The sequence below is a fragment of the Dama dama genome, chromosome 19 (assembly GCF_033118175.1).
Source record: "Dama dama isolate Ldn47 chromosome 19, ASM3311817v1, whole genome shotgun sequence".
Lineage (NCBI taxonomy): Eukaryota > Metazoa > Chordata > Mammalia > Artiodactyla > Cervidae > Dama > Dama dama.
In genome coordinates, this window is record NC_083699.1 from 66,457,828 (window position 1) to 66,743,109 (window position 285,282).

General features: G+C 40.3%; 1 protein-coding gene across 1 annotated transcript; it reads left to right on the top strand.

The window, feature by feature from the left end:
- The first annotated feature begins 65,338 nt into the window (after nucleotides 1-65,338).
- On the top strand, nucleotides 65,339-218,592 carry COL6A5 (collagen type VI alpha 5 chain). Its single transcript, XM_061167296.1, has 41 exons — nucleotides 65,339-65,462; nucleotides 93,797-93,892; nucleotides 95,525-96,115; nucleotides 99,360-99,992; nucleotides 105,574-106,134; nucleotides 110,816-111,370; nucleotides 113,704-114,279; nucleotides 116,850-117,425; nucleotides 119,170-119,510; nucleotides 119,623-119,704; nucleotides 121,463-121,605; nucleotides 122,457-122,549; nucleotides 125,246-125,299; nucleotides 127,530-127,601; nucleotides 127,914-127,940; nucleotides 128,032-128,076; nucleotides 128,166-128,219; nucleotides 130,789-130,851; nucleotides 131,497-131,562; nucleotides 131,987-132,040; nucleotides 135,995-136,030; nucleotides 136,495-136,557; nucleotides 139,519-139,581; nucleotides 140,591-140,653; nucleotides 141,167-141,229; nucleotides 142,674-142,724; nucleotides 143,021-143,056; nucleotides 145,262-145,324; nucleotides 147,606-147,668; nucleotides 149,825-149,860; nucleotides 149,983-150,019; nucleotides 152,974-152,985; nucleotides 155,259-155,746; nucleotides 159,362-159,455; nucleotides 160,005-160,658; nucleotides 163,944-164,034; nucleotides 171,228-171,433; nucleotides 199,240-199,929; nucleotides 201,261-201,357; nucleotides 202,103-202,344; nucleotides 217,783-218,592. Exons 2-41 carry the CDS (start codon nucleotides 93,826-93,828, stop codon nucleotides 217,800-217,802), a joined length of 7,821 nt encoding a protein of 2,606 aa, XP_061023279.1. The 5' UTR covers nucleotides 65,339-65,462; nucleotides 93,797-93,825; the 3' UTR covers nucleotides 217,803-218,592.
- Nucleotides 218,593-285,282: the final 66,690 nt, after the last annotated feature.

Genomic DNA, 285,282 nt, shown 5'->3' on the forward strand with positions numbered 1-285,282 from the left:
ATTGGTATGTGTATGACAATTTCATTGCCAAATGCTGTGAGAAGTATAACTCCTCTCCAGATCTTTTCAAACATGGTTATTCTATCCATTTTTACCTCTTTACCTCTCTCCTGGAGCCCTGGGCCCTTCTGCTGTAACTGGGACTGGCTGTAAAACTGTCACCCAGGGAATTGGAGGGTGATGATTGCCAAGAGTGGGAATGTTGCCAAAACTTAGCCTCTGCTCATTGGTGACAAATAGAAATGCAGAAACAGAGTTTTGGGTGAAGTGGAAAAAAGTAGTTTTTATTGCTTTGCCAGGCAAAGGGGACCACAGTGGGCTATGCCCTCAAGACTGTGTGACCTACCCTGGAGCGGGTAGTGAGAAGTTTTACAGTGTTTAAGGAACAGGATGTGATCAGCTCATGGACAATTCTCAGATTGGTTGGCCTCAAGGTGAAGTTTCAACCATTATCAACCTTCTGGTTTCAACTAGTCTAGGATCTATGTTCTCATGGTCAGTGGTTTTCATCTGGAGGAGGTCTGCTTCCTGTTGAAACAACTTAGGAGTGAATGCCAGGCATTTATTTATATCTTTCAGGCAACTGGGATTTTGCTAATTCTGCTACGTGGCAGAATTACAGTTTAAATTGTTACCAGATCCCTAGTCCAACAGCTAGCCTTTGTTTCTACATCTTCACATTTCCCAATCATTAACTCTTGAATCAGCATTTTACTTCAAAAGACAAGAATACAGAGACTTATACACAGTTTCAGGAATAGCATTGGGTGTTTGGATTACAGAGGTATATGTACTTATTAAAACTCAGCCAATGCACATTTCATCTGTGTATTTAATTGTATGCAAATTTTATGTCAAAATGAGATGCATAAGCAAATATTAAACTTTATTTAATGGTACAGTGTCTGAAGCATTTAGAGGAAGGGTACTGATGTCTGAAACCTTGAAATGCATCCAAAAAAAGATGAATGACTAATAGGACAGCTAATTCTTTGTCAAAATAAGTAGAATAAATGGTAACTTGTAGAATCTACATAGAGGGTATACTGTAAAATTCTTCCAACTTTGCCACATATTTGAACATTTTTATAATAAACTACAGGAGAAAACAAGAATGTAGATAGCAAAATGAGTTTGTCTGTGTAGTGATTTCAACAGAAGCTCAAGATAAATGTATCAACTGAAGAAGTATTGGTGAGTAACTAAGAAAGAATGTATGAAATACCATGTGTTAAAAGATAAACTCAACTACCTGCCTTTAGAATAATTTTTCAATATTCTGTCTTAAATATGATCCAAATCCAAAGCAACTGATTAGTTTATCTGTTTCTCTTTTTAAAGAGAGTCAGTGGAGTTATGCATGAAGAAAAAAGTAGAAATCCTATAGAATCAAAAAAATGGTAGAATGAATTAATTTACAAAACAGAAATAGTCTCATAGTGGTAGGGAAAAAACTTAATGATAGTCAAAGGAGATAGTGTGGTGGGGAGAGTTTGGGATTAACATATCCACACTACTATACATAAAATAGGTAAACAATAAGTACCTCCTGTATATCACAGGGAACTATATTCAATATCTTGTAATAACCTATAGTGGGAAAGAATCTGAAAAGAATAGATAGGCAGATAGACATATGTAAAACTGAATCACTTGGCTGCATACCTGAAACTAATATAACACACTTTCCTATTTCAATAACTTTTAAAAAAAGGTAGAAATTTTAAGAGACAGGAACTCCTCACAGGAATCAAAGGACCCACAGAAAACACTTTTGCTGCACGTGTCAGCTCTCCCAGAGGATCAGAGCTTTTTATTCAACCTCAACATGGAAGATTCTTTGAGTTAGAATAACTGTCACACTGATAGCTTTATTTTTGCCTAGACAGTCATTGACAATTACACCAAGTAAGAAGTGTATTCAGAAGACAATCACAGAGGACCCTGGGTTGCTACAGTGACAGACCAGCCTGCCAGACTTAATATTTCCCCTTCCAGCTTCTTATTAAAGTAGCCTTAAAAAAGAAAACAGGAAAAAGATAAAAACTGGCAAGCACACTGGAAGATGAAGATAAGAGATGATAGGCTTGGAGTGGAATTTCTTCTGAACACATCATTTTAAAATGACCTAGGAGCACAGTCTGAGATCATCTCCTTGTCTACTTTTTGCAATAGAGAATTCGAGCCCCCTCAAAGAACTGAGGAAAGATTTGAGTGATGCATTTCTAAATCTGGGGTATGGGGCCCACTGACTGAAAAACATTGAACTTCACTCCCAAACCCAGTCTCCTGGCCTTAATTTGCCCCATCAACCCCTCTCTCCCTCTATATTAATGCAGAAATTCATATTCCTAACGAAAAACATGTCAGGAGTGAAAGGAAGGCAAAGGTTCCTTGTATCCTAGCATTCTTTGTCATTGAAGAAACCCACCAAACAGTTACAGACATAGGAAGAATTCTAGGATCAGTGCTTACTGAGCATTTAGTGTTCCCTGCCCTGTCTTTCACTGGAACAATAGCTATGGACCTCTGACTCAGAATTAGAGATCTCTGCCTGCCAGATCAAGAAAGCACTCACTCTCAGGCTGGCAGGATTATGCTAAATGAACACAATTAGAGTTTAATAATTAAATTAGTGACTGTCCAGGCTTACCTGACATCCACATCTGGGGCTGAGATGATGAGGCTGCCAGCATCTGAGAGAACAGCCAAAGGAGCTGAGGACATTCCACAGTGTCAGATTCCAGGTAGATCTTTCTCCTTTCAAAGTATGAAACCTCTGTGGGCATTCTGTAAGGATAATGCAACATAGGGGGAAGGAAATGCTTTCCTAAAGACTCTGAGAAGTACAAGTGCTAATATTTGAAAATAGTTAAAAAAAAAAAAAAAGGACAATTTTAAAAAAGCAGTTGTGGGATGGGGTGGGAGATGGGACAGATGTTCAAGAGGGAGGGGACATATGTATACCTATGGCTGATTCATGTGGATGTATGGCAGAAACCAACACAATATTGGAAAGCAATTGTCCTCCAATTAAAAAGAAATATTAAAAAGACAGTTTTGGTTTTCTTCCTAAAAGATGAAAAAGATAAAACCTCTACAACACAAAACTGGATATACAAGGAAAGAAGTGAATCTCTGTAGTGTATCTCTGAAGTGTGTCTCTGCCTTGAAGTGAAGGCAGAATACAAAGTGTGCTGGCTTATATAAGGAGATAATATAAAGAAACCCAAAACATGATAGAATATTTCCATGGCAGTGAAAATCAAAAGCAGAAAACTCTATCATGTACATAGAGAACAAATGTGGAACATTTCCAGAATACACAAGGGAAGAATGAAGTGAAGAAAATGATAAAAAAGTTGATGGATATAAGAAAGAGACAGTAGAGATTTTGTTTCAATAAAGTAAATAAGAAAAACAAGGACATGGCACTGACTGGCAGTGGGAAAAAAACCATTCAGAACTAAAAAATTTGAAAAGGCTCTGTTGTGTTGTTGGGGAAACTAACAGAATAAACAACACTTGGAACCATCCTGGAATAATTTTTAATATTAAAAGAGAAAGAAAAATTTCTCCAAGTATTCAGGTTGAAAAGGAAAGTTATATGTAAAAATGGAAATATTAAGATCAAATCAAGATGACAGAGTAGAAAATCATGCACTCATTTCCCCTGGTGAGAGCTCTGAAATCGCAACAAGCTATTGAACAACCATTGGCAGGAGGATGTTGGGACCCACCAAAAAAAGATAACCTATGTCCACAGACAAAGGAGAAGCTGCAATAATATGGGAGGAGGGGCCATTCACTATCAAATCAAATCCCATACTTACCTGGTGTGTGACCCACAAACTGGAGAAGGATAACTTCTTAGAAGTTCTCCCACTACTGTGAAGGTTCTGAGCCCTATGCCAGGCTTTTAGCTGGCAAAGGAACTGGGAATTTCCAGGGAATCTGACTTTGAAATCCAGTGGGATTTGTTTATAGGACTTCCGTAGGACTGGGGGAAACAGAGAAACCACTCAGAGGGCACAAACACAATCGTGCCCTCCCCAGGACCCAGGGAAAAGGAGCCATGACTCCAAGGAAGACTGAGCCAGATTTAACCTGCTAGTACTGCAGGGTCTCCTGTGGAGAGGTGGGTCAGCAGTGACTCACCACGGTAGTGGGGGCACTGGGAGCAGCAGTCCTGGGAGGTGTCCCTCGGCAAGTGTGCCCTCTTAGAGGTCACCGTTAGCCCTACCACACAGACTAAAATGGATGGGAGTGGGAGAATTTAATTCGGATGAATATTATATCTACTACTATGTGCAAGAAGGAGAAGGAAATGGTAACCCACTCCAGTATTCCTGCCTAGGAAATCCCATGGATTAAAGTCTGAGCCTGGTGGGCAATAGTCCATGGAGTCAGACATGACTTAGCAACTGAGCACACATGGGCAAGAATCCCTTAGAAAAAATGGAGCTGCCCTCACAGTCAACAAAAGATTCTGAAATTCAGTGTCTGGGTGCAGTCTCAAAAGTGACAGGATGATCTTGGTTTGCTTACAAGGCATACCAATCAACATCACAGTAATGCAGTTCTACGCCCCAACCACTACTGTAGAAGAATCTGAAGTTGACTAGTTCCAGAAAGACCTACAAGATCTTCTAGAACTAACACCAAAAAAAAAAAAAAAAAAAAAAAAAAAAAAAGTCCTTTGCATCATAGGGGATTGGAACGCAAAATAAGATATTAAAAGATACCGAGAGGAATTTGGCATTGTAATTTGGAAAATTTGGCATTGGAGAACAAAATGAAACAAGGCAAAGGCTAATAGAGTTTTGTCAAGAGAACACACTGGTCATAATAAATACACTTTTCCAACAACACAAGAGATGGATGTTACCATCTCTACACATGGATGTTACCAGATGGTCAATATCAAAATCAGACTGATTATATTCTTTGCAGCTAAAGATGGAGAAGCTCTATACATCAGCAAAAACAAGACCTGGAGCTGACTGTGGCTCAGATCATTAGCTCCTTACTGAAAAATTCAGGCTTACATTGAAAAAAGTAGGGAAAATCATTAGACCATTCAGGTAGGATTTGAATCAAATCCTTTACAATCATACAGAGGAGGTGATGAGTAGATTCAAAGGAAGAGATCTGAGGACCTGAAGAAATATGGGTAGAAGTTCATAATGTTGTACAAGAGTTAGTGACCAAAACCATTCCCAAGAAAAAGGAATGCAAGAAGACAAAGTGGTTGTCTGAGGAGGTGTTACAGATAGCTGAGAAAAGAAGAGAAGCAAAAGGCAAGGGAGAAAGGGAAGGATATACCCAACTGAATGTAGAGTTCCAGAGAATAGCAAGGAGAGACAATAAGGCCTTCTTATATGAACAATGCAAAAAGATAAAGGAAAACAATAGAATGGGAAAGACTAGAGATCTCTTCAAGAAAATTGTAGATATCAAGAGTTCATGCAAGCATGGGCACGATGAAGGACATAAATGGTAAGGACCTAACAGAAGCAGAATGGATTAAGAAGAGGTGGCAAGAATATACAGAAGAATCATACAAAAAATCTCTTAATGATGCAGATAACCACGATGGTGTGATCAATTACCTAGAGCCAGACATCTGGAATGTGAAGTCAAGTGGGCCTTAGGAAGCATTACTATGAACAAAACTAGTGGAGGTGATGGAATTCCAGCTGAGCTATTTCAAATCCTAAAAGATGATGCTGTGAAAGTGCTGCACTCAATATGTCAACAAATTTGAAAAACTCATCAAAGGCTGCAGGACTGGAAAAATCGGTTTTATTTCCAATCCCAAAGAAGAGCAACACCAAAGAATGTTCCAACTACTGTACAATTGTGCTCATTTCACATGCTAGCAATGTCATGTTCAAAATCCTTCAATCTAGTCTTCATCAATACATGAACTTAGAATTTCCAGACTTACAAGCCAGGTTTAGAAAAGTCAGAGGAACAAGAGATCAAATTGCCAACATTCATTGGATCATAGAGAAAGTGAGGGAATTCCAGAAAAACATCTACTTCTGCTTCATTGACTACACTAAAGCCTTTGACTGTATGGATCACAACAAACATTGGAAAACTCTTAAAGAGATGGGAGTACTAGACCACCTTACCTGTCTCCTGAGAAACCTGTGTGTAGATCAAAAAGCAACAGTAAGACCTGGACATAGAACAACTGGCTGGTTCAAAATTGGGAAAGGAGTTCAACAAAACTGTATATCATCACTCTGTTGACTTAACTTACATGCAGAGTCCATCAGGTGATATGCTGATCTGGATGAATCACAAGCTGGAATCAAGATTGCTGGGAGAAATATGAACAATCTCATATACACAGTTGATACCACTCTAATGGCAGAAGAGGGAGAGGAACTAAAAAGCTTCTTGATGAGGGTGAAAGAGGAGAGTGAAAATGCTGACTTGAAACTCAACATTCAAAAAACTAACACCATGATATCCAGTCCCATTACTTCTTGGCAAAAAGTAGACCTAGTTACAGATTTTATTTTCTTTGGCTCCAAAGACATAAAGATTTTATTTTCTTTGGCTCCTCAAGACTGTGGACATTGACTCTAGCCATGAAATTAAAAGAAACTTACTCCTTGGAAGGAAAGCTATGGCAAATCTAGACAGCATATTAAAAGGCAGAGACATCACTTTGGCGACAAAGGTCCATATAGTCAAAGCTATGGTTTTTCCAGTAGTCATGTACAGATGTGAGAGTTGGACCATAAGGAAAGTTGAGCACTGAAGAATTTGTGATTTCAAATTGTGGTGTTTGAGAAGACTCTTGAGAGTCCCTTGGACTGCAAGATCAAACCAATCAATCCTAAAGAAAATCAACCCTGAATATTTATTGAAAGGACTGATGCTGAAGCTAAAGCTCCAACATTTTGGCTACCTGGTGTGAAGAACTGACTCATTGGAAAAGATCCTGATGCTGGTAAATATTGAAAGCCAAAGGAGAAGGGGGTGGCAGAAGATGAGATGGTTAAATTGCATCACCAGCTCAATGGACATGAGGTTTAGAAGATTCCAGGAGATAGTAAAGGACAGGGGAGCCTTGGGTACTTCAGTCCATGGGGCCGCAAAGAGTCAGACAGGCATTAGCGACTGAACAAGAGTCTGTATACCCAACCTAGACTCCAGGGCTGGGTTGCCTCAGGCCAAACAACTCACAGGGAGGAAGCACAGCCCCAACCATAAACAGATATTTGGATTAAAGTTTTACTGAGCATGACCGAGCCCACCAGAACAAGACTTAGTTTTTCCCATCCACCTCATGCACCAGATGGCAGACAGAAGTAAGAATTACTATCCTGCAGCCTCCAGAATGAAAACCACAATCATAGAAAGTTAATGAAGGTGAAAAAGCAAAGGGTTATCTTCCCAAAGAAAAAATGAGATAAAACCCTAGAAAAACAATTAAATGAAGTGGAGGTAGGCAACCTTCCCAGAAAAGAATTCAAGCTAATGATAGTGCTGATGACCCAGGATCTGAGGAAAAGAATGGCAAGTATTCAGGAAATGTTTACCAGAAACCTAAAGAAGTAATGAACAAACAAACAGAGATGAATAATATACTAGGAGAAATCAACAGCAGAATAACTGAGGCAGAGGGGTACATAAGTGACCTGGAAGACAGAATGGTGTAATTCAATACTGTAAAATAGAATATAGAGAAAATAATGAAGACAGCCTAAAAGTCCCCAGGGACAACACAAAATGCTCCAACATTCACATTATAAGGGTCCCAGAAAGAGGAGAGGGAGAGAAAAGACTCAAGAACCTATTTGAAGAGATAATAGCTGAAAACTTCCCTAACATGGGAAAAGAAATAATCAACCAAATTCAGGAAGTGCAGAGAGTCCCAGGCAGGATAAACCCAAAGAGGGACACACTGAGACACATAGTAATCAAACTGATAAAAATTAAAGACAAAGATAAAATATTAAAAGAAACAAGGGAAAAACAACAAATAACATAAAGCAAAACTCCTATCAGGCTATCAGCTAATTTCTCAAGAGAAACTCTACAAGCTGGAAGGGAATGGCATGATATATTTAAAGTGATGAAAAGGAAGAACCTACAACCAAGAATACTCTACACAGCAAGACTCTCCTTCAGATTTGGTGGAGAAATTAAAAGCTTTCCAGACAAGCAAAAGTTAAGAGAATTCAGCACCAACAAACCAGCTTTCCAAGAAATCCTAAAGGAACTTCTCTAGTCAGAAAACACAAGGGAAAGAAGAGACCTACAAAGAATAAACCCAAAGCAATTAAGAAAATGGTAATATGATCATTATTCTTCAAGGATTCCCTGGTGGCTCAGACAGTAAAGCGTCTGCTTATAATGTGGGAGACCCGGGTTCGATCTCTGGGTCGGGAAGATCCCCTGGAGAAGGAAATGGCAACCCACTTCAGCACTCTGGCCTGGAAAATCCCGTGGACGGAAGAGCCTGGTAAGTTACAGTCCATGAGATCGCAAAGAGTTGGACATGACTGAGCGACTTCATACATATTGATAATTACCTTAAATGTAAATGAATTAAATGCACCTACCAAAAGACACAGACTGGCTGGGTGGATGAAAACACGTTCTTGTATGCACTTCCACTTACCACATCACTCTACTTAACCTCTCCAATTGTATGCAATTATTTTTTACTGTTAGGTTAATCATGTTTCCATTATGGCTTGATATTGTAATGATCTTTTTTTTTTTTTTTTGGTGTGGCTATTAATTGTGAAAACTGAGAAACATCTTTTACTATTTTGATTATGTAACTAGCATTCATTTAAATATCATTGTATCACGATTGGTCAAAAGAATGTAATAGAATTCTGTATCACTAAATCTACCTATTAATAGAAAAACCTGTAATCACTTTTTAAAATCCAGATGCACCTTAGAATTACTTTGGAATTTTTTGAAAAATACAAATGCTGATGCACTGCTCTTTCCTTCAAACTCCAGATGTGATTCTAATGAGCAGCCATATTTAAAACTAATTGGAGTATATGATGATCTTTTACTTTTGTTTGTTTCAAAGTTTCTGTTTCTATCTAGTTTGTCTCACATTTTCTGTTTCAAATTCAGTGCTCCCATTTAATTAGTTTATGTTTTCCAATTTCTCTGTCTCTTTTTTGTTCTTTCTCAAGCCTTTATCAAATGTAGTAGAAAAGCTTTTGTGTGTGTGTATATATTACAATATATATATATATTTTAGAAAACTTATGAATTTTGCTCAGTTAAATAATTTGACAATTTGATTCCTCTCATTTGACAAAGTGTGAATAGAATGCTAGATTTCTAATTTATATACACTCAAAATTTTGATATAGCTCCATTTATTCTGGCATCTAGTATTACTGCTCAAAGTCTAGAAAGCTCGTTATTTTTGCTATTTAAAAAAAAAATTTAATGAGGTTTGAAACTTGTAATCCAATTCTGAAAATATAAAGAAATACTAATTGTAAAAATAACAATGACAGGAAATTAACATGTGATACAGTATTATTAACTAAATGACACAGATTTTTGATCAGATTTCACAAAATTTATTTTTTTTTATTTATTTTTGTTAGTTGGAGGCTAATTACTTTACAATATTGTAGTGGTTTTTGCCATACATTGACATGAATCACCCATGGATTTACATGTGTTCCCCATCCTGATCCCCCCTCCCACCTCCCTCCTGATCCCATCCCTCTGGGTCTTCCCAGTGCACCAGCCCCAAGTATTTGTCTCATGCATCCAACCTGGGTTGGTGATCTGTTTCACCATAGATAGTACACTTGTTTCAGTGCTATTCTCTCAGAACATCCCAGCCTCGCCTTCTCCCACAGAGTCTCAAAGTCTGTTCTGTACATCTGTATCTCTTTTTCTGTTTTGCATATCGGGTTAGCATTACCATCTTTTAAAATTCCACATATATGCATTAGTATACTGTATTGGTGTTTATCTTTCTGGCTTACTTCACTCTGTATAATGGGCTCCAGTTTCATCCATCTCATTAGAACTGGTTCAAATGAATTCTTCTAATGGCTGAGTAATATTCCATTGTGTATATGTACCACAGCTTCCTTATCCATTCGTCTGCTGATGAGCATCTAGGTTGCTTCCATGTCCTGGCTATTATAAACAGTGCTGCGATGAACATTGGGGTGCACGTGTCTCTTTCAGATCTAGTATGCTCAGTGTGTATGTCCAGAAGTGGGATTGCTGGGTCATATGGCAGTTCTATTTCCAGTTTTTTAAGGAATCTCCAAACTGTTCTCCATAGTGGCTGTACTAGTTTGCATTCCCACCAACAGTGTAAGAGGGTTCCCTTTTCTCCACACCCTCTCCAGCATTTATTGCTTGTAGACTTTTGGATAGCAGCCATCCTGACTGGTATGTAATGGTACCTCATTGTGGTTTTGATTTGCATTTCTCTAATAATGAGTGATGTTGAGCATCTTTTCATGTGTTTGTTAGCCATCTGTATGTCTTCTTTGGAGAAATATCTGTTTAGTTCTTTGGCCCATTTTTTTACTGGGTATTTGCTTTTCTGGAATTGAGCTGAAGGAGTTGCTTGTATATTTTTGAGATTAATCCTTTGATGCTCCATTTGCTATTATTCTCTCTCATTCTGAAGGCTGTCTTTTCACCTTGCTTATAGTTTCCTTTGTTGTGCAAAAGCTTTTAAGTTTCACTAGGTCCCATTTGTTTAGTTTTGCTTTTATTTCCAATATTCTGGGAGGTGGGTCATAGAGGATCTTGCTCTTGATTTATGTCGGAGAGGGTTTTGCCTATGTTCTCCTCTAGGAGTTTTATAGTTTCTGGTCTTACATTTAGATCTTTAATCCATTTTGAGTTTATTTTTGTGTATGGTGTTAGAAAGTGTTCTAGTTTCATTCTTTTACAAGTGGTTGACCAGTTTTCCCAGCACCACTTGTTAAAGAGGTTGTCTTTTTTCCATTGTATATCCTTGCCTCCTTTGTCAAAGATAAGGTGTCCATAGGTTCGTGGATTTATCTCTGGGCTTTCTATTCTGTTCCATTGATCTATATTTCTGTCTTTGTGCCAGTATCGTACTGTCTTGATGACTGTGGCTTTGTAGTAGAGCCTGAAGTCAGGCAGATTGATTCCTCCAGTTCCATTCTTCTTTCTCAAGATTACTTTGGCTATTCGAGGTTTTTTGTATTTCTATACAAATTGTGAAATTATTTGTTCTAGTTCTCTGAAAAATACCATTGGTAGCTTGATGGGGATTGCATTGAATCTATAGATTGCTTTGGGTAGTATACTCATTTTGACAATATTGATTCTTCTAATCCATGAACACAGTATATTTCTCCATCTATTTGTGTCATCTTTGATTTCTTTCATCAGTGTTTTATAGTTTTCTATGTATAGGTCTTTTGTTTCTTTAGGTAGATATACTCTTAAGTATTTTATTCTTTTTGTTGCAATGGTGAATGGTATTGTTTCCTTAATTTCTCTTTCTGTTTTTTCATTGTTAGTGTATAGGAATGCAAGGGATTTCTGTGTGTTAATTTTATATCCTGCAACTTTACTATATTCATTGATTAGCTGTAGCAATTTTCTGGTAGAGTTTTTAGGGTTTTCTATGTAGAGGATCATGTCGTCTGCAAACAGTGAGAGTTTTACTTCTTCTTTTCCAATCTGGATTCCTTTTACTTCTTTTTCTGCTCTGATTGCTGTGGCCAAGACTTCCAAAACTATGTTGAATAGTAGTGGTGAGAGTGGACACTCTTGTCTTGTTCTTGATTTTAAGGGAAATGCTTTCAATTTTTCACCACTGAGGATAATGTTTGCTGAGGGTTTGTCATATATAGCTTTTATTATGTTGTGGTATGTTCCTTCTATTCCTGCTTTCTGGAGAGTTTTTTTTTTTTTTTATCATAAATGGATGTTGAATTTTGTCAAAGGCTTTTTCAGCATCTATTGAGATAATCATATGGTTTTTATTTTTCAATTTGTTAATGTGGTGTATTACATTGATTGATTTTTGGATATTAAAGAATCCTTGCATTCCTGGGATAAAGCCCACTTGGTCATGATGTATGATCTTTTTCACATGTTGCTGGATTCTGTTTGCTAGAATTTTGTTAAGGATTTTTGCATCTATGTTCATCAGTGATATTGGCCTGTAGTTTTCTCTTTCTGCAGCATCCTTGTCTGATTTTGGTATTAGGGTGATGGTGGCCTCATAGAATGAGTTTGGAAGTTTGCCTTCTGCAATTTTCTGGAAGAGTTTGAGTAAGATAGGTGTTAGCTCTTCTCTAAATTTTCAGTAGAATTCAGCTGTGAAGCCATCTGGTCCTGGGCTTTTGTTTGCTGGAAGATTTCTGATTACAGTTTCTATTTCTGTGCTTGTGATGGGTCTGTTAAGATCTTCTATTTCTTCCTGGTTCAGTTTTGGAAAGTTATACTTTTCCAAGAATTTGTCCATTTCTTCCAAGTTGTCCATTTTATTGGCATAGAGCTGCTGGTAGTAGTCTCTTATGATCCTTTGTATTTCAGAGTTGTCTGTTGTGATCTCTCCATTTTCATTTCTAATTTTGTTGATTTGGTTCCTCTCCCTTTGTTTCTTGATGAGTCTGGCTAATGGTTTGTCAATTTTATTTACCTTTTCAAAAAACCAACTTTTAGCTTTGTTGATTTTTTTTGCTATGGTCTCTTTGGTTTCTTTTGCATTTATTTCTGCCTTAATTTTTAATATTTCTTTCCTTCTACTAACCCTGGGGTTCTTCATTTCTTCCTTCTTTAGTTGCTTTAGGTGTAGAGTTAGGTTATTTATTTGACTTTTTTCTTGTTTCTTGATGTAAGCCTGTATTGTTATGAACCTTCCCCTTAGCACTGCTTTTACAGTGTCCCATAGGTTTTGGGTTGTTGTGTTTTCATTTTCATTCACTTCTATGCATATTTTGATTTCTTCTATGATTTGTTGGTTATTCAGAAGCGTGTTATTTAGCCTCCATATGTTTGAATTTTTAACAATTTTTTTTTCCTGTAATTGAGATCTGATCTTACTGCATTGTGGTCAGAAAAGATGACTGGAATGATTTCAATTTTTTTGAATTTACCAAGACTAGATTTATGGCCCAGGATGTGATATATTCTGGAGAAGGTTTCCTGTGCACTTGAGAAAAAGGTGAAATTGATTGTGTTGGGGTGAAATGTCCTATAGATATCAATTAGGTCTAGGTGGACCATTGTGTCATTTAAAGTTTGTGTTTCCTTGTTAATTTTCTGTTTAGTTGATCTGTCCATAGGTGTGAGTAGGGTATTAAAGTTTCCCACTATTATAGTGTTATTGTTAATTTCCCCCTTCATTCTTGTTAACATTTGCCTTACATATTGTGGTACTCCTATGTTGGGTGCATATATATTTATAATTGTTATATCTTCTTCTTGGATTGATCCTTTGATCATTATGTAGTGTCCTTCTTTGTCTCTTTTCACAGCCTTTATTTTGAAGTCTATTTTATCTGATATGAGTACTGCAACTCCTGCTTTCTTTTGGTCTCTGTTTGCATGAAATTTTTTTTCCCAGCCCTTCACTTTCAGTCTGTATGTGTCCCTTGCTTTGAGGTGGGTCTCTGGAAATATAAAGAAATACTAATTGTAAAAACAACAATGACAGAAAATTAACATGTGATACAGTATTATTAACTAAATGACATTTGATCAGATTTCACAATATTTAATGCTAGTGTCCATTATTTGTTTTCATACCTTATTCAAGATTCTACATTGTACTTAGTTGCATTGAACAGCTTCAGCTCCATGCAACAAATTCTGATAAATTCTCTTTTAATTTTTATTCTGTTACAAATATTTTATATTTTCTTTGTTATGGCTTCTTAGATACACCCATCATTTAAAAGTGGACATTTAATTTTCAAGTACATGTTTTTTTAAAAAGTAACCTTGCTATTAATTTATCATTTAAATGCTTTCTTCTCTATAATCACCCTCTGTATTTTTTTCAATATTTAATTTTCTTGAGGCTTTTAATGCCTAGGTTAAAGATCTCTCTTGGCAAATGTCACATTGCAATTGAAAATAAGTGGGTTATTTTCAACTATCTGTTGATACTGATTTCTAACATAACTCCACAGTGATAAGAGCACAGACTTTGTATGATTTCAGTACTTCCAGACCACAAAAATTTTGCACCTTACTTTATGGCACTGGATATGTTCCAGTGCCTTGTGGTTTATAGTCTGTGGAAACTTGGATAGAATTTGTACCCTGGTGCTGTGTGAAAATTATATAAATATTAATTACATTGATTTAGTTCATAGTGCTTTTCAGGTCTACTATATCCTTTTGCTTTTCTGTCTATTCATTCTGTTATTTTTTGAGAGTTTGATATCGATATTCCAACCAAAAGTCTTAATTTATCTACTTAAAAAATAATTGCAACATACAGTGGAACTATATGTAACTTTGTTCTGTATTTTCCAAGTCTCCTGTAAATGTGTTATCATACTTTCATAATTTTAAAAAAACAATTAAAAATGAAAACATTAGGCTCATCACAGATTATTCCTCTCCCTGCAAAATTTAATACCAGAAGACAGTGGAGTCAGATCAACAATGTTTCAAGGGAACAAAAAAACGACCCTCAAATTCTATACTTTGTTAAATGTTATAGATGTATAAAAGTAAGAGGCATCTAAGATATGTAAGAACTCAAGAAAAGTAATAATTATTCTTCCCTTCTTAAGAAAACTTCTCAATAGTGTATCCAGTAAGTTAAATGAATCAAAAACTAAAGGAAGTGTTCTGATTCTGGAGATTTCCTGTAACCCGTGTGTGTGTGCATGTGGGGGTGTGTGTGTGTGCACGCATGTGCACGCATGTATGTTAGTCGCTCAGTCGTGTCCGGCTCTGTGACCCCATGGACTGTAGTCCACCAGGCTCCCCTGTCCACAGAATTCTCCAGGCAAGAACGCTGGAGTGAGTTGCCATTCCCTTCTCCAGGGGATCTTCTTGATCCAAGGATTGAACCTGGGTCTCCTGTATTGCAGGTGGATTCTTCACTGCTTGAACTACAAGGGAAGCCCAATAGCCCACTTCTCTCACTAAATACAGTGAAATAACCTGGAAGGCATGTTCTTGTTTGAGAGCATCCCTGTGCAGTCTGCACGTGTCCAGTGGTTTTGGTCGGAGAGCTGCATCTGAAATGAGTACAGGGCATATCACCACTTGGGGGGTGCTTGCAGCCACCACCTGGTTGGGTGGTAAGGCTGAAAGAAATACAAAATGGCAAAACGGCTGTCTGAGGAGGCCTTACAAGCAGCTGAGAAAAGAAGAGGAGCAGAAGGCAGGGGAGAAAAGGAAAGATATACCCATCTGAGTGCAGAGTGAGAGGGTAACAGGCAGGAGGCCAGGGGTCTCCAGAGGAAACAGGCTGCAAGTGTCACATTTTTTTCTCTTAAAATTCTGTGTTGCCTTGACAACACCTGGCTCACCTGAACTTAACTTTTCTTAAACCTTGAGCTAACAGATGCGTTTTCTTATGGAAATGTTTTTCTTAAACTATGTTAATGGAACTATGTATTTGCTTTGGAATTTGCCTTTCTTCAAAATGGCTCCACCTAAGACTAACTTTTTTTCTTTTCTCAAACCTTGGCCTGATAATAGCTCAACAGACCAGTATTCATATCAATTGTTTTATGGCTGGGGGATAACACACCTCTGCCATCCTAGCTCAAAAAGGTATATTGTGGAAGAGGGGCCTGGTGAAACTCCATCAGCCTTGCAGTGTCTCTATTATCTGATTAATACTTTCTTTCTTTTTTTTTTTTTTTCACTTTTGAAATTCATTTACTAGTTAAATTCATTCCAAACTCAAACAGACTTGACCATGAACAAAACTCTTCTCAGGGTCCACTTTCCACAAACCTTCCATTATTTTCTGCATCCATATTAGCCCATTCCTCATTTTTCCATCCAAAAACAATGAGCTGAAAGAGACACGTGTACCCCAATGTTCATTGCAGCACTGTTTATAATAGACAGGACATGGAAGCAACCTAGATGCTCATCAGCAGATGAATGGATAAGAAAGCTATGGTACATATACACAATGGAATATTACTCAGCCATTAAAAAGAATTCATTTGAATCAGTTCTAATGAGACGGATAAAACTGGAGCCCATAATACAGAGTGAAGTAAGCCAGAAATATAAACACCAAGACAGTATACTAATGCATATATATGGAATTTAGAAAGATGGTAATGATTAATAGCTTTCTAACAGACATAAAACATTTGGCTAAAGACTAACAGGGGGGCACTCTTTCTGCTCCCTTCTGATGTTTACATCAGAAGATTTTTCTATCTCTTTTATACTTTAATAAAACTTTATCACACAAAAGCTCTGAGTCATCAAGCCTCGTCACTGGCCCTGGATTGAATTCCTCTCCTCCAGAGGCAAAGAATCTCAGCATCTGTCATGGCTCAACAACAACCTTTCAAGAGTTCCAAAGAATACCAAGGAAAGATAAGAAAGCCTACCTAAGTGAACAATGCAAAGAAATAGAGGAAAACAATAGGATGGGAAAAACTAGAGATCTCTTCAAGAAAATTAGAGATACCAAGGGAACATTTCATGCAAAGATGGGCACAATAAAGGACAGAAACGGTATGGACCTAACAGAAGAGGAAGATATTAAGAAGAGGTGGCAAGAATACACAGAAGAGCTATATAAAATAGATCTTCATGACCTATATAACCACAATGGTGTGATCACTTAGCTTAAGAGCCAGACATCTTGGAGTGCAAAGTCAAGTGGGCCTTAGGAAGCATTACTATGAACAAAGCTAGTGGAGGTGATGGAATTCCAGCTGAACTATTTCAAATCCTAAAAGATGATGCTATTAAAGTCCTGCACTCAATATGCCAATAAATTTGGAAAACTCACCAATGGCCACAGGACTGAAAAAGATCAGTTTTCATTCCAGTCCCAAGGAAGGGTAATGCCAAAGAATGTTCAAACTTCAGCAGAATTGTACTCATTTCACATGCTAGCAAAGTAATGGTCAAAATTCTCCAAGTCAGTTTTCAACAGCATGGGAACCGTGAACTTCCAGATGTTCAAGCTGGATTAAAAAAAGGCAGAAGAATCAGAGATCAAATTGTCAACATCTGTTGGATCATAGAAAAAGCAAGAGAATTCCAGGGAAACATCTACTTCTGCTTCATTGACTATGTTAAAGCCTTTGACTGTGTGGCTCACAACAAACTGAAAAATTCTTTAAGAGACGGGAATATCAGAGCACCTTACTTGCCTCCTACAAAATCTGTATTCAGGTCAAGAAGCAATAGTTAGAACTGGACATGGAACAACGGACTATTCAAAATTGGGAAAGGAGTACATCAAGGCTGTATATTTTCACTCTGCTTATTTAACTTATGTGCAGAGTACATCAAGAGAAACGCTGGGCTGGATATAGCACAAGCTGGAATCAAGATTGCCGGGAGAAATATCAATAACCTCAGATATGCAGATAACACCACCCTTATGGCAGAAAGTGAAGAGGAACTAAAGAGCCTCTTGATGAAGGTGAAAGAGGAAAGTGAAAAAGCTGGCTTAAAACTCAACATTCAAAAAAACAAAGATCATGGCATCTGGTCCCATCACTTCATGGCAAATATATGGGGAAACAATGGAAACAATGAGAGACTTTATTTTCTTGAGCTCCAAAACCACTGCAGATGGTGACTGCAGCCACAAAATTCAAAGATGCTTACTCCTTGGAAGAAAAACTACAACAAACTTAGACAATGTATTTAAAAGCAGAGATGTTACTTTGCCGACAAAGGTCTATCTAGTCAAAGCTATGATTTTTCCAGTAGCCATGTATGGATGTGAGAGTTGGACCATAAAGGATGAGCACCTGAGTATTGATGCTTTTGAACTGTGGTGTTGGAGAAGACCCTTGACAGTCCCTTGGACAGCAAGGAGATCCAATCAGTCCATCCTAAATGAAATCAGTCCTGAATATTCATTTGAAGGACAGTTGCTGAAATTGAAGCTCCAATATTTTGCCCACCTGATGCAATGAGCTGACTAATTAGAGAAGACTGTGATCTGAGAAAGATTGAAGGCAGGAGGAGCAGGGGATGACATGGTTGGATGGCATCGCTGACTCAATGGACAAGACTTTGAGCAAGATCTGGGAGATTGTGATGGGAAACCTGGCATGCTACAGTCCGTGGAGTTGCTAACAGTTGGACATGATTGAGCGACTGAACAACAAGTGCTGTTTGGAGTTGAAGGGGCTACAGCCAAAGCCAGATGCAATCTGGGTGTCTCCTATGCCCAGTGGCTATCAGTGCCCTATGAGGAACAGGGGCAGGTCCTGAGGTAGCTGAATCAGCAGCCCTGAGGGAGTTGGGCTTCTCCTGGCCATGAGAGCAGTCTCTAACTTGACTGGGGTCTTGAGTGGGGCCTGAGGGCTTGAAGCTGCACTTCTTGGGTGGTTTCCCTTTTACCCTAGCATATGCGCTACGGTTAGAGATTGTCTGGGGATATGGTGTTGCTATACTGCTGAGCTGGTTTTGCTCTCTCCCAAGTGTGTGCATGAATATGTGGGTGGCAGATGGCACTCCTTGCTTTAGAGCTAGTTTAATTCCCTCATGAGTGAGTGCACAGATGCAGGTGGACTGGCAATGGCAGACTGCATCTTGGTCAGAGGCATATCTGGGGATCTGAGTTGGCTCCATTCCCTCCAAGTGTGTACACCTTTATTGGCCATAACAACTTCTGCCTTACTGGGGAGCAGTACTGGACCAGGAGGGGCTGGAACAGGAGCTCAGTATAGGCTGGAGGTGTGCTAGGCTTGTCCTGGCAGGCTGGCCACAGCCCTGGGTGGTTTTCAATCTGCTTCCTCCACGCCATTGAGATGGGAATCCAAGTTATTGTCTGCAAAGCCAAAGAATGGAATCCGTGGACACATAGTCATGGTAGAAAGCGAATAAGGTTTATTACTTTTATTAGGATTTATTTATTATAAAGGAGAAAAGTACAAAGCTCTCAGCATAGACACTGAGAGGGGGTAAAGAGTCCCCCTAAGGTGGGACTTACAGTAGTTTTTATGTCCTTCCTTAAATCAAATTATTTCTAACCACTCAATTTAAAGGTCAGGATACTTAACATCTTTATGGCTTCTCTTGATCCTTGGATTAAGTCACCACCCTTTTTCATGCCCTCTGGCCATTTTATAATGAACCAGATGTATGGGCTTAAGATGAATGATCACCAGTTATTTTTCCCTCAAGCATCTGGAACAAAATTTAATTACTGCCCTTCCCTGGATCTGAATGCTGATAGTTTTTCAGACCAAAGACACATTCCAGGAATTCAGGACAATGGAGCAGGATATTTACTGAAAACAAGACTGAGATCTCAGAGTTCTACACTGACTGCCTAGTAATTTCTACCTCAATGCCCCCCTTTAGAGATGGAGACTCTAAGTCCCATTATGGGGAAAGGGGCAATGACTGATCTGGCTTCTTTGAGCTGTGTAGGGGCATCATGAAGGGATGGCAGTTAGGTCTCCACCAGTTGGATGATCTAGTGGACCTTGGTATGTCATCTTAGGCTCCATGTCCATAACCATTTGAAGTTTGATAGCTTCTATGCAAGACATTACAAAGCGAGAGAGATGATTTTGAATACAAGGGCCAAAAAGCAATAAGTGAAAAATAAGGCTTCCCATCAGAACCAGGGGTTTCCACCAGGTGGAAATTGATACCCAGTTCCATAGGGCAGTCCCAGAAGGAGAAGTGGAATCAGCCATTGCCTGGACTTGACTTTTCGTATCTTTTGAAAATCGGGTCCTTCTAAGAGTGACAGTAACCAAGGCAGTCTGTGAATGGAGGATAATGGTAGGACCCCACAGACCCAACAGTCTGATGGATTTTGGAACATTGCATACAAATGTGCCCATGAAATGAAAACATTATCCTGTGTCCAATCTAAAGGGACCGGAGAGGTCATTATTACATTAAGAAGGACAAATAGAGTAATGTGTGTCTGAGCATGCTGTGTTGGAAGAGTTACTCACCTGGGCCCTTCTTGAACAGTCCTTTCAATCCTTCTAAGGGGGTGTATTGATATTCCAAACACTGAGAATTTTCCTGTGAATTTTCCTCTAGGGGTGTTGGGTGGTCCTTGTGATTTTCTCTAGGAGAATTCCAAGGCTTTATTGGTGTGTGATGAATCCAGGCATTGATACCTGTAACCTTAACAGTGGGTAGAGAGAATAATAGTATAGGATCCCTCCTATGTGGGAGTTAAGGTGGAACTATTGTCAGAAATCAGGTCCCTAGGATCATATAAGAAATTTTTATTTTCTTTTGATTGTCAGATCCCATTTACTAGGGATTGCAACTGTTTTTGAAAAGAAGCTAAATTAGTGACATGTTTTGTTAGTTCAGCCATTTCTTGGTCTAGAAGTAAATCTTTTTTGAGGAATGGCCTCCCATATAGCATTTCAAAAGGGCTAAGTCCCCATGACTGTGGAGTATTTCTTATTCTCATAAGGAAGTAATGAAGTCCAGAAAAGGTGAGTCTCTTGTGAGAGTTTTTGTAAATGTCTCTTTATCATATCGTTAGCTTTTTCTACCTTCCCAGAGGACTGAGGTCTCCAGACACAATGTAAGTACAGAAATTCAATTCCTAGGGCCTGGAGAGGCCCTGTGTTAATGTAACCTTGAAGGCAGGGCCATTGTCATTTTGAATTCCACACATCAGGCCATGATCTCATGTATTAAAGTTTTAATAACTTCTTTTGCTTGTTCTGTTCTACAAGGGAATGCCTCTATCCACCTGGTAAATGTGTCAACCCAAACCAGTAGGTACTGATGTCCTTTGACTTTTGACATATGAGTGAAGTCTATCTGCAGTCCTCTCCAGGATATCTTCCTGTTTGCTGTAAGCCTGGGAGAGCTGACTGGCTATTATGGGGATTATTCTTTTGACAGACTTCACATCATTTAACAATCTGGCTTAGAGTTTTTATTAATCCTTTTCCCTTGAAAAGACTCTTAACAAGTTGGTAAGTATTTTCAATTCCCAAGTGGAAAGTTTGCTGTCGAATTTTAAGAATTTTCCATTGAGTGATAGAAGGTAATACAAGTTTTTCATCCTCTGTTTGGAGCCATCCAGAGGTGAGTAGAATATCTCCACCAGAAAGAGAGTGTTGAAGTTCCTTGGGAGAACACTGGGGTTTTATGTCAGTGGGGATCTTATCCCAAAGAAGGGGAGCCTGAGTATTAAAAGACTGGATGGTTGTCTTTTTTGCTTGTTGGTCAGTTCTCCTATTTCCCTCTATTATGTCAGAATCATCCCTTTGATAGCCCCAGAAGTGTATTATTGCCACTCCTCTGAGTAGTTTACTTGCATTTAAGAGGTGCACACTTTCTTAGTAGTTTTTAATGGGATTGCCATCTGTGGCTTTAAAGTTTCTTTTCTTCCAGATAGCAGTGTGAGCATGAAGGACTAAGTAAGCATATTTAGGGTCAGTATAGATGCTCACTCTCTTGTCAGTCTTCAGCTCTAAGACTCTGGTTATAGTAATCAATTCAACTAACAGTGCTAGTTCCAGGCGGTAAGGGATTACTTTCTAAAATTTTAGATAATATGACCACTGTGTATCCTGTCTTATGTTCTCCTTTTTCCATGATGGAGTTGCCATCTGTAAATATAGTTTCATCAGGATTTTCTAAAGGCTTGTCTTTTAAGTCCTCCCTGGCTGAGTAGTTTAAAGCTGAGACTTGATGGCAATCATGTTCTGGCTTCTCATCTAATGATTCAGGAAGGAATGTTGCTGGGTTTAAGGCTGAGCAAGCTTTCAGCTGAATTATGAGTCCTTCTAAGAGCAGGGGTTGATATATGAGAATCAGATTGTCAGATAACCATAGCCCTTCCTTAGAGCTTAAAATTCCAGAGTTAGTATGTGAAGTATAGATGGTCAGATCTTGGCCTATAACTAACTTAGTAGCTTCAGGAATTAATAGAGCTACTGAGGCCGCTGTTGGTAGACAATGTGGCTATCCTTGCGCTATAGAATTGAGCTCTTTGCTTAAATAAGAAACAGGTTGTTGTGAGCTTCCTTTGGGCTGAGTTAGAACTTCCAGTGCTATTCCTGATCTTTCTGTTACAAAAAGATTAAATTGGTCTCCTGTAGGTAGGCTAATGAACAGTATGAAAAGGCAAAAAGATAGGACACTATCTTTTTTAGATGAACTCCCCAGGTTGGTAGGTGCCCAATATACTACTGGAGATCAGTGGAGAACTAACTCCAGAAAGAATGAAGAGATGGAGCCAAAGCAAAAACAACACCCACTTGTGGATGTGACTGGTAATGGAGGCGAAGTATGATGCTATAAAGAGCAATACTGCATAGCAATCTGGAAAGTTAGGTCCATGAACCAAGGCAAATTGGAAGTGGCCAAACAGAAGCTGTAAGAGTGAATGTCAACATTTTAGGAATCAGCGAACTAAAATGGACTGGGTGAATTTAACTCAGATGACCATTATATCTACTACTGTGGGCAGGAATTCCTTAGAAGAAATGGAGTAGCCATCATAGTCAACAAAAGAGTCCAAAATGAAGTACTTGGATGCAATCTCAAAAATGACAGAATGATCTCTGTTCGTTTCCAAGGCAAACCATTCAATATCACAGTAATCCAAGTCTGTGCCCCAACCAATAAAGCTGAAGAAGCTGAAGTTGAATGGTTCTATGAAGACCTACAAGATCTTCTAGAACTAACACCCCAAAAAATATGTCCTCTTCATTTTACAGTACTAGAATGCAAAAGTAGGAAGTCAAGAAACACCTGGAGTAACAGGAAAATTTGGCCTTGGAGTACATAATGAAGCAGGGCAAAGGCTAATAGAGTTTTGCCAAGAGAACGCACTGGTCATAGCAAACACCCTCTTCCAACAACACAAGAGAACACTCTATACATGGACATCACCAGATGGTCAATACCAAAACCAGATTGATTGTTTTCTTTGCAGTCAAAGATGGAGAAGTTCTATACAATCAGCAAAAACAAGACTGAGAGCTGTCTGTGGCTCAGGTCATGAACTCCTTATTGCCAAATTCAGACTTATATTGAAGAAAGTAGGGAAAACCACTAGATGAGGTCTGACCTAAATCGAATCACTTACGATTATACATTGGAAGTGACAAATAGATTCAAAGGATCAGATCTGATAGAGAGAGTGCCTGAAGAACTATGGATGGAGGTTCGTGACATTGTATAGGAGGCAGTAATCAAGACCATCCCCAAGAAAAAGAAATGCAAAAAGGCAAAATGGTTGTCTGAGGAGGCCTTACAGAAAGCTATGAAAACAAGAGAAGTGAAAGGCAAAGGAGAAAAGGAAAGATTATCCCATTTGAGTGCAGAGTTCCAAAGAATAGCAAGGAGAGATAATAAAGCCTTCCTCAGTGATCAATGCAAAGAAATAGAGGAAAACAATAGACTGGGAAAGATTAGAGATCTATTTAAGAAAATTAGAGATACCAAGGAAACTTTCCATGCAATAATGGGCACAAAAAAGGACAGAAATGGTATGGACCTAACAGAAGCAGAAGACATTCAGAAGAGGTGGCAAGAATACACAGAAGAACTGTACAAAAAAGATCTTCATGACCCAGATAATCACAATGGTGTGATCACTCACCTAGAGCCAGACATCTTGGAGTGCGAAGTCAAGTGGGCCTTAGGAAGCATCACTATGAACAAAGCTAGTGGAGATGATGGAATTCCAGTTGAGCTATTTAAAATCCTAAAAGATGATGCTGTGAAAGTGCTGCACCCAATATGCCAGCAAATATGGAAAACTCAGCAGTGGCCATGGGACTGGAAAAGTCAGTTTTCATTCCAGTTCCAAAGAAAGTCAATACCAAGGAGTGCTCAAACTACTGCAGAATTGCACTCATTTTACACGCTAGCAAAGTAATGCTCACAATTCTCCAAGCCAGGCTTCAACAGTATGTGAACCATGGACTTCCAGATGTTCAAGCTGGATTCAGAAAAGGCAGAGGAGCCAGAGATTATATTGCCAACATCCACTGGATCATCAAAAAAGCGAGGGAAGTTCCAGAAAAACATCCATTTCTGCTTTATTGACTATGCCAAGGCCTTTGACTGTGTGGATCAGAACATACTGTAGAAAATTCCTCAAGACATTGTAATACCAGACCACCTGACTGGCCTTCTGAGAAATCTGTATACAGGTGAATAAGCAACAGTTAGAACTGGACACGGGACAGCAGACTTGTTCCAAATTGGGAAAGGAGTATGTCAAGGCTGTGTATTGTCACCCTGCTTATTTAACTTATATGCAGAGTACATCATGAGAAACGCTGGGCTGGAAAAACACAAGCTGGAATCAAGATTGCTGGGAGAAATATCAATAACCTTAGATATGCAGATGACACCACCCTTATGGCAGAAAGTGAAGAAGAACTAAAGAGTCTCTTGATGAAAGTGAAAGAAGAGAGTGAAAAAGTTGGTTTAAAACTCAACATTCAGAAAACTAAGATCATGGCGTCTGGTCCTACCACTTCATGGCAAATAGAAGGGGAAACAGTGGAAACAGTGAGAGACTTTATTTTTGGGCTCCAAAATCACTGCAGATGGTGACCGCAGCCATGAAATTAAAAGACATTTGCTCCTTGGGAGAAAAGTTATGACCAACCTAGACAGCATATTAGAAAGCAGAGACATTACTTTGTCAACAAAGGTCCGTGTAGTCAAAGCTATGGTTTTTACAGTAGTCATGTATGGATGTGAGAGGTGGACTGTGAAGAAAGCTGAGCACCAAAAAATTGATGCTTTTGAACTGTGGTGTTGGAGAAGACTCTTGAGAGTCACTTTGACTGCAAGGAGATCCAACCAGTCCATCCTAAAGGAGATCAGTCCTGGGTGCTCATTGGAAGGACTGATGCTGAAGCTGAAACTCCAATACTTTGGCCACCTGACTCATTTGAAAAGACCCTGATGCTGGGAAAGATTGAGGGCAGGAGGAGAAGGGGATGACAGAGGATGAGATGGTTGGATGGCATCACCAACTCAATGGACATGAATTTAAGTAAACTCTGGGACTTGGTGATGGACAGGGAGGCCTTTTGTGCTGTGGTCCATGGGGTCACAAAGAGTTGGACACGACTGAGTGACAGAACTAAAGTGAACTGAAGGCAGGCTAAAAGTCTTAAATGCATGTATTTCTTCAGGTTCCCATTGTAATACCTTTGGTCCTGATTGTTGAGTGTCTTTTAGTAACTTTTACAAAGGTCGAGGCAACTCTCTACATCTTGGAATCCAAATCTCATGGTTGCCAGTTATGCCATTGAAATCACAGAGTTGTCTAAGAGTGTTAGGGAGAAGCTTTTGTGAAATGGTTCCATTCTTTCTTTTCCTAGGACTCAAACTCCATGGGAGAGTTTGATCCTAAATATTTGACTTCTTCTTGGCACATTGGAGCTTTTGATTTTGGTGTCTTGTAGCCACATAAAACTAGAATTAAGAAGGTCACAGATGGCTTGGTTATATTTTTTCTCTGTGTTAGCACAAAGGAGAATATCATCTATATATTGATCGACTTTTATAGATTCAGTTGCCCAGAGGCAGCTAGGTCTTTGGTGAAAGCCTGTCTGAACAAGTGAGGGCTATCTCTAAATCCTTGAGGCAACACTGTCCAAGTCAACTGAGTAGAGGAATCAGATGGATCTTCAAAAGCAAACAAAAATTGTGAACTTTGAGCTAAGGGTATGCCAAAAAAAGGGGGCATCTTTTATTTTTTTAATTAATTAATTAATTTATTTATTTTACTTAACAATATTGTTTTGGTTTTGCCATACATTGACTTGAATCTTCCATGAGTGTACATGTATTCCCCATCCTGAACCCCCCCCCCCCACCTCCCTCCCCATTCCACCCCTCTGGGTCATCCGATTGCACCAGCCCCGAGCACCCTGTATCATGCATCAAATCTGGACTGGTGATTCGTTTCACATATGATATTTTACATGTTGCAATGCCATTCTCCTGTATCATCCCACCCTCGCCCTCTCCCACAGGGTCCAAAAGACTGTTCAATACATCTGTGTCTCTTTTGCTGTCTTGCATACAGGGTTATCATTACCTTCTTTGTAAATTCCATATATATGCATTAGCATACTGTATTGGTATTTTTCTTTCTGGCTAACTTCACTCTGTATAATAGGCCCCAGTTTCATCCACCTCATTAGAACCGATTCAAATGTATTCTTTTTAATGGCTGAGTAATATTCCATTGTGTATATGTACCACAGCTTTCTTATCCATTCATCTGCTGATGGACATCTAGGTTGCTTCCATGTCCTGGAAGCACATGTCATCACAGCATAAATAGTGCTGTGATGAACATTGGGGTACATGTGTCTCTTTCAATTCAGGTTTCCCAAGTGTGTATGCCCAGAAGTGGGATTGCTGGGTCATATGGCAGTTCTATCTCCAGTTTTTTTTTGTTTTTTGTTTTTTTAATCTCCAGTTTTTTAAGGAATCTCCACACTGTTCTCCATAGTGGCTGTACTAGTTTGCATTCTCACCAACAGTGTAAGAGGGTTCCCTTTTCTCCATACCCTCTGCAGCATTTATTGCTTGTAGACTTTTGGATAGCAGCCATCCTGACTGGCATGTAATGGTACCTCGTTGTGGTTTTGATTTGCATTTCTCTGATAATGAGTGATGTTGAGCATCTTTTCATGTGTTTGTTAGCCATCTGTATGTCTTCTTTGGAGAAGTGTCTGTTTAGTTCTTTGGCCCACTTTTTGATTAGGTCTTTTATTTTTCTAGAATTGAGCTGCAGGAGTTGCTTCTATATTTTTGAGACCAATTCTTTGTCCGTTGCTTCATTTGCCATTATTTTCTCCCATTCTGAAGGCTGTCTTTTCACCTTGCTTATAGTTTCCTTTGTTGTGCAGAAGCTTTTAAGTTTCATTAGGTCCCATTTGTTTATTTTTGCTTTTATTTCCAATATTCTGGGAGGTAGGTCATAGAGAATCCTGCTGTGGTTTATATCAGAGAGCTTTTGCCTATGTTTTCCTCTAGGAGTTTAATAGTTTCTGGTCTTAGGTTTAGATCTTTAATCCATTTTGAGCTTATTTTTGTGTATGGTGTTAGAAAGTGTTTTAGTTTCATTCTTTTACAAGCGGTTGACCAGTTTTCCCAGCACCACTTGTTAAAGAGATTGTCTTTTCTCCATCATGTATTCTTGCCTCCTTTGTTACAGATAAGGTGTCCATAGGTGTCCATGAGGCATGGATTTATCTCTGGGCTTTCTATTCTGTTCCACTGATCTATATTTCTGTTTTCGTGCCAGTACCATACTGTCTTGATGAAACTGTGGCTTTGTAGTAGAGACTGAAGTCAGGCAGGTTGATTCCTCCAGTTCCATTCTTCTTTTTTTTTTTTTAATTTATTTTTTATTTTATTATTATTATTTTTTATTATTTTTTTTTCCAGTAGGTTTTGTCATACATTGATATGAATCAGCCATGGATTTACATGTATTCCCAATCCCGATCCCCCCTCCCACCTCCCTCTCCACCCGACCCCCCCGGGTCCTCCCAGTGCACCAGGCCGGAGCACTTGTCTCGTGCATCCCACCTGGGCTGGTGACCTGTTTCACCATAGATAGCATACATGCTGTTCTTTTGAAATATCCCACCCTCACATTCTCCCACAAAGTTCAAAAGTCTGTTCTGTATTTCTGTGTCTCTTTTTCTGTTCTGCATATAGGGTTATCGTTATCACCTTTCTAAATTCCATATACATGTGTCAGTATGCTGTAATGTTCTTTATCTTTCTGGCTTAATTCACTCTGTATAAGGGGCTCCAGCTTCATCCATCTCATTAGGACTGGCTCAAATGAATTCTTTTTAATGGCTGAGTAATATTCCATGGTGTATATGTACCACAGCTTCCTTATCCATTCATCTGCTGATGGGCATCTAGGTTGCTTCCATGTCCTGGCTATTATAAACAGTGCTGCGATGAACATTGGGGTGCACGTGTCTCTTTCAGATCTGGTTTCCTCAGTGTGTATGCCCAGAAGTGGGATTGCTGGGTCATATGGCAGTTCTATTTCCAGTTTTTTAAGGAATCTCCACACTGTTTTCCATAGCGGCTGTACTAGTTTGCATTCCCACCAACAGTGTAAGAGGGTTCCCTTTTCTCCACACCCTCTCCAGCATTTATTGCTTGTAGACTTTTGGATAGCAGCCATCCTGACTGGCGTGTAATGGTACCTCATTGTGGTTTTGATTTGCATTTCTCTAATAATGAGTGATGTTGAGCATCTTTTCATGTGTTTGTTAGCCATCTGTATGTCTTCTTTGGAGAAATGTCTGTTTAGTTCTTTGGCCCATTTTTTGATTGGGTCATTTATTTTTCTGGAATTGAGCTGCAGGAGTTGCTTGTATATTTTTGAGATTAATCCTTTGTCTGTTTCTTCATTTGCTATTATTTTCTCCCAATCTGAGGGCTGTCTTTTCACCTTGCTTATAGTTTCCTTTGTAGTGCAAAAGCTTTTAAGTTTCATTAGGTCCCATTTGTTTAGTTTTGCTTTTATTTCCAATATTCTGGGAGGTGGGTCATAGAGGATCTTGCTTTGATTTATGTCGGAGAGTGTTTTGCCTATGTTCTCCTCTAGGAGTTTTATAGTTTCTGGTCTTACATTTAGATCTTTAATCCATTTTGAGTTTATTTTTGTGTATGGTGTTAGAAAGTGTTCTAGTTTCATTCTTTTACAAGTGGTTGACCAGTTTTCCCAGCACCACTTGTTAAAGAGGTTGTCTTTTTTCCATTGTATATCCTTGCCTCCTTTGTCAAAGATAAGGTGTCCATAGGTTCGTGGATTTATCTCTGGGCTTTCTATTCTGTTCCATTGGTCTATATTTCTGTCTTTGTGCCAGTACCATACTGTCTTGATGACTGTGGCTTTGTAGTAGAGTCTGAAGTCAGGCAGGTTGATTCCTCCAGCTCCATTCTTCTTTCTCAAGATTACTTTGGCTATTCGAGGTTTTTTGTATTTCCATACAAATTGTGAAATTATTCTGAAAAATACCGTTGGTAGCTTGATGGGGATTACAGTGAATCTATAGATTGCTTTGGGGTAGAATAGCCATTTTGACAATATTGATTCTTCTAATCCATGAACACGGTATGTTTCTCCATCTGTTTGTGTCCTCCTTGATTTCTTTCATCAGTGTTTTATAGTTTTCTATGTATAGGTCTTTTGTTTCTTTAGGTAGATATACTCCTAAGTATTTTATTCTTTTTGTTGCAATGGTGAATGATATTGTTTCCTTAATTTCTCTTTCTGTTTTCCCATTGTTAGTGTACAGGAATGCAAGGGATTTCTGTGTGTTAATTTTATATCCTGCAACTTTACTATATTCATTGATTAGCTCTAGTAAATTTCTGGTGGAGTCTTTAGGGTTTTCTATGTAGAGGATCATGTCATCTGCAAACAGTGAGAGTTTCACTTCTTCTTTTCCTATCTGGATTCCTTTTACTTCTTTTTCTGCTCTGATTGCTGTGGCCAAGACTTCCAAAACTATGTTGAATACTAGTGGTGAGAGTGGGCACGCTTGTCTTGTTCCTGACTTTAGGGGAAATGCTTTCAATTTTTCACCATTGAGGATCATGTTTGCTGTGGGTTTGTCATATATAGCTTTTATTATGTTGAGGTATGTTCCTTCTATATCTGCTTTCTGGAGGTTTTTTTTTTTTTTTTTATCATAAATGTCTGTTGAATTTTGTCAAAGGCTTTCTCTGCATCTATTGATATAATCATATGGTTTTTATTTTTCAATTTGTTAATGTGGTGTATTACATACATTGATTTGCAGATATTGAAGAATCCTTGTATCCCTGGGATAAAACCCACTTGGTCATGATGTATGATCTTTTTAGTATGTTGTTGGATTCTGTTTGCTAGAATTTTGTTAAGGATTTTTGTATCTATGTTCATCAGTGATATTGGCCTGTAGTTTTCTTTTCTTTCTTTGTTTTTTTTTTTTTTTTTGGTGTGGCATCTTTGTCAGGTTTTGGTATTAGGGTGATGGTTTCCTCATAGAATGAGTTTGGAAGTTTACCTTCATCTGCAATTTTCTGGAAGAGTTTGAGTAGGATAGGTGTTAGTTCTTCTCTAAATTTATGGTAGAATTCAGCTGTGAAGCTGTCTGGTCCTGGGCTTTTGTTTATTGGAAGATTTCTGATTACAGTTTCAATTTCTGTGCTTGTGATGGGTCTGTTAAGATTTTCTATTTCTTCCTGGTTCAATTTTGGAAAGTTGTAGGTTTCTAGGAATTTGTCCATTTCTTCCACATTGTCCATTTTATGTGCATATAGTTGCTGATAATAGTCTCTTATGATCCTTTGTATTTCTGTGTTGTCTGTTGTGATCTCTCCATTTTCATTTCTAATTTTGTTGATTTGATTTTTCTCCCTTTGTTTCTTGATGAGTCTGGCTAACAGGCATCTTTTAAATATAAAACGGTAAAAATAAGTGGCTGTTTTGGGGATTTGGGAGAGTACAGGATAGGGTTTAGGCACAACAGGATGTTATGGAATTACAACTTCATTGATGAGGCAGAGGTCCTGAACTAGTCATTCCCCACTAGGCCTTTGGACTCCCAAAATAGGTGTATTACATTTGATTAAGAGCCCCTGTCCTTTGAGGTTTTCAATCAAGGGAATGAGTCCCTGCCTTAGCCTTCTAAAAGCACTTCTAAGCAGTGCTTTAGACTGCTTTAGAGTCTGGCTTTAGAGGGTATTGTTTTTGGTGAGGAAAGTTTTTAGGATTTTTAAGAGTTATCTCTACTGGTTGAGCATAAATGGCTCTTCCTGTCTTTCCTCTGGTTGCCCAGACTTCGGGGTTAATTTCTACTTCTGTAAGGGTTGTAAGTATAAGTTTTCTGTAGATCCCATTTTCATATGAATTGAAAGTTGCATTTTAGATAGAATATCTCTTCCTAGGATCAGAAAGGCTTCAGAAAAGAGAATGGAATCCTGGTTACAACTCAACTCTTGTTTAAAGAATTTTGTAATTGGCTTTTCAGAAATGCCACATAGAGTAGCTGACTTAGTAGAAGGCGGACCTGCATTAGAGAGGAGGTCTGAGAAAGTGGTTTCTGTATCGAGTAGGAAGGATGGGCTCCTACAGTTAGAGTCACCCGAGGCTCCTGTGCAGTGATGAGGACAGGAGACAAAATGGGAAGCCCCAGGCCACATCAGTCTTGATCCTAGGTCTGAATTTCTGACCCCTGAAACCTACATCCTTTGGGACAGTTCTTCCAGTGATCTCCTTTGCAAGTGGGGCAAGGCCTTGATGGTGGCCTCTGCTTGCCTTGGGGGCATTGTCCCTTAAAGTGTTCCTCCTTGCCACAATGAAAACAGGCTCCAGGCTTTTGCTTTTGTCCTCCCACCTTTGGAGCCCTAAAGTTAACTCCCTGCAGGCCACAGTGAGTGCTTCAGTCTTTCTCTTATCTCTCCTTTCTTTTTTTCCTTATGTTCCTCCTTAAATAATACTGATCTCTTAAATAATACTGATGTGGCAGCTCTTAGGAGGTATTCTAAATCCATATCGGGGCTGAAGGCCAATTTTTGGAGTTTCCTCCAAATATCTGGAGCTCATTGAGTAACAAATTTGTCTTTAAGAATAAGTTGGCCCTCTGGGGAATCTGGGTCCAAATAAATGTGTTTTCTCAGTGCCTCCCTGAGCCTTTCCAGAGAAGTTGTGGGATTTCCCTTCTTTTCCTGAGTCACTCCAGATAGTTTGGAGTAGTTTAAGGGCTTAACTAGTGGTTTTTTAAAAGCCTTCCTTAATGTAAGTGATAAAGTGACTCTCTTCCAGTCATCACTGTCTTTGTCATGGGCCCAGTTGGGGTCAGCTATGGACACTGCCTGGAGTCCTGCAGGTAACCAGGCTGATTCACTGTCAGATCTCCCTTGCATGCTAGTAACATACCACTCATCTCTGCATTCCCACACATTTTTAATTACTCTACTTCTTCCATTGTCATTAAGGGTGCTAGTAAGGATTAGCATAACATCTTTTCCATGCCATTTCAAAAGATTGGGTTAGACCCTGGAAAACACTTATATAATCGTCAGGATCTTCAGTAAAGCATCCTAGGTCTAATTTAATCTGTCTTAAATCTAGTCAAGGTTATGGTTTTTCCAGTGATCATGTATGGATGTGAGAGTTGGACTGTGAAGAAAGCTGAGTGCCGAAGAATTGATGCTTTTGAATTGTGGTGTTGGAGAAGACTCTTGAGAGTCCCTTGGACTGCAAGGAGATCCAACCAGTCCATCCTAAAGGAGATCAGCCCCGAGTGTTCATTGGAAGGACTGATGCTGAAGCTGAAACTCCAATACTTTGGCCACCTCATGCAAAGAGTTGACTCACTGGAAAAGACCCTGATGCTGGGAGGGATTGGGGGCAGGAGGAGAAGGGGACGACAGAGGATGAGATGGCTGGATGGCATCACTGAATCGATGGGCATGAGTTTGAGTAAACTCTGGGAGTTGGTGATGGACAGGGAGGCCTGACGTGCTGCGATTCATGGGGTTGCAAAAAGTCAGACACGACTGAGTGACTGAACTGAACTGAAATCTTGGAGGGGGAGAGGGACATAGACTTGTGTGGGTCCCAAGTCTCCTTTAGGAACTTCCAGTAATGGAAGGAGGGAGGGATATAGCCTAGAGATCACTGGGGTTGGGTTGGGAGCCACTGGGGTAGGAGCTGCTGCTGGAGCCATAACTGGAGATTATGGAGGCTCCTTGTGGGCTAGGTTTGGGCAGCCCTGGATAAGGGGGACAGTTTGAACCTAAGAGTTTGGGGAAACTTATAGGCAGCATAGAAGGAACAAGCCCACAACTCCTGTATAAGACAGTGTTTTCTCTCAAGACAAAGGAAACCTGTATACATGGGACTTCTGACCATTTTCCTTTACATCTACAAAAGACATCTAGAAGATGCCATTATAATTACATGAGCCCTCAGGGGACCATTTTTCACCATCAGATAGATCAAATTGAGGCCATGCCTCGGTGCAGAAAAAGATCATATTCTTCTTTAATGGTGTGAGGGTCAAACTTCTTCCAGTTCTTCAGTATACATTCCAAAGGCGTCTGTTTTGAGCTGGGTATGGGACTCAAAGAGGTTGCCCTCATCTGAAAGAGAGAAGACCAGTGTCCAGTGCTCTTTTCTCTGGTTCCTCTGATAAAGGATGTCCCCTCCTTGTGGAGTGAGAGCAAAAAAGCAGCAATAACGTATGCTTCCCTCAACTTTGGAGTGCACCTGGGCTTGACCACCCTTATCTGGGTGCCCTGGGCCTTTGTCCTCTTCCTGTTTCTATCTTCCCTTCTACCTAGAGATAGATAGATTGAGAGCTTAGGTTGGTGGGCTTCCTATGCTCCTGAACATGAGTATGCCTGAACTGGAGTTCCCTTAAAGCAAGCTATGCAGTGCGCAAGATTAGTAGTATTTACACACATTCCAAAGTGATCCTACCTTAAGTGAAAAATCTCATGACCTCTAGATGTTAGGAAAGAGAAATTGTAGATGTATTGCAGTTCTCACTGAGGCAGCAGCCCAGCAGAGGTTTTGTTCAGCACCTCCAGGTCAATCAGCTGGTCAATACCAAGGCCCGAGGCCACTGTCTTCTAACTCTGTCTGCCTTTGGAACTCATGCAGTGAATTTGTGAAACAATGAGTGGTTCAAGAGACCAATTAGATTAGGTAACAAGAGGTGAAAGCCGGAGTTGAGAGTGAATATCTGTGCTTACCTTGAGTAGGCATTGAGGAATCCTGGGTGAGCCCCCAAAAGATGAGATGGGAATGTGAGTTCTTGTCTGAAGAAATGAAGAATGGAATCCACGGACACACAAAAACACTCATGGCAGCAAGCGATTAGGATTTATTAAAGAAGAGGAAAGTACAAAGCTCTCAGCATAGACACTGAGAGGGGGTAAAGAGTCCCCCTAAAGTGGGACTTACAGCAGTTTTTATATCCTTCCTTAAATCAGATTATTTCTAACCAATTTAAAGGTCAAGATCAGTTCAGTTCAATCGCTCAGTCATGTCTGACTCTTTGCGACCCCATGGACTGCAGCACGCCAGGCTTTCCTGCCCATCACCAACTCCCAGAGCTTACTCAAACTCATGTACATTCAATCAGGGATTCCATCCAACCATCTCATCCTTTCTCATCCCCTTCTCCTCCCACCTTCAATCTTTCCCAGCATCATGGTCTTTTCAAATGAGTCAGTCCTTCGCATCAGGTGGTCAAAGTATTGGAGTTTCAGCTTCAGCATCAGTCCTTCCAAAGAGCTGATTTCCTTTAGGATGGATTTGGTTTGATCTCCTTGCAGTCCAAAGGACTTTCAAGAGTCTTCTCCAACACCACAGTTCAAAAGCATCAATTACTTGGTGCTCCGATTTCTTTATAGTTCAACTCTCACATCCGTACATGATTACTGGAAAAACCACAGCTTTTACTAGATGGACATTTGTTGGCAAAGTAACGTTTTTGCTTTTTAATATACTGTTTAGGTTGGTCATAACTTTTCTTCCAAGGAGCAAGCATCTTTTAATTTCATGGCTGCAGTCACCATCTGCAGTGATTTTGGAGCCCAAGAAAATAAAATCTCTCACTGTTTCCATTGTTTCCCCTTCTATTTGCCATGAAGTGATGGGTCCAGATGCCATGGTCTTCATTTTTTGAATGTTGAGTTTTTTTTTTTAACAAATAATTACTTTTTTTATTATTATTTTTTTCTTTTCTTTCTTTCTTTTTGAATTAGTTGGAGGCTAATTACTTCACAACATTTCAGTGGGTTTTGTCATACATTGATATGAATCAGCCATAGAGTTACACGTATTCCCCATCCCGACCCCCCCTCCCACCTCCCTCTCCACCCGATTCCTCTGGGTCTTCCCAGTGCACCAGGCCGGAGCACTTGTCTCATGCATCCCACCTGGGCTGGTGATCTGTTTCACCGTAGATAATATACATGCTGTTCTTTCGAAACATCCCACCTCACCTTCTCCCACAGAGTTCAAAAGTCTGTTCTATACTTCTGTGTCTCTTTTTCTGTTTTGCATATAGGGTTAGCATTACCATCTTTCTAAATTCCATATATATGTGTTAGTATGCTGTAATGTTCTTTATCTTTCTGGCTTACTTCAGTCTGTATAATGGGCTCCATTATGGGTTTCATCCATCTCATTAGAACTGGTTCAAATGAATTCTTTTTAACGGCTGAGTAATATTCCATGGTGTATATGTACCACGGCTTCCTTATCCACTCATCTGCTGATGGGCATCTAGATTGCTTCCATGTCCTGGCTATTATAAACAGTGCTGCGATGAACATTGGGGTGCACGTGTCTCTTTCAGATCTGGTTTCCTCAGTGTGTATGTCCAGAAGTGGGATTGCTGGGTCATATGGCAGTTCTATTTCCAGTTTTTTAAGAAATCTCCACACTGTTTTCCATAGCGGCTGTACTAGTTTGCATTCCCACCAACAGTGTAAGAGGGTTCCCTTTTCTCCACACCCTCTCCAGCATTTATTGCTTGTAGACTTTTGGATATCAGCCATCCTGACTGGTATGTAATGGTACCTCACTGTGGTTTTGATTTGCATTTCTCTGATGATGAGTGATATTGAGCATCTTTTCATGTGTTTGTTAGCCATCTGTATGTCTTCTTTGGAGAAATATCTGTTTAGTTCTTTGCCCCATTTTTTGATTGGGTCATTTATTTTTCTGGAATTGAGCTTCAGGGGTTGCTTGTATATTTTTGAGATTAATCCTTTGTCTGTTTCTTCATTTGCTATTATTTTCTCCCAATCTGAGGGCTGTCTTTTCACCTTGCTTATAGTTTCCTTTGTTGTGCAAAAGCTTTTAAGTTTCACTAGGTCCCATTTGTTTAGTTTTGCTTTTATTTCCAATATTCTGGGAGGTGGGTCATAGAGGATCTTGCTGTGATTTATGTCAGAGAGTGTTTTGCCTATGTTCTCCTCTAGGAGTTTTATAGTTTCTGGTCTTACATTTAGATCTTTAATCCATTTTGAGTTTATTTTTGTGTATGGTGTTAGAAAGTGTTCTAGTTTCATTCTTTTACAAGTGGTTGACCAGTTTTCCCAGCACCACTTGTTAAAGAGGTTGTCTTTTTTCCATTGTATATCCTTGCCTCCTTTGTCAAAGATAAGGTGTCCATAGGTTCATGGATTTATCTCTGGGCTTTCTATTCTGTTCCACTGATCTATATTTCTGTCTTTGTGCCAGTACCATACTGTCTTGATGACTGTGGCTTTGTAGTAGAGACTGAAGTCAGGCAGGTTGATTCCTCCAGTTCCATTCTTCTTTCTCAAGATTACTTTGGCTATTCGAGGTTTTTTGTATTTCCATACAAATTGTGAAATTATTTGTTATAGTTCTCTGAAAAATACCGTTGGTAGCTTGATGGGGATTACAGTGAATCTATAGATTGCTTTGGGTAGAATAGCCATTTTGACAATATTGATTCTTCTAATCCATGAACACGGTATGTTTCTCCATCTGTTTGTGTCCTCCTTGATTTCTTTCATCAGTGTTTTATAGTTTTCTATGTATAGGTCTTTTGTTTCTTTAGGTAGATATACTCCTAAGTATTTTATTCTTTTTGTTGCAATGGTGAATGGTATTGTTTCCTTAATTTCTCTTTCTGTTTTTTCATTGTTAGTGTATAGGAATGCAAGGGATTTCTGTGTGTTAATTTTATATCCTGCAACTTTACTATATTCATTGATTAGCTCTAGTAATTTTCTGGTAGAGTCTTTAGGGTGTTCTATGTAGAGGATCATGTCATCTGCAAACAGTGAGAGTTTCACTTCTTCTTTTCCTATCTGGATTCCTTTTACTTCTTTTTCTGCTCTGATTGCTGTGGCCAAAACTTCCAACACTATGTTGAACAGTAGTGGTGAGAGTGGGCACGCTTGTCTTGTTCCTGATTTCAGGGCAAATGCTTTCAATTTTTCACCATTGAGGGTGATGCTTGCTGTGGGTTTGTCATATATAGCTTTTATTATGTTGAGGTATGTTCCTTCTATTCCTGCTTTTTGGAGAGTTTTAATCATAAATGAGTGTTGTATTTTGTCAAACGCTTTCTCTGCATCTATTGATATAATCATATGGTTTTTATCTTTCAATTTGTTAATGTGGTGTATTACATTGATTGATTTGTGGATATTAAAGAATCCTTGCATTCCTGGGATAAAGCCCACTTGGTCATGGTGTATGATTTTTTTAATATGTTGTTGGATTCTGTTTGCTAGAATTTTGTTAAGGATTTTTGCATCTATGTTCATCAGTGATATTGGCCTGTAGTTTTCTTTTTTTGTGGCATCTTTGTCTGGTTTTGGGATTAGGGTGATGGTGGCCTCAGAGAATAAGTTTGGAAGTTTACCTTCATCTGCAATTTTCTGGAAGAGTTTGAGTATAAGATAGGTGTTAGCTCTTCTCTAAATTTTTGGTAGAATTCAGCTGTGAAGCCATCTGGTCCTGGGCTTTTGTTTTCTGGAAGATTTTTGATTACTGTTTTGATTTCCTTGCTTGTGATGGGTCTGTTAAGATCTTCTATTTCTTCCTGGTTCAGTTTTGGAAAGTTATAGTTTTCTAAGAATTTGTCCATTTCATCCAAGTTGTCCATTTTATTGGCATAGAGCTGCTGGTAGTAGTCTCTTATGATCCTTTGTATTTCAGTGTTGTCTGTTGTGATCTCTCCATTTTCATTTCTCATTTTGTTAATTTGGTTCTTTTCTCTTTGTTTCTTAATGAATCTTGCTAATGGTTTGTCAATTTTGTTTATTTTTTCAAAAAACCAGCTTTTGGCTTTGTTGACTTTTGCTATGGTCTCTTTAGTTTCTTTTGCATTTATTTCTGCCCTGATTTTTAAGATTTCTTTCCTTCTGCTAACCCTGGGGTTCTTAATTTCTTCCTTCTCTAATTGCTTTAGGTGTAGAGTTAGGTTATTTATTTGACTTTTTTCTTGTTTCTTGATGTAAGCCTGTAATGTTATGAACCTTCCCCTTAGCACTGCTTTTACAGTGTCCCATAGGTTTTGGGTTGTTGTGTTTTCATTTTCATTCATTTCTATACATATTTTGATTTCTTTTTTGATTTCTTCTTTGATTTGTTGGTTATTCAGAAGCGTGTTATTTAGCCTCCATATGTTTGAATTTTTAACAAATTTTTTTCCTGTAGTTGAGATCTAATCTTACTGCATTGTGGTCAGAAAAGATGACTGGAATGATTTCAATTTTTTTGAATTTTTCAAGACCAGGTTTATGGCCCAGGATGTGTTCTATTCTGGAGAAGGTTCCGTGTGCACTTGAGAAAAAAGTGAAGTTGATTGTTTTGGGGTGAAATGTCCTATAGATATCAATTAGGTCTAGCTGGTCCATTGTGTCATTTAAGGTTTGTGTTTCCCTGTTAATTTTCTGTTTAGTTGATCTATCCATAGTTGTGAGTGCGGTATTAAAGTCTCCCACTATTACTTGTGTTACTATTAATTTCCTCTTTCATACTCGTTAGTGTTTGCCCTACATATTGTGGTACTCCTATGTTGGGTGCATATATATTTATAATTGTTATATCTTCTTCTTGGATCGATCTTTGATCATTATGTAGTGTCCTTCTTTGTCTCTTTTCACATCCTTTATTTGAAAGTCTATTTTATCTGATATGAGTATTGCGACTCCTGCTTTCTTTTGGTCTCCGTTTGCGTGAAATATTTTTTTCCAGCCCTTCACTTTTAGTCTGTATGTGTCTCTTGTTTTGAGGTGGGTCTCTTGTAGACAGCATATATAGGGGCCTTGTTTTTGTATCCATTCAGCCAATCTTTGTCTTTTCGTTGGGGCATTCAACCCATTTACATTTAAGGTAATTATTGATAGGTGTGGTCCCATTGCCATTTACTTTGTTGTTTTGGGTTCACGTTTATACAACCTTTCTGCATTTCCTGTCTAGAGAAGATCCTTTAACATTTGTTGAAGAGCTGGTTTGGTGGTGCTGAATTCTCTCAGCTTTTGCTTGTCTGTAACGCTTTTGAATTCTCCTTCATATCTGAAGGAGATCCTTGCTGGGTACAGTAATCTAGGTTGTAGGTTATTCTCTTTCATTACTTTCAGTGTGTCCTGCCATTCCCTTCTGGCCTGGAGGGTTTCTATTGATAGATCGGCTGTTATCCTTATGGGAATCCCTTTGTGTGTTATTTGTTGTTTCTCCCTTGCTGCTTTTAGTATTTGTTCTTTGTGTTTGATCTTTGTTAATTTGATTAATATGTGTCTTGGGGTGTTTCGCCTTGGGTTTATCCTGTTTGGGACTCTCTGGGTTTCTTGGACTTGGGTGGCTATTTCCTTCCCCATTTTAGGGAAGTTTTCAGCTATTATCTCCTCAAGTATTTTCTCATGGCCTTTCTTTTTGTCTTCTTCTTCTGGGACTCCTATGATTCGAATGTTGGGGCGTTTCACAGTGTCCCAGAGGTCCCTGAGGTTGTCCTCATTTCTTTTGATCCTTTTTTCTTTTTTCCTCTCTGCTTCATTTATTTCCACCATTTTATCTTCTACCTCACTTATCCTATCTTCTGCCTCTGTTATTCTACTCTTGGTTCCCTCCACAGTGTTTTTGATCTCATTCATTGCATTATTCATTTTTAATGGACTCTTTTTTATTTCTTCTAGGTCTTTATTAAGCATTTCTTGCATCTTTTCAATCTTTGTCTCCAGGCTATTTATCTGTAACTCCATTTTGTTTTCAAGATTTTGGATCATTTTTATTATCATTATTCTAAATTCTTTTTCGGTAGATTCCCTATCTCCTCCTCTTTTGTTTGACTTGGTGGGCATTTTTCATGTTCCTTTACCTGTTGGGTATTTCTCTGCCTTTTCATCTTGTTTAGATTGCTGTGTCTGGAGTGGGCTTTCTGTATTCTGGAGGTCTGTGGTTCCTTTTTATTGTGGAGGTTTTACCCAGTGGGTGGGGTTGGACGATTGGCTTGTCAAGGTTTCCTGGTTAGGGAAGCTTGCGTCAGTGTTCTGGTGCGTGGAACTTGATTTCTTCTCTTTGGAGAGCAATGGAGTGCCCAGTAATGAGTTTTGAGATGGGTCTAGGTGTGACCTTGGGCAGCCTGTATGTTGACGGTCAGGGCTATGTTCCTGCGTTGCTGGAGAATTTGCGTGGTATGTCTTGCTCTAAAACTTATTGGCTCTTGAGTGGTGGTTGGTTTCAGTGTAGGTATGGAGGCTTTTGGAGTCACTTATTACTTAAAGTTCCATGTAGTCAGGAGTTTTCTGGTGTTCTCAGGTTTTGGGCTTAAGTCTCCTGCCTCTGGATTTCAGTTTTATTCTTCCTGTAGTCTCAGGACTTCTCCAACTATACAGCACTGATAATAAAACTTCTAGGTTAATGGTGAAAAGATTCTCCACCATTAGGGACATCCAGAGAGGTTCACAGAGTTACATGAAGAAGAGGAGAGAGGGGAGGGAGATAGAGATGAGCAGGAGGAGAAAAAGGAGGACTCAAGAGGAGAGAGACAGATCTACGCAGTTGTCTGTTCCCAGAGTGTTCTCTGTAGCCCAGACACCCACAAAGATTCACAGAATTGGATTGGGAAGAGAAGGGGAAAGGAGGAAATAGAGGTGTTCTGAGGTAGAAAACAGAGAGTCAGGATTGGGAGAGAATAATCAACACACTTCTGAATAAAAATGGGAACTGAATATTGGATTCTTAGATGTTCACAATTTATATCATATACTGAAAAACAAAAATTAAAAATCTAGAGTAGAGCTTAGACTCTTAAAAATACTATATTAAAAACAAAAACCAAAACACACTCAAAAAATTTTAGAAATATATATGAAGTTTGGTTTAAAAATAGGGCTTCTCTTCTTTTTTTTTTTTTTGTAAGGTTATAGTGTATTGAAAATGAAAATTAAGGAGTTGTAGAGGAGTACTAGAGGACTTTAAAAGAAATAAGAGAAAAAGAAAAATAGAAAATAGAAGAGAAAAAGAAAAAAAAAAGAAGAAAAAAAAAAGAAAGAAAAAAAAATTTTTCCCTAATTAAAAAAATCATAAAAATCTATGACAATGAAAGTTAAGGAGTAATGGGGGAGTAACAGGGAATTTTAAAGGAAAATAAAAGAGAAAAAATAAAACAGAAAAAAAATTTTTTTTTTCTTACTTAAAAAAATAAAAGTAAAAATATATCTAGGAATTTCTCTGGAGCTGTTGCGGTCAGTGTGGGTTCGGCTCAGTTTCAGATAGCTCCTCGTTCCAACTTACATTTCTCGATATCTACAGGCCCCTTCCGGTGTAGTCGGTGTTTTCTACTGGGATTTTAATCTGTTGCACCGGTCCCTTCTGAAGCGGTTCCCTTTGTTTATTTGGCTTCTGTTTGCCGATCTCTTCAGAGCCTCATTTCCGCCCTGACACAGGCGGGCGGAGGTGGACTCTTATTCAGGTAGCTAGTTCCTTCGCGCTGTGGGGAGGGGCTGGCGCTGCTTTCTCTGTCTGCGCTGCTCAGGCTCCCGGCTGCTCTATATGGAGCGCGCCCCGCGCTGCGCGCCGTTCCAGCCCTCAGGTGTTCCACAAAAGTGAGGAACAAAAAGCTGCGCCTGCTCTTTGTGCCTTCCCCGTCAGAGCGGTCCAGGCAGCCAGGGGCTTGACGGGCGCACTCTCCCCGGGTGTGGTGCGCCCACTCCCTTCGCGGTCCCAGTCTCAGTTTCTGCCGGCGCCAATCGGGTGCATGCACCTTCTGCCCTCCGCGTCCCCAGCCCCAGTCCTCGCCCGCTCCGGTGGGGTGCGTGCGCCCTGTGTCTCGCCGCGACCCTCCCGGCAGATGTTGACCATCCAGAATCTCAGGAGGTCTTTGATTAGAAACTGGAGGCCTGTTTGTAGTGCGGCAGGGGATGCGGTCCTTGGGGCCGAGCCTGCCCCCTTCCCCTCCCCCCTGCCTCCTGCCTCCAGCGGGGCTGGGCCAGTCCGCAGCCTGCGAGCTCTTCTCTGGACTTTCTCGGTCCCTTTGTTCTGTGAACGGCCAGCAGTGTGTTCGGGCCAGTTAATTTTCTCTCTCTTTTGCTCTCCCACAGTTCAAATTGGCAACTCACAAAAGCTCCCTCCGATTGTCCTCAGGGCACTCAGGCCCGGACCCTACCCCAAGCAATGCCACCTGCTCCTCTCTGTTCTGCCCCCACTTGCTGGTGGTGGAGGCGGGTGTCTGGGGTACTTTTCTGCTGGGAGTTGCTTTTAGGCTGGTAATCTGTGGGTTTTATTTATTGTTTCCCTCCCAGTCAGGTTGCCCTCCGAGATTCAAACACTTCCCCCAGGCCCTCCAGTGCGAGGGTTTCCCAGTGTCTGGAAACGTCCTCTATTAAGACCCCCTTCCCGGGATGGATCTCCGTCCTTAGCTCTTTTGTCTCACTTTTTATCTTTTATATTTTGTCCTACCTCCTTTCGAAGACAATGGGCTGCTTTTCTGGGCGCCTGATGACCTCAGCTAGCGATCAGAAGTTGTTTTGTGAAGTTTGCTCTGCGTTCAGTTATTCTTTTGATGAATTTGTAGGAGAGAAAGTGGTCTCCCCGTCCTACTCCTCCTCCATCTTGGCTCCTCCTTGAATGTTGAGTTTTAAGCCAACTTTTTCACTCTCTTCTTTCACTTTCTTCAAGAGGTTCTCTAGTTGTTCTTTGCTTTCTGCCGTAACGGAGGTATCATCTGCATATCTGAGGTTATTGATATTTCTCTGTGCAACCCAGCTTGTGCTTCATCCAGCCCAGCATTTTGCATGAGGTACTCTGCATATAAGTTAAATAAGCAGGGTGACAATATGCAGCCTTGACATACTCATTTCCCAGTTTAGAACCAGTCCATTGTATAGTATTGGAGGTTAATTAAAATTGATTGATGAATCAATATACCTATATGATGGAGTAGCTGAGGTTTTGTTATATTTCAAAGTCACTTTACTTTCAAGTATGAATCATTTGTTATTTATGGTAAGTTTACTTTGATAAATTTACTTTAGAGGAAAGAATTAAAAATCAGTTTCATATGGCAAATTCTACATACTACTAACTTCTGATTGACATTTCATAATGACTTGTAAATGCCATATTTAGAAGCTTCACTATAGAAGAGATGGCAGTGAAATCATGAGTCACAGCAGATATACACAGAAGAGACCTTTGTCAACCAGAATCATCTAAGAGAATTATCCCTTAATGCCTTAAGGCAGTGGTTCTCAAAGTGTGGTCCTAGACTAGACCTAACAAGTGGGTACTTGTTAGAAATGCATGTTTTCAGGCTTCGCCTTATACTTTTTGAATAAGAAAGTATATGAGGTTGAGTCCAGCTGTTTTAACAAGCCCTTCAGGTGCTTTTGATATTCACTGATGCTGAGAACCACTGACCTAAAACATCCTATGCATTCCATGAATTATTTTATATCCTTTGTATCTAATACTGCCCATACACCATTCTTGGGAGATTGAAGAAAATAGGCACTCAAATAATTATTTTTCTGTTCAGATTGAGATCGTCTAGAAGGGCTCTTAGCTCTTTAAAGCTTTTAGCTCTTTAAATCCACCCTACAATAAGGCCAAAGCAGGGCCCAAAGGCTGACACATCTGGGATCTGGAGTTCTGGACATCCAGTTGTGGGCTTGTTATCTTTGGATTCAGTCTTATCTCTGGTTTTGATCATCAATTCCCAAGCATCCCCAATTTCTTCTGACTCTGTTCCCCTGAGATGTAGTGGTTCTCTGTGACATGGCCTCAAACTATGTATTCTCTTGGGAATTTTGTCCTTGAAGAGCCCAAGGAGGTGGCCCACATACATCTGAGGGAAACTGCATCTCTTTCTGGTGCTGGTTCTATGGGGATCAGTAGCAAGAAAATAGTACCTATGGTTGAATGTTGGAAGAATGTCATGCATGCTTAATTTAGTTAAGCCAATCAAAAGCCACTGTTCTCTAACAGGGGACAAACAGTAGTGGAAAAAAATAGGATAAAATTTTCCACTCTTTGTTAACAGTTGTGGTAGCTTGTGGTTTACGCTTCGAGAAAGGAAAGCCCGATAACACATGGAAGGTATTGAGGTTTGGGGGAGAACAGAAGAATAGAATACTCTGCAGCGGAAAGGGCAAGGGGAACTCTCAGGAGAAAGAGACAAGAGAAGAAGGGACTTAGGATAACATGTCTAATGAAAATTTTTATTAGATTGTTTTGCAGGGTGTGATATAAGTCCTATTTTGTTGCCCACTCAATAGTTGTCAACAAAACCTATGTTGCTCATTAATCCTTTCAATATGAATGCATTTTCTTTAGGGAGTTCAGCTAATGTTAAGTTTTGGGTGGTTAAGAACAGTAAAGAGCCTGTGGAATCTCCATATGGAACATGAGTGAATGCTCAGTTGCTTCGTCGTGTCCCACTCTGCAACCCCATGGACTATAGCCAGTGAGGCTCCTCTGTCCATGGGATTCTCCAGGCAAGAATACTGGGTGGGTTGCCATGCCCTCCTCCAAGGGATCTTTCCAAACCAGGGATCAAACCAATGTTTCCTGCATCTCCTGTATTGGCAGGAGGGTTCTTTCCTGCTGAGCTGCAGGGATGCCCTTCATGTGTGGGAATTTGGCCCATGGATTCCATTAGTCTTTGAGTGTTAATTTAAAATTATTCCCACAGAGTGATGACTCCTGGCTATTTTCTACCTTTCTTAAGCCCAGAATAGAGACAGTGCTTTAATTAAAAAGTAAATCAGAGATGCAACTAGAGATTACTGTACTAAGTGAAATAAGTCAAAAAGAGAGAGACAAATACCATATGATATCACTTGTGTGTTGAATCTAAAATATGACACAAATGAACATATCTACTAAACAGTAACAGGCTCACAGACATGGAGAATAGACTTGTAATTGCCAAGGGGGTGGGGTTGAGGAGGGAAGAATTGGGAGTTTGGGATTAGCAGATACGAACTATGATATATAGAATGGATACAATACAACATCCTACTGCAGACCACAGGGAACTATATTCAGAATCTTGTGATAAACCATAATGGAAAAGAATATGAAAAATGATATATATATGTACATGCAAAGCTCCATAACCAAGTCACTTTACTGTGTGGCAGAAATACACATAATATTGTAACTCAACCATACTTTAATTTTTTTAAAAAGTAAGTTATAGATGCAGTTGCTTTAAGAAAAATTTCCAAACAGTGATACTGCTGAATATTGGTATGATTTCAAAAAGAAAAAAGTGTTCAAGAATCAAATGGGGATGGCTAAGTTCTCTCATCTCTTTCTCTAGATCAAGGCTCCTTTTCAAGATTCATTTTCATTTGACCGAAAAGATGGGAATCATGGGCCTCTTACCCAAGTCTTGTTCTATTTAAACCCATTTAAAGACAAAAGAAGGCAGAATGCCGAAGAATTGATGCCTTCAAACTGTAGTGCTGGAAAAGACCCCTGAAAGTCTCTTGGACAGCAAGGAAATCAAACCAGTCAATCTTAAGGGAAATCAACCCTGAAGACTTGTTGGAAGGACTGGTGCTGAAGCTGAAGCTCCAGTATTTTGATCATCTGATACCCACAGCCAACTCATTGGAAAAATCCCTGATGTTGGGAAAGATTGAGGGCAGAAGGAGAGTGCATCAGGGGATGAGATGGCTGGATGGCATCACTGATGCAATGGACATGAACTTGGGCAAACTTCGGGAGATGGTGAAGGACAGGGAGGCCTGGTGTGCTGCAGGCCACGGGGTTGCAAAGAGTCGGACATGACTGGGTGACTGAACAACAGCAATCTGGTCTCTTTTCCTGATATAAGCTGGGCAGGCCACAGATGAAGTAGCTCACACCCCACTAGCCAGGTAGGCTGTAAGGGGGTCTTTGGCTATTGTTTACACAAAGGCTAAGGGCTTTTCCATCTCCCCTTAGTGCAGAGCTTGCCTCTCCTCAATTTTTCACATTTCTATATAGAGATATTCAGCTTGAACTCAGCTTTCTCCATCTCACATGTTCCCATCTGCTAGTTAATCCTGTGTTCTGAGTATGTGAATCTCTCATAGTGAAGATGATGACTTTGTTTGGTTTAAGTAAACAGAAACCTCCTCCAGCTATAAGCATCCTCTTTCTTATTAGGATTGTGATGAATAAACAACTTTTTTTTCTCATATCACTAAAAGCTTCAGTCTTCCTCTGAAGGCACTCAAGCCAGAAATCCAGCAGCCAGCTCTCATACTTCTCTTTCCTTCATATCCCATATCAGATTCAATGCCAAACCAAAGTAATCTTGTTTTCAAGTTACAGCTAAACTCTGGGCACTTCCATCCATATTCATGGTCCCCACCCTAGTCAAAGTCCCCATTACCTCTCATCTGGACCACTGCAATGATCTTCAGTTTGGTCCTCTGCATTCATGGTTCCGTTTGGTTATCACAAAGCCCACATGATGTTCTACTTAAAATGTGAAGGGAATTATGTCACTTTCCTGCCCAAAATCTTTCAGTGGTTTCTCAATGTGTTTAATAAAATCCAGACTCTGGAACAAGACTAGATAATACTTGACCATGCTTACTTCTCTAAGCATATTTTGTGCTATTCCTCCCGCTCCACTCCATGCTTTTCTTCACTAAATTGCTAATTTAGTTCAGCTGTATTGGGATGATTAGTGTTTACAGACTCCCAAAGCTTAGCCTAAAACCTTAGCCTGTAAGTTTTTCTGATAGCTCATACTTAACTGTACAACACTGGCCTTTCTGTGTGCCCACTAAAGCATTTAACCTTGGCTGAACATGCACCATGAGTTTAGCTACTACAGAGGTGTGTCTTCCCCAGTTAAACTTGAAACAGTTTCCTACCTCTTCCAAGATATTAACTTGCTTTTGTTTTATGAAGAATCATGCACATATTTCTTTCAACATTTTTATTCTTAATGTATAACAGAATAAAATGTATCACACAGGTAATGTGTTTGTCATATATTTCCAAAAAATGTGAAATGTCTTATTTCTGCCTGGGTTATCATTGAAGAGTGTCAGATGTTTTAAAAACAAATCTTTACATTTTTCAGTCTTCATCTTAAAATTTTCTGAGTAATTGCTCAAAGTCATGTTTTTGAGGGAAATACAGTTGAAAAAATCAAGGCTGCAAATCACGACTAAGCCCAAAAGCCTGGTGTGTGCCCTTTAAACCATCAGAGACCCCAGAGAATGGATAGTCAGTGTAGAACTTGTGTGAAAGAAATGGTAAAAAGGACACGTCTGATTGGGCACAACTATCAGGTTGATAGTTTACTCTTGTCTTGTTCTTAGATGGCAAACTCAAGCTGGGTAATTTGAAGAGAGTTTAATAAAATAACCTACTACAAAGGTGTAGATAGGGGAGAGGAAGGACAGAAAGAAATAGTATAACTTAGGATATAGCATATAAATTTCTGTAGAGTTTGGCTCAATTTGCTAGAGCAGTTAGCTTATTCTAATACATAAGTGATCTCTTAAGATTTATAGTTTGTTTAAAATATATTTAAGGATATATATCTCTATATATGTCTAAATTAATTTTTAAGTAGATCACAAAGGTACGTAGATCAAACAACAAAAGAAATAAGTTAACAGTGTTAAATCTCCCTCCCTCATTCCTGGAAGGAAACCAATCTTTTTATCTTAAATTTAAGTATAGTTGGTTTACAAAGTTGTGTTAGTTCTATGTATCACATAGTTATTCAGTTTATCTATCTGTCTTCTTTTTCATATTGCTTTCCATTATAGTTTATTGCAAGATAAAAAGAAGAGAGACTGAACACTGTAAGTTTATTCCTTTTGTTTCCATGTATTGGCTATTGTAAATATTGGCTATTTTAAAATTGGCTATTTACAATATGAACATAGGGTGCATGTATCTTTTCAAATTAGAGTTTTCATTTTTTCTGATTATATGCCCAGGAGTGGAACAGCTGAATAATATTTACTCTAGTTTTAGTTTTTGGAGGCACCTCCATTCCATTATCCATAGTCTCTGCACGAGTTTACGTTCCCACCAACAGTGCAGAAAACAAACGCAACCAATCTTGTCAGTTCACTGTGAGCCTACCAGAGATATATTAATGTATAAACAAGCAAATAAAAAGTTATTCTCTTTTCCCCTTTAAAACACAAATCTTAGTAAGAATTTAAGCGTTTTACTTCTAATGCTTATAAGAAGTTTATGCTTAGAAATTAAGCATTAGAAATCTAATGCTTCTAAGAAATGCTTCTAAGAATTTTATATATATTAACTCATTGACTCCTCTATAAGATATATATATATATATATATATATATATATATTTGTAATTTTTAAATTATAGTGGAGGAAGCTGAGGGACAGAAAAGGTTACATGACTTGCTTGAGATCACACAGCAATTAAGTACTTGGAGTAGGATTTGAACTTCGGTTATCTCATTTCAGAGTCCATCTTCTTCACAGTTATTTTGTACACCTTTGGAGATAACCAAGGTTAACATAATGAATGCATTTTATCTATAGTAAAAAACCCTATAAAGTGTTGTGCCTGTTACTGGGTCCAAGCTCACTCTGCTCACCACACAACAGGCCAATAAATCCAAGAGACTAGGTGTTGAGGCAAGGAGTATAACTTTATTTGGAAAGCCAACTGACCAAGAAGATCGCAGAGTAGTGTTTCAAAATAGCCATCTTATCAGGATCTGGATGCCAGGTTCTTTTCTAAAGCAGAGAGGAGGAGAGGTGAAGAGGTAAAGTAAAAAAAAAAAAAAAAAGTCAATTAACCTTGTAAATATCTCCTGGAATAGCCAGCCTCATGAGGCAGATGTGTTAATTTCTTTCTTCCTATAGCTATTCATGGACAGGGAGGCCTGGCATGCTGCAGCCCATGGGGTGGCAAAGAGTTGGGCACAACTGAGAGACTGAGCTGAACTGATAGCCATCCACAGGGGGATAGGGCTCTGAACAAAAGCATTTTGTTTTAACATGCAGACAGAGAGACAATGTTCCCCAAGGCAGGCCATTGTGTATGGACAGTACCCTTTTAGTGAACGAAAGCAACAGGAAGCTTTAGATCCAACCTGGAGTCACTTCTTCCCGGTAGCATACGCTTCCTATGACACAATAATGCATTTTTAAAAAATTCCATTTATTCCCTTCTACTGGTTTGGAGAGTGAAAGAGTTGACCTAAAGCTCAACATTCAGGAAACTAAGATCATGGCATCTGGTCCCATCACTTCATGGCAAATAGATGGGGAAAAAGTGGAAACAGTGGCTGACTTTATTTTTTGGGGCTCCAAAATCACTGCAGATGGTGATTGCAGCCATGAAATTAAAAGACGCTTACTCCTTGGAAGGAAAGTTATGACCAAACTAGATAGCATATAAAAAGCAGAGACATTACTTTGTCGGCAAAGGTCCATCTAGTCAAGGCTGTGGCTTTTCCAGTGGTCATGTATGCATGTGAGAGTTGGACTGTGAAGAAAGCTGAGCACTGAAGAATTGATGCTTTTGAACTGTGGTGTTGGAGAAGAATCTTGAGAGTCACTTTGACTGCAAGGAGATCCAACCAGTCCATCCTGAAGGAGATCAGTCCTGAGTGTTCATTGGAAGGACTGATATTGAGCTGAAACTCCAATACTTTGGCCACCTCATGTGAAGAGTTGACTCATTGGAAAAGACCCTGATGCTGGGAGGGATTGGGGGCAGGAGGAGAAGGGGATGACAGAGGGTGAGATGGCTGGATGGCATCACTGACTCGATGGACATGAATTTGGGTGAACTCTGAGAGTTGGTGATGGACAGGGAGGCCTGGCGTGCTGTGACTCATGGGGTGGCAAAGAGTCAGACACGACTGAGCCACTGAACTGAACTGAACTGAATTGACTGGTTTGGAAATTATGCACTCTTTGTTTTTTAGTCATTACTCTTAAAAACATGCATTCTTACCACAACAAAGCCTATAATGAATATTTCCATTCCCACTCAAAATTCAGAAAGAACTTGCATTTCCTTTTGCTAGGTATCAGATAGTACCACAAACTTGGAACCACATAAACCTCTATACCTAAGTAGTATAAATCTGATTTCTAGACTCTTACTAGAGCAAGGCTATAGTTATCATTTCTCTGAAAATCTATCGCTAGTATTTAATAATTTTTTCACACAGGAAAGGAGTAGAAAGAGCTGCTTCCCATGTTGGCTCCCTTTGTAAGAATTTTTTTCCTCAAGGATCCCTTTTAAGTGATTCCTGACATGATTCTCTGTAAGGGCTACTTTCCTATTCCCTGAATCAGCTAAACCCATACTCTGGGTTCCTGAAATTGGCTTTTGCTTCCAGAAGCACCACCTTTGTCCATTTTTGCCTATCTCTCTAATTGTGTTTTATTTGTGATTTTCTCCAGCCCTTAGAGGTGTCTTGCACTTTCTCATGAGCCCAGCAATGCATTTAAAATACATTCATTATGATTCACTCAGAAGCGAGCTGATGACGTCACAATAATGGAGGAAGGGCTTTCCAGAGTGCTTTGTGCCGTACTACTCAGGGCTTTGTCCCTCTCACAGGAATATTTTAATGGAGTCTTGATGGTCTTGGAATAAAGGCTAAAATATATCTTTGACATGGTCTATGAAGGCCTCCTTAATGTAGACATAATTTTACATTTATGTTTGCTATCATTTAATGACGTCTGGTAGCCTGTCCACAAGGACCCCCACCCCCTCCACACACACACACATACACAATGATTCTCATCTCCCTGTTTTATATCCTATGTAGTTTTCTCTCATAGGCTGACCTATGGAGCCACAATTCTGTGGAAATGACTGTGTGACTTTCAGCTGAGAGCCTGAAAAGCAGTTTTATTCCTGCCTTGCTCTCCTGGGTCTCTCATTCATGGAGTCATTGAAGCAACCCTGTAGGACTCCACATGGTGAGGAGCTTAAGCCTTCTGCCAACAGCCATGTGAGTGAGCCATCTTGGAGGCAAACCTTCCTTCTCCAGGCAAGCTTTCATCTGGCCAACAACTTGACTCTTTAGAAACTTGAGCAAAAACAACTGAAAGAAACCACTTCTAAATTTCCTGACTCACAGAAATTGTGTGAGGTGAGGTAAGAGTAGATAACCAATACAAGGCCCATCTCTTCCCCAACACCAAATGCCTCACAAAGCAGGGAGTGTTTTTGCTTTCCATTGCATGCTATGTGCTCAGCATATAGTAAGTTACCCTATAAATATCTGTTGACTCAATGAATAAAGCAATGTAAAGACTACATATCTGGTGCGATAGAGAGGACCAGGGAACCTCACAATGGAAGCTGCTGGGAAAATTACCTTGACATTATATAGCAATGTAGTTTTTTTGTTTTGTCTTTAGATCATAACTTTATTATTTTTTTCTTTTTAAAAAAATTTTATTTCAATATGGTTGATTACAATGTTGTACTGGTTTCAGGCATACAGCAAAGTGAATCAGTCATATGTATATACATATGCACTCTTTTTCAGATTCTTTTCCAATATAGCCTATTACAGAGTGTTGAGTAGTGTTCCCTGTGGTATACTGTACGTCCTTGTTAGTTATTTTATTTATAGTAGTGTGTATATGTCAGTCATTAATCCCTTCTTCACTTCCTGCCTCCCCCCCACCACACCTGCACAGTAACCATAAGTTTGTTATCTACATCTGTGACTCTATTTCTGTTTTGTAAATAAATTCATTTGTAACATTTTTTGACTTCTGCATATAAGCAACATCAAATGATATTTGTCTTTCTCCAACTTACTTCACTTATAATGACACTCTCTAGGTCCATCTATGTTGCTGCAAATGGCATTATTTCATTCTTTTACAACTGGATTTTTTCTTTTCTTTTTTTTCATTTATTTTTATTAGTTGGAGGCTTATTATTTTACAATATTGTAGTGGTTTTTGCCATACATTGACATGAATCAGCCATGGATTTACATGTGTACCCCATCCTAATCCCCCCTCCCACCTCTCTCTCCATCCCATCCCTCTGGGTCTTCCCAGTGCACCAGCCCTGAGCACTTGTCTCATGCATCCAACCTGGGCTGGTGATCTGTTTCACCCTTGATAGTATACTTGTTTCAACGCTATTCTCTCAGATCATCCCACCCTTGCCTTCTCCCACAGAGTCTAAAAGTCTGTTCTGTACATCTGTGTCTCTTTCTCTGTCCTGCATATAGGGTTGTCATTACCATCTTTTTAAATTCCATATATATGCGTTAGTATACTGTATTGGTGTTTATCTTTTTGGTTTCACTCTGTATAATGGGCTCCAGTTTCATCCACCTCATTAGAATCGATTCAAGTGTATTCTTTTTAATGGTTGAGTAACATTCCATTGTGTGTATGTACCACAGTTTTCTTATTTATGTACTTTTTGGCTGTGCTGGGTCTTTGTTGCAGTGTGTGGGCTCTTCTCTGTGGTGTGTGGGCTTTCTCTAGTTGTGGTGCATGGGCTTCTCTGGCTGCAGAGCATGAGCTTTAGAGTGCAGAGACCCACTAGTTGTTGGCTTGTACTTTTTTTTTTTTTTAAAACAGACTAACAAATTTTGGATCTAGAGTGTTTTAATGCAGATAATGCTCTATAAGTGGGTTTTCAAAATATTTGGACAGAGGATGATGACAATGGGGAACAAGCTAAGTAGTTCTCATCCTTAAACTCTTGAAAAGAAAACAAGAAATGACAAACGATCCAAAGCAGCTTTGGTCCTATTCCAAACAAAGAATTGAAAGTGGGAAAGACAAAGTGTTTTTCTAGAATTTGGGTCTCTGGATATTTCTGGGTCTGCATATTATATGTGTTCATTGTAGTTTACTACAATTACCAGACCACCTGACCTGCCTCCTGAGAAATCTGTATGCAGGTCAGGAAGCAATAGTTAGAACTGGACCTGGAACAACACACTGGTTCCAAATAGGAAAAGGAGTATGTCAAGGCCATATATTGTCACCTTGCTTATTTAACTTATATGCAGAGTACATCATGAGAAATGCTGGGCTGGAGGAAGCACAGCTGGAATCAAGATTACCGGGAGAAGTATCAATAACCTCAGATATGCAGATGACAGAAAGTGAAGAACTAAAGAGCCTCTTGATGAAAGTGAAAGAGGAGAGTGAAAAAGTTGGCTTAAAGCTCAACATTCAGAAAACTAAGACCATGGCATCTGGTCTCATCACTTCATGGCAAATAGATGGGGAAACAGTGGAAACACTGGCTAACTTAATTTTTCCGGGCTCCAAAAATTGCAGTTGGAGTTTGCAGCCATGAAATTAAAAGATGCTTATTCCTTGGAAGAAAAGTTATGACTAACCTAGACAGCATATTAAAAAGCAGAGATATTACTTTGTCAAAAAAGGTCTGTCTAGTCAAGACTATGGTTTTTCCAGTAGTCATGTATGGATGTGAGAGTTGGGCTGTAAAGAAAGCTGAGCGCTGAAGAATTGATGCTATTGAACTGTGGTGTTGGAAAAGACTCTTGAGAGTCCCTTGGACTGCAAGGAGATCCAACCAATTCATCCTAAAGGAGATTGGTCCTGGGTGTTCATTGGAAGGACTGATGTTGAAGCTGAAACTCCAATCCTTTGACCACCTGATGTGAAGAGCTGACTCATTTGAAAAGACCCTGATGCTGGGAAAGATTGAGGGCAGGGGGAAAAGGGGACGACAGAGGATGAGATGGTTTGATGGCATCACCGACTCAATGGACATGGGTTTGGGTGGACTCCAGGAGTTGGTGATGGACAGGAAGGCCTGGTGTGCTGCAGTCCATGGGGTCACAAAGAGTCGGACATGACTGAGTGACTGAACTGACTGACTGATGATGGTGATGGTAATGGTGGTGATGCTGGTCCTGGAGACGGGGGTGGACGGTGATGATGATGGTACTGTAAATGAAAATAAAATGAAAATGGAACAGCAAACATTCTCCTATAGAAGAAGTTTCTCTTTAGCTGATGGGTTTATCTCACGGACTTTTCCTTGCTCTGTTTTCTCAGAATGCGTTCCTACTTCTTTCTCAGCATTCCTCACATTTTCCATCTGCTTGCCTAGCCTTTGCCCTTTCAGCAAATTACAGTTCAAATCCTGCTTCCTCTGGATACTTTCTCTGATTTGTTTAGCTTTCAGCGATCACTTGAATTTCTGTTGCACTTGTCTGTAGATCCCTCATGGGCTTCTTGGTTGGGATTACTTTATCTTATGATTTATCCTTATTTGCAGGCGTACCATGTGTATGATTTTCTTCCATGGGACAGAGAGCATTCTCAGCAGGAGTAGGAATCCCTCACTTAGAGTCACTATTCAGAGCAGTGGGGTCACACCGAGTCTAAAGTAGGCCTGGCTGAGGAGGGATGGAGGTTAGTCTAAGAGTCCTTGAGGTTGAGGTTCAGTTTCAGACCCAAGCGGTCTAAGTACTCAGGCAGAGAGACTGAGACTGCAGGGAGGCTAGCTGGGGAGGCAGGAAGATACAGCAGATGTGGAGTGCAGGCATGAAAACACAGGGTCAGGGTGTTGCTATTCAGTTGTTAAGTCGTGTCCCACTCTCTGCAACCCCAGGGACTGCAGCACGCCAGTCTCCCTTGTCTTTCACTATCGCCTGGAGTTTGCTCAAATTCATGCCCATTGCTCAGTGATGCTATCTAATCATCTCATCCTTGGCAACCTCTTCTCCTTTTGCCTTAAATCTTTCCTAGCATCACTGTCTGATCTCCTTGCAGGCCAAGGGACTCTTAAGAGTCTTCTCCAGCACCACAGTTCAAAAGCATCAATTCCTCAGTGTTCAACCTTCGTTATGGTCCAACTCTCACATCCATACATGACTACTGGAAAAATCATAGCTTTGATTAGATAGATTTTTATGGCAAAGTAATGTCTTCGATTTTTTTTCATTTATTTTTATTAGTTGGAGGCTAATTACTGTACAATATTGCAGTGGTTTTTGTCATACACTGACATGAATCAGCCATGGATTTACAAGTATTCCCCATCCCAATCCCCCCTCCCACCTCCCTCTCCACCCGATTCCTCTGGGTCTTCCCAGTGCATCAGGCCTGAGCACTTGTCTCATGCATCCAGCCTGGGCTGGTGATCTGTTTCACCCTAGATAATATACATGTTTCGATGCTGTTCTCTCAAAACATCCCACACTCACCTTCTTCCACAGAGTCCAAAATTCTGTTCTGTACTTCTGTGTCTCTTTTTCTGTTTTGCATATAGGGTTAGCATTACCATCTTTCTAAATTCCATATATATGTGTTAGTATACTGTATTGGTCTTTATCTTTCTGGCTTACTTCAGTCTGTATAATGGGCTCCAGTTTCATCCATCTCATTAGAACTGATTCAAATGAATTCTTTTTAATGGCTGAGTAATATTCCATGGTGTATATGTATGACAGCTTCCTTATCCATTTGTTTGCTGATGGGCATCTAGGTTGCTTCCATGTCCTGGCTATTATAAACAGTGCTGCGATGAACATTGGGGTGCACGTGTCTCTTTCAGACCTAGTATGCTCGGTGTGTATGTCCAGAAGTGGGATTGCTGGGTCATATGGCAGTTCTATTTCCAGTTTTTTAAGGAATCTCCACACTGTTCTCCATAGTGGCTGTACTAGTTTGCATTCCCACCAACAGTGTAAGAGGGTTCCCTTTTCTCCACACCCTCTCCAGCATTTATTGCTTGTAGACTTTTGGATAGCAGCCATTCTGACTGGCGTGTAATGGTACCTCATTATGGTTTTGATTTGCATTTCTCTGATAATAAGTATTGTTGAGCATCTTTTCATGTGTTTGTTAGCCATCTGTATGTCTTCTTTGGAGAAATATCTGTTTAGTTCTTTGGCCCATTTTTTGATTGGGTCATTTATTTTTCTGGAATTGAGCTTCAGGAGTTGCTTGTGTATTTTTGAGATTAGTCCTTTGTCTGTTGTTTCATTTGCTATTATTTTCTCCCAATCTGAGGGCTGTCTTTTCACCTTGCTTATAGTTTCCTTTGTTGTGCAAAAGCTTTTAAGTTTCATTAGGTCCCATTTGTTTATTTTTGCTTTTATTTCCAATATTCTGGGAGGTGGGTCATAGAGGATCTTGCTGTGATTTATGTCGGAGAGTGTTTTGCCTATGTTTTCCTCTAGGAGTTTTATAGTTTCTGGTCTTACATTTAGATCTTTAATCCATTTTGAGTTTATTTTTGTGTATGGTGTTAGAAAGTGTTCTAGTTTCATTCTTTTACAAGTGGTTGACCAGTTTTCCCAGCACCACTTGTTAAAGAGGTTGTCTTTTTTTCCATTGTATATTCTTGCCTCCTTTGTTGAAGATAAGTTGTCCATAGGTTCGTGGACCACTACTATTCAACATAGTTTTGGAAGTTTTGGCCACAGCAATCAGAGCAGAAAAATAAGTAAAAGGAATCCAGATAGGAAAAGAAGAAGTGAAACTCTCGCTGTTTGCAGATGACATGATCCTCTACATAGAAAATCCTAAAGACTCTATCAGAAAATTACTAGAGTTAAATAATGAATACAGTAAAGTTGCAGGATATAAAATTAACACACAGAAATCCCTTGCATTCCTATACACTAACAATGAGAAAACAGAAAGAGAAATTAAGGAAACAATACCATTCACTATTGCAACAAAAAGAATAAAATACTTAAGAGTATATCTACCTAAAGAAACAAAAGACCTATATATAGAAAACTATAAAACACTGATGAAAGAAATCAAAGAGGCCACAAACAGATGGAGAAATATATCGTGTTCATGGATTGGAAGAATCAATATTGTCAAAATGGCTATACTACCCAAAACAATCTATAGATTCAGTGCAATCCCTATCAAGCTACCAACAGTACTTTTCACAGAACTAGAAGAAATAATTTCACAATTTGTATGGAAATACAAAAAACCTCAAATAGCCAAAGTAATCTTGAGAAAGAAGAATGGAACTGGAGGAATCCACCTGCCTGACTTCAGACTCTACTACAAAGCCACAGTCATCAAGACAGTATGGTACTGGCACAAAGACAGAAATATAGATCAGTGGAACAGAATAGAAAGCCCAGAGATAAATCCATGAACTTATGTCTTTGATTTTTAATACACTGTCTAGGTTTTTCATAGCTTTTTTCCCAAGGAGCAAACATTTTTTAATTTCATGGCTCTGGTCACTATCTACAGTAATTTTTGGAGCCCAAGAAAATAAAGTCTGTCACTGTTTCCATTGTTTCCCCTTCTATCTGTCATGAAGTGATGGGGCTGGATGCCATGATTGTAGTTTTTTGAATGTTGAGCTTTAAGCCAACTTTTTCACTCTCCTCTTTCACTTTCATCAAGAGGTTCTTTAGTTCGTTTTCACTTTTTAGGGTGGTGTCATCTGCATATCTGAGGTTGTTGATATTTCTCCCTGCAGTCTTGATTCCAGCTTGTGTTTCATCCAGCCTGGCATTTTGCATGATGTACGCTGCATATAAGTCAAATAAACAGGGTGACAATATACAGCCTTGACATACTCCTTTCTCAATTTGGAACCAGTCCATTGTTCCATGTCCGGTTCTGACTTTTGCTTCTTGACCTGCATACAGGTTTCACATGAAGCAGGTGTGGTAGTCTGCTATTCCCATCTCTTTAAGAATTTTCCACATTTTTTTGTGATCCACAGTCAAAGACTTTAGCGTAGTCAATGAAGCAGAAGTTTTTCTGGAATTCTCTTGCTTTTTCTAGGATCCAGTGTATGTTGGCAATTTGATCTCTGGTTCCTTGGCCTTATCTAAATTCAGCTTGTGCATTTGGGATTTCTCAGTTCATGTACTGTTGAAGCCTAACTTGGAGGATTTTCAGCATGACCATGCTAGCATGTGAAATGAGTGCAGCTGTGCAGTAATTTGAACATTCTTTGTCATTGGAATGGAAACTGACCTTTTCCAGTCTTGTGGCCACTGCTGAGCTTTCCATATTTGTTGGCATATTGAGTGCAGCACTTTAACAGCATCATCTTCTACGATTTGAAATAGCTCAGCTGGAATTCCATCACCTCCACTAGCTTTGTTCATAGTGATGCTTCCTAAGGCCCACTTGGCTTCGCAATCCAGGATGTCTGGTTCTAGGTGAGCAATCACATCATTGTGGTTATCTGGGTCATGATGATCTTTTATGTATAGTATTTCTGTGTATTCTTGCCACCTCTTCTGAATGTTTTCTGCTTCTCTTAGGTCCATACCATTTCTGTCCTTTATTGTGCCCATCTTTGCACAAAATATCCCTTTGATCTCTAATTTTTTTTTTTTGAAGAGATCTCTAGTCTTTCCCATTCTGTTGTTTTTCCTCTTTTTCTTTGCATTTTTCACTTAGGAAGGCTTTCTTATCTCTCCTTCTATTCTTTGGAACTTTGCATTCAGATGGGTATATCTTTCCTTTCCTCCTTTGCCTTTTGCTTCTTTTCTTTTCTCTTCAGACAAACCATTTTTCCTTTCTTCTTCTTGGGGATGGTTTTGATCACTGCCTCCTGTACAATGTTACACATGTTAGATGTTAGGGAGACAAGTAAAATTCTGTTATAAGAACAAACAGAATCTTGATGAATTGGAAAGCACTCACATCAAGTAAGTCATATGCAATGATTTTATGTTATGAATATAAATATAGATGGAAAAATAAAATGCACTTAAAAATAACTCAAGAAAGGAAATTTAAAGTTAAAGTGTATTTAGAAATGAGTGAAAATGAGAAGACTACACAAAAAAGCTTTTTAGTTGTAACTGGAGTTGTGTTCAGAGGAAATGTCTGTAGCCTTAGATAAATTAATTTTTAGAAAGTAGGGGAAAATGTATTGATACCAAGAAGCTGAATACAGCAAAATTGAAAGAAGTAGTGAAGTTGGAGCAAAGATTAATCAAATAGGAAAAGGACATTTGATCAATAAACCAGACAGTGACAAAAATCATCCCAAAGAAAAAGGAATGCAAGAGGGCAAAGTGGTTATCTGAAGAGGCTTTACAAATAGCTGAGGAATGAAGAAAAGCAATAGGCAAGGGAGAAAGGACAGCTCTACCCCACTGAATGCACAGTTCTAGAGATAGCAAGAAGAGATAAGAAGGCCTTCTTGAATAAGCAAAGAAAAGAAATATAGGAAAACAACAGAATGGGAAAGGCTAGATATGAGAAAATTGAAGATACCAAGAGAAAATTTCATGCAAGAATGGGCATAAAAAGGACAGAAATGGTAAGGACCTAACAGAAGCAAAAGATATTAAGAAGAGGTGGCAAGGATACACAGAAGAACTGTACAAAAAAGATCTTAATGACCCAGATAACCATGATGGTGTGGTCACTGTCCTAGAGACAGATGTACTGGAGAGTGAAGTCAAGTGGGGCTAAGAAGCATTACTATGAACAAAGCTAGTAGAAGTGATGGAATTCCAGCTGAGCTATTTCAAATCCTAGAAGATGATGCTATTAAAGTGCGGCAGTCAATATATCAGCAAATTTGAAAAACTCAGCAGTGGCCACAGGACTGGAAGAGGTCAATTTTCATTCCAATCCCAAAGAAGGGCAATGCCAAAGAGTATTTGAACCACTGTACGATTGTGCTCATTTCACATGCTAGCAAAGTTAGGCTTCAGCAGTATGTGAACTGAGAACTTCCAGATGTGCAAGCTGGATTTAGAAAAGGCAGAGGAACCAGAGATCAAATTGCTAACATTCACTGGATCATAGAGAAAGTAAAGGAATTCCAGAAACACATCTAATTCTGCTTCATTGATTATGCTAAAGACTTTGACTGCATGGAACACAACAAGCTGTGGAAAATTCTTAAAGAGATGGGAATACCAGACCACCTTATTTGCCTCCTGAGAAATCTGTATGTGGGTGAAGAAGCAACAGCTACAACCAGATATGGAACAATGGACATATTCAAAATTTAGCAAGTAATATGTCAAGGCTGTACATTGTCACCCTGCTTGTTTAATTTATATGTAGAGCACATCATGCGAAATGCTGGGCTGGATGAATCATAAGCTTGAGTCAAAATCTAAAGTCAACATCTTTAGATATGAAGATGATGCCACTCTCATGGCAGAAATTGAAGAGGAATGGAAAATCCTCTTGATGATGGGAAAAGAGGAGAGTTAAAAAGCTACTTGAAACTCAATATTTAAAAAATTAGGGTCATGGCATCTGGTCCTATCACTTCATGGCAAATAGAAGTGGCAAAAGTGGAAGCAGTGACATATTTTCTTTTCTTGGACTCCAAAATCACTATGGATCGTGTTTGAAGCCATGAAATTAAAAAATGCTTGCTCTATGGAAGGAAATTTATGACAAAGTTAGATAGCATACTTAAAAGCAGAGACATCCCTTCGCTGACAAAGGTCCATATAATCTAAGCTATGGTTTTTCCAATAGCCACGTACAGATGTGAGATTTGGATCATAAAGAAGGTTGAGCACCGAAGAACTGATGTTTTAAAATTGTCATGCTGGAGAAGACTCGAGAGTCCCTTGGATTGAAAGGAGATCAAACCAGTCAATCCTAAAGGATATCAACCCTGAATACTCATTGAAAGGCTAGAAGCAAAATTTTATAGAAAAATATAAAATATCAAGCCACCTGAATAGTAAGAAAATGTAATAGAATTTGAGGATCTAATCAGTACCATGGCTGCAGTCAACATCTGCAGTGATTTTGGAGCACCCGAAAAATAAAGTCTCTCATTGTTTCCATTGCCTATTTGCCATAAAGTGATGGGACTGGATGTCATGATTCTAGTTCTTTGAATGTTGAGTTTTAAGCCAGCTTTTTCACTCTCCTCTTTCATGCTTTTGAACTGTGGTGTTGGAGAAGACTCTTGAGAGTCCCTTGGACTGCAAGGAGATCCAACCAGTCCATCCTGAAGGAGATCAGTCCTGGGTGTTCATTGGAAGGACTGATGTTGAAGCTGAAATTCCAATACTTTGGCCACCTCATGTGAAAAGTTGACTCATTGGAAAAGACCCTGATGCTGGGAGGGATTGGGGGCAGGAGGAGAAGGGGATGACAGAGGATGAGATGGCTGGATGGCATCATCAACTCGATGGACATGGGTTTGGGTAGACTCTGGGAGTTGGTGATGGACAGGGAGGCGTGGCGTGCTGTGGTTCATGGGATCGCAAAGGCGGACATGACTGAGTGACTGAACTGAACTGAACTTTCACACCAAGAGGCTCTTTAGTTCCTTTTCATTTTCTGCCATAAGGGCAGTGTTGCCTGAGGCTATTGATATTTCTCACAGCAATCTTGATTCCTGAACCTTGCCCTCATCCAGCCTTTAAAAATATTTTGCTGGAATTCTATGAGGAGTTTGGGTTATTTGAGCATAAGTCACCTGTTCTCGCATGGCCCTGTAACAAACCTTTCTGCGCTCCAAACTGATGCTTTGGTTTGTTTGGCTTCACTGTGCATTGGGCACATGAACTTGTGTTCAGTAACAGTGTAGGGTTCACAAATTTGGAAATAAATCAATACTTCTCAGTAAGAATTAAGGAAGGTAGAGTAGAAGACAGTTGTAGAGTGACTCATTCTAATGTTATCTCCTTATCTAAAACAGTTGCAGAAATCCCAGACTGTACAGGTTGGGTTAATGAAAAGCAAATAACTCATGACGATTCTGGGAACATATTTAACACACCACAATTTTGAAATACTGGATTTTTTTTCTTTTATTCAATATCAAAGCCAGATAAATGTAAGTCCAAATAGTCTACTTTCCATGGTAACTAATTGAAAGCTTGGTGATTTTAGTACCTGAATTCCTTGCAAAGTTGAGCTTAAAACTCCTACTTTCTGAAACAAATCAATGTATCTTTAGTAGAACAAGTGTAATTCCTAACAGAGGACAAATTTTGCATTATAATTTCTTTATGAAAGGGTTTCCCTGGTTATTTCAGCTGGTAAAGAATCTGCCTGCAATGCAGGAGACCTGGGTTTGATCCGTGGGTTGGGAAGATTCCCCTGGAGAAGGGAACAGCTACCCACTCCAGTATTCTGACCTGGAGAATTCCATGGACTGTATAGTCCATGGGGTCACAAAGAGTTGGATACGACTGAGCGACTGAGAGGCTTTCACTTCACTTCTTTAGGAGAACAATTGTTTCAATTTTACAAACAGAAGGAAGAAAAAGAACACGTTGAATTCTGTAGAAAAGGCTGTTGATCACCAAAACCACTTTTATATCATAGTGTGATTGTGAAACTTCAATTATAATTGTATTACAAATAAAAACATTCCTACAATAATGCTTTCCAGAAAAGTTACTCAAAAAAGCCAAATTCAGAACGACTCCAATGCCATTGGAATACTACTTCAGTTAAGTGTAGGGAAAGAACCGCACCCTTCTCCTGAAGTGAAACAGGTCTCCTTGGGATTACACTCTTGGTTAGAAAAAACATCTCAGTTAAGCAGTCTTTGTCTACAGAGGATGTATGGACAGCTCATGAGGGTGCAAATGGGAACAGCATGTGTGCTCTGCTCCTGGAATGCGGGTTCTGACCTTCCAGCCCTGCCTGGCACTCTTTGGGATTCCCTTGTGAGGCGCACTTGTTGTTCAGTTGCTTGGTTGTGTCCAACTCTTTTGAACCCCATGGACTGCATCACGCCAGGCTTCCCTGTCCTTCACTGTCTCTCAGAGGTTGCTCAAACTCATGTCTACTGAGTTAAAGATGCCATCCAATCATCTCATCCTCTGTCGTCCCCTTCTCCTTCTACCCTCAGTCTTTCCCAGCATCAGGGTGTTTTTCAATGAACCGACTCTTCACACCAGGTGGTCAAAGTATTGGAGCGTCAGCCTAAGCATCAGTTTTTCCAGTGAATATTCAGGGTTGATTTCCTTTAGGATGGACTGGTTGGATCTCCTTGCTGTCCAAGGAACTCTCAAGAATCTTCTCCAATACCACAGTTCAAAAGCATCAATTCTTCAGTGCTCAGCCTTCTTTATGGTCCAACTCACACATTCATACACAGCTACAGGAAAAACCATAGTTTTGACTATATGAACCTTTGTTGGCAAAGTAATATCTCTGTTTTTTAATATGCTGTCTAGGTTTGTCAATAACTTTTCTTCCAAAGAACAAGCAACTTTTAATTTCATGGCTGTGGCCACTGTCCGCAGTGATGTTAGAGCTCAAGAAAATAAAATCTGTCACTGTTTCCATTTCCCCCCATCTATTTGGCATGAAGTGATGGATCGGATGACATGACTTTAGTTTTTTGAATGTTGAGTTTTAAGTTTGCTTTTCCAGTCTCCTCTTTCCTTCATCAAAGCCTGGACAGAATCTGAGACGTGTCGATACTAAACGATCAGTCCTGGGGGCCGGGGAGGATGAACAATGCAGAACAGCTTGACCAGGGAAACCATTCTTTGGCACCTTGAGATTTTTCTTTTATTATTTTCTAGCAGTGATACTGGGTGGTGGTATACTTGAGAACATGGCCTCTTCCCCCCCGCCCTCATTCTGCTTTTGCTGGATTGTGCTCCTGTTCTCGTCACATCTCTCGGGGAACTGCTGAGCTGGGCCATGTTTGGCAGCGTAATTCTGGTGGGCAGTGTCAGGGAAGGACAGTGAGTACCAGCGCATCCTTCCCCACAGCACACACACAAAAGGCAAACCACTGGAGAGAGGACACAGGTGAGGCAGGCAGGGGGTTCTGAACCCTGGGGGCCAGGATGAGACCTTTCCTCCACATGGGACAGGACTAGGTTCAAACCCAGCATTTTGGGGTATCCTGTGCAGAACACCCTGGGATCCTCACTCTACTAAGTAGATCCCAGAAGGGTGGTGGTGGTTTAGTTGCTAAGTCATGTCCGACTCTTGAGACCTCATGGACTGTAGCCCATGGGGCTCCTCTGTCCATGGGATTCTGCAGGCAAGAATACTGGAGTTGGTTGCCATTTCCTTCTTGAAGGTAAGCTCTAGCTTACAGCAAATACACTATCTTCTGAGAAAGATCATTGTGCCCCTTACTAGTAAAAAAAAAAAAAATGAAATCAGTCATTAGTTTTACACAAATTTATGTTCCCTTTGTTAAAAAGTAATAATAAAAGGAAAAAGTGCTGACAGCCCTCCTTCCACTTCCTTCTCTCCATTCTTCCAGCCCCATTCCTTTTGAGACACACCTAGGAACCTCCTGATTCACTTCTGAGGGTATTCTAGAACAGGAGAGGCCTGGAGCTCTAATGGCCCTTGCTAAGCAAGGGTCTTTTGACCTTTTAATAAACTTTCCTCTTGGCCTTTGTGGAGGACAAAGGAGCCTGGCCGCCTGCAGTCCACGGGGTCACAAAGCATCAGACATGACTTAGTGACTGACAACAACTTGGCATTTTTAATAAACTTTCATCAGTGTTATGTATTTCCATATTTTTTCAAGGACAACGGAGAAGATGGCAGGCTGAGCATGTGGGGATAGACTGAACTCGACTGCTCAAGCTGGGAATAGGTTTATCCATAAAATCTCAATCGTGGGTTCACATCAATGGAAAACATAAAAGCAAGCAAACACGCCATCCACCTAAGAACAGGCAATGGTTTTCAAGTGCATCATTGGGATCCCTGCGAGAAATGGAGTCTTCACTCCTGTTGCCCACCCTCCTCCCAGCCCCCTCCCGGCCTTGCCCTTGTTGGGAGCTGCTGGGGAGCTTCTGCTGCCTTTAGCCCAGCTTTGCTCTCTGCTCCCTCTCGGACCTCAACTCCCCCAGCCATCGCCTGCTCTCTGACTCTCTGGGAATGTTCTCTGGTTCTCTGCAGGCTGGCTTGGAGGAGACCACAGAGTAAGCCGTAAACCATTGGAGCCAAATGGCGAGTCCTCAGCTCAAGTAGCAGCAGTGACCTCAGTTCAGCAGATAAAAGTTGCCCTGGGTTTCTGAGAAACCGCTTTCTCAAGTTTTTTTTTTTTTTGGCATCCCCGGCTTCCTCCGAAACAGCTGCTGGCAGCTGCGCAGAGAGCCAACAGCTGGAGAGTCTCCGGACACTCACATGAAACCCACGAAAAATTAACAGTCCAGCACCCCCCGCCCCCCCTGCGGGACGAGCCCAGCCAAGTTCACCAGTCCCGCGCGTTTTAAAAGGGCCAGCAGGGCGCGGGGCGCTCCGTACCACCCGCGGTAGAGCGGGGACCCAGCTCCGCACTTGCCCACCGCGCGCCGTTCCCGCGCCCGGGCGCTAGTGCCGCCCTTGGGAAGCAGGGGCCGTGCCCGCGGTTCCGAGGGGCACCGGGCCCTGGGAAAGCTTGGTGAGTGCCGGTTGCAGGGGCTTGGGGCATAAAATGGGCGGAGGAGGGCTCCGAGGGCAGGTAGGCAGACGTGAGTACATCCTGATAATTTTTGCTCCTGTAGGATGCTGTCAAATCCCAGACTCTAAGGAATATTGCAAACTGAGACCAGGTTCTGAAAGGTTAGACTCTGAATTGAAAAGGATCCAACAGCAGTGCTATTCGACGCGTCCAAGGATAAGTAGCAGCTCCATCCCCTGGCACCTGGTTAGAAACGCAAATTCAAGGGCCCCGCCCCACACCTGCTGAGCCTAAATCTCTGGGACTCAGGAGTGTGTGTGTTAACAAGCCCTCCTGGAGATTCTGACCCTGCAGAAGTTTGATAGCCACTGGCTTAGAGATCACTTGGGTCTAACACTTGGGCCCCTTACCCCATGCAAAACCCTGACATAAACAACAGTGGGTGCACAGTGAGCCATAAGGCATTAGTTACTGGGGTAGATTCAGGTACTGCATCATAAGAACTTTGAAACACTCATAGTTTGTAGAAATTGCCACTCTGTCCCAAACTGTGAACTACCATCTCTGAAATTTCCTCAAAACAGCACCCACCACTTTAACACACATCTCTGAATTTCTGCTGTGTGTCAGGTTCCAATTAAGTTTCCTTCAAAATGAAGGAGGGAGTTATCTGGCTCTTAAGATCTTCAAACTGCTAGTGTATTTTTTCTTTAACCAGGATCTTTGTAATTTGGTGTAGTGTTTCATATCTTTTTTTAATTTTGGTTTTTAGCATTTAAGTGCTCCTTCTGAAGTTAATTTTTATTATTGTTGTTAACTCAGAATGCCAGAATAGATATTTTGGAAGAGATATTTTTAGTTTGTGAGTGAGTTCTGAACAAAATTTTTAAGAAAAAGAGATTCACATTGGCAGTACATATTTTTTGATCTTTGTATTAGTTTATGTAATATATTTTACAAGTAGAATAAATAGGTATCCTGAAATTTCTTATGAATCAAAATGAGAGAGAAAATTTGTCCCCTTCTCTGAAAAGCCCAATGCCAGAGCTAGCTACCTCGTAGGAATTCTGAAAAGGAATCAGTTGCTTTAGGGATGCCTTTTAGAAACAAATATGGATGCCAGGTATATCCACATCATGTGGTTCCTCATTCTCCAAGGTTCTGAACAATTTCTGTAGATGGGTCTGTCTCTTCATCACTGCTGAGAACCTTACTTATGAAATATTCAGTGATGTTGCTTCTGTGAATGGTTTGCTTTCAGTTGTGGGTTTTGTTTGTTTGTTTGTTTTTCTGCTTCACCTTTGGTGGCTTAATTTAAATATTATGTCTAAATACATTATTGACTCATTCTGAGACTCTGGAAAAATGTATATATTTCTCAGTTTTCTGGATGCAGGATGTATGGTTTTGAGGTGGCACTTGCCAGCATGATTTCAAAGTATCACCACCGCAGGGGTCCCTTCCTGCTGTACGGTTACAACTTGGACTCTGTTGATATGTTAAAGCAGAGAAAATGCTTAATAGGATGACCATATAATTAATTATGTATGCATGTTTTAATTTAAAACACCTGAAAGGCTTGCTCACAGATATCAAAGGCGAACTAAATTCTCTTTGAAAACAACTTTGGAAATGTTGGTAAAATTTTAAGCCATTGCTAGGAATGTCATGAGTATCTGAAAATAAAGTTTGCCCTATAAGCTTTTCTGTATTCCTCAGAATCATGCCTGTCATACTTGTTCATAAGTACTCAAAGAACATATAATCAGCATCCTTCTGTAACCAAGTATAAGATTTATGACATATATCTTGTTTTCATGTTATTTTATGTTGTGATTTTCCGCCTTCAAGTTCAAATCACCTTCCTAAAGGGAGGACTTTCGAATCCTGGAATATTTACCTAGAACTCTTTGGCTGGAGCAGTGAAGGACAGAAATTCACTTGGAATGTGTACTTTTCATGGCACCACAGTTTGCTTTTAGGATACCCCTGTCAATCTTGTCGGATATAGCCCCAGGTCCTCTCTGGGCAGGTACAAAGGAGGAAAAGGTAAGGGCTGGGCAGAACTGGGACCTCGGATACAAACAAGATGCATGCCTATCTACCTCAGGAGGAAGAGCTAGCTTGTAGTACCTGTGACAGTTGCCAGCATTTTTGTTAGTCCTGCCAATCCCTAGTGCCTAATGGTGCTGCCCTAGATTTTTCTGACTTGTTTGAATTCTGACTTTTCAAGGGGGTATTCTGTAATTCAAGACCAGGTCTCTGAAAAGCCACTGTAAAATTTCACATTATTTGCAGGGCCCACATGATACCTTGAGCCTTCTCCCTTAGCATGGTTAACTAATTACCTTCAACAATAAGGGACATAAGGAGACCTGAATAGTGAGAGGGGAGCCTTATAAAGGCAGTGGAAGGCAGTGGAAAGAGCATCATCTTTACAGTCAGAGAGACCTCAAGTTTTGGGGCAAGATGGGTTACCTTAATTTCTCCATCAGTAGTGCAGACATAATTATACTACACGAAGACCTATTTTCTGCTGGGTCATCCACTTTCTGTGTATATTTCGTTGGCAAATCTTTGTGACAAAGGAGGTTTGAAAATGTGTTTTTGCAGCTGAGCATGTTGCCCCACTCATTGATATAGAGAGTCAGTTGATAAAGATGCAATAATGGATAATGGGTAGGCAACTAGAAATCTATGTAGTGCAGATGCTGGACAAGAATGGTTCTTTGAAGAGTAAGGGACACTGGATGTGATGGGTACTTGTGAGTGCACTGGAGAATAGAAGGTGAGAGAGGAAGTGTAATAACAAATTTCTAGGCAACTAGGTGGCTTAAGGATGTTCAAGTCAAGCAGATAGACCTTGAAATAGAAATGCTCTGGGCACGATCGCTATCATTCAGTCACCAAGTCATGTCCAACTCTCCATGACCCCATGCACTGCAGCAAATCAGGCTTCCCTGTCCTTCACAGTCTCCCTGAGTTTGCTCAAACTTACATCCCCTTTGAGTCGGTGATGCCATCCAACCATCTTATCCTCTGTTGCCCCCTTCTTGTTCTCCTCTTAACACTCAATCTTTCCCAGCATCAGTGTCTTTTCCAGTGAATCATCTCTTTGCATCAGGTGGCCAAACTATTGGAGCTTTAGCTTCAGCATCAGTCCTTCCAATGAATATTCAGGGTTGATAGGATATTTAGGATTGACCAGTTTAATCTCCTTGCAGTCCAAGGGACTCTCAAGAGTCTTCTCCAACACCACAGCTCTAAAGCATCAATACTTTGGTGCTCAGCCTTCTTTATGGTCCAGTTCTCACATCCATACATGACACTGGAAAAAGCATAGCTTTGATGAAGCATTGTCAGTAAAGTGATGTCTCTGCTTTTTAATACACTGTCTTGGTTTGTCACAGCTTTTTTCTTCCAAGGAGTGAATGTCTTTTAATTTCATGGTGGCAATCACCATCCACAGTGATTTTGGAGCCCAAGAAAATAAAATCTGTCATTGTTTCCATGACATTGTAATAATAATGATATCTCTGTCTAGGTCTTGAAGAAGTTTATTAAATGATTATATCTAAATCTTGCAGTAATCCAGAAAGTTTTTTTTTTTTTAAGTAGATGTGTTTATTACTATTTCATTAATGAGGAAGTTGAGGCTTAAGACGGCAAGAGCACATGCCCAGTTAGTAGAGACCTACCCTGGACCTTAGCTTTACTTTACTCAGTTCATCTCTATTAGAGAGGGAGCAGGTTGTAGAAGAAATGAGAGAATGAAGATGACTCTGCAATTAGGTAAGAAAAAAGGAAAGAGGGAGGTAACATAGTCAAAAGTTTCAAACAGTGTAATGATTTGAGAGTCTACCCTACCTATCAGGGCTTCCCTGATAGCTCAGTTGGTAAAGAATCTGCTTTCAATGCAGGAGACCTAGGTTGGATCCCTGAGTTGGGAAGATCCCCTGGAGAAGGGAACGGCTACCCACTCCAGTATTCTGGCCTGGAGAACTCCATGGACTGTATAGTCCATAGGCTCACAAAGAGTCGGACACAACTGAGCAAGTTTCACTCTCACTGCTGCTACTGCTGCTCCTGCTGCTGCTAAGTCACTTCAGTCGTGTCCGACTCTGTGCGACCCCAGAGATGGCAGCCCATCTGCAAATCAAAATTTCATCATTTAATAACTGGGGTGGGGCTTCCCAGGTGGTGGAGTGGTAAAGAATCCACCTACCAGTGCAGGAGAGGCAGGGTCAATCCCTGAGTTGGGACGATCCCCTGCAGAAGGAAATGGCAACCCACTCCAGTATTCTGGCCTGGAAAACCCCATGGACAGAGGAGCCTGGTGGGCTACAGCCCATGGGGTCACAAAGAGCTGGACACGACTGAGAATGCATGTGCTTGGGGGAGATAGTTAACATCACCATCTTCTTTTGTCTTATGGGTAAGTGGTAGTAGTGACTCACAGAGACCATAGCTAAGAGAAATAATTAAAAACTGATTGAGTTAATTGACGTTGCTGACAAAATAAATGCAGAAAAAAAAAATCAGTAGCTTCTGTATAAAGTAGTAATGAGCAGCTAAAAGTATAATGAGAGGAAAATGTCTGTTCCCAATATCAATAAACTACAAAATAGCTGAGAACCATAAATGTGAAATGTGTACAACCAACTTCTGTTGGATCCTAACTTTACTCCCCTTGCCCCTCATCCCCTTACCCCCAAAACATATTCAAAACCTGTACAAAATACCCAAAGCACCAATGTGGTTATGCAAAACTGCTTCCAATAAAGAAAGAAGCATTTGGTATATGCCACACAGAGATTAACAATTATTCCAAAAAAAGAAGAAAATTACTCTGAACTCTAAGGCTTTAGAGAGAACAGGTTTACAATAAAAGTGGTCAAAAAATGTAAGACATAATGAAAAGGAAAGCCAAGAAAAGTACAAAAGGAAAATAAAACTGTTACAAAACCAAAACCCATATTAGAAGCAACTAGATATAAGTCAGCTTTGTGGAAAATTGAGCTTTGACTTGAAGGGCAGTTTGGGGAAAAATTTCACAGATTGCAGAGCATATGGACAGAGGAAGAAAACTGGTTAAGGAGAGTAACGGTGATAGAAGACAAATAACAGACAAAAAGCACAAAACCATGTGGCTTTCCAGGAAAAAAGGAAAGACCAAAGGGAAGTGAAAATAAATATAAAACATTGCATTTCTTTGGTCTCAAACTATCATTAATTTCAAGATGCACCATTGATTTAAAAATAGCTTTCAAGAGAATAAAAGTAAGTGATAAATTATTGCTTGAACATGTTACTTACAAGTTATTTGAGAAACACCAAATGTGAAAAAAATCTTTTAATTGAAGAAATATGGAATTAGATGAAAACTTTGCCAAAGTAAAAGAACATCTGAATTGGCAGATCAAAATTCTCAGTCTTATTTTGTTCCAGAAAAACAAAAACAAAGATAAACATGGTGTTATTGAGATTTAATAGATACATTATGTTGGCAGAAAAATTAAAAGTAAATTAGGCTAACCAAATGAATTATCTCAGTAACATCAGATTTTGGAAGACAATGACTCAGTAACAAAGAACTAAAAGGAAAAATGAAATGAATGAAACCTAAGAATATATAGCCACATTCTATATATGCCTAGTGTTCTATTTCTGTTAAATAGTACTGGTTTAGACTGCTTTAGATGGCAAGTTGAAAACATATCAGAAAGACACTCACAATTATGACAGACTTCAGAATATATGACTTAATCCTTTGCTACACGAAGTGTTTTCAGAGGACCAGCATCCTTTAGGGTCTTGTTAAAAATACAGAATGCACTCCAGAGCTATTGAATCAGAGCCTGCATTTTAAAAAGACACCCAATATCTGGACAAAACCTTAAATCAAAAAGATACATGCAAGACTATGTTCATTGCAGCACTATTCACAAGAGCCGAAACGTACAAAACACCTAAATGTCCATCAGCAGATGACTGGATAAAGAAGATGTGGTACATATATACAATGTAGTACTATTCAGCCATAAAAAATAATGAAATAAGGCCATTTGCAGCAACATGGATAGACCTAGAAAATGCCATACTAACTGAAGTAAGTCAGAAAGAGAAAGAAAAATTCCGCATGACATCCCTTATATCTGGAATCTAAAATATGACACAAATGAGCCTATTCAAGAAACGGACAGACTCACAGACATAGAGAACATTCTTGTGGTTGCCAAGGGGGAGATGGGAAGGGAGAGGGATGGAGTGGGGGTTTGGAATTCAGTTCAGTTCAGTCGCTCAGTCCTGCCCGACTCTTTGAGACCCCATGGACTGCAGCACACCAGGCTTCCTTGTCCATCACCAACTCCCGGAGTTTACTCAAACTCTTATGCATTGAGTTGGTGATGCCATCAAACCATCTCATCCTCACCCCCTTCTTCTCCTCCTGCCCTCAATCTTTCCCAGCATCAGGGTCTTTTCCAGTGAGTCAGTTCTTTGTATCAGGTGGCCGAAGGATTGGAGTTTCAGCTTCAGCACTAGTCCTTCCAATGAACACCCAGGACTGATTTCCTTTAGAACTGACTGGTTGGATCTCCTTGCAGTTCAAGGGACTCTCAAGAATCTTCTCCAACACCACAGTTCAAAAGCATCAGTTCTTTGGTGCTCAGCTTTCTTTATAGTCCAACTCTCACATCCATACATGACTACTGGAAAAAAACCATAGCTTTGATTAGAAAGACCTTTGTTGGCAAAGTAATGTCTCTGCTTTTTAATATGCTGTCTAGGTTGGTCAAAGCTTTTCTTCCAAGGAGCAAGCATCTTTTAATTTCATGGCTGCAATCACCATCTGCAGTGATTTGGGAGCCCAAAAAAATAGTCTCTCACTGTTTCCACTGTTTCCCCATCTATTTGCCATGAAGTGATGGGACCAGATGCCATGATCTTAGTTTTCTGAATGTTGAGCTTCAAGTCAACTTTTTCACTCTCCTCTTTCATATCTTTCATCAAGAGGCTCTTTAGTTCCTCTTCACTTTCTGCCATAAGAGTGTTGTCATCTGCATATCTGAGGTTATTGATATTTCTCCCGGCAATCTTGATTCTAGCTTGTGCTTCATCCAGCCCAGCATTTCTCATGATGTACTCTGTATATAAGTTAAATAAGAGGTATCTCTAATTTTCTTGAAGAGATCTCTAGTCTTTCCCATTCTGTTGTTTTCCTCTATTTCTTTGCATTGATCGCCGAGGAAGGCTTTCTAATCTCTCCTTGCTATTCTTTGGAACTCTGCATTCAAATGGTTATCTCTTCCCTTTTCTCCTTTGCTTTTTGCGTCTCTTCTTTTCACAGCTATTTGTAAGGCCTCCTCAGACAGCCATTTTGCTTTTTTGCATTTCTTTTTCTTGAGGATGGTATTGATCCCTGTCTCCTGTACAATGTCACAAACCTCTGTCCATAGTTCTTCAGGCACTCTCTCTATCAGATCTAATCCCTTGAATCTATTTCTCACTTCCACTGTATAGTCGTAAGGGATTTGATTTAGGTCATACCTGAACGGTCTTTTAAAAGTAGTGGTCTTAAAAAGTAGTGGTTTTCCCTACTTTTATTAAATTTAAGTCTGAATTTGGCAATAAGGGGTTTATCATATGAGCCACAGTCAGCTCCCGGGCCTGTTTTTGCTGACTCTACAGAGCTTCTCCATCTTTGGCTGCAAAGAATATAATCAATCTGATTTCAGTATTGACCATCTTGTGATGTCCATGTGTAGAGTCTTCTCTTGTGAATAGTCAGAAAGATAGTTTTGGGTTAGCAGATGCAAACTATTATATAGAACAGATAAACAACAAGGTCCTATTATATAGCACAGGGAACTATATTCAATATCCTGTGATTAACCATAATGGAAAAGAATATGAAAAACAGTGAATATTTTGGCTCTCTGAATGACCTTCCTGTATAGCAGAAATTAACACAACATTGTCAATCAAATCTACTTCAGTGAAATAAATTTTTTAAAGATGCCCAGGTAACTCATGGGCATATTAAGGCTGCAGAAACACTGTCCTAATGAACTGCTTCTTAAAAGTCACCCGGCCCAACACTTCCTAACTGGTTTGTGCTATAAGGACTCTGGATGTGCTGAGATATCGCTCTCCTTAACCTGGGGCGGTGAGGTAGAAGGCCTTGGACGGAGGGCCTAAAGAACACTGTCCTTTTCTCCGTGTTCCATGATCTATAATTGTGCTGTCCAATTAGGTAGCCACTCACCATAGGTGGTTATTGAGCACTTGAAATGTGATGAGTCTAAGTTGACTTGTGCTGTGGGAGTAAAATATATGCCAGATTTTGAGGGCTTAGTGTGAAAAAATGTGAAATGTCTCATTAATAATTTTTATATTTATAATACATTGAGATTATAATATTTTAGATATGTCAGTTTAAGTGAAACATGTTATTTAATTCATTTCACCTATTTATTTGGAAGAAAAGAATGACAGACCTAGACAGTGTATTAAAAAGCAGAGACATTATTTTGCCTACAAAGGTCTGTATAGTCAAAGCTATGGGTTTTTTTTAGTAGTTATGTACAGATGTGAGAGCTGGACAATAAAAGAGGCCAATAGCCGAAGAATTAATGCCTTTGAACTGTGGTGCTAGGGAAGACTCTTGAGAGTCCCTTGGACTGCAAGGAGATCCAACCAGTCAATCCTAAAGGAAATCAATTCTGAATATTCATTGAAAGGACTGATGCTGAAGCTGAAACTCCAAGACTTTGGCCACCTGATGGGAAGAACTGACTCATTAGAAAAGACCCTGATGCTGGGAAAGATGGAAGGCAGGAAGAGAAGGGGATAACATAAGATGAGATGGTTGGATGGCATCACTGACTTGATGGACATGAGTTTGAACAAGGTCTGGGATTTGGTATGGACAGGGAAGACTGGCGTGCTGCAGATCATGGGATTGCAAAGAGTCAGACTGAGCGACTGAACTGACCTGACTCAGGGGAAAACAGAGATTATAATGTTGTATTAAATAATGTTAAGAGCAATTAAAATATACTCAGTGAGGCCTCATGCATTTTTTTTTTTTTACTTTCTTCGCTTCCTTCTCCATCTGTCCCCCCCTTTTTAAACTTCTTTTTAAAAACTGATATTTTTTGAGTGCTGTTGATAAACAATAGTAAAGTCTGGGGATACAACAGTGACCCAAAACAGATATGCTTTTCTGATGGAGCTTCTGATCTAATGGTGGCACAAGCTGTTTCCAAAGGTCACATAATAAAGATTAACCAATGATGAATATAGTCCATGAGGACAACATAAACCTTAGGAAATAACTAGATGTTACAGAAATATGTAAAGCTAAAATGTAGGAAATAAAAGAAAATTCATGAAAATATAGTGTAGGGGAAATGCATTGCCCTTATTTTAGTCCTTGAGAAATTAGATAGGCAAAAATAAATAAGGATAACCTAACAGACTAATAATAAATTCTATATTATCAGGAAGAAGATTTATTAGTCATTTTAAAAAGAGAGCTTATATTGGTCACAAGGGAAACCTCAGTAGATTAAAAAAAGAAATAGCACAGACCACAATCTCTGAATGCAATGCATTAAAGCCAAAAGTAAATAATAAAAGTAGGAGTTACACTCACACTGAAAAATAAAACAGCTTCAATAAAAAAGCCAAAAATTAAAATCTCTAACTACTTAAAAATTTAAAACCATAATTGAAGAATAACTGCCCTATTATAGAGATGAAAATGCTCACTTACCAAAGTCAGTGTTGTAGAGATATAGTTATAATCAGGAAAATACATTGCCTCAAAAAGTTTTTACTCCTTAAAAAAAAAAGAGAGAATAGAAATAATGGTTTAATCATTCAATTCAAGAAATTATAGGAAGGCACAAAGGAACCCAAGTAATGATAGAAACAGAAAATTGAGAATTAAGGCAAAGAAAAACAATAGGATTGATTAATACATGCAAAAAATTCTTTGGTGAAAAATCTCACAGTGAAAAGGATGACCTACTAATTGCCATAATCCAGAAAGAAAGAAAAAAAACAAATACATAATATTAGGAAAGAGAAGTTAGAGATAACCCTAGAGGGGAGAGAAAAAAGAGAAATAATGTGTCTGATTTTATCATAAACAATTTGAAACCAAGATGCAATGGAAACTTGCAGAAGAAAGCAAGAATGATAATTACAACATCCAACTAAAGAAGCAGTAGAAAGCTGATGTGGCATCTAACACTGGGAGGAATTAAGACAGCTGAAAGCTCGCACTCTTGACCCTGGGTAAATCCCATCAAAACTTGTGTTGACAGATAATTCCTCTAATGTTTAAAATGTTTAGAAACGAAGAGAAAGAAGAAAAGCTTCCAAGTCATTCTTATAAGTGCAGCAGCATTGATACAAACCCAGAGAGGTCACAAAGTGAAGTGTTCCTCACTTCAAAACAATGGTTCAAAATTTCTGAATCAGATATTAGCAAGTAAAATCTGACAGTACATAGAAGAGGATATATGATGACTAAGTGGGATTTGTTCCATAATAGTTAAATATTAAGAACTATAATAAATTACCCACAAATGTCTTGTTAAGGGCTTCCCAGGTAGCTCTAGTGGTCAAGAATCCACCTGCCAATGCAGGTAGATGTAAAGAGACATGGATTTGATCCCTGAGTCAGGAAGATCCCCTGGAGGAGGACACAGCAACCCACTCCCGTATTCTTGCCTGGAGAATCCCAGGGACAGAGCAGCCTGGTGGGCTACAGTCTGTGGAGTTGCAGAGTTGGACACAACTGAAGTGACTCAGCACACACACACACAGCTTGTTAAAGGTAAACATATTATTAGTTTGTAAAAGAAACAATATACCTGGTAATTATAGTAGATGTTGAGAAAGTAATTGGTAATATTTCACAGCTATTCATGATTTTCTTAAATTTAGGTTAAAATAAAACAAGATTTTTTAAAAATGTATTTTTTATTGAAGGATAATTGCTTTACAGAATTTTTCTGTTTTCTGTCAAACCTCAACATGAATCAGCCAAAGGTGTACATATATGCCCTCTCTTTTGAACCTCCCTCCTGTCTCCCTCCCCATCTGACCCCTCTGGCTAATACAGGGCCCCTGTTTGAGTTTCCTGAGCCATACAGCAAATTCCCGTTGGCTATCTATTTTACATATGGTAATGTGAGTTTCCATGTTACTCTTTCCATACATCTCACCCTCTCCTCCCCTCTCCCCATGGCCATAAGTCTATTCTCTATGTCTGTTTCTCCACTGTTGCCCTGTAAATAAATTCTTTAGTACCATTTTTCTAGATTCCACATATATGTATTAGAATATGGTACTTATCTTTCTCTTTCTGACTCACTTCACTCTATATAATAGGTTCTAGGTTCATCCACCTCATTAGAACTGACTCAAATGGGTTCCTTTTTATGGCTGAGTAATATTCCATTGTGTATATATACCACAACTTCTTTATCCATTCATCTGTCAAGGGACATCTAGGTTGCTTCTATGTTCTAGCTATCATAAATAGTGCTGCAATAAATAATGGGGTATATGTGTCTCTTTCAATTTTGATTTCCTCATCAAAAAGTCTACAAACGATAAATGCTGAAAAGGGTGTGGAGAAAAGGGAACACTCTTTGCACTTTCGGTGGGAATGTAAATTGATACAGCCACTATGGAAGATGGTATGGAGATTCCTTAAGAAACTAGGAATAAAACCGCCATATGACCCAGCAATCCCACTCCTAGGCATGTACCCTGAGGATTTTTTTTTAAAACATGGTGTGGGGAGAGAGAAAATTAGCCGAGATGGTGTATTCAGACTCTCTCGTCCCTCGTTTTGTAAATAATGACGATGTAACAGTGTTGGATGGCATCACCGACTCTATGGACATGAGTTTCAGTAAACTCCGGGAGTTGGTGATGGACAGGGAGGCCTGGCATGCTGCGGTTCATGGGGTCGCAAAGAGTCGGACATGACTGAGCGACTGAACTGAACTGAACAGCTGAGATCATTCATAGCACTGCACACGCACGTCATGAGGTACTCACTTGGTCACAGGCAGCTGTGTGCAGTACGCCTAAATAAGCTTCACCTGGAAAAGCCCTGAGGGCTTGTGTTACGCTCTATCTGCCGCTATGGCGGCTGTGTCAGCCAGGAGAGAATGAATGCATCTGCAGTCCGTACAGCTCTCCAGTCTCCTTGCTTGTGTCTGGCCTACCCTGGGCTCAGCGAGCAGGGCAGGCCGATCAGTGTGAACAGCAAGACGCTTGGCATCAGAAACAGGATCAGCAGTAGCACTGGCCTAGTCGGCAGGATACCCAGCGCGTAGGGGAGCCTGAGGCGCCACTGGGTGGGGGAAGCCAGGGGCCACCAGATAGCTTGTGGTCCTGTGTGACTGTGATCCTCTCGGGCGTCGGCTCTGGTGGAAGACTGGGAGGCGGTGGACGGTTCGCCAGATGGCATTGAAAAGGTGTTATGAAGGTGATGAGTTCCCACCTGCTGAGCAAGGCGGCATATACTTCTGCCGGCACTGTGGGGTGGATTTTCCTGACTGCCCTGAAGGCTAACATGGGTAGTGATCTCCGTGATGCCAAGCCGATGAGCAACGTGAAGGGACGCTTGGAAGAGCTAGAGCAATGCATATTGGTGCTAGAGCAAGAGCCCTGTGACCCTGAAGAAGCCGGCATCTCTGACAGCGAGGCAGTGTCGGTGATGATGAACCTTATGAGACCGCGGGAATGGATTCACGCTGCCAGCCCCGCTGAGTGGTCCAATGTGGGAAAGCTCCCGGATACTAGGAGTAAATGGCATACCTGTGCCGAGTTGACCCAAGCCGTGAGAGAACCAGGCATGAAGTAGTCGGTATTTAACCCAACTACCTGAGGCCCAGATGATGAGCATTTTGCTGGTGGCATTCGATACACCATTTTCAATAATGCCCCATCTACCTCTTTTGGATCCCTGACTGTTCTCCTTGCACCCTATGTGGGGTGCTCCATCTATGAAGGGACCTCAATGGTGGCTCGCTTGGGAGAAATAGAGGGGCTACTGCTGCTGCTGCTAAGTCACTTCAGTCGTGTCCAACTCTGTGTGACCCCATAGACAGCAGCCCACCAGGCTCCCCCGACCCTGGGGATTCTCCAGGCAAGAACACTGGAGTGGGTTGCCATTTCCTTCTCCAATGCATGAAAGTGAAAAGCGAAAGTGAAGTTGTTCGGTCGTGTCCCGACTCTTAGCGACCCCATGGACTGCAGGCCACCAGGCTCCTCTGTCCATGGGATTTTCCAGGCAAGAGTACTGGAGTGGGGTGCCATTGCCTTCTCCGAATAGAGGGGAAGCAGCAGGCAAAAAGTGTCAGGAGTGTGAAGACCCTGAAGCTGGGCTGAGCTGGTAAAGGCCCCGTCCAGGTTATGCAGATGCAAATGTGGGCTGATTGGTGCAGAGGTGTACTGTAAAGGCTGCGTCCTCTCTTGCAAGTTTAGGACAGTGTACGGTGTAAAGTATAAAGGCTGTGTCTGTGCTGTGCTTCTGACCTCTGATTCTCTTGCAGACTTAGAACAGTGTGAACATACTCCACACTGAATAGTAGGACCTATTGCAAAACATTTTGAATATGTGGGTGGGCTGTCAACGCCACAAAAGTCCCCTCTTTGGTGGACCCGGCACCTGGCGTGTTTTGCGGGTCTTTAATAAAAGTCCCGCAGGGGTGGGGTTGCCTCTGCGGAGGCCTTCCTGCAATCTCAGAAGGACAGTGGACGGAACTTGGGCCTGGCAGATAACGGCAGTCCACATGTGGAGGGTGGCCCTTCTAGCCCCGTGAGGGCAAGGACTGCAACGTGCGTTCCAGGTGACACCTGGAGTTGGGTTTTGCTACGTGTTGGGGATGTAACTGGTTGTTGTTGTAGCTGATGCAAGAAGTAAATCCAAGGGTCAGCGTTACTCCCCCCTCAAGGGGAAATCGCAGAAGATAAACAGGGCGTAGAATGTGAGGCGAGAGACCTTGAAGGGGTGGAATGCAGGGAGCGGGCAAATCAGCCTGGCTGGCATGTTCAGGCTCTCTCGCCCCACGTGTTGCAAATAATGACTGTGCAACAGCTGAGATCATGATAGCACTGCACATGCGCGTCATGAGGTGCTTGCTTGGTCACGGGCTACTGTGTACAGCACGCCTATGTAAGCTTCACCTGGGAAAGCCCTGAAGGGCTGTGTGCGGTTATGTTGTGTGGTGCTATGTTTGCTGCTGTGGCTGCTGCGTCAGCCAGGAGAGAGGCGGTGTTATGGCTTCCATGCCAGCCGGGAGAGAATAAATGCATCTGCAGCTCCTTCAGCTCCTCGCATTTTCTTCCAGCCTCTTATCTTGCGCTTTGCCTACCCTGGTTCAGCGAGCAAGGCGGACAGTGTGAGCAGCAAGACAACTGGCGTCACAAACAGGATCAGCAATACACATGGTTAGAAACACACGTTACAAACTAACAGCCAACATATCGCACTTTAATATATTTGAAATATTACTATTAAGTTAGGAACATTATCCACATCATTATTATTTAACATTGCTTTCAAAGTTCTGGTCAATATAATAGGGTAAGATAATGTAATATACAGACATTTAGGAAGGAGGAGACAAAATAATCATTATTTCCATTTAAACTCAGAATATACCAAAAAAGTCTAGATGACTCAACAAGAGAGTTCAGGAATGTGGCCAATATAAATAATCATTTAGTAAAGTGAGTAGAAGAAATTTATAATAACAACAAAAAGTATAAAACACCCAGGACTGTGTATATTCATGAATGTTAAGAGTGTATTCAGGTCAGTACAAGACAAACACTGATGAGGGAAAATGGCTCTTAAGAATCTTAGGTGTATAGTTCACTGGAGAAATATAATTTGCAAGCTCACTAGTAATTATAGGAATTCAGAGAGCCATGCGATAATATGAATTTCCCTCCAGAACTTTAACAGTGTGTGATGAGAAGGTAAAGAAATAAGGACTCCTATATGTTCCCAGGGAGATGTAATTTAGTACCACATTTTTGTTGCAATTGTTTAATATTGGTTATAATTTTAGATATACATTCCTTTTGACCCAAAGTTTCCACTCCTAATAAGTGTTCCTATAAAAATACTTTTCCCAATGTGCTGTGAATTTATTGCAACATTATTCAGAATTGTGAAAAAATTGGAAACAATCTAAGTATTCATCTGTAGAGAGTTGGCAAAATGAGTTAGGATACATTGGTATAGTGGAGTACTATACAGCTGTTAGGAAGAATAAGGTAGATACAAGAGCAGAATTAACAGTAGTTAACAATAATCGTTGACCAATCAGAAAAGATGCTGGTTTCCACTATATGATGATACTGGTCTGGGACAGTTATTATGGACTTTCAAATAAGAAAATAGATGAACAGCTAATATGAATATTAATAAAGTATGAATGAGGTAGATACATTTAGGAAGAATAATTAAGCCAACAATTGTTTTAAAATTTTAAAAACTCCTACCAGGCAGGATAATAGAGATTAAATCATAATATTAAACTTGTCTAACTATTTAATACAAAGATGGCAGCCTGCTGCCAAACAAAGTTTTATTGAAACACAGCTGTTTTCAGCTGACCTATCCATTCAGTACAGAAGGCATAGAAGAACAGGGCCCACAGAAGTCAGTGAAATCCCTTAATGTCTTTAAAAGACAGAAAAAAATCAATTTTTTTGGGTCAAAACATTTGATTTTTTTTCTCACATCAGGAAAACAATGCAATGTTAGAGCCCACAAAAGTCTATTAATTTTTGCCAAAAAAATTCATGTATCTAAAGTTATTTAAATATAATTTTTAGTTTACTTTTATATTGGGAGGGAGCCCATGAGCCAGAAGTTGTTAGGCCCCACCAAAGTCCTAAAGCAATTCTGCAACCATGCTGGTATGTTTGCATATTGTCCACAGCTGATTTTGCAAGTACAGAATGGAGTAGTTATAGCTGGAGAAGACAATGGCACCCCACTCCAGTACTCTTGCCTGGAAAATCCCATGGATGAAGGAGCCTGGTAGACTGTGGTCCATGGGGTCGCTAAGAGTCGGACACGACTGAGTGACTTCACTTTTCACGTTTTCTTTATTGGACACAAAGTCCAGGAAAAATTTCCTGATGCTTGGCTCAGTGTATTAGGACTCATGCTGTTAAACAAAATCATCTTCATAAACTGAATTTTACTTTGAATACCATCCTGACCATGAACTTTTAAGAAAAAAGTTGTGTTTTTCAAATTCTTTGTATTAAAGAAGGAATGTCAACTATGTCAGTTAAAAAGTTTAAGAGAAGGAAAATCACCAAATAATCTATATTTAGATTAAATTATCTTTATGCCAGACTTCACACAAAATATAAAGAGAATGAAGATAAAAAGGAAATTTTAAGGGAAAAATATCTCTAAATAGTATGCTCTTCCAAATAGACACCAGTTGCAAGAAACATTTGCCTTCTGTGGCATGAATGTAACACAGTGACCTCATGAATAATTCAGCAGCTGACAATGTTAAGGGTATGGTTCCTGAGCTCCAATGCCAATTGTTTATAATTCTGTTACTAAAGTGTGAGGAAAACAATAATAGGCCACACGTTTAGCATACAATTTTAGATTTATTTTTGGATTCCTCAAATTTGTACTATGATGGGTCTATTTTAGCTTAGACTAAAATATCCTAATTTTAAGATTCAGACTCTTGGCGTTCAAGTGTCATAGGTCATGACCCATTTATTCATAAGATTTCTGGAAGATTATTTCTAAACTGGTATGAGTTTTGTCTCTAGGCATGGGAATGTGTATCGTGTGGTTTAACAACATGGAAGGGCAGTGGAAATGGTCCATGTGGCTAAGAAGGATTAGATTGTTACCAATATTGATTAGAATTGCCAGCTCATTGGGATACTGGGAATCAGGTCCACTTGGGTTTATTAACGTTTTTAAAGTCTCTATGCACCCCTTTATGCCTATTCCAGGTTAGACCACTCCCACCCCCCTGCCCTTGATACACCACGCTTAAGATCACATAATCTATCATCCAAACTGGGCACATCAACTGTATTGAGGCATAATTCATACACAATATAATGCACCCATTTAAGTGTATTTTTAAAATTGTTTTGGCACATACATACTTCCATCTAACCACAATCAATACAGAGAGCATTTTTATCATCCTTGACAGATTCCTAATGCCCAAACTAGGGCCCTTATTTAGGCTCACAGCAAAACTGAGCAGGACGTATGGGGGGGTTCCCATATGCTCCCTGCTCCCACACATGAATACACATGCCGCCCCCCCACGCCCCCACCAAACTGATTCATTGGTTATAATTGATGAACTTGCATTAACACATCACTGTCACACAAAGCCCATAATTTAGATTAGGGTTTACTCTTGGTGTTGCATATTTTATGGGTTTTGGGAAGTATATAATGACACATACCCACCACTATAGTATCATAGAGAATAGCTTCATTCCCCTCTCTCCACAAACACTGGCAACCTCTGGTCTCCTCACTATTTCCATAGTTTCCTTTGCCAGAATATTATAGAATTGGAATCATATGGAATGTTCAGTTCAGTTCAGTTGCTCAGTCGTGTCTGGCTCTTTGCGACCCAATGGTCTGCAGCATGCCAGGCCTCTCTGTCCATCACCAACTCCCAGAATTTACTCAAACTCTGTCCATTGAGTTGGTGATGCCATCCAACCATCTCATCCTCTGTCGTATAGATACAGAATGTAGCCTTTTCAAATTGGCTGTTTCACTTATTAATATTCATTTTAGATCCCTCTAAATCTCTACATAGCTTGTTAGCGCACTTCTTTTTACCACTAATATTCCATGGTCTGTTGTACCAAAACGTGTTTATCCATTGTACCAAAATGTATTTATGCACTCACCTATTGAAAGACATCTTGGTTGCTTCCAAGCTTTGGAAATTATGAATAAAGCTACCATGAACTTACCCATGTGCATATTTTTGTGTGAGTATAAGTTTTCAACTCATTTGGTTAAATACTCAGGAGTGTGATGGCTGGATCATATGATAAGAATATGTTTAGTTTTGTAAGACACTAACAAAGTCTCTTCCATAAGGGCTGTACTGTTTTGCATTCCCATCAGCAATAAATGAGTTTGTTTTGCTTCATATCCAGCTAGCATTTTGGTTGTCAATAATTTGGATTCTTACCATTCTAATAGATGTGTGACATTACCTGATTGTTTTAATTTGCCATTCTTAATGATACACAATATGGACTGTCTTTCATATGCTTATTTGCATTCTAGTGGGTCTTCTTTGGTGAGATCTTTGCCCACATTTTAATTGTGTTGTTCTTTTACTTATTGTTGAATTCTAAGAGTTCTCTGTATATTCTGGATAGCAGTCCTGTGTCAGATACATGTTTTGCACATTTTTTTTTCTCAGTCTGTGACTTGTCTTCCCATTCTCTTGACAGTGTCTTGTGTGGAGCAGGAGTTTTGTATGAAGCCCGGCTTGTGCATTATATCTTTCATGGATCTTGCCTTTGAAATGGTATCTAAAAATTCATTATCAAACCTGAGGTCAAACAGGTTTTCTCCTATGCTACCTTCTAGAAGTTTGATAGTTTTACATTTTACTTTTAGGTTTATGGTCTACACTGACTTAATTTTAGTGGAGGGCATAAGGTCTGGGTCTAGATTACTTTTTTTTTTGGAGCATGTGAATGTCTAGTTTTTCCAGCATGGTTTGTTGAAAAAATAGATTATTTCTCCATTTTATTGTCCATGCCTTTTTTGTCAAAGATCATTGACTGTATTTGTGTGAGTCTATTTCTGGGCTCTCTATTCTGACCCAGTCTTTTACCAATACCACACTGTCTTGCTTACTGTAACTTTATAAAAATTCTTGAAGTCAGTGTCAGGCTTCTGATTTTGTTCTTCTTCTCCAATGTTCTGTAAGTCATTCTGGGTCTTTTGCTTCTCTGTATACATTTTAGAATCAGTTTGTCAATATCCACAAAGTAACTTGTTGGGATTTTGATTGGGGTTGCATTGAATCTATAGATCAAGTTGGGAATAACCGGTATCTTGACAATCTTAAGTCTTCCTATCCATAAACATGGAATACTTCTCCATTTATTTAATTCATTCCTCAGAGTGTTATAGTTTTCCTCATATAAATCCTATATATATTTTAAAAATTTATACCTAAGTGTTTAAGTTTTGGAGATACTAACATAAATGGCATTGTGTTTTTAATTTAAAATTCCAATTGTTCATTGCTGGAATACGGGAAAGTAATAGGCTTTGTATATTAACTTTTTATCCTGCTACCATAGTTCCAGGGATTTTTTGTGGATTCTTTGGGATTTTTTACATAGATAACCATATTATCTGCAAATAAAGACAGTTATATTTCTTCCTTTCCAATTGGTATGCAAATGTTAAGAAAAGTCTCTCTATTCCTAGTTTGTATTTTTCTTTATGTATTTGATATGATGAATTATATAAATGATTTTTCATACACCTTCATCATGGTGTATAATTCTTTTCGTATATTGTTGGATTTGATTTGCTAACTTTTTTTTAGAATTTTTGCATCTACATTCATATATAACACTACTGGTCTGTAGTGTTTTTTTTTTTGTAATGTTTTATCTGGCTTTGGTATAAGGGTAATTCTGGCTTCATAGAATGATTTAGGCAGTATTCTCTCTGCTTCTATCTTTTGGAAGAAATTGTAAAGAACTGGCATAAGTGTTTGGTAGAATTTACCAGTGAACCTGTCTGAGCCTGGTGCATTCAATTTTGGAAGGTCATTAATTGTTGATTCAATTTACTTAATGGATATGACCTATTCTGATTGTCTATTTCTTCTTGTGTGAGTTTTGACAGATTGTGTCTTTCAAAATTTGTCCACTTCATTCAGGTTATAAATTTATGAACATAGAGTTGTTCATAATCGTCCTTGCAGTCATGGAATTTAATATCCTTTTAATGTCCATGTCCAGATCTTGAGTTCCTTAGGGCAATTGAATTGAAGAAAGTAGGGAAAACCACTAGGCCACTCAGGTATGACCTAAATCAAGTTCCTTATGATTATACAGTGGAGGTTATGAATAGATTTAAGGGATTAGATCTGGTAGACAGATTGCCTGAAGAACTATGGACAGAGATTCATAACATTATACAGGAGACAGTGACTAAAACCATCCCAAAGAAAAAGAAATGCAAGAAGGCAAAGTGGCTGTCTAAGAGATTTTACGAATAGCTAAGGAAAGCAGAGAAGTAAAAGGCAAGGGAGAAAGGGAAAGATATATCCAACTGAATGCAGAGTTCCCGAGAACAGCAGGGAGCGATAAAAAGGCCTTCTTAAATAAGCAATGCAAGGAAATAAAGGAAAACAATAGAATGGGAAAAACTAGAGATCTCCTCAAGGGAATTTGAGAGATCAAGGGAACATTTCATGCAAAGATGGGGCATGATAAAGGACAGAAACAGTAAGAAACAGAAGGGATTAGGAAGAAATGACAAGAATACCGAAGAACTATACAAAAACAGGCTTAATGACCTGGATAATCCACAATGTTGTGGTCACTTACCTAAGTCAGACATCCTGGAGTATGAAGTCAAGTGGCTCTAGGAAGCATTACTATGAACAAAGATAGTGGAGGTGATGGAATTCCAGCTGAGCTCTTTCATATCCTAAAAGATGTGGCTGTCAGGTGTTGCACTCAATATATCAGCAAATTTGGAAAGCAGCAATTGCCACAGGACTGGAAAATGTCAGTTTTCATTCCAATCCCAAGGAAGGGCAGTGCCAAAGACTGTTCCAACTACCATATAATTGTGCTCATTTCACATGGTAATAAGGTTATACTCAAAATCCTTCAGGAGAAGGCAATGACACCTCACTCCAGTACTCTTGCCTGGAAAATCCCATGGATGGAGGAGCCTGGTGGGCTGCAGTCCATGGGGTCACGAAGAGTCAGACATGACTGAACGACTTCACTTTCACTTTTCACTTTCATGCATTGGAGAAGGAAATGGCAACCCACTCCAGTATTCTTGCCTGGAGAATCCCAGGGGTGGGGGAGCCTGGTAGGCTGCTGTCTGTGGGGTCACACACAGTCGGACATGACTGAAGCGACTTAGCAGCAGCAGCAACAGCAGCAAAATCCTTCAAGCTAGGCTTTAGCAGTATGTGAACTGAGAACTTACAGATGCACAAGCTGGGTTTGTAATGTTTAGAAAAGGCAGAGGAACCAGAGATCAAATTGCCAACATTCACTGTATCATGGAGAAAGCAAGGGAATTCCAGTAAAACATCTACTTCTGCTTCATTGACTATGCTAAAGCCTTTGACTGTATGATTCACAAGATTGTGGAAAATTCTTAAAGAGATGGAGTAGCAGACAGCTTGACTTGTCTCCTGAGAAACCTGTATGCAGGTCAAGAAGCAAGAGTTATAACCAGACATGGAACAATGGACTGGTTCAAAACTGGGAAAGGAGTACAATAAGGCTTAATATTGTCACCGTGCGTATTTAACTTCTATGCAGAATACCTCATGTGAAATGCTGGGCTGGATGAATCACAAGCTGAAATCAATATTATCAGGAGAAATATCAGCAACCTCAGATATGCAGATGATACCACTCAAATGGCTGAAAGTGAAGAGGAACTAAAGAGCCTCTTTGAGGGTGAAAGAAGAAAGTGAAAAAGCTGGCTTAAAATTCAAATTTTGAAAAAACTAAGATCATGGCATTTGGTTACATCAGTTCATGGCAAATAGAAGGGAGGAAAGTGGAAGCAGTGACAGATTTTAGTTTCTTGGGCTCCAAAATCATTGCAGCTGGTGACTATAGCCATGAAATTGATAGACACTTGTCCCTTGGAAGGAAAGCTATGACAAACCTAGATAGTGTGCTAAAAAGCATAGCCATCACTTTGCCAACAAAAGTCTGTATTGTGAAAGCTATGCTTTTTCCAGTAGTCATGTAAAGACGGGAGAGTTGGACCATAAAGAAAGCTGAGCACCAAAAAGTTGATTCTTTCAAATTGTGATGCTGGAGAAGACTCTTGAGAGTCCCTTGGACAGCAAGGAGATAAAACCAGTCAATCTGAAAGGAAATGAACCGTGACTATTCATTGGAAAGACTGGTGCTGGAACTGAAGCTCCAATACCTTGGCCACCTTATGGAAAGAGCCGACTCACTGGGAAAGACCGTAATGCTAGGAAAGTTTGATGGCAAAAAGAGAAGGGGGTGGGGGCAGAGGATGAGATGGTTAGACAGCATCGCCAGCTCTATGGACGTGAATTTGAGCAAACTCTGGGAGATAGTGGAGGACAGAGGAGCCTGGTGTGCTATGGCCCATGGGGTTGCAAAGAGTTGGAGATGATTTAGTGACTGAACAACAATAACAATGATGTCCATGTCATCCAGGAGATGTCCCAAATGATGTAACTTCTGATGTTAGTAACTTGTGCCCTTTTTCTCTTAGTTACGCTGGCTAGAGGTTTATAGATTTACTTGATCTTTTCAAAGAATCAACTTTCTGTTTTGTTGATTTTTTTCTCTATTTCCTGTTTTCAATGGCATTGATTCTGTTGCATTAAAAAATTTTTTCCCTTTCCTCTCTTTGGATTTAATTTTCTCTTCTTTTTAAAAATTTTCCTAAAGCAGATGCTTATATGATGCTTAGCTGATTGATTTTAGATCTCTCTTCTTTTCTGAAATATACATTCAATACTCCGGATTTCCCTTTAAAATACTAGTTTTGCTGCATTCCACAAATTTGGATAAGCTGTTCTTTCATTTTTATTTAGTTCAAAATATTTAAAATTTGTTTTTGAAATTTTGTCTATAACCCTTGTGTTATTTAAACATGTGTCGTTTAATCTCCAAGCATTTTGATACTTTCTAATTATCATTGTTGATTTCTAGTTTAATTCCACTGTGGTCTAAAAGCAGACATTGTATGATCTGTATTTCTTTAAATTTGTTAAAGTGTGTCTTATGGCCTAGAATGTGGTCTATCTCAGTGAATGCTCTATGTGAGATTGAAAAGAATGCATATTCACAATTGTTGAATAACGTATTTTATAGTTGTCAATTATGTTAAAAAATGTGCAATGGTTTCCTTACTGATTTTCTCTCTGCTGGATCTGCCCAATTTTGAGAGAGGGATGTTGACGTTTTCTACTATAATAATGCATTGATCTATTTCTCCTTACAATTCTATTGGTTTTTGTCTCACTGATTTTGATGCCCTGTTTTTAGATGCATACACATTAAGGATCACTATGTCTTCTTGGAGAATTGATCCCTTATCATTTTGTAATGTCTGTCTTTATCACTGATAATTTTCCTTACTCAAAAGTTTGTTTTTCTGAAATTAATAGCATTGTTCTATCTTTTAGCATATTTTTTCCATCCACTTTCTTTACTCTATTTGTGTCTTCATACTTAAAGTGGGCTTCAACTACATATAATAGGGTCTTTTTTGGATACATTCTAATAATTGCTGTCTTTTAATGGAAGCAATTAGACCGATGGCATTTATAGTGATTATTGATATAGTTGGGTTCCCATATATACCTACGTTTGTTAGTTTCCTACTTGTTTCTTACTTGTTCTTTATATTTGTGTCTTATACTCTTTTTATGTCTTTTGATTTTTTAATTGAGAATTTTATATGATTCCATTTTTTCTTTCTTAGTGTATCAATTATCTTTTTAAAAAAACCTTTTTAGTGGTTGCCTTAAAATTTGCCCTGGGTATTTACAGCTAATTCAAATAACACTATATTACTTCATGGGAATTGCAAGTACCTTTTAATAACCAAGCATCCCTAACTTCTCCCTCCTGTCAATAATCAGTATATTATTGTGTCATTCACTTCAAATATATAAAAGGCATAATCACCAAATACATTGTTGTTGCTACTATTTTGAGCAAGCTCTTATCTGTTAGATCAATTAAAGAATAAGAAAAATAAAAGTCTTAATTTTAGCTTCACTTATTCCCTCTTAATTGTTCTTGTATTAACAGTATTTTCTTATGTTCTATATTCCTTTTTGTTAAATTGAAATATAGCTGATTTACAATGTTGTGTTAATTTCAAGTGTATATCAAAGTGATTCAGATATATGTATTTGTGTATATATATATATATCCTTTTCTTTCAAATTCTCTTCCCTTATAGGTTGTAAAAAATATTGAGTATAGTTTAATGTGCCATTCATTAGGTCCTTGTTATTGATTTTATTTATATTTTTTATATTTTATATAAATTATTTATAAATAATTTTTAAAATAAATTATTTATATATTTAAGTTTGATTCTAAAAATTCAGTAGTGTGTACTGTATTCTTGATGCTCTGGCTTCTGAGAGCTTGCTGACCCAAGGAGGGACTGCCCTTCCCCAGGATTAACCAATTCCTAGAAATAGTAGGACTTGCCTGCTAACATTCCTTAGATGTAGAAACCAATAAATTCTGAGTCCACACCCTCTCCTGCCTCCTCTTATTGGGCTCTTGAACTCTGGGGGCACTACTCACCTTTCCTTGCCACCCCAGTAACATGTACTTGGCAACTAAGGACCACCCCTACAATGCAGACCCCACTGAGATTTCTCAGACTATTCACTTCTAAGTCTGTGTAGCTTGCCACACCTTGCCTTGCCCACTGCCTCCCAGGAAAACCAGGATGAGGCTCCTCCCCACCTCTTTCTGCCTGTTCCTATCTCCTCAGGACTTCCCTCTGTGGCCCTGCATGGCACGTCTTGCCTCTTGTTTCTAAGGGGCTGTGAGTACAATAAAAAGTCTTCCTTTTTATCAATCATCTGTGTCTGTGCATCTTTCTGTGTCTGATGAAAACATAACTTGTGTCTTTATGGAGATCCAAATTGCTGACCTATATTATTTTCCTTCTCTCTGAGAGCTTCTTTGAACATTTCTTGCAAAACGTTCTTTTGCAAGAACATCAGGTCTGCTAGTAACAAATTCTCTCATTTTTTTTTCTTTGTTTGAGAAAGTCTTTATTTCTCCATCAACTCTTGAAGATGGTTTCACAGGTTGCAAAATTCCAGGTTTGTGGGTCTTTTTCTCTTGACACTTAAGATAGTCCACTCCTGGGACTTCCCTGGTGGTCCAATGGTTAAAAATTTGCCTTCCAATGCAGGAGACACGGGTTGAATCCCTGGTTGGGGAAATAAGATCCCACATGCTGTGGGGAGACCAAGTCTGTGCACCCATTACTGAAACTGCACTCTAGAGCCCATGCTCCAAAACAAGAGAAGCCTGTGTGCCTCAACAAAGAGCCTGTACAATGCAATGAAAACCCAGCACAGAAAAATATAAAATGTAAAATAAATAAAATAGTCTGTGCCAACCTCCTTTTGTTTGTGTGATTGCTGAGAAGTCAGATGTAATTTTTGCTCCTCTGTAGATAATGTGTTTATTTTTTGTTTGTTTGTTTTGGGCAGTTATCCTTTTTATGTTGTTTGAGCTTCCTGGATCTGTAGTTTGGTGTCTGACATTAACTTGCAGGAAATTCTCAATCATTACTGTTTCAAATACTTCTTCTCCTGCTGTTATTTCCACTATACATATATTATACTTTCAATAGTTGCCCCCTAGTTCTTACATGTAATGTTCCATTTTTTTCTTTGCTTTTCAATTTTGGAAGTTTCTATTGATAAATCCTCAAACTCAGAGATTCTTTCCTTAGCTTACGTCCAGTCTACTAATGAGTCCATCAAAGACATTCTTCACTTCTGTTACAGAATTTCTACTCTCTTGAATTTGTTGCTTACATCACCATCTGTTTCTACTCTCTTGAATTTGTTGCTTACCGCACCCGTCTGTTCTTGCATGCTGTATACTTTTTTCATTAGAGCCATTAGCATATTAATAATTTTTGTTTTCAGAGAGTTCTCCTATAAGTGTAATTTTTTTGAAAAGATATACAATAACAAGTGTTGGTGAGAATGTGGAGAAATTGGGACCTTTATATCTGCTGGTAGGAGTGTAAAATGAGGCAGCCACTTTGGAAAGCAATTTGGCAGTTTCTAAAAGTGTTAAACATGAAGCTAGCATAAGATCAAAAATTCTTCTAGGTGTCTACCAAAAGAAATGAAAACATATATCCACATAAAAATTTGTACATGAATATTCATAGCAGCATTATTCATAGTAGCCAGAAGTAGGACAATCCAAATATCCAACAACTGGTGAATAGATTGTTTACATGTTGTATATCCATACAGTAGAATATTGTTGTTCAGTCGCTAAGTCATGTAAGATTCTTTGTAACCCCATGAACTGCAACCCCATGAACTGCAGCACTCCAGGCTTCCCTATCCTTCATTATCTCCTGGAGTTTGCTCAAACTCAAGTCCATTGAGTCGGTGATGCCTTTCAGCCATCTCATGCTACTCAAACATAAAAAGAATGTCACAACATGGATAAATCTTAAAAGCGTTATGTTAAAGAATCCAAACACAAAAGGCCACATGTTATATGGTTCCATTTATATTAATGTCTAGAATGGGTAAATCCATAGAGAAGAAAGCAGATCAGTGGTTACCAGGAACTTTGGGGAGGGGAGAATTAGTAACTGCTGATGGCTATGGGGTGTCATATTTGTGTCATTAAAATGTTCTGGAATTACTGATAACTGATGCAAATCCTGCTAATAAACTGAAACACATTGAATTGTCCACTTTAAAGGGCAAATTGTGTAGAATGTGAATTATATCTTAAAAATAAAATTGATTAATAAGTAAAATATATGATATGTTAGAATATGATGACTATAGATTTGAAAGTCATTGATGACGTGATTCAGCTACTAACTACCAGGGAGCCTCTATTTCCTTTTTGGCAAAATAAGGGTTTAGTCTAAATGATCCATAGGGTGGCTTCCAAATCTAGTTTCCAGTGATTCCCTCAATCTTCCTGCATGATTAGCAATTTCAAAATAACTGCTGAAAGGTCAACTCTAGAATAAAGTACAGCCCTTATACTTTAGGTATTTCATTAAAGGCATCTCTATTCTTGAGTATTGGTTATTTTATGTATTTCCCTATTAATCAAAGCAACAACTTTGACTTGGCGGCATTTCTGTAAGATTATAATTTCCCATGAAGAATATTTCTAATTGATTGTGAGCTCATGAAGAGAAATACTGAAGTTAAAGTAATTTACAAAATTGGGTATAACCACAAATGACAGAACAATTTTCACCGGGGATTAATGAAGAAAGAAATGTGGGTAGCTGTTGGATTTTTGAGCCAAGTTGTAAACATATACAATAGTTATTGTTGATATGAAAATAGATAATCAATAATAGTGACTTTGTAAATTCTATGAGTTCATAGATTTTGCATAAAGCTTATAGAACTGTGGTTAAAGTTTGGGCTCCATGATCACCTGTCTGGGTTAGGACGCTGGATTCACCACTTATCAATACCAAGACACCAACACATCTGTCATGTGTTATAGTAGGTGTACCTCAGTAAGATGGTTGGGAGGATTAAATAATATGATGCTTAAAGAGCACTAAGAAAAATATCTGAGCCATGGTAAGGACACAGCATACATTAATATTATCTATTTTCAGCGAATGGGCTCCTCTGGTGGCCCAGATGGTAAAGACTCTTCCTGCAATGCAGGAGACGCAGGTTCGATCTGTGAGTTGGGAAGATCCCTTGGAGAAGTTAATGGCTACTTACTCCAGTATTCTTGCCTGGAGAATTCCATGGACAGAGGAGCCCTGTGGGCTACAGTCCATGGGGTCGCAAAGAGTTGGACCCAACTGAGCAAATGCATACACACAGAGACATTCTCAACAAACACTCAAACACTTGATGTATACTTTCCTCGTCGTTCAGACAGTAAAGAATCTGCCTGCAATGGAGACTTGGAATCTGCCTGCCAGTGCAGAAAACAAGAGACTCAGGTTCAATCCCTGGGTTGGGAAGATCCCCTGGAGGAGGAAATGGCAACCCACTCCAGTATTCTTGCCTGGGAAATTCCACGGACAGAGGAGCATGGCAGGCTACAGTTCATGGGGCCGCAAAGAGTCAGATATGACTTAGCAACTAACACTTTCCACTTGATGAATGTTTTAAACTCACCTGACATTGCTTTGACAAATACAGTGTTTACAGTATATTGTGTTCTAACTCAACTTTCTCAGTAGTTATTTCTTGTTTAACAATGAGATTTTTCACAAGGTGAACAACATGCTTTTTTTTTTTTTTTAACAGAATAAAAGCAAGAAAACTCCACTAACAAGATGAAGATCCTGCTAATTATATTTGTTCCGATCTTCTGGACTGAAACCCTGACATATCAGAGCCCAGGTACCACTATATTTTATGTTTATTATTATTAGGAAAATAAATATTTTTGTGTCTCAACAAATCTTTATTTTAATTAATAGAAACAAGGGATGTATTTCTTTACTGAAAAATCGAAGTAGACGGAATTTATTTGTAGTTGGTGATATACAATGTCAAGCGTACTCAAGCTTTCAAAGATGACAGAAAGCTAGATGCAAAATCATGAGTTATGGTATACCTGGCCAGAAAAACTTCAATTATTCACTGATTTTTTGAAGTCCTGATGTTCTGTGTCTCTATGAATAGAGTTAGCCCGTTTGTTTTGTAGGTCAGTTTGCAACTTGGCTTTAATAAATGAAAGAAAAGGGAAAAAAAGGAACCCCACAGAGGAAATTATATGTATATAATAATTAATATAAAAGCTTTCATATTCCCTATATATGTAGAATATGAAAGCTAGATTTTTTTGTATTTATAAAAACATCACTCAAAGAAATATTTTTAACTCTGCATGTGCTACCCTCAGATTTCCTGATATCAGTCAGGGTCACTTTTTAAGAAATATCCTGCTTAGTTAAACATTTACGAGCAGATCACTAATTGGGAGGATGGAGGTGGCTGACCATTTCTGCTAAAGTCAACACTGGTGTTTTGTTCCATCATCCAGACACTCTTTATGAGGTACGTATATATTCCCCCACCCCTAGTTGCTGTGAATATTGCCTACAATGGCTCACAGCAGTACCTCGCTTTCTCAGGAGAATTGCCCTTGGCTTTTCCAGAGCCACCTTACCCAGGAGGTTATGCCTGTAACCCTCTGATCCTTCTCTCCAATTCTTGGGGAAGGTCTATAGCTGATAACTGACTGTTGTTAGTCACTAAATCATGTCCATCTATTTTGTGACCCCATGGACCACAGCCAGCCAGGCTCCTCTGTTCATTCAGTACTTTCCTAGACGACCATACTGGAGTTGGTTGCCATTTCCTTCTCCAAGGGATCTTCCCAAACCAGGGAACGAACCTGTTTCCTGGACTGACAAGTGGATTCTTTACCACTAAGCAGGGAAGGAAACTGTTTTCTACATTGGCAGGTGGATTCTTCACCACTAAGCCATCCCTCTTGAGCCAAAGAGGGATGCTCTGGTGTAAAGGATGCACCAGAGTCTCCTCAAATCAAGCCACACCCTGCTTCTCTTCCTCTGCCTCCCCTCAATCAAAAGCTCCTGTTTCAGATCTGCCTCTATGATCTCCAGCCCAAGATAGCTGCTTCTCTGCTTGATACTGTTATAAAAGTTGCTTTTAATCCATAGGCCACTTGGCAACTTTCTGGTATCACATTGTTTATTCTTTTAGTACAATATCAAGTTGTTTGGGGTTCCAAAAAACCAAAAAACAACAACAACAAAAATGTCAGTTGGTTGCCTTTGGTACAGAGTTGAGAAAGAAAAATCTGTTGTTAACATTACAGAAGTTCTCTTGTTTGACATTTTAGCATAAACAAGTACAGTTTCCTCTGTTTGACCTCCAGAAGACTCTTTCCTCGGGATTCTGAGTTACCCTTAACACTAGGACATAATCTCAAAGGAGATGTGGTTAAAATACCAAGGCTAAACCATCACCTCATTTGGGTTTGTTGTCATCTTATTTTGATAGGGCCAGGCCCTGAGTATGCTGATGTGGTGTTTCTCGTGGACAGCTCCGACCGCCTGGGAATTAAGTCCTTCCCGTTTGTGAAGTCCTTCATCAACAAGATGATCAGCAGCCTCCCCATAGAGGCTGACAAGTACCACGTGGGCCTGGCCCAGTACAGTGATAGGCTCCACAGAGAGTTCCTGCTCAGAGCCTTCAAGAGCAGGGGCCCCATGTTGAATCACATCAAGAAGAACTTTGGGTTCCTGGGGGGCTCCTTGCGGATTGGGAACGCTCTCCAGGAGGTGCACAGGGCCTACTTCTCAGGCGGGAGGGACAAGAAACAGTTTCCCCCGATCCTGGTGGTCCTGGCTTCCGCCGAGTCTGAAGACGCTGTGGAAGAGGCTGCCGAAGCACTGCACAAAGATGGGGTGAGGATCGTCTCGGTGGGGATGCAGGATGCATCTGAGAAGACCCTGAAGGCCATGGCCACGGGCCAGTTCCACTACAGCCTCCGGACGGCCAGGGACCTCAGCACATTCTCCAGAAACATGACGCAAATTCTCAAGGATGCAGTTCAGTACAAAGATGGAGTAGCCCACTCTGATATAGAAGGTAAGGAGGTCCTTGGTTGAAGAAGTGTCCTACCCCTATGCGTTCTGACCCAGAAAGCCATCTCCTATTATCTCTAGGGTGCCACCCACGAGAAATCTCTATTTCATGCAGAAATGTAGAAGACCTCCTTCTCATCAACTTTCATTCCTGATCCCCTAAAGCTAAAAGGAGACTACCACAGCTTCTCATTTGAAAAATGCTTTATTTGTGTCTTAGGAAAGTTCTCCATAAGACCCCCAAACAGAAGACCTTTGAGTAAAAATATAGTTTACTTAGGAGGTAATCCTAGAAAGCCTTACCAAAGAGAGGGTGACGTGAGACAGGAGGCCACGTAAGCAATGTTGATGAGCAGGTGGAACAGGTCAGTACACACATGGAAGGCACCCAGTAAGTATACTGCACTGCTAAGGGGGTCCAACCATTCCATCCAGAGCGAGGTAGAAAGAGTTCCTAGCAAATGGATTTTTCTGGCTGCCTCTGTGCTCAGTTGATGAGAGGCTATTCTGAGTAGGTGCTATCTAGTTCTAAGACTCAAGGAAGCCACTCAGTGTGGTAAAAAGTGCCCTTACTACAGGTCAAAAAGATCCAGACAATGGCACTAGCTGACTGTGAACTTGAGGAAGTAGGGTCATCTCTGTCTCTGTGAGCCTTGCATCAGCACCCTCATTTGTAAGATATTAAAGTTGGAATGATCTTGAAACTTTTTCCGGCTCTCATTCACCAATTCCTTGGCTATCACTATGGATTGATTTTGTAATCAGACCAGGCTATGCCTTAATAAAAAGTAGACCTCCTGAATAAGAAGTTTATTGATTTCCCTTGTAACATTATAGGACTAGTGCTCAGGTTGACCAGTTGTTTTGCTTCTATTCAAATAATTAGGCTGTGGTGGCTCTTCCATCTTCAAATATTACTTTCAAGGTGCCCTGGGAATTGGTATGAAGCTGGTGAAGGGGAAAAAGAGGGAAGGTCATTCACGGGATGATTTTATGGGCTAAGCTTGGAAGAGGCACACATTACTTCTGCTCACATTTCTTTAGTAAGATCTTAGTCCCATGGCCACACCTAACTGCAGGTGAGGCTGGGAACTATGTCTAGTCTTGTGCGAGCAAGAGGAGGAAATGGGTTTGGGTAAGTATTGGGCAGCCTCTGTTCAGTTAGTGTTGCCTCTGAAGCACCAGGAAGTACTTTTACCTCCACTTTTCCCAGCCTTCATTCCTTCTGCCTTGGGGGAAGTAGCAAGTTCTCAGAGCACATGTACTTCTCCTCCTAGAGAGACCCTCCAGTGACCCTTCGCTGGTGACTGAGACAGTAAAGAATCTGCCTGCAATGCGCGAGACCCGGGTTCAATCCCTGGGTTGGGAAGATCCCCTGGAGGTGGGTGTGGCAACCCACTCCAGTATTCTTGCCTGGAGAATCCCCATGGACAAGGGAAGCCAGCAGACTACCATCCATGGGGTCCCAAAGAGTCGGACACGACTGAGTGACTAAGCACATGAATGAATGTGACCCTTCACCTTGGGAACCTTGGAGATCTTACAACCCTGTAGATAGCTTGAGGTCTCCATGACAGTAGGGCTTTACCACCTTCTTAGAAGGCTCTGGGTACTGACTGTGTTTCTCTCACTCCTCCTGATTTATTTCACAGCAGTATATGGTTCAACAAGGGTTGCTTGTCAGGACCCTATCTTTCCCTTTGAAAGTGAAAATGTTAGTCACTCAGTGATGTCTGACTCTTTGTGACCCCATGGACTGTAGTCCACAAGGCTCCTCTGTTCATTGAGTTCCCCAGGCAAGACTATTGGAGTGGATTGCCATTCCTTTCCTGATCCAGGGACTGAACCCAGGTCTTCCACATTGCAGGCAGATTCTTTACCATCTGAGCCACCAGGGAAGCCTAGAGGTTAAGAATAAGGGTTTTGGAATCTGAGTTCAAACCCTGGCTTGGCTGCTAAGGGCCTTGAGTAAGCTGCTTAAATTTTGAGCTCCAGTTTCCTTACCTATAAAGTGAGGATAATAGTGTTGGCCTTATGATATGAGTGATATGACTTGTTTGGAGTTTGGCAAACAGTTTGTAATAGCTATTTGCAAATAAATGCTGAGCTGAGCAAGCCATGCTGAAAGTTTGTTTTAGCCAACTATGTGGGGGTTCAGAGTACGTTAGTAGATTTATGAGAATTATAATTCCACAAATACTTCTGAGCTCCTACCAGGCACCAGGTACCGGAGAGATAGAGGTAAGTAAGATATGTCTTTTGGCTTCTAGAGCTCACTATCTTAGGGTAGCTTTTGGCAAGATTTGAACTTATCTCTCAGCTGCACTTATCACAGTTGTGGTTCCCCCATCTGTGCCTGGAGTGGGTATTTTCTGTGCATATGATATACTCTCCCCTGCATTCCAGATTTATACAGCCAACTGCTTACCTGGCATCTTCAATAGATCTCGAATTTAGCATGTCTGAAACAGAGCTCTTGACTCCTCCCTCCAACCTGTTCTTCCCCTATCTCCCCTATCTTGGAAAAAGACACAACCAACATCCTCTCACTTGTTCACATCGAAAACCTAGGCGCTTTCAACACTACTTTTTGTCTTCTACCATATATCTAATTTATCATCAAGTCCTCCATTCTATCTCGAATTCATGTATCAAAACTACTCTTGTTGTTCTATCTTATCTGCTTTATCTTTGCCCAAGAACCATTATCTATTTCCTGTATTAGGACAATTACTTTTAAGTAAATTTTAATGAGCTCATTGTCTCCCTTCAGGAACTAGGGTGATATTTAAAAGATGCGAATAGGATCATGTGAGTCCCATATGAATGGACCTGGTTCCCTTTGACCTCATCATTGTTCCCCTCGCTCATCTGCTCCAGCTACTCTGGGCTTCTTGCTTGTTTCTACGTCTTGCCTTTCTTTCTGCCAGAATTATTCTTTTTTTTTTTTCAAACAACGTGCAGCTGAATCTTTCTCTTCGCCTTTCTCAACCTAAATGTGATCCTTTCAGAGAGGCCTTCCCTAACTTATTTATGTCTCAGATAATTTAGTTCTTACCCCACATCACCAACATAGGGCAAATTTTGCTCAGAATTCTTATTTTTATTTTTCTTCAGCAAAAAATTGCTACCTCTATTTGTCATGACTCCCTCCATCTTCCCTAATGACGTCTGACAATCTATACGGTGGCTTTCTCACTCTGAGCCAGGGGTCTGTACTAACCTACCTGCCTTTTCTCTCTCCATAGTCCCTTTTCCCAGGGCCTGTGAGAAAGATTCAACTGCCGACCTCATGTTTCTGGTGGATGAGGCCGTTGGGACCACAGAGAATCTAAGGCTTCTGCAGAACTTCCTGAAGAACGTCACCTCCTCCATGGATGTGCAAAACAACTGCCTGCGGCTTGGACTTATGAGTTACAGTGACAGAGTCAAGACGCTTTCTCTTCTGAACTCAAGCACAACCCTGTCTGAATTTCAGGAGCAAATCCAGAAGCTTTCTCTGGGGGCTGGGAAATCCAATGCTGGAGCTGCCCTTGAGCAGATGAGGAGGGAAGGCTTCTCAGCATCACATGGCAGCAGACGGGCCCAAGGAGTGCCCCAAATAGCAGTCCTGGTTACTAACAGGCCGTCAGATGACAATGTGCGGGAGGTGGCCCTCGACCTCCGGCTGCAGGATGTAACTGTGCTTGCCGTGGGCATTGAAGGGGCCAACAAGACCCAGTTAGAAGAAATAGTGTCTTACCCTCCGGGACAGACCATCTCCATGCTAGGGTCCTATGCAGACTTGCATAATTACAGTAAGAACTTCTTTAAAAAGCTCCAGAATGAAATATGGTCCCAAATTTCGACTCAGGCTGAACAAGTGGAACTTGATAAAACTGGTATGTTTTAAAAAATACTTTTCATATTATAAAAGTAATAGGAGCAGTTGTCAAGGGTGGGAGCAGGGTCAGGCTCAAGGACTTACTGTAATTGGGTATAGGAATTTTGGGAGTTATGAAAATATTCTAAAGTTAGATTTTGGTGATAGTTTCTCTTTATAAATTTTCAAACCTTATGACTTTCCTAAATGCTATTAAATGATTGCAATGGAGGTTTTAAGCATGTAAGTCATATAGGAATGAAATATAAAAATGGTAATTATAAAATAGTTTAATAGTGTTGATGAACATAAAAAAAAATCTCCTGTAGTCTTAACTTTCAGATAAAGCCATTCTTAACATTTCTCTTATCTTTTAGTCTCTTCTCTCTCTCTACACTCATGGACACACAAACACATGCATACACATTTTTAAAAAATGATGTAACATGGGTATCAGTGCTGTTGAAAAGAACTTAATGTAATGATGGAAATGTTCTTTGTCTTCACTGTTCAGTAAGGCAGTCACTAGCCAACTTTGGCTATTGAGCACTTGGAATGTGGCTAGTGGAACTGAAGAACTGAGTTTTAAGTTTAATTTAGTTTTAATTTATTTTTAACAGCCACATGCTGGTGGCTGGCATATTGGACAATACAGGAACACACTGTTAGGTACTTGTTGTATCATTGACCATTACCTCTGAGTGTGACTAACAAAAGGAAAAAAAAATAACAATGATTTAGATATGATAAAACTATTTTCTGTTTCACAAATAAGTCCTAAGGTAGGTATAAAGAGCTGAATGGTACACCAGTGTCAGTGTCTAAGCTATTTTCTTGTTTGTGGTCTCTATTCCCAGTATCATAATCCAAGATAACTGCTCCTGGCATTACATTCACATCCAGCAACTAGAATGATAAAATAGAAGGAAAAGGCAGGCTTCCCCCTCCTTTTCTTCAAAGATATTCCCGGGAATTACACATGCCATCTTTGCTTATATCCCCTTGGCCAGAACTTAGTCACATATCACTCCTCATTAATGTAATCTTTACTTGGGGCAGCCAAGTACCTCGGCAAATTACTGGGGCCTAAATTAGTTTAGAAGAGAGAATGGATGTTAGGGATAACCAGGATGATATGCCTTACTCCCTTTTCTATCAACCTTATACCATGAACTTTTGTCCACCTCTTTAATGTTCATTGACAATATTCTTTTTAGGTTGGAAGTAATATTCCATCCTCTGGGTATAACATAATTTGTTTGATATAGCCTAAATTGTTGGATATAGAGGTTGTTGCCAGTATTCTGCTCTTATGAAGATCTTAGCAGGGATCATAATTGTACTTATATCTTTATCCACAACTGAATCTGCTATAGCCTTACCAAGTTCTTTTCAAAGGTGCCAGGACACACAGACAAAAGATACTCGATGTGGCTTTGAGTTTATCTACTTCTGAGCTATCTGCTGTCTTCACACATTTCCCTGCAATAAAATGCTTTCAAACAATTGGATTCAAAGTTGGCAGTACCCACCTGGAAAAGAATCCTCCAATCACATTAAAGGTTAATTTTAAATTCACGTTAGTCAACTGAAAGTGTAAGGATGCAGTCCTGGGCCAGCCCTCACTTTCCTCTTGCATATATACATTACACAGCAGCAGCAAAGAACCAGTATCCTGTTACCTCCTGCATGATGCAGACAGCAGTCCTTCAGAGTGGCAGCTGCTTTGTTGTAGTATAAAGTTTAAGGCATAGGGGGATGTGTAGTGTGGTTTATCTCAGAGAGTTTGCAATTACGTGACAAAAACTATTGTTGCCATTATAGAATTTCTAAATGGGAAGAAATGGGACCAGGGCTAGGACAAGGGTATCCTTATCTTCCATAAAGCCTCAGTAAGTGGCTTCGCATTCATTCAGTGGCTCTCAAATATTGGTACCTGACTTAGGTTGGATTCTTCAGATGTAGATGTCAGATAAGGATTCATGTAAAATTGATGTATTAAAAATATACCCAGGAAAACTGGAGATCGGTAGGGAAGTGAGCATATGGGACCAGGAATGGCAGGATGATAAGCAAAGTCCCATGGAGGGCCAATTCCACTGAACCATTCTAGAGACAGTGTGGGTTAAAGCTTAGAGTTGTCCTACTCAGGGGGCAATGTAATCAAAGGATTTATATTCCAGCACACAGGAGGAAATATTCATTTCCAAACACTTCTGGCTCAAGTGAAAAGCAAAAAGGATTTCAACAACCTGAGTAGCCACCCACCCCTAGACACTGGTGCTAACTGTTGGAATGAAAGTGCTAGGAACTGGTTACACAAAAATGGTAAAGGATTTGAGGGGATATAGGTGGAGCACCCACAGTATCTACTATAAGTTTATCAGGGCTTCCTGAGGAGATTGTTAATAATTCAGTGGCCCAATCCAATGACCAGTGTCTGAAGGTAGGGCAGACATTTTAGAAAGCTCTCCAATGAACTCACACTAGCAATATCTGAGAACCACTACCTCAGTGAATTTGCCATGGTCTACAGTGAGAGAACCAGCTTTGCAGTTTCAAAACGGTCAAACACAGACAACCAATCTCGACTGACTTAGTCACTGCTGTGTCCACCACCTCCTATACTACTGTTTTCAATTTATTTAATAGAACTTCATTAAAGGAAGGAAAATCTCACATTAACCAATCCAGGAGACTGATGGATAAGAAAAGATTGATGATTATCTTTGTAATGGAACTAGAGTGCCAGGGACCTGGACAGTGAAGACCATATTCCTCTGAGAAATACAGTCTCTCCCTGTAGACATATATACAAGTGGGAAGCTAGACTGTAAGCAAAAGATTGCTGGAGGATGTGGAATCAGAGCAAAGGAGTTAGTTTCATGACTTAAATATCTTGTGGTATTTAGTCAGGGGAATGATTCTATTTTAAAGTCCAATATATAGATCTATATATCTAGATAACTGTGCAGGTGAGACCTTGCCCCAGGGGACACATTTTCCTTCAACTCTGTCCAACTGAACTTTTTAGATGGATACATTCTGTAATTACACTGTCCCATGTAATAGCCACATGGAACTGTTAAGCACCTAAAATGTGGCTTTTGCAACTGAAGAGTTGACTTTGAAATTTTATTTAATTTTAAGCAGTTTAAGTTCACATTTTAATAGAAACATGTGACTAGTGGCTAGTGTATTGGACTGGCACAGCTCCAGGACGGGATGGATGGGCATTGCCATGGTTATCCCCTGGGACTTGAATTTTTTTCTTCCTCATTACTTACCACCATTTTTCTTTATTAGATATATAAATCAATTCATTCTGGTCTCTATCACGTGTTTCTGTCTGGGGATCAAACTTGTCTTTTGCAGATAACTGCTTCAGTTCAGTTCAGTCGCTCAGTCGTGTCTGACTCTTTGCGACCGCATGAATCGCAGCACGCCAGTCCTCCCTGTCCATTACAAACTCCCGGAGTTTACTCAAACTCATGCCCATCGAGTCGGTGATGCCATCCAGCCATCTCATCCTCTGTTGTCCCCTTCTCCTCCTGCCCCCAATCCCTCCCAGCATCAGGGTCTTTTCCAATGAGTCAACTCTTCGCATGAGGTGGCCAAAGTATTGGAGTTTCAGCTTCAGCATTACCTTTGCCCTAATACTTTATATGTTGACTTCATAGTTTAATTCTCAAGCTTATTTTCAGTATTTCTGATTTCTTAAGAGCCAACTCCCCATAGCCTGAAGTAGTGTCAACAGCTATAAGTTACCAACAAGCTATCAAGAAAGAAAATATTTTTGAAATGACTAAATTGTCTTGTATTTTAGAGACCTTTTCACATACTCAACCAGGTAACTGTGCATATAACCTAAATTTAAAGGTATATTTTTTTCTTCTACCCAATTAAAAAAATGGCTAAGTAGAGTAGTAAAGAGACTATTAGGAAAGCTAAAGCACTTTTTGACAGAGAATCTGCTCAACAAAGGAGAAATACTGAGAGCTCTTTCATTTACAATTTTCTGTTGAAATCTTGTGATGTACCAGGCCTCAGCTGGGCAGAAGCAGAAAACTAGGCAAAGTCTCTGCCTTCATGGAGCTGACACTCTGTGTCAAGAAACAGGCTGTGATCATGAACAAATGAATAAAGTAATTTCAGGAAGTAATGGGTTTCATAAAGAAAGTAGACAGGGTAATAGGATATATAATGATTGATGTGCTTTAGCTGGAAGGGAAGAGAAGGGCTTCTAAAGAACCTAGAACATTTGAGTTGACACATCCATAAGATGAGAAGGAACCAGCCATGTGAAGATTTGGGGGGAAGAATATTTCAGGAAAGAGGGCAGGCACAAAACTACAGGAGGAAGCTCAGTGTTGTTGAAACACAGTGAGGAAGATAAAGAATTGCTAATTCCCTTGTGGTTCGGCTGGTAAAGAATCCACCTGCAATGCAGGAAACCAGGGTTCGATCCCTGGGTTGGGAAGATCCCCTGGAGAAAGGAAAGGCTACCCACTCTAGTATTCTGACCTAGAGAATTCCAAGGACTGTATAGTCCATGGGGTTGCAAAGAGTCAGATACAACCGAGCAACTTTCACTCACTTACTCAGAAATAGAATGAGAAAGACAAAGAGGAAAGGTTAGTGTTATTTTTCATTTTAAAATTCTAACTACAGTGATAAATCATTTAAGTAGAAGAGTAATACGGTCCGGTTCTAGTTTTAAATATATTATTCTAGTGGCTCCAGGTAGAAGAGGTTATTGGGAAAGTTAGAAAGTCGTCTGAACCTATTTCTCAAAGGAATGATAAGGCATAAACTACAAATGCAGACAGGTGTCAATACCAGAAAATCAATCTTAAAAAGCCTGGAGGTTTGGGAATCTGGTCCGTAGTCTTTAATTCACTGCATGACCTCGGTGACCAGGCCTCACTCAGTTTCAATTTCCTCACAACGGATCTGAATGTGCTCAGTGAAATGTCCAGGCCTCAGCTGAAGTGTCCTCATTCTTCAGAAGCTGTTACCGAATCCAAACTCACTCTGCTCTTGATACACAATAGGCCAGTAAATCTGAGATATGAGGTGTTAAGGTAAGGAATAACAACTTTATTTGGAAAGCCAGCAGACTGAGAAGATGGCAGACTAATGTCTCAAAATAATCATCTTATGGGGCCTGGATGCCATGTTCTTTTATAGAGCACAAAAGGGGAGGGGGTGAGGAAGTAAAAAGATCATACATTTTGCAAGCATCTCCTGGAAAGGCCAGCCTCAGGGATGGGGGTGTTACTTTCTTCTTTTTGCAATCATTCACAGGTGGACAGACTCAGAATGTTTCCCTGAACAAAGGCACTTCAGCTTACCATTCAGGCAGGGTGGCAGAGTTCCCAAGGCAAGCCATTATGTATAGGCAGTATTCTTTCAGTGAACAAAAGCAGCAGGAAGCAAAGGCTAAAGTAAAAGAAACAGATCCAACATGTAGTCAGATTTTGTTCTTCCCTGTAACAGCTTCACAGCCTCAGGCTCCTCTCCAAATCCTCCTGCAAAGTTCTCTCCAGGTTCTCTACAATTAACAGAGGATGTACTTTCTGTTTTCAATTTTTCTGCAGGCTGTGTGGACACAAAGGAGGCTGATCTCTATTTCCTCATCGATGGCTCAGGAAGCATTCAGGGAAAACACTTTGAGCAAATCAAGGAATTCATGTTGGCGGTGATAGGGATGTTTAGCATTGGTCCAGACAAAGTTCGAGTTGGAGCTGTGCAGTATTCCCGTGAGAAGAAAGTGGAATTTGATATCAATGACTACCTTAATGATGTGAAATTAAGAAAGGCTGTTTCTAACATCAAGCAACTTGGCGGCGGAACTCTTACTGGGGCAGCTCTGGATTTCATGCTGCCACTGATGAAGAAGGGAAGGAAGCAGCGAACAAATGAGGTACCCTGTCATCTCGTTGTGTTGACTGATGGGCTATCCGAAGATGCTGTCCTGGAACCTGCTGAGAGACTAAGGGCTGAAAATATCACCATCCATGCGATTGGTATTGGGGAGGCTAACAGAACACAACTGAAACAAATTGCTAGGGAAAAGGAAAGGGTTAACTTTGGGCAGAACTTTGATGCTTTAAAAAGCATCAAAAATGAAGTCGTTCGCAGGATCTGCACTGAGAAAGGTAAGCAAAACAAAAAGGCTTTATTATCTGTACTTTCTTAGTTGTTTCAGGGGCACTAATAAGCCAAGTAGACGAGTGATGTGACCATTTGTCTGGCTCACATTTTGCTGAAGGGGTTCGGCTCCTGACTTTAAGCCAATTGCCAAGGTGGGAGAATCCCTCTGTAGACAGATGCCCCGAGGCCATCTTGAAAGCTGTAGGTGAGAAGGTTGCTAAGGATGCTGTTGCCTTAACCAAGCCCACTGCCATGGAGGTGAAAGTGTTAGTCACTCAGGTGTCCGACTCTTTGCGACCCCATGGACCATAGCCTGCCAGATTCCTCTGTCCGTGGAATTCTCCAAGCAAGAATACTGGAGTGGGTTGCCATTCCCTTCTTCAGGGGACCTTCCTGACCCAGGGATTGAACCCAAGTATTCTGCTTTGCATGCAGATTCTTTTACCCTCTGAGTTACCAGGAAAGCCCTATATTTGTGTGTGTGTGTGTGTATGTGTGTGTGAGACACACTAATGGAGGCAGATGAGAACAGTGGAAAGAAAACGGGCTCTGGTTTTCAGTGGGTTAGGATTCAACTCATTTCATTACTTGAAACTTGTACTTGCTCATCTATAAAATTAGGACAGTACCTACATCAGAATATCCTTACAGTAAATACAAACTGTTATTTCTTTATTATGGAAGCATACCTAGTACATATGTAACCCCTGTTTATTTTTATTCATAATGCAAACAACATACTTGCATTTTTGTTCTGACTAAAAATTAAGTAACAGAAGTTAGGAAGAACAATGTGAAAATTCCTGCTGTGGACCTTGAATGGGTTACTTACTGTCTACCTGGCTTGGTCCTGTATGTGCAGGCTTATTATGAAGCTTAAAGGAAATAATGCATGTGGAGCATTTAGAAGAGGGCTTAGCCCATGGTAAGTGCTACATAAAGTGTGATTATTATAAAAGTTGGCCAAGGTGTTCATTGGTATGGAAAAGAAAAGAATTCTCGCTTTACTCTACTTACAAAAGTGAAACTGTGTTGGCATTTTCTCTGAGTCATTAAAATCCAAAGAAAAATAAGCCAGCAAATAAGTAACATTGACAGTAAAATCCTAAATCATAACTTTATTGATCTTTTTCATCCCGTTATGGACAGGAGTAAAGTTGGGTCTTCAGGATGTCTTAGAAACAGTATGAATACAAGTTCCTTTATGTTTCCTGCAGTTGATGCCAAGGAAAGTAAAAAGATCTCAGGAGAAATAAAATAGACTGTATTTGAGGTCTTTTCAAAGGCAGGCACCAGTCTGAGGAGGGACAGGATATTTATTATTGGTAAAGTAGCTGCAGTCCATGCGCCCAAACCATACCATACCTGAGGGAGGAGACACTGTGGACAAGGAAAGGAGCCACAGATGGTGAACGGAGAGCCAGAAAAACCAAGACGCCAAAGCTGGACGGCCTAGGAAAAAACTGATTCCTCTAGGAGAGGACGTGGATAGAGCAAGGCCCAGGGTATCCATTCACAGGCAGGGTAAGAGGCTCTAGCAAAAAGGCCCCATTCCACACAACAGAGAGTATTGTTTCTCTCTTGTGTAGTTGTCCAGGGTGAGCAGTCCAGGTCTAGCAAAGAGGCAGGTCCATTTGCAACACATAGTAACTATCTGTAGGTCAAAGATGGAGCTCCACACCCCGTCGTCTTTGGTGTGTTCCATTTCTGGAAACGGAGATAGGACCAGGGGCATCTCATCAGGCTCAATTGTTTTATTGTTCAGACCTAGAAGGGGTTAAATCACTCCTCCTTATAGCTACTAACAAATCCACAGTCATAGGGCCACATCTAGCTTCAACGAAACCTGGGAAATGTAGTCTTTACCTGGGCGGCCATCTTCCTGGTTGAAATTCTTTTATTGACATAGAGGAATGGGAGATGAGGAGGTTCAGTTCAGTTCAGTAGCCCAGCTGTGTCCAATTCTTTGCGACCCAAGGGACTGCAGCATGCCACGCCTCCCTGTCCATCACCAACTCCTAGAGTTTACCCAAACTCATATCCATTGAGTCGGTGATGCCATCCAACCATCTCATCCTCTGTTGTCCCCTTCTCCTCCCGCCTTCAATCTTTCCCAGTATCAGGGTCTTTTTCAATGAGTCAGTTCTTCGCATCAGGTGGCCAAAGTATTGGAGCTTCAGCTTCAGCATCAGTCCTTCCAATGAATATTCAGGACTGATTTCCTTTAGGATGGACGGGTTGGATCTCCTTGCAGTCCAAGGGACTCTCAAGAGTCTTTTCCAACATCACAGTTCAAAGGCATCAATTTTTCGGCCAACAAAGTTCCGTCTAGTCAAAGCTATGGTTTTTCGATGAGGAGGTGGATCCCGTGAATAGTGACTGCATGTAGAAATCTACCCCTTTGACATGTTATTGTGGAAGAGAGCATTCCACACTTCCCAGCACTGGGGATTTATCAAGACCCTCAAACATCTTTGGCAATTTCCCTATTCACAACTTTCAAAATGGCCCCAGGGCAGCATCGATCTCAAATGGTTTTAATCCCCCTAGTGGGCTTTATGTTGTTGTTTTTGTTGTTGTTTTTTAGTCACTATGTCACGTCCAACTCTTTTGCAACCCCATGGACTGTAGCCTGCCAGGCTCTTTTTGTCCATGGGATTTTCCAAGCAAGAATACTGGAGTAGGTTGCCATTTCTTTCTCCATAGGATCTTCCTGACTCAGGGATTGAACCTACATCTTCTTCATTGGCAGGTGGGTTCATTAGCTCTGAGTCACCAAGGAAGTTCTGGTGGACCTCATATAAATTATTAAAAAATAGTAAACATTTGAGAATTTGCTGTATGTCTCAGGGAACTCAAACACGGACTCTGTATCAACCTAGAGGAGTGGGATGGGGAGAGAGAGGGGTTGATGGCTGATTCATGTGGAGGTTTGAAACAACAAAATTCTGTGCAGCAATTATCCTTCAATTAAAAGTAAATAAATTTTAAAAAAAGAAAAGAAAGGTAAAAAAATACTAGGCATTTTTTAATTCTTCTATGGTTGATGATAACTGGTCATATACAAATAGTATGGGATAGATTCTGTAAGGACTGAGGAAGGGACTGGTAAGAGAATGGCAGTGATAACAAAAGAAAGGGTTAAGACTAAGGAGATACATGCTAAAGACAATATATTTACAATTTATGCTATATATATTATATATATATATATGTACTATGGTGCATATGTGTGTATACATATGTAAATATATACACACACACACATGGCTTCCCAGGTGGCTCAGTGGTAAAAATCTGTCTTCAATGCAAGAGATGCCAGAGATGTGGATTCGATCCTGGGGTCAGGAAGATCCCCTGGAGGAGGGCATGGCAAGCCATTCCAGGATTCTTGCCTGGAGAATCCCATGGACTGAGAAGCCTGTCAGGCTACAGTCCATACGGTTTCAAAGAGTCAGACAAGACTGAAGCAACTGAGCATGCACGCATGCATACACACACACTCACACACACACTCACACACACTCACACACACTCACACACTCATACACACACACTCACACATACACTCACATACACACTCACACACACACACACACTCACACACACACACACTCACACACACAAGCTCACACACACTCACACACACACTCACATACACTCACACACACACTCACACATACACACACACACTCACACTCACACACACTCTCACACACACTCACACACACACAGACGCACACACACATGAATTAATAGCACTTTTTTATGGCTTATAGAAATTGATCTTCTATGTGTGTATATATGCACAGATATGTATGAGGTGGAAGTGATAAAGTGTTAGTCACTCAGTTGTGACTGACTTTTTGTGACCCCATGGACTGTAGCCCACCAGGCTTCTCTGTCCATGGAATTTTCCAGGCAAGAATACTTGAGTAGATAGCTGTTCCCTTCTCCAGGGGATCTTCCAGACTCAGAAACCAAATCTGGGTCTCCTGCACTACAGGCAGATTCTTTATCATCTGAGCCACCACATATATGCATATATACGCCCACTTCCAGTCCATGGGGTATCAACAAATTTTATGTATAAATAAAGTAATAGTCCCTGTTGAATGGATATGTGCTTACTGAAGTATTTATTATCTCTAGTAAAAACTTTTCACCCCAATTTCTAATATTGATATTTTTAATTGCTTTAATTTATCCCAGAAAGAATGCTATATAAAGGTTACTTAGAATTTTGTGCTTCAAGAAAACACATAAAACCCTGAAATATTAGTCATATTAGTGCCAAAAATTGATTACTTTTCTCTGACTTTCTTTGTTGATCACCACTGTATCCTTAACACTTGGCCTGATGCTCGCCATTTCATACACTTCAAGAATTATGAATTATGAATAAGTGCATAATGCATGCATGCATAAGTGAGTGAAAAAATATATACTTTAGGAGTTGCATTTCTTCTTTGAAAATTTTTAGATAATCTTCAATGGATTTCTGATTTAGGGTTCTAGTCACCAGAATACTACAAAAAAAAACAAAATTTTCAAATGCAGTGGCAGTTGCTTGAGTTAATTTTTGATATTTACTGATTAAATTATTTATTTCTGCTTTACTGTCTCTTACATACTCTGATAACCATGCCAACCTGGTATATTTCTGGTCTTTTTGATCACATGCAGGATGTGAAAACATGAAGGCCGACATCATGTTTCTGGTGGACAGTTCTGGCAGTATAGGACGTGAAAATTTTGAGAAAATGAAAACTTTCATGAAAAACCTGTTAGATAAGATTCAGATTGGTGGAGACAAAAGCCAAATTGGTGTGGTTCAATTCAGTGATGTTAGTAAGGAAGAATTCCAGCTTGATAAATACTTCACACAGAAAGAAATTTCTGATGCAATAGACAGCATGGACCCCATCAGTAAGAACACTTTGACTGGAAGCGCGATAACCGTTGTGGATCCATACTTCACTGAGGCCAAGGGGGGCCGCGCAATGGTGAAAAAGTTTCTCATCCTTATCACTGATGGAGAAGCCCAAGATGATGTGAGAGACCCTGCAAAAGCTCTTCGGGACAAAGGTGTGGTCATCTTCTCTGTGGGGGTATACGGGGCCAACAGGACTCAGCTGGAGGAGATCAGTGGGGATGGCAGCCTGATCTTCCACGTGGAGAGCTTCGATGATCTAAAGGCGATAGAGAGTAAACTCGTCTTCCGCGTGTGTGCTCTTCATGGTAAGTGACCCTCTTATCCTTCAGGACGCAAGGATGTGAGCTGTTGACTTTATAGTGGGGTGAATTAAAAGCTATGACCTCAGGGCTGAATCAGTTCAGTCGCTCAGCTGTGGCCGACTCTCTGCAACCCCATGGACTGCAGCACGCCAGGCCTCCCTGTCCATCACCAACTCCTGGAGTTTACTCAGACTCATGGGCTGTATATTTATGTGAAATACCCAGGGATATTCCAGAATAACAGTTTTGTCTGCTAATTTGGCAACATATAGTCTGATTTTGATAGCTTCAAATAGATATACCAAGAGAATACTGGAGTGGGTTACCATGTCCTTCTCTAGGGGATCTTCCCAGCCCAGGAATCGAAACTGCGGCTCCTGCCACTTCTCCTGCATTGCAGGCAGGTTCTTTACCGCTGAGCCACCAGGAAGCCACATATACCAAGGAGGTCTCAGAATTTTACATTAAATTTCCAGCTTTTTAATACCTGCATACCTAGATTTTCCAGTCAATTTTTAATCCCAAATGATTCTCCCAGTTTTTCTTGGCTACGTATAACCATTGCTAAGTATGTATACATAAGAATGTGTAATTAGAAATAGTCATTTTCCTCTTAGTTAAATTAAGTTCCGTATCCAAAGCACAACTCTGCACCTTCTTTGTATTTTAAAGATACAGTGTATTTTTATCCATTTATTACTTACATTCTTACCCTCTCTCAGCTAAGTAGTTTACATTTGCCTGTTCTTATACCTATCCTTTTGGAAAATTTTAATTTGTTACTTTTCTTAAAGTGATTGCTTGGAGTCATCACTTTTATCTGACACTGTAGTGCTTTTCAAATTGTATTAAGCAACCTTAGGTTTGAGCCCATCAATTTTAATGACTTGTGTCAGAACTTGCTATAAATTCACATGTAAGGCTAACACCACCAGTACTTTTAAATCTATCACGTGCTGTTATCTGTGTTTTGGATACAACTAAGAGAACAAACCAAAGCATTAGTCAGTTTGTTGTATGTTGTTCCTAGGGCAATAGAAACCTCCTTTGGACTTGGTTCTTCAGAACTTTGTGTGTGAAAATTTCAGAAGGTTAACAAGTAAGATGTCTCAGTGTAAACTGAGCTTTAGGCAATGGCCCTAAGATTTCTCTTGGAAAGTCTTAACTGGAATTTTTCTTCTTCCTCCACGAATGGCAGTAATTCCCAAACTCTTGGGATTGTGGAGACATTCTAAGAAGGGCTCACAGTAAGGCCACAGCCCCATTTTTGAAATCCAAAGGGCTCTTCCTGGCCTTTCTTCATTGAGAAATGTCATGTTTGTAGAGTCCCTGTCTGTAACATGAGGTAGAATTTTAGCTGACTTGTACATTCAGTTTATAAATTTATTTATCAAGTAAATTTAGAAATGTGTATCAAGTCTGCTCATAAATATACATCGAGTTATGACTTGTTGCCAAATCATACTGAGTCCTTCTTCCTACGTGGCTTGGGTTCATCTGCAGTGGATGATCCCTGAAAACTTGGAGACCTCACTGCCAGAAATAAGGCTTGGAGCTAAGGTTGGCAGGTGGAGGGTGAACCATTGGGAAGCATGTGCTTAAGCTACTCAGGGAAGGAAAAGAGTGGAAAGAAGCCATACTTTGGAGACCCACCCAGAGTGGGTGCTTGGCTTCTAAGGAGGAGGAGGGCTTGGGGCCAGGGTGTGGGGACAAGCGCCTTAGCTCTTCCCTTGTGTGGGGTCTTCTGGGCTCCAGCTTGGGAAGGTCAGAGGAAGGGCCACAAAGAAATGTGAAGAGGCGTGGTGCACAGAGGAAAACTTATCTCCCGGAAGCTGAGCCTGAAGGGGCCAGACAGAAACTCCAAGGTTGTACATTGAGCCTCCCAGCCCTTCAAAAATGCAGGCCAGTCTGGCAAGAATCCGTGATGGCTCACCACTGTACTACACTGAATCACCTCCTGACATTCCCTTCCTGGTGAAAGCCTGCTTAGCAAACGTTGCTGCAAACGACCTGAAGAGGTTTAGCAGAACAAGAGTAGGGAGGTGTGAGAAGCGCTGATCTGATCAGGGAGTTATATAGATAAGTGAAAGTGAAGTCGCTTAGTCGTGTCCGACTCTTTGCGACCCCGTGGACTGTAGCCCACCAGTCTCCTCTGTCCATGGGATTCTCCAGGCAAGAATACTGGAGTGGGTTGCCATTTCCTTCTCCATGGTATCTTCCCGACCCAGGGATCGAACCCAGGTCTCCCTCATTGCAGGCAGACGCTTTAACCTCTGAGCCAGCAGGGAAGCAGCGCACTGCAAACGTCTGTCACGCCTGCTCTCTTCTGCTTTCAGATTGTAAACGGATTCAGCAGTTAGATGTCGTGTTCGTGCTGGACCACTCAGGCAGCATCAGCGTCCAGGACCAAGAAAACATGATCAACCTCACCATCCATTTGGTGAAGAAATCAGACGTGGGCCTGGACCGCGTTCGGTTTGGAGCGCTCAGATACTCAGATGACCCCGAGGTTCTTTTCTACCTCAACAAGTACTCAAGTAGATCAGCCATCATCGAGCATCTGAGGCAGCGCAGGGAAACGGCCGGGAGGACCTACACTGCTAAGGCTCTGGAGCGTGCGAACGACCTGTTCACAGAGCAACACGGCAGCCGTCTCAAGCAAAATGTGAAGCAGATGCTGATCGTTATCACTGATGGGGTATCCCACGACAGAGAGAACCTCAGTGATGCAGCCTCAAAATTAAGAACCAAAGGCGTCATCATCCACGCAGTGGGTGTAGGTGCGGCTGACCAAATGGAACTGGAGATGATGGCGGGGGATAAAAATCACACTATCCATGTCAGTGCTTTCGACAAACTGAAAGATATTTACCTGCCTCTGCAGGACAGTATGTGTAACAACGCGCAAGAGGGTAAGTTGTGCTTTTAAAGTTGGTGTAGCAATACAAGTTTACGCAAAAAGTAAGCGATGACACTTGGCTTCCCATCATCCAGATGGCATGGGCTGAACGTTCTTCTACTCAGGCTACCAGTTTTCTCATCTCTGAGAGTAATGCATTCTTGAGTCAGAAAAATCTAAAGGTCCTTTGCTGCTGTACTGAAGACATACGGGAAGTTGTAGAAGCGTTCTTTGCTGCCGGGCGTCTCGGTTTCCCTTTCCTCGGCTCTTCCTAGGGTCGTATTCAGCTTTCCTCATCTCGTGGTTGCCTGTGCTGTGCATTTGCTTGATGGCCCCAGTGCAGCTACTCTGTATCAGGTTCAGGCCAAATTCAGGTGGAAAGTTTCATGCTTTAAACAGACTTTTGGCTTCAAAGTTCCAGGACCCTCTAAATTGGATTGTCAGCACCCTGTAGGGCCACTGGAAGTCCAACCAGGGCAGTGAGCTTTTCTGAATCAAGGCCAGGAGTGGGATATCAGTGGGATATCCCAGGAATGGGATAACAGAGACCAGTTTTAGGAACCAGGAGGGAAGGGGTCAGAGCTGAACCAGGAGATACCCCTGCGGTAGGGCGAGCTGGTGGCATCACGTCTGAGTGAGGAAGGGGTGGGATTTGCCACCTGACTTAAAAGCAGTGGAGATCAACCCGCCCTCTAGGAGGGTCACTGTGCCTCCTTGGAAACCTGGAATCCTTCCCAGATACTGTCCTGGTCCTCCCCACATGGTAAACCCATCAACCAACCAGCTAACTTCCTTTCTTCTTTCTTTTTCCCTTCCTTTTTTTGACTTCCTTCTCTTTTTCCTTTCCACCTCCCTTCCTCCCTCTCTACCAGCTTGAAACCTACTTTGTGTTCAACACAAATTCTGTTTTGTCCACTGACATTAACCCACTCACTTCTCTGTGAAATCGTCCAACCCCAAACAAAACCTCCCCCCAAATCTTGTATCAGATCAGCATTTGCTGGGCTGAGTAAAACTACATCTGATCATCTCCACAATTCTACTTTACTTAAGTAAGCAATAAATTCAGATTCTTGGTTTCGGATACAGAATGTGGGTATCCTCTTTAAAAATGACTGTCCCCAAGGCATCTTTCTGATAGAAACTGGGCTATGTCACCGACCTGCTCACAGGTTACCGTTTCTAAACTCCTGAGTTCCAAGTAGTTCCTGCTGACATCTCCAACCTCATTAATTGCCCCCTGCTTCACAGCCTCTCTAGTCATCCTGAAGTCCCTTCATCTTCACATGCATCATCTTACCCAGCACAAACACACCGGCCTATGGCTTCCCCTGGCTGCATCTAGCTTGCTTGTTACCTTTCAGATTTTGTTTGCCAGTTTTCTGACCCAGCACATGTCAGTGGCCGTGCTGTGTCCTATGTCTCCGGCACCTTCTATTTCCCCTGATGGTAGCATCTAACACATAGTTGCTGTTTCCTTGTAACAAGACTGAGCTCATTGGGCAGGGCTGGGACTCTTATTTATCACTGGGTCCCCACCAAATCTAGAGCTATTAGTAAGACTGGAGTCTTTTCCTTAGGGACTGCTTTCTTCTCATCTCCCATACCTGCTTTTGGAGGTAGGTGTTGAGATGGGGTTTTGAGATAGATGTTGAGATAATAGAGTCTAACTTTTGGATGCAAGATGTTTACTAGCACAGTGTTTAGGGCATAGCTCTGAAGGAAAGAGTGGGAAGCAGAAGAGACAAAAGAAATCCATGTTGCGAGCCCCGTCATCCCAGCTGGGGATGATGCACTTTAATACAGCCCCATCCCAGCCTTTGCATTTGATGGAAACTGAGCATAAAAGATCATTCCTTGTTTTGGGTCATGTTACATGGGACTTCAGAAAGATGACCCCATAATCAATGTTGACTAGCACTTGTCCATGAAATTTCAATATTTGGACTATGATATTATTAAATCAATTTGTAGTAGGAAAGAATGCTGGATTTAAGGATAAAAAGGATCCAGATGCCAGCTCCACTGCATAGTGATTGCCTATTCTGAGACACCTTAACCGCTGAATTCCTTTTCTCTACCTAAGATCAGAACAATTCCTCATCAGGTGGTTGTGAATATTAACCATTATTGTATGCTAAACACATCTTTAAAATGATAATTTTAAACACAAATGTAAAGTGGTGGCATTAATAATAACAGAATTACTAATGGCACTTGAGTACAGTGGCACTCAACTTGGGTGGATGTTCCAGTATGGGAGTGTTGAATGGACTGCAGGCCCTTGCAATAACCTTTCAATGAATATAGTCAATCTAGTCAAACTTCCTTCCTTTCTCAGAGAAGCTTTCAGTGTCCTTTCAAATGTATCATGTAAATTATTAAAATTTGAAACAAAGCCTATTAACTTTTCCTCACCACTACTTTTTCTTCCCTTTGAGGGCCAATTGTGATTTCTCATCTGTTATCTTATCTCAATTTGCCATGACTGTGAGGACTTAGAAGCAATTAAATATCTGAGTGAAGGGAACATTTAGAATGATTCTTGAGGACAATAAGTGATTTACTTTTTTTCAATTGCAGTCTGTAACGTTCAAGAAGCGGATGTGATTTTCTTTTGTGATGGTTCTGACATGGTATCTGATTCAGACTTTGTTACCATGACAACTTTCTTGTCAGACTTGATTGATAATTTTGACATTCAGTCTCAGAGAATGAAAATTGGGATGGCCCAATTTGGGAGCCGCTACCAAGAAATTATCGAGTTACAAAACTCTCTGACCAAAACTGAATGGAAGTCTCGGATTCAATCTATCAGCAAGAGCAAGGGGCTTCCGCGAATAGACCTGGCCCTGAGAAAAGTGAGCCTTATGTTTGAGCCGTCCGCTGGTGGCAGAAGGAACGCTGGTGTCCCTCAGATGTTGGTGGTCATCACATCTGGGGGTCCCCGCTATGATGTGTCAAAGGCAGTGAAGGCCCTGAGAGAAGCTGGCATTTGTATTCTGGCTCTGGGCATAGGAGATGTTTACAAGGAGCAGCTCCTGCCGATCACGGGCAGTTCTGAAAAAATCATCACTTTTCAAGACTTCGATAAATTAAAGAATGTGGATGTGAAAAAAAGAATGATCCGTGAAATCTGCCAGACTTGCGGGAAAACCAGTAAGTGCTCCTTGGCTCCTTCTTTGTTTTTGTTTGATTGCAGCTTCCTGGTTGTCCATTTCCCGGGGTGTCTTTGGGCGAATCTAACAGGATGTGGTTTGGAATAATATGCAATGAGAATAGGTGTCTCCTCTGTTTCCAAAAGTTTGGGATTGGTCAGCCTTCCTCAGAGGCAGGGGAAAGTGTTCAGAGGCCAGAGGATGCCCTGGGTTGTGTGCCCAGGTCAGCCCTCTCCTCCACTACAATAGGGGTTATATTCTTCTTAACACTTGGAACTCAGCCTTCTGTTTCTATCCTCTCTGCTTCCGGAAGTCCCAGAGCAATGCCCTGCATCCCACAGTGAGTAAGCAAAATAAACATTTGCTGGCTGGACTTTTTCCTATTTTAACTTTGTTGAACCATCTTGTAAGGGACTCAGTATGTGTGCATGTGTGTGCACGTGTGTGTCTGTGTGTCTGTCTGTGTCAACTGTATCAGCACATGTCTGGTACATTTTCCTCTTTGAATGATGGCATTCGTATAATCCTAACATAGTAAAGATTTGAATTGTCCTTGGGGATTATTTAATTTCCAGAGGTCACTGGGGCTGATGGCTGCAAAGGCCAGGGGTGTCATGGAGGTGAGTCACGTGGGCTGGGACTGAAGGAAATAAAAGCAGAGCTGCGGTCCATCTGATGGGGATGTCATTCTTCAGCTCCAGCTGAGAGCTGTGTGCAGGATTCCGGTTCTGTACACTTGGGACTGGGAGTTGGGAGGACAGAGCATCATTGAAGGATAAGATTTTGTGGAATTTGCGCAACAGGCAGAAATTCCCCAAGGGCTTCTGTTTTTAGACTTACTATGATGGAAGCTGGTTTTTTCACAAACCACATTGGTTTTTCCAAGCTGTCTGGTGGGGTGCTTACTGGGGGCAGACAACAGCGGTGGAGGAGCCCGGGACTAGAATCAGAAAGTCAGGGTTCCTGCTCCGGTTCAGCAGCAGTGGCTTCCCTGCCTCACCATCTCCTCGTGTCTAAGACGAGCAACTGAACAGGGTCACAGGTGACCAAGTAGCAGCTTGCCGCTGAATTGAGTTTGTCCTATTTGGTGTTGTGATCTTGTAAAATTAGTTGATAGCATTTTCAGACTGGAGGTTTTGCATTAAAATGTAGATTTCAGGCTTCTCTTTGAAAAAAATCAGACAGTGTGACCGGACTGGGCCCCCTTTCCCACATGGCGACTCTCAGTTGGAAGTGAATGGTGAACAGATGGGTCATTGCTCTGCGTTCACTTTCTCACCCACTGCCCACTTGACTTGATAACATGACCCTCCTGACCTTTGCAGTTGACTGAATTGATGGCCTCTGGGTTAAATAAATTCTAAGAACAATTCAAATATTTTATATTTTATAATTATATTCATCATAATATGTCCTCATTAAATGAAGAAAAAATGCATGCATACACACACACACACACACACACACATACACACGGCCAGTCTGAGAATAAGACTAAACCGGGATTAGACTTCAACTAGCCCCTGAAACGTGTAACATTTGAAAGGGGATAGAAGAAACACCTGTATTGCAAGCTGACCCAGCAGCCAGTATTCTCCTTCTTAGACATTTTTGGGTCCTAGAGACCCTCCAGCCCTAGACCGCGAGGCTACCTTGACATTGAATGTTTTGCCTGGGAATGTACCCTCTGCCCTTCCTTACTTCTGGCTGGTCATTAATTTGGCCCCGTTTTCCTTGGTCTCCAGACTGCTTTCTGGACATAGTGGTTGGCTTCGACATTTCCACTCACCTGCGGGGCCAGCCATTGTTCCACGGCCACCCCCGGCTGGAATCATACCTCCCAGGCATCTTAGAGGACATCACATCCATCAGGGGTGTCAGCTGCGGGGCAGGTGCAGAGGTGCAGGTGAGCATGGCCTTTAAGGTGAACAGCGACCAGAATGTCCCTGCCAAGTTCCAAATCTACCAGCAAACCATATTTGACCGCCTCCTGCAAGTCACCGTCAATGGGCCGACTCACCTGAATGCCCAGTTCCTGCAGTCCATGTGGGACACGTTTGAGAATGTGTCTACATCCCAAGGACAGGTAACCAAGTCACTCTCTAGCTCCCATCTCCATGTCCTTTCATTAGTTTCTGCCTCCCAGTTACATGCTTTGCTCTCAAGTCATCCCATTCTACGCTTTCCTCTTTCTCCAGGTGTTGCTCATCTTTTCAGATGGTCTTGGGGGTGAAAGCAAACTGATGCTTGAAGATCAATCGGACAGGCTCAGGGAAGCAGGTAAACTTGAAATTGAAAATGTCAATGAGGAAGCAGGGGATGTGCTGCACAAGTCTCTACCTCCTCCGGTGCTCTGGAACCTGGGGTTTGCCCTGCCCCTTGAAGCAAATGCTGCTGGTGCCTTGCCCAACCCCTCCTGACCACCCACGCATCCCCCAGATGCTGCAAATGCCACAGCCAAGTGCTTATTCCTGTGACCTTCTATAGCCCTGTGCCCATGACTAACCTCACCAGTGACCTGATTCTTGGAGGGGAGGTTGGGGTTATAACATATTCCACCTGGTGCATGGAGGCAAGAGTAATTAATGCAGAGGGCTATGGAAGCCCAGCACCCTTGTCCGAAGTGTACAGCCTGCATTCCAGGGTCCCTCGGGAATCACACCAAGGTGAGGACTTCATGGAGACACGTCATTGTCCACAACCTCCACTTCTCTTCGCGGCTTCTCTCTCTACCTCGATAAGCCACGTACACAGAGGTTCCTCTCCCAGATTCAGCTTCTAGGAAACCTAAAACACCTCCTATTGTTTCTGATTTTCCTTAGGAAAGATTGCATCATGGATTTTGAAAAGCACTCCTCACTGTACCTCCCCTGTCCATGTCATAGTTTCAGATGGACTGGGAGCAGAAACGGAGTGTCGCAGACAGAAACAGCAAGTGTCTTAGGTTCCCTAGAAGCTGAATCTGGGCGAGGCATCGGTGTGTATGTGGCTTACCGAGGTAGAGAGAGAAGCCGCAAAGAGAAGTGGAGGTTATGGACAATGACGTGTCTCCATGAAGTCCTCACCTTGGTCTGATTCCCGAGGGACTCTGGAGCGCAGGCTGAACACTTTGGGCAAAGGTGCTGGGCTTCCGTAGCCCTCTGCATTAATTACCCTTGCCTCCATCCGTGGACTTCTCCAGGCCAGAATGCTGGAGTGGGTAGCCTTTCTCTTCCCCAGGGGATCTTCCCAACCCAGGGATTGAACATGTCTCCCACATTGCAGGCGGATTCTTTACCAGCTGAGCCATGAGGGAAGCCCAAGTGAAGTAGGTCAGAGAGAGAAAGACAAATGTTTGCAAAATAGATATAGACTCACAGACATAGAAAACAAATGTATATCAAAGGGGATAGTGGTGGGGGAGATAAATTAGGAGTTTGAGATTAACATATGCACACAAGTACGTATAAGACAGATGAACAGCAGGGACCTACTATATAGCTCAGATGTTGAAATATATTCAGCATCTTAGAATAACCTGTGTATGTGTGTATGTATATATATATATACATATATATATATATATATAAATAACTGAATAACTTTGCTGTACCCCTGAAACTAACACAACACTGTAAATTTTTTACACAAGACTTCCATTTTTAAAGTGGTAAGAAAAGATATGTTACTAACTACCATGTTAAAAAACATTCAGAAGAATTCTAAAGATAAGCAATACCCTTTCTTAAAAATTGCTTTCAAATGCCCAAGAACTCCATTAGGACTGGTGGTGAGGTATTAAACACAGTTTTCTGCTAGTGTTTTTGTGTAAGACTTCTTAGATTTCATGCTGAAGTCAGGAACCAGTGCCTCATGTATGTACAAAATATGCAGGCAATGCCACTGTTGGGTTCTTCAATGTCAAGAGCACTTCTTTCTCTTATTTTCCCCCTCTTTCTGATTCTTTCAATCATGTTCACTGAAAGGAAATAAGATGGGCTTTCCTTTTTTGGGGGGTGTGATTCCTTGGGTTTTATCACCATTTTTTTTGCTGCCTAGGACTTGATGCTTTGTTGGTAGTGTCCTTAAATGCAACCACTCATGACGAGTTTTCCAGCTTTGAATTTGGAAAGGGATTTGACTACAGGACTCACCTGACCATTGGAGTGAAAGAACTGGGCAGTACGCTATCATATTATCTGGTGAGTTGCTGAACAAAAACCCCACGTTATTCGAAATGCCCTGGGAGGTCTTCCCTGTGGTCCAGTGGTTAAGAACCTGCCTGCCAGTGCAGGAGACATGGGTTCCAGGAATATTTCACATGCCTCAGGGCAACTAAGCCCATGCACCACAACTTCTGAAGGCTGAGTGCCCAGAGCCTGCGCTCCACAGCAAGAAACGCCACCACAATGAGAAGCTCGTACACTGCGATGCCGTCCCTGCTTGCTGCAACTAGGGAAGCCCTCAACAATGAAGACCCAGTGCAGTCAAAAATAAATAGAGAAATCTTTCTAAAAAATGCCCTGGAAACAAAATTGGAATCTTAATGAGTATTCTCAAAGATTCCCGTGTTTGCCCTAAATTCAGTACATGGTCTTTAGCATATGAAAAAGTATGAAAGCCCAAAGCATCGTTTTTTTGTTTCCCCATGACCTTTCATCCTTTGTCCTCTCACCAAATGAAAGCTGAGGGAAATAAAAAGTCAACCAACTCCTAATCAAATAAAAAAACCCAGCAGTTTATACTGCAGAAATCCCAGGAAGCAAGAGCCTGTCAACTAGGAACCAACCAGTGGTCATCTGTGTGGTGAGCACCCCTTCTATAAATAGAGGTCATTTCCTTGGAGAAGGTATGTTACCAGTGCAATTGCTAATCTGATGCTTTCTCCTCAAGGCTAAAACAAACAAACAAAAACACCACCTGTTATTCTCCGCTGTCTGTCTTCAATAAGACAGGACGGGCTGTAGGTGGGGAATTATCATTTACAGCAATTCAGTTCTTATGTGATGAATTTCCATGCCACGCTTTCTCACTCAGTTTTTCTTCTTTCCAGGGGAACATTGCAGAGAGGACTTGTTGCTGTAAGTTTTGCAAATGTCTAGGGATTCCAGGACCTCAAGGGATCCGAGGGCCACGAGCTTCCCAGGTACCATTCAGTTCTGACACCATTGTACCTAGTGGGCTTTGGTTTGGTGTAGATGGAACTGAGATTGAGTAGTTGGGTTTGCAGCCTTCACTTGAGGCTGAGGTAATTACTTTGGGCCATTCGTGTGACTTCTCTGGGTTAGGAGCCAGATCAGAAAGGCTCATATTTAAAAAAAATAACTATTTTATTGAAGTATAGTTGATTTGCAATGTTGTGTTAATTTCTACTGTACAGCAAAGTAATCCAGCTATACATATATGTATAGAGATATACATTCAGTTATACATATATATATATATATACACATTCTTTTTCTATAAACCTATAACAAACCATTATGGTTTATTTTAGGATATTCAGTATAGTTCCCTGTGCTCTGCGGAAGGAGCTTGTTTATCCATTTTATATATAGTAGTGTGTATCTGCTAATCCAAACTCCTGGTTGGTCCCTCCCCTCCATCCCCTTTGGTAGCCCTACGTTTGTTTCCTATGTCTGTGAGTCTATTTCTGTAATGTGTTCATTTGTATAATTTCCTAAATTCCACATATACACGGTATCATATGACGTCTGTCTGTCTGTCTGACTTACTTCACTTCATACGATGATCTCTAGGTCCACTGCGTTGCTGCAAATGGCATTATTTCATTCTTTTTATGGCTGAGTAATATTCCATTGTGTAAATATACCACGTCTTCTTTACCCACTTCTCTGTCGATAGATGTTTGGGTTGTTTCCATATCTTGGCTATTGTAAACAGTGCTGCTATTAACACTGGAGTGTTTGTATCTTTTCAAATTAGAGATTTTTTTCAGATATTTGCCCAAGAGTGAGATCACAGAATTGTATGACAACTCTATTTTTAGTTCTTTGAGGAACCTCCATACTGTTTTCCATAGTGGCCGCACAAATCTTCATTAAAATTACCAACAGTGTAGGAGGGTTCAGAAGCCTCACTTTTGATTCTACTATTAAGAATGACTCCTTTTTTTCCTTATGTAGACTTTGGGGTATTGCTCCTTGGCTTTGCAATTTAGACTTTAGACAGTTTGCAAGGTGGCAAGAGGTGTTAGAAATGGTGGGGAAAGTTTTGCTTCATCAACAATGGGACATGATTGAACTGCATAAAGAGTGTAGACTTGCAGAGTAATAGCCCTTAAAAAACGAATTACACAGCAATAGCATAAATAAATATATCATATATATATATATATATCTCATGGTATTTTAATTCAGTGAAATGCTCTAAGGGAATGAAAATGAATGAACTACAACTACACATGACAACAGGTATAAATTTTATAAACACAATAATGGCCAAAAAAAGGGCAGAACACAGAAAAGTGCATATGGTATGATAGATTTATAAAAAGTTTGAAAACAGGCAAAACTAACCTATAGTTATTCTGTCTAGGGATGAATAATCAAGTAGTGAAGTATTTTTCAAAGACTTGGAAATGTCATCATAAAAGCAAGCGTGTGTTCCCAGGGAAGGGGTGGGGAATGGTTTGTGATTGGGGTAGCTGCTAGGTGTGGGTATCAGCCATGTCCTATATCTTGGCCTGGGCAGTGGTTATACCAATGTTCACTTCATAACAATTAAGCTGTACCTTTCTATTTTATTCACTTTTATGCACTTTTTCAAATGCCTTTTAGATCTCACAATGGAAAGGAGACTCCTTTTTATTTTAAGGGCTCAAAAATGATTCTTGCTCAAGAGTCTTACACTGTCCATCCTTGTGAGAGGATAATTGATCTCAGCCTTTTTACTGACTTCTTTTTAAGTTTTTAATTAATAAATTTATTAATATATTTTTATGGAAATACAGTTGTTTTACAATGCTGTGTTCATTTCAGATATACAGCATGGTGATTCATACATGTGTGCGTGTGTGTGTGTGTGTGTATTCTTTTTCAAACTCTTCCATTATAAGTTATTACAAAATATTGAGTAGAGTTCTCAGTGTTACACAGTAGGACCTTATTATTAACCTATTTTATTCATAGAAGTGTGTATACATTGATCCCAAACTCTTAATTTATCCCTCCCCTGGACTTTTTGCTAAGTTATGATGTTTTGTTTAGTGCGGTTTCCTCTCTTATTATGCTGCTGGAGACTAGAATTCTATTCCAAGAGCACAACCTCCCAGGATACTGAGCAAGCAGTGGGGATCTGTGTTAGAGGGTGAGGAAAGCAAACCTCAAGTGAAATCCTTGCCAAAAATAAAACAGGAGACGATGAAACAAGAGAGGGAGAGAAGATAGCAGATTACAGCTGATAGAGCTGATGGGGGAAGGGCTCCTTTTTCGAGCCCTCAAAAAAAAGAAAAAGAGGAAGAAAGTAAAGTGATGTCTTTGGAAATGTTCTCCGTTTGCCTGCTGAAGGGGTCGTGGTGGACACTGCTATCCTCCATGCAATCCCACCCCCCCCAGGCACAGATCTGGCCCTGAAGGACGTGGCGGCGGGGCTCCAAACCCAGCCTTCTGGAGGCATCGGGAGGGCCACCTCTGCAGAGAGCTTCAGAGCCGAGAGCCAGGACCAAAGCCAGCCCCAGTGCTTGTCCAGCTCTCCCCAAAATCACAGCCGTGCCTGCAAAAGCACAGCTAGGCTGGAGGGAGGGACTTGCCTGAAATGCCTAAAGTAGCAGGTCTGAGTTGATGACGGATGACTAAGATGGATTTTTCTCTTTTCCCGCAGGGTTTTCCAGGTTTGAAAGGCAGCAGAGGACACAGAGGAGAAGACGGAGAACCTGTACGTTTCTGTGACTCACTGCCCACCACACTCATTCCTTTTCCATAGAAAGTTTTATTTTCCAGAAGGAATAGTGGGGTTTTGTTTATATGCTTTTTGTAGTTTGAGGGGTGAGATGGGTTGCTTTTTTCCCCTTCTCTTTGTCTGCATCACGAGGCACTTGCTGAATCTACTTTTGGGGGAAAGAAGGGAGCAGACTCACCTATGTTTTGCCTGCCACGTTTTGGCAGGGGTGGCAAGGATCTGGGCACCCTCCCTCTGCCCCCACGTAGGGTGAAGCCGGAGAGGGCGTCTCTCTGGACCGGCAGCCCAGTGCTTCCAGGGTGGAAAGAGACATGGGCAAAGCACCCCGACATGTGGTGTCACGGTCCTACGCCACACAAGGCTTCTGAGTTTCAGCCTTTTACGCCCAAACCATAACTCTCTCTTGGTTCATCAGTCAAATTATAAAAATGGATTTGAAGGAACAGAAACCACTTGGGTAGCTCCATTGGGATGGGGAAAGTTCAGGAGGTATCCAACCTGCATCTCCACCTGCTTAGAGCCCTTGTCTGCATAGCAAGTTGAGATTAAAAGTACAGCCTCCAGTGTCAGACGGCCCAAGGCTGACCTAGTGAAACCTTAATAAGATATGTAAGTTCTTGGCCTTTGGATTCCTCCTCTGTCAACTTAAAAATTCCTCTAAGACTATAGTTTACCCACCCTGTACCTGTGGAGGGGTTATGGAGCCAACTGAGCCAGCCAGTGAGGGGAAGAGAGTCACCCACTGCCTGACTGTGAGCCCACAGCTGGCTGAGTCCAAACCATGGGTACATTTTGGTTCCTCTTATTGCCTGCAATGTGCGAGACCTGGGTTCTATCCCTGGGTTGGGAAGATCCCCTGGAGAAGGGAAAAGTTACCCACTCCAGTGTTCTGGCCTGGAGAATTCCATGGACAGGGGAGCCTGGCGGGCTATAGTCCATGGGGTTGCAAAGAGTCAGATACGAGTGAGCAACTAACACTTTGCACTTGATGAATGTTTTAAACACATCTGCATTGCTTTGACAAATACAGTGTTTATAGTGTTTATAACTGAGCAACTTTCATTCACTTTCAGTTTCAGCAACCTGTGGCCATGGGTGAGGCCTTCTGCCTTTATTGCAAACAAACCTCAGTAAAAATAAAGAAAGCGAAGCAGTGAAAGGGAAATTGCCTCTGCCCTCACCTGCCAGGAAGGAGAGAACTAAGTTCATTGCTAGTATTTTTTTTTTTTTTATTGCTAGTATTTATTCACACAGCGATCCACGAGCACCTTTTGTGCACCCCGATCTGAGCCAAGCCCCAAGGACTCAATGGGGAAAGACAGTTGAGGATTCCAGCTCTCAGGAAACACAGTACTGTTCTTCTCTTGAGACTCATTTTATTCTAGCCATTGTGTGGTGCATGTGTGCTACATTGCTTCTATCGTGCCTGACTCTTTGCGACCCCATGGACTGTGGCCCACCAGGATCCTCTCTCCATGGAATTCTCCAGGCAAAAATACTAGAGTAGGTGGCCATGCCCTCCTCCAGGGCATCGTCCCTACCCAGGGATCGAACCCAGATCTCCTGCATTGCAGGTGGATTTTTTACCATCTGAGCCACCAGGGAAGCCCATTCCAGCCCTTACCTGTTTTTAAATATTTCCTGGGAGAAGCTGGACTAGTGAGAGACACACAGGCCATTGATCTTGGGTACCCTTCCCTGGGTGGATCCTCTAATTTGGGGGATCTTTAACTGGGGAGTCCTTCCCGTGAGCACTGGCTTGAGGCAGTGTCACTTCTGATCAGCTGCTTCTGCTCAGCTCCTGTCCCCTGGAACCAACTTACTTCTCTGCCATGAGCCATGGTGATTTTTCCAGGCTGGTTAGGGACCTGGGCAAGATGTCAGGGTCAACATGTGTCAGGGGAGCATTTGAAATGTGGCTGGAAAGTGATGTGACTTCAGACCTTTGGCTGTGCTTTCTGTTGAGGGCAGGGAAGCAGCTGAGCTCACGTCATACCTTAGTGTGATCTTGGATCTGTACAGGAGCACTGATGGGAAAATGTTTGAATCCAGGGGACAAACAGAATTAATGAACCAGTGTGCAGGCGAGTTTGCTTTAACTGGAGTTCAGGGTGCGCAGTTCTGGCTTCACTCTGGAAAACTAAATGGCTGGCAGCTTTCTGGCCAAAGAATCACCATGGATATCTGTTTGGGTACCTTTCCCTAGGGATCTCGAGGAGAAGTTGGACCCCAAGGAAACAGAGGGAGTGCAGGATGTCCAGGGCAGCGGGGTCAAAAGGTAAATGTTTTTAAATTCCCTATGGCATCTTCTGTCTCTCCTCCATTCCCTCCCTCTTCCATTCCTCCTCCCGCTTTCCCTGTCTCTAATTATATGCTAGTTTCTTCCTCGGCAGACTAAGTCTCTTTAGTCATTTCAATAAATTATGAGCATTAATTAAATTCCACCCATAACCTCTTTGTGGCTGTATAGCCAAAAGTAACTAAAGGAAAACACAGTCACTCTTCATGGAAGCAGCCCCTTCCCGCCCCAACAGACTGAATCCACCTTCAGTCTTTGACATGTCAGTGAGAGATATTTAATCTTTTACAGGGAGACAGAGGATTTCCTGGATATAAGGTACGTGTGGTTACTCCTCAGTCAAATTTGACTTCTTAATGGGATTAGTTTGCACATTAGGTGGCAAAGATCTGCCTTGTCTGTCTTTCAGGGAGAACATGGAGATGATGGGGTTGATGGACTGGATGGGGAAGAGGTAAGCCATTTTTCTTCAAGTGACACAAAATCATCATCAGATCGATGTATGTCTTTAATGGAAATTTCGTTTGCTTTGTCTTCTTTTAGGGCTTTCATGGACTTCCTGGGAAAAAGGGAGAAAAAGGTGATCCAGGGTCCCAGGTAATACTTTTCTGTACATCAAAGGAGAATTTGGCATTAGAGATAATCTTAACTGTAGTGTGTCAGAGGTTATGAGGAAGAAAGTGGACAGCTGACTGGCATACAGTGAAGCCTGTTACCACTGAATAGATGGTGCATCCCCATTTGGGGCAAGTGGGTAACTATGCAATTTTCAAGAATTTCCAAGCTAGAAAGATCCAAGGCTTGCAAGAATCTATGAGCATGCTTTTTGGAAGTTTGCAAGTGAATCCATTTGCCCATTGGCAACTTGTTTTCTTTATTGCATAAAAAAAAAGCAAGAGAAAAGGACAGAATTATTTTGGTGGACTTGATATAGCAAATCACAATGATATGTATATTGTGGAGAAGGAAATGGCAACCCACTCCAGTATTCTTGCCTGGAGAATCCCATGGACAGAGAAGCCTGGCAGGCTACAATCCATCGGGTCTCAAGAGTCAGATACGACTTAGCAACTAGATCATCATATATATATATATATGTATATATATATATATATATATATACATATATATATATATGTATATATGTATTTTATATTCAGTTCACTTCAACACTCATTAATGTGTGCCTCCTTGGTTCCAAGCAGCTCTCCTTTTATGTTCTGACTCACTTATTTATCAAATACTTTTGAATACCTGGAGTGTGTCAGGCACTGAGTTATGCACAAAAGACTCAGAGATGAACCAGACTTTCCTTGTCCTCAGGAACCCTCTGGTGTGGTTGGGAAGATGGAGATAGCAGTAGCTAGTGGAATGCAGGGATGCGGTTGGGATCATGTTATAGGCAACTGTGTGGGCCCAGAGAAGAGTGGGGAGGGAGAGCAGAAAATCTTTCTGGAGGAAATGACCCCTGAACTGAAGATGAATAGGAATTAGCAAGACGTGGAGAGAGGGCATTCCAGACAGAGGGAGCAGTTGTTGTTTTTTTTTTAATTTTAATTTTAATTGGAGGCTAATTACTTTACAATATTATGGTGGTTTTTGCCATACATTGACATGAATCAGCCATGGTGCACATGTGTCTCCCATCCTGAACCCCCCTCCCACCTCCCTCCCCATCCCATCCCTCTGGGTTGTTCCAGGGCACCGGCTTTGAGAGCCCTGTTTCATGCATTGAACTTGGACTAGCGATCTATTTCATGTACGGTAATATACGTTTCAATGCTATTCCCTCAAATTGTCCCACCCTCGCCTTCTCCCACAGAGTCCAAAAGTCTGTTCTTTATATCTATGTCTCTTTTGCTGTTTCACATATAGGGTCATTGTTACTATCTTTCTAAATTCCATATATATGTGTTAATATACTGTATTGGTGCTTTTCTTTCTGACTTCACTCTGTATAATAGGCTCCAGCTGCATCCACCGCATTAGAACTGATTTAAATGTGTTCCTTTTAATGGCTGAGTAATATTCCATTATATATATGTACCACAACTTTCATATCCATTCGTTTAAGCAAAGACATGGAGGCTTGGGGGCCCTGCAAGTTGTTCTGCCTGGTGTGAGCATTAAGGCTCAGGTGGAGGGAGTTGGGGTTCAAAGGGGGATGGGAAGAGCTGGGGAAGGCACTGGTGAGCCAAGGAGAAGCAGTATGGATTACGACCATTAGGGAATATGGAGCCTTAAAAAGATTTTAAGCAAGGAGGTCACAATCCAATTTGCATTTTAGAAATATTCCATGACAGTAGTGTGGAGGATGTGGGGATGACATAGATGCAAGGCAAAGATGAGAGGTGGATCTGTAGTAACCAGGGTGAGATGTGCTGAAGCCTTCATATGAAGCAACAGACAAAAGACACATTAAGGATGTAACAGGGTCCAGGCTGGAGTGAGGCCCTGGCATGCAAAATTTAAGGAAGCACTTATTCTCAGCGTGATGTAGATTGGGTGCCTACCCAAATGTTGTACCCTTGGTATCTTGTTTGTCTGACCCTGGCTGTGGCTCCAGGATGTCAGATTTCTGGGTGACCAGAGGAGCAGGAAATGAGAAGTTAGTCAAAATTCCTGCAAGGATGCTGGCTTGGGTGAGTTCAGTTGGGAATAGTCATCTGAAGTGACAAGGGAACATCCCTCTGACGGCTTCTGGTGGATAGCTTAATTACAGGTGTCAGAAGTGGCTAGACTGGCTGGGATGTCCCGTAAGATACCCACTAGCAATATGTAATTACTTAAATTCAAATTAACTAAAATGAAAAATTCTGTTCTCCCATCGTACTTATGCATTTCGTGTGCTTGACGGCCGCCCATGGCCAGGGGCTAGTGTACTGGATAGTGCGGATGGAGACCTCTCCATCTCTGCAGAAGGTTCTAGAGGGTGGTACTAGACCATGAGAATTTCCACCTTTTCTCAGCCTGATTATAAATAGACCTGACTGTAGGTTTCAAACTGGGCTTGGTTCTGCTTGAGAGGCAGAAAGGAATCTGGCTGGGATAGAGGAATGTGAATCATCTGGTCTGATTGATTTTCTCCCCTCCAAATGCCACAGCACTTGAAATGTTAACACCCTCCTGCAAGCTAACTCGGAGCTCATTTTATTTTTTTTTTCAGGGCAGCCCAGGTTCCAGAGGCCCCCCTGGGGGATATGGGGAGAAGGGCTTCCCAGGGGATCCTGTAAGTTTCTGGGGCCCAGGTGGTTCTGAACTGCATAGTTACTCCACATTTCCTGTGTTTTTTCCTCTTGTGTTTCCACTAACCTGTAGGCAAACACATGACTTGGGAGGGGTGTAGTATGTATTGACTGAGGCTGATTTGTTGGAGGTAAACCTGCATGTGATCTGGGCTGATTATATATAAAAAACCTCAGAGATGGGAACAAAATTCCATCTTATTCATTTTAAGACTGTCAAGTTCCTTTGGGAATGAAATTTCCATAATTTTGCTTATTGAGTTTTCAGTCCTGTAGATTCCCTAATGCAGACTCGATTACAGGGGAATCTTGCTACATTTTGAATGAGTGGCATAAGCCTGTTTGGATGTGTGCATTAGTGAAGCTGCCAGTATAGAGAAGGGAAAATCACTGTAACTTCAGCAAGCACTCATAATTCTTCATTTATCATCACTAAGCCTCCTTCAGATTTAGGAAAATATTACTTTCATCTTTTAAAAAAATTGTGCTTCAAATATGGAGAATTTTCTCCCACCTCTCATTACTTAGCCCAAATTAGCTTAGTTCTTGAACATTGTACTATTTTGAGGAAAAAAAAAAAAAAGGCTGATATTTCTTGATTCTAAAGTACTTTTTAAATCTTCCTCTAGGGTAATCCAGGACAAAGCAGTAACATCAAAGGACAAAAGGGCTCCAAAGGAGAACAAGGAAGACAAGTAATTGGATCTATTTAATGTATATGAGTTGGTTAATTCTGTTATGGAGCTGAGGCTTTCTTAAAGTCTAAATTAATTATTTAGTAAAATACATAACCCTTTTTTATAATTGAACAATTACTCCTCAGTTTAAGAGAGCCTTATTTTCTTGCAATAAGGCATGTCTGTAGTAACTTACATCTCTATGGGCAAAATCATCACATTTCTGGCAGGTGATATTGTTATATGGGGAAACCGTCATAGCAGTGCATGTTGCCATATCATTTTCCTCTTTAATACATACATACCCAATAGGGTTAATATGCAGAAGTATTCTTGACACATCTGTTCAGTTTTAATGGTATTTGATGTTGTTATGCTGATGCCTTTGTCCTTTCTTCAGAATCTTTCACCTTATGATCTTGGGGAAATGATTTTCTTTCAGGGTAGAACTGGGCAGAAAGGGACGCCAGGCAGTCCTAGCTCCAAAGGGAGCAGGGTAAGTATTTCCGTGACATTTATTGCCCCTCCTTATCACCTGCAGATGCCACAGAGGCATTCAGAATATGTGTCCCTGCAGTCAGCTGATCCAAGAGTATTATCTTGACACTGTTATCATTTGGGGTCAAGATAGCTCAGTTGGTAAAGAATCTGCCTGCAGTGCAGGAGACCCCGGTTCTATTCCTGGGTCGGGAAGATCCGCTGGAGAAGGGATAGGCTACCCACTCCAGTATTCTTGGGCTTCCCTTGTGGCTCAGCTGGTAAAGAATCCGCCTGCAATGTGGGCGACATGGGCTCGATCCCTGGGTTGGGAAGATTTCCCTGGAGAAGGGAAAGCCTACCCACTCCAGTATTCTGGCCTGGAGAATTTCATGGACTGTATAATCCATGGGGTGGCAAAGAGTTGGACACAGCTGAGCGACTTTCACTTTCATGAGTCTTTGTTCTGAGGGGCTTTCCTGTGCATTATATGATATTTTCAGCATCCCTGGTCTCCACACACTAGAAGTCAATAACACCCACTTTCCTGAGCTGTGGCACCCAGAAATGTCTGCAGATCTTGCCAAATTTCAGTCGAGGATAGTGATAGGGGGCAAACTGCTCCTGGTTGAGGACCATTGTGATGGTGTGTTTTTCCCTTTCCACCTTCTGGAAGCTTTTAAATGTCTTTGGAGAGAGCCAATGACTTTCACATAAGAATCCTCCTCCAGTAGCTCAGCATCTTTGAGCTTTTTAAAGAACATTAAGAAATATATATCTTCCCTGGTAGCTTGGAAGGTAAGGAATCTACCTGCAATACAGGAGATCTGGCTTCAATTCCTGGGTCAGAAAGACCCCCTGAAGAAGGAAATGGCAATCCACTCCAATATTCTTGCCTGGGAAAATCCCATGGACAGAAGAGCCTGGCTGGCTACAGTCCATGGGGTCGCAAAGAGTCGGACATGACTGAGCGACTAACACTCAAATATACTCTCTTCCTCTTCGTATATCACCAGTGGGAAAGAAAAATCACAGATATTAATAAATTCTTCCTGAATAAACCAAAACATTGGCGATTAGGGGTGAGCCAGTGGCAACCTTGAGATGCTGCAAGTAATTTTACAACATCCCGTGTGATATCACGCCTAAAACAGAAATGTTGGATTTCCCCTCCTTTTTAAAGAACAACCAAGAAATCATTTTCCCTCTGTGGACTACTGACATTAGAGAATATGTTTATGGTGTGTTGGAAACCCACTCATCATGCACTCAGTTGGAGATCACAAAAAGAAATTACGTAAAACATCCTAGATTTGGCCCTGGGTTTTGGTCAAGAGAACACTAGAAATACTTGGCTTCCTTTTCTGTTGTAAATTTGGAATCTTCCTGCCACTTTGAAAGCTGTGGCTTTTGCCTCTCTCTCTGGGAGAGATAATGGGTGAGTGTTCTAATTCCTCCTGCCTTTGTTTATCTTGACTCAGTTCTTAAGGGGAAAGATCTCCAGTTGGGTGACTTAGGCCTCCCAATGCTACTAGTGAAATTCTTTGGGACATTGCCCTCCTCTCCACACAAGATAATTCAAATTAATCAGAGGAAGCAGGAGATCAGCAAGATGAACTAAATGCTATAAATCTGAAAGATAAATATGTAGTTTTGTTGGTGTGAAACAGCTTTATAGCAGTCACTGTCAATTAGCACTTTTAAAAAAAGAGGTGCTGGGGCCAGGCAGAAGGATTACTACTTGGACAAACCACCCAGTGACTTTAAGTCACTTCACAGACAGGAGGCTCAGCTTGTTTCTGCCATCCTCACCCACTTTCCTGCCCATCTCCTCCTCTAACCTCTTTTCTCTTGAATTAAATGAGGCAACACGGATGGATATAAAGCAGTGGCTTTTCTACTTCTCTTTCACCTTTCCAGTGAAGGCTAGAATTCTCTATGACGGTCAGAGGATCTTAAATGGATGACAAATGCTAAAAACACAAGCAAACCTAAGACATCTCCTCGTGGGTGGCACAATTTCAATCTATATAAATTAAATTGTTGCCCCAGCTCTTGAAAAAGCAATGGACCCGTGTACTAAGAACCAGACCATTTGAAAGCATGTTCCAGGCCCATTTGGGGGCTTCCCTGGTGGCTCAGATGGTAAAGATTCTGCCTGCAATGCAGGAGACCTGGGTTCAATCCCTAGCTCGGAAGGTCCCCTGGAGAAGGAAGTGGCAACCCACTCCAGTATTCTTGCCTGGAGAATCCCATGCAAAGAGGGGCCTGGTGGGCTACAGTCCATGGGTTACAAAGAGTGGGACATGACTGAGTGACTGACATGCTTTTCTTCCAGGCCCAATGCCTTTGGCCAATCAAGCATAAGGAATACTTACAGATAGTAGTATTTATACTTGTAGAGCACCTAATTTGTGCCAGGTTCGGTTCCAATCAGTTTCAAATGTTAATTTGTGTAATCGTCATAACAAATCTATCAGGTAGAAACTATGATTATAGCCATTTTACAGATGAGAAAAAGCAAGGGACCTTGGACAAACTGGCCGGGATCAGAATGGGTAGTGAATGCTGGAGCTGGGGTTTGAACCAGGGTGTCTCACTCCTAACCAGTCAGGCTCCGGCTTATTGTACAATTGCTCTGTGCCACCCAGGCTTCAAAGGGCAAGGCTGAGCTCACAGCCGTCTGACTTCAGAGGACAATGAACGGCCTAACCATTGGGCTGCACTGTCTGTATACAGAATGAATGCCATTTCATTCTTGCTTTTTAATGGAGACAGAATTACGACATCATGAAACAGTGACTGCAAACATTATGTACTGTTTCTTCTCTGCTTTCATCTCTCAAGAGTTCTGTGAGTCACATCAAGGTACAAATAGCTGACAAATTACAAACAGCAGCTTCTCCAAAGGGTATTTGCACTTTATAAGCAAAGAGTACCTGAATCAAGAGGCAGAACCTCGCTGGAGGAATTCTAATCATTAGCCAACCTGGTGGAGGTGATGTTTGGTCAGGTGGTTTATTCTAAGAAGATTGAGAAGCTGGGCAGTTGAAAGAAAACAGCTGTTCTGTAATCATTTCCATGGCTACCTTTCCAAATGAATGTAGGGAAAAAAAAATTTTTTTTTTAAGTATTTGTTTTGTATGTGAAGTAATCACAGTTGTTTATCACCACACAAAGTCGACTGATGGGTGAGATGTCCCTCCAGCAACTTCAGTGAGGCAGAGCTGGGAGGTGAGGGGTCAGGATAGACCTCATTATAGCTTTTTAGGAAAAAAGTTAGGATCTGGGGCTGGGATATCTTCCTCTGGCTTAGCCACCCTCTGGAAAGCAGAGATAGCCACTAGGTGGAGAGCCTGCCCTGGCAACGTGAAGTTGCTTCTGGAGACCTGCTGCTGGATTTTGGCTTCAGACCAGCTTTTCTCTGATGACCCTGATGGTGGCATTGTACCAGCACGTGGAACCCATCAGCCACGTCCTCCTTGGAGAATTCCATGGAGTCTAAGGGGCACTGTGTGTAATGATATTTCACTCTCCCCTGAGATATGATCAGGGGCTGGGACAGAGAGCAGTGGATATGGCACATCTTGTTCTCAAGCAGGAAACCTCTGATCAGCAGACAGTACTTTGTGGGATTTGCCGGAGCAGGTGGGCATCAGACAGGTGCTCTGGGATGATCTGATTCTCCAAACAGCCTCCCAGATAATTGTCAGGGTTGTCAGACTAGAGCTGAGTCTGTAATGACTTTTTTTTTTTTTGTAATGACTTTTCGATTGGCTTGCAATCAATCCCCCAAATGTTAGTTAGTAATTAAGTGCCTGGTGTGTAAGCTTGTCTTTGGAGAGTGGCTCGGGGAAGTCGTTTCTGCAAGCTGCCCGTTATTCTGTCTATCGGGAACAAGAGAGATCGGATTGCCTCTAAGGAGCCTCCATCTAGACATCCACTCACTAACCCTCTGTCTTTTCTGATCCAGGGAAGACAAGGCCATAGGGGAGCCCAGGGAGCCTTGGTGAGTAGCCTTTCTCTCCTGTCCTCTACGGGAGGTGGGGCCAATGAACTAGCATTTGATAAGGGTGCTGCAGGAAGTGCCGAGCACTGGATATGAGCCCTACCAACCGGTGGAGCCAGTGTCCATCAGTTAGGTGGCCAGACACAGGACAGACCTAAAGTATGGCAAGCCTCCTTCATGAACACCTCAGAGACAAGGGGACCTGTGTGGATCTGCAGACTGTGCTGTTCACCGACCCTGGGCTTTGACTGCAAGACAGAGCAATTCTGTCTTAGAGTAAGGAATGACCTGGAGTCCAGTCCTTAGACAGCACGGAAGAGTACAGTCCTAGGCCAAGAGGGGCACGATCCAAGTCAGACAAGACAGTTCCAGGTACCATGCCATGCAGCACTAGGTAGTGTGAAGAGAAAACCTAGATGGAAACCATGTGAAGAGAATCTTAACACTGAAAATTCATCCATCAGGGGGAACCCGGGACGCCTGGACCTCAAGGTGAATCAGGAGCTGAAGGATTACAAGGCTCACAGGTGTGTCGGAATATTTATAATACTGATAATAATGCTGCTATTCTGATGGGAAGATGTAGTTCTGTGTAAACATAAAAAACTGAAACAATTTGAAGTTGCCCCTACCCTCCTCCATGGTACATGTCTCAGGGATTCTGCATTTCCCAATGCGGGTAGATGACTTTGCTCCATTTTTGCAGCTCACTTATAGAGGAAAGCTTGCTCTTGTGTGTACCTGGCATCGTGTCTGCATTTTAATCATAATGAATTATTGAGACCTTAATACTTTGTCACTAATCAGTATCCGGATCAACAAATTGGTTTTACTTAAGTGAGGTCCTGCACACAGACTCCCATAAAGGAAACTTAGAAATCGACAACTGTTATTCACCTCTTCTAAAGTTAGCTCTACGGGGGGTGACAGGGCTTCCAGAATATCACTGATAGGGCTCCATTTGAGGCATCTGCATTTTCTCTTGGTCATATCATTAGTGAGATAGGCATTGGAGTTGCGACATCTCTTTCTTTTCCATATCAGAAATATGCTAGGGTCATCCAAGAGAGTGGCTTTAACACAAGGGTAGTTGGTCACCTTGCTATTCTTTGGAACTCTGCATTCAAATGGGTATATCTTTCCTTTTCTCCTTTGCCTTTTGCTTCTCTTCTTTCTCAGCTATTTGTAAGGCCTCCTCCGACAGCCATTTTGCCTTTTTGCATTTCTTTTTCCTGGGGATGGTCTTGATCACTGTCTCCTGCACAATGTCACTAGCCAAGATGATCACTCACCTAGAGCTAGACATCCTGGAACGCAAAGTCAAGTGGGCCTTAGGAAGAATCACTACAAACAAAGCTAGTGAAGGTGATGGAATTCCACTTGAGCTATTTCAAATCCTAAAAGATGATACTGTGAAAGTGCCGTACGTAATATGCCAGCAAATTTGGAAAACTCAGCAGAAGCCACAGGACTGGAAAAGGTCAGTTTTCATACCAATCCCAAAGAAGAGCAATGCCAAAGAATGTTCAAACTACTGTACAATTGCACTCATCTCACATGCTAGCAAAGTAATGCTCAAAATTCTCCAGGCCAGGCTTCAACAGTACATGAACCATGAACCTGCAGATGTTCAAGCTGGATTTAGAAAAGTCAGAGGAACCCGAGACTAAATAGCCAACATCCACTGGATCGTCAAAAAAGCAAGAAATTTCCAGAAAAAAATGTCTATTTCTGCTATATTGATTATGCCAAAGCCTTTGATTATGTAGATCACAACAAACTATGGAAAATTCTTGAAGAGATGGGATTATCAGACCACCCTACCTGTCTCCTGAGAAATCTGTGTGCAGGTCAAGAAGCAACAGTTAGAACTGGAGGTAGAACACTGACTTGTTCCAAACTAGGAAAGGAGTACGTTCAAAGCTGTATATTGTTACCCTGCTTATTTAACTTATGTACAGAGTACATCTTGTGAAATGCCGGGCTGGATGAAGCACAAGCTGGATTCAAGATTGCTGGGAGAAATATCAATAACCTCAGATATGCAGATGACACCACCCTTATGGCAGAAAGCGAAGAAGAACTAAAGAGCCTCTTGATGAAAGTGAAAGAGGAGAGTGAAAAAGCTAGCTTAAAATTCAACATTCAAAAAACTAAGGTCATGGCATCTGGTCCCATCACTGCATGGCAAATAGATGGGGAAACAATGGAAACAGTGAGAGACTATTTTCCTGGGCTCCAAAATCACTGCAGATGGTGACTGCAGCCGTGAAATTAAAAGATGCTTACTCCTTGGAAGAAAAGTTATGACAAACCTAGAAAGCATGTTAAAAAGCAGAGACATTACTTTGCCAACAATGGTCCGTCTAGTCAAAGCTATGGTTTTTTCAGTAATCATGTACGGATGTGAGAGTTGGACTATAAAGAAAGCTGAGCACCGAAGAATTAATGCTTTTGAACTGTGGTATTGGGGAAGACTCATTTGAGAGTCTGTTGGACTGCAAAGAGATCCAACCAGTCAATCCTAAAGGAAATCAGTCCTGAATATTCATTGGAAGGACTGATGCTGAAGCTGAAGCTCCAATACTTTGGCCACCTGATGCGAAGAACTGATTCATTGGAAAAGACCCTGATGCTGGGAAAGATTGAAGGCAGGAGGAGAAGGGGACGACAGAGAATGAGATGGTTGGATGGCCTCACTGACTCGATGGACGTATTTGAGCAAGCTCCAGGAGTTGGTGATGGACAGGGAGGCCTGGCGTGCTGCAGTCCATGGGACTGCAAAGAGTCGGACATGACTGCCAGCCTAAGTCCATCCCCAGCCTTTGTAGGGAGAGGAGTGGCGTTACCTGAGCCCCTATAGGGTTCCTGTGATGCTCAGACTGTGAACCAAGGTGAGAGTGGGTGCTCTGACCACCATTCACCCTGAGCAGCCAAAACATCTTACAGCTGCTGTTTTGGTGATGAGAAACTGTACCAGCACCTCTCATTTTCCTTTCCATGCGAGAGAACCATATGAGAACCAAACAATTGATGGGAAATATGGCAGCTAATATGTTTTAATTCCTCTGATAGAGATCTTCTGTGAAAATGTCCTTTTGTGCTAACTTAGAACAACTTGCTTTCTCTTTTACACATCGAAGTACTTTGGCCCAATAACTTGCCACATCACAGGAGTCCATCTGCCTACTGTTTGTGTCTCGCTTCCTTCTTCTGTGGGTTTTATTTCTTCTTTAAATCTCTTTTCCATTTCTACCTGTTACAGAGGGATAAGGTCTTATACCCAGGCAGGGAATTTCTTCATAAGAGCTGCTCCACGGAGTCCGGGTCCCCCAGCACCTTCTCTTCTGAGACAAGTTTAATCGTGGTGTTAAACTGCTTGAAGGGCTAGGCTGGTGCTTTTCCATGCGCGTCTTTCAAGAGCAGTAGCAAAGAAAACCCCTTTTCATTGACTTGATTGCATTGTATTTCTTTTGTTACCCCCAAAGGGATTAAGCGGACCTCCGGGCAGGAAAGGAGAGAAGGGAGATGAAGGACAGAAAGGACCTCAGGTGCGTGACCAAGGTGGTCCTGTCAGTGGCCTCCAACCTCCCTTCTCCTCTTGCTTCAGAAACATCTTCGCATAGAGATTATTTTATATTATCTAGATGTGGAGTCTTTCATTTGAGGATTAACTTGGGACAAACTGGGGGAAAAATACTTAGCACAGCTCAGATTCCCTGTTCATCCCCCTTCTCCTTCCCTGGGGTTTGATTTGGAAAGCACAGACCTACTTCATCTGCCTGGAGAAAGCCTTTAGGAGAATGCGCGTCGTGCTGACTCAGGAACATTTACAAACCTGATACATTATTCAGGCTTTTCTAACTTTTGAAAATTATCTGTGTCATGCCTGTCTCCGTTGACGAGAGATATTTGAAACTGACTCTACAAAGATCGCTTGCTACTCGAATTTATTTGATTCCAAAGTTCAGCTTTGAATTCACCCCCTGAAGGTACTTGGTTCCTGAGTTTCTGATGGTGAATAATGAGAGTTTGGATGGTAAGAGATTCATATGAAAACGTTCTGAATCTGTTCACTTTTTCAGTGCAGATGGCGAGAGTTTAGAAGGCAAGGGCTGCCTGTGTTTGCTTTAGTGATCTTCCCAGCATGTTTGTGAGAGACATGTTGACCCCCTTTGCAGGTTAGGAACACATTTGGCATCCCTTCTCACATACGTGGATGGCGCAGAGCGTGAAAGTGACAATGACAGCACAATGTCTTGTTCTAACAAGATCAGTCCATTACAGAGTTGCCACATTCAGAAATAATGTGTGTTGCATCAAGGGTGCCATTTTAATTTCTCACTAAGGCCCCATTTGGACTAGGCACATCCTTGTAAATGAAAACTTGGGCTCCTTTAACCAGGACTGAATCCCAAGGCATCTGGTTTCAGGTTGGGTCTCTTCTTCAGCAAGTATCAAGAAGTCGTTAGAAATGACACAAAGAAAAGCCAATCTATTCTGACAGATTTTGTTTGAATTGTTGCAGTGCCAAAGTCTATGTTTCCTGTTTTCTTTCAGGGTGCTCCTGGACCAGTAGGAGATAAAGGGAGTGTTGGAAGGCCTGGTCTTTTGGGGAAAAAGGTAAATTCCTACAGATTTCAAATGCTGGGAAAAGAGGAGCTCCGTTTTTTGAATTTTCATGTTAATTCTTCACATGATCCAGGCACCATCAACCACTCACCCATTTCCTGCAATAGATTCTTTTCCTTCCTCTGTGAAATTGCCTCATTTCACTAGGAGAGACATGGTTTATTCACCTATCATAAAGCAACTCTGATAAACTCAACTCCCTGGTTTTCTGAATGCATCAAGGCACTTGTGGCAGAGTTGGCCAGGGACATGGGGGATGTCAGAGCTCAAATCTGTTCATGCATGCAGTCTTCTGTCTAACTCAACCTGCCTTCTTGGAAGTGTCCTTACTTCCAAGATCCCTAGAGAACAGACCACTGGCCTGTTCAGAATCCCACTCTCCTGCTCAAGACCTTTCAGAGGCTCCCTCCTCCAGGGCAGCTTCATGGGCCTGAGCTCTGTCCTGTGGTAGAAGCCAGGCTTGATTTTTACTGATCTGAAGCTCTTCTTTGCCTCACTCACTAGGGAGAACCTGGGATTCCTGGAGATCCAGGGCCAGCGGGGCAAGTTGGACAGCGAGGAAAGCAGGTACGAGGTTTTAGGACCCTCACCCTTTCTCAGTTCCAAGGGCTCAGTAAGCGGAAGAGGGCTGATACTATCAGGTCAAGCAGCTGGGTCCTGAAGATGTTTTGGGACCTCCGAGGAAGATGTGAGGACGTTCCTCTGGCTCCCTGCAGCTTTCATTCTGCAGCTGGTCTGTCTGCTGAAACAAGGGGAGAACAGTTGTTAACAGGGAACATGGAATGCAGAGAGAATAACGGATGAGTTCAGGATGTTAACAACCTATATGGCCTTGTCAGTTGCAAGTCAGGACTGCCAGTTTCTCTTGAGTTCCTGCAAAACTCCAGAGTGATGAGAAGAGGGGAGGATCAAGAAGGATCAAGAAATAGGGTATCTGTTTTAGTGTCTCTGGCTGTACCAGGACCTCAGTAGTTCACTGAGCCATCAGTATAGGAAAAACTAGGAAAATTTTTATTTTCTTCTCAAAAATAATGTTTATTAAAATGTTGCATGTAAATATTGTAGAAAGTTGGGTAAGCATAAAACATGGGAAATGGAAAAAAATTACCCATAATCCCACCATTTTGAAATATGTAACATTAATATCCTGGGATACTGAAAAAACTTCTATTTTTCCCTATTAACACTGTATCATGAACATATTTTCAAGTCATTACATTTTCCCCTCAATGTTGCTTTTAGTAGCTTCAAAATATTCTACTGAATATATGTACCTTAGCTCATTTGACCAATTTCTTATTACTGTATATTCAGTTTACTTTCAGTTTTTCACTGTCTTAAATAGCACAGCAATGAACATTCTTGTATGTAACTAAGTTTTTGGATGAAGCCATAATTAATTTCTACATAGGAATTTCTAGAAGTAGCATAGCTAGGTCAAGGAATATGTACATATTTAATTAAGGCTTTAAACCCTATTGCAACATGCCCTTAGGAAAAATCAAACAAGGTATGAATTGTTATTCAGGAAAAGTATTCACTTCAAGGCATACATACCAACAATAGGCATTGTCCTTTTTTTTTTTCTTCATCTTTACCAATTTTATCTCGTTGCTGTTTCAAATTGCATTTCTTTGGTTACTAGTGAGGATAATACTTTTCCATATGTTTACTGGTCATTTATAATTCTTCTTTGAGGAATTCCTCACCCAGTGTTCTTTGGACTAGCTCTTAATTTTCCAAGAAAGTAACCACTACTGATCCGTCAGTCTAAATGGCCATCCCTCTGCCTCCTGCAATGTCTGAAAAGCAGAGCTGACTGGTAAAGTACCAGGGCCATACCAGGAAGTGCAGAAAACTAAGCAACATGCATATTTTAAGAGTTCAAGGTTGTCAGGCTCCCTCCACCTGGAAGTCCCCAGGGCTTTGCCCCTGACACTATAATCTCCTCAGTATAAGTTACAATTAATTTTCACTTTTAAGGAACTGAAATAAACTGATTTGTTCACAGGGTGATTATGGCATCCCAGGTTATGGTCCTGTGGGACGAAAAGGAGTCAAGGTAAATATGGAAAACAATTATTTCTTTAATTGGTGAAAGTGTTAGTCTCTCACTTGTGTCCAACTCTTTGAGACCCCATGGACTGTAGCCCACCAGCTTCTCTATCCATAGAATTCTCCAGGCAAGAATACTGGAGTAGGTTGCCATTCCTTTCTCCAGGGGATCTTCCCGACTCAGGGACCAAACCCAGGTCTCTTGCATTGCAAGCATATTCTTAACCATCAAACTTAATAATAGAAGAAATGATTATACTGCAGAAATGGTGTGTTGATTTATTTATCTGCTGAAAATTGCAGGGTTCAAGAGGATTCCCTGGAGATATGGGCCAAAAGGTATGGTGCACATGAACTTGTCAAATTTACTGTGATCTTGACCTTCTACATGAGAAGTAAGATAAGTCAGTGGATCTGAATGAAACAGAAAAAAAAAAAAAAAGCAGGATAATTGGTTACCTGAGCTTCATGAAAAAAAGGACCATACTTAACCCCTATGAATCCTTAAATTGGAAAAGATGTCCTTCACTGCCTGATATTCCTTGTCTTGAAACCCTACCTCTAGGTACCCTCTCAAGTTCACTCCTTTGTCTTTTTCTTTTTTTCCTTTATTTATTTATTTTTTCAGTGGGTTTTGTCATACATTGATATGAATCAGCCATAGATTTACACGTATTCCCCATCCCGATCCCCCCTCCCACCTCCCTCTCCACCCGATTCCTCTGGGTCTTCCCAATGCACCAGGCCCGAGCACTTGTCTCATGCATCCCACCTGGTCTGGTGATCTGTTTCACCATAGATAATATACATGCTATTCTTTCGAAACATCCCACCCTCACGTTCTCCCACAGAGTTCAAAAGTCTGTTCTGTACTTCTGTTGTCTTTTTCTTGATTTCTCTACCCTGGTGATCTCATGCAAAACTCTTGGCATCTGCTATTGTTCTTTGCCCTCATCTGCATAGCTTCACTTCCTCTTGCCTGAAAGACTACAAGAGTCTTCTCATTGGTTTCCTACTTTCAAATTTAACCTCAGTTAGTTCAAAACACTATTGTCACCTGTTTTTTCCAAGGTATAGCTTTGTTATGTTACTTTCTTGATCAAACATCTTCTAGAATTCCTCATTGCCTATCAGCCTGAATTTGACCTCCAAGGGCTATGACCAGATGCCCCTTCCATTTTAATTCAGGTTATATATATTCTATACATTGGAATTCTGTGATAAGAATTCTTTTAAAAATCTTGCAAATGAACTTATTTACAAAATAAACCTACAGACACAGAAAACAAATGTGTGATTACCAAAGGGGTAAGTTGGGGAGGGATAAATTAGTTTGGGATTAATATATATGTTCTCCTGCTGCTGCTGCCACTAAGTCACTTCAGTCGTGTCCGACTCTGTGTGACCCCATAGATGGCAGACCACCAGGCTCCCCCATCCCTGGGATTCTCCAGGCAAGAATACTGAAGTGGGTTGCCATTTCCTTCTCCAATACAGGAAAGTGGAAAGTGAAAAGTGAAAGTGAAGTCGCTCAGTTGTGTCTGACTCTTAGCAACCCCAAGGACTGTAGCCTACCAGGCTCCTCTGTCCATGGGATTCTCCACACTCTACTATATATAAAACAGATAACCAGCTGTATAGTACAGGGAACTATACTCAATATTTTGTAAAAATTTTTAAGGAAACGGAATCTGAAAAAGAATATATATATGTGTGTGTATGTGTATCACTGAATCACTGTGCTATACACCTGAAACTAACATCATAAATCAACTATACTTCTATACTTCAATAAAAAGTCAAATAAATAAATAAAATTATCCTGTCTAGAAGAGTGGCTTCCAATCATTGATGGAAAATATGGGTGAAAAAATAGAATGTCTGAGCAAACTGACTCAACCTCAGTAAAAGAAAATAGCCAAGTTTTGAGTCCCCTTAAAAGTGGTTTTAATTGATGAATTACCAAAAGAGATTCTTTTCTAGGTGGAGAAGGGTACAAGAAGGGACTACATAAATAACTTTTAGAATAGGAGTTCTCATTGTAAAGGACCAATTTTCTAATTTGCTGATAAAGAGAAAATTAGCACATTTCAATTTACAGATAAATGTGAAATTAGCTTATTGATCAAGTGCTAAATTAGTTTTCCACCCAAGTCAGAATAAATTTGTTTTTACCTTTAACTTTTTGAGAAATAACTCAGAAATTTAGGAAGTAATTCATCGTTTAGTACTTTATAAAGTCAGTACCCCATATGTTTTCCTTGATTTTCAAGCAATTCTCTTTAGGTATTTTTAGTAACTGATGGACTAGCCATTGGATTGATATTTATGCATAAATATTTGTGTTCTCAGACAATTAAAATAGTTTGGGGAATATCTAAGTGTATCATTTAGACTTAGTTCTAAATTATAAGAAGAGAGACATTTAATGTTTAGTATGTGATATAGTTACAAAATCAATTAGGTTTTGGTTTGGAGAGAATTATTTTCATTTTATCATAGCAAGCATTTTAACATCTTGATTTCTTATATTTGACTCTTTAGGGTGATGCTGGTGATCCTGGAATTCCTGGTGGGCCTGGACCAAAAGGATTTAGGGGATTAACCGTAAGTGGTCTATAATTGCAGAAATAATAAATATTTCTTTGAAGATTCTGGCCTTTATATTATAATTATAAATGTGGATTATCAATCCAACCCAGGGTCATCTGAAATGCCACTTCCTAGCTGTGTGATCTTCAACACAACTTTTCAAGGTTTCTATTGCTGTAACATGAGAGTTAATGACACCAAAAGTCCCTTTGAGCTCCAAAATTCTATGGTTGCATGAATCTGAACTATTTTAAGTTTTTGCAGATTGATAATAAGCTGTTCCAATAAATGCCAGTGTCTTCCAGTCTTTTCTAAGACGTATATTAAAGCCCAGGATATTAACCCTGTGAGTGGAAATGAAGCATGAAGCTGACATCTTCCCACTGTGTCCTGGAGCATTCTCTGACAATTCTGGTTCCAGAGTCATGGTCCCTTGAGGTGTTCATTTTAAGCAAGTCTGTTGAGATGTTCTAATAGCAAAGTGCAGAGTGTTATAGTTGTTGAAAAACAAAATGCTGAGACAAGCATCCTTTCATTTTAAAATTGAGTGTTATATCAATGGTCATTAGCATTGTGAAAGAGATGCAATTGAGTAGATGCAATTTACATCTGGTTGGATATTTTTCATTAGCATCTATATCCATTACCTTGAATTATGGGGAATGATACAGCCAACCCATGTCGTAATGAATGTGGGAAATTATTTTCTTGTTTGATCCTTTGCAGATGGTAGGTTTTATTAGCTCTCCACATGCTCTAGTATATTTGCTTTTTAAAATGCTAATTCTAGCTTATGATTGATTTAGATTTAAATGCACAGCCAGTGCCTCTTCACTAGATGAAGAGGCTAAGAAGGAAATGGATGTTTACCAGTTATTAAGAATGGCTATTTAAAGAGTCTCTTGATGAAAGTGAAAGAGAGGAGTGAAAAACTTGGCTTAAAACTCAACACTCAAAAAACTAAGATCATGGCATCCGGTCCCATCACTTCATGGCAAATAGATGGGAAAACAATGGAAACAGTGATAGACTTTATTTCTGGGGGCTCCAAACTCACTGCAGAAGGTGATTGCAGCCATGAAATTAAAAGATGCTTGCTCCTTGGAAGAAAAGCTATGACCAACCTAGACAGCATATTAAAAAGCAGAGACATTACTTTGTCACCAAAGGTCTGTCTAGTCAAGGCTATGGTTTTTCCAATAGTCATGTATGGGTGTGAGAGTTGGACTATAAAGAAAACTGAGTGCCGAATATTTGATGCTTTTAAACTGTGGTGTTGGAGAAAACTCTTGAGAGTCCCTTGGACTGCAAAGAGATCAAACCAGTCAATCCTAAAGGAAATCAGTCCTGAATATTCATTGGAAGGACTGATGCTGAAGCTCCAATACTTTGGCCACCTGATGCGAAGAACTGATTGATTTGAAAAGACCCCAGTGCTGGGAAAGATTGAAGGCAGGAAGAGAAGGGGACAGCAGAGAATGAGATGGTAGGATGATGTTACTGACTCAATGGACATGAGTTTGAGCAAGCTCCAGGATTTGGTGAAGGGAAGCCTGGCATGCTGCAGTCCATGGGGTCGCAAAGATCGGACACAACTGAGCAACTGAACTGAACTGAACCAAAGAATGGCTATTTAGAATTAAAGATAAAAATTATATAATCATCTCAATAAATGCTGAAAAAACATTTGACAAAATTCAACATCTTTTCTGTATAAGAACTCTTAACAAATTAGGTATAGAAGAAATGTACGTCAATACAATACATACAAAAAATCTGCAACTAACATCACACTCGACAATGAAAGGTTGAAAACTTTCCTGCTAGGACCAGGTACAAGACAAAGGTGTCCACTTTCTCTACCCTATTCAACATAGTACTGGAAGTCCTAGCTAGAGGGATTACACAAGAAAGGGAAATAAAAGTCCTTCTAATGAAAGGGAAGAAGTAGAAGTGTCTATTTGCAGTGATATGATCTTATAGATAGAAAATCTTAAAGACTTCACCAAAAAAATGCTAGAACTAATAAAGTCAGTAAAGTTGCAGGATACAAAATCAACATATAAAAATAAGTTGCATTTCTATACACTAACAATGAACTGTTGGAAAAGTTAGTTTTTCTCTGAGTTCTATGAGTAAAAAGGATGGCTATTTATGCTAAAAGTAAGGAACTTGCTTGACTTGAACTATTGTTTGCTTTTTCTAAATTTTTAAAAGCAATTATAAGGTCTCATTAAGGCTGAGGGAGTCCCCATGGATAGAAGATGTGGAAACTCATGTATATTTCTACCTGCAGCTCACGGTAGGCTTGAAAGGTGAAAAAGGCTCTCCAGGACGCCAAGGACCTCCTGGACGGAGAGTGAGTACACTCATGAGTACTAAGTACCGTGCGGCTTCCTAGGATGCCCAATGGAACGGGCACAGAACGTAAAGTCAGAAACATTGGGTTCAAGTCCAAGTTCTGTTTCTTGCTGCCTGGGTGCCCTTGGATGCATCCCTGGGCCTATTTGTTTCCTTCTAAGATGGTAATGATGTGTCCTGTTTGAACCACCTCAAAAGGTAGCTGTGAGGCTCAGATAATCAACTGTGAATGTTCTTTGTAAACTATAAAATTTCAATACAAATATGAGCTAGGACTGTTAATTTTTACTGAGGCTTTAAAATAGAGATAGAATTGCATAAGCTTCATTAAGGTGTCCTGACAAGTTGATAAGAGTTTCCCAAGCCACTGTTGTTACTTTCCTGAACTCATGATTTCAATGCTAAAGAGATTTGGAGGTAAAATTGCCACTTTGCTCTGTGATTGAATTATGAGGGATTCAGTTCCCTCTAGAAGCATTCCTGAGCAGAGCCAGGCACATCTCTCATGGCAAGATGTCCACATCTCTATGTTAGTGCCTTTTGTTTTACTGTGATGACTTATTAACCTGTTTCTCCCCTCCTAAACAGAACAGTCAAGTAAGAGCTAAATGTTGCCCCTGCCTGTTTCGTGTGTGAGGTGCAGAAAGCAGTGTGTGAAGGAGAGAAGCAACTGCTTACTCTTGTTTTGTGCAGTGTGATTGTTTTCTGACTACCTGGAGGTGTTCTTTAACTTGCCACTTTATAAAGAAAAAAAAAATGCATCTTTCATGGAAAACTGAGTCTGTAATAGAATGAGAATCAACGAGAGTAAAGGATACTCTGATATAATCTTTTCTTTTGCATGAAGGAACTAGTGACTATTCTTAGGCACGTGGGTGAGAATCGAGTTCCTGGGTCAATCTGGACTGGTCTCCTTTCCAGATTCTGGAGCTCGCCCTGGGGGTCCCACGTCTTCCTGCTCTTGTGTTTGGCCGTGTTGAGCTAGACTGTGGCTTCTCTGTCTCAGGCCTGTGGCCCTTAGCTTCTCCTGAAGAAGTTGCTCCAAGTTATTCTTAAACTCAGTCTTTCGGGACCTACTGTCTACCGTCTGACCTTCTGTAGGATGTGGGCTGTCTATCCTGTTCATTAGTTGGAAACTGTTCCTCCTTCTGTTTAAAGGGCCGTGCATTCTTTTCTGTTTCCTGCTGTCACTTGTAAAGGGAAGAATGAGATTCTGCAGCTTTTAGTGAGAGGCATATTTCCTGATTTGGATCAGGAAGAAAATATGCCCCCAGAGGGTAAGATCATGGATGCCATCACATTTCTGGTTAACAGTAGCAGCATGCAGAGGGGTACCTCAGGCCTCAGCAGATGTTTAGCTGTTCATTGGGTGGATGGATGGATGGATGGATGGATGGATGGATGGATGGGTGCTCAGGTTATCATTTAGAAAGAGGTTCTTTCACTGACGTCAGTAGTTGAGCTTCTGGCGGGAGAGTCAGTGAAATTGCATAGCAGTCATAAACATGTGATAACATTTTCTGAAGCCAGCATCCTAGCTTTCACCAGCTGCCCAGAGGGATTCCTATGTGCAAACACATTAAGAACCAAATGCCAAGAAGAAGGCTGATCCTCATAAAAGAAATTAAAAGAGGGAAAGAGAAAAACTCACAGTGTCAAGAAAAGTGGCTGGGTGTGTTTAGGAGCCTTCCTTGACTCATCTCGCCTGATTATCTGTACTCCTTCCATCCAACACCTTTCAGTATTTACGGGCTTAGTTTGCATGCTCTCCTTCCGTGTAGCGTCCATTCTGCTATGTAATTGCCTTCTTCACATATGGGGTGGCTGTGTGCTGCTGCCAGAAATTTAAATATACTTCAGTAAATGTCTCTCCTTCATGCTATTTCTTGGGAAGCTTACTGCTTGTAATTTTAACTATTCTTATGAGAAATGCCTTCTAAATGTTCTATCTGCAGTACATATATCTTTAAGAAATACTTTTGTTTCTTTCCTTCTTGTCATCCTAGAAAAATAATTCAGTTCAATCCAGGTAGATATTAGCTTAATTGATCAAATGCTGAAACAGAAAGGTTTATACTCTTGGTGTGTGTCAGGAAATAGCGTTGAAGACTCCAGTTCTTCTACTAATAACTTGCTCTGTGTTTGTTTTCCTAGGGCCCTAAAGGGATGGCAGGGCAGCCCATATATTCTGTATGTATCTCATTATTCACGTACACAAAAAAATGCAACCCGTTCCCTGGGAAATGAATATGGCCACTTGGAAGTCACCGTGCTCATGTTTCTTTTTTTCCTCTCTCCTTTTCCACTTACAGCAATGTGCTCTAATCCAGTTCATGCGGGACCGCAGTCGTGAGTATCTGTGTGTCTTAGGGCATCGGTGCTTGGTGGGGGCACTTGGGACGAAAGCCGTGCGGGGGTGCGGAATCAGTAGGCTGGACTCGCTGGTGGAGAAGCCCCATGTCCTCAGCAGCAGGCTTGCTGTGAGTCCCTGCTGCGGGAACAGCTCATGACAAAGGTGGAAGGAAAAGACACGTGCCTTAGCTCAGAGGTGTACTTTCTAGAGGGAGAGAAAACACGCCTGTGAAATACGATGTGACCAACTCAAAAGGTGTGTGACTCAGCTCACACTAGGATAGCAGTTATGTACTAAGGCCTGGAGGGCATGATGTGAAAGGGATGAACGTGGCGGTTTGAGGTGATATATATGCTGTTGCTGTTTGCTTGCTCAGTCATGTCCTGTGTCCGACTTTTTGCGACCCAGTGGACTGAGGCCCACCAGGCCCCTCTGTCCATGGGATTTCCCAGGCAAGAATACTGGAGTGGGCTGCCATTTCCTTCTCAAGGAGATCTCCCTAGTTCAGAAATTAAATCCAAGTCTCCTGCATTGGCAGGCAGATTCTTTCCCACTGAGCCCCAGGGAAACCCCTACACACACACACACACACACACACACACACACACACACACACCCCACACTAGAAACAAATATAAGAAGAGAAATTGGGGAAATGTAGCCATGTATTATGTTAGGGTGGTAGACTTGTATGTGGTTTTTCTTTCTTTGTGTTTCCACTGTGGTTTATAGTCATGCTACACAATCACAATCAGAGGAATGGAAAATCCGAGAGACTTACTGAAGGAGATTAGATAAAAATGTAGTCATTGCAGGTGTATGGCCAGCAAGGACCAACAACAGAATCAAGTTTAAAATACCGTAAGGCCAGATGGGGAGAGGTTTGGTACCACCGTGGATGAACAGACAGGAAGAATTGTGAGGAAAATAGATTAGTAGGAAGAGGTGACGAGTTTCCACATTTCAGAGGGAAAGGAATGCTATGCAGACCCTAAACTGAAATGATCTACAGGCAGCTGATGAAATAGAGTCCTCTAAAGGTGAGAATCAAGGAAGAAACTCAGAAAGCTGGAGTCACTAATGTCCATAGAGCCTCAGGGATGGATGAGATTCCCAAGAATGTGCAACTTGAGAGACAGACATGGAAACCAGTGGACCTAACCCCAGAAAACCGGCATTGCAGGGAGTCCTGCCAAGTGTGGGCAGCTTGGGGAAAGGCCGCAATCAGCCAATGGAGAGAACTCCAAAGTGAGGTGTTGGGTGGGGCGGGGCAGGGAACCCATGTCAAAGATGTCCCTGGAGAGCTGAAAGGCTCTCCGGCACGGTGAGGAGGTGAGAACCAGCCCTGGGCTCAGGGAGAGAACAAGCGGAGAGCCACTGTGGAGAGAAGGGTGTGTGACCCAATCAAGGACGACCTGAGAGGGAGAAGGGGTGGGGAGGTGAGCGCCTGCCTTGGAGGATTTGGGCTTTGAAGGGCACTTCCCAACACTGCATGGAAGGAGTTAGTCAGGAAGTTTGGTGGTGGGGAGGGAGTGGGCAGGGTTTGTAACCAGACCATGAGCTACAGAATGCATAACTGAGATGGGGAAAAAGACATTTGGAGCTAATTCAGATGGCCTTCCTTGATGGCTGACACCCAAGGGCCCGCAAGGTTGGAATCCTGCTCCATCGGGGTTGTTCTTCAGCCCTAGGACAGCTCTAGCCACACCAGGATGAGGGCCTGGGCCCTGGGCTAGTGGGTGGCACCTTCCCCCAGAATGAAATAAGATCTGGAAGGCTGTGGAGAACGGGGGGAGAAAGCGGTGGTTGGAATAACATAGGAGGGCCCTAGTAATCAGAGTGTTAGAAGAAGAGACATAATAAACTGGACTTTCAGGAAAAACTAAATATAAAACAGGAAACACACTGAAAGAAGTCAAGTAGTATCTCCAAAGTCATGCAGCTTTGCCAGACTGAAACCAGACAAAAGTGTTTGTTCCTAGAGTCTGTGTTTCTAGCGTCGCAGCTGGGCTGGAGGTTAACCAATGGGACTTCTCAGTCAGAAAAAGGAATCTATTTCAGGCCCGGAGATGCAGAGGAGGCGGTGGGGCCTGTGTGCCCTCTGCTGACCCTCAGCATCTCAGCAGCTGCAGGATAAAGACAAACAAACGTGCTCATAGGATTGACTTGAGGGGGTGCGGGCCGTGGGCCTGCCGGCTGACAGCTGGGTTGTTGCCAGGGCTAGTAAAGTCTTTTAGTGTCTTGGAGTGATCATTCGCTTCCAGGGTGTTGAGTAAAAGGAGCAGGGAAATTGTTAGGCTTGTACTTAAAGATTTACCAGTATTCCCCCTGATTCATCTCACACTTACCAAGCAAATCATTTGGAGAAACCAGATGCTCAGAAGAAAGCCTTGGTTCCTTCTGTCTGAATACAGAGATCAGTCAAACACAGGAGCTGTGTTTGTTTTGTTCTTTTTTTTTTTTAAGCAGAGACAAAATTCATTTGGAAATCCCCACAGTTCTGCAGAAAAATAGGAGGTACCCAAGGTGTTCATCAAGGAAGACAAGAAGACCCCATATTTTAGTCCTGCCTTGCTGAACGGTTCTCAGAAGGCTGTAAAAAGAGAGACAAAACAAATTTAATTTTAGCTATCATGCCATTTGATCAGAGGCTCACCTGTTCTGTTTCTAAAACAAGTGACCAGTGATTAAAATTTCAACCAGAGTTCTGCTAATGTCTGCTGGCCGGGGCTCGAAAGGAAGAAAGATCAGGAAGATCCATAAAATAGTAGAATTCTGTGTCCATCCTCCTCTCACTTTTAACCTTGACCTCCTGTGATTAGGAATTAGCTTCATTTGCAATAAGAGCTAAACAGAATACTAAGTTTTGTTGAAATTTTGTTTTGGGGGTTATTTTTAGTCTGAGTTTCAAAAATGTAACAGACTCTTTCTCTCTCTCTCCTTTTTATAGCTTGTTGGAAAGGTGAGTATTCTTAACCATATTATGTTTCTTGCTGAACTACTTCCTGCATTCTGACAAGCCCATATACACACTGCTGTATATCAGACAGATAACCAACAAAGACACTGTATAGTACAGAGAACTCTGTTCAGTATTTTATAATAACCTATAAGGGAAAAGAATCTGGATATATATATTTATATATCGATGTATAAATGAATCACTTTGCTGTATGCCTGAAACGAACACGACATTGTACATCAACTACACTTCAAAAAATAATAAAATAAGAGTAAAGATAAATGGGCTAAATATTTGAATAAGCACTTCATAAAGGAAAAAATACTCTCATCCCCATGAGAAAAGGGATTTCTAACTTCTTGGTAGACACATATTATGACTGTAACTGTACACGTCATGTTTGGACCTGACTATACAATGCTGACAACCTGGTCCCCAGCCCCTTCGCAAGCTGTTCTTTCCAAGTCCTGCCACAGTTTCCAACTCCTTTCCTTCATGGGGTAGGTTCTGCGCTGCTGAGCAGTTCAGGGCAAGGCCAGGTGTCTGACCACATTCTGTTGCTCCATCTGCTGCTAAGTCTGTGGACACTGGCACCTTGGATAGGTGATGATTCCTTTCTTCCATTTGTCCTCCATTCACACCTCTCATCTCCACGTGTTCCCCGCTTGTCAGCCTGACCCGGAGGACAGAGGAGGATCTTCCAGGGCATCAACAGGAGCTGGTGTTCAGTGACCCCTCAGAGGACGTTGCCCCTGAAACCAGTTAGATCAACTCCAAGACCTCCTCGTCTCCTAGCGGCCTGTTGAGATAGATGAACAGGGTCTTTGAGCTCATCCCAAAGTTTGGTGCCATTCCCTTTAATCCCCCCAAACTCTGATGTCTAAGAGCTCAATAAAATTTCATGGATTTGAATTAAATTTATCAGGGACCATGCTGGCACTAAGAAAGGGAGAGATGAAAAATAAATGGAAATTGGTAGTGCCTTCTGGGGATATCTGTGATGATGCATCATCTATGAAGATGCCTATCTACCATTTTGTTAAGCATTTTTACTATAAGGTTAAGAACTGTGTGCTACAGTCCATGAGGTTGCAGAGTCAGACACGACTTTGCAACTGAAAAAGAAACAAGACATCATTTATCTCATTTTCTTTTTCATTGTTGGGTTTCATAAAATTTCTTCACAGTAAAATGTCTTGATTCAAAACACAGTCTTGATATCAACACTTTCTCCTCTATTTCTATTACTGAGAATAGCAGCTGGGAGATGGGATACTTTAATGTGCTTTGGGAGTAAGCCAGATTGGGGAGAGTAAAACAGCCTGTGTACATGGAGGGTTGGCTAATTTTTAAATAATTTCTTTTTCTCTTCCTGTGTCCAGACTTTAACAAGGCCTTTATGTATAATCATAGAGGAGATTCCCTGTGAAATTCCCAAAGTGCAGTTATTATCAAACCATTAGGACTGAGTTGGGGATTACAGACAGCTCAATGCAGGTCTGCTGTGGACCACTATGCTGCCCCTTCCTTCTGCCACCCTGGCTGTCATCCCAAAGCCCCTGAAATCCCCTCTCCCTAGAAACAGCCTCTTTGTCCTCTGAAGAATAATCCCCAAGACGAATAATGATCACTGTCTACCTTTCAATATCATGATCCTCCGGAGACAAGTTCCTCGAAGGTAGACCTGTGTTTGTTCATCTCCACGTGTATCTCACAGGGCATGTTACCCTGCATTTCACATGATGAATACTCAGATATTTGCCACATAAATGGATGAAAATCTTCCAACTGACTTTATCATTATTACTAGGTCATTTCTGAAGTTTTTTTTGTTTTGTTTTAAGAGAATAAGCTTTCAGATTTTCTAAAAACCAATAGTTTCCTTTTAAAATTTTCAATAGAGAGAAATTTGCTCTTTTGTCCAGTTTTTACACAGGCGTGATTCATGTAATCATCACCACAGTCAGGATACAGGGTAATTCCATCAGCCCAAACACTCCTTCCAGTTTCTTTTTAAATAGAAGACAGATGGTAGATGGTGAAGTCTGAGCATTATATTGCCAGATATCACTACTCCGCATTTAGGTAACACTTTAGGCTAACAAAGCAGAATCCTTCCCCCCCTTTACACGTGGATAGCTCTGATTCTAGATTTGATGTGACAGCTGCGTTTTCCCAGACCTCAGTGTCAACTGTCTCACTGGAGTAAGTGGAATTGGAAAGCCTTCTGACCCAGTGAAACAACTTAACGCTTCTGACTCTCATTTTTGTAGAAAAGTGTCCTGTGTATCCAACAGAGCTGGTATTTGCCCTGGACCAGTCCAACGATATCACAGAGCAGAGATTTAATGAAATGAGGGACATCATCACTTCTATTGTCAGCGACCTTCACGTCAGGGAAAGTAATTGCCCTGTGGGAGCAAGAGTTGTTGTGGTTTCCTACAACTCGGGCACTGGCTACCTCATCCGTGGGTCTGACTACCATAACAAGAAGCAGCTTCTTCAGCTACTCTCCCAAATAAAATATCAAAACTCCGGGGAAGTCCGAGACATTGGGAATGCGATGAGGTTTGTGGCTCGGAACATCTTTAAGCGGACGTCTGCGGGAGCCAATGTGCAGAGAGTTGCTGTGTTTTTTAGCAACGGACAAGCTGCAAGTAGGTCATCCATCATCACGGCCACCATGGAGTTTAGCGCCTTGGATATCAGTCCTGTAGTCTTCGCTTTTAATGAGAAGGTTTACCTCGATGAGGCTTTTGGGGTAAGTACCTCCCTTGGCAATGTCTTTGTTTTTAGATACTGGTACTGGCAGAATAGGAATACTGGGGAGTAGGAATCAAATGGCCCCTTGATCCCCTGTACAATTTTCATAGCTGTCTTGTTGCAGAGTCCTTGAAATCCAATTTCTAGTAAACACGGAACTGAATGCATGTTATCTCCATTTAAAAATCGAGAAACTGAGTCCTAGATTGTTGAGTGACTTCTCCCATTTTGTACAGTTACTAAGTGGCTCAATCAAGCTTTGAGCTTGAGTTTGTCTGATAGAGAGGACTGTCGGTTTTCTGCTGATCTAGTACTTCTCAAATCTGCCATCTCTTGGCTGTGTCTCATTGAGCAACTGGTCTTAACCTGTGATGGGTGAAGTTTAAGGGACCTTTGAACCCTTAATGTTGTGTAAAACTACGATGTGTATGAACCTTTTTCCCAAGAGGAGTTCTGTCCCTTTTGGATTCACAGATTCTCATGGGATCTGTGCTTCCCTCTTTCTCCCACCAAACATAAGAACTTCTCCATCTACTGTTCTACTGTTATAAAATATGTTCATATTAACCATGAAATATATGCTTCTGAAGCTGGGGGAAGCCATTATGTTGCCCAAGAGATTATAAGGATCTATTTTACACAAATCCACATGTGTGAGTACATGCTAATTTGCTTTAGTTGTGTCCAACTCTTTGTGACCCTATGAACCATAGCCCATCAGGCTCCTCTGCCCATGGGATTCTCCAGGCAAGAATACTGGAGTGGGTTGCCATGTCCTTCTCCAGGGAATCTTCCTGACCCAGGGATCAAACCCACATCTCTCACATGTCCTGCATTGGCAGACGGGTTCTTCTTCACTAGTGCCAACTGGGAAGCCCACAAATACATATATTTCTACTATAAAAAGAAAAGTCCTCCATAACATGAAGATATTTAATCTGCTCATAAGAAAAACACAATTATTTTTGAAAATAGGAGCCATAGAGTCACAGTAGATCCTGACAGAAAGAATTGTAGGAAGTTAAAGTATTTTTATAAAAATATTACCTCCCAATATAGATTATTTATTTATTTGTTTTCTTATGGTATGTGTCCTCCCACTGGAATACAGGGTAGAGGGATCATCTGCTTTGTCTATTTCTGTATCCCCAGCACCTAGAATAGTACCTATTTAACATTGTATGCACTCAATGAATATTTGTTGAATGAACAAATGCATGAAGAGCATGTGACTGACTCCTATGAATAAACTTCCTTGATTCACCAGGGTTGCAATTAATGTTTTGGGCTTCCCTGATAGCTCAGTTGGTAAAGAATCCACCTGCAATGCAGGAGACCCCAGTTCGATTCCTGGGTCAGGAAGATCCACTGGAAAAGGGATAGGCATTTAATGTTTAACACAGGGGAGCAGCACGATCAATACAAAATTGTACCAAAGCATCCAGTTTCATAAAAATTAGAGAGTAGAAATTTAGTAGCTACTTTCTAAATATAAGGCTGGAATGATTATAAATATTTCAAAATACTCAGCACTTTACAGAAAACCAGAGGGGGTGGTTTTTCTAATCTGTTAATTTCTTGAGGGGGAAGAAACAAAAGCACGAGCATGTCTGTGGATTGAGAGATCCATTCATCACCTGAGAAAGATTTATTCCTTCCAAATAATCAAAGTATCTGTGATGCATTGTGCTTCATACAAAGTAAATGCCCAAGATATAGTCATTGAGCCACTGAATGAATAAATGAATGAATAAATTGAAGTGTAGTTGATTTACATATTGTGTTAATTTCTGCTGTACTGCAAAGAGATCCAGTTATCCATAGAGAGTCATTCTTTTTCCATTGTGGTTTATCACGATACTGAATACAGTCTCCTGTGCTATACAGGAGGCTCTTGTTGTCTATCCATCCTATACATAATAGTTTGCATCTGATAACCTCAAACTCCCCATCCTTCCCTCCTCTGCACCCCCTTGGCAACCACCAGTCTTTTCTCCGTATCTATGGGTCTGTCTCTGTTTTTTGCATGTGTTCATTTGTGCTGTGTTTTAGATTCCACATATAAGTGATATGATATTTGTCTTTCTCTAGGTCCATCCCTGTTGCTGGAAATGGCATTATGTCATTCTTTTCTATGGCTGAGTAGTATGGAATAGGCTTTTTTTCTTTTGAACTTTTTATTTCGTATTGGGGTATAGCCAATTAACAATGTTGTAATAGCTTCAGGTGAACAGTGAAGGGATGTATGACTGGAACAGACTTTTAGATGGAGTTTGTGATCAGGGAAATCCAGTTGACATCTGAAAGATGCACCTTCTTTTTATTCATAGATAGCATAATTGGGTGGAGATAGTGGTGTGCATGCGTGCTAAGTCACTTCAGTTGTGTCTGACTCTTTGCAAGCCTATGGGCTGTAACCTGCCAGGCTCCTCTGTCCATGGAATTCTCCATGCAAGAACACTGGAGTGGGTTGCCACGCCCTGCTCCAGGGGATCTTCCTGACCCAGGGATGGAACCCACATCTCATGTCTGCTGCATTGGCAGGCGGGTTCTTTACCACTAACGCCTCCTGGGAAGCCCAGAAATAGATGGAATCACTACTTAAAGAAGTCAAAGGTAACTTGTGAATGTAAAATTTCTACAGGACCCAACTCCAGAAGCTGATGGATAGCACATAATCAGCTGGTACATAATCAGAAATGTGTAAAAATTCAATGCAGAATTGCAGGCTTGGAGATAGGAATGAGGTTTTAATACCTAACCCAGTGAGTGAATCTTGTGGTTATCTTGTGGCAGTTTTCTTATAAAACTGAGCTGCTGATACAGTTTCTGTGTTTCCTTCGGTTATGTTTAGGATCAAAGGGGGGTAGTTGTGTGTGTGTGTGTGTGTGTGTGTGTTTGTATGTGTGTGCATACATGAAGATGCACAGAATAGAGCAATGAGCAACAATGCAAGGTGATGGTGACCAGTCAGGTGCTTTTCAAACTCTTGAAGTGGGTGCACAGTGAATTCTTGATGATGTTACCAAGTCCAAGCTAGCTCTGCTTGTTGAACAACAGGCCAGTAAATCTGGAGACAAGGTGTTGAGGCTAGTTATAATGACTTTATTTGGAAAACTAGCAGACCAAGAAGATGGCAGACTAATGTCTCAAGATAACCCCAAAAAAGCCATCTTATTGGGGTCTGAAGGCCAGTTTCTTCTATAGAACACAGAGGGGAGATGGGAGGTGAGTAAATAAAGTAAAGAGGCCCTTAATCTTGCAAATGTCTCCTGGAATGGTCAGCCTCAGGTAGGGGATGTGTTAATTTCTTCTTTCTTGCAGCCACTCACAGGTGGACAGAATCACCTGTGACTCTGAACAAAGACACTTTGGTTTAACACACAGGCAGAGGGTCAGGGTTCCCCAAGGCAGTTTTGTATGGACAGTATCCTTTCAGTGAACAAAAGCAATGGGAAGCAAATGTTAAAGTTAAAGAAACAGATTCTTCCCTGTAACAATGGTGACTAAAGACCACTACAATATTGTAAAGTAATTAGCCTTCAACTAATAAAAATAAATGAAAAAGAAAAAGAAAACAATCAAATGAGCATATATTTCTTTTTCAATGCAGTTTGACAACACAGGAACATTTCAGGTGCTTTCTGTTCCTCCAGACGGGGAATATGATCCATTAGAAAGGCTTCGGCGCTGTACCCTTTGCTATGGTAAGACTAATGAAAAGAACTTATTGGGCTGAAACACTTAAATGCCTTCTGGGGGAGTTATTAAATCTATCTTTATCAAAGATTTTTGATTGTAGATTCTATTTTAAGTTTTCCAGTCTTTCAACACCATATGTTAGGGTTTCAATCTCTGTAATGTCAGAAGTTTCCATAGAATGTAAAAATTAGTTTAGAAGATTATCCCAATTGATTTGGCTCTTCCTGGGGACAATTTGATAGTTTGTATCAAAGGCTTCTAAAATATTAGAAATATTTTCTAAATGAGTTTGGATGTGAATTATAGACTTCAAATATACCTGTTACTTATATCTACTTTCATCAAAGATGTTCCCAAGTTGTCTGCTAGTGGTCATAGAAATTATGAGGAAGTTGAAAATTCCTTATTAACTTAAATGATGAAGTATTGAAGTTGAAGAGGTATTGATTAGATGATTAATTTTTGATAATCAGTTTCTTATTCATTGGAAGATCTCAACCAACAGTGTCTCCTTGTGCCAACATTGAACCAATGATGAATCTCTATGTTTTCAGATAAATGTTTTCCAGATACTTGCAAGAAAGAAATTGTCTTACCTGAAAGTTCATACATGGATGTTGCCTTCCTCTTATACAATTCTAGGAATATAGCAAGTGATGAGTTTAAGAATATGAAAGCCTTGGTGAGCTCAATGCTTGACAACTTTCACATTGCCTCAGACCCTATAATCTCAGACTCTGGTGATAGGATTGCCTTGTTGAGCTATTCTCCTCGGGATAGGAGACAGAAGAATGTGGTAAACACAGAGTTTGAGTTTACAACTTATAACAATCAAGCTCTAATGAAAAGGTACATTGAGACTGACCTCCAACAGCTAAATGGAGAAGCCACCATTGGTGATGCCCTACTGTGGACCATGAAGAATCTCTTCCCAGCAACACCCAAGCTAAGAAAACACAGGGTCATCTTAGTGGTCTCCGCTGGAGAAAACCGTGAGAGAAAGGAATTCTTAAAGAAGATGGCTCTGAGGGCCAAGTGTCAAGGTTATGTCATATTTGTGATTTCCCTGGGTTTGACAACCGAGGAGGACATAGAGGAGCTAGCCAGCCACCCACTTGATCACCATCTGATACAGCTTGGGAGAATTCATAAGCCAAATCTGGATTATGTTGTGAAGTTTTTAAAGCCATTTGTGTACTCAGTGAGACGTAAGTCACTGTTTTTTTTTTTTACCTCTTTGTTTTAATAAATTAGTGTTTGTTAATAGTGTTGATAACCCAAGATATCTCTGTATCTATAGCTTACCAAAATATATGAATTGGCTGGTGAAAGGGTGACAGGAATAGGACACATCTTGGTTATACCCTATTTATACCTGGGTCATGATACCGCTTTCATGATAGAATGTCTCTTAGCCAAAATCTCAGCATGATAAAGCACAGAGTGACTTCAGATCTCCTAAACTACACTTACTCAGCCTAAATAAGTTCTTGCAGCTCTTATGTGGTCTCCAGGTTGAACATTTAAATAAAAGTTTTCCCTGCTACACCTGGTTTTTTTCCAATCTTGGCATGCCTGGAGACCTGTGTGAGAGTGCTGCTCCCCAGAAGTCTAATTACAGATCATACAGGAATCTTGTTAGAATGCAGGTTCTGATTCAGTACATGTAGGGTGGATCCTGAGATTCCACATTTCTAACAGGCTCCTCAGCGATGTCAGTGCTTCTGGTTCACAGATTATACTTAGAGTAGCAAAGTTCTAGGTCAATGTACTACGAAGTGTCATCCATTGGACCAGTGTTAGTCCATAAACTGAAGAGTACAGAGAGAAATACACAAATTGATAATGAGCATCTAGAACTCTTAGAGCAATTTGACATGGCCACATTAGAATGTGTACTTTGTCTCACTGAACAAAAGATAAACCAAAAAGATCAGTCTGCAAAGGGCTGGAAATAAAAATACCTTGTCCTTCACCACAAGTGGTTCCAGAAATGCTCTTTCCAGACAGATCATTCTCAGCTGGGGATGATTTTTCCCCCCAGATAACATTTGGAAATACCTGGAGACATTTTTATTTGGTACAACTAAGGGAGAGGATACTCCTGGTATTTAGTGGGTAGAGACCAATGCATGCATGCTAAATCGCTTCAGTTGTGTCCAACTCTTTGTGACCCTATGGACTGTAGCTTGCCAGGCTCTTCTGTCCATGGATTCTCCAGACAAGCATACTGGAGTGGATTGCCCTGCCCTCCTCCAGGGAATCTTTCCAACCCAGGGGTTGAACTTACTTCTTTTATATCTCCTGCATTGCCAGGCCAGTTTTTTTTTTTTTTTTTTTTTTTTTTTTTTTTTTTTTTTACCGCTAACACCACCTGAGTAGAGACCAAGGAGGCTGCTAAACATCCTACAATGCATTGGATGCTTCCCCCACAACAAGGAACAATCCAGCCCAAAATGTCAATAGTGTTGAGGTTGAGAAACCCTGCTCTAGAAGATCCCGTAGAATCAGAGCTAAACCTCTTCTTTCTGGGAATCTGTTGGAACCAATTCCACCACCTTAGGATTCCAGAGTCACCCTAGTATTCAAGGAATCTCTAACACTACCACGGTGACAAAATCTTGGGAGTTCACTCTTCTTTGGAGAAGGAGCTTCTCCTTTTTCCTGCAACTCACATTTGATTGAAGAATTCAATAATTGCCCCTTTTGGAATATCATGTTATTTCTTTCACCCTAAGTCCTTCCATTGTAATGCACCATTATATTATGAAAAAAGAAAAAGTACTTCCAAGTAAATGTTGATTTCATGTTAGAGTTTTTTATAGTCATTGAAAGAGTTATTTTAGACAGACTATGATATGTCACTCTTATGCATATATAAAAAGGAAATATACAGGTAGTGCCACCAACCAATGTGGCAGACGTAAGAGATGCGGATTCCTTCCCTGGGTTGGGAAGATCCCCTGGAGGAGGGCATGGCAACCCACTCCACTATTCTTGCTAGGAAAATCCCATGAACAGAGGAATGTGGTGAGCTACAGACCATGGGTCACAAAGAGTCAGACACAGCTGAGCATGCATGCACACATACATGAAATAGACTTGGTTAAAGCATTCTGAAAACTTCTTCTTATTCAAAATTTGATCTTGTGAGTTCTTTCTTAAGAGTCATCAATAGCTATCTTTCCCCACATGATACTGTTCTTTATGCCATCAAGACCTTTTCTGTCTTCTTAAAAGTTTTTTTATTGGAGTATGTTGTGTTAGTTTCGGGAATATAGCAAAGTGAATGTTATATATGTACATATATGCGCACATACATATACACTTGTTTTTATATTCTTTTACATACAGGTCTTTACAGAGTTCCCTGTGCTATGCAGTAGGTCCCTATTAGTTATCTATTTTATATATAGTAGTATGTATATGTCAATTCTAATCTCCCAATTTATCCCCCTACCTGACAATCATCATGGAGCAGCACTTTAAAAAGACTCCACAAAACAACCCCAAACTGATCTTGCTGGCCTGTTAAGTTAGGCTTCACAGTTATTTGAGCTGGCTTATCCATGGTTGCCAGCTGAGCCGTGTTGTTAAAGGTGTGGTATTCACTGCCTTCCCATATCCACTTGATTTGTAGAGGTTAAAAGTCTCTTACTACCAAGAGTTTTTTTTCTACAATTCAACACGTTTTGGAGCTGGCATATTTACTGTTCCCACATGCACAGGCGATGACAATGGCTTCACAATTCCTTCCTCATCAACAATAACTGTCCACCTCAATTAATTAGAAGACAGTTTCATTTCAAAGAAACAGAAATATTGCTCATCTTAGAACCAGAGAAATATGATGATTATAAAACCATAAGCATTCGCAGATGTTTTCAGGGTGTGTTTGATCATTCAATGGTCAAAGGTCTCCTTTCACTGAAACTGATTTATTTTCCTGAATAAGGAGGGAAATTATATACTTCTCAGTATCCCACAGTTTATAGAACAATAGGAAGAGGTAAGGATATATTGTGTAGGGAAATAAGCTAAAATCTTTCCTGTGGCGATTTTCCTCCTAGGAAATCAGTGTTAATTGGTGCAGAAGCACAGATGTAGCATTATGTAATAAAACATTATGTCTTCTGTATTTCAACTATTAGCATAAGTCTGAGTGAAAAAAGTATTATAGAATCAGAATAAAAATTTCCTTAGATCATGTCAGCCTGAACATGTGGAAATCAAGTGTCTCTGCCTCACAATGAACTCTTAAAATGAACAATTTGAGGAGGTCCCTGGTAATTCTTTGGCTGAAAAATATTCTATAATCAAATTCTGAATGCTATTTCCAGTTGCTACTATTTTCTGTTTTCACCCCAGCCAAATTGTGCTGAAGTATTTTAGTGACATTTATTGCTTCAAGAAGATTCCTACTGAGATTCTCTTCCTCTTAGCACGTACAATTTCTAGTTTAAAATTTAACTATCACTTTCCTCTCTCAATAGGAGGATTCAATCAGTACCCACCACCAGTGCTTGAGAACATCTGCAAACTCATTGATTCAGAAGACGAGGAAGATCAAAACATCGGTCTCCCGTGAGTTGGAAAGCTCTGATATTTATCAGTGACCTTTGATTGACTGAGCAGTGTGTAACTGGCTGATGGCAGGTATTAGGTGGAGGAAGCTGATGAGGTCTCTGGAGAAAGGCTGTTCACGTGTTCCACAATCTGCAGCAGAAGTTACACATCAAGCATGCTTTCTGAATTGATGGATTTTATAACATCCTCATTAGCTTATTGCAGTTTTGCTTTAAACTTCATGGTTTCCTCAGAAATTTCCATATTGAAATTTTACCCCAGAATAGAACCCAGAATTCAGCCTCAACCTATCTCAACCTTACTTCCCATCTCTGCCCATCATGAGCACAGAGTTCCGGCCACCCTGGCCTCTTGTCTGCGCTGTGTGAACTGCTGTTTCACCCTTCTGAACCTCTGGTCACACTCCCTGAGACCTTGCTCCTTCCAGTAAAACCCTACCACCCCTCAAGGCCCTGATTGAAGCTGTTAACTCTTCGAAGCCCATCTTTACTCTCAGCCAAAATCCAGAGTTCTTCCTTGCTTAATTCTGTTTTACACCTCTGCTGAGGAGTTTATTACAATTTATCCCATTGTTTTGTCTCACTGAAGCCTGGGCTTCCATGTGATTCATTGTTTCGTTCCAAAAACATAGTATGAAAGACCCCATGATATCATTGCATATGTAAATATTTGGTTTTAGTTGCTAAGTCATGTCTGATTCTTCATGACCCCATGGACTGTAGTCCATCAGGCTCCTCTGTCCATGGGAAGTCCCGGGCAAGAATACTGGAGTGGGTTGCCATTTCCTTCTCCAGAGGATCCTCCTGACCCAGGGATTGGATCCACATCTGCATTGGCAGGTGGACTTTTTTTTTTTTTCCCACTACTGAGCCATCAGGGAAGCCTGCACATGTAGACAATTTTCTTTAAATATTTTTTATGAATGAATATACAAATAATTAATCTGAATGGATCATGAACCTCAGCTAGAATGAGAATTTAGCTTATTTGGTTGCTCTGTGCATCTCTATTTCACAGACCTTGGATCCCTAACTGTAGCCTGTGCAAGTTCAGAGTTAGGCTCATAATGGCCCTGACTGATCATATTGCAATTAAGTAAAGAGCTTCTCAGAATAGATGCAGTCTTTCCCATATATCCAGGAGCAAAATGGGAAGATTAAAGTATTTCTGTCATGTCGGTAGTTTAACAAGGAGCATCCATCAGTTTACACCTCCTGAAGGACAATATGGCACTGATGTCCTATGAAGCAGTGTTTCCTAATGTGGAATAGGCAGTAATCTTGTTTAAAGGAAAATCCATTCTTACAGAACTATATTCTAATATAATGTCATTTAGGCATGTACAAAAATAAACTAGCTGCAAATACCATACGTGTCTAGTTCCTAAGCAACTAGCAAACAAAAACAAATTTATACATCAAACCCAAGGAAATTCAGTAAGACACTAATTTAGTGTATTGGATGATTCTGTTTTGCCAAAATAGAATTCCTAAAAACAAAAAAGCATTTATAGCCAAGACATGGAACTCATCTAAATGTCCTTTGACAGATGAATGGTTAGAGAAGATGTGGTACACACACACACACACACACACAATGGAATATCACTCAGCCATAAAAAACAAAACAACACCATTTGTGGCAACATGAATGGACCTGGAGGTTATCATACCAAGTGAAGGAAGCCAGACAAAGAGAAACAAATATCATGTGATATTGGCTATATGTGGTATCTAAAAAAGTGATAGAAACGAACTTATTTACAAAACAGAAATAGACTCACAGACTTAGAAAATAAACTTGTGCTAACCAAAGGGGAAAAGAGCAAGGAGGTGGGATAAATTAGAAGTTTGGGATTAACACATACACTGAAATTAAAGCGAAGTATATAAAATAAGTAACCAACAAGGACCTACAGTATAGCACAGAGAACTACACTCAATATCTTGTAGTAACCTATAATGGAAAAGAATCTGTATGTGCGTATATATATGTATATCTATATATACACACACACTCATATGTATATGTATGTAACCAAATCTCCTTGCTCTACACCTGAAACTAACAAAACCTTGCAAATTAACCGTACTTCAATACATTTTTAAAACATAGTACATGTTGGTAAGATATATAAAACATGATGCCTGCTGCAGCTCAGCTTGCTCTGCTTGATTCCACGAGGCCTTGATTCTCCAGCACTCGTCCTCCCCTACACGGCCATAAAATGATCATTCCCACTCTATGTCATCATCTCATCTGGGTTTTGCTTGGTTTGAATGTATTATTGATATATTATATCAGACTTTATTTCCTTTCCTCTCTCAACAGTTCAAGTAGTGCCAGTGGGTGCCAAACACCAGTATCAATGCAAATATAAACATGGATTTGAAATTGCATATAGAGCCCTGGCAGCTTAGAGGGTAAAGCATCTGCCTGCAATGAGGGAGACCTCGGTTTGATCCCTGGGTCAGGAAGATCCCCTGGAGAAGGAAATGGCAATCCACTACAGTGTTCTTGCCTGGAGAATCCCATGGACAGAGGAGCCTGGTAGGCTGCAGTCCATGGGGTTGCAAAGAGTCAGACACGACTGAGCGACTTCACTCACTCACTCATAGAGCTATTAATAAAATAAGAATAAAATTATATTGAATATGTTTTTATAGTCATCTAGATAAAAGCAAAAATATTTTCAAACTATCATTCTTACTCCAAAGAATGTAAATGTAAGCACCATTTTAGGAGGGATAATGTCAGTGAGATATGCTTTATGTAGTCTTATTCCTCTCAGGGTAGTTGATAGTAACTTAAACGACTATATTCTAGGTTTTCTGTGGAGACTGATATCAATCTGAGACACATTATTTGCTTTTCCCAAGTAACCTATGAGTTTCTTGTCATTTATCTAAAACTCAGTGACAAATTCAGTTTAGTTCAGTCGCTCACTCATGTCTGACTCTTTGCGACCCCAAGGACTGCAGCACGCCAGGCCTCCCTGTCCATCACCAACTCTTGGAGCTTGCTCAAACTCATGTCCATTGAGTCAGTGATGCCATCTAACTATCTCATTCTCTGTCGTCCCCTTCTCCCCCTGCCTTCAATCTTTCCCAGCAACAAGGTCTTTGAGTCAGTTCTCATCAGATGGCCAAAGTATTGGAGCTTCAGCTTCAGCATGTCTTTCCAATGAATATTCAGGACTGATTTTCTTTAAGATGGACTGGTTGGATCTCCTTGCAGTCCAAGGGACTCTCAAGAGTCTTCTCCAACACCACAGTTCAAAAGCATCAATTCTTCATTGCTCAGTTTTCTTTATAGTCCAGCTCTCACATCCATGCATGACTACTGGAAAAGTCGCAGCCTTGACTAGACAGACCTTTGTTGGCAAAGTAATGTCTCTGCTTTTTAATATGCTGTCTGGGTTGGTCATAACTTTCCTTCCAAGGAGTAAGTGTATTTTAATTTCATGGCTACAGTCACCATCTGCAGTGATTTTGGAGCCCCCAAAAATAAAGTCTGACACTGCTTCCACTGTTTCCCCATCTATTTCCCATGAAGTGATGGGACCAGATGCCATGATCTTAGTTTTTTGAATGTTGAGTTTTAAGCCAGATTTTTCACTCTCCTCTTTCACTTTCATCAAGAGGCTCTTCAGTTCCTCTTCACTTTCTGCCATCAGGGTGGTATCATCTGCATATCTGAGGTTATTGATATATCTCCCGGCAATCTTGGTTCCAGCCTGTGCTTCCTCCAGCCCAGCGTTTCTCATGATGTACTCTGCATATAAGTTAAATAAGCAGGGTGACAATATACAGCCTTGACGTACTCCTTCCCCAATTTGAAACCAGTTTGTTGTTCCATGTTCGATTCCAACTGTTGATTCCTGACCTGCATACAGATTTCTCAGGAGGCAGGTCAGGTGGTCTGGTATTCCCATCTCTTTCAGAATTTTCCACAGTTTGTTGTGATCCACACAGTCAAAGACTTTTGTGTAGTCAATAAAGCAGAAGTAGATGTTTTTCTGGAATTCTCTTGCTTTTTCTATGATCCAACAGATGTAGGCAATTTTGATCTCTGGTTCTTCTGCCTTTTCTAAATCTAGCTTGAAAATCTGGTAGTTCTCGGTTCATGTGCTATTGAAGTCTCACTTGGAGAATTTTGAGCATAACTTTGCTAGCGTGTGAGATGAGTGTGATTATGCATTAGTTTGAACATTCTTTGGCATTGCCTTTGATTTATTTGATTTATTTCAACATATTAAATAATATTTCATAGGCTCTAAGCAAATGGGGGGAAAGGGGATGATAACTGGGAATTTACAAAAATGTATCAGTATATGCTTTTTAAGAAATGAAGTATAGTTGATTTACAATATTATATTAGTTTCAGGGTTCCAGCACCATGACTCAGTACTTTTACAGATTATATTCAAAGTTATTACAAGATAATAGCTATAAGTCCCTGTGCTATACAAAATATTCTTGTTGCTTGTCTGTTTTATACATAATAGTTTCATATCTCTTAATCCCATACCACTAATCTGCCCCTCCCCCACCTTCTCCCCTCTGCTAATCACAAGTTTTTTCTCTGCATCTGTGAATCTGTTTCAGGTTTGCTATATACATTAATTTGTACTATTTTTCATATTCCACACATAAACAATACCATACAGTATTTGTGTTTTTCTCTCAGACTTACTTAACTATTAGTATTCTCCAAGTCTATTCATGTACCTTCAAGTGGCAATATTCCATTCTTTTTATGATTGAGTAATATTCCATTGTATATATATATACCACATCTTCTTAAACCAGTCATCCGTTGATGGGCACTTGGGTGCTTCCATGTCTTGGCTATTGTAAATAATACTGCTATGAACATTGTGGTGCATATATCTTTCCAGATTAGTATTTTTTAGTGGTTTTGTTTTCTTCTTATATATGCCCAGGAGAAGAATTTCTGGATCATATGGAAGCTCTCTTTTTTTTTAAGGTTTTTTAAGGACCCTCCATACTGCTCTGCCAAATGGCTGCACCAATTTACATCCCCACTCAGTATACAAGGGTTCCCTTTTTCCATGTTCTCTCAAACATTTGGTATTTTGATGTTTGCTATTCTGACAGGTGTGAGGATATATCTCATTGTGGTTTGTATTTTTCTGGTGATTAGCAATGTTGAGCATCTTTTCATGTGCCTGCTGGTCATCTGTATGTCTTCTTTGGAGAAATATCTGTTTGGGTTTTCTCTCTTTTTTTAATTGGGTTGTTTTTTTGGCATTGAGTTGTATGAAGTATCTATCTCTTTTGAATATTAACCCCTCATAAGACATATCATTTGCAAATATTTTCTCCTGCTCCCTATGTTCTCTTTTAGTTTTGTCAGTGGCTTCCTTTGCTGTGCAAGAGCTTTTAAGTTTAATTTAATCCTGCTTCTTTATTTTTGCTTTTATTTCTTTTACCTGAGAAGACAGTTCCAAAAAATATTGCTATGATTCATGCCTATGTTCTCTTGTAGGACTTTTATAGTTTCCAGTCTTCACATTTAGGTCTTTAATCTATTTTGAGTTTATTTTTATATATGTTGTGAAGAAATGTTCTAATTTCATTGTTTTACATACAGCTCTCCATTTTCTCACACCACTAATGGAAGAGATTGTCTTTTCTCCATTGTACATTCTTGCTTTTTTCTGTCATAGATAGATTAATTGTCCATAAGTGTGTGGGCTTATTCCTGGGCTCTCTATTCTGTTTCATTGATCTATGCATCTATTTTTGTACCAGTACCTTGCTATTTTGATTACTGTAGCTTTGTAGTATAGTCTGAAGTCTGGGAGAATGGAATCTCCAGCTTTTTTTTTTCAAGCTTGCTTTGGCAAGTCAAGGTCTTTTGTGGTTTCATATGAATTTTAGGATTATTTTTTCTAGTTCTGTGAAAAATTTTCATGGATATTTTGATAGAGATTGCATTAAATCTGTAGATTGTTTTAGGTATCATGGCCATTTTAACAATATTAATTCTTCCAACCCAAGTGCAAATTATATCTTTTATTTCTTTGTATCATTTTTAATTTTCTGTATCAATGTTTTATTGTTTTCAGAGTATAGGTCTTTTCCCTCCTTGGTATTTTATTCTTTTTGATACAATTTTAAATGGGATTGATTTTTTGCTTTCTCTTTCTGAGAGTTCATTATTCATATATAGAAAAGCAATAGATTTCTGTATATTAATCTTGTGTCCTGTGACTTTGCTTAATGCATTTATTGGTTCTGATACTTTTGGGGTAGAGCCTTTAGGATATTCTGCATAAAGTCTCATTCCATCTGCAAATAGGGACAGTTTTGTTTCTTCTGTTCCAATGTGGATATCTTTTATTTCTTTTTCTTATCTGATTGCTGTGACTAGAACTTTCAGAATTATGTTAAATAGAAGTAGTGAGAGTGGATATCCTTGTCTTGTTCCTAGAGTTAGAGGAAAACCTTTCTGCTTTTCACCATTGCATATGATGTTAGCTGCAGATTTGTCATAAATGGTCTTTATTATGTTAAGATACGTTCCTTCTATACCCACTTTGATCATGAATGGAGGTTGAATTCGTTACATGCTTTTACTGCGTATGTTGAGATGATCGTGTGATTTTATGTCTTTCCTTCTGTTAATGTGGTATATCACACTGATTGATTTGTGTATTTTCAACCATTCTTGTGTCCCTGGAATAAATCTGACTTGACATGTGGTTATTGATTCTTTTATATACTGTTGGATTCAGTTTGCTAATATTTTATTGGGAAGTTTTGCATCCTATACTCATCTAAGACACTGGCATATAATTTTCTTTTTTTTGGAGTGTCTTTGGTTTTGGTTTCAGGATATTGGTGGCCTTTTATAATGAATTTGGGAGTGTTCTGTCCTCTTGAATATTTTTGAATAGGTTAAGAAGGATAGGTATTAGTTCTTCTCTACATGTTTGGTAGAATTCCCCATGTAGTGTAATGAATCTTAATGAATTATTTGATTGAAATAAGTTTAGATTTTTAACACCCAACTATCATTCTAAGAAATAATTCAGTAGCCATATTAAATCATTGGGATGTTTTGTTTATATTCCCCTAATACAAATAAAACTAAAAGTTCCCTGAAGTTTAAACTTTTCCTAAAGTTGTAGTTCACCTAAAACCTTCGTTTTTATCTTCTAGATTTACCCCTGCACCTTATGAGATTTCTTCAGGAGAGAACATCATTGGTCAGAGATTGAGTGCTAGGAGAGATGCACCTTTTGTACTGGAGGACAATGGAAGTGACCACTTGGTTTACATTCCAAGCCAGATGCTCATGCCACAGAAATTAATGACTAAATATGAAGAAGATTGGGGTTCTGAAGCAATCACAAGTCTCACATCTGGTAAGGAAATGAAAAGTTATACTGAATAACTTGATCTTCATTTTTTTAACACTAATAGGGAATCAAACAAACAAGCATGGTATAAAAAGCAATTTTTTTTTCAAGTTCAAGTTGGTGGCTACAACTGCTGTTTTTATTTGATTTGAAGATTTAAATGGTCACAGGTACCATTCTGGAAATCACTGGTAAGCCCTAAGAAACATCCCTGATATTCTCACCAAACTTAAGATTTCTCTAGAAGCCACAATTTAAGCCACAATTTAGGTTAGTGTGATGCAGAAGGAGGCAATATAGAGAAATACCATAGCAAAGGAGGAGTTAAAATAACTTAAAAGTTGCCCTGGCCAGTGCCCCAGAATTTGTGAATGTATAAGATGGTGTAAGTTTCCTCCCTCCCACTGGAAATAAATTAAATACTCCACTGTCTACTGTATACATTTTAATGGCAAAGCAGAAATGCTTTTTGTCAGAGTTTAATAGTTTCAAACAAATCAGATACATAGAATTTTGGCCTTATTTTCTTTTTAAAGGGTGACATTCTAAAAGACTGGTCAGCTATTCCATCTATGCATCTGGAGTCTTCCAAAATGCTCATCTGGCCAGAGTGCAGACATTTAAAGCATTATATCATAAGTTTCATGTGTACTGTTAGCATATGCAAGTTTGAAAGAAAAGGGGGCCAATCGCATGCCAATTATTCACAAGAATGAATAATACTAATTCTTAGTAATTCCCTTGGATAAATAAATGTTCTATTCTTTGGGCTCAACTCTCATGTCCCCATATTTCCCCCTATTTCTGAAATATATAAGTTTGAATTTTACTTTTAAAAATAACTAAAATTTCCTTTATAGAAGCTAGAATTCAGAATTAAAAAGTCAATCAATCACTAGTTGAAAAATAAGACTTTTTAAAAAAGGTAATAGAAAAAAAAAAATAAAAAAGGTAATAGAGTAAAACTGCATGTACATAGTTCCTTGGCATTAAGGTATTCAAGTATGTTCATTGCTTATTTAAAACAGATATTATCATTATATAGACATAGCTTAAAGAAGAGAATAAAAAATTGTTTTTCTTAATGAATGCAGTTAATTTGGGGTATTCATTCTAATGATATGGGAATTAAAACAGTTCTCAAGGCACAGGAATTTAGCATGCTAAAGTTTTAAAAACAGAAAAAGAGAAATTCTCTTGGCAGTTTTTTAAATACTAAATGGTCATTTGTGATAGTATGGTTAGAGGTAAGCATTTTAAAGTCTGGTAATTCAAAAGTGTGAACCTTTTCAAGAAAGGCAGAAATAATTGGATACTTAAGGGCGAAAAAAAGAAACTCATCTTTGCAGCCATCTTTAATGAACATTGTTCAGTAATAATAGAAAGACTTTTCACTTGGTTTTTCAGATGTCTGGGAATAGAGATATTCATAAAAGTACCAGTTTAAGGTCTAATTTGGCTGAAGAAATAATTGTTGTATGGCTCTATTGGGAAAAGTGTCAATTTTCTCTTATCCCCACCTCACACAATTTCTCTTGCAGTGGGTTGAAGTGTGTTGAGAGTTCCATGGAGTATTATGTCAAGTTGTAATTTCCTAGAAACAGAGTCTCAGACCTATGGATAACATATATATATATATATGTTATATATATATAATATATATATATATATTCCTTTATGATAAATCTGAGTCTCAGATCATCAATATTGTCTAGGGACTTTGTACTATTCTTATCTGTTTTTTTCTCTTTAAAATCATTGTTAGCTGGTTGTTAAAAGCTGCTAAGAACTTTCTGTATAATGTGTCATCCTCAAGGAGAATAAATTGTAGTTCAGATATTTTATTTAGTCACCAAGAGATGAGCTTTGATATGTTCCAGATGTATTGCACAAATAAAAGGTTGATAACGTCCATATGCTATGCATAATACTCATTTATAATGTGATTCATGTGGCCAATAGCTAATTTTTGTGCCGTTGAACTGAGAGTCCTGCAGAAGTCAGGAATCTTAACCACTGAAGAATTTTTAGTTCCCAGAGTACTGCAGCTGGCAATGAGTTGTGTATCACTCTCTTTCATAAGAAACACAACCACGGTCTCTTTACCTAGTCCTCTCCCTCTGCTGCTTCCTCGCTACTCTGGTTTCCAATTCAGCTTTAATTCCATCTTCTTTCCTGGCCCGCTCCACTCCTTGCATTCAGTTCAGTTGCTCAGTCGTGTCCAACTCTTTGAGACCCCATGAACCACAGCATGCCAGGCCTCCCTGTCCATTATTGACTCCTGGAGTCCTCCCAAACCCATGTCCACTGAGTCAGTGATGCCATCCAACCATCTCATCCTCTGTCGTCCCCTTCTCCTCCTGCCCCCAACCCCTCCCAGCATCAGGATCTTTTCCAGTGAGTCAGCTCTTTGCATCAGGTGGCCAAAGTATTGGAGTTTCAGCTTCAGCATCGGTCCTTCCAATCAACACTCAGGACTGATCTCCTTTAGGATGGACTGGTTGGATCTCCTTGCAGTTCAAGGGACTCTCAAGAGTCTTCTCCAACACCACAGTTCAAAAGCATCAATTCTTCTGCGCTCAGCTTTCTTTATAGTCCAACTCTCACATCCATAGATGACCACTGGAAAAACTATAGCCTTGACTAGATGGACCTTTGTTGACAAAATGATGTCTCTGCTTTTTAGTATGCTGTCTAGATTGGTTATAACTTTCCTTCCAAGGACTAAGCGTCTTTTAATTTCATGGCTGCAATCACCATCTGCAGTGATCTTGGAGCCCAAAAAAATAAAGTCAGCCACTGTTGCCACTGTTTCCCCATCTATTTGCCATGAAGTGATGGGACTGGATGCCATGATCTTAGTTTTCTGAATGTGAAGCTTTAAGCCAACTTTTTCACTCTCCTCTTTCACTTTCATCAAGAGGCTCTTTAGTTCATCTTCACTGCCTGCCATAAAGGTGGTGTCATCTGCATATCTGAGGTTATTGGTATTTCTTCCGGCAATCTTGATTCCAGCTTGTGCTTCTTCCAGCCCAGCGTTTCTCATAATGTACTCTGCATATAAGTTAAATAAGCAGGGTGACAATATACAGCCTTGATGTACTCCTTTTCCTATTTGGAACCAGTCTGTTGTTCCATGTCCAGTTCTGACTGTTGATTCCTGACCTGCATACAGGTTTCTCAGGAGGCAGGTCATGTGGTCTGGTATTTCCATCTGTTTCAGAATTTTCCACAGTTTATTGTGATCCACACAGTCAAAGGCTTTGGCATAGTCAATAAAGCAGAAATAGGAGTTTTTCTGGAACTCTCTAGCTTTTTTGATGATCCAGTGGATGTTGGCAATTTGATCTCTGGTTCCTCTGCCTTTTCTAAAACCAGCTTGAACATCTGGAAATTCATGGTTCATGTATTGCTGAAGCCTGGCTTGGAGAATGTTGAGCATTACTTTACTAGCATGTGAGATGAGTGCAACTGTGTGGTAGTTTGAGCATTCTTTGGCATTGCCTTTTACCGCAGCTCAAAGACAATTTGTATCAGAATTACCTGGAAACCCTTCCTAAGCACAGATTCCTAAGCCTTTCTCAGTACTACTTCTTCACATTTAGGGGTGTGTGTGTGGCTAGGAAAAAGCTACAAGCTTTAAAAACCACCCTAGGTGATTTCTGTAGGTACTCATTTTTGAGATCCACTATCCCAGTGATTCTCGAAGCGTATCTGTACACCATCAGTGTCAGCACCACGTGGGAACCAGAACTGCACTCGTCCTGGGTCTGCTGAAGCAGAAACTGGGGGGTGGCCCTTTCATGTTTAACAAGCAACACAGGTGATTCTCATCCAGGCTGATGTTTAAGAACCACTGTGCATGCAACCACTTTAGCGTACCAGAGTTGCTCTGCGTTCTCAGCTAAAATCAACTGAGTAACTACTGATAGTGTCACAGAACAGAAGAATGCCTATTGCCGAAGGGATCCAGGTGAACTGGTTTATAATTTTATTTAACTCACCCAAGAGCACTGAACATTCATCCACCCATCTCTTTATCTAACATCTATCTAAGAAACATTTTTAAGATCCAAATATGGGGAGATCATATGCGTGTTATGCCCGCTAAGTCGCTTCAATTGTGTCCGACTCTCTGCGACCCTATGCTATGGACAGCAGCCCACCAGGCTCCTCTGTCCACAGGATTCTCCAGGCAAGCATACTGGAGTGGGTTGCCATTTCCTTCTCCAAGAGATTATATAGCGATACCATTACACATTTTGACCAAGACCTCCACAATATAAAAATTTTTTGGAAAATTCAGTTCCTCTTAATTACTCACCAATGGATTACACATAGTTCTTTGGAATTATGTAATGAAAAATGATGGTTTAATGCTAATTAAATTCAACTGTTGATCCAATGGTGAGACTGGCACTTTCATTAAGGATGCTGTGTTAATACTTAAGGCATGATTAGTCTACTGTCAAGATTAAACAGGGACAGGATAATTTTTTAAAATGTGGAATACCAACCCAAACTCAGCTTAGGGTTCACTCATAGCTTTAAGTGGTCCCTGGCCTTAGGACAACTTCAACTGATGTTCTTTTCAATGAATTTTATTAAGTAATGAGAAGGAACACTTCCCTCTTAAAACTAGGCTGGAGTTGTTCACAAGGGAATTGCCTAGATTTTGCTTTACATTTTTATTGGGTTGGACAAAAATTTCACTTGGATTTTGCTGTAACACCCGAACAAATTTTTTGATCAAGCCAATATTTTTCTAACTTGACTGTGATCTATAATCAGCTTTTTTTTTTTAAAGCCAGTGTATCTTTTTTACTTTGAATCAGTCATAAGGTATTAAAGCCGGAAAGGTGTTTAGTGATTTGTTCTTATTGTCGTTCAGTCACCAAGTCATGTGAACTCTGTGACCTTGTTTAGTGGTTAGCTCTTGCAAATTCACCTGGAGGTGATTCCACCCTACTCCACCCTAAGAGGCATATTGAGGTGTCTGGAGACACTGTTTAGTTCTCATAACTAGAAGGTGCTCCTGGTAGCTGGTGGGTGGAGGCCACAGACGCTGCCAAGCACCCTGAGGTGTGCACTGGACATCCCCTCACAACAAAGAATCATGCAGTCAGAGTGTCAATAGCGAAACAGACCCTGTCAGAAGAAACTCCACGCCCTCAAGATTATGAAACTAAAACACTAGTTCCGTATAGGACTCATGACTTCTACACACTGTCCACTGTTTCCCAGTACACCCTCAGGGTTCTGCTAATTTTTGAGAAAAATTATATAGATAGTTCAGTTCAGTTCAGTTGCTCAGTCGTGTCCAACTCTTTGCGACCCCATGAATGGCAGCATGCCAGGCCTCCCTGTCCATCACCAGCTCCCGGAGTTTGCCCAAACTCATGTCCACTCAGTGGTGCCACCTAACCATCTCGTCCTCTGTCATCCCCTTCTCCTCCTGCCCTCAATCTTTCCCAACATCAGGGTCTTTTCAAATGAGTCAGCTCTTCGTATCAGGTGGCCAAAATATTGGAGTTTCAGCTTCAACATTATACCATATAAAATTTTCTTACAATCACAAATCAGATAATTTAGCACACTGAGATGTTTGTGGAGTGGAACACATTCTTTGGCATGTATGTTTGCATGTGCTTCCCAGGTCACTCAGTAGTACAGAATCCATCTGCTAGTGCAGGAGATGCAGGAGACTCAGGTTCAGTCCCTGGATCAGGAAGATCTCCTGGAGGAGTAAATGGCAACCTACTCCAGTGTTCTTGCCTGGGAAATCCAATGGACAGAGGAGCCTGGTGGGCTACAGTCCTCTGGGTCACAAAGAGCTGGACATAACTGAGCGAATGAGCACACACACACACAGGCTTACATAGTTTTATTCAGTTACATATCCTGCTTTGCACACATGTTACACATTTTACATATTGCTGCAAGCTTCATACTGATTTTTCTGTTCTCTCATAATGTTGCTCTCAGTGAAGGAATGTACTTAACTGTTTACCTCTTGAACACTTAGCTTGCTTCCAATTTTTGCTGTTATGTGTTAAATTTGAATACATATATCTTCTGCTACACTAAAATCTGTACTGGAATTAAATGCAGCAGAATTGGCTTCTGAGTCACCCATCAAAACATTCCCCTAGCTGAACAACCTACTTTCATATTAGTACATGTGTGAAAGAGGTCAGTGGTAGAATTGGGGTTATGTCTGAACTGTAGTGACACATCTCATGAATGCTTTAGGAAATCTCAACCATCTGGATGCTCTTTGGGAGACAAACTGAGTCTTCTGTTAATATTAAACTGTAGACAGGTTGTGGCATTCACTTTTGTTCAGGAATTTATTGTATAGTTATTATAGTTTGGGTGACTGCCTTGAAGATTTTGAGTATGGCAGAGTTAATGTGAATTGCAAGTTCAAGATACGTGGATGATTTGACTTCACAGGTTGCTTCTGTAGGTCTCATGCAATCATTTGTTGCAATTACTAAAGCAATGTTCTACAGTGTTAGCAACACTTTTTTCATCGGGGCCCTTTGATAATGGAAAAAAACGTGGATAGCTGAAGAAATAACTGGGTGATGTTAGTGGTGGTGATGGAGGAAGCAGTGGTAGCCCTTACCATTGGTATGTATTTAGTTGCTCAGTTGTGTCCAACTCTTTGTGACCCCATAGACTGTAGCCTTCCAGGCTCCACAGTCCATGGAATTCTCCAGGCAAGAATACCAGACCAGGTAAGCTATTCCCTTCTTCAGGGTACCTTCCCAAACCAGAGATCAAACCAGTGTCTCCTGCACTGCAGGCAGATTCTTTCCTGTCTGAGCCACCAGGGAAGCCAGGACTTACTATAGGAAAGGACTCTGCCAAGCATTTAAGTGAATTTTTCTATGAATATTAATGCAGCAAATATTTGTTTGGCTCCTGTTCTGAATTAAACCCCATGCTAGTCTTAGATTAAAAAATAATAATAATAAGATTCAGACAGAGGCCCTGTCTTAAAAGGAGGCTATAATCTGATAGAGTATACTCTGTGTGTACAAAAAAAATAAATGCCTAATACAAATCAGAAAGTATTCAGTTCAAAAAAGTGCAGATGGAATTCTTCGGGGACCAATATTGATTTCAGCATTGCATACACTGTCTCACCTGATGGAACAATGCATTAGGAATAACAGTAGCTAATAATAGTAATAAGTTACTCTTATTTACTATGTGCAACTATGTACCAGGCACTGTGCTAAACTTTTTAAATTAATACATGACTTCATTTCATCCTTAACCCCCAAATCTGTTATTATTATAATGGCTATTATATTTTACAGATGAGGACACTAATGCAAAGAACCACAAGCACAAATTATAAGCAGCAGAGCCAGAATTCAAACCCATGCCCGTTTCCACAAAAATGCTAACTCTCTTTAATTTGAGGAAAATTGCTTTACAATGCTGTGTTGGTTTCTGCTGTCCAACAACTTGAATCAGCCATAATTATACATATGTCTTCTCCCTCTTAAGGGCTTCCTTGTGGCTCAGAGGGTAAAGCCTCTGCCTGCAACGCAGGAGACCCGGGTTTGATCCCTGGGTTGGGAAAATCCCCCGGAGAAGGCAATGGCAACCCACTCCAGTACTCTTGCCTGGAAAATCCCATGGACAGAGGAGCCTGGTAGGCTACAGTCCATGGGGTCGCAAAGAGTCAGACATGACTGAGCGGCTTCACTTCCCTTTCCTTTCTCCCTCCTGAGCCTCTTTACCCTCCTCCCATCCCACTCTCTAGGCCATCACAGGGCACCAGGCCAGGCATCTTCTGTTACACAGCAGCTTCCCACTAACCATCTCTTTTACATATGGCAGTGTGTGTGTGTCAAAGCTGGTCTCTCAACTCATCCCACCCTTCCTTCCCCCACTGTGTCCACAGGTCATTCTCAACTGAGTTCACCAGTACCACTTTTGTAGATTCCATATATATGTGTTAATACACAACACTTGTTTTTCTCTTTCTTAGTTCACCCTGTATACACTCTGTATTCATCCACCTCCACAGAACTGACTCAAATTCACTCTTTTCGTGGCTGAGTAATATTCCATTGTATATATGTACCACATCTTTTTTTATCTATGCATCTGTAGATGGACATCTAGGTTGCTTCCATGTCCTGGCTATTGTAAATAGTGTTGCAATGAACATAGGAGTACATGTATTTTTTTTAGAATTTTGGCTTTCTCAGGGTATATGCCCAGGAGTGAGAGTGCTGTATCATAATGGTAGATTTATTCCTAGTTTTTAAAGGAATGTCCATACTGTTCTCCATTAAGGCTATATCAGTTTACATTCCCACTAAGAGTGTAGGAGGGTTCCCTTGTCTCCACATCTTCTCTAGCACTTGTCTGTAGATTTTTTGATAATGGCCATTCTGGCTGGGGTGAACAGATAGCTCGTGTTAGTTTGATTTGCGTTTCTGTAATAATGAGCGATGTTGAGCATCTTTTCATGTATTTATTAGCCATGTGTATGTGTTCTTTGGAGAAATGTCTGGTTAAGTATGCCTGTTTTTTGACTAGGTTGTTTGTTTTTCTGATATTGAGCTGTATAAGTTGCTGCTTATATATTTTGGAGATTAATCCTTGATTGGGCATTTCATCTGCAATTATTTTCTACTGTTCTGAGGGTTGTCTTTCAATCTTTATAGTTTCCTTTGCTTTGGACTTTTAAAGCTTTGACCTTTTACTAGGTCACTGTTTATTTTTGTTTTTATTTCCTTTACTCTAGGAGATGGGTCAAAGAGGATATTGGTGTAATTTATGTCAAAGAATGTACTGCCAATGTTTTCCTCTAAGATCTTTATAGTTTCTGGCCTTATATTAAAGTCTTTAATCCATTTTGAGTTTCTTTTTTTGTATGGTGTTAGAAAATGTTCGAGTTTCATTCTTTCACATGTGGCTGTACAGTTTTCCTAGCACTGTTCATTGAAGAGATTGTCTTTTCTCCGTTGTATATTCTTGCCTCCTTTGTCAAAGACAGGTTGCCCATAGATGTGTGGGTTTATCTCTGGGCTTTCTATCTTGTTCCATTGGTCTATATTTCTGTTTTTCTGCCAGTACCATACTTTCTTGATGACTGTGGCTTTGTAGTATAGTCTGAAGTTGGGAAGGTTGATTTCTCTAGCTCAGTTTTTCTTTCTGAAGATTGCTTTGACTATTCAGATCTTTTGTGTTTCCATATAAGTTGTGAGCTTTTTTGCTCTAGTTCTGGTGAAAAAATGCCATTGGTAGTTTGATAAAGATTACGTTGAATCTATAGATTGCTTGGGGGTAATATAGTCATTTTCAAAATATTTATTCTTCCAATCCAAAAGCATGGTGTATCTCTCCATCTGTTCGTGTTGTTTTTGATTTCTTTCATCAGTGTCTTATAGTTTTCTGTATACAGGTCTTTTGTTTCTTTAGGTAGGTTTATTCCTAGGCATTTTATTTTTGTTGCAGTGGTGAATGGGATTGTTTCCTTAATTTCTCTTTCTGATTTTTCATTGTTAGTGTATAGGAAAGCTAGGAATTTCATGTATTAATTTTACATCCTGCAACTTTACTATATTCTTGATTAGCTCTAGCAATTTTCTGGTGGCATTTTTAAGATTGCCTATGTGAAATATCTGCAAACAGAATTTTATTTTTTCTTTTCCAATCTGGAAACCTTTTATTTCTTTTTATTCTTTGATTACTGTGGCTAAGACTTCCAAACCTATGTTGAATAATATTGGTGAGAGTGGGCACCCTTGTCTTGTTCCTGATCTCAGAAAAAATGCTTTCAGTTTTTCACCATTGAGAATAATGTTTACTTTGGATTTGTCATATATGGTTTTTATTTTGTTGAGGTATGTTCCTTCTATGCCTACTTTCTGGAGAGTTTTTTTTTTTAATCATAAATGAGTGTTGAATTTTGTTGAAAGCTTTCTCTGCATCTATTGAGATGATCATGTGATTTTTATCTTTCAGTTTGTTAATATAGTATATCACATTGATTGATTTGTGTATATTGAAGAATTCTTGCATCCTTGGGATAGAGCCCACTTGGTCACGATGTATCATCTTTTTAACATATTTTTGGACTCTGTTTCCTAGAATTTTGTTGAGAATTTTGGCATCTGTATTCATCAGTGACACTAGTATGTGATTTTTTTGTGGTTTGTCTTGTTTTGGTATCAGGATGATGGTGGCTTAGTAGAATGAGTTTGGGAATTTTCCTTCCTCTTCAATTTTCTGGAAGAGTTGAGCAAGATAGGTGTTTATCTCTTCTCTAAACTTTTCATAGAATTTGCCTGTGAAACCATCTGGCCCGAGGTTTCTGCTTGTTGGAAGATTTTTTTACTATAGTCTTGATTTCCGTTCTTGTGATTGGTCTGTTCATATTTTCTATTTCTTCCTGGTTCAGTCTTGAAAAGTTTTAATTTTCTAAAAATTTTTCCATTTATTCAAGGTTGTGCATTTTATTGACACATAGTTGCTTGTAGTAATCTCTTATGACACATTGTATTTCTGTGTTGTCGTAATTTCTTCTTTTTCATTTCTAATTTTATTGGGTTGACTCTTTTTTCTGAGTTTGGCTAATGATTTGTCAAATTTTTTTAATCTTCTCAAAGAACAAGCTTTTGGTTTTATTGATTTTTGCTATTATCTCCTTCATTTCTTTTTCATTTATTTCTGCTTGAAGCTTTATGATTTATTTACTTCTACTAACTTTGGGGTTTTTTGTTCTTCTGTTTCTAATTGCTTTAGATGAAAGGTTAAGTTGTTTATTTGATGTTTCTCCTGTTTCTTGAGGTAGGTTTGTGTTTCTGTAAACTTCCCTCTTAGCACTGCATTTACTGCATCCCATAGGTTTTGAGGTGACATGTTTTCATTGTCATTTGTTTCTAGGTATTTTTTTTATTCCCTCTTTGATTTCTTCACTGAACTCTTGGCTATTCAGAATAAATAGCTCTTTGTTGTTTATTCTCCATATATTTGTGTTTTTTTCCTATAGTTGATATCTAATATTATAGCACTGTGGTCAGAAAAGATGCTTGTTACAAGATCAGTTTTTTAAAAAATTTACCATAGCTTAATTTGTGGCCCAAGATGTGATCTATCCTGGAGAAAGTTCTGTGTGAATTTGAGAAAAAAGTGAAATCTACTGTTTTTGGATGAAATGTCCTGTAGATATGAATTAGGTCCATCTGGTTCAATGTATCCGTCAAAGCTTCTGTTTCCTTACTAATTTTCTGTCTGGATGATCTGTCCATTGGTGTAAGCGGGGTGTTAAAGTTGAAAAAGGAAATACGTATGGAGAGAGTGGTAGTAAGAAGAATGTCCTCCTGGGTCCTCCATTGTCCTCTCCAGCCAATCTACCTCATCAGGAAGTCCTCCAATTTTCTAGGCAGGTCTCTAAACCCACTGCGCGGTCAGTTCAGACTCAGACCTGGCCTTACTCCAGTTTGTACCTGCTCCCAAACCCCACAGTTGCCCCCGCAGTTCACAGTTTCAGGCTAATTGCGGGGATTTGATCCTATGCGTCTGTGGCTCCATGAACAAACTCCCTTCCTTTCCCTTGCTCACACCGCCGCGGGTGCTCCGCTTTGGTTTGGGGCCTGCCTCTGCTTGTAGGACACCCTCCAGTGTCTGTTCCCCTCCCAGACCAGAGAGGTTGAAAGCAGCAGCTTATTAGGGCTCACTTGCTCAGTCAGGCTGGCGAGAGAGCGGGGTATGAAAGCCACAAGTGGGGTGTTTGGGGAGTGCCTTCTGCAGCCGAGGCCTGCGGGAAGTTGCTGCAGCCGGAGGCGGGTCGTGTGCTCTCCCAAGGGAGTCGGCCCTGAGTCGTGTGTCCCTTGACAGAGGCAAGTCTCACAGGCTCCTAGGAAGGTGTGGGCAGCCACTGTGCCCGGTCATGGCTCCGTGACAGCTGATATCTCTGGGGCTGGGACCGCAGGGGCGGTGTTTTGTCTCCTGCTTCAGGCACTTGCCCTGGCTTTGGCTGTGGCCTTTTGGCTTGCATTCCCCTCTCTGGATCATAAACTGCAGTCACACCTAGTTTGCCTCTGACGCTCTTGCTGGCTTTGGCAGCAGCTGGGCATATCTATTCCTGCGGCTGCGCAGTTCACAGCTGTGGCCTGTCCCACCTAGGCCATTCACAAAGATGAGTTCCTGAGATCTGGAAGTATGGGGCGTTAGAGAGCTCTCTGGGAGTCGCAGGCTTTTCCCGGGACTTCCTCAGCTGTGTTGCACCAGGCCCTTCAGAGGATCTTCACAGCCGTCAGCCCCGGTCCTCTCCCTGGGGTTGCACCCTCAGCACCCAGCCCCCATTCACCTCAGTGGGTGTGCAAACAGCTTCTCTGCTGGGACGTGCTGGTCAGCAATGATCTCTGCAGTGAGTTCTCTCTGTTTTGCCTTCTGAGTTTCCCTCTAAGGTTCTGAAGCTCCCCTGCCCATCCCTGCCTGTGAGGGAGTTTCTGAGTGTGCAGAGACATTTCCTGCTTCACGGCCCCCTCCCTGGGGTGCAGGTCGCCATTCTGAAATCCTTTGTCCCTTTTTTTTTTATCTATTGCCCTACCTCATTCTGAGGAGACCGGCTTGCCTTTTTGGAAGTCTGGGGTAATGTGCCATTGTTCAGAATGTGTTCTGTAGGAATTGTTCCATGGGCAGATGTATTTTTGACTTTGTGGGGAGGAAGGTGACTGCTCTGTCTTATTCCTTCACCATATTGAAAGCCGCCCCCACCCCCAAATGCTAACTTTTAACAATGCAGGCTGTGTTGTCTGGCAAGGACATTGTCCACATTTACAGATAAGGAAATAATCCAGTTGCTAAATTTGAGGAGTGTCATGTCATCATTGGGAGAGTTATTTTTAATTTTAGTGGTACAACTCAAGTTCTAGATTTTAATTTAATTTTTAAAAATTCCTGCTTATAGCTCATTTAGAGGACATAGACCAGAATACATTTGCTTTACAAACTGCTTATAAACTCATCCAGAGGCCAGAGCACAAAATAACACCATTAAAACCATGGTGCTACTATGTACAATAGCCAAGACATGGAAGCAACCTAAATGTCCATAGACAGATGAACAGATAAAAAAGATGTGATATATATGTAATGTGTATATATACACATTATATGTATACACACACATTACCTATAGATAAACATTATATATATAATACACATACATTACATATATACACACACAGTATGTATACACACATTGAATATATATATATACACACACTATATATATATACACATATTATATATGTATACACACATTATATATACATACAGACATTATATATATAATATATACATATACATTATATATATAGACACATAGATACATATATATAATGTAATATTAGCCATAAAAAAAGAATGAAATAATGCCATTCACAGCAAGAAAGATGGACCTAGAGATGATAATCCTCAGTGAAGTAAGCCAGGCAAAGACAAATATATCACTTACATGTGGAATCTAAAATATGACACAAATGAACTTATTCATGAAACAGAAACAGACTCACAGACATAGACAGCAAACTCAAGGTTTTACCAAAGGGGGAGGGATGAATAAGGAGGGTGGAATTAAAATATACACACACACATATATATATATAATATAAATTTATATATAAATAGACAAATATCAAGGATCTACTGTGTAGCACAGGGAACTACATTCAATACCTTTAATAATCCAGGATAATTATGTATAACTGGATCACTTTGCTATATACCTGAAACTAATACAACATTGTAAATCAGCTGTATTTCAGTGATAATTAAAAATATCTAGAGACAGACCCAGGAGGTCTGGGTGTAAATGACTCCTCAGGCTTGCATCAATTTTCTCAGCATGCAAGTGCCTTTCTGTAGACTGTTGTTTCAGAGCGTGAGGTAGACAGCAAGCGTGAATCCTGCAGACAAAGTGCCGCCTAGAAAAGTCACGGCCAAGAGGGTATTTATTCTGTCTTCTGGGAAAAAGGTGAAATTCATCTTAGGACCATGACTACTACTTGTTCAGGCAAACGGGGGAGAGAGGAATTCATTCAACAAAACAAGGGATTTTGAGATATGTCTCTATTTCCCTTTGGCATAAAATTAATGAGACACAGTCAGAGACACACACATGTGCTCGATCTTGTAGCTTCACTAGTGACCTCACCAGAAAGGCCTGAGGTGACAGTTTTAAATGGAGAGGCCCGTAAGTCATCACAACTCCTCCCCAGTTAAGTATGCGTAAACACAACAGAATGAGCTTGAATGCATGTCCGTTGTGTTCTACTAATACCAACCGGCTTTGCATTTTTTTGAAATTCTGGCTTGCAAAATATAGCATCATAGGTAGGATTTTCAAATGTCTGAGACTCCTATTTGGCTTTTTGTTTCCTCTAAAAATTATATTTATAGAGTACTTAGGATATGCTTGGCACTGTGAAAGTTTTAATTTTCTCAAAAAACATAAGGTTATAGTTTATTATTACAATTATATATATTTTTAGAGAATGAAATAAAGGCATGGAACAGACTCAGGGTCACAGACTCCAAAGATTCAGCTCATAACCATTGCTCCATAAGGCCTAGGGAATAAAATATTGAAAATTTTATTTAGCTGCCTAGTTTTGAAAGAAAGCTTTCTTTAGTAGGTTTGATCAGAAAGAATAGCATTGACCAAGACCCCGGTTCTTTAAACCAGGTCCTGGGGCCTTTGGCTAGGTGGTTAATGTGTTCCTTAATGTGTTTGCTCCACACTCAAATCTGATAACCAGTTCTTCTGAAGGAGTTAAACAAAGTTGGGTGCAAATCGTGCCTCTACCACTGATAGACTATCATTTCTTGGCCAAGTCATTTCCTCCCTCCAAGCCTCAGCTTGCTCATCTGTAAAATGGGCATGATGATGATTTCACCCTCACAGTGCTATATGGAATATTAAATGAGAGGAGACAGGCATGGAGCTGAGCACAAGCTCTGAAGCTCATTCAACACTCAGAAAATGGAAGAATTGAAAATGAAAGCATTGCCAGTCTCATGGGAAACCTTACAAAAAAAAAGGTTAAGTTGAAAAATGTGTTTTGCCGTCCATCTGGGCAGAAAAGTACACATACGTCAACCACAGTGTCTATGTGGCTTTCCTGTTGGAGAGCACATGACTGATTCTGGCCACTGGACAAATCCAAGGCAGATCACAAGATAATTTGTGCATATCTCGAGATTTCCCACAACCATGAAAGGCATCATAGCTCCACAGCATCGTAATCCCCGTCCAGATGGTCCAGCCCTGTAGATGCTCCTTTCTCCCTAAATTCCCTTTCCATCTCCGCTTCTCCTGAAAGGTGCTGGACCACACTCAGCCCTGAGGATGCAAAATTAGGCTAATCTCTGGGGGCGCTTCCCTGGAAATCCAGCTGGGTCCCTCATTCCTCTCAAGCCATAACAAGTGAGTCAGCCCTCCCTCCTCTTCCATTCTGAGGAATTTATCCACAGAGTTGGAGATGAGTATTTGGCTTGGTGACATTACCAGAAAATACACAGCATTGCTCTGAGTGATAGGTATTCTTTAGCCACACTTCTACCAGACTTCGCTATTATTGAAAAAAAAAATATTTTTAAAGGCCCAATCTTTCCAAGTAAGATACTTTAGACTCAAAATAGAATAATTGTAAGTGATTATTTAGTGTTTGGCTAAATTTTAGAGTTTAGCACTTAGCTTCTTTTATTCTCATTCTAATCCTTTAAGTAGGTAGATAACCTATTTTTAGAGATTTTAGAAGTGAAATATATCTCTACATATCCCCATCTATTTGCTATGATGTCATGGGACCAGATGCTATGATCTTATTTTTCTGAATGTTGAGCTTTAAGCCAACTTTTTCACTCTCCTCTTTCACTTTCATCAAAAGGGTCTTTAGTTCTTCTTCACTTTCTGCCTTAAGGATGGTGTCATCTGCATATCTGAGTTTATTGGTATTTCTCCCGGCTATCTTGATTCCAGCTTGTGCTCATCCAGCCCAGCGTTTCTCATGAAACGTTTCTCATGTATTATATATATATAATACATTCATCAGTTGATGGATACTTAAATTGCTTCCATAGATTAGCTATTGTAAATATTGCTGCTATGAACATCAGGGTGCATGTATTTTTTTGGATTAGTGTCTTTACTTTCCTCAGATACATACTCAGAAGTGGGACTTCTGGATCATGTGGTAGTTCTATTTCTAGTTTTTTTGGTGGAACCTCCATACTCTTTTCCATACTGACTGTGCCAATTTGTATTCTCACCAACCATGTAGGAGAGTTCTCTTTTCTTCACATCTTTACCAGCATTTGTTATTTGTGGACTTTTTTTTAAGGCATTTTTTACTTTATTTATTTTTAACACCAAAAGCATTCTGTATTGGTATATAGCCAATTAACAATGTTGTGATAGTTTTAGGTGAACAGTGAAGGGACTCAGTCATACATATACATGTATCCATTCTCCTCCAAACCCCCCTCTCATCTAGGCTGGCACATAACATTGAGCAGAGTTCCATGTGCTATACAATAGTTTTTTGTTGGTTATCCATTTTAAATATAGCAGTGTACACATGACCTTCCCGAAGTCCTTAACTATCCCTTCCCCCTGGCAACCATGAATTCATTTTCTAAGTCTGTCAGTCTCTGTCTTGTAAGTTCATCTGTATCATTTCTTTTTAGATTCCACATATAAGGGATGTGATATGATATTTCTGCTTCTCTGTCTAACTTACTTCACTCAATATAACATGCTCTGGGTCCATTCATGTTGCTGCAAATGGCCTTATTTCATTCTTTTTGATGGCCGAGTAATATTCCATTGTATATATGTACCACATCTTCTTTACCCATTCTTCTGTCAGTGGACATTGAGGGTGCTTCCATGTCTTGGCTATCATAAACAGTGCTGCAATGAACACGGGGGTGCATGTATCTTTTTGGGCCATGTTTTTCTCTGGATATATGCCCAGGAGCGGGATTGCAGGCTCATATGGTAGCTCTATTTTTAGTTTTTTAAGGAACCTCCACACTGTTCTCCATAGTGGCTGTACCAATTTACATTCCCACCAACAACTGCAGGAAGGTTCCTTTCTCTCCACACCGTCTCTAGAATTTGCTGTTTGTGGATTTTTTGATGATAACCATTCTGACTGGTATGAGGTGAAATCTCATTGTAGTTTTGATTTGCATTTCTCAAATGACTGGCAATTTTGAACATCTTTTCATATGCCTACTGGCAATCTCTATGTCCTTTATAGAGAAATGTCTCTTCAGGTCTTCTGCCCATTTTTTGAGTGGCTTGTATTTTAATGCTAATAAGTGTCATAAGCTGTTTGTAAACTTTGGAGACTAATAATCACTTATCAATCACATCATTTGCAAATATTTTCTCCCAATCTGTGGGGTGTCTTTTCATTTCGTTTATTGTTTCCTTTGATGTGCAAAAGCTTTTGTCTTTTAGTGGGTTCCATTTGTTTATTTTTGCTTTTATTTCCGTTATTCTGGGAGATAGACTTAAAAAGATGATGCTGTGATTTATGTCAGAGAGTGGCCTGCCTATATTTTCCTCTAAGAGTTTGTTATTTGTGGACTTTTTGATGATGGCCATTCTGACAGGTGTGAAGTGATATCTCACTGAGGTTTTGATCTCTATTTCTCTGATGATTAGCAATGCTGAGCATCTTTGCAGTGCCTGTTGGCCATCTGCATGTCATCTTTATACAAAGGTCTCTTTGTCTTCTGCTTATTTTTTTCACTGAGTTGTTTTTTAATATCAAGTTGTATGAGCTGTTTATATGTTGTGAATATTAACCCCTTATCATTCATATCACTTGTAAATACTTTCTTCTATTCAGTAGGTTGTCTTTTTGCTTTGTCAGTGGTTCCCTTTGCTGTACAAAAGCTTTTAATTTTAATTATGTCCCATTTCTTTATTTTTGCTTTCTTTTTTCTTTGCCTTAGAAGCCAGATTCAAAAATTATTTCTACAGCTTATGTCAACGAGTATTTAGCCTATGTTCTCTTATAGGAGTTTTGTGGTTTCTGGTCTTACAGTTGAGTCTTGACCGATTTTGACTTTATTTTTGTATATGGTGTGAGGAAATGTTCTAATTTCATTGTTTTTATATGTAGCTGTCCAGTTTTCCCAGCACCACTCATTGAAGAGATTATCTTTTCTCTATTTTGCATTCTTGCCTCTTTTGTCATAGATAGGCTAACTGACCACAGTGGGCTTATCTCTGGCTCTCTATTCTGCTTCATTGATCTATATGACTGTTCTTGTGCCAGTACCTTGCTGTTTGATTACTGTAACTCTGTCTGTTAGTTTGTATAGTCTAACTATACAGTTAGACTGTATAGTCTGAAGTCTGTGAGCATGGTATCTCCAGCTTTGTTCTTTTCTAGCTTGCTTTGCCAATTAAGGGTCTTTTGTGGTTTCATATGAATTTTAGGATTATTCTAGCTCTGTAAAAAATGATTTTTAGACATAGGCAGCTAGAGATTCATTAAACATAGATAGAGATAGAGATTCATTAAATCCATAGATTGCTTTGGATAGTACAGGCATTTTAACAACATTAATTCTAATCCATGAACATGAGATATTTTTCCATTTATTTGTATCATCTTTAATTTCCATCATTTATCAATGTTTTATAGTTTTCAGGATATAGATCTTTAACTTCCTTGGTTAAGTTTATTTCTAGGTATTTTATTCATTTTTATGAGATTTTAAACAGATTGTTTTCTTGTTTTTCTGATAGTTCATTATTAGTGCATAGAAAAACAACAGATTTCTGTATATTAGTCTTGTATCATACAATTTTACTGAATTCATTTATCCTAATAGTTTTGGTAGAGAGTTTTCTATACATAGTGTCATGTCATCTGCAAATTGTGACAGTTCTACTTCTTCCCTTCTGATTTGGGTTCCTTTTATTTCTTATTCTTATTCTTGAGATTTCTCTCACTGGGACTTTCAATACTATGTTAAATAGAAGTGTCAAGAGTGGGCAACATTGTCTTGTTCCTGGGGATTTAAAATAAAATCTTTCAGCTTTTCAACCTTTCATATGATGTTAGCTGTGGGTTTGTCACAAATGAGACAAACTTAAGAAAATCTTATCTTTTATTATGTTGAGACATGTTTCCTTCATAACCACATTTTGTTTTGTTTTTGATTTATTTTTGCTAGTTGAAGTATAGAGGTTTACAGCATTGTATTAGTTTCAGGTGTACATCAAACTCATTCAGTTATATATGTGTATGTGTTCTTTTTAGGATTGCTTTCCCATTTAGGTTATTACAAAATATTGAGATAGTACCCTGTGCTGTGAAGTTTTTATCAAGAGTGTATGCTGAATTTTGTCAAATGCTTTTTCTGCATATGCTGAGGTGACCATGTGGTTTTTATCATTCCTTTTGTTAATGTGGTGTATCATTCTGATTGATTTGTGGATATCGAGCCCTTCTTGTATCCCTAGAATAAATCCCACTTGATCATAGTGTATGATCCTTTTTGTGTATTATCGAATTAGGTTTGCTAATGTTTTATTGAGGGTTTTGCCTCTATATTCATGAGGTATATTGGCCTATAAGTTTCTTTTTTGTGGTATCTTTGTCTGGTTTTGGTATGAGGGTAATGGTGGTCTTGTGGAATGAATTTGAGAGTGTACCCTTCTCTTCAATTTTTTGGAATAATTTGAGAAGGATAGGTATTAGTACTTCTTTATATGTTTGCTAGTATTCCCCCATGAGGCGGATCAAGTCCTGGGCTTCTGTTTGTTTGGAGTTTTTTGATCACTAATTCAATTTTACTGCTAGTGACCACTCTGTTCAGACTATGTATTTCTTCCTGATTCAGTATTGGAAAATTGCATGGTTCTAGAAACTTATCCATTTCTTCTAGGTTGTCTATGTTTTGGACATGTAACTGATTTTTTTTAATTCATTGGAGTATAGTTAATTTACAATGTGTGTTATCTTCAGCTGTACAGCAAAGTGAATTAGTTACACATAAATCTGGCTTCGCAGATGGCACTAGTGGTAAAGAACAGGAGACACAAGAGACATGGGCTTGATTCCTGGGGCAAGAAGATCCCCTGGAGAAGGAAATGGTAACCCACTCCAGTATTCTTACTGTGAGAATCCCATGGACAGAGGATCCTGGTGGGCTACAGTCTGGGGGGTCCAAAGAATCAGATACAACTGAAGCAACTTAGCATGTACACATACACATACATATATCCACGCTTTTTTAGATACTCTTTCCATATTGGTCTTTATAGAGTATTGGGTAGAGTTCCCCGTGCTATACAGTAGGTCCTTATTAGTTACCTGTTTAATAAATAATAGTGTGCATGACATGGAACTGTTGATTACAGTATTTCATGATGTTTTGTATCTCTGTGATGTCAGTTGTAATTTCTTCTTTTTCATTTCTACCTCTTCCTCTTCTACCAGAACATTCATGAAATATTTGTTCTTATGTTTTAACTAAGTATGTCAATTGGCCTTTTTTTTTTAAGTCAAAGCAGAGATTCTGGTGACAGAGCAGGTAATGATTAGCCAATCCAGGGTTGTAAACTCAAAAGGAAAGAAATGTCCATTTAACTAATATTCACAGATCCTGATACACTATTGCCAAGAGCTCTAGAAGAAGTTTTGTTGGTATTTTAGGGTTAAATTATATTACATAGCATCTATTGCATAGACAAATATAATATCTATGCTTTGGTCTGCACTTCTAGTTTTATATTTAGTAACTTGATCAAGAATTTGATATTGATAAAAAATTCTAAGAAGAATTTGAAGCTAAGTTCCTGGTGGTGGATTGGAGATCCATACATGTCAAATACACTCCTAATATGTAAAATCCTGTTTTATGACTATGAATGTATTGATAAAAGTCTGGTACATCAATGACACCTATCGACCTGGGGAGTTCATCTGCCAGTGTCATAACTTTTTGCCTTTTCATACTGTTCATGGGGTTCTCAAGGCAAGAATACTGAAGTGGTTTGTCGTTGCCTTCTCCAGTGGGCCAAGTTTTGTCAGAACTCTCCACCATGACCTGTCCATCTTGGGTAGCCCTACATGGCATGGCTCATAATTTCATTGAGTTAGACAAGGCTGTGGTCCATGTGATCAGTTTGATTAGTTTCCTGTGATTGCGGTTTTCATTCTGTCTGCCCTGTGATAGATGAGGATAAGAGGCTTATGGAAGCTTCCTGATGGGAGAGACTGACTGTGGGGGAAACTGGTCTTGTTCTGATGGGCAGGGCCATGCTCAGTAACACTTCAATCCCATTTTCTGTTGATGGGCGGGGCTGTGTTCCCTCCCTGTTGTCTGACATGAGACCAAACTATGAATAACCTCAGATATGCAGATAACACCACCCTTATGGCAGAAAGCAAAGAGGAACTGAGGGGCCTCTTGATGAAGGTGAAAGAGGAGAGTGAAAAAATTGGTTTAAAATTCAACATTCAAAAAACTAAGATCATGGCATCCAGTCCCATCAATTCATGGCAAATAGATGGAGAAACAATGGAAACAGTGAGAAACTTTATTTTGGGGGGCTCCAAACTCACTGCAGATGATGACTGTAGCCATGAAATTAAAAGACACTTGCTCTTTGGAAGAAAAGCTATGACCAACCTAGACAGCATATTAAAAAGCAGAGATATTACTTTGCCAACAAAGGTCTGTCTAGTCAAAGCTATGGTTTTTCTAGTAGTCATGTATAAATGTGAGAGTTGGACTATAAAGAAACCTGAGCACTGATGCTTTTGAACTGTGGTGTTGGAGGAAACTCTTGAGAATCTCTTGGACAGCAGAGAGATCCAACCAGTCCATCCTAAAGGAAATCAATCCTGAATATTCATTGGAAGAACTGATGCTGAAGCTGAAACTCCAATACTTTGGCCACCTGATGCGAAGAATTGACTCACTGGAAAAGACCCTGATGCTGGGAAAGATTGAAGGCAGGAGGAGAAGGAGATGACAGAGGATGAGATGGTTGGATGGCATCACCGACTCGATGGACATGAGTTTGAGCAATCTCCAGGAGTTGGTGATGGACAGGGAGGCCTGGCGTGCTGCAATCCAGGGGGCCGCAAAGAGTCGGACATGACTGTGAGACTGAACTGAACTGACATCGATGACAGTTTTCATAGAAACTTCTCAAACAAGATGATCAGTTCTCATCTGTTAGAATGCCCAAGGTGAAGTAACAGGGACTGGATTTACCTACCAATTGAAATAACCAAAAGAAATATATATGTTTATTAGTTCATTTCATATATATATACGAAATGAAACAACAGTTGTCAGGACATTGGACATTAGGAGTAAAAGACAGTGATCCCTGCAAGATGAGAAACAAATGAGATGGACCCTACAATCGCTCCAGTTTACTGCCGAGAGTGTCCAGGCCATGGTGCAGGAAAGGGGATTCAGGTGGAGCCCAGTGCACTCCTTCAGATGAGTAGACAAAGCTGAGAGTCTGGGGAGACCACGGAATGAGAGTTCACAGGACAGAATACCAGAGAGGCATGAGCTGTGCAGAGGAACACAGAGCCCTGCATAGGGTGCCTCTTTGTCATTCATCAGAGTGCTGGTGGCACAAGAGATGTGAGGAAATGACCCAACTGGGGAACATCCATCTAGAAAGGATTAGAGGATAATTTCCATTGCTCACAGCATTAAGGATAGTGCCTTTTACCATTAGAGAGGGAGGAAAAACTCATAATTTATAAAGCACTAGGGAGAAAATTCAGAAAGGTCTTATTTCAGTAGTGGGGAATAATTAGCCTTAAATTAAGTACCACTCTGGACATACTTAACAAATCATAATACCAATGCCCAAAAGGATCAAACTATTTCCAAGTAGCTTAACTGCTTCCCCAAACAAAGTATATGAACATTTATAGGAATGTAAAAGAATCCCATATCCAAAAAAGCAAATTTCATAATGTCTGGCATAAAAAGCAGAAAGAACATATGATCAAAAGCACAATCACTCAAAACCAAATCAGAACTAACAAAGATGTTAAAAATTAGCAAATATATTAAAAGTTATTATAACTAAATTCTATATGTTAAAAAGTTAAGTAGAAACATAGAAAATGTAAAAAAAAATTTAAATGCATTTGTAAAGATGAAAGCTACAGTGTCTAGGATGAACAATACACTGGATGGGATTAATAGGAAATTAGATTTGATAGAAGAGAAAACTAGTGACCTTAAATATGTAGCAATATAAATTATTCAAAATAAAGCTCAAAGACAAAAATGATTTAAAAAAATGAGAAGACCCTCGGTGGGTTTCAATACCCTCTCTCATAAGTGGCCAAAACATAGATGGAAAATCAGCAGGAATATCATAGGCTTGAAGAACACTACCAATTAATTTGACCTAATTTATATTAATAGAACACTGCACACAATAATAGCAAATGCCAATCCTTTTCTTTTTTTCAGGATAAAAATTTTCTGGAATTTTTTAAAAAGTAATTTTTGTTGAAGTATAGTTGCTTTACTCACTGCTCTGTGGTGACCTAAATGGAAAGGAAATCTGAAAAAGAGGAGATACATATGTATACATATAACTGATTCACTTTGCTATGCAGCAGAAGCTAGCACAACATTATAAAGCAACTATATTCCAATAAAACTTAATTGTAAAAAATTCCAGAAACACACATTGTTTTCAAGTACGTATGAAACATTTACCAAGATAGACCCCATTGTGTATCAAAAAAACATTCTCAAAACTTTAAAGGATTCAAGTCATTCCAAGTATATTCTCTGACCAAAGCAGAATTAAATTGAAATCAGTAACAGGAAAATCTTTAAAAAATCCTGAAGTATTTGGAAACCAAGTAAAGCCCTTCTAAATAACCCATGGTCAAAGAAGAAATCAAAGGGGAAATTAGCAAGTATTTTGAAAGTAATGAAAATAGAAATCACCATATACCAGAATTTGTGAGATTCCACTAAAGGCAGTACTTTGGAGATCTCGCATAGCATTAAATGCCTATACTGGTAAAGAAGAAAGATTTCGAATCAGTGACCTCAATTTTCATTTTGAGAAACCAGAAAAAGAGGAACAAGTATAACCTAAGGTAAGGAGAAATAAGGAGTAATAAAATTCAAACAGAAGTCAATGAAATAGAAAAGAGAAAATAAGAAGAAAGAAAAGCATAGGAAAAAGAAGAAAAAATGAAAGCACATCTCTTCCAAGTCAAATGAGAGTTCGGACTCAGAATGACGAGTGCCTGGCTTGTTCGACATTCTCTTCTCAAAAACCAAACACTGTGGCCAAAGATGAGGACCCGTGGAGGAAGGTGGAGTCAGAGGAACAGGAGAGAGAGACGCCCAGAGGGAGGACGTGTGATGTCCCGGGGGCGGGTTCTCACCTGCCTTCCAGGGAGGATGCGAGTTGTGTGTTGCCAGGTTCTCGCTCTGGACTCGCCTGACCCCAGGCTGGAGAGCTTCCCCCTTGTGCTCCTCCTGCTGACCTCTGTGGGCCCCAACTCCTCAGAAACGCCTCGGGCAGGGCGGCCAGATGAAGGGAGTCTATGAGTAGCTCCTCCAGGTGCTGCTGAAGGCTCCACCTCCAGGGTGGAGCTACTTACCCCCGGAGAGCTCAGGCTTGACTTCCCTCTGGTGCTGAGGATAATAAAAGCTCACTATTTATTTAAAAAAAAAGAAAAAAGGAAATAAAATCAAAGTGTTTTTTTTTTTTTTTCTACAAGAACAATTAAATAGGTAAACCTACAGTCAAACTCACTGGTGAATATGAAAATGCAAATTACCAACATCAGGAATGAGAGAAGAGACATATTCTACAGATATTAAAAGGATAGTCAGGGAACACGTCAGCGGTTTTTGCTTATGTGTGTGTGTACTCGGATTTCCCAAATGGCGCTACTGGTAAAGAACCTGCCAGCCTATACAAATAGGAGACACAGGTTCGATCCCTGGGTCAAGAAGACTCCCTGGTGGAGGGCATGGCTACCCACTCCAGAATTCTTGCCTGGTGAACCCCATGGACAGAGGAGCCTGGCCAGCTACAGTCCATAGGGTCGCAAAGAGTTGAACCCAACTGAAGCGACTTAGCACGCACGCTCCTGTGTGTGCTCAGCCACTCAATCATGTCCGACTCTTTTGTGACCCCATGGACTGTAGTTTTTGCCTATCAATTAGACATTTTAGGTGAAATAGGCAAATTACTTGCAGTGCACTAATTACCAAAGCTCACTCAGGGAAAGTAACCTAAATACTTATTCCTAAACCTTGATTAACAAAATTGAATTTGTAGTTCAAATTCAAAGTCCTTTCCATAAGGAAAACTCAAGGTCAAGATGACTTCACTGATGAATTCAACAAAACATTTAAGGAAGAACTAGTATCAATTCTGCACAAACTCTTACAGAATATTAAAGAGGAAGGAATGCTTCTGAACTCATTCTTTGAAGCTAAAACCACACAAAGACATTACATGAAAAGGAAACTACAGACCAACATTCCTTGTAAACATGGATGCAAAAATTCTGAACAAAACTTTGGCAAATGAAATCCAACAATATTAGATTAATTGTGGCAATCGTTATACATGTATACTTATATCAAAACATTGTGTACTTTATTAGTATTTTTTTTCCATTAAATTTTTAAACTTTTTATTGAAATATAGTTGATTCACAATGCTGTGTTGGTTTCAGATGTACAGCAAAGTGATTCAGTTATAATACATATATCCATGTGTGTGTATATATGTATATATTCTTTTAAAAATTCTTTTCCAGATAGATTATTACAAACTATTGAGTATAGTTACATATGCTATACAATAGGCCATTGTTGCTTATCTATATTATACATAGTAGTGTGTATATATGAATCCCAAACTCTTAATTTATCCTCCCACATTGTCCCTTTGGTAACCATTTTCCTTTTCTGTATCTGTGATCTATTTCTGTTTGCAAATAAATTCGTATGTATCATTTTTCAGATTCCACATATAAGCAGTATCATAGGATGTTTATCTTTCTATGTAGGGTTCACTTCATTTAGTGTGATAACCTCTAAATGAAGTAGTATAGATCCGTCCATGTAGCTGCAAAGGGCATTATTTCATTCTTTTTTTTATGGCTAAGTAATATTCTACTGTGTATATGTACCACATCTTCTTTATCCATTCACCTGTCAACGGACACTTAGGTTGCTTCCAAGTCTTGGTTATTGTAAATACTGTTGCTATGAATAGTAGGGTGCATGTATCCTTTCAAATTATAGTTTATTTCAGATATATGTTCCAGAGTAGGGTTACTGGATCAAATGATAACTCTATTTTTAGTTTTTTGAGTAATTTCCATACTGTTCTCCATAATGGCTATACCAATTTACATTCCCACCAACAATTAGGAGGGTTCTTTTTTCTTCACACCCTGTCCATCATTTATTTTGTGTAGACTTTTTGATGAACATTGTACATTTTAAACACATACAAATTTTATCTATCAGAAAAAATCCTATAATAGATAAAATAGGTAATGTGGAGTTGGCCCCAGAAAAGCAGAAATCATTGAGCATGTGAAAGTCATCTGATAATATTTGCCCTGTTAATAACATCACTCGTGATATTGTTTCTCTGCATTCTATTTCAATATTAAACTTCTGTGGCATTCATAAAGGTTAATCAACTCATTTGTGAGGTTGTATTGAGGATCAAGCTAAATAATAGATGCAAAGCCTTAATAATGGGCCAAGCACAGTTGGACAGTAATACATTTTTGCCAGTTAGGGATCTACATCTTGCCTGATTAGGTTCACAAACACTTCTCTTTCATAGAAAAAAAAAGAAAAAAAGAACACTGATCATGTCCTTCCTGTATTTCTGAGCTGGCATTTCTTGTTGTGGCCTCACCAACCAGCCATTGTCCCCATGATTTTGGACATGATTTCATGACCCCCCAGAGCTACTTGAAGTGCTGGCCTCCAACAAGATAAGAAATTGGCCATAACGTGTAAATTGAGGCACTATTTCCTTCATTGAGAAAGTCTTGCTACGATAATAATAATGAAATCAATGAAATAATATGTGTGCTTAGTGATGTAGTGGACCTACTTACATCATGGTGCAAGCTTCTTATCTTGTCACGGGCCAGTAAACTGTGGATTGGCACTTTGACCACCAAGGTCTTAGAGTATGTCGTGTCTTACACAGAATTTCGATTCTGAAGTCAGCATTTATACTTACTCTCATTGTGTCATACTATGGTACATATTTTAAACATGTATATAAAGATGTCATCAATAAATGTGATTTTGACATGTTTACTTTTCTCTCGGGGTCATTATATATAATGAAATCTCATGCAATATGTACTCCAAATTTTGCAACTAAAAAGTAGTTTTAGTTACAACTGAAGTAGTAAAACTAGCTGTATTGTTTCTTACCTTGCTGATGTGAGAATATCAGGAGGATCAGTCAATCCTTTGACAAAGATCAGAGATGGGGTAAGTTTCTTCACATGTTACAATATCTGTTGAATGATAGTGGCTCTCCATACGTTGTGTAGAGATGAACTTAGAGAATGTATCTGAGAACAAGTACTGATATTGACTAGTACCATCTGCCATGGCTATGGGGATGATGTGTGATTAACACCCCATACTAAGTACGGCCATCCTGGGCTAGGAATTCCAAGTTTATCCTCCTACTAAAAACAGTGACTTGAGTTATTCTGTTGCAGGACATGAAAACCTTGGCAGAAAAGAAGAACCAGGTCTTACTTATGAAAGTAGAGATGCCTCTCTTCAAGAATATTATATGGATGTGACTTTTCTTGTAGATGCTTCCAAAAGAATAGGAAGTGATGAGTTTAAGGAAGTGAAAGCTTTTATAAGCTCCGTGCTTGATTATTTTCATCTGGCCCCAGATCCACTGACCTCCACCTTGGGAGACAGAGTAGCAGTAGTGACCTACTCTCCTCCAGGCTATATGCCCAACACAGAAGAATGCCCTGTCTACCTAGAATTTGATTTGGTCACTTATAACAGTATACACCAAATGAAACATCATCTCCAAGACTCCCTTCAGCAGCTCAATGGAGATGTTTTTACAGGTCATGCCCTTCAGTGGACACTTGACAATGTCTTTGCAGTAACTCCCAAGCTGAGGAAAAACAAAGTTATCTTTGTTATATCTGCTGGTGAGACCAACCCTTTAGACAGGGAAGTCTTAAGAAATGTATCTCTGAGAGCCAAGTGTCAGGGCTACTCCATATTTGTGTTTTCTTTTGGTCCTCGACACAATGACAAGGAATTAGAAGAATTAGCCAGCCACCCACTGGATCATCACTTAGTCCAGCTTGGCCGAACCCACAAGCCAGATTTGAACTATATCATCAAATTTGTCAAGCCATTTGTTCATTCAATCAGACGTAAGTCATTAAAGTTTTCTTTTCTGTTGCTTTTGCAATAGATATCTCTGTGTACAATCCACCAGTAACATGATTCTCATTTTCATCAATAGTGGTGGAGTCTTAGGTGTGAGCAGGAGGCAGTGAGAAAACCACAGAGAAAACCCCAGGTCCTAGTGACCTTGAGAAACTAATAAGTATCTTTTAAACCCTAACCTGTGAGGGCTTATTATGTGTCAAATTTTTTTAAGGAGTGGATCATTTAATCCTCAGGATGGCCCTCAAAGAAGAGTAGTAATATCCCCGCTTTACAAGTGAGAAAACTGAGGTTCAGAGACATTAAATCAGTTGCTCAAATGCTCACAATTAATAGTTAGAAAATTCTAGACTCAGTCCTATGCCTTCTGACCCCAAAGTTCTGCTCTTGTCCATTAAGCTGTACTTTAATTATTAAAGCCTTAATGAAAGTATTACAGTGACATCACTCTAATAAGTAATACTCCACTCCCACCGCCCTCCACCTACTCCAAGGAATTCTGTTTTACCTTGTCACTGTAAGCCAACTTTGGTTCTGGCTTGAATTATTAAGAGCCATGGGCATGAATCTCTTGTAGAGCCTCTGTCTCAGACAGCTGGCTCGGGCACAGCCAGGCAAGGAGTTTGAGGGTATCTTTGCATAGTAGGCATTTGAGAGAGGCCTCCCAGTCTCTGTCCACATGCCATAATTCCAGGCATGGTTATAGTAGGAAAGCCAAGGGCTGTAGCATCAAGCTAGTCCTGGCTAGTGCCGGGAATTAGGAGTGCAGGAGAGACCACACTGAACATTTGTATGTAACTCCTACAAGTTCAGTGGGAAATCACAGGGATACAGATTTTTCTGGCATTCATAAAGCCCATGGCTCACAGAACCCTCAGAAATCTTGGCACCCTTGTAGATTTATATTTATATTTAGTGGCAAGCTTGTCATTTGGAAAAAAAAAAAAAAAAAAGATGCCTTCTTCTAAGCTCAAGATAAGTAAGGCAGATAATTTCAATAGTAAATGCTGTCTTCCAGAAAGTCCTCCTTTCAGAAGGAGAGAAACAGATGATAGGCAGGGTTAAGAGTTATCCTTGAATCATACCACAAGCCTGTAACACAGAGAGCATAAGAATTTTTGACTGAATCAACTGCTACATCTCGCTGACTTTGCCGATGAGGTATTGCAAAGTCAGAAGATGCATACTTTGCTGAGTCTCTTATAAAATTCATTTGCTCTTGGAAACACCCCCAACTACAGGAGAAAATGAACTGACTTTGGGTGATAGAATGTGGAAGGGTAAAATTTAGACTAACTGTCCACTCTCTCTCTAGGTGCCATCAACAAATACCCCCCTGCAGACATGAAACCCAAATGTGTTAACATCACCTCTCTCAGTCCAGAGAATAATGGCAGAGAAAACACTGTATTGTGAGTTGACAAATTCAGTTTGGGTAATATTACCACTAGAAAAAGTCCTTAAGAAAATAGTTTGAAATAAATGGCATTTTAGTTTTCAGGATGCAAGTTTGGTTGTGGGGTATATGTGTGTGTGTGCACATGTGTGTGTGCACATGTGTGTGTTTTAAATGTTCCTGATTTGTGACAACATCACAGATCTGGTGTTAATAGCACATAGAATGTGATGCATGTTAGAAAGAACCATATTTCTATTTCTGTTGTTTTTATGGAAGAAAAGGGCTATTAACACCTTATTAGTAACTATATAATATCATTCAAATACTGGGTACTGTCAAAACAGAAAATTTATATATCAAAGGTTAGATATAATAGTTTTAGAGAATAAGAAAAAAGATGAAAAACTCATAAAGCAGCAACAAAAACATACCATTTTGAAACAGTACCCATATGGGGTCGGCGGAAAGAATTCTTTTTTAAGTTTGATTTTGCAAAGTCCAATCCTAAGTATTCAGTAAAAATTCAGTAGTGAAAATAATATGGTTTGGAGCCCTAAGCCATGGGCACAAATGTTTAATTTCCTTTTGGAATATTAAAAAGTTGCCCCTCCAGTCAAATTTCTTACACAAACTCCATTTGGACTATTCCAATAACATGCATAAAATTGATTCCTGTTACATTAGCTGCCTGTAACTACATTGAATCCTGAAAAGGACTTGGTTAACCTGTGTTTCATCACTTTTCTCTGTTACCTTAGCCTTCTTCCTGAGGTATATGAAATTGAGATGGAGAGCAGTGAGCTTTCGGGTGAACCCAATTCCCAGCAGCAGCATTTCTTTGAATTAGGGAACAGTCATAGGAACAGTTCTGATATCACCACTGATTTGATCCAGAGGTTATACATGCTCTTTTCATCTGGGGAACTGATGATGAAAGACAAGAAAGAGGCACATTCAGAAGAAATTACATCTCCAGCAAATGACAGACAAGATGAAAAAGGTAACCTTGAGTGCCGAAGAGTTGACAAGCCTGAAATACCCTTGTTTGTCTGGATTTTCCCTGGTAAAAGATGAGCAATTAGAGCTCATCGGGATGAGTAGAGATGGCATAACAGACGGGTTTATCATCTAGGCTACATGGGGTCCCCAAAACAACGGGACAAAGGAGATAAAACTCTAGAAGGGCGAAAAAAGGGGGCCATGGGTGTTGATAAAACCAGAACTAGACAAAAATGCCTGGGGTGAGTCAAGGCATAGAAACATGAGAGGGACGGGAGGGAGGACCACAGGTCCTGGGGAAGCAGGAGAAGCTCTGCATTCTTGGGGAGATGGGAGAGGAGAGGGACTGAACGACAGGCCTCCAGAATGTGAAGGCTGGGGGTCTGCTTTATCCCTTGGTGACCAGCGCTTTCCTGGCTTCAAAGAAGGCTTCTGGCTGAGCCCCAATGTAGCAGAGACCAGACAGGACAAGGTTGCTACGGTTCTGAGATCTCTATGTGCTTCTTAAGGTGCATGGGGATGTGGCTATGAGCCTACAGCAAAGAGAAAATAGAGAGGGAGAAGAGGCAGCCATAGCTGATTTTAGAGCAACTGTTCACAATCTCTGCTGTGTACCAAATCATGAGAGAGATTATTTTAAAATAAATATTCCTGAATATCTACTAAAGGTGAAAATAGGCATATCCTGTGAGCCACCAATTTTACTGCAATATCTATACCCAACAGAAAAATATATATTTACCAAAGGTCAGGTACTAGAATGTTCATAGCAGAATTATTTGTAATGGCCTCAAAGTGGTAGCAGAGATGCCCAACAGTGATTTGATAAACATTTGTACAGTTATATAATAAAGCACTGTGTATGTGTACATTATGTATGTAATATACTATATGTGCTGTGCTGTGCTTAGTCATTCAGTTGTGTCCAAATCTTTGTGGCTCCATGGACTGAAGCCCGCCAGGCTCCTCTGTCCATGGGGATTCTCCAGGCAAGAATACTGGAGTGGGTTGCAAGCCCTCCTCCAGGGGATCTTTGTAATCCAGGGATCAAACCAGGTCTCCCACATTGCAGGCAGATTCTTTACGACCTGAGCCACTGGAAAGCCCCAAACACTATATACATATGTATACAAGTGTATATACTTCATATATATATATACATATGTACAATGTATATCATGTTATATAGTATATACTATATAATGAATGCATATACTAATCTACATATAAGTAAATGTATATGAAGTATACTTGCATTTTACATATATAGTATTATATGTACAATGTATATATACATTATATATAGTATATATGGGATTCCCAGGTGGTGCTAGTTGTAAAGAACCTGCCTGCCAATGCAGGAGACATCAGAGATGAGGGTTCAATCCCTGGACAGGGAAGATCCCTTGGAGAAGAAAATGGCAACCCACCCTGGTATCTTAGCCTGGAAAGTCACATGGACAGAGAAGCCTAGCAGGCTACAGTCCATGGGGTCACAAAGAGTCAGACATGACTGAGATGACTTAACACTACAGTACATGTAGTATATACTATACTATGAGGCTTCCCAGGTGGCGCTAGCGGTAAAGAATCTGCCTGCCAATTCAGGAGGCTCAAGAGTTGTGGGTTCAATTCCTGGGTTGGGAAGATCCCCTGGAGTAGGAAATGGCAATCTACTCCAGTAATCTTGCCTGAAAAATTCCATGGATAGAGGAGCCTGAAAAGCTACAGTCCATGGGGTCACAAAGAGTCAGACATGGCTGAGCATGCTCACACATATTATATCTACACTTATACCATATCTAATATATGTATAGTATATATAAGGCATAACATTTACATTGTATATATGTATATAGGTGAACTATGTGAAAGTTACTCAGTTGTGTCCAACTCTGTGACTCCATGGATTATACAGTCCGTAGAATTCGCCAGGCCAGAATACTGGAGTGCGTAGCCTTTCCCTTCTCCAGGGTATCTTCCCAACCCAGGGATCAAACCCAGGTCTCCTGTATTGCCGGCAGATTCTTTACCAGTTGAGCCACAATATATATACAATGTACACATACATTATATAATGTTCATCTCAGTTCATTTGCTCAGTCGTGTCCAACTCTTTGCGACCCCATGGACTACAGCACACCAGGCTTCCCTGTCCATCACCAACTCCTGGAGCTTGTTCAAACTCAAGTCCATGGAGACGGTGATGCCATCCAACCATCTCATCCTCTATTGTCCCCTTCTCCTTCCAACTTCAATCTTTCCCAGCATCATGGTCTTTTCCAATGAGTCAGTTCTTCACATCAGCTGGCCAAAGTATTGGAGTTTCAGCTTCACCATCAGTCCTTCCAATGAATATTCAGGACTGATTTCCTTTAGGATGGGACTGGTTGGATCTCCTTGCAGTCCAAGGGACTCTCAGGAGTCTTCTCCAACATCACAGTTTAAAAGCATCAATTTTTTGGTGCTCAGCCTTCTTTAAGGTCCAACTCTAACATCCACACATGACCACTGGGAAAACCATAGCTTTGATTAGACGGGCCTTTGTCGGCAAAGGTCTCTGCTTTTTAATATGCTGTCTAGTTTGGTCATAGCTTTTCTTCCAAAGTGCAAGCATCTTTTAATTCCATGGCTGCAGTCACCATCTGCAGTGAGTTTTGAGCCCAGAAAAATAAAGTCTGTCACTGTTTCCATTGTTTCCCCATCTATTTGCCATGAAGTGATGGGACAGGATGCCGTGATCTTAGTTTTCTGAATGCTGAACTTTAAGCCAGCTTTTTCACTCTCCTCTTTCACTTTCATCAAGAGGCTCTTTTGTTCTTCTTCACTTTCTGCCATAAGGGTGGTGTCATCTGCATATCTGAGGTTATTGATATTACTCCTGGCAATCTTGATTCTAGCCTGTGCTTCATCCAGCCCGGCATTTCACATGATGTACTCTGCATATAAGTTGCATAAGCAGGGTGACAGTGTACAGCCGTGATGTACTCCTTTCCCAATTTGGAACCAGGTCATTGTTCCATGTCTGGTTCTAACTGTTGCTTCCTGACCTGCGTACAGATTTCTCATGAGGCAAGTAAGGTGGTCTGGTATTCCCATCTATTTAAGAATTGTCTACATTTTGTTGTGATCCACACAGTTAGTCAATAAAGCAGAAGTAGATGTTTTTCTGGAACTCTCTTGTTTTTTTGATGATCCAAAAAATGTTGGCAATTTGATCTCTGGTTCCTATGCCTTTTCTAAATTCAACTTGAACATCTGGAAGTTCATTTCTCGTAATGTTGAAACCTGGCTTGAAGAATTTTGAGTATTACTTTGCTAGTGTGTGAAATGAGCACAATTGTGTGGTAGTTTGAACATTTGTTGCCATTGCCTTTCTTTGGGATTGGTATGAAACCTGATCTTTTCCAATCCCGTGGCCACTGGTGAGTTTTCCAAATTTGCTGGCATATTGAGTGCAGCACTTTCACTGCATCATCTTTTAGGATTTGAAATAGCTCAACTGGAATTCCATCACCTCCACTAGTTTTGTTCATAGTGATGCTTTCTAAGGCCCACTTGACTTCACATTTCAGGATGTCTGGCTCTTGGTGAATGATCACACCATTGTGGTTATCTGGGTCATGAAGATCTTTTTTTGTACAGTTGTTCTGTGTATTCTTGCCATGTCTTCTTAATATCTTCTGCTTCTGTTAGATCCATGCCATTTTTATCCTTTTTTGTGCCCATTTTTCATGAAATGTTCCATTGATATCTCTAATTTTCTTGAAGAGATCTCTAGTCTTTCCCATTCTATTGTTTTTCTCTATTTCTTTTCATTGATCACTGAGGAAGGCTTACTTATCTCTCCTTGCTATTCTTTAGAACTCTGCATTCAAGTTGGTATATCTTTCCTTTTCCCCTTTGCCTTTAGCTTCTTTTCTTTTCTCAGCTATTTGTAAAACCTCCTCAGACAGCCATTTTGCCTTTTTTCATTTCTTTTTCTTGGGGATGGTCTTGATCACTGCCTCCTGTACAATGTCACAAACCTCTGTCTACTTTAGTTCTTCAGGCACTCTATCTATCAGATCTAATCCCTTGAATCTATTTTTCACTTGCACTGTATAATCATAAGAGATTTAAGTCATACTTGAATGGTCTAGTGGTTTTTCCTACTTTCTTCAATTTAAGTCTGAATTTTGCAATAAGGAGTTCATGATCTGAGCCACAGCCAGCTCCCGGTCTATATTTTTCTGACTGTATAGAGCTATAGTAATATATATATATGTGTATATATGTGTATATATATGTATATACATATACACATGTATACATGTATATACATATATATGTACATGTATATGTATATATATATACATCATGTGTATATACATATACACATACACACATATATACACATCATATGTATACATATATATATTATATATATACACATGTATATATATGTGTGTGTATATATATATATACATCATGTGTATATGTATATAGTAAATAGTAAATACATATGTTTTATATATAGATTATTTTACTATATATACTGTATACATACATTCTATATATTAATATATACTATATATAGTTCATATACTATAGAAAAAAAAGAAAATAGGAAACTCATGCCCCTTCACAATAAAGTATGTACTATCTATAATGTATGTATACATTGTACATATAGTAGAATACTGTATATATATATAATGCATGTATACTTTATATACATGTACATATGTTATTTTCATATATATTATATATATTAGATACGAGTTTAATTTTATATAATATATGGAATATAATAAAATGAGTAAAATTATGGAAAACAAGAGGTGAGGATAGAGAAAAGTATAGACAGGAGAGAGAAGATAAGATGTAAGAAAAGGAAAACTAAATATAAACATGATGAAATATCTGATCTGGTTGAGAAAGACTAAACCTACTTTGGTCTCAGGATGCAGTGAACCCTTACCATCTCTCTTTCCCACTAATTGCAGCTGAAAACTCTGGACAAAACACAAAAAGTAACTCCTTAAGAACTCTGAGCAGTAAGCAGAAGCAGACATTATGAAAGGGAATGAGTTTCCCATTTTCTATTCTCTTTTCTCTTTGGCCATCGTGCAGAGCTGGGTCTGCACGATGGCCATGCAGCAGGTGGCTGAAACTTGATAGAAACCTCGTATTTCTGGCCAGGAAAACTAAGAAATTCTGTGTGTCCAAGATTATGGAAGAAAAACCCATTTTTTTTCTTCCTTTCTCTCGTGGTTTTGCTCTAAAGGTGGACTCCAGTTTAGAGCTGAATATAAGGCTAAACAGCTGAAATTAATGAGAAGTCTTATCTTTTGGAGTGTGGTAACTGAGAAGACAGGACCTGTTGGTCAGCATGTGGGGGAATCCTCAGAAAAGAGAGCCAGAGGAAGGGGTTCTCTAATTTTAATCATGGGAACTCCATAAGTCCCAGAATCTCCCCTAAGCTGTACGTGGATTGGAAAGAACCAAAACAGGATAGCAAAGGTTTTGAATGCTAAACTGTGATTGAAACCACTGCCCATAGAAAGTGAGACACTGACATTCTGAACCTAGTATATTGATTGTCTTGCCTACTTAAAAAATTAAAATTCTACAGAGAATTATGGTAGACTCAGAATCTATAAAATATAATATCCAAAGAAGTTATAGTGTAAATATAGGAATATTGCATACATGCTAAGTCACTTCAATTGTGTCTGACTCTGTGTGACCCTTATAGACTCTAGCCTGCCAAGCTCCTCTGTCCATGGGATTCTCCAGGCAAGAGTACTGGAGTGGGTTGCCATGCCCTCCTCCAGGAGATCTTCCTGACCCAGGGATCAAACCTGTATCTCTTACTGTCTCCTGCATTGGCAGGTGACTTCATTGACACTAGAGCCACCTAGGAAGCCCATAATGGAAATTCAGTCAGCCGTAAAAAAAGAATGAAATAATGTCATTTGTATCAACATGGATGAACCTAGAGAGTATTATACTAAGTGAAGTAATCCAAACAGAGACAGACAAATACCCTATGATATCACTTATATGTAGGAAAAAATGCAAATGAACCTACTTACAAAACAAAAATAGATCTACAGACATAGAAAACAAATTTAAGGTTATCAAAAGGAGAGTGGGGAGGAATAAGTTAGGAGTTTGAGGTTAACATACACACACTACTGTATATAAAATAGATCACCAAGGACCTACTGTCTCGCACCAGGAACTATACCTAATGTTTATACACGCATGTGTGCGCTTCTCCTTCAGTTGTGTCTGACGCTTTGTGACTCTATAGACCGTAGCCTGCTAGCTGCCTCTGTTCATGGGCTTCTCCAGGCAAGAGTACTGGAGTGGGATGTCATACTGTTCTCGAGGGTATCTTTTCAACCCAGGGATCGAACCCATGTCTCTTAGGTCTCCTGCACTGATACATAGGTTCTTTATCACTAGCACCACCTGGGAAGCATACTCAATATTTCATAATAACCTGTAAGGTTATTATAGAATCTGAAAAAGAAAATATACACATATATGTGTATATATGTTTGTATGTATAACTGAATCATTGTGCTGTAACCTAAAGTTAACACAGCATTGTAAATCAACTATGATTTAATAAATGTATTTTAAAAACACCAAGATACTTCAAACCTAAAAAAAAACCCAACTTTTTGTATACAATCCAAAATTATTTAACATAACAGAGAACAAGTAGCTGTGAACGGTATTCAAATGAAAAGACAACAGATGCCAACTTTCCAGTTGACTCAGATAAAGGCAATTATCAGACAAAGGCATTAAGGCAGCTATTATAACTGTGCTCCATGAGATGTGAGTGCTAAGTCGCTTTAGTCATGTCTGATTCTTGGCGACCCTAAGGACCGTAAGCCATTAGGCTTCTCTGTTCATGGGGATTCTCCAGGCAAGAATACTGGAGTGGGCTGCCTTCTTTTGCAATCTCTATTTCTCTGCTGAGAATATCTGGTGTTCTGTTCAAATTGTTTATGTGCTCTATGAGATAAACATAAGAAATCTGAACAGGATAGATAAACAGAGATTACAAAAAAAAGCACCAAAAAGAAGTTTTAAAAGAAAAAGTTACAATCTCTAAAATTTTAAAAATTCTCTGGATGAGCTCAGTAGTAGAGTGAAGACAGGGGAAAGAGTCAGTGAATTTCAGGGTAGATTCATTACATGATCTGAAGAGAGAAAGGAGATTTTTAAAAAAACGAACAAAGGTGGACAGCATAGCCAGAATAGAAGGACATGCACTCATTATCTCCTGCCAGAACACCACAATCACAACTAGTTGTTGAACAACCATCAACAGAAAGACATTGGGCCCACCAAAAAAAGACATCCCACATCCAAGGACAAAGCAGAAACCACAGCAAGATGGTAGGAGGAGCGCAATCATGATAAAATCAAATCCTATACCCACTGGATTGGCGACCTACAAACTGGAGAACAATAACACCAAGGAAGTTCTTGCACTGCTGTGAAGGTCCTAGGTCCCACATCAGTCTCCCCAGCCAACCACAGCAAGATGGTAGGAGGAGCGCAATCATGATAAAATCAAATCCTATACCCACTGGATTGGCGACCTACAAACTGGAGAACAATAACACCAAGGAAGTTCTTGCACTGCTGTGAAGGTCCTAGGTCCCACATCAGTCTCCCCAGCCTGGGGATCTGACAGAGGGACTGGAAATCCCCAGGGAATCTGACTTTGAAGTCCAGGGTGATTTGATTACAGGACCTCCACGGGACTGGGAGAAACAGAGACTCCACTCTTGAAGGGCACAAAAAATAAAACCCTATGTATGCACCAGGACCCAAGGGAAGGAGCAGTGACCCCACAGGCGTGCTTGAGGCTCTCCTGCAGGGGCGTGGGTTGGTAGATTAGCCTGCCGTAGGCACAGGGCACTGGCAGCAACAGTCCTGGGAGATGCATCTTGGCCTAAGTCCTCTTGAAGGTCACCAGTAGCCCTACTGTAGAGCCTGTAGACGCCAGGTCTCGGTCTGGCCTGTAGACTCAGGCCAAATAAGTAACAGGGAGGGAGCGCAGCCCCACCCATCAGCAGACAATTGGATTAGTTTTACTGAGCACTGACCCTGCCCAGAGAGCAAGACACAGTTTTCCCCACAGCCAGCCCCTCCCATCAGGAAGCTTGCAGAGCTTCTTATCCTCATCCACCAGAGGGCAGACAGCAGAAAGAAGAATTCCAGTCCCAGCAGCCTCCAGAACTAATAGCACAATCACAATCACAGAAAGCTTACCAAGATAAAGAAATAGGATTATGTCCCAGATGAAGGAACAAGGTAAATCCCCAGAAAAACAACTAAATGAAGTGGAGGTATGCAACCTCCCAGAAAAAGAAGTCAGAATAATCATAGTGAAGATGACCCAGGATCTCAGAAAAAGGATGGAGAAGATGCAAGAAATGTTTACCAAAGACCTAGAAGAACCAAAGCACAAACAAACAGAGATGAACAACACACTAGAAGGGATCGATAGCAGAATAACTGAGGCAGAAGAACAGAAAAGTGATCTGGAAGACAGAATGGTGGAAATTCATGGTGAAAAAGAGAATATAAAATAAGAGTGAAAAGAAATGAAGACAGCCTAAGAGACCTCTGGGACAACATTAAATGCTCCAACATTCACATTATAGGGGTCCCAGAAGGTGAAGAGAAAGAGAAAGGGACCAAAGAAGATATTCAAAAATGAACAGAGTCTGGAAACTTGAACAATATAAAAGAGTCTAACTTGTTTCATTGGTATTCTAGAAGGAAAGTAGAAAGGGATCCATTCAGGGGAAAAAAAAAAATTGAGAAAATAATGGCCAAAACTTCCCAAATTGGTAAAAGAGACAATGTTACAGATTTTAAGAGTTCAGAGAAAACCCCACTCAGACATATCAAAATCAAACTGCTGAAAACAAAGGAGAAATAAACAATCTTGAAGCAGGAGCTTCCCTAGTGACTCAGAGGGTAAAGCGCCTATCTGCAACGTGGGAGACCCAGGTTCGATCCCTGGGTTGGGAAGATCCCCTGGAGAAGGAAACAGCAACCCATTCCAGTATTCTTGCCTGGAAAATCCCATGGACGGAGGAGCCTGGTGGGCTACATACAGTCCACGGGGTCACAAAGAGTCAGACACGAGTCAGTGACTCCACTTTCACAAAAGAAAGGAATAGTTATTGCAATGACTGTAGATTTTTCATCAGAAGCCATGGAGGCTAGATAGCGGTGGAACACCATTTTTTCTTTAAAGTGCTTGAAGGAAGGGACTGTGAACACAGAACTTGGTATTCAACAAAGATAGCTGCCCAGAGTGAAGACACATTAAAGACGTTTCCAGATAAAGGAAAACTAAGAGAATTTGTTGCCAGCATATCTATTCTAAAAGGACAACTGTAATAGGAAAAAACCTGAATGAGCTCAAGTGACTGGGGAGTGGATGGAGGGGAGGACAAACCAGTCAGTTGAGACAGAAGAAGGGACAGGAGTGAGGAATCAAGGAGGGGCGGGAAGGGAGGCTGGTTGAGGAAGGGGAAGTGTCAGGTACTGACGCAGCTCACCCCTGCACAGAGCTCTCCATTTATAAGGCAGTCTCAGTAATATGATCTCATGTGGATTCCCCTCCAAAAGTAGGAGACAGGGATTAATAACCTTCCTACGCAGATGGAGAAACTGAAGCTCAGAGAGGTTACGTGGGCTTGACCCTGACCAGGCACCTCCTGTTTTGGCATGCTCTCGCAACCTTGGAAGGAGGAATCTGGTAAATCAGGACAGAGAGGATGGGTGTAAGAGCGGACGTCTTCGTCAACTCAGGCTGCCGTGCCGTGTGCCATAGACTGGATGGTTTGAACAGCCGTAATCTATTTTCTCCCAGCTCTGGAGGCTGGGAAGACCGAGACGAGGGGACCAGCCAATCTGCTTCCCGTCAGAGCTCTTTCCTGGTGTGCAGACGGCTACCATCTCCCCGGGAGCTGACACAGTGGACAGTCCTAGTATCTCTTCCTCTTGTAATTGCACCACATCTATCACATTAGGCCCACAGCCTGATGACTTCATTTAACATGAATTACCTCCTTCAAATGGCAACCCACTCCAGTACTCTTGCCTGGAAAATCCAATGGACAGAGGAGCCTGGTAGGCTACCATCCATGGGGTCGCAAAGAGTCGGACACGACTGAGCAACTTGACTTTCACTTTCACCTTCTTCAAGGCCCTGCATCCAGTACGGTTACGTGGGGGTTAGGCCTTCAACATGTGAATCTGGGGAGACGTAGCAGGGGACATGGGCTTCCCCAGTGGCTCAGCAGTAAAGAACTCACCTTCCGGTGTCGGAGACCCAGGTTCAATCCCTGGGTTGGGAAGACCCCCTGGAGAAGGGAATGCTAACCCACTCTAGTATTCTTGCCTGGAAAATCCCATGGACAGACTAGCCTGGCGGACTACAGTCCATGGGGTCATAAAGAGTTGGAGATGACTGAGGGATTAAACACAACAGTAGGGAATATAATTAACAATGTAAGCACAGGAATTACAGGCAGAGTCTTTACCATCTGAGGCACCAGGGAAGCCCTCCATTTCTGCATGTGTGATGTATAATAAAATAGAAAAATGGAGAAAACTTCTGAAGGGGAGAAATTATGCAAAACGACAATAAATGAGAAAGTTACTGATAATGCTTGCTTGATTGCAATCCTGATTCTACTAACCTTGGCATTTTCAGCCATACCTTGAAATACCAGAGAATGTGATTTAATTGATGTGAGTGTGGTCTTGGCAATTGAACAGTCAGCAAATATCAAGCTGATTATAATGCATAAACGCATTTGGGAAACACAGATTTAGGGGGATCTTTCCCTCGCTTGGGCTGCCTCAGTGGCTCACTGGTAAAGAATCCACCTTGCAATGCAGCAGCTGCAGGAGATGGTGGTTTGATCCCTGGGTGGGGAAGATCCCCTGGAGAAGGGCATGGCACCCACTCCAGTATTCTTGCCTAGAGAATCCCATAGACAGAGGAGCCTGACGGGCCACAGTCCATGGGGTCGCAAGGAGTCGGACAGGACTGAGCGACTAACACTATCACTATAGAAGTGGATGATGTCTTTAATCATTTCTCTTGGAGAAGTCTAGCTGACTGATTGATTTGGTGACTTGGTCAGCCCCGCTCCTTGAAGTGCATCTGAGTCTCTTCAGAAAATCTCATTTTGGCTTTCTTCTTAGGCTTATGGGAAATTAGAATTTGAAAATCAGAAAAGCTTTAGAAATCTTTGAGTTGTACTATATCTTTTTATAGATAAGGACGTGGAAGATGCAGACATCTGAAGTGTCTTCCCAAAGAACATCCACAGCACCTACTGCTTTGTCACAGTGATTAACACTCTGTAATTATGTTTCTAAAACAAGAGTACACCCTCAAGCTTGAAAAGGAGATCATTAAACCTACCTCTGGGTTGCTGAAAGGTTGGAAATGATACCTTTGAAGCTCAGACTACTTACTGTGCCTGGTACATAATCAACTAGGCTTGTCCTGTGAATTACCTGCCTGGTAATACGTTGGACAATTAAAAATAAAAATCCATTGTGAAGAGCAGTCAGCATTTACACTGCTTTGCTCACTTGTGTTTTCCCAAAGAGAGGGGGCTTTTCTTTTTACCTGCCCATTTTTTCTGATGTTTTCACTTTATCCACCTACTTAATGTACATGCTTTCTATTTGCTCATCATAATGTACATTTGCAAGGTTTTGATGTATGTTTTGAAAAGTGTAACTATTCATTTTTCCATTATGCCAACCCAGGGACTCTTTCTTAGCCTTTATTTTTCCATCATTAAGTGCAGCATCTCTCAAAGTGTGGTCTCTGGACCAAGAATGTCAGCATCACCTAGGAATTCATCAGAAATGCAGATTCTTGGATTCTACCAAAGACCTACTAAGTCAGAAGCTTGGGTCAGGGCCTTCCAGAAGACCTTGATGCGGGCTAGAGTTTGCCAACCACTGACCTAATGTATAGTCCTTGAGCCTAAATTAGTCTTCTTAATGGGGGTCCTGTCACTAGATATTACTAGTATTTGGGAGAAATCATGTTTCTGTAAAATATTAATAAGTAGGTTTTTGTTTTTTTATTTTGCATAATTTCTCATTGACTTTAATGAGCTCATTTTCTTTGCAATTCTGAGAGAAGGGCTAATAGTCATGCCCCTTTGACCACAGAATTTTCTATCAGGGAGCATCTCAATGGGCTCATGTTTGTTTTCTTTTTTTTCCATTTATTTTTCAATGGGCTCATGTTTTATAGAACAGTATAGAACATTCTTTCAACAGTAGTTGAAAGAATGAATCCAGAGGTCAGACACGAATTTGAATCTTATTTCTGCCATGACTGGTCATTTGATCCTGGGCACATCATTTTGCCTCTCTGAGCTTCTGTTCTCCACCTGGGGTAAAAGTAGCCTATATCATAGGTTAATGTGTGCAGTAAATGAATGTATAGTGCTTCAAACAGCAGTTTGCAAAGAGTAAAAGTTCAATAAACATTAGGTATTATGTAAGATGATGATGATGATGGCAGTCATAGTGGAAAGAAGGCTAAACTGAGAATAAGGAGATCCAGATGCTAGTTTTGTGTCTGTCGGTAACTAGGTTCGAGACCATGAAAAGTCACCTGATTGCCCTGGTCCTCAACTTTCTTTTTTATATTAAGGAGGCACTTGGGCAAGGCTACTGCTTTTTATACTTCGGGACACTGGGGGACATACAAGGACTTTCAAATGCATGGATTTCTAAGAAATAGTACTAAAGGACTCTATCTCCCTGAGACTGGTTATGTATGAAGAATCATGGAGACCTCCTTTCCTGTATCCCCTTTTACAAGTGCTCCCATGTCACCCACACAAAGAATGGCATATTTCTCAGGCATTCTAAGCCTTTGGATGACAGTTTTCCCAGGTGTAAAGTCTTCCGGGGGAAGCACAGGCTGAGGGACATGTTGTCAAACAAAGTGCCCTTTAAATGCTGGATCTGTAGGCCTTCTTTACACCAGGTAAGAATTCAGATCTTTCCCATCCTGCACATGTTTCTGTTACAGAGGACGTGTGTTGCTAGAGCTTGGGTATTGGAACTTATGTTTGGATATTCTGAATCCAGATAGGTGACAGAGTGAGCATGATTGGAGTTATGGTAAATCTCATTTAGTAATCCGGCCTGTTCCATTTCCCTTGTCAAAGGATACAGCTTTCCAGAGTGAAAATTCTGAGAACAAACCAGAGAGCATTACAAGAGACATGTCGAAGGGGAGCAAGCGTGGTTTCACCAAACCAAAAAAATCATAGCAAGAGCCTTACTCATTCAAGTATTTCAGAATGAAATCTCAGGATGTCATAACAGAGGTCCTTAGCAATGTGCTTATTTTAAATGGAAGAATAAATCAGACTCTTTTTAAGGTGGAAATTGTTTTACAGTAAGGACTAGTGGGTTGGTTTTACAGTAAAGCCTAGTTCTGCCAATTAGACTACGTGGGGATATGTCCTTAAAAGTGAATGAGCTAAGTTGCAGCTTCAAAATTCTGAAGAAAAACTATGTGAAACAGAAAAACTGTGTAAATCATAAGAAATATTATTTTATTAAAGAAAGTACATACCAATGTGCTTATTTATTATGTAACTGGAAGTTTGTACCTCTTAATCCCCTGAATCCTTTCTAGCTTCCACCCATTTGTTCTCTGTATCTATAAGTCTATTTTTATTTTGTTTTGTTTGCTTATTTTGAATTTTAGATTCCACATATAAGCAAGATCATGTGGTATTCATCTTTCTCTGTCTGACTCATTTTACTTAGCATAAAACTCTCTAGATCTATCCATGTTGTCACAAATGGCAAGATTTCATTTTTATGGCTGAGTAGTATTTCATTATATAGACATATGCATTATATATATATATATATATATTTCATTATATATTTATATATACACAATACACATTTATATATGTGTGTGTATACATATAAATATTCTTTGTATAATTTTGCATATTAATCCCTTATTGGACATACTCTTTGCAAATATCTTCTCCCATTCAGTAGGGTGCCTTTTTGTTTTATTGATACTTTCCTTAACTGCAAAAGTTTTACGAACTTTTATTTGTTTATTTTTGCTTTTGTTTTTCTTGCTAAAGAGTCAATCCTTCAGGAAAGCATGCTGCCTGTGTTTTCTTCTAGGAGTTGCATGATTTTAGATCTTAGAGTTAAGTTTTTAATCCATTTGAGTTTATTTTTATGGTGTGAGAAAGCAGTCCAATTTGATTCTTTTTATGTAGCTGGACAGTTTTCCCAACATAATATCTTGAAGAGGCTGCCTTTTCTCCGTTGTGTATACTTGACGCCTTCATTGTAGTTCAACTGACCATATAAGCACAGGTTTATCACTGGGCTCTCAATCCTGTTCCATTGATCTATATGTTTATTTTCCACTAGTACCATACTATTCTGATGACTGTATTTTTCATAGTATGGTTTGGAATCAGGGAGCATAATACCTATGGCTTTGTTCTATTTTTCTCAAGACTGATTTGGCTATTTATGCAGTGTCTTTTGGGTTTCCATACAATTTTTAGAGTTAATTTGTTCTAGTTCTATGAAAAGTGCCACTGATATTTTGATATAGATTGAATTGAATCTGTAGATTGCCTTATGTAATATAATCATTTTGACAATATTAATTCCTCTGATCTATAAGCACAATAAATCTTTCAACCTATTTGTATCATCTTCATTTCTTTCATCAACATCTTACAGGTTTCCAAGCTATTCCTGTGAATTGTGCTTCAGAGTTGTCTTGATTAGAGGCTTTCTTACTCCTTTATAGACCGTTGATTGGTCAAGGGTTGCCTTGAACTCCCAAGTACTATGGCTGCGTGAGGTTAAAGCCACTCCAGTAGCTGAACACAAGCTCTCCAAAGACTAGTATGTGCTGATGCTGGAGCCAAAGCTCACACGGAGGTGATCAGGGAAGAGTGGGGAAGAGGGATAGGAGGAGAAATTAATGCCAAAAAATTAGAACTTAATGCTAAAAAAAGATTAGAGGGATTCTGGGCAGAATCCGTCTATCTATGCACTTTTCTTTTACCAGTCAGTAAATATGCTAAGCATCAAATTTCAGATCATCAGTGTACTGGTATTTTCCCAGGAAGAAGTATATCTATACTTCCATGTACATGTTGTTCTTTTATATCTATGATCACACCACTCTTTTATTATGACTATTGAAAATGGCAAAACTAAAAAAAAAAAAAAAAGAAAGAAAATGGCAAAACTATGTCTCTTTTTTTCTTATGTGGCATAAAAGGAATAGGCTCTAAAGGGAATATTTTAAATAAATTCAGTGACATTAAGAGCAACACATATTTTTGTTTTGCAGATGGTGAGGACACAAGATGATCATAGCAGAAAAGAACTTAGCTCCACTGGCATGAGAAATTCCATATGGTTCTAACTGGGAAGTATAAATCATCTATTAGAAGTGGAGTCGTAAGTGGCAGGAATTTTTCATGACTAATAACATACTAAATTTGTTCTGTTCCAAATCTGAAGGAAAGACTTCTCTGAGTGAAGACATCAATGAACAGACTCAAGAAACTAGGAATGATTTCATTTCTCCTGAGAATCTTGGGACAACTGACCTTGAAGAGTTAACTTAATCCTTTCTTTGACAGCCCTGTATGAGGCGTCAGTTGTAATGATGCACCTGCCTACAGGATATTTTTGTCATAATTTTTTATCACATCTATATCCTAAATTGGAAAGGAGTAAAAAGGATTTAGGATTAGAATTTCCTAAGAATGTTTTCTATTTTTGAGAAATAAAAATCCATGCCCATGTCTTCATTTCTGGTATGTCTCTAGAGCTGCATTTAACACTGATTGACCTGTAAAACCCCATCTGTCCAGCTGCTATCATCATAGACAATGTTTGCCTTTTCCAGGACATTTACAAAACAATGGAATTTGTAAGAAAGAAAAAAATGAGATAAGGCTAATTTTATAAACTGCTATTTTGTGCTGTGATCCTGTTTCATCTTTTAGCATGCTTTACTCTATGTGTACTTGATTTTTGCAGCAAACAAAACAAAACATGGAAAATCACGCGCACTCTATGTGACAGAACTGTTCTTGGGAATTACAATGTTAGCAAGAGACAAGTTCTAAAATAAAGGCAAGTTTGATGTGGACACTTGTTCTGTTCATTTTTACTTCACTGTAGTCCAACGCAGACCCATTAGACCACCAGTACAGGATAATTACCAAGTCAGTGAGTATATTTTGCATATTTTTAAAGTGACTATGTTAAGGGGGTAATACTAAAGGCATTTTTATACTTTCTCTCTATAATTCTCCTTAACAATACTCTTGTGTTCAAATAATTTTTAAATAATCCAATCAACTAATTCTAGGTTGTTGAAAATTTTCACAGTAGTCTTTACTGCTCTCTGGGAAGTTCTATAGCAAACTCTACTCATTTAATAAAGTTTTATTTTCCTTTAAGAGTACATCAGATCACTAAATCTAAAAGTGACATGGGTTATCAAGAATATGAGGCCTGGAGGGAAGGGGTGGAGAAGGAGGTGGGAGGGAAGTTCAGGATGAGTGGGGCATGTGTATACCTATGAATGATTCATTCTGATGTATGGCAGAAATCATCACAATAATGTAAAATAATTGTCCCCCAATTAAAATTAATTAATTAATTTAAATTTTAAAAAATGTGAGGCCAACTATGGTGAATAGTATGGAGGTTCCCTAAAAAACTGAAAATAGGGCTATCATATAATCCAGCAATTCCACTCTGAGACATTTATCTGGAGAAAACCATAATTTGAGAGGATACATGACCCCAGGGTCCATTCCAGCACTATTTACAATAGCCAGGACATGGAAGCAACCTAAATGGTCATCAACAGATAAATGGATAAAGGAACCGTGGTACATATATAAAATGGAATACTACTGCCCTGCATGTAGAATCTTAAAAAAAAAACAATACACGTGAACTTATATACAAATGAGAAACAGACCCATAGACATGGAAAACAAAGGTGTGGTTACCAAAGGGGAAAGGGACTGGAAGGGATAAGTCAGGAATTTGGGATTAACAGACACGTTATTGTATACAAAACAGATAACCAACAAGGACCTACTATATAGCGCAGGGAACTATACTCAAGATTTTGTAATAACGTGTAAAGGAAAAGAATATGAAAAAGAATACACACACACACACACACACACACACATATATATATATATATATATATATATATATATATATATATATGGACTTCCCTGGTGGCCCAGACAGTAAAGCATCTGCCTACAACGTGGGAGACCCGGCTTCAATCCCTGAGTTGGGAAGATCTCCTGGAGAAGGAAATGGCAACCCACTCCAGTATTCTTGCCTGGAAAATCCCATGGACAGTGGAGCTGGTAGGCTACATACAGTCCATTGGGTCACAAAGAGTCAGACACGACTGAGCAATTTCACTTCATATACATATATACACAGACACGCATACATGTATATACATGTATGTGAAACTGAATCACTTTGCTCTACAACTGAAACTAATACAACATTCTAAGTCAACTACACTTCAATTTTTCAAAAATGTGAAGCCAGAGAAACTCACATGATGCTGAGGAGAGAATGAAAGGTCTTGTCTGAATAGCATCCTCAGCCACGTCTGGCTAGATTGCAACCTCACATTAGACCTACATGCCTGTAGAAAGTCTCACACAGGGTACTCAAGGAACCAAATACAAGCGCGTTCACTGCAGCACAGTGTGTTTTAGTGAAGATGTGAACCAACCAAAATGTCCTAAATGTGGGATATGCATAGAATGGAATACAATATAGCCATTAAATCGATAAGCTAGAGCTGCGTTTATGGACAAATCTTGAAAAGAGTTGCAGGATACATTATGACATCATTCACACAACATTCTAAAACCTGAGAAGCAATATCATGCATTGTTTATGAGTACCCACAAATGGAGACAGAGCATATGTGGGGATGATAAACACCAAATTCAAGATAAAGGTTATCTTTCAGTGGGGAGGGGTAAAGCTAAGGTCCAATTGTCACTATAATACTTTATTTCATAAGCTGGGTGGTGGAAAGTGAGTTTTCCTTATATAATTTTTTATACATTTTAGGATGCCTGATTTCATGATTTAAAAAGTATAAACCAAATCATGGAAATAAATGTAAAATTCAAGTGAAGCCTTATGCTATACCTAGAATCATGTTAAGATTGTGAGGAAATAATACATACATACATACATACATATATATATATATATATATATACACACACACACACATATATATATATATATATATATATATATATCAGTTCAGTTCAGTTGCTCAGTCATGTCTGACTCTTTGCGACCCCATGAACTGCAGCAAGCCAGGTCTCCTTGTCCATCACCAACTCCTGGAGCCTACCCAAACTCATGTCCATTGAGTTGGTGATGCCATCTAACCATCTCATCCTCTGTCGTACCCTTCTCCTCCTGCCTTCGATATTTCCCAGCATCAGGGTCTTTTCCAATGAGTCAGTTCTTTACATCAGGTGGCCAAAGTATTGGAGTTTCAGCTTCAGCATCAGTCCTTTCGGTGAATATTCAGGACTTTTTCCTTTAGGATGGACTGGTTGGATCTCCTTTCAGTCCAAGGGACTCTCAAGCGTCTTCTCCAACACCACAGTTCAAAAGAATCAATTCTTCAGTGCTCAGCTTTCTTTATAGTCCAACTCTTACATCCATATTCTCTCTCTCTATATATATGTATATATAGAATGTACATATATTCATATATATGTATGTATATATATACATATATGTATATGTGTGTATGCATGTACATATATGCATATCTCTATATATGTATATATTATATATAGAATATACATATATATATATTCTAGAAACCTTGACTTAATGCAAACTCCTCAGGGTAAGGATCATTTTTATATAAAATATAAAACACCTTTAACATCAAGCATCAGGGAAACTTTTCTCCTTCGTTGGGATATCACAGAATTTGAATCAATGTATAAAATTAATTTCAATTTTGATGTGACTTTTATATCTGAGTGGTCACAATTTGATGCATATAAGAGGTAAAAATGGTGAAATTAAGTGACCTTGACTGGAGGAACAATTGCACTGCAAATATAGGGAACTTTTAAAAGGGTGTATTATGTATTTTGAACATTCAAGCCAGAAGTAGAATACTGGAATGTGTGCTGTTGAGAACCAACAGCAGAGAATGATCACAGGATGATAAAAATACATGAATACAGAGTAAGGCTGCTAAGTAGAGCCAGTAATTGCTTTGGAAATCAAAGAAGGAATAAAAAACACTTGGGATTTGAATAACTGGGAGAAACTTCAAAGAAGAAATAGGATTCACACCAGGTCTCTCCCTCCAGTTCCTTTAAGAAAACAGTATCAACTCCTTCCATGCCTTAGAAGACTCTGCAAAATCTGGCATTTGCTCACTTTTTCAGCCTAATCTCTCTCCTGGAAGGAACCCCTTCCTCTGCCTATCTCTTGCTCATCCTCTGGTTGGGTCTCACCAGCTTGGGAATACCTTCCATAAATTCTTGAAGCTGAGCAGGGTAACCATCCTCCCTCCCAAACTGCCACTATATATTCTTCCATTTCTGGATTGTTCCCTCTGGGTCCTCATCATTTCAGTTCAGTTCAGTCACTCAGTTGTGTCCAACTCTTTGTAACCCCATGGATCATAGCATGCCAGGCCTCCCTGTCTATCACCAACTCCCAGAGCCTACTCAAACTCATGTCCATTGAGTCCGTGATGCCATCCAACCATCTCATCCTCTGTCATCCCCTTCTCTTCCTGCCCTCAATCTTTCCCAGCATCAGGGTCTTTTCAAATGAGTCAGCTCTTCGCATCAGGTGGCCAAAGTATTGGAGTTTTAGCTTCAACATCAGTCCTTCCAATGAGCACTCAGGACTGAGCTCCTTTAGGATGGACTGGTTGGATCTCCTTCCAGTCCAAGGGACTCTGGGAAGTTTATACTGATATCCTGGCTTGCCCATCCACTTCTCTACGTCCCCAAGGGGCACTGAAGTGGGCATTCCTATAAGTTCATCACTGTATCCCCAACATCCCAGATGATCCCTGGCACTTAAAGGGCACCCAATAAAGACTGAATGAATGAGCAAACTCATCTTGAAAGAGAAATGTAGTTTAGTTTGATGGGGAAGTGGGAATGGGCATGAGAAATGACAAGGAAAAGCTGAGTAAACAGAACAAAAATATGTGTGTTTGTGCACTGGAGTGGGGAGATTGGAAGTGTGTGACCAGAACTTGGAAGGGACCCAGAGTGGTTGGGTTGGAAGTCTGGGGACTACTGGAAGCTGAAGCCACAGCAAGTGTTGTTAGTTGCTGAAAAGTCTTATTTTTTAGACTTCAAAGAACCTCAACAAACTTAAAAAAAAATCTTGAACCACTTCCCAGTAGCCAACCTGTTTGAATTTGGAGTGTCCTATAAACAAAATTGCATGCTCTCAGAAAGGAACCAAAATGAATGCATTAAGCACACATTTCCCCAGGGAGTCTGTGAAGAAAAGACCCCTAACCGAGTCTTGACATGGGTGATACATCGCAGAACAGCTGGTCAGAATAACAGATGACTAATAATCCTGTGATACTTCTGGAAGACTTCATGTGACATTTAAAATCTGATTCCTAACTCTTTTATGTGAGTGTGAGCAGTAGGGGTGAGAATTTGAATAGTCATAGTTGAAAATTTGTGCAGCCTCTGTGGGACTCCCTTGGCTAGACCCTCTTTCCATCTCTGATCCAGAACTCTGGAATTTCCTTCTGACTAAATTTCTCCTTCAGCCCCACCTTGACCACACTTGCTCCTCTCCTTTCATGATATGCTAGGATCTTAACAGGCACTCAAAAATTATTTTTGTTCAGGAAGGGGTGAATGAATAAGCCCTGTTTAGCTGAGCCTGGCTAATTCCCTACTTGCCTCCCTCTATTTTCCCTGGCTTTCACTTCCCAAGCTGAATTTGGATTCTGTGTTAAGAAGAAGTCTGATAAGAGCTAGAAGCGGTCCTGTATACAAATGCTGTTGAGAAGGAAACTCTCATCCCCTGTGATGAAGACAATAGCTGTGTGGGAGCCTGGCTCACAAGACAACTCTTTGAAGTCTCTTCAGAAGCATATCTAAATAGAAAGCCCAGAGATAAATCCACGCACCTATGGACACCTTATCTTTGACAAATGAGGCAAGAATATACAACAGAGAAAAGACAATCTCTTTAACAAATGGTGCTGGGAAAACTGGTCAACCACCTGTAAAAGAATGAAACTAGAACACTTTCTAACACCATACACAAAAATAAACTCAAAATGGATTAAAGATCTAAATGTAAGACCAGAAACTGTAAAACTCCTAGAGGAAAACATAGGCAAAACGCTGACATAAATCACAGCAGGATCCTCTATGACCCGCCTCCCAGAATATTGGAAATAAAAGCAAAAATAAACGAATGGGACCTAATTAAACTTAAAAGCTTTTGCAAAACAAAGGAAACTCTAAGCAAGGTGAAAAGACAGCCCTCAGAATGGGAGAAAATAACAGCAAATGAAACAACTGACAAAGAATTAATCTCCAAAATATACAAGCAGCTCATGCAGCTCAATACCAGAAAAAATAAATGACCCAATCAAAAAATGGGCCAAGGAACTAAACAGACATTTCTTCAAAGAAGACATACAGATGGCTAACAAACAAAAGAAAAGATGCTCTGATAATTTGCATTATCAGAGAAATGCAAATCAAAACCACAATGAGGTACCATCTCACGCTGGTCAGAATGGTGCTCAAAAAGTCTATAAACAATAAATGCTGGAGAAGATGTGGAGGAAAGGAAACCCTCTTACACTGTTGGTGAGAATGCAAACTAGTACAGCCACTATGGAGAACAGTATGGAGATTCCTTAAAAAACTGGAAATAGAACTGCCATACAACCTAGAAATCACACTGCTGGGCATACACACCAAGGAAACCAGAGTTGAAAGAGACACGCATATCCCAATGTTCATCGCAGCACTGTTTACAATAGTTAGGACATGGAAGCAAACTAGATGTCCATCAGCAGATGAATGGATAAGAAAGCTGTGGTACATATACACAATAGAATATTACTCAGCCATTAAAAAGAACACATTTGAGTCACTTCTAATGAGGTAGATGAAACTGGAGCCTATTATACAGAATTAAGTAAGTCAGAAAGAAAAACACCAATACAGTATATATGGAATTTAGAAAGATGGTAATGATGATCCTATATGTGAGACAGCAAAAGAGACACAGATGTAAAGAACAGACGTTTGGACTCTGTGGTAGAAGGTGAGGGTGGGATGATTTGAGAGAATAGCATTGAAACATGTATATTATCATATGTGAAACAGATTGCCAGTCCAAGTTCGATACATGAAACAGGGCACTCAAAACCCGTGTACTGGAACAACCCTGAGGGATGGGATGGGGAGGGAGGTGGGAGGGGGGTTCAGGATGGGGGACACATGTACACCCATGGCTGATTCATGTCAATGTATGGCAAAAACCACCACAATACTGTTAAGTAATTAGCCTCCAATTAAAATAAATTAATTAAATTTAAAAAAGAAACATATTTAAAACTCTAGATTGATGGATATTATGAGAACAGACTAGCAAACAGCCTAAGTCATCTCTTTTTAATGTAGCGTAGTTAGATTTACAAAGTTGGGTCAGTATCAGGTATATAGCAAAGTTACTCAGTTTATACATATACATATATTCTTTTTCATAATGTTTTCCCATATTTGCCTGTGTGTGCTCAATCGTGTCCATATAGGTTATTACAGAATATTGAGTATAGTTCCCTGTACAATACAGTAGGTCCTTGTTGTTTATATATTTTATATATAGTAATGTGTATCTGTTAATTCCAGACTCCTAATTTATCCCTCCCCCCATAAATTCTTTTATCCTCTCAGTAACTTAGCACTTCTTCAAGGTAAAAAAGTTGTTCCTAGTGTGACATAAATTGATCTACAAGTGTCCTGTGTTTCATGGTGTTAGAGGGCCACAATCCAGGTAGTTGATGGCCCGTGAATCAGCCTCATCAGCATCACCCGGGAGTTTGTTGGAAATGCAGAATTTCTGGGCTTCAACCTGAGGCAACTGGATCAGAATCTACACTTTGAACAACATCTTCAGGTGATTCCTGGACATAGATATGTTTAAGTGCTGGCCTAGAATTCACTTGCTTGAAGTTCTGCAAATGAGTAGGTGCATTTTGCTAATTTTCATTTCAGCTTGGCATCAATATTGGGGATCAACCATGTAGCATGCATTTTACCACAATTAGGGGATATAAGAGTAAATAAGGGCTTCCCTTATTTATGGTGGCTCAGTGGTAAAGAATCTGCCTGTGATACAGGACACACAGGATTGGGAAGATCCTCTGGAGGAGTGCATGGCAATCCACTCCAGTATTCTTGCCTGGAGAATTTCATGGACAGAGGTACAGTCCATGGAACTGCAAAGAGTTGGACTTGACTGAGCAACTAACAAAGGTAAATAAAGGTGACCTATACCTTGAACTAATGATCTAGCGAGGAAGATTGAGTCAGAAAGAGAGATCACTTTGATTTCATGTAGTAGTGCTAGGAGGAAGTGAGCAGAGAGCACTATGGAAATATGTAGGCCTCCTTACCCCAGCCTAGAGAAAGTTTCATAAAGAATAGGTCCATTGATCTGGAAGAAAAAGATACAGTTGGCCAGGTAAAAATCAAGTAAGTAATCCAACCATAAAATAAATTGTCTTCCCCAGCTCTTTGTCCTTAAAATAACACGTTTTTTTTTCTGAACCATAAACCGTATTGTGTTCCTGGGGAAGGAAGATTGACTATACAAATTCTGTGTTGCTAACTGGGCTTAGTGATGATGGAGATGAGAATGGAGAGGTAAATACAGGCCAGCCACAGAGAACCATGTGGACCACATTTAGCTTCTGTTCTGGAGGCACCAGAGGAAGGATGTGGTTGAACTTTTATTATGGCTGGTCTTGGCTGCTGAGGGGAGAGGAAATTGGAAGGGAGAAGAACTGGGTACAGCAAAAATCAGGTGGTTATCCAGGCAAGAGTGGACAGTGCTGCTCAGGTTGGGGATGAGTGGACATGGAAGGGAAATATCTAAAAGGTAAGATGTGCAGGACATGATAACTGTATGGTTGTGACAGAGAATGAGGGAGAGAAGGCTGGGTATCAAGAACAGCAGTTCTCAAACTTGGCTGTGTAGAAGAATCCCCTGGAAAGCCCCACCCCACCCAGAGGTTTTGATTCAGTGAGTCTGGGGTGAGGCCTGAGAATGTGCATTTCTAACAAGTTCCCAGCTCAGGCTAATGCTACTTGTCCCAGGACCACACTTTGAGAACAACTGCTCAAGTGTAGCCCAGTGATTCTTGCCTTTGATTGCTCCTTGGGAACGCCTCAGAACTTTTTAAACTGCTGATGCCTGAACCTTACACCCAGGGTTGGTACAGGGTGCAGTGTAGACACTGGGCATTTTTAGCACTAGGTGATTTGGAAACATTGGTTTAAAACTCAACATTCAGAAAACTAAGATCATGGCACCCGGTCCTATCACTTCATGGCAAATAGATGGGGAAACAATGGAAACAGTGACAGACTTTATTTTCTTGGGCTCCAAAATCACTGCAAATGGTGACTGCAACCATGTAATTAAAAGACGCTTGCTCCTTGGAAGAAAAGCTATGACAAACCTAGACAGCATATTAAAAAGCAGAGACATTACTTTGCTGACAAAGATCTGTCTAGTCAAAGCTACAGTTTTTCCAGTAGTCATGTATGGATGTGAGTTGGACCATAAAGAAGGCTGAGCACCAAAGCACTGATGCTTTTGAACTGTGGTAGTGTTGCAGAAGACTCTTGAGAGTCCCTTGAATTGCAAGGAGATCAAACCAGTGAAACCTAAAGGAAACCAATCCTGAATATTCATTGGAAAGACTGATGCTGAAGCTAAAGCTCCAAAACTTTGGCCACCTGATGTGAAGAGCCTGCTCATTTGAAAAGACCATGATTCTGGGAAAGATTGAAGGCAGGAGGAGAAGGGAACGATAGAGGACCAGATGATTAGTTGGCATCACTGACTCAATGGACATGAGTTTGAGCAAATTCCAGGAGATGGTGAAGGACAGGGAAGCCTGGTGTGCTACAGTCCATGGGGTCACAAAGAGTCAGATATGACTGAGCGACTAAACAACAAGAAAGGTGATTCGATCATGCAGCTGAATGCCAGCTAAGTACCATTTATCATATATGGAACATAGGCATGGGAGTCATTTTGGCATTTATTAAAATTATTTCCTAATATTTTCATTTTCTTGATTAGTTAAGTAACACAGCAAAAAGTTAATTGCCTCCCCTGGATCTTTGTCCTTAGAAAAGGTTTTTTGTTTAAACCATACATCACATTGTGTTCACAGAGAAGGGGGAATGACCATATGAAATTTTATTGAAATGCTTCATAATATGTGTCTTCACATGTGTAGAAATACGTAGTCAATCCATTTGGAAGATCAATATGATGTTTGGTGATTACTATCTAAAAGGGCAGATATTGAATAAACAATATTCCTATTCCAATAGTGCCTATTGGCACTATTTCCAACCTAAGATGAGAGGAAGAAGGAAAAAAAAATCACAAATTTGTTGAGTTCTTACTGTATACCAGATGCTATAATTGGCGATTTATATACATTATTTCATTTAATGCTGACACACACGAAAAAGGAAAAGTAAGCCATCATTATCTCCAATGTAAAAGTGAGGAATCCAGGAATCAGAAAGAAAATGTCACACAGTTCAGGGTAAAGAGGGATATAGAAATGGGTTTTCCTGTTTCTCCCAAAAATGGTATTCTTTTTATTTACTTTCGTGAGAAGAGAAATTGGCTCTAAAGTACAGAAAAAAATAGTCACCTGAGACATCAGGTGCTTGAATTCTAGCCCTAACTCCACCCCTGACTAAGAATGTTTAAGCATGTTTTGCATCTCACTGTGCCACCTTTAGTGAACTGCTACATCCTTTGGCCTTGATTTCCTCATCAGTAAAGTGAGAATAAAGATGGTACCTAGCTCCATTGATAAATAAATGAATAAAGAAGATGTCACACACATGCGTGCGCGCACACACACACACACACACACACACACACTAGAATATTACTCAGTCATAAAAAAGAATACAATAATTACATTTACAGCAATATGGTAAACCTAGACAGCTCTGGACAGCTCTGCAACCTGGACTCACTCTGAACAGCTATTTTTGTTGGGTATAAAATTCTGGGTTCTCCTGAAGTAAATCTGACATAAAATGACAAATATGACACCACTGTGAAATCTAAAAAAAAAAAAAACAGCTATACAAATGAACTAATTTATAAAACAGAAATAAATTCACAGCATAAATTTATGATTGCCAAATGGGGAAGATATATTAGGAGTGTGGGATTAACAGAATATAAGTAAACAGCAAAGACCTACTGTATAGCCCAAAGCACTATACTCAATATCATAGTATCTGGAAAATAATCTGAAAAAGCACATGTATATATGTATTGTTGTTGTTAAGTCACCAAGTCACATCTGACTTTTGCAAAGCCGTGGACTATAGCCTGCCAGGCTCCTCTGTCCATGGAATTTTCCAGGCAAGAATACCGGAGTGAGTTACCATTTCCTTCTCCAGGGGATCTTCCTGACCCAGGGATTGAACCTGGATCTCTTGCATTGGCAGGCAGATTCTTTACCACTGATCCACCTGGGAAGCCTACACACACACACACACACACACACACACACCCAACCATATATATATTTATAACTGGTCACTTTGCTGTATACTTGAAACAAACACAACATTGCAAATTAACTATACCTCAATAACAGTAAAACTTTTAAGTAGCAGTGAGATGCAAAACATGCTTAAGTTTTTAAAAATCACACTTTCAAAAAAAAAAAGGTACCCAGTTCATTGGACTAAGTGAAATAATTTTTAGCACAATGCCTGGCATATGGAAAACAGTAACATTACCTCTTATTCTCCTCCTCCACTTTATCATTGTTAATAGCAAAGTAGTGATACTGAACCCATATTCCCTACAATTGCCTTGTTTTATAAATTTCATGATTAAGAATTTGCTGGTTCTTTGGTATCTACAGCTTCTTTCTGAAGCCCTTCAACCAGTGACCTCATCTTAAGAACTGGTCTATGTTAAGATCCCAGCTGAACTCTCCGTCATCCTCCCACAGCACCTGTGTCCCTGGGATGTCCAGCCAGCTGTGGGTGCTCCATCCATAGCTGTGAAAAAGTTGGGTCAGTGTTATGGTGACTCTCACAGCATGGACTCCACTGTGCTGAGTTGGCTGTGTTCAACTCCCTCTATAGCACCTGTTTGAGATCCCTCATGCCAGACCAGCAGGATTTCTGTCCAGTGGACACAAGTGCAGTAATAAACAGACCACACTTCACAGCTTGGATGCTGAAGACCCTGTTCTGTTATCTGATACCATGTAGGCTTGAAGATGGTCCAGGATGAGATTTGGAATCATGAGACATGCGAGACTTGTTTTACCACATACTGGTTAGGGGATGCTGGGTTTGTGACTTAACTTCTTAGAACCTCCAATTTTCTCATCTCTGAAACTGGTTTTGTGAGATGTGGTGTGTGTACAGTGCATTAGCATTCAGCTTTGTAGCAGCTGCTCAAAGGCAGTTAGGAGCCATCCTAAAAACTCTATTTGGAAGCTGGTGATAAATTTCAGGGTAGACCAGGGGACAGGGTTATATAGAAATTTAGAGAGTGCTAATCATGGCTTTCTAAGCCTTTTGCAGTAGATTTAGCTTGCCATCACTGTGACAGTTCAGTCACTGTTTAGGTAGCATAGTGCAGGAGCAACTTTTTCTTCGGCATTCCCACTGGCTACATTTCTAAGAATTCTCCTACAGGTCATCTGGGATAGAACGTCAGACACCTTCACACGCATGACTGTTCCAGAGCAGTGGGCTGACTGCATGGTGAGGCAGTCGATGGCATTCCTTCTCGCATATGCCTCCTAGTAGCCAGGAGGCTTGTTTACCCTCCTGTGAGCATGGGAGAGAATGTCTGCAGGGCTTGTGCCAATGTTTGCAAACTGCCAAGTTGGGAGACTTCATCCAACTGCCTGCAAACACATTCTGATATTGGTATCCAGATCTCCTGTTTTATCACTTATCCCTGCAGTTGGAATAACTTTCAATTAAGCCGGGTTTTACCGCTTATTGGTTTTACCCCAATGCCAATGTGAAAAGGACACAACTAACATAGGCTCAGATTTGTTTGATTTCTACTAGAAACCATCTGGAGCTGATCTCCCAGCAATACTGTTGCTGCTTTTGAGAAGAGTTTCTGAAAGTGGGGTCCAGGGACCACTCTCATCAGAATTTCATAGGTCATGTTAAAATGGAGAGTTCCAGGCTCCCCTAGTTCTACTAACTTGTAATCTCTGGGTGTAAACACATAAGCTGCATGTTAACACACTTCTAAAGTGAGTCCTATGTTGTATTATACTTTTCTCTTTTAATTTAAGTTGCTATGAAAATATTGCTGCTAAGTAGCTTCACTTGTGTCCAACTCTTTGCAGCCTTATGGACTGTAGCCCTCAAGATTCCTCTGTCCAAGGGATTTTCCAGGCAAGAATACTAGCTGGAGTTGCCATTTTCTTCTCCAGGGGTTCTTCCTGATAAAAATATTACTAGCTCTATATTTTAAAAAATCAAATAACACTCTGTGGGTGAAGGCGAGGGTGGGATGATTTGAGAGAATAGCATTGAAACATGTATATTATCATATATGAAATAGATCGCCAGTCCAGGTTCGATGCATGAGACAGGGTGCTCAGGGCTGGTGCACTGGGATGACCCTGAGGGATGGGATGGGGAGAGAGGTGGGAGGGAGGGTCAGCATGGGGAACACATGTACCCCCATGGCTGATTCATGTGAATGTATGGCAAAAACCACCACAATATTGTAAAGTAATTAGCCTCCAATCAAAATAAATTGAATAAAAAACGCTTAAAGATTCAGTGTGCTAATACTGCAATCACATGTCATATTGATTTTAGACGTTGTCTGCTGACTTCCTATAATGGTTGGTGAATATTTAGCAATTTACCCAACATAATCATCCATCCTTACCAACTTCATATGGTCCCTTAAGTTTTCATTAAATGAAAAGTTACAATTGCTAGTTTATAACTTTATCGCTGATCCTGTTTGCAGTGCCTTCTCGCTGTATCTCATTTTGCGCACTTTGGGCTGAACCCATGGTAGGCAAGACACGAGCTAAGAGGCTGGAGGAAAATATGGGTCGTGGGACCTGCAGACACATTATTCTCTTCTGGCCGACACAGCAGCTGTAGCAGGAGACATAACGTAACACAGCATGACTGCACACAGCCTGTGACCAAGCCAGTATTACCGTGACGGGCAGGTGCAGCGCTATAAGCAATGTCGGCTGTTACATAATCATCATTTACAAAACGTGGGGTGAGAGCCTGACCACACCGTCTTGGCTAATTTGCTGTCTCCCTACAATGACTACGTAAGGTCACTTGGTATTGAGCCAAGAAGGAACTATGAATATCTTTCTTTTTCAGCTTCTGTTTTATCTTAGACTTTCAACTCTATCAAACAACTGCTAATTTAATTTTATAAATACTCAGATATATCAAATACTTCGCATTTTCTTTCTATTGGCCTGGGACGTGTCACCCCTAGAGTACCCCGTTCTTCTGCTATGTGTGGACTCCTAATTCTGCTTTCCTTTGTAGATTTCCTTTTATCTGCTTCCATACCTTCTACTTTCTTAATCTACTTACTTATTTTGAAAAAAGCACATCTTCTAGTAACTTCCCTAAAAGCCAGTGCACTGGAGATAGAGTTTTTCAGTCCTTACATGACCCCAAATGTCTTTGTTCTTACCTTATACTTGGGTTGATGGTGTATACGGGGTTGAAAAGTGTCTCTCTTAAAATACATGTTCACCTGGAATCTCAATATATGACTTTATTTAGAAATAAGGTCTTCACAGATGTAATTAGTTAAGACGAGATCATACTTAGAGTGGGTCCTAAACCTAATGAGTGATGTCCTTGTAAGAAGGCTATGGGAAGACTCAGAAACACACACAGAGGAAAGAAGGTCATGTGAAGGCAAAGACAGAGATTGGAGTGATGCATCAATGAGACAAGGAATACTCGGAATTGCTGACAGCAATGGAAGCCAGGGAAGAAACATGGAACAGACTTCTTTCTCAGAGCCTTCAGAAGGAATCAACCTGCCAACGTCTTGATTTTGGACTTCTGGTCTCCATAACTGTGAGAGAATAAGGTTTTGTTATTTTAAGGTACCCAGTTTGTAGTACTTTGTTGTGGAATTACTAGGAAACTAATCCATGCTTTATCTGGGTTTGCAATTTTATGTTGAGCATAGACCCTAACACAGTTTGCTCCAAATTATGACAGCACTGTTCCATGGTGTTATAACTTCCAGCATTGGTGAGGAATTGAGTGCCACATTAGTTCCCATTAGTTTCTTTGTATATGGCATGTTCTCTGACTATAAGCTTTCAGGAAGTTTCTTTATCTTTGGTGTCCTAAAATTCATGAAGATCCTTCTTAGGTATTTCTTTTTTTAATTAATTGAGGGGAGTTCGTGAAGAAACTGGAAATCAGGCAAATCAAATATTTCACTTCTGGGGAATTCTCTTGTGTGATTTCTTTACAAGTTTTGTCTTCTCTATGTATTGAAGATTAAAATCTCCCAGATTGACGTCTCCAAATTTCTTATCCCATTTCCTAGTCTCTATTTATCTTGGAGGTTTCCTTGGCTTTATGCATCTACATGCCAAGAAATACTTGGCCTTGTTCCACTTTCTTAGAGAATGTTCTATGTTCTACTTTCTTAGAGATTTCATTTGGCCGATGTTCTCTATTTCCTCCATGTTGCTTTTTCTGATTATTTTGGTCTTTGTCATATTGGGAACTTTCCTCAGATGCCCAGTGATCTTTGGCTCTCTGTTTGTATTTAAGAGCGCGGCAGCAACTCAGTTCAGTTCAGTTCAGTTGAGTCGCTCAGTCGTGTCCGACTCTTTGCAACCCCATGGACTGCAGCACACAAGGCCTCCCTGTCCATCACCAACTCCTGAAGCTTACTCAGACTCATGTCCATCGAATTATTGATGCCATCCAACCATCTCATACTCTGTCGTTCCCTTCTCCTCCTGCCTTCAATCTTTCCCAGCATCAGGGTCTTTTCAAATGAGTCAGTTCTTTGCATCAGGTAGCCAAAGTATTGGAGTTTCAGCTTCAGCATCAGTCCTTCCAATGAACACCCAGGACTGATCTCCTTCAGGGTGGTCTGGTTGGATCTCCTTGCAGTCCATGGGACTCTCAAGAGTCTTCTCCAACACCACAGTTCAAAAGCATCAATTCTTTGGTGCTTAGCTTTCTTTATAGTCCAACTCTCACATTCATACAATGACCATTGGAAAAACCACAGCCCTGACTAGGTGGACCTTTGTCAGCAAAGTAGCAACTAGATGATTGGAAACTCACTGTAAGGGAGGGTTATCAACCAATTCTGGAGAGAGGAAACAAACCAAGGTCCCAATGACTTTGCACACAAAGTTCTAGTCATTTTCCCTCTGGCCTCATGCCTCAGTATTTTCTTCACTTGAGCTTTTCCAAATTTCTGAGGGAAGAATCAGATGGCTTCTTGTCTCTCTAGCTCCCAAACACTCAGTGTTTGCAATTTCCCCCACTCTGCTAACAGAGTCATTGCTATCTTTGAGAGATCGCTCTCTTCAAAAAACTTGTGTTACGTCTCACTTGGGCTGAATGTCCTCTAATTCTCTTTGTCCTTGTTTGTTAATACACTCCTCTCCCCCCCGCCTCTGCCATTTAAAGTGTTTACAAGGAGAGATGTGTGTGGTGTCTTCCATGCTGAATGAGAACTTTTCTTTATATTCTAATGTACAATTCACAGCAAGTATTTCTATTATAATGCTGTATTTAGTGAGAAACCTCTAGTTAAATTAGAACACTGTCATTGTAATTAGAGAGATATAAGTTGACTTCAGTTCTGATATTTACTGTACACTTAAATTTCCTGAAACTCAGATTCCTTGCCTTTGAAGAAAGATGGACAAGACCCACCTATGAGTAGTTAGTGCATTGAGTTCATGATTTCCATTTTGGAGATTACTTAAAGTCAATAGGATCACAAGTAGGAAGAAAGTCACAAAGAGTTTAGGCTAATTCCGGCAATCTCTGCAGACCCTCAGCATTCCCTATCCCCAGTGTGGAATAAAAGAATAATGATGGTGAGTGATAACTAATCTAACAAAATCATTGGACTCAGAAATCTCATGATGGAGAACTAGCCTCAGAAATAACTCACAAGCTGTTACAGTAAAAAGGAAAGGAAAAAAAAAGTCAGTGAAAATTTCAATCTCTCTCTTCTTTTGGTCCAAATGTAACAAGAACGGGGCTGATTGAAAAATTAGTCTTTTACATGGTTTCCAGAAACAGTTTATCTTTTTCAAAATCTAACTATAAAATCTCTCAGGATTTAGAAAACATTAACTCAGAGCCAAAATTCAGAAAGATAGTAACAAATTATTCATGGCTCAAGACATGACTTTAATAACAAAATGTGTTGAGTAGCTGTATTTGAAATATTAATAAATGTTCACAAATTCCCACGTGTACAACCAGACTGAATGATCTCTTCAAATTTTAAGAACTTCCTGAAGATATATTATTTCTGCTAAAGTCTAGAGACCCTTATTCCTGAAAAGGGGAATATTTGTGCAGTGAATGTCTTGAGGGGCATATTTAAAATATTTTCATTATTCCTTGCTGCTGAAGATGACCTTATTTTTGCTCTTTCAGCTAACATTTTGCTGGTTATGAAAATAATGTATCCATTATAGAAAATTTCAGAAACACAATTTACACTAAAATCTGCCATTACAGATAAAGATTATCTCAATTTGGGTGCTAATTTTCATCAAAAAATAGTTAATATGTATTTTTCTGGGCTCCAAAATCACTGTAGATTTGATTGCAGCCATGAAATTAAAAGACGCTTGCTCCTTGGAAGGAAAGTTATGAGTAACCTAGACAGCATATTAAAAAGCAGAGACATTACTTTGCCAACAAAGGTCTGTCTAGTCAAGGTTATGGTTTTTCCAGTAGTCATGTATGGATGTGAGAGTTGAACTATAAAGAAAGTTGAGTGCTGAGGAATAGATGCTTTTGAACTGTGGTGTTGGAGAAGACTCTTGAGAGTCCCTTGGACTGCAAGGAGATCCAACCAGTCCATTCTAAAGGAGATCAATCCTGAATGTTCATTGGAAGGACTGATGCTGAAGCTGAAACTCCAATACTTTGGCCACCTCATGCAAAGAGTTGACTCATTGGAAAAGACCCTGATGCTGGGAGGGGTCGGGGGCAGGAGGAGAAGGGGACGACAGAGGAGGAGATGGTTGGATGGCATCACCGATGCAATGGACATGGGTTTGGTTGGACTCTGAGAGTTGGTGATGGACAGGAAGGCCTGGCATGCTGCAGTTCATGGGGTCGCAAAGAGTCAGACGCAACTGAGTGACTGAACTGAACTGAACTGAAATTTCTTAAAATTCAAAGTTAAAAAAAGTCAGGGATTGAATCAGGGATGGGTAACTAGATGGAACACAGAGAATTTTTAGGGCAGAAAAAAATTTTGTATGACAACATAATGATGGATATGTATTATATACTTGTTCAAACCTATGGAATGTACAACATCAAGAATGAACCATAATGTAAACTATGGATTTTAGGTGATTATGATGTGTCAGTGTAGGTTAATTGCTAAAACAAATGTGCCAGTCTAGTTAGGGATGCTGATATTGGGCAAGGCTATGCATGTATGGGGCAGGCCAAATGAGAAATCTCTGTATCTTCCTGCTAATTTTGCCATGCACTTAAAACTACTCTAAAATATAGCTTTAATTTTTGGAGATAGAAATGCCCAAGTTATTTCAAACATGTAAAAGATTTCCAATACTTGAATATTTTCAAAAATTTAAATCTAAGGTAATTAAATGAAATAAAAACTTTAGTTCTCATTCTAACTAGCCAAATATCAAGGGTTTGGCAGCCACATGTAGTTGGCGGTGGCTGTAATGGACAGCACAGATGTGGAAGGGGAGGTCCATAGACACGCAGATATAGGGTAAGGGTAGGGATGTGGATATGTCTCAAATGGGCATTTCCCCATATCAATATCATGTCAGCTCTTCCTAACTTGGTCTGTAGGTTCAACACAGGCCCAGTGAAAATCCCAGTAAGTTATTTTACGGATATTAACAAACTGATTCTAAAGTTTATATGGAGAAGCAAAAGATGCAAAATAGCCAACACAGTATTGAATGAGAAAAGCAAAGTTGGATGACTGACACTATCCAACTTCAGGACTATATTCACTACAGCAAACATTGTTCTCAACTGTGAAAACCTGAAAACATTTTCTCTAAGATCAGGAACAAGTCAACGGTGCCTGCTCTTGCCACTACTATTCAATAGGGTTTTGGAAGTCCTAGCCACAGCAATGAGAGAAGAGAAAGAAAAGGAATCCAGATTAGAAAATAAGTAAAACTCACTGTTTGTAGATGACATACTCTATACATAGAACACCCCAAAGATGTGACCAGAACATTACTAGAGCTAATCAATGGATTTAGCAAAGTCACAGGATGTAAAATTAATACACAGAAATCTCTTGTATTCCTATACACTAACAATGAAAAATCAGAAAGAAATTAAGGAAGCAATCCCATTCACCATTGCAACAAGAAGAATAAAATACCTAAGAATAGACCTACCTAAAGGGACAGAAGACATGTATAAAGAAAACTATAAGACACTGATGAAAGAAACCAAAGATAATGCACACATATGGAGAGATATACTATGTTCTTGGATTGGAAGAATCAATATCATGAAAATGACAATACTACCCAATGCAATCTACAGATTCAATGAAATCTCTATCAAATTACCAATGGCATTTTGCAAAGTAGTAAAACAAAAGATTTTACAATTTGTATGGAAACAAAGAAGACCCTGAATAGCCAATGCAATCTTGAGGAAGAAAAACAGAGCTGGAGGAATAAACTTTCCTGAGTTCAGACTATACTACAAAACTACAGTCATCAAGATAATACTGGCAGAAATACAGAAATATAGACCAATGGAACAAGATAGAAGCCCCAGAGAAAAACCCACACACCTATGGGCACCTTGTCTTTGACAAAGAAAGCAAGAATATACAATGGAGAAAAGACAGCTTCTTTGATAAATGGTGCTAGGAAAACTGGACAGCTCCATGTTAAAGAATGAAACTAGAACACTTCCTAACACTATACACAAAAAGAAACTAAGGATGGATTAAAGACTTAAATGTAAGGCCAGAAAACTGTAAAGTTCTTTGAGGAAAATGCAGGCAATATACTCTTTACCATAAATTGCAGCAAGATCCTCTATGACCCACTTCCTAGAGTCATGGGAATAAAAACAAAAATAAACAAATGGGACCTAATTAAACTTAAAAACTATTGCACAGCAAAGAAAACTATAAACAAGATTAAAAGACCACCCTCACAATGGGATAAAATAATTTCAAGTGAATAACTGACAGAGGATTAATCTGCAAAACATACAAGCAACTCATACAGTTCAATATCAGAAAAACAAACAATCTGATTAAAAAGTGAGCAGAAGACTTAAACAGACATTTCTCCAAAGAAGACATACAGATGGCCAATAAACACATGTACCCCAGTGTTCATTATACAATTATTTACAATAGCCAGGACATGGAAGCAATCTAGATGTCCATCAACAAATGAATGGATTAAAAAAAGATGTGGTACACATGTACAACAACCTCAGATATGCAGGTGATACCATTCTAATGGCAGAAAGCAAAGAGGAACTAAAGAGCCTCTTGATGAAGGTGAAAGAGGAGAGTGAAAAAGATAGCTTAGAGCTCAACATTAAAAAAACTAAGAATATGGCATCCAGTCCCATCACTTCATGGCTAAAATAGATGAGGGGAAAATGGAAACAGTAACAGATCTTATTTTCTTGGGCTCCAATGTCACTGTGAATGGTGACTGCAGTCACGAAATTTAAAGATGCTTGCTCCTTGGAAGGGAAGCTATGACATAACTAGACAGTGTGTTAAAAGGCACTTTGTAGATAGAAGTCCATAGTCAAAGCTATGGTTTTTCCAGTAGTCATGTATGGGTATGATAATTGGACCATATAGAAGGCTGACCACTGAAGAACTGATGCTTTTGAATGGTGGTGCTGGAGAAGACTCTTGAAAGTCTTTTGGACTGCAAGATCAAACCAGTCAATCCTAAAGGAAATCAACCCTGCATATTCATTGAAGCGACTGCTGTTGAAGCTCCAGTACTTTGGCCACTTTGATAGGGAGTGCTGACCTACTAGAAAAGACTCTGATTCTGGGAGAGATTGAAGGCAAAAGGAGAAGAGGACAGCAGAGGATAAGATGGTTAGATAGCATCACCAACCCAGTGAATAATAAGTATGAGCAAACTCTGGGAGATAGTGATGGACAGGGAAGTCTGGTATACTACAGTCCATGGGATAACAAAGAATTGGACATGACTTAGTGATTGAACAAGAACAACAGTATATATATACACACATACACACCATAATTTTAAAATGCTTTATTGCTAAACCATACTAACCATCATCTGAGACTGGCAATCATAATCTTTTTGCTGGTGGAGCATCTTTGCCCCAGTGTTGATAGTTGCTGACTGATCAGGGTGGTGGTAGAAATTTCTTAAAATAAGCCAGTAAAGAAGTTTGCCATATCAATTGACTCATACTTTCATGAACAATTTATCTGTTGCATGCAGTGATATCTGACACCATTTTACTTTCAGTAGAACTTCTTTCAAAATTGAATCAGTCTTCTTAAACCCTTCTGTTGCTTTATCAACTAAGTTTAATATTTTAATCCTTTGTTGTCACTTCAACAAGCTTCACAGCATCTTCACCAAGATAGATTCCATCTTCAGAAACCATTCTCTTTGCTCATCCATAAGAATCAATTCCTCATCCATTCAAGTTTTATCATGAGATTGCAGCAATGAAGTCACATCTTCAGGCTCCAGTTTTAGTTCTAGTTCTCATGCTAGTTCCACCACATCTGCAGTTAGTCCCTCAGCTGAATTCTTAAATCCCCTCAAGGTCATACATGAATGTTGAAATTCAAACTCCCGTTAATGTTTACGGTTTTAGTTCTTCTGAATCATGATGAAATCTAGAATGGTGGATCCTTTTCTTGTTGTCAATTTACTTTGCACAGATTCATCAAAAAATCACTATCTATGACAGCTTTAGCCTTACAAAATGTACTTCTTAAAGAATAAGACTTAAAAGTCAAAGTCCTTGGTCTATGGACTGCAGGATGGATGTTGTGTTGTTAGGCATAAAAGAAACATGAATCTTATTGCACATCCCTGCCAGAGCTCTTGGGTGACAAGATGCATCATCAAGGAACAGTCATACTTTAAAAGGAATCTTTTGTTCTGAGCAACAGGTCTCAGTGATGGGCTAAAACTATCCAGTAAACCATGTTGTAAATAGATGTGCTGTCATCCAAGCTTTGTTCTTCCACGCATAGAACACAGTCAGAGTAAATTTAGCATAATTCATAGGGGTCCAAGGATTTTAGGGATGGTAAATGAGTACTGGCTTCAACTTCAAATCACCAGATGCATGTATATTACCATATGTGAAATAGATCGCCAGTCCAGGTTTGATGCATGAGACAGGGTGCTCAGAGCTGGTGCACTGGGATGACCCTGAGGGATGGGATGGGGAGGGAGGTGGGAGGGGGGTTCAGATGGGGGACACATGTATACCCATGGCTGATTCATGGCAAAAACCACTACAATATTGTAAAGTAATTGGCCTCCAATTAAAATAAATTAATTTACAAAAAAGAAAAATAAATCACCAGATGCATTAGCCCCCAACAAGAGAGTTTGCTTGTTCCTTGAAACTTGAACCTGAGCATTGACTTCTCCTCTGTAGCTATGAAAGTCCTAGGTGGCATCTTCTTTCAATACAAAGCTGCTTTGTATATATTAAAAATCTGTGTTTAGTGTAGCCAGCTTTATTAATGATCTTATTTAGATCTTCTAACTTGCGTCAGCTTCTACATCAGTACTCCTGCTCCACTTTACACTTTTATATATGAAGACAGCTTTTTTCTTTAAATCTCACGAAGCAACCTCTGATATCTTCAAACTTTTCTTCTGCAGTTTCCTTATTTCTCTCAACTTTCATGGAATTGAACAGAGTTAGGGCCTTGCTCTGGATTAAGCTTTGGTTTAGGACAAGGAGTGACTGGTTTGATCTTCTATTCAGACCACTCAGACTTTCTCCATATTAGCAATAAAGCTATTTTACTTTCTTACCATGGTGTGTTCACTGGAGCAGCACTTTTCATTTCTTTCAAGAACTTTTCCCTTGCATTCACAGCTTGATTCACTGTTTGCCACAAGAGACATAGACTTCAGCCAATTTCAGCTTTCAACACGCCTTTCTCAATGAGTTTTATCTTTTCTAGTTTTTTATTTAAAGTGAGAGATGTGTGACTCTTCCTTTCACTTGAACATTTAGAAGTCATTATAGGGTTATTAATAAGCCTAAATTGAATATTATTGTGTCTCAGGGAATTGGGGGAGAGGGCGAGATGGAGGAACAGTCAGTTGGTGGAGCAGTCAGAACACACACAACACGAAAGATCAAAATGTCAGATAGGAAGACGCTGGGCTCACTTCCCCTCATAAACACATCAAAAATGTAGCTATATATAGAGAGACTTTCACTGAAAGTGGTCTGGACACTGGCAGGTGAGCTTCTCTACAACTAAGGCTGTGAAGAAGAATCCACATGGAGTCTGATAGGGAGAAAAAGCAATCTGGTCTGTACCCACTTTACTAGCAGGGGACACAGAAGAGGAGGGGATATCACAGGCTCAGGGATCCTCCCTGGGGGGGTGAGGGGTTCAAGACACATATTAGACACCCCAGACCTGGAGTCTGACATCAGGAACACAAACTCCCTTGGCTGATCTGAAAATCAATGGGCCTAGCTGGAGAAGAGAAGCAGAAAATATTAAGAAAAGGTAGCAAGAATACATGGAAGAACTATTCAAAAAAGATCTTAATGATCCAGATAACCATGATGGTATGATCACTCACCTAGAGCCAGACATCCTGGAGGCCAAAGTCAAGTGAACCTTAGGAAGCATCACGATGAGCAAAGCTAGTGGAGGTGATGGAATTCCAATTGAGCTGTTTCAAATCCTGAAAGATGACACTGTGAAAGTGCTGCACTCAATATGCTAGCAAATTTGAAAAACTCAGCAGTGGTCACAGGACTGGAAAAGGTCAGTTTTCATTCCAATCCCAAAGAAAGGCAATGCCAAAGAATGTTCAAACTACCGCACAATTGCACTCATCTCAAACGGTAGCAAAGTAGTGGTCAAAATTCCCCAAGGGACGCTTCAACAGTATGTGAACCAAGAACTTCTGAATGTTCAAGATGGATTTAGAAAAGGCAGAGGAACCAGAGATCAAATTGTCAGCAACTGTCAGATCATTGAAAAAGCAAGAGAATTTCACAAAAATATCTACTTCTGATTTATTGAATATGCCAAAACCTTTAACTGTGTGGATCACAGCAAACTGTGCAAAATTCTGAAAGAGGTGGGAATACCAGACCACCTCACCTGCTTGCTGAGCAATCTGTATGCAGATCAAGAAGCAACAGTTAGAGCTGGACATGGAACAGACTGGTTCCAAATTGGGAAAGGAGTACGTCAAGGCTGTATATTGTCACCCTGCTTATTTAACTTATATGAAGGGTACATCATGAGAAATGATGGGCTAAATGAAGCACAAGCTTTAATCAAGATTGCTGGGAGAAACATCAATAACCTCAGATATGCAGATGACATCACCCTTATGGCAGAAAATGAAGAGAAACTAAAGAGTCTTTAGATGAAAGTGAAAGGGGAGAGTGAAAAAGTTGGCTGAAAGCTCAACATTCAGAAAACTAACAGCATGGCATTTGGTCCCACCAATACATGGCAAATAGATGGGGAAACAATGGAAACAGTGAAAGACTATTTTCCTGGGCTCCAAAATCACTGCAGATGGTGACTGCAGCCATGAAATTAAAAGATGCTTACTCCTTGGAAGAAAAGTTATGACCAACCTAGACAGCATATTAAAAAAGCAGACATTACTTTGCTGACAAAGGTCCATTTAGCCAAAGCTATGGTTTTTCCAGTAGTCACATATGGATGTGAGAATTGAACTATAAAGAAGGCTGAGTGCTGAAGGCTTGATGCTTTCTAACTGTGGTGTTGAAAAAGATCTTTGAGAGTCCCTTGGACTGCAAGGAGATCCAACCCATCAATCCTAAAGGAAATCAGTCCTGAATATTCACTGGAAAGACTGATGCTGAAACTGAAACTCCAATACTTTGGCTACCTGATGCGAAGAACTGACTCACAGGAAAAGACCCTGATGCTGGGAAAGATTGAAGGCGGGAGGAGAAGGGGACGACAGAGGATGAGATGGTTGGATGGCACCTACTCCATGGACATGAGTTTGAGTAAACTCTAGGAGTTGGTGATGGACAGGGAAGCCTGGCATGCTGCCATCCATGGGGTTGCAAAAAGTCGAACCTAACTGAGCAATTGAACTGAACTGATAGGACCAGATGCCGTGATCTTAGTTTCTTAAACACTGAGTTTTAATCTAGCTTTTTCACTCTTCTCTTCCACCCTCATTAAGAGACTCTTTACTTCCTCTTCACTTTCTATCATTTGAGTGGTTTCATCTGCATATATGAGGTTTTTGGTATTTCTTCCCACAATCTTGATTCCAGCTTGTGATTCATCCAACCTGGTATTTCACATGATGTACTCTGCATAGAAGTTAAATAAACACTGTGACAATATACAGCCTTGAGGTACTCCTCTCCCAAGTTTGAGCCACTCAATTATTCCATGTCTGATTCTAACGGTTGCTTCTTGAGCTGCATACAGCTTTCTCAGGAGGCAGGTAAACTGTCCTTATATTCCCATCTCTTTAAGAACTTTCCACAGTTTGTTTTGATCCACACAGTGAAAGGCTTTTTCCTAGTCAATGAAGCAGATGTTTTCCTGGAATTCTTTTCCATTCTTTATGATCCAACAAATGTTAACAGTTTGAGCTCTGGTTCCTCTGCTTTTTCTAAAACCAGTTTGTGCACCTGGGAGCTCTTTGTTCACATACTGCTGAAGTCTAGCTTGAAGGATTTTGAGCATAACCTTGCTAGCATGCAGGAATCTTGTTTGTTTGGTCCCTTGTATATCTTTAGTGTATAGAATAGTGCCTCCCACTCAGTACGTGCTCAACGAATCTTTCCACAATGAGTGATGAATGATTAAACAGTCCATATATCACCTCATACACTCCTGTGGCTTCAACTACCAATTTTATGATGAACCCAAATCTTGTTTCCAATTCTGGCCACTGAATATCACCTCTTGAACAGCTCCCGGGCATCTCAGACTCAAAATACTAAAAACAGAATTATTTCTTTCCTCCCTCCCCTGTTCAAGCCCTCTCTCCCTCCTGGGTTCACTATCTCAGTAAGGCCTCACATTTAATGTCAGAAACCTGGGAGTTACTCTAGAGTCATCTTGCACTCACCCACATCCTAACAATTACTTGTTCTCCCTTCTCCATCTTCACTTCATACCAGGCCCCTCTATCAGCCAGCCACCAACTTCCATGCTTTCATGGGTACTGATCCCTCAGACTTCCTAATTCAACCCCAGGTTCAACATTGATCCCAAGTATCATCTGCCTCCAGAATTCCTCTTGTGATACCCAGAGCGTACAGACCACTATCACATTAATAATTGGCCTAGTGACTCATCTCCAATACAAGGCTCAGAGGTCCTAAATGTGGAGACCATAGCTAATCACATCCTAGTACCTAAGGCTATATCTTCTGCATAGTAGGTATTTAAAACGTGTTTGTCAAATAGATCTCAGTAAAACAAGTAAGATGCCTGCATTCCACATATTACCTTAATGTATGATGAAAAATACAGATTATCATTATAAAAATGATTCCAGTCCTTCAGAGTGCCTGACCTATGGAAGCATTCAATACACATTTCGTTGAAACAATGAGTAAATAAATGCAGAGGAAGCAGCCATATCTATGGCAAGGAAACATGAAAGCAACATGAGATCAAGCAATGGTGACCAATTCTAGGACACCAGGCTTCATAAATAGTGGTGGAAGGAGGGCAGAAGGGCAATAGAGAAGCCAGAAGGAAGAATAGGAATAGACATAATAATTGGCCTAGTGACTCATCTCCAATACAAGGCTCAGAGGTCCTAAATGTGGAGACCATAGCTAATCACATCCTAGTACCTAAGGCTATATCTTCTGCATAGGCCAATAGACATAAAGGGCCCTGAGTTTGGATTCTGATCTACAGGCAGTGAGGAGCCCTTTAGGATATAAAGTCAGCAGAGTGATTGAGCAGATGTGTGGTTTAGAAAGATCCCTCTGTCAGAAGAATGAAAGATGAATTGGCATGAATCAGGTGGGGTGGAGTGGGCAAGGAAATGGCTTGACTTTGGAAGGTCCAATAGAAGACAACTTTAGTAGCTTGAGGGTTTAAGCTGTGAAAGTCTATCTGGATTGAGTCCTGGATTTATGAGAGAAGTAAACCTGGATATTCCCAAGCTAATGGAAAAGACATTGATTTTCTCCCAAAGGCTGAACTATGAATGTACAAGGCTCCCAGAATCTCATCACTGTTATGGTAGACCACCTATAAGTATGGATTAGGTTAAGAGTTGTCCATGTTTTCTAATGAAATTCATGACCAGTTTGATGAGGCTGTCATAAGTGCCAAAAACCCATTCAAGCACATATTCTACCCATATTTCCACAGAAGTTACAGATGTTCCTCAAAAAGCTCTGGAAATACAGCAAAGAGAACTGGCCAGTTGCTCATTATTTCTCTGGTTCAGAAATTAAGGGTTGCACAATGGGAAAATTGGGGTCATTTTAGGCAACCACCTGTATTTACAAGATCTTTCTTCCTTCTCTGCCTTTTTGCTCTAGTTTAAGTAAAAAGAAGCATTATTCTTTGGGTGCTGGCCAAAGTTTGATCCAGTTGTAAAATTGGTTTGGGCATCAAAAGATCCAGGGGACATAAAACAGAGTGTTTTGAGAGACCCCAAAACAATATGTTGAGGGGACTTGACTTGTTGTCAAGGCAATGCTATCAAGTCTTCACATTACTGATCTGACATGATCATTGGTTCTGGCTAGATCATGAGTCAGAGAATTCTGAACTGCAGAAGCCATTCTATCAGACCAGTATTTCCTATGCTGCTATAATAAAATGGGCATTGTTTGTATGTGTGGTACACTTTTACAACTTTGGGGAGTTGGCTATTGGTTAGAAACCCTGCTAGCAGGAACTACATCTGACTCTTTCAATAATGATCCTGAAACGCAGAACGTAAACTTGAGTTTTGAAATGTAGTTTAATAATATTAATGCTCTGGAAGAATATGAAAAGTTGAATTAATTTTAGTCATTTTAGGTAAAAACAACAATAATTTGAAGGTTCCAATGTTCATGTGTCTGTGTGTGTTCCAATGTTATCTCAGTCTACTTTGCACCAAAGGCAAGGGACCCACAGAAGAGTTTCCATTCCACAGTCACCTATCCTGGCTCTGCCAAGCCTATCAACCAGGCTTGGCTCTGCCAAGCCTATGAAGCCACTGAGGGGCAGGCATGAGGGGGAGGAGCTAAGATGGCAGAGGAATAGGATGGGGAGACCACTTTCTCCCCTACAAATTCATCGAAAGAACATTTGAAAGCTGAGCAAACTCCACAAAACAACTTCTGATCTCTAGCAGAGGACATCAGGCGCCCAGAAAAGCAGTGAGGGGCATGAGTAAGTGTCTTTATTTACATTTCATGGGGGAACAAACTAAAATTAATGATCTGGCCAAAATTACAGTTGGTAATGGTCGGAGTCTTGAAGTTATGGCCCAGACTCCAAAGGAATCCTTGTTCTATGGGAACCTTCTCTGCTTTGAACTTATCAGCTTGTCAAGTTGACACTCCACGCTACACAAGCACCCCCTAGTCTAGACTGCCTATGTTCAATTCCAATTCTACCACTTCCAAATTTGTCTTTCTTCAGGTTTAAATTTTTTATTTACTTAGTATAACACTAAATAGTCAAGTTTTAAAAACACTCTTAGTTGCCGTGTAGAGGGACAGTGGAAACAGAAGTCTGTCTTCCCAGTCTTTGCTGCTGTTGCTTCATTTGTCTGGGACTCTCTTTTCCCTGCGGTGTCACTGATCCTGCTAACAGTGCCAATTGTCTCATCTTATCTCACTGTGCGCACTGTTCATTGAACCCACGGAAGGCAAGGTGCGCGCTAAGAGGCTGGAAGAAAACGCAAAGAGTCCTAGGAACTGCGGACACATTTATTCTCTCCTCCCTGGGGCAGCAGCCAGTAGCTGCAGACATAATATAATACAACATAACCACACACAACCCTCCAGGACTTTTCCAGGGGAAGCTTATATATACTCACCAAACAGAAGTAGCCTGTGGCCAAGCAAGTACCTTCTGAGGTGCATGCACAGGGCTATATGTGATCTCAGCTGTTGCATAATCATTATTCACAAAACGTGGGGCAAGAGCAGAGGGGCCAGTGGGTCAAGAGAGCTTGACCATGACGTCTTAGCTAATTTCCTTCCCTACACCTGCTTTCATGCCTATCTCACTCTTTAGATTTCAGCTTGAGCTTCATTTCCTTTGGGAAGAGTCTTTTGGCCCTGCAAGACTTGAATTAGGATCCATTCTGTGTTCTCCTGGCCTCACTTACCCCACCAGCAATTACCACCCCGGTTCCTGTTTCCGCTTGTCCCGCAGTGAGGCTGAGAACTGAGAGCCCGACTTGGTTTTGCATCCCAAGCACCTAATAGCAACACTTAATAGGTGCGCAGACATTTGTAAAATGAATGCATCGATAGACAAATGAATGGACCGTCAGTGGATGAGAGAGTCAGAAATAACTCTGCTTTGGACCCTGAATTCCAAATGGGGACCTCCATCATGGGGTGCGCAGGGTCTGGTCTCCGTTCACAGGCAAGTTGTGGCATTTCCCACCCCCCTGTGCATCTGGCGGGCGCAGAGAAGGCGCGCACCTCCAACACCCCAACTTCTCCGACCTCAGCTTCCTCCCGGGGTCTGCAGCCGAGGGCACAGGTTCCACGGAGGGGAGAGGTCGGCGGGGCAGTGACAGCCCCAGGAACCCCTCAACGGCTTCCATCCCCTCCCCGCGGCTGCGTCCCCTTCCTCGGGGACGCGCGCTCGGCCGGGGCCGCCGGGGCGGGGAAGGGTCGGCTCGGGGCGGGGAGAAGCGTTTATATAGCAGAGAAGAGGGGTTGGGAGCTAACGCCCGCCTGCGGGACACCGGGAGGCCAGAGGCTGCCCGCGCCGCCTCCTCCCTTCCAGCGTCTTGCCGGTCACCGCGGGTCTCCCCGGCGCGGGGCACTGGGCACTGCGCTCCCGGCGGTGCCTTGCGCTCTGCTCCGCGCGCTGCTAGATCTGCCCGGGCTCCGGAAGGGCAGGGGACCGCGAGGACGTTTCCCCGAGGTAAGTGCTGGAGCCGCCGTTAGCCGGACCGACCAGAGCCAAAACTAGGTTGGCAAGTGGTCAGTGGATGCAGGGAAGGGACGCGCCGGATGGAGGGTGCTGCGTGAGGACCCCGGGAAAGGAACGAAGGAGTGTAAGAAAGCTCAAACATGCCGCTTGTTTCCACCTCCTCCAGGCAGCGTTCGCTGCCCTCGCTGCGACTTTTTCTCGCATCCTCCCCTTGGAGAGCGCACAGCACCCTCGGGTCGCTCTCTGCACCCGGCTCCCTGTTCCGCACCTCACAACTGCCCCCATTCACTAACGGTGTCCCCACGCCCAGCACAGGGTCTGGAGTGTGGCAGGCACCCGGGACCGCACGGGAAATGGATGGATGAGGTTGTAACCAGCCGGGGTCAACAAAAGTCTCTTCCAAGCCCGTCCAGACCCAGCATGTACGTTTGCTCCTGCAGTCACCCAGATTCATTAAAGCTGCTTGAAGTTTTATTGTTGATTGAAGGGAGGAGAGAAGACGGGAAAATCCGCCCTTTTATGAATGCCCAGTAACATTCTGCAGTGAGTGGATCCTCAGCTAGCTGGCTCAGCTCAACTGTGCAAATGATGTCAACGGGGCGGGTAAGGGCAGGCAGGCGGGAAGAGGGAAAATATTGGCCCTAGGACGTGATTTATTTTCTTCTGTGTCCTTTTGTGATAAAGATTTCTCATTTCTCTTTTTAGAAGTCTACTCTATGGAGATATTAGAGGTGGCCCTTGTCAGTTGGAGGAAAGGTTTCCATAGGGGACTAGGGTGGTAATGTTGATTAGCAATAGCTGAGGTGTCTGTAAAAATCATGAGACTTAAGACGGGAAAGCTATTACAAGTCTTTCATTAAGAATTTCTGCAGTTACCGAATCCGCAGTCACACTGCTTTTTTAAAAGAAGGATCTATTTGATGAGTACTATTTTAAGATAAAACTTTCCAGTATGGCATTGTCTAATACATAGGTGGCCTTAAAAGTTTTCCTTCATAAAGGAAGTTATCAGCTTTCTCCCTCCTCCCACATTTTATTCCAAAATATTAGAAGTGCAAAGGAAACCTGAAAGGGAAGCTTATCTTTTACTCAAAAGTCCAGGTTAGAAAACTGTCCAAAAGGACGCTGTGCCATGTGAAATCAAATTTTATGGTGTACATAAAAAACTTTATGGGAAGCACTCCTTGAAGAATCATCTTTCACCTTTTCTGTAGTAAGCAAAACCATCTACTTTTACTAAATCTTCTTGTGAAACAATTCTCAAAAAACCCCGTTGTTAAACATAACATACTTGCAACTTGCACTTTTCACATTCCCTTCAGATAGTCCAAACTGCAAGAAAGTTTGGATATTTGGAATGTTTATCAAGAATGAATTTTTTCTTAATCTATTTACATGGAGAGTGCCAAGAGTGACTAATTAAGACACCAAACAAAAGTCAGATTATAAGCACTGTGGATAAAATTTGGTGCATTATGCCTCTATATACATGGCATTCTATGTAGTCCTGCTAATACAATAGTATTAAAAATGACTGAAAATATCTTCCTTGGCAGTAAATATCTACTGTCCCTGGAATTTCTCAAAAATATACTATTGCCAGGTATACAATCTACAGATAAATAAAAGTGGTCCCAACTAATGAGGGTGTATTTGTAACCAAAAATCACTCACTCTTACAGTCCCAAGAAATAAGTATGAAGATTTTTCTATGCTTCTTCTTTTATAAATGTCATGAATATAAGACTTCTTCAGGGTGATCAAAAGTTGGCTAAAACCTTTTTTCTCTTGTCCTGACCTTTTTGTTGTTTCTTGTCATTGCTATTTAAAGTAGGAAGTGGATTAGCTTTGCTCTGAAAAGAATCTAGATTCAAATTATAGAAGAGCTTGAAGTGAAGTGAAGTGAAGTGAAAGTCATTCAGTCGTGTGTCTAACGATCCCATGGACTATACAGTCTATGGAATTCTCCAGGTCAAAACACTGGAGTGGGTAGCTTTTCCCTTCTCCAGGGGATCTTCCCAACCAGGGATCGAACCCAGGTCTCCAGCATTGCAGGTGGATTCTTTACTAGCTGAGTCACCAGGGAAGCCCATAGAAGAGCTTGGACAGCCGCTTAATCTCTCTGAATCTTTTCTCATCTGTCACAGGGAGCATGCTACCTACATACCTCACAGGGATATGTGAGGAAAGAAAAAAAGATCCTTATAAAATGCCAGACACATGTGATCAATAAACGAGGGTGATGGTGATGGTCGTGGTAATTCTTAAGGGTCAAGGCCCCTAGAAGTGTTCCCAATAATTCATTTATCGTTGAGCCCAGTTTTAGTCCATATTTTGATCTCACTGAAATACCTTGTTGCCATGGAGTGTAAGATGATTGTAACATGATTCATAGACATGCATAACTCACTCAACGTTGTAATCTCCCTTTTCCACCTGGACGTGTTCCAGTTGTTAGAGATCATTTAAGGAAAGACCAGTCACTCAGGCATGCTGCCATCCCGAAAGAGCTGTTTGGGAGTTGTGGCTGTTCTAATTCATTCTATGTCTGTTTGCCTCTTTTGCTTTACAAGTTAGAGGAAATTTTCTAGAAAAGTCCAGTGGTGCCTGCAGGTCGAAAACTTTGAAAAGTGCACTCACTGTTTTAGTGTCTTTGGATAATGGTTTTGTGATAACAAAAATATCTTTCTACTTTCAGCAGAAAGGCATTAGGTTTACATTTTCAGAATTTTAAATTAAAGGCCTATAAAGCAACCTTCAGTTCTTCAAGGGAATGGAAAATTTAGAAGGCATACAGGATGCTTTGCAGAACAGTTAAGGCCAGACTTTTTCAATGAAGAAATAGTAGTTAGAAAGATTTGGTCTCCCTCCGTTTCCAGATTCCTCACCCTCATTCCAAACTTGTCTTTTCTTGGGGTGACCCCAGGGTGCTGACAGGGAAATTTGGATGAAGATACCATGAATAAAAATGGATACTGTTTGGCTAACATAAGCAATGCACAGAAGGAAAGGTCTCCTGTGGTTCTTGTAACCGCTATGTTTCCTACAGTACCTGGCACTTAGTCGGTACTCAAGAAATATTTGATAAATAAATGACTAACTTTAAGTCATTTTGCAATTTTAGTGAAAGTTTGACTGATGGACCCTTTTCATGTAAATCTGGAGCAGTTGCACTGAGAAAATCCAGACAGAAGAAGCAGGATCACCTCTTGCTTATGTCTTTTGCTAAGATTCTGAATCTTACCTTTATGAGTCATTTTGATTGACTGAGATAACCCTAAAAGCTAACACTTTTTATGGTTCTAAACAGCAAACCTCAGGAAATTTGCTGATTTAATTTTTCCATGAAAAGAAAGTTTTCCCCCAAATGCTCAAAAGATGGAGAGGAGGCAAGAAAAATAAAGCATCTAAACCAACTCTGTCTCAGGCCTTAGCATTCCCCTCAAATCACAAAGAGATAATATGTCTACATTTAATGATTCTTTAGCCATTTATAGTTAAGGATGGGGTATTGATTTGACTCAAACATGTTTTTGCAATGCTTTAAGTACTGTATCCTAAACTTTAGTGGGGAAAGATTTTGCCAGAGTTAGTTGGCAAAGGCATTTGTGTTGGCTTGAAAACCCATAAGCTAATCACTTATTGAGTCCTTTAAAAACAACTTGATGAATGTCTGGCAAGATGTTGTGACTGAAATTCTCCATTGCATGAGTCCAAATACAATAGAACTTTGAAGATCCTGGGCGAGTCGGAGTCATATTTGGCAGTTTTTGTTTGGTGGGAAAAAAAATACCCCAGGGTATCAAATGGCCCATGTGCTATCTTTCGGTACCCCACCTCACCATAAGTCAGTAGGTGTGGATAACGCCATGATCAATCACATTTGTGTATGCGTTTCTCTGGGCAGATGGTGTTTTGTGTTGTAGTAGATTTCCCTAATGCCCAGGCTTTTCTCTTCTCCGCTGGCTGGCAGAGGGTATCAGAGCCTTATGCGTGTCCCTTCTGCATTCAGTGTTTCAGTGCTATCTGCAGGCTTCTTATGTCAAACCCCCGTGGAGGCCTTGAGGCTTTTCTCTGGCCTTGGGAGCATGGTTGACTCACTCTGGGAGCAACCGCTTACCCAGTAACTGATGAAAGCTGGTGAATAAGTATCCTCAGGCTTCTCACACCTTGGGGGAGGCCACTCTTGAGGTCTGATCTTTATGTTCTTCTCAAGGTGCCCAAGGGGATGAGCTCCAGCTGCCCAGAACGCTAACCCACCTGCTCATTCACAGCTCTACCTGGCTCCCTGTCTCACCTCCCTGCCCCTCTACCAGTGATTCCAGGGATCCTCTCCTCAATAAACTTGCACAAATTCTTGTCTAGACTCTGCCTTGAGGGAACCCAACCTACCACGTGCTTGTTAATGGTTTCAGTAAAGGCAGTGTTGTAGCCCTAAGTATTCTATAGATTGTAGTCTAGCCAAAAGGTGAATTGTATTGCTCTTCATCCTGCTTGTGATGCTAGTTGTCTTGCTGTATCTCACTGTGTACACTATTCGCTGAACCCATGGTAGGCAAGACAGGAGCTGAGAGGCCGGAAGAAAATGCTAGGAGCCATGGGAACTGCAGACGCATTTATTCTCTTCTGGCTGGTACAACAGCCATAACAGCGTACGTAACACAGCATCACCACACACAACCTGTGACTAAGCGAGTACCTTGTGGCATGCATGAAGTGAAGTGAAAGTCGCTCAGTCATGTCCGACTCTGCAAACCCATGGACTGTAGCCTGCCAGACTCCTCTGTCCATGGGATTCTCCAGGCAAGAAGACTGGAGTGGGTTGCCATTCCCTTCTCCAGGGGATCTTCCTGATCCGGGGATCAAACCTGGGTCTCCTGCATTGCAGGCAGATTCTTTATTCACAGGTAGAGAATCTGCCTGTGACATGCATGCATAATGCTATAAATGATCTCAGCTGTTACATAGTCATTATTTACGAAACATGGGGTTGAGAGCCTGAATGTGCCATCTTGTCTAATTTTCTCTCTCCCCACACTCCACCCCTTCAGGGTCTCTTGTGCCATGGATTATGTAGGTTCTGCCCTCTGTAGCATCCTCCTAGCACACAATGCTACCAGTTGACACACATCCTACAACAGCAAACAGTTACATCCCCAACACATAGCAAAACTCAATGTCGGGCATCATCTGGAATGCATGTTGCAGTCCTTGCCCTCACAGGGTTAAAAGGGCCACCCACTCCATGTGGAGTGCCTTTATCTGCCATGGCCAAGTTCAGTCCACTGTCTGTCCTTGTGAGAGTGCAGGAAACCCTCTGCAGAGGCAACTCCACTCCTGTGGAATTTTATTACTATGGAACTAAACGTGCCGGGACCACCCCTTCAAGTAGGGGATTTTTTTTTTTTTAAGTCATTCACACCTCATCCACATGATCAGTTTTCTACATCCAAGGACACAGCCTTCACAATACATTGTCTACATCATAGAACACAGACTTCACAGTACACTGTCTACACAGGACACAGCCTTCATGGTACACTGTTGTACATAGGACACAGCCTTCACAGTACACTGTCTACATAGGACACAGCCTTCACAGTACACTGTCTACATAGGACACAGCCTTCACAGTATACTGTCTACATAGGACACAGCCTTCACAGTACACTGTCTACACAGGACACAGCCTTCATGGTACACTGTCTACATAGGACACAGCCTTCACAGTACACTGTCTACATAGGACACAGCCTTCACAGTACACTGTCTACATAGGACACAGCCTTCACAGTATACTGTCTACATAGGACACAGCCTTCACAGTACACCATTCTACATGGGACACAGCCTTCACAGTACACTGTCTACATAGGACACAGCCTTTACAGTACACTGTCTACATAGGACACAGCCTTCACAGTACACCGTTCTACATGGGACACAGCCTTCACAGTATACTGTCTACATAGGACACAGCCTTCATGTACACTGTCTACATAGGACACAGCCTTCACGGTACACTATTCTACATGGGACACAGCCTTCATGGTACACTGTCTACATAGGACACAGCCTTCACAGTACACTGTCTACATAGGACACAGCCTTCACAGTACACCGTTCTACATGGGACACAGCCTTCACAGTATACTGTCGACATAGGACACAGTCTTTACAGTACACTGTCTACATAGGACACAGCCTTCACAGTACACCATTCTACATAGGACACAGCCTTCACGGTACACTATCTACATAGGACACAGCCTTCACAGTACACCATTCTACATAGGACACAGCCTTCACAGTACACTGTCTACATAGGACACAGCCTTCACAGTACACCATTCTACATAGGACACAGCCTTCACGGTATACTGTCTACATAGGACACAGCCTTCACAGTGCACCGTTCTACATAGGACACAGCCTTCACAGTATACTGTCTACATAGGACACAGCCTTCACAGTACACTGTCTACATAGGACACAACCTTCACAGTACACCGTTCTACATGGGACACAGCCTTCACAGTATACTGTCTACATAGGACACAGCCTTCATGTACACTGTCTACATAGGACACAGCCTTCACGGTACACTGTTCTACATGGGACACAGCCTTCATGGTACACTGTCTACATAGGACACAGCCTTCACAGTACACCATTCTACATGGGACACAGCCTTCATGGTACACTGTCTACATAGGACACAGCCTTCACAGTACACCATTCTACATGGGACACAGCCTTCACAGTATACTGTCGACATAGGACACAGCCTTCACAGTACACTGTCTACATAGGACACAGCCTTCACAGTACACCGTTCTACATAGGACACAGCCTTCACGGTACACTGTCTACATAGGACACAGCCTTCACAGTATACTGTCTACATAGGACACAGCCTTCACAGTACACTGTCTACATAGGACACAGCCTTCACAGTACACCGTTCTACATAGGACACAGCCTTCATGGTATACTGTCTACATAGGACACAGCCTTCACAGTGCACCGTTCTACATAGGACACAGCCTTCACAGTATACTGTCTACATAGGACACAGCCTTCACAGTACACTGTCTACATAGGACACAGCCTTCACAGTACACCGTTCTACATAGGACACAGCCTTCACGGTACACTATCTACATAGGACACAGCCTTCACAGTACACTGTTCTACATAGGACACAGCCTTCATGGTATACTGTCTACATAGGACACAACCTTCATGGTACACCCTGTTCTACATAGGACACAGCCCTCATGGTACACTGTCTATATAGGACACAGCCTTCACAGTATGCTGTTCTAAATATACATCATAAGAAACAGCCTTCACAGTACACTCTTCTGCACAAGACACAGCCTTCACAGTACACTATTCTAAATCTCCATCATAGGACACAGCCTCTACAGTACAATGTTCTGCATAAGACACAGCCTTTACAGTATACCTTCACAGAAATCAGTCCCTATTTGCATCTGCATAACCCAGATGGGGCCCCCGCCAGTTTGGGCCCCCCTTGGGGTCTTCACACTTTCAAAATGGCATCTCACATGCTGTTCCTTCCACTTCTCTCAGTAAGGACCCACAAAACCCCCACAGGTGCTGGGCCTACTCCCTGCATCCCAGAGTCACAAAAGCCAAGCTGCCAAGGTTCCCTTTGCTTTCACCAAAATTGCTTACCCACGTCAACCAACTCCACCTGAGTATATGGTCGATATGTCATGACCTCAGTAATATTGGGGGCCTATTGGTGATGCCCCCCTTGAACCACTGGCTGCTCACGCTTCACTTTCTGCCGTGTGACAGTCCTCACTGCCAAATGGGGACTGGTGGTCTCAGTGTTCCTTGTCATCATCCCTCATTTTACCTCATAGTCAAAGGCACTGGGTTCCTCAAGGCCACACACCTCTTGCTCCAGCATGTACGTGCAATGCTCTAGCCTTCCTCTTGTCTCTGCAATGTGTGCACTTATGCATCATCATGGAGGTCACTGTCCATATTCACCTTCAAGGCAATCAGGAACATCCACCCCATGGTGCCAGTGGCAGTATGTGCCGCTCTGTCCAGCAAATGGGAATTTACCACCTTAATGCCTTCTCAAGGCTGTGTGGTGACCAGTCCACCGTCTCCCAGTCTTCCACCAGGGCCCACACCAAGAGGACCATGGCTACCGGGTACCACATGCTGTGTGGTGGCCACTGGCTTCCGCCATCCAGGGGAGTCTTAGACTCTTCTACCTTCTGAGTATTCTGCCGACTATCCCCATTGTATCACTGACCCTGCTCACTATGCCAATTGTTCTCGCTGTTCCTCACTGTGTGTGCCATTTGCTGAACCCATGGTAGACAAGGTGCAAGCTAAGAGGCTAGAAGAAAATGCGAAGAGGAACTGCAGACACATTTGTTCTCTTCTGGCTGGTACAGCAGCTGTAGCAGCAGACGTAACAAGGCACAACATTGCCACACACAACCCGTGACCAAGCAAGTACCTTGTGATGCTCATGTGCAGCACTACAAAGGCTCTCAGCCATTACATAGTCATCATTCACAAAATGGGAGGGCAGAGGGCCTGAACACACCATCTTGGCTAATTTGCTCTCTCCCCACATGAATCAAGAATGGAATTCTTGCTTTCCACGGGATTTTGAGCAGAATTTTGCCCCCAGCTAGTGCTATTTCAATTGTATCTGGGTCAGTTGGCTTGTTGGTTGTAACCTGATCCTGAAATCCCATGAGCTCTCTGAGAACTGCATCAGGAGCCCATGGAGGGAGATATCAGCAAAGGCTCGGTGTGACCCCATCTTTAGAGAAATAGCATCTTCCAGGGGTTATGAGAAGTGGCTCAAACCCATGCTCCACAGAATGGGACCAGTGTCTCAATATTTCTGGTGGATGTTCCCACCCACTCACAGATTTGGTCACCACTTCTTTCCTGTGGTAGGGCTCTCTAATAAGATATATGGAGGTATGTAGAAGTGGATATTAATGATAGGAATTGGTTCACATGATTATTGGGCTGAAAAGTCCGTTGATCTTCCACTTACAAGCCAAGGCCCAGGAAAGTCAGTGGTATCATCAGTCTGAGTCTGAAGGCCTGAGAATCAAGAGCTCCATAATCCAAGGGCAGAAGTAAATGGACTTTCTAGCTCAAGAAGGAGAGCAGATTCACCCTTTCTCTGACTTTGTGTTCTAATCAGGCCATCAGTGGATTGGATGATGCCCAGTTGCCGTGGTGAAGGTTATCTTCTGTATTCATTCTGCCAACCCAAATACTAATCTCTACAGGAAACACCCTCATAGGCAAACCCAGAAGTAAGGTTTTATCATCTCTTGCACGCGTAGTTGCTTCAGTTGTGTCCAGCCCTTTGCACCCCTATGGACTGTAACCAAGCTCCTCTGTCCGTGGGATTCTCCAGGCAAGAATACTGGAGTGAGTTGCCATGCCCTCCTCCAGGGGATCTTCCTGACCCAGGGATTGAACCCACATAACTTATGTCTCCTGCATTGGCAGGTGTGCTCTTTACCACCAGGGCCAACTGGGAAGCCCTTGCCATCTTTTAGCTCAGTCAAACTGACTCATGAAATTTTCCATCACATTTCCTGGTTACTTACTAATCCACCTCCAACCCCAAGCCAGACCTCTCCATGGAACTCAGACCCAGACATCTAACTGTCCAAACGTCTTCCACCAAAACAGCCTAAAAGCCCCGTTCTTCTTCCTAGTCTTCTTCAGTCCTATCTAATCAGTCTCTACATCCTACCATTTGTTTCCTGCTGATTTCTGCAAACCCCTCTCCATCCTCCCTGTCGACTCTGCTCTTGGTCCCCAAACACCATCCTCTTTTTCACCCAGACCACAGTTGCCTCCTTGACTACCTCCCTGCTCCAGTCTTTCTCCTCTTCTAGCATTTTCCATATTTCAGCTTCAAGTGAATTCCCTAAAACTGCCTGCTCATAATTTTTTTGTGCCTAAAATCCTCCATTGCCTTTGGATTAAATTCAAAATCCTTGCCATAGTTGAAAATCCCCCACTATCCAACCTTAATTCACCTCTTCCTGCCTCTGGCCTATTTCTTTGCTACCATGGCCAATCCTTCAGGAGACCTTGCTCTCTTTCACCTCCTGCCATTAACATTTGGAATTTCCTCCACCTAGAATAGTATTCTCTGGGCTTAAATCTGGCATACTCCTTCTCTCCCCTTAGGCTCAGCTAACATGCCCATTCCTTGGGAAAGTATTACCGAGTCCCACCTACTAGGTAAGATACCCTTCCCTGAGTCCCTACCATACCCTGAGTTCCCACCATTTCCACTGAACTGTGATTGCTTTGTCTTTTATGTTCACCAAGTTATCTTCAGTACTAACCACTTATTAGATACTCAGTAAACATCCACTGCAGAAGAAATGAATTGAAATCGAGGCTTCCTTACTAGGTGATGACCAAGAGCAAGTCACATAAACTCTCTGAACTTTCATTTTCACATCTAAAGTATAAATTCTATCCAAACACAGAGGTTGAGAGGATTTTGTTCATTGGTACTGAAGAGAAGATTTTTCTTTTAGATTCATCAAGATAAGCATTATGCTTGACCTGAGCCTGTGATGTTATGAGATGGTAAAGCCCATGTTGCAGGGTGCCTAAGTTTAAAGCGCACTCTGATAGAGGGGCTTTGGGTGGAAGCCAGAAGGAGGAAAGTACCATGTAGCTAAAATTATCCTGCTTTCAAACCCAAGGTGGAGTGTATGCTTGGAAATGAAAGTGATATAATAACATATAAGGTGCCTAGTTCCCTCACACACAGTTTCTTCCAAATAATTCTTCTCCTCCGGCTTCAACATCTGCATTTCCTGGGTTAATGCCATGAATCCAGCTTCTAAACTGAGGAGCTTATTCCAAGAATTTTGCCTTAAAAAATTATTCTCCACTGCAATTCCTCCTCAGTTTCCCCCTTCTCCAGGATTGCTGTCATCGTTCTTGAAACACACCATTAAGCATCTCATTCTTGGGCTTCCAGGAACTTCTGAAAATCCTTACAAACCCAGCTGCACATTTGTAGATTTAACTGGGTAGAGGTAAGGACTAAATTAATTAACAGATTTGCACTGGGCAATGATTAAGGCAAAAAACTTTTCATACTTTAGTAATGGGAAACTGGTTAAATACATAATTTGGGTAAAAATTAGGATTAAAAAGTAACTTCAAGAGCTATGTATCTGCACATGTACAGGGCTTTTATTTTTAACTTTAATTATTTAAAGCTTTCTTGAAATATAGTTGATTTATAATGCTGTGTTAGCTTCAGGTATGCAGCAAAGTGATTTAGCCATAAACACATGCAGATAGACTTTTTAGAATTGTTTCCATTATAAATTATTGCCAGACACTGAGTTAGCTCCCTGTGCTATTCAGTAGGTCCTTGCTGTTCATTTATTTTATTTATTAGTTTGTGTATTAATCCCCAATTCTTACTTTATCCCTCCCCTCCTTTTCACTTTGTTAATCACACATTTATTCTCTATGACTGTGAACTTATTTCTGCTTCATAGATATGTTCATTTGTGTTGTGTTTTAGATTCCACATATACAAGTGATAGCATATGGTAACTGTCTCTCTTCCTGACTTATTTGGCTTAGTATCATTATCTCCAGGTTTATCCATGTTGCTACAAATGACATTATTTCATTCCTTTTATTGCTGAATAATATTCCATTATATATATAGATATAGATAGATATGTGTGTGTGTGTCAAAGTGAAATTTGCTCAGTTGTGTCTGACTCTTTGTGACTCCATGGACTATACAGTTCATGGAATTCTCCAGGCCAGAATACTGGAGTGGGTAGCCTTTCCCTTCTCCAGGGATTCTCCAGGGGATCTTCTTGACCCAGGAATCGAACCATGGTCTCCTGCATTGCAGGCAGTTTCTTTACCAACTGAGCTATCAGGAAAGCCTACATATGTGTGTGTGTGTGTGTGTGTGTGTATACATACATACATACCACATCTTCTTTATCCATTTGGCTGTCGATGAACACATAGGTTGCTTCCATGTCTTGGCTATTGTAAATTGTGCTGCAAAGACATTGGGGTGCATGTATCTTTTCAAATTATAGTTTTCTCCAGATATATGCTCAGGAGTGGGATTACAGGACTGAAATTCTGTCATTGAAATTGACTTTGATTAATATTTTCAAAAGTTCATTGTCAGCTGCTTGTTTGACTTTTCATTACATTACAGGATCCTGCTCCTGGGATATATTTGGAGAAAACTATCATTTGAAAACTATAAATATTATAGCAGCTCTGTATTTAGTTTTTTAAGAAAGACTTTTAAATAATATTTAGTAAGTTACTGCTTTGGCACACCTACTTAAACTTATGGCAATCCACTTTTTAAGTTCACTGAGCCTGGGATGCTCATCCCACTCTGATACACAAAGTTTATAAATGCTCTTTATTTCTATACATCCCTCAAATTTGTGCACACTTAGCCATTTGTGGGCTTCCCTTGTGATTTAGCTGGTAAAGAATCTGCCTGCAATGTGGGAGACCTGGGTTTTATCCCTGAGTTGGGAAGATCCCCTGGAGAAGGGAAAGGCTACCCACTCCAGTATTCTGGCCTGGAGAATTCCATGGACTGTATAGTCCATGGGGTCGCAAAGAGTTGGACATGACTGAGCAACTTTCAGACTTCACTTCAGCCATTTGTAATTAACAATCATTATACTAAGAAAAATGGGTAAATTAATGGTTGATAGCATTATCAACATTTAAGACCCACTTCATAAATCCACATTTATGTATCCCTAGATGCAAAGTACTTTAGATAGATGATTTTTTTTCTCCCCAAAGCCTGAGGGTTTTATGTATCTCTTTTCTCTTTTTATTTATTTCTTGCTCCTTTAGTTCTTTCCATTTCTTCATGAAGGAAGTTGCAATTAGGCATGGATGTTCTGCTGTCATCTCAATCAACAGCTTTCCAAGGAATCAAGGAATTGAGCTGGGTAGCACAGTGGACACTGGAGAGATTGTGGCTCCATATTTGTGTGTCTGTAACTCCCAGCTGAGAAAGAAGATGTGACAAGAATAGGTGACAAAGTTAGAACCACCCAGGTAGAAAGAGATGGTTGCCTCCAGATTTTTTTTCACACAGTGGATCTCCAATTCTCCATGTCATGGAAATAGTGGATACTATGGATACTCTATGTCAATTACCTTATCACTTATTAACCTTGTTATATGCATCATCAGATTTAATCCACAACAACTCAGTGAGAAAAGTGGTACTATCATTATCCCCCTTTCATTGATGAGGGTCTGAAGGTTTCACGATGCATCAATTTCTGAAAATCAGCACTGGCCTGAAGGGTATTTGAATTCATGATGTCAGAGCTTGACACTGCGACCTGTCTATTCTGCTGGGTCTGCTAGAAAATGTGTGCTTCTGAACCTTTGAATGCTGATGCTCAACTTAGATCCCTGCATGATCTAAAGTAATAGCTCATAAGTTGGGTTTTTCAGGATAAAGGGAAATTTTAACTCAATGTTATTTGGTTTTCGTTTATCTCTTACTTTTCAGTGGACTGAATCTTGGTCATTGAAATTGACTTTGTCTAATATTTTCAAAGCTCATTCTCGTTTTGCTCTTTGACTTTTCATAGGATCCAAAAATTTCAGAGCAAAAATGGGTCTCACAGATTATTTCAAGTAGGTTTTGGGCTTCCCAAGTGGCACTAGTGGTAAAGAACCTGCCTGTCAATGCAGGAGATGTAAGAGATGCAGGTTCGATCCCTGGGTCAGGAAGATCCCCTGAGGAGGGCATGGCAACCCACTTCAGTATTCAACCTGGAGAATCCCCGTGGACAGAGGAGCCTGGTGGGCTACAGTCCATAGGGTTGCAAAGAATCAGCACAATTGAAGTAACTTAGCATGCATATCCACATGTTTTATAACAAAAGTGATTGTTTCTCCCCCATCCATCTCCACAGTTAACATATATAATGTCTTCCCACTAATCTTGGGATAAAAGCAGAAATCGTGCAAATCCACACATGGCCTGGCTGCTTCTTTTTCAGCCTCAACAAATGCCACGCTCCCTTTGACTCTGTGTTCTAGTCATACTGGACTTCCTTTGGCTCCATGACCATCTGTTCTTTCTGCCACAGGACCTTGACACAAGCCCTCCTCCCTCCTAGCATAACACACCCCTCTTGGCCTGGTTAACTCTCACCATTCCCCTACATATCACCTTAAACAGCAGCCCCTTAAGGGAGCCTTTCCTGACCTCTGAATTAATCATTTCTCTTCATTACATGCCATCCCAGCATATGATAATTTGACAAATAATTATTGAGTGTCTTTCTATGTGTCAGCCATATTTTAGGTTCTGGGAAACAAGATGGGCAAAGTCTTACCTCCAGGGAAGACATAAGTAATAAAGTCAACAAATGTGTTAAATGCTAGGGAAAAACAGAGGTGTTTAATGGGGTAGTAAGGGCATGGGAGGTTATTTTGGATGGGTGGTCAGGAAGGCCATCTCCTGCGTCTCAGGAGGAGCTGACATTTGAACAGAAACCCGAGTGAACTTGGGAGCAAAACAAGATTGCCTGGGGCAGAAAGGAGACAGGAACAACACGTGCATGGGAAAAGCAAAGGAGGCCAGTGTGACTGAAGGTGGGTAATGAGAGGAAGTGTAAAGAGGACAAAATCAGGTCAGGGGGCACGCCCTCTGTCCTTGGAGACTTGTGGCTCATTTTAATCTAAGCTTCATGGAAAGTCATTGGAGATTTTGAACATGGGATATGGATCAAATGTATGGTCTTCAGAGATCATCCTGACGAATGCCTGAAGAAAGTATGAAGAAGGGCAAGAATCAAAACGCTAGATCTGCTAGTGTCATAACCCAGGCAAGAAGCAGTGGTGGCGTGGACCTGGGTAGGAGGTGGTAAGAGTGGTTAGATTTGCAGGTACTGTTGGCAGACTCACTGATGGATGGGCTGAGGAGCCTCAGGGAAACCTCTTCTTTTCAGCATATAACACTGCTGTCATTTTACACTTATTGGTGTCGTTCTTTGAAAAATACATTGCTCTCCCAGAGGATTGGAAGAGCCTTAAAGAAGAAGACCACATCTGGTTTTACCCTTCTGCCCATCTGCTGCCTACACAGGGCCTTATGTTTAAAAATGAATGAATAAATAAGTATAGTGAAGTGAAGTGGCTCAGTCGTGTCCGACTGTTTGTGACCCCATGGACTGTAGCCTACCAGGCTCCTCTGTCAGTGGAATTTTCCAGGCCAGAATCCTGGAGTGGGTTGCCATCTCCTTCTCCAGGGTATCTTCCCAACCCAGGGATCAAACTCGGGTCTTCCACATTGCAGGCAGATGCTTTACTGTCTGAGCCACTAGGGAAGACAAATAAGTGTATTAAACTACCTAATTTACAGATAAGGGAAATGAGTCTCTGAGAGTTGAAGTTAAAAGATTGGCCTAAAAGTTCTCTCAGTCTGGACTAGAACCCACTTTTCCACCGTCTTCATACAAGCTACTTTCCCTTGTGCAGCGGAGCGCCTTCCAAACTCAGTACTCTTTTACTTGAGGGAGGAAGGGATTACCAAATGTACTTCAAATACTCCTAATGGGAGACTCCACGCAAATGCAGCAGCATTCCCTAATAACCCTTGGGAGGCTCTATTGAGGCAACTTGAGTCTGTGGCGTTCTTTCTTTCTTTGAGCTTGTTTTCTTCTCCAGGAAAAAATAATTGACCTTATCACACTGTGTTTTGTTTTATTTATTTAATTTAATTGTATTTTATTGAAGTAGAGTTGGTTTACAGTGTTGTGTTCGTTTCAGGTGTACAACAAAGTGATTCAGTTCAGCTTCCTTTACAGATTATTTTCCCTTATAGGTTATTACAAAATATTGAGTATAGTTCCCTATTCCATACAGTAGGTCCTTGTTGTTTATTTTATATATAGTCATGTGTATCTGTTAATCCCAACCTCCTAGTTTATCCCCCTTTCATAACTATATGTTTGTTTTCTATGTCTGTGGGTCTGTTTCTGTTTTGGAAATAAGTTCATTTACATCTTTTTGTCTTATTATCTGTGAGTGTTATGCCTCAGACCAGAAGGAGGTCAGCCTCTGCCATCTGACTTGAGCAATTTAAAAAAGAAAAAAAATGCTACAGCTTCAGACAAGAGCAACTGGCGTGCTTAATCTTCATACAAGAAGTTAGCCATTCAAAAATGTTCACTCCCCAAGGGCATTTTGGAAAAAAGTCAGTTGAGGCAAGCTGTGATTAAGAGGGGAAAAAAGAACAGAATGCAGTTAAGGATTTCTTTGGTTCACTTGGAAGGGAAAAGCTGCCTGAAATGTAACTTTCTCAAGCAATGATCACATCCTTGGACCTCTGCCTTTCTAATTAAATTCCTGAGATTACATATATATATGTACATATATATATATATATATATATACACACACACATATACATATATATACATATATATATATATATATATATTTCATTTAATGAACAGCTGGTAAAATTGGATCCTTTCTCTGTGGTCTGTGGAGCTTTACCAAAGCCCTTCGATGCTTCTGTGTGATTGAACAGTAATATTTAACCCTGGAATACAAAGAGAAGAAATTAGATCTAACCTAGCTGCACCTCATCCAGGAGCTTCTACACTGCACCCTTCCTGATCTACATAGTAATTGGTTCTGTTATTTTCCATGTTGACTGGGAAAACACACACACAATCTAAAAACTGTGAGTTGAGTTTTATTCAGTGTCTTACTGAGGACTGTGGCCTGCAAGATAGCTTTCTGGTAGCTCTGAGGAACTGCTTTGAAGATATGAGACTTGGGAGGTGCAGGCCTATGTAGTGTGATTTTGATTAAAGAATTCATGCAACCCAGCATGCACCTTAGTAGAAGGTCACTGCTAATGAGAAGGGACAGACTTTTCAGTTAGTGATTTTAGTGCTTTTGTAAGTATGGGAAAATGTAAGGATGTGGGTTCATAAAAATTTCTCCTGAAATATATCTAATTTTCTAAAGTCTTGTTTGGCCTGTTTCCCCAAAGCACAGAATATCTCTTCCGATTCTTCATCCTTGAACTCCTTTCAGGGCATACTATAGATTGACGACTGCAGTGGGTAATGACTTCATCCTGTGGAACCAGATGGTGAGTGACATTCCTTTGGTTTACATCCGCCAGGTCGCTTCCAATATTGCCCACATTCCTCTTTCCATTGCCTTTTCTTGGAAACACCACCCAGAGTGATTTGTACCTTTCTGAGCTCTTTCTTATGCCTTGAGTCCCAGCCTCCACCCTTGTGAAGCTTCCAGTCTAGCAGGGGGACAGACATGAATGAGATAAACACTCAAATGAAGGTTTAAACACAGATTTGTGATGTGTTATGAAGAAAAGTAATAAGGTCCAATGGGAGAAAAGTCACAATGGAGATCTAATTTATGAGGACAGGAGAGGACCTCCCCGAGAAAAGAGGATTGCAATAAAGACCTGGAGGATGAGGATGAGCAGGAGGAAGGGTAGAGGGCAGAAGCGTGGCCAGACAGACTTCCCTGGTGATCCACTGGTTGAGAATCTGCCCACTAATGGAGGGGACACAGGTTGGATCCCTGCTCCAGGAAGATCCCATGTGCTGCAGGGCAACTGAGCCCATGAGTCACAACGACTGAGCCTGTGCTCTAGAGCCCATGCATTGCAGCAAGAGATGCCACCACAGTGAGAAGCCTGTTAGCTGCAATCAGAGAAGCCCCCTCTCGCCGCTACTAGAGCAAGCCTGAGTGCCACAACGAAGAGCAGCACAGCCAAAAATTAAATAAATGAATTTTAAGTGGTCAGAGAAGCTACAATGAAGTATCACCTCACACCAGTCAGAATGGCCATCATCAAAAAATCTACAAACAGTAAATGCTGGAAAGAGTCTGGAGAAAAGGGAACCCTCTTGCTCTGTTCAGTTGCGAAGTCGTGTCTGACACTTTTGCGACCCTGTGGACTGTAGCCTGCCAGGCTCTTCTGTCCATGGGATTTCCCAGTAAGAATACTGGAATGGGTTTCCATTCCCTTCTCCAGGGGATCTTCCTGACCCAGGGATCAAACCTGCATCTCCTGCTTGGCAGGTGGATTTTTTACCACTGAGTCAGCAGGGAAGCCTCTTGCACTGTTGGTGGGAATGTAAATTGATACAGTGTCTATGGAGAAGTCAGGACAATTGCTTCTTGGAAGGAAATCTATGACAAACCTAGACAGTATGTTGAAAAGCAGAGACATTACTCTGCCGACAAAGGTCCGTATAGTCAAGGCTATGGTCGTCCCAGTGGTCATGTACGGTTGTGAGAGCTGGACCATAAAGAAGGCAGAATGCCAAAGAATTGATGCCTTCAAGCTGTGGTGCTGAAAATTCCTGAAAGTCCCTTGGACAGCAAACCAGTCAATCTTAAGGGAAATTAATATTTCCCTTATTATATTATATTCCCTGAATAGTCATTGGAAGGACTGATGCTGAATCTGAAGCTCCAGTATTTTGGTCATCCAGTGTGAACAGCCGACTCATTGGAGTCCTAATGCTGGACTCACTGGAGTCCCAGTCCTTAATGCTGGGCAGGATTGAGGGCAGAAGGAGAAGCGGGCATTAGAGGATGAGATGGCTGGATGGCATCACCAATGCAATGGACACGAACTTGGGCAAACTTTGGGAGATGGTGAGGGACAGGGAGGCCTGGCACACTGCAGTCCATGGGGTCACAGAGTCAGACATGACTTCAAGACTGAACAACAATGACAACTATGGGGAACAGTATGGAGATTCATGAAAAAACCAGGAATGAAACTACCATATGACCCAACAATCCCACTACTGGGCATATACCCTGAGAAAACCATAACTGAAAAAGACACATATGCCCCCCAATTGCAGCACTATTTACAATAGCCAGGACATGGAAGCAACCTAGATGTCAGTAGACAGATGAATGGATAAAGAAGTTGTGGTTATATAGGTACAATGGAATATTACTCCTCCATTTGAGTCAGCTGTAGTGAGGTGGATGAACATAGAGCCTATTATACAGAATGAAGTAAGTCAGAAAGATAACAACAAATATTATATAATAACGCATATATATGGAATCTAGAAAAATGTTACTGATGAGTCTATTTGCAGAGCTGAAGTAGAGACACGGACATAGAGAACAGATTTGTGGACACAGTAGGGGAAGGAAAAGGTGGGGTGAATGGAAAAACTAGCATGGAAACATACAGACTACCATATGTAAAATAGATAGCTAATGGGAAGTTGTCATATAACACAAGGGGCTCTACCCGGTACTCTGTGACAAGCTAGAGGCGTGGGATGGGGTGGGGGTAGGAAGAAAGGTCAAGAGGAAGGGGACATATGTATACTATGGCTGATTCATGTTATTAAACAGCAGAAACCAACACAACATTGTAAAGCAATTATCCTTCATTAAACATATATATATATATATATATATATATATATATATATATATAGAGAGAGAGAGAGAGAGAGAGAGAGAGAGAGAGAGATGCTCAAAACCAAAGGTGACCAGGAGAATGGCAGTGGTCAGAGGGCAGTGGGCGGGGCTTCTCAAACCTTGCTGCACATACCCATTGCCTGGAGATCTTGTTACATGGCAGGCTGATTCAGTAGGGCTGGGGATTCTGCATTTCCAGCAAACTTTGGTGGTGTTCTGCAGGGGTTGAGCTGAGAACCACACTCTGAGTAGCAGAGGTGTAATGCAAAGGTTGGCAAAGCCTTTCTGTAAAGAGTCAGACAGTAAACATGTTTAGACTTTGTGGGTCCTGCTGTCTCTGGTGCAACTACTCCATGATGTCTTTGTGATGAGCAGTGACTAGCATTCGGATCAGTAGACTATGGGTAAAGCAGATTATCCTCCATAATGTGGGGACCTCATCTAAGCATGTGAAGACTCTAAGATAGGACAGGACAGTCTCGTAGGATGTTTAGAAATATCCCTACCCTCTGCCCACTAGATGCCAAACACACAGATCCCTCCTCCAGCGGTAAAAATAAAAAAATCTCTCTAGACATGGTTAAAATGTCTCCAGGGACAAAAAATCTCCTCCAGTTGAGAAACACTGGTATAAATAACTTTGAAATGCAGGCACCATTGCTCCAATTAAACCAATGCTGCCCTGTTGCCCATGGAGGTCCCATCGAAACAAGTTTATCACTTTCCACAAAATCAAGCGCAAAACCCACTTCCACCAAAGGTGACCCTCCCTCCTCCAGACACCACTTCTGTTACTCCGAAGTAACACTTATGCACACATTACACTCCATCACACTGTTTTCTGAGGGTCTCTTTGTAGTCTCACACATGTGTATACTTTGTCCTCTTCCACTGAACCAGGGGCCGCCTTGATAAGGGGAGTAGATAATTGTACTCAAGTTCAAATACTGCTGTTTGCCACCTTGGGATCTTGGGAGCATCACTCATCCTTCCTGAGTTTCAGTATTAATATCTATAAAACGGGAAGAGTTGAGTCTCCTTCACAGAGTTGTTACAAACTTTTGAACTATGAAAACAGTCTCTCAGTCATGTCCAACTCGATGTGACCCCAAGGACTGCAGCACACCAGGCATTCCTGTCCTTCACCATCTCCTGAGCTTGGTCAAACTTATGTCCATTGAGCGGTGGTGCCATCCAACTATCTTGTCCTCTAGCATCCACTTCTTCTCCAGCCTTCAATCTTTCCCAGCATCAGAGTCTTTTCTAATGAATCAGCTCTTCCCATCAGGTGGCCAAAGTATTGGAGTTTCAGCTTTAGCAACAGACCTTTCAGTGAATATTCAGGACTGATTTCCTTTAGGATGGACTGGTTTGACCTCCTTGCAGTCCAAGGGACTCTCAAGAGTCTTCTCCAGCACCACAGTTCAAAAGCAGCAATTCTTCTGGTGCCCAGCTTTCTTTATGGTCCAACTCTCAAATCCATATATGACCACTGGAAAAACCATAGCTTTGACTAGATGGACCTTTGTTGGCAAAGTGATGTCTCTGCTTTTTAATATTCTGTCTAGGTTTGCCATAGCTTTTCTTCCAAGGAGCAAGCATCTTTTAATTACATGGCTGCAGTCACCATCTGCAGTGATTTTGGAGCCCAAGAAAATAAAGTCTGTCACTGTTTCCATTATCTTTTTGCCATGAATTGATGGGATAGAATGCCATGATCTTAATTTTTTTAATGCTGAGTTTTAAGCCAGCTTTTTCACTCTCCTTTCACTTTTACCAAGAGGCTCTTTAGTTCCTCTTTGCTTTCTTCCATAAGGGTGGTGTCATCTGCATATCTGAGGTATTGATATTTCTCCCAGCAATCTTGATTCCAGCTTGTGCTTCATCAAACCAGCATTTCACATGATGTTCTCTGCATAGAAGTTAAATAAGCAGGGTGACAACATACAGCCTTGACATACTCCTTTCCCAATTTGGAACCAGTCTGTTACTCCATGTGCGGTTCTAATGTTGCTGCTTGACCTGTATACAGATTTCTCAGGAGGCAGGTAAGGTGGTCTGCTGTTCCCATCTCTTGAAGAATTTTCCACAGTTTGTTGTGATCTACACAGTCAAAGATTTTGTTGTAATCAATAAAGCCCAATAGATGTTTTTCTGGAACTCTCTTGCTTTTTCGATGATCCAGCGGATGTTGGCAATTTGATCTCTGGTTCCTCTGCCTTTGGACTTTTTACATGGTGATTGGTCCCTCCAAGAACCCCATGAACAAGGATGAAAGCTGCAGGCTTCTTAGACATGGTGTTGAAAGTCTCAAGACATCACTTCTGCCACATTCTACTGATCAAATAAGTTATAAGGATAACCTGGGTTCAAGGAGAGGGAAATTAGATCTCCCTCTCAATGGGAGCAGTAGCAAAGAATTCTACCACTTTTCTAATGAGTATAGTTTCTTGTCCCCGACAATGATTTCTTTAATTTTTTTACTTCTCAGTAATTTTTTAAGGGAATAGTGGAATGAAATATAAATTTATTTATTCTCTATCTGTGATACTAAGTTTCCTTGCCAGCCTGGCTTTCATAGACACGAATAGTCCCTTTTTAAGAGCCCCTGTTTCCTTGTTAATTCTTACATTCTGCTGCTGAGAATTATCTTTTCCTTTCTTATTAATGATTTTTAAAAATACACATAAAAGAACAATGTAATAAGTATTCCTAACCCTAGTTTAATATTAAAATCATGCAATGGTTGTTTCAGCTGGAGTGGTGTGGGGTCAGGGAGCAGGGAGAATAGATAAGAAGGAAATGGGCTCAAAGGATTTATAAGACTCAGATGCGACAGTGCCTTAATGGACATAAGGAATTTTGAGTAGATGTATGATATCATTTTATTTTCTAGTTTAAAATAAATCACTCTAGAAGAGTTTGTAGTTGGGTAAGACTGGAAGAGGGAAACCAATTAGGAGGCTTTTGCTATAATCCAGGTGAGATGATGGGGTCTTAGATTAGGGTAGAAGTAAAAATGGTGTTGAGACATGGCTGGATCTGAGATCTACTTTTTAAAATAAAAACACACTTGCTGCTGGGTGTGAAAAAGAGAAATCAATGATAACTGCCATAGTTCTAGCCTGGGCAACCTTGTAGAGGTCATGTATTTTACAGAGATGACAGACGCAGTTAACATGAATTATTTAACAGTTAATTGTTCTTTAATTATTGTATTTGTTACAGGCCTATAGTCAAATTGTAGGTCTGTGTCCCTCAACACAGGCAAGTACTGTGTTCACATTTGATAGATGAGTTGATTCCACTTCTATCAGTTAATAGCTGTGTGACTTTGGGCAACGTGACTCAATCTTATCTGTAAAACAAGTATAGTATTTATTGATACTCATTGGGTTACTGTGAGAGTTGCCCTTAGAAAAATGCCTGGCACGTAATAAGTGCTCAGTAGATATTAACTCTTCTTTTTCATTCTGTGAATCCTCCCTCCAACCAGGGATCCAGTAAGTTACTCTCTGCTGTATTCGCTCAATGTAAGGTCAGAATATTTTTCAAACATTTTGCAGTTGTTGTTCAGTCTCTATGTCTGACTCTTTGTGATCCCATGAACTGTATCATGCCAGGCTTCCCTGTCCTTCACTATCTCCTGGAATTTGCTCAAACTCATGTCTAGAGTCAGTAGTGCTATCTGACCACCTCATCTCCTGCCATCCCCCTCTCCTCTTGCCCTCAGTCTTTCCCAGCATCAAGGTCTTTTCCAATGAATCAGCTCTGCATCAGGTGGCCAAAGTATTGGAGCTTCGGCTTCAGCATCCATCTGTTCAGTGAATATTCAAGGTTGATTTCCTTTAAGATTGACCAATCTTATCTTCTTGCTGTCTGAGGGACTCTCGAGAGCCTTCTCCAGCACTCCAATTCAAAAGCATCAGTTCTTTGGCACTCAGCCTTCTTTATGGTCCAACTCTCACATCTGTACATGACTACTGGAGCTGGTAGAGAAAATTCATGCCTACTTAAGCATGTTACCATGTCTGAATCTCTTTAGTTATCTCTTGATTCTCTTAACCTCCAACTTAGGAGATCAACAATTAAAGAGGATCAGTTAAACCTAATTCCTACTTTCTGCCATCCTAAGCCATGTATGCTTTTAATTTAGCTGCAACGAATAAAAAATATTTTATCAATGACCCAATATATTTCATTACCTCTCTGGTCCTTCAGGGTATTGCTGGACAGCTCTCCAACTAGCTGATGTCATTGTTGGCTTTTGTGAATTGTGTCAGTATAGCTGACCTTCTGTAGATTCAGCCAAATAGACAAAAAGAGAAACTTGGAGATAAAGAGCCTTTATCCAGAGTTAATGGGATCAACTGCAAAGAGCAGGAATTCACAGTTGACATTCATTGAGAAAGAAGATAATTTAAAGAAATAATTTTCAGTAAAAAAATAATTACAGACAGATGACCCAGTACATTCTAACACACAAGATAAAATTCCTCCTTCCTCAGAACTTGATAGCATGCAAAGCTTTGCCCCAAGGGAAGCTCTGTGATGTAGTGAAAAAAGTTCTGGACTCAGAATTCGAGGACTGGCCAGGACCTGGGCAATGTTTAGCTTCTTTAACCCTCAGATATTTCCTTTGTAAAGTGGGAATAATAATTCTTGTCAGCCCCACAAGGCTGCTGTTAGGATTCAGGGAGGTAAAATGGCTGTGACAGGACTTGGAAAGCTGCAGAATATAATTCCTCAGTAAAGTTGTGCCTATAAAAGCCTGTACAAGTATTGAGTAAAAATGTGTGGGGGGAAAGGAGAGGAAGCAAATACATAGCCCTCCTAGGTCATTCTTGCTGGTGTTTAGTTGCTAATCATATCTGACTCTTTTGTGACCCCATGGACTGTAGCCCATCAGCCTCCTAGATCCATGGGATTTCCCAGGCAAGAATACTGGAGTGGGTTGCCCTTTCCTTCTCCAGGGATAAAACGTGCATCTCCTATGTCTCCTGCATTGGACGGTGGATTTTTTTTTTAACCACTGAACCGCCAGGGAAACCCAAGTTATTGCATAGACTGTATCTTTTCTAGGTCGCTTTACTTACAAGCTGTCCCACTGTGAGGATGGCAATAACAAGAATAAAAATAATGCTGATAGCTACCATGATTTTAATATCAACAGCATGGCAATGCTTTGCCAACTCCTTTACATGTATCAGTTCATTTAACCCCAACAACAGTTCCTTGAAGTGGCTGTGGCTGCAAACACCTTCTTATAGATGAGAAACAGGCTCCAGCTAGTGGGTCACATAAGCAGGATTTTAATCGTGCAGTCGGACGACAGAGTCTGTGGGTCTGACTACTAGACGGCCCAGCCTAGAGCTGAATCGTGGTGTAACTGGACTGCAACGTCAGGGTGGTTGTTGCCGAGTCAGCCTCAGTGTAGTGAATCCCTCTGGGCCTCAGGAATTCGTTCTCATTCCCCTGTGCCCTGGTCACACCCTCTCCTGTTCCTACTATTTCCTGTTACTTGACCAACACAGATGTTGGGGGCTATATTGGTTTGGGGAACACTTGCTGCTCTAGCAAATAAACCTCAAAAATGTACACTGGAAAGTGCAATAAATTACCCTATCACTGATGTATCAGAAGCGGGTGAATACACATGAATGCATGAATATGCACTTTCACGGGGCAGCCCTTCTCTACAGCCATTCCGACCCCAGATGGACATAGCTCCCCTCTCTTCAATGTTTGGCCTTGAGACTGTCTCCGTTCAAGCAGACTAGAAGGGGAAAGGCATGGAGGGCCACCCTGCAAGATGAGGCATCGGGCTAATTGAAAGCAGGTGATTTCACTTCCGCTCACATTCCACCGGCTAGGACTCCATGGTTAGCCTCTGCAAGTGGGTCTGGGACTTGCAGTCCCCAGCTGGCAGCCACAGTTCCTTGACTTCTCTACAACGCAGAGGAAAGCAGTACAGACTTTTGGTGAACACTTAGACGGGTCTGCTACCAGACTCATGATGCTAGGTGGTTTATCAGGGGTGAAAATCTGTTGATTTGAGTTCCTTTATTTGGATCCCGTAAGAGGCCATGGAGAGTTATGTATTTGGGGAAAGTTTTTTGATCAAAAGATGTTCATGTTTCCTTGTTTCCCTTGCCACTAAAATTAAACTTTTCACAGATGACAGTCACAGGGGGAGAAATTTCTCCCTGTGACTGTTCCATATCTGCCCACAACACATCCCTAGGCTCTTGGCTGGACTGCCTTTTTTTTTTTTTCTCTTTCCTCTAACTGTATTTAATTTCAAAACTTGATTATTCTTTTCTATACATCTGTTGGCTCTCAGGTACACAGATAGGATTAATTTTAAACTTTAGTTCATTATACACATTCATCCATAGGTCCTTTCCATTAATTTGCTTGCTGCTTAATAATATAACAAACCCATGAAACTCTACCCTTGTGAGAACTGGAATATTAGCACTAACATATATCTGTAATAAGTTCCCTGTCAATTCCATTCCCCTGCCTCCCACATCCTATACATCCTAGGTCATGTGTTTATTATTCTTTTGCTTTTTTCCCAATAGATTCTATTTTTTAAAGTAGTTTTAGATTCACATAAAACTGAACAGAGGTACAAAAAGGCACAGAAATTTCTCGTGTACCCTAACCCCCCCATATGCACATGCATACCACATCAACAACCCCCACCAGAGTGGTACATTGGTTACAACTGATAAACCTACACGTACACATTATTACCACCCAGAGCCTACATATTATGGTTCACTCTTAGTGTTGTCCATTTTATAGTGAAGTCGCTCAGTCATGTCTGATAATTCTATGTTTAAGATTTTGAGAGATCTCGATACTGTTTTTCATAATGACTGCACCAATTTCTATCACCACCAACAGTGTACAAGTGTTGCCTTTCTCCACATCAGCAATTTGTTATATCTTGTCTTTTTGATAGTAGCCATTCTAACAGGTGTGAACTGATCTCATTGTGGTTTTGATTTGCATTTCCCTGATGATTAATAATACTGACCATCTTTTCACTTGCCTGTCTTCTTTGGATAAATGTCTATTCAGATCTTATGACCATCTCTAAATTGAGTTGTTTGGTTTTTTGGTATTGCATGAGTTCTTTATGGGCTTCCCTGGTGAGTTCTTTATATATTTTGGATATTAACCCCTTATCAGATACATGATTTGCAAATATTTTCTACCATCAGACAGGTTGCCTTTTGATTTTGTTGGTGGTTCCTGAACACCTCACCTCACATATGTATACAAGAGCTTTCCCAGGATAGAATTGCCAGGGCACAGGCCTTGAGAATGTTCACTTTTATAAGATAATGGCAAATTGTTTTCCAAAGTGGTTGTGCCAATTTGCACGTGCACCAAAAATGTATGTGAGGTCTTGCTCATCTATGTCTTCTTTGGTACTTGATTTTCTGAGGTTTTAAAATTTTTGCTGATTGTAATATGACATCTCAGTGTGATCCTGATTCATATTTCCCTGAGCATAAATGAATTTGAATATTTCTTCATATGGTTAGTGCTTATATGTTCTTCAGGCAGGTCTATGCTTTCAGTTTATGTTTTTTGCCCAATTCATGGAAATTCTAGGAGTATTATATATTTTTGATACCATTTTTTTTTACAAACTTTAAACTTTTTATTTTGTATTGGGGATATAGTTGATTAACAATGTTGTGGTAGGTTCTGGTGAACAGCAAAGGGACTCAGCCATACACATACATGTATCTATTCTCCCCCAAATCCCGCTCCCATCCCGGCTACCACATAACACTGAGCAGGGTTCCTTGTGCTATACCGTAAGTCCTTGTTGGTTGTCCATTTTAAATGTTGCCGTATGTATATGACCTTCCCAAAGTCCCTAACTATCCTTTCCCTCTGGCAACCCTAAGTTTGTTTTCTAAGTCCATGAGTCTCTTTCTTTTTGTAAATAAGTTCTTTTGTATCATTTCTTTTTAAATTCCACCTGTAAGGAATATCATATGATATTTCTCCTTCTCTATCTGACTTAACTTCAGTCAGTACGGCACTCTCTAGGTCTATCCATGTTGCTGCAAATGGCATTATTTCATTCTTTTTAATGGTTGAGTAATATTCCATTGTACATATGTACCAAATCTTCTTTATCCATTCCCCTGTCTCTGGACATTGAGGTTGCTTTCATGTCTTGGCTATTGTAAACAGTGCTGCAATGAATATTGGGGTGCATGTATTCTTTTGGATCATGTTTTTCTCCAGATATATGCCCAAGAGTTGGACTGCAGGCTCATATGGTAGCTCTATTTTTATTTTTCTAAGGAACTTCTATATTGTTCTCCATAGTACCGATTTACATTCCCACCAAGTGTTAGGAGGGCTCCCTTCTCTCCACACTCTCTCTAGCATTTCTTGTTTATGGATTTTTTATGATAGCCATTCTAACCAGTGTGAGGTGATACCTCATTGTAGTTTTGATTTGCATATCTCTAATAACTATAGATAGTGAACATCTTTTCATGTGCCTATTGGCCATCTGCACGTCCTCTTTACAGAAACTTCTATTCAGGTCTTCTGCCTATTTTTAAGTGGATTATTTGTTTTGATGCTGGTAAGCATCATAAGCTGTTTGTAAATTTTGGAGATGAATCCCTTATTGGTCACTTTATTTGCAAATATTTTCTCCTTATCTGAGGGTTGTTTTTTGCTTTGTTTATAGTTTCCTTTGCCATGAAGAACCTTTTGAGTTTAAGTTGTTCCCCTTTATTTTTGTTTTTTTCCCCCATTATTCTAGGAGATGGATTAAAAAAAAAATGTGGTTGTGATTTGTGTCATAGAGTGCTCTGCCTATGTTTTCCTCTAGGAGTTGTATAGTGTCCAGTCTCACATTTAGGTCTTTGACCCATTTTGAGCTTATTTTTGTGTATGGAGTTAAAGAGTAATCTAAGTTCATTTTTTCACATGTGGCTGTCCAGTTTCCCCAATACTGTTTTTTGAGGAAACTGTCTTTCCAAGATTGTGTAGTCTTGCTTCTTTGTCATTGATTAATTGACCATGGGTGCAGGGGCTTAATTCTGAGTTTTCTATCCTGTTCCATTCATCTGTATTTCTATTTTTATGCCAGTACCATATTGTTTTGATGACTGAAGCTTTGTAGTATAGTCTGAAGTCAAGAAGCCTGATTTCTCCAGCTCCATTTTTCTTTTTCAATATTGCTTTGGCTATTTGGGGTCCTTTGTGTCTCCATACAAATTTTGAGATTTTTTTTATTAGTTCTGTGAAAAACGCCATTGGTAATTTGGTATGGATTGCATCAGATCTGTAGATTGCCTTCAGTAGTATAATCATTTTGACAATATTGATTCTTCCAATCCATAAACATAGTGTATCTTTCCATCTGTTTATGTCTAATGAAATAGACAACCTGGAAGAAATGGACAAATTCTTATAAAGATACAGTCTCCTTAGACTGAGGCAGAAAGAAATAGAAAATATTAATAGACCAGTCACAAGCACTGAAATTGAAACTGTGATTAAAATCCTCCCATCAAACAAAAGTTCAGGATCTTACAGATTCACAGGCAAATTTTATCAAACATTTAGGGAAGCGCTAACACCAGTTCTTCTGAAATTGTTCCAAAAAGTTACAAAGGAAGGAAAACTGCCAAACTCATTTACCAAGGCCACCATCGCCCTGATACCAAAACCAGACAATGATACCACAAAAAATAAAATCACAGGTCAATATCACTGATGAACATAGATGCAGAAATTCTCAACAAAATACTAGCAATCTGAATCCAACAATACGTTAAAAAGATTTTATGCCATGGTCAAGTGGGATCATCCCAGGGATGCAAGGTTTTTTCAACATCTGCAAATCAATCAATGTGATACTCCACATCAACAAATTGAACAATAAAAGTATATGATCATCTCAATAGACGCAGGAAAAGCTTTTGACAAAATTCAGCACCTATTTACAATAAAAACTCTCCAGAAAGTGGGCAGAGAGGGTACATAGCTCAACATAATAAAGGCCATATATGATAAACCTATAGTTAAAATCATACTCAATAGTAAAAAGCTGAAAGTATTCCCTCTAAAATCAAGAACAAGACAAAGATGTCCAATCTCACCACTTTTATTCAACATAGTTTTGGAAGTCCTAGCTGCAGCAATCAGAGAAGAAAAAGAAGTAAAGGGAATCCTAACTGGAAAAGAAGTTAAACTGTCACTGTTTGCAGATGGCATGATACTATACATAGAAGATCCTAAGAATGCTAACAGAAAACTACTAGAACTCATCAATAAATTTGGTACCATTGCAGGTTACAAAATTAATACACAGTAACCTGTTGCATTTCTATACACTAACAATGAAAGATCAGAAAAAGAAATTCAAGAAGCAATTCCATTTGCCATTTCATCAAAAATAAAATAAAATACTTAGGAATAAACCTAAGGAAATAGGGAGACAAAAGACCTGTACTCCAAAACCTGTAAGATGCTGATGGAAGAAATCAAAGAAGACATAAACAAATGGAAAGGTACTACCAATTCTTTATCAGTATTGTGAATATCTTTTTCCAATATGTAACCTCTCTTTCCATTTTCTTTCAGATATCTATGGTCAGAATCACTCATTCTAATATACTAAACTTTATCAGTTTGGGGGGGTATTTTCTGGGTCTTGTTTAAGAAAAGTTTCCTTAAGTAAGATTGCCAATCCCAAAACTACTAGAATGTTCAAACTACTATACAGTCATGCTCATTTCACACGCTAGCAAGGTCATGCTCAAAATCCTTCAAGGTAGACTTCAATAGTACATGAACCGAGAACTTCCATATGTACAAGGTGGATTTAGAAAAGGCAGAGGAACCAGAGATCAAATTGCCAACATTAGTTGGATAATAGAAAAAGCAAGGGTATTCCAGAAAAACATCTACTTCTGCTTCACTGACTAGGCTAAAATCTTTGACCATGAGGGTCATAGAAAACTGTGGAAAATTAAAAGAAAAATAGGAATACCAAACTACCCTACCTACCTCCTGAGAAACTGGTATGCAGGTCAAAAAGCAGTCATTAGAACCAGACATGGAACAATGGACTGGTTCAAAATCTGGGAAGGAGTACATCAAGGCTGTATATTGTCACCCTGCTTATTTAATTTATATGCAGAGTACATCATGCAAAATGCCAAGCTGGATGAATCACAACCTGGAATCAAGATTTCTGGGAGAAACTTCAACAACCTCAGATATGCAGATAATACCACCATTATGGCAGAAAGTGAAGAGAAACTAAAGAGCCTCTTGATGAAAGTAATAGAGGAGAGTGAAAAATCTGACTTAAAACTCAACATTCAAAAAACTAAGACCATGGCATGTGTTTCCATCACTTCATGGCAAGTAGATGGGAAAACAGTGATAGATTTTATTTTCTTGGGCTCCAAAATCACTGCAGACAGTGACTGCAGCCATGAAATTAAAAGACACTAGCTCCTTGGAAGAAAAGCTATGACAAAACCAGACAGTTAAAAAGCAGAAACATCACTAGTCAAAGCTATGGTTTTCCAGTAGTCATGTATGGATGTGAGAGTTGGACGATAAAGAAGGCTGAGCACCAAAGAATTGATGCTTTTGAACTGTGGTGTTGGAGAAGACTCTAGAGAGTCCCTTGGACTGCAAGGAGATCAAACCAGTCAATCCTATAGGAAATCAACCTCAAATACTCATTGGAAGGACTGATGCTGAAGCTGAAGCTCCAATAATTTGTCCATCTGATGTGAAGAATGATTCATTGGAAAAGACCCTGATTCTGAGAAAGACTGAAGGCAGGAGGAGAAGGAGAAGGGGACGACAGAGGATGAGACAGTTGGATGGCATCATGGATTCAATGGACATGAGTTTGAGCAAACTCACGGTGAAGGACAAGGAAGCCTGGTCTGCTGCCATTCATGGGGCACAAAGAGTTGGATACAACTTAGTGACTGAACAACAGCAAAGCAAGGTTGAGAATATATCCACCTAAATTAATACAAAATACTAGTTTTTACCTAATATTTTAAAGTTTTGTTCTTAACATTTAAGAACTTTATCCCTCTGTAGTTGACTTTTGTATACAGTGTGAAAGAGAGATCCAGTTTCACCTATTTCCATGTAAATAAGCATTCCTTCCCACCCACTGGTCATCTCTGAACTGTCTATTCCATTCCCTTGGAATATTGTTGTTCAGTAAAGTTTTATAAACTTAGTTATCAACACTTTACATATTACATATTTTAATCTTGTGGGGGAGGAGGGTATTTGACATTGATACTTTGTTAACATGACTCTTCTAAAAGAACTATTAAGTTTTCTGGTTGCTTACTGTATTTGTATGGAAATGCAATTGACGTTTATATCTTGATGTTATGTGAAGACATCTGAATACTTGTTATTTTTGATAACTTGTCTAGAGATGTAGACAGTCATATCACTTGTAAACAGTGATAATTTTATTTGTTCTTATTCTTTTTTTCATCCTTCAGGCTTTTATTTTGCCAGAACCTCAGAGTAAAGGAGGACCACTTCTATGCTTCTTCATTTTAGAGAGAGTATTTCTAATATTTTCCCATTAGGTTGGTTATCTATTGCAGATTTTAAATATATATCCTTTATCAAGTTAAGTTTTCTTCTACTCCTAGTTTGCTAAGTTTTTATAAAATTATGAATTAGGTGGTTTTTCTTTCATATTTACAGTTTATCTCCTTTAGTGTATTGATGTGGTAATTAGGTATTTTCTAATTTTTTAGACCATATTCAGTCTTTGAAAAACTTTTTAAATGTACTTTTCCTCAATACTGTATGTTTATACAATTATAAATGTACTTTCATCTGCAGTTATGACAAAATATTGACTATATTCCCTTTGAGCCTGTCCTACATTTGTGCCTCCCATTCTCCCCATCATGTTGCCCACCCCCCCAAGAGGTAACCAGCAGTTTGTTCTTGGAGTCTGCATCTTTTTTGTTACACTCACTAGTTTGTTGCATTTTTTAGCTTTTACACACAAATGATATCATACAGTATTTGTCTTTCTCTGTCTGACTTAGGTTACTTAGTCTAATGACCTGCAAGTCCATTCATGTTACTGCCAATGGCAATATCTCAATCTTTTTATGGCTGAGTAGTATTCCACTCAGTATATATATATATATATATATACCACATCCTCTTTATCTGTTCATCTGTTGATGGGCATTTCGATTGCTTCCATGTCTTGGCTTATAAATAATGCTGCTGTGAACACTGGGATGTGTGTATCTTTTTGAATTAGCATTTTGTTGTTTTGAATATATATCCAGGAAAGGGATTGCTGGGTTATACGGTAGTTTTATATTTATTCTTTGGGAAACCTCCATACTATTTTCAATAGTGGCTGAATCAATTTATATCCCTACCAACAGTGTACAAATGTTCCCTTTTCTCCACATCCTCACCAACGTTTGTTATTTGTGGTCTCTTTGATGATGGCCTTTCTAAACAAGTTGAAGTGATAATCTTGTTGTGGTTTTGATTTGCATTTCCTGATGACTAGCAGTGTTGAGCATCTTTTCAAGTGCTTCTTGGCCATCTTCATTTCTTCTTTGGAAAAATGTATTTTCTAATTTTAAAAATACTTGCATACCTGACATAAACCCAACTTGATAATGGTGTATTGTCTTTTTTATACACTAAAGGAGTTGAATTGCTAATGTTTTACTTAGGATTTTTTGTATTTATACTCATGAATAAAATGGATCTTTAATTTTCCTTTCTCTTACAGTACTTAACTGGTTTGCATATTGAGATTTTACTGGTTCCATGTAACTGAAAGGATGAATATTCATCTTTTTTTCATCTCTGAAATAATTTGTAAAAGTTTCAGATGATCTGTTTCTTGAAAGTTTGGTGGAACTTACCAATAAATCCATCTGGGCCTGGGATTTTCTTCCTGTGAATATTTTAAAATACAGTTTCAATTTTTTAAAAGTCTTTGCCTTATTTACTAGTTATGTCTTCTTTATCATTTATACAATTAACAATTTATGCCTTCTTTCTTTATTTTCATTTTGATCAGTCTATTTTGAGGTTAGTGTTTTCAAAACTTAATCTTCTTTATATATTTTTCATTGAATTTTAAAACTTAAAATTAATCAATAAATTAAAATCAATTAATTTCAATTAATTTTATTTTACTTTTCAATTAATTTCAACTTAATTTTCTTTATAAATTCAATCTATACATATATTTTTTCATTTATTTTTATTAGTTGGAGGCTAATTATTTTACAATATTGTAGTGGTTTTTGCCATACATTGACATGAATCAGCCATGGATTTACATGTGTTCCCCATCCCGATCCCCCCTCCCGCCTCCCTCCCCATCTCATCCCTCTGGGTCTTCCCAGTGCACCAGCCCTGAGCACTTGTCTCATGCATCCGACCTGAATTGAACTTTAAGCATTATAATTAATTAATTAATTTCAATTAAAAACTGTACAGGCAATCCCTGAAAGTATTTTATGTTTGTTTCATAATTTGCTGATTTCTGCTCAAAGTTTTAGTACTTTAGTCTCTCTAGAGTACTTTTGGATTTATTCTGTAACTTTCCTAAGTTGGACACTTCATTCCTGGTGGATCTGCCTCCTTGGAATTTTAGTCCCCTCAAGTTTATGTCATGGGATCTAGGAGGACTCCAGCATCTTCAGACCTGGAAAGGATCAGCAGTCTAGACAGGCTCCTCCTCAGGCCAGTGTGAGCCCCTCCCACATAGAACCTACAGGGGCTCTGGGGCAGCTTCCTCCCCAGAATCGTTTCAGGAGGCGACTCAGTATGTTTGTGTGCTCTTAGCTTAATTATTTGTGCTCCCCCCCCCCCCCCCCCCCCGCTTCTAGTACTATTTACTAGATCACAGAATGGTTCCCAGTGTGGAGCTGTTAGAATTTAGAGAGAATGTAGCTCTTGTGCCTCTGATGAGAAGTGTACAGAAGTGAAATGTATCTGAAGTCACACAACAGTTTAGAGACTGCATGAACGCAGGTCCTGAGACTGGATGGCCAGAGCTCTTTCTGATGAGCTGAGCGCCCCTCAACACAGAAGGGTGTGCATTTTACAGTGTCGAGGGCACCTGCATGACCTTGTTCAAATATGACCTCCATGCATAGCCTCTTTCTGTGTTTCTAGAAAATGCACTTGGGAGAAAGTGTGACATGAACAGTAAAACCGTGAAACTGACTTGGCAGGCAGGCGCCTACTCGTGTGTTCTGTTTTGCTCACCATCGTTGATTCAATGTTTATTTGTTGCTGCTGTCTGCCAAGGGTTTATCCCAACAGCATTTCAATATGAACTTAACTCTCACTTTGAATATTTTTCTTTTTACTTTTTGACTTATAAGAAGGGAGGAAGGGAAACAGTGAGGCGATGAGGCATTTACTAAGCAAACAATCATTTGTCTTGAACTTTGTGACACAGGCTCAGCGTTGTTTCTTATAATACAAAAGCTGACAGTTTTTTTGTTTCCAAAGAAAAGTAAAATTGGTACTTAGAAATGATGTTTCCTGTATGCTCATTTAAAAGGGAAAAAATGGCGTTTATCTTAATTCTGCTGAAATCTTTTTTTGTATCCCTTACTGACTTTTAATATTTTTTCAAAGACATATCCTATTAGATTATGAATTGGCTCATAGGGGCAGAGATCTCCCTGAAGCCCCTGGTTCTTAATAGCCTCAGGAGAAGTGTTGCACAAGTTCTAAATATTCTGGGTGTGGAGCCAAAGACAGGGTGACTGTATTGCTTTTGCAGCTGTAGTTTAAATTAGAAACATTCTACTTTCTCAAAAGAAAGTTTACAGAGATCCAGATTTTTTCACTCTATTTTTATAAAATGAGCTATTATTCATATACATTATGTTAGTTTAAGGCGTACCACATAGTGATTTTTTAACTTTTATACATTATGAATGGTCATCACTGCAAGACCAGTAACCGTCTGTCACCAGACAAAGTAGTTATAATGTTATTGACTATTCTGTATACACTACACCCTTATGACATTTATTTTATAGCTAGAAGTTTGTATCTCTTACTCTCCTTCATCTGCTTCATCTGTTCCCCAATTCCAGCATCCCTCTAGCAATAACGAGTCTGTTCTCTGTACTATGAGTCTGTTTCCATTTTGCTTTGTTGATTTATGGTTTAGAGTCCACATAAAAGTGAAATCAGACAGTATTTGGTTTTCTCCATCTTAATCTAAACACAGAATAATGGAAAAACAAGATACATATATACAATGAAATGTTACTCAGCCATAAAAAAGAGTGGAACCTTGCCATTTGCAACCATGGGGATGGACCTTGAGGGTATTATGCTCAAGGTTTTGAGATCCAAAATTTTTAAGGTTTTTCTCAAAGTGTATAACTTTGGAAAAGGTGTATTAGCCCAGTTTGCCCAAATCAGAATGAATGGAGTACTAAAAATTCTGATTAAAGAGATTTGTACTTTTGAGACTGTTTCTAAAATAAGAAGTGATCAGACTACTGCTATATTAACATGGGGTGCACCATGAATTTAAGTTTTATGTTATTACTCTAAATACTATTTCCTTCATTCTCCCCTCATTTCTTTGAGTATTTACAACTTTGGTTTTAAATAATTAGGTATTTTAAGCATTTAAGAATGTAAATCCTGACCATGTCTGGTAAAAGAACAATATACAGATTATAGGCAATCCATCATGTGGTAAAAATGGACCCAGGCTTACCCTGCATTGACTTAGAGATTTCGTCTTCCTGCTGTCCGTACTGGCCCCTTGTATACTTTCTCACTCACAGAGCAGTGCACATAAAACCTCAAGAGCCCCTTCCACTGGTTTCCACATTGTATAGCCTTACAGTACACTAGATTTTGCATTCCATTTAAAGTTTCAAAAAATTGTTTAAAAAGATGCCATCTGAAAGAACTCAACTTTTCAGGAGATGGCAAGATTGAACATTGACATCTTAGGAATCGGTGAGCTAAAGTGGACAGGAATGGGCGAATTTAATTTATATGGCCATCATATCGACTACTGTGGGCAAGTGTCCCTTAGAAGACATGGAGTAGCCCTCATAGTCAACAAAAAGACTGAAATGCAGTACTTCGGTGCAATCTCAAAAACAGCAGAATGATCTCAATTAATTTCCAAGGCAAACCCTCAGCATCACAGTAATCCAAGTCTATGCCTTAACCACTAATGTCAGAGAAGCTGAAGTTGAATGGTTCTATGAAGAGCTACCTTCTAGAACTAACA

Excerpts from the sequence above, each read along its gene's own strand:
- COL6A5 (XM_061167296.1), top strand. The coding sequence starts at position 93,826 with ATGAAGATCCTGCTAATTATATTTGTTCCGATCTTCTGGACTGAAACC. Across the intron at positions 121,606-122,456 it reads GTACGCTATCATATTATCTG|GGGAACATTGCAGAGAGGAC; the intron begins GTGAGTTGCTGA and ends TCTTCTTTCCAG. Across the intron at positions 155,747-159,361 it reads ACCTCGATGAGGCTTTTGGG|TTTGACAACACAGGAACATT; the intron begins GTAAGTACCTCC and ends TTTTCAATGCAG.